At 44.9% G+C, this 250,465-nt stretch overlaps 2 protein-coding genes and 1 pseudogene across 11 annotated transcripts; all 3 read right to left on the bottom strand.

The window, feature by feature from the left end:
* Positions 1–2,654: 2,654 nt before the first annotated feature.
* On the bottom strand, positions 2,655–3,687 carry LOC118889814 (annotated as a pseudogene).
* A 12,761-nt stretch (positions 3,688–16,448) lies between these two features.
* On the bottom strand, positions 16,449–133,868 carry LRRK1 (leucine rich repeat kinase 1). 10 transcript variants are annotated; one of them, XM_036843720.1, is made up of 34 exons: positions 133,779–133,868; positions 128,498–128,748; positions 92,722–92,885; positions 90,019–90,190; positions 85,485–85,664; positions 84,918–85,066; positions 66,394–66,647; positions 65,219–65,346; positions 64,964–65,127; positions 63,991–64,128; positions 62,711–62,823; positions 60,019–60,095; positions 54,569–54,698; positions 53,815–53,927; positions 53,171–53,385; positions 51,006–51,170; positions 50,323–50,495; positions 49,101–49,221; positions 48,684–48,843; positions 48,017–48,293; positions 44,781–44,952; positions 42,235–42,419; positions 41,600–41,739; positions 39,519–39,768; positions 36,883–37,049; positions 33,995–34,192; positions 32,742–33,019; positions 30,927–31,121; positions 29,991–30,142; positions 25,358–25,475; positions 23,963–24,079; positions 20,224–21,074; positions 19,736–19,837; positions 16,449–17,830 (listed from the first exon to the last, which is right to left on the bottom strand). In XM_036843720.1, the coding sequence occupies exons 2-34, from the start codon at positions 128,595–128,597 to the stop codon at positions 17,653–17,655; spliced, it is 6,096 nt and encodes a 2,031-aa protein (XP_036699615.1). In that variant the 5' UTR covers positions 128,598–128,748; positions 133,779–133,868; the 3' UTR covers positions 16,449–17,652. The 10 variants fall into 10 exon arrangements, with proteins under 10 accessions (XP_036699615.1, XP_036699614.1, XP_036699616.1 ...); XM_036843719.1 differs by having other exon boundaries at positions 133,499–133,834; XM_036843721.1 differs by having other exon boundaries at positions 42,235–42,398; positions 133,499–133,834.
* A 4,505-nt stretch (positions 133,869–138,373) lies between these two features.
* On the bottom strand, positions 138,374–172,452 carry ALDH1A3 (aldehyde dehydrogenase 1 family member A3). Its single transcript, XM_036844777.1, has 13 exons — positions 171,791–172,452; positions 166,647–166,751; positions 164,375–164,515; positions 159,784–159,913; positions 159,395–159,456; positions 157,169–157,297; positions 155,507–155,620; positions 153,196–153,298; positions 151,429–151,613; positions 146,645–146,809; positions 145,091–145,248; positions 144,241–144,315; positions 138,374–138,921 (listed from the first exon to the last, which is right to left on the bottom strand). The coding sequence occupies exons 1-13, from the start codon at positions 171,887–171,889 to the stop codon at positions 138,849–138,851; spliced, it is 1,539 nt and encodes a 512-aa protein (XP_036700672.1). The 5' UTR covers positions 171,890–172,452; the 3' UTR covers positions 138,374–138,848.
* Positions 172,453–250,465: the final 78,013 nt, after the last annotated feature.

Genomic DNA, 250,465 nt, shown 5'->3' with positions numbered 1-250,465 from the left:
AAATGATGTTGTCATCCTCTGGATCTTTCTGACCCCTAGGTCAGAGAAATGGGGGATTTCCAGCATTTTAAGACAGCAAACCCAAAGCATCTCCATGGCCATCCCTCTGCCTTCAGTTAACTCTGGGATTGTGAGCATTTCCTGGGTGCGAGTCTGGGAGCCAGCTATGCGCATGCTGTTGGGTTCACATGTTACTGTCTGTACATTGTTGATGCCCAATTTATCTGGCTCATGAATCTATTAAACATGAAAAAATAACCCATCTCTAAATATTAATACACTTCTTTTATATCTAACACATAACACCTGAGTATTGACAATTTTCCCCAATTAAACATTATTTAAAATTTTATTGAATCCCACTTATAAACAATTAAAATTGAAGTCTAAAATACCGACCACCTTCAGTGCTTTGAACATGCTAAGAAACAGTCGAGTGCTGTACTCACTATAAAACTGTGACCCAAATGCTACCTACTGCCTTAGATTCACATTTTTCTTCCTTGTTCTGCACTAACCGTCTTCTTATTCATATTCATAGTTCTTCCTATGGTTTCTGAGCCTTTCTAGGGTTGCAACGTATGAGTTCTGCACTCCAATATGGGAGAAGGGGGTTTCCCTACACCACCAAGTAATTCTCTGACACTAGCTGGAGGTCTTACAATTCAACTCAAATCTGACACTATCTACCCAGAGATAGCATCAGATTCCTACAAGACTGCCATCCACTTGCCCCTGACACACATTTCAGATGCCAATTGCAAGTCCAGGTCATCACCTGTGCTTTTAACCGACTGGATGTAGATTGGAGGTTCCAATGAGCCCCACCTTGGGTTCGACTGATTTGCTAGAGTGGTTCACAAAACTCAGAGAAGCATATTACTTACTAGGTTATCAGTTTATTATAAAAGTATGTAACTCAAGAACAGCCAGGTAGAAGAAATGTATAGGGCAAGGTACAGGGAAAGAGTGTGGAGCTTCCATGCCCTCTCTGGGTGCACCACCCTCCCCAAACCTCCATATGTTCACCAACCCAGAAGCTCCTCAACTCTGTCCTTTTGGGTTTTTATGGAGACTTCATTACAAAGGTATGATCGATTAAATCATTGGCCATTCCTGATTGATTCAAACTGTAGCCCGTCTCCCCTCCCTGGAGGTCAGGAGGTGGGACTGAAAATTCCAACTCTCTAATCACATGGATCACATGGTTGGTTCTCCTGGCAACCAGCCCTTACCCTTAGGTGCATCTAAAAGTCACTCATTAACATAAAAAAAGACACCTTTATCCCTCTTATCACATAGGAAATTCCAAGGGTTTTAGGAACTCTGTGCCAGAAACTGAGACAAAGATTAAATACATATTTCTTATTATAAATCACATCACAGGATGTTATTTCCAGACCCCAGTGAGAAAAGATCTCAGATGCTGATGATGCAGGACCTGGGCTGTGGATAATTCCCTTGGGCAGGGCTTCTGGCAGCTCCTCCCAAGGTGACTGCACAAGCTGCGTGAAGCCTTTGCTCACTGAAATCTGTAGGACATTTCAAGCTCAAGCTTTTCATGAAGCTTTGTGTTTTTTGTAGTCCACTTCCCAAAGTGAGGCATTCTTTAACTGCCATTTGTCCCACCCACAGGCTATGTTGACCTGTTCTGCTAGCATCATGAGAAACACATCTTGTTCACATCTTCCAGAAAGGACAACTTGAGGTTCCTTTCCAGGCAGAAGGGCGAGTGTGCAGGCCCCTCTCCTCTTGGATCTGCCCACCATTCACGGCAGACCCTGTTTCTAGCTGGTCATCAAGGGCAATAGTCATCTCCTTTCAAGATGACTTTTCCTGAGTTTGTGTTTTCCTCTTAGATTTAAAAAATGTTTTTTATTATTATTATTTTTTTTATTTTCAAAAACAACTTTATTCATGACACATATTAAAAAAAAACCTCCCACCCCCTGGAAATGAGCTAAAAAAATAAACAAAATCCACCTCCCACCTCCCTGTCCCCACTTCCTCCCATTCCCTCCAAATAAAAGGGAAAAAAAGGCAAAGGAAAACAAAACAAAACAAAAAACTGAAAAACAAAAAACACCCCAAAACCCCCCAAAACAAGGTAGTGCATTTCCCCAGGGGAAAGGGGAATTTACACTGGAGCCGCTGGGAGTGGATCGGAGATCTTCCAGCTACAGAAATCTGCAAAGAAAGACACTCAAAACAGAAAAAGAAACACAAAAGGAAACAAGATAGATCCAGGCAATCTGGAGGGGCAGGGAGCCAGAAAAGAGGGGTGGGGTGGGTGGTAGACCTGGCAGGACAAGAACAGGCAGGAGGGGACTGTGAAAGCTAGGGAGAAGATGGAGGGAAGGTAACAGAACAGTTTGGTGTCCTTGCAGAGTCCTGGGTAAAAAAACTCCTCCTACCACCCATGCCCACCTACCCTTGAGCAGCCCACAAGGGGGCAAAGGGGGACAGGGAGACAGGGGGAGCAGCTTGCGTGGTTGAGACGTGTCCATGGCGAATTCCCAGAGTGAATGAGCAGCCCCCTGCCCCACTCCCTGGGCCTTCCCTTACTCCCCAAAGCAGGTCCCTCCTCAGCAGTTAGTTATGGGATTCTCCCCCCTTCCACAGTATATCTCTTTTTAAAAAAAATATGGAAAGAACATCAAGGTCATCTTCTGTTTTTTCTTTTTTTTTTTTTAATTCTTTTTTTTATCCTTCTTTCCTCTTTTTTTCCTCTCTCTCCTCCTAATACACACTTTTTTTAGTAAGGGGAATACCATGATGTCGCTCTAGCCCGGCCCCTGTAGACACGACCCCAGGGCCTGCTGTTAAAACCACTGTAGAATCGAGAGCGGGAACTGTTGTAGTTGGTGGTCTGGGCACGGTATCGGGCTCGCAGGAAACCTCTGGTCTGTTGTGCTGATGCCTGGTCTGTTGGTTCGTTTTGGGATCACCTTGATTTGTCTTCCTCTAAATAGGGACTCATCTAAGGCCAAGGAAGTCCTCACTGACTCTTTGTCTGAGAACTCTATACATGCAAACCCTTTGGGATGGCCACTAAATTTGTCACATAGCACGGTTGACTGAACCACAGCCATTAAAGTGTGCTTCCAGCTCTTCTGCTGTTGCACCAGAGTCCACATTGCCAACATAGATGGAACAGGCATCAGCCTCCATCTTCTCCTCAATGGACATGATCACTGGGCCAGCATTGCCTGGAGGTGGACTCATATTCATCTGCTTCTCTACATCGTTCTGTAGCTCCTTTAGCTTCTCAGCTTCTTCCTCCCTCTCCCTGACTCGAGCTTTGATCGCTTCCAGCTCCGGGTCCTCAATGGCGCCGTCCCCCGGGTCACCCTCGACCAGCCCCGGCTCCTCCTCCTCCTGGCTGCCGGGGGCTCCCGAGCCAAGCCCAGGGCCCGGAGCTCCCGGGGGTTGGGGGGATGGTGCACGGGGCCGGGGCGGCTTCTCTTCGGGCTCGGGCTCCGGCTCGGGCTCCAGCAGCAGCTCCTCAGGCTCCAGTTCCTCAGACTCCAAGCCGTTCCCGTAGTCCCCTGCGCCCCCCGGGGCCCCCTCCCCGGCCTCCACACCGGCCCCGGGCACAAGATGGTGCCGCCGCCCCGGCCCGGAGCCCCGACCGCCCGCAGACCCCGCTGCTGCTGCCGCCGCCGCCGCCACCGCCGCCGCCGTCATCGCCGCTCAAAAAAATGTTTTATAAGCTAATATTCTACACTTATTAGAAGGAGCCAATACCGGTTTATATAATACTTGTCTTTAAAAGTGATCACAAATTATACACATCTTTTAAATTACAGCTACAATTTACATGCTGTAAATAACTTCTCTTTTTTTGGTATTGTAACAGGGAAGAGCTAAATTGGACTCCATGTTGGATCTGTTTCTTTGACTTGAACCTTTGCTTTTCGTTGCTTTTGTTATTATAATCATACATAATGGCGTGCCTCAGGGAACCCTGCTGCCTCCGCCAGAATGTTAAACTAAAGTGCCTCTGTTCAGCTCACAGGGAGACAATCTGACCCTGCCCACCTGTGAATGGCTGCAAGAAAGAAGAAATTAACACATCCCCTCACTGAGGCTGGTCCTTCCAGGAGATGTTTTGCAAGACTGATGGCCCTTTTTACTTTACTTCCCCACTGCCTCTCCCTCTCTGATTCTATAAAAGAAACTGGCATCCAGACCCTGATAGGATGGTTTTTGGGGACCCTAGCCTGCCATCTACTCAGTCTATCGGCTTTCTGAATAAAGTCGTGTTCTTTGCCTCAACACCTCGTCTCTGATTTACTACTGGCCTGTCGTGGGGCGAGCAGAGCAAGCTTGGACTCGGTAACAAATTTGGCTTAGCCAGCCAGGAGCCTTGTGGCTCATGGCTAGCTGGCCCCAGTCAAGGAATATTGGGGCAAGACCCTAGCAGCTGCCAGGTCCATTTGTCTTGAGGATCTTCCCTTCAAAGTTCCCTGAAGCGACACCAGCTACCCCAGCGCTTGGCAGTTGAAGCAAGGAACCAACAAAAACTTCTAGGAGTCGACGGACTCCATTTGATTTTGGACGGTAAGTCGCTCTGGCGTGCACACTGGAAACATATTCCCCCCTCAATTTGGGCTTTTCCTTTACAGGACAAGCCAATTTGGTTGGGGTACCCTGTTGGAGAGGGGAATTGTTGTTGGACTCTACCTGATTTTGGGAACTGGTTCATTGGAAACTAGTTCGTTGGTTTTGGTCTTGGTTTTCTTTTGGTTTTGTGTGCATTGATGCTAGAATTTGTTTGTGCCTTTTGTGTTGGAATTTGTCTGCGTCTTTCGTGTTTTGGTGTTATCAAACTTATAAAAAAGGGGAATACTCCATCTATCCTGAAGGATAGCCCTTTGGGGCATATATTAGATAAATGGGCAAAACATAGCTATGAGCCTATGACTAAGAAAGACATGATATACTATTGTAATAGGGTCTGGCAGTTAGAAGTGTTTTGCAAAAGAGCAGGGAAAAGAGGTGAGATTCCATATGTAGAAGCATTTATGCTATTGCATCAGGAGGAAGGAGTCAGAGGACTGCCACCTTATGGTACAATGGTCTGAAAGGAAACCCAAGGGAGAACCTGTTCTACAAGGGGAAGGGGGAGAAAATTAGAGTGGGGACATATTATTCCAGACCTTAAACACCCCCTCTGGCCCATCCAGCTCCCCCACTGGCCGAGCAGGCTGCATGCCCTGGCAGTTGCTCCAACTGCCCCACCCCATGCCGCCAACATATTCACCCCTTTCACTACCTCTTGTTTCCCCCACTCATGGGGAGCGAATAGAAGTTTCTATGGTAACCCCGGTGGCAGAGGGACCTGGTTTAGTATCACCATCTAAGGCCCGACAGGGCACCCAATTTGGACTGAGAGCAACTTCTGCAGCAGGGCAATTTCCCTTGTGCTGATATCCTGTAGGAGTCCGTAATGCAAATGGCCAGCCAGCTGGGCTCCTATGGATGCAGAATCCATTCTCGACTTAGGATTTGCTTAACTGGAAAAACCATAACCCTGCTTACTGAGAGGACCCACTCCATATGACTGAACTTTTCACCTCAATATTTGCCACTCACCATCCCACTTGGGCGGACATTCACACTCTTATGAATATAATGATTACTGAGGGTGAAAGGAGGATAGTAGAGAGGAAGTGCACCAGCTCCATTTAATGGATCCAAATGGAACTCCAGAAGCAAATTTGGCAGTCCCTATTGCTGAGCCTAACTGGGATCCTAATAATGGGGGCATGCCACTTCTAGAACACTACAGGGGATGTGTCTTAGTGGGTCTTCAAAAGGGGGTACCTGGACAAAAGAGCTTAAACAATCTCTTATTCAGGAGATAAAACAAAAGCCAAATGAGGTTCTATCAGAGTTCCTGGAAAGGATTTATCAAGCTTATAAGCGCTACATGGATGCAGACCCTGAGACCCCTGAGAATGTAAGGATAGTATGACTTTCATTGGGCAAAGCACCCCAGATATAAGGAAAAAATTACAGAAGTTAGATGGTGTATTTGGAATGAACCCTTCTCAATTAGTAGATGTTGCTTTTAAAGTATTCAACAACAGGGAACAATGACAAAAGCAAGAAGATGCAAAACGGAATGCACCTTTTCTGGCAGCAGCATTGAATTCCCAGAAGGTGAGTAACCTAAAGGAAGGTAAGCCACCATTGGGGAAGGAGCAATGTGCTTACTGCAAGGAGGAAGGGCATTGGAAAAGAGAATGCCCTAGACAAAAGAATAATAGAAGGAAGACCGGAGCCTCTCATATGGTAGAAAGAGAGGAGCAATCTGATAATGAATGAAGAGGCCCAGGGACTCCCTTGGACCTGAGGCGTCTGATTCTAATTTCCCCACAAGACCCCTGGGTAACATTGACAGTGGGGAACAAGTTGATTGACTTTCTAATAGATATGGGTGCCACATATTCTGTGGTAAACACCAAGGTGGCACAGAAAACATCTCAGTCTATCTTGGTCATGGGAGTTTCTGGAGAAGTAGAGAACCGTTTGTTTCTATAAGCTCTAGAATGCCAACTAGGGGACATAGCTTCTTATATATGCCAGAGTGTCCAATCCCCCTTCTGGGACAAGATCTCCTTTGTAAATTAAACACTCAAGTAACCTTTTCGCCATAACAGCTTGACATCAGGGTCCCACCGGAGTACACTTTAAGCCTACAAATGGTACTCATGGAAACCCCAGAGAAGGAGACAGAGCTTTTTCCCACAGAGGTCTACGAAAAGGTAAGGTTGGAAGTGTGGGCTGATGGCACTCCGGGGAAGGCCAAAAACACAAGACCAATACAAATCCCGTTAAAAAGGGATGCTGGGACACCTAATCTAAAACAATATCCTCTGAAACAAAAGGCTCAAAAGGGAATTCAGCCAATCCTGGAGAAGTTTTTGAAAATAGGACTGATTAGACCTTGCAGGTCCCCATATACCACCCTTATCTTCCCGGTCAAAAAGCCAAACTCAGCAGAGTATCGCTTTGTCCAAGATTTGAGGGCTATTAATGAAGTAGTCCAAGACTTACATCCTGTGCTGCCTAATCCATACACTCTGCTCACAACTATTCTGGGAGAATATGGCTGGTTCTCAGTCCTGGACTTGAAAGATGCTTTTTTCTGCATTCTTATTGTAGAAGAATCACAGCAGCTATTTGCTGTTGAATGGCAAGACCCAGAAACGCAGGTAGTCCAACAGTATTGTTGGACAGTCCTGCCTCAAGGAGTTAAGAATTCCTCTACCTTGTTTGGGGAGACGTTGTCTAGAGACCTTAGAGACTTAATATGGGACGAAGGACTCTTGCTCCAATATGTGGACGACTTGCACATAGTGAGCCCTACATATGATAAATGTCTACAAAATACTATCAGAACCCTGAACTATTTGGCTAACTGTGGATATAAGGTCTCCCAGAAAAAGGCCCAGATATGCAAACAGCAAGTCACGTATCTGGGCTTTGTCCTCTCTCAAGGACAGCAGGATCTTTTGCCTGACAGAAAGCAGGAAATTGCAGGCTTAGGAGCACCCAAGACCCACAGACAACTGAGAGGCTTTCTGGGAATGGCAGGGTTCTGTCGGATTTGGATCCCAAGCAATGGGCTCATAGTAAAGCCTCTCTATGAGGCACTGAAGAGACATGATCTTGAGCCCCTTACTTGGACTAAAGAGTGCCAAACAGCCTTTGAAACGATAAAAACGATGTTAGTCTCAGCCCTGGCTTTGGGACAACCAGACTTAAAGAAACTTTTCAAACTGTATGTACATGAGAGACAAGGCATAAGCTTTGGGGTGTTAATTCAAACTCTGAGGAATATCCCCTGACCTGTTGCTTACTTCTCAAAACAACTAGAACAGACTGTTAAGGGGTGGCCTCCTGGCCTTCAAGCTGTAGCAGCTACTTGTGACAGAATTCAGGAAGCTGAGAAGCTTACCCTAGAGCAACCCACCACTGTGTATGTTCCTCACCATGTCCTTTCTTTGCTGGAACAGAAAGGGGCCTATTGGCTGACTTTTGGGAGAATGGGAAAGTACCAAGCCATTCTCCTGGACAACCCCAACGTAAGACTTCAAGTCACTTCAGCCCTAAATCCAGCCACATTGCTCCGGATTGATGCTGCACAATCCCCAGAGCATGACTGCCTACATGTCATTGAGCTAGTGTACTCTAGCAGACCAGACTTAATGGACCTACCCTTGGCTGAGCCAGATATGGAATTGTTCACTGATGGAAGCAGCTTCATGGACAAAGGTAGGCGACCTGACGGGTATATAACCACGTGCCGGGTGGTAACACTTAAAAGCATTGTTGAAGCAAAAGCCCTGCCCCCCGGGGAGCTTAGCTCAGAAGGCAGAAATCATTGCTCTGACAAGAGCCCTGCTCCTCACTAAAGGGAAGCGAGTAAATATATACAGACTCCCGCTACGCATTTTCTGTGGTGCATGCTCAGGGGGCGATCTGGAAAGGAAGGAGGCTTCTCACTTCAAACAATAAAGGCACAAAACATGCTTCTGAAATCCTGTCACTATTAGAAGCAGTCCATAATCCCTCACAAGTGGCCGTAATGCACTGCCCAGGCCACCAGAAGGGTGAGACTCACATAATAAAGGGCAACTGGTTAGCTGACCAAGCTGCAAAGAAAGCAGCAAAGGAAGGCAATTATCAAGCCATGATAGGGTCACTTCTTCCACAGATTGACTTGTCAAAATATCAGCCAGTGTATGCAGAAAAGGACAAGGAGAGGGCCAAAGAGTGGGTTTTCACTCTTGACCGTAACTCACCTGGCTGGAAATGTAATGCACCAGGAACTGTTTTGATTCCTGAGGCCCTCTTGGACACTGTGCTGAAGCACATTCATGACAGTACCCATTATGGGAGAGATGCCACCTGCAATGGATTCAAAATTATATAATGGGAACTCACCTACAAAAGACCATCCAGCGAGTCACTCGGAATTGTATGATTTGTGCTAAAAATAACCCCAAAACTGTTGTCAGACCTCCCCAGATGGGGACCCAGCACAGAAGGACCTGCCTCACAGAGGACTGGCAAATAGACTTTACTCAAATACCTCAAATTCCGGGAAACTTCAGATACCTGTTGGTGTGTGTGAACACTTTTTCAGGATGGGTGGAAGCATATCCCACCCGAACAGAAAAAGCCTCCCAAGTGGTTAAAGTCCTCCTTAAGGAAATTATTCCCCAGTTTGGACTACCTAACACCCTCCAGAGTGATAATGGGCCTGCTTTTGTCTCTAGCATAACCCAATAAGTGGTTAAAGCACTGCAAATTAATTGGAAGTTACATTCATCCTGGAGACCACAATTAACAGGAAAATCTGAGAAAATGAATCATACGTTGAAAAGGAGCATTGCTGAAATATGTCAAGAGGCTAATATAACTTGGGATAAGGCCTTGCCAGTTACCCTGCTATGGATCAGAGTGGCTCCCAGAAGCAGGGTTAAATTAAGCCCCTATGAAATATTGTATGGTGGGCCATTCTAGGTGTCTGCCCAGGCAGGGGAATCTGTAAATGCTCTGAAAGACATAGCTGTTGCTAATTATGTTAAAGCTTTGGGCACTATACTAACCTCTGTTCATGAGTTTGCTTCCAGCAGGTCTGCCTGTCCAACTGAGGTAGCTTTGCATTCTTTCTGACCCAGAGATCGAGTCCTCCTTAAAACCTGGAGACAACAAGGGCCTGAGCACCAGCTGCCTGCAAGGTGGACAAGACCACATGTGGTATTACTCACCACGCATTCATCTGTCAAATTGGCTGGGATAAAACCTTGGATTCATCATACTTGGATTAAAGCTGCACCACCGTCATCAAAAGACGACCCAACTCCTGAGAAGCTTGGAGAGCAGTGGGTTTGTGAACCCTTAGAAGACTTAAGGTTGCTCTTCAAAAAGGCTAAGTGTTGAGATTGCAGTTTCCTTACAGATGGAGAAAGATGGGTCAATCTACTTGTTTAATCCTGTTCTACTGAACAGCACAGCATCAGGTCCAAATAATTGAGAATTGTACTATTTACTAAAAATTCTAAGAATTATCCCCTGCCCAATGCTGATCAATTCCATTCCACGACCACCCCTCACTGCCCCTACACAGCAGGAAGTAGCTAAGAGTGGTCGTCGCCCCTTATCCCACAAGATTGTGGAATGGACATTGACAGTGGGGAATTGTAACAGGGAAGAGCTAAATTGGACTCCATGTTGGATCTGTTTCTTTGACTTTAACTTTGCTTTTTGTTGCTTTTGTTATTATAATCATACCCCGCCTCAGGGAAGCCTGCCCCTCTACCAGAATGTTAAACTAAAGTGCCTCTGTTCAGCTCACAGGGAGACAATCTGACCCTGCCCACCTGTGAATGGCTGCAAGAAAGAAGAAATTAACACATTCCCTCACTGAGGCTGGTCCTCCCAGGAAATGTTTTGCAAGGCTGATGGCCCTTTTTACTTTACTTCCCCACTGCCTCTCCCTCTCTGATTCTATAAAAGAAACTGGCATCCAGACCCTGATAGGATGGTTTTTGGGGACCCTAGCCCACCATCTTTTTGGTCTGCCAGCTTTCCGAATAAAGTTGTCTTCCTTGCCTCAACAGCTAGCTCATCTCCGACTTGTTGGCCTGCCATGTGGTGTGCAGAGTGAGCTTGGACTCAGTAACAGTATCATTCCAACTTTTTACAACTTGTGTTGCAGGAAGGGGGGACCCCTTCCAGGGCCCAAGAGTGGGCTTTTGTCTAACACTTGGAAATGAATTGTCCGAGGAGACACACGTGTTGACAAAGCAAAAGACTTTATTGGGAAGGGGTGCCTGGGCATAGAGCAGCAGGGTAAGGAAACCCAGGAGAACTACTCTGCCATGTGGCTCACAGTCTCAGGTTTTATGGTAATGGGGTTAGTTTCTGGGTTGTCTCTTGCCACTTTGCTTGGCCCACAGTCTGACTCAGGGTCCTTCCTGGTGGAGCTCACATCTCAGGCAAGATGGATTCCAGAAAGAAGGATTCTGGGAGATTGGTAGGACATAAGGACTGGTGTCTCCTCCCTCCTTTCAGCCCCTCCCATATTCTCCTGGTTTTTGGTGGCAGCACCATGTTCCTTATCAGGACCTCCTGTTGCAAGACAGCTGATGCAAGTGGTTATCACTGTGCCTGGTCAAGGTGGGTGGATTTGGTCAATGGTTCCCTAACACGTACTATTCAATTAACTAGTTAACATATCATCACAACTCAGCCTGAGTGAGCCCCTTTAAGGTGGACCCCTTTGTCCTTTGAATACTGCCCCTGAAATCCTTGGATATCCAGCTTGCCTCAGGTCCATTCTGTTTAAATAGTGTGTGTATGCTTGTGTGTGTGTGTTTGTATGTACATGTGTTTGTGTGTCTGTGCGTATGTGTGAGTGTGTGCAGACATGGAATCAGCTGCCTTCCAAAGAGCCCTGTTTCACTCTGGTGGAGAAGTGCAGTAGGGCCAGATCTAAGAGCTAGAGGCGTACGTGAGAATGGTGATGTATGAAAGGGCTACTATATAAGCCAGTTTTAATGACAGAGCTCCAAAATGTTTTTGACAATTTTATATACTAGTTTTGATTTACTTTTTTAATAAGTAACAACACTCATGATTTAAAAAGCCCATCCTAGCCATCTGACTCACCACTCAAGGCAAGCAAGTGTCCCAACTCTTGGTCTCACAACTGAAGGTTGTGATATCACATGGATGTTCCGTTTCACAGATTATGGTGCTGTTCCCCCATGCCTTACCTTTCTTTTAGGATGAGCCTTTTTTGCCCATTTAGACCTCTCCTCCCTGTCCCTTTTCTCGAGAAGCTCTCAGTCTGGGGAAGACAGCAAGGCAGAGTGGACAGCACCGTGGAGCCTGGTGCCAAGGGTGTGAGACCCATGTATGAGTGTGCTGGGGGGTGGGCATGGAGGTGGGTGGGATGTCGGCATCCTGTATCAAGCAGGATAGCCAGGTGAACTTGGGTAACAAACCACAAGGTTCACTTCTTGCTCTTGCTCCGTGTCCATGGCGGGGTGTTGGGGCACTCTGAGTCACCTCTCCAGGACTCAGGCTGATTGAACAACCACCAACTATAGCTGCAGGTCCTGGGGACTGAGTGGGGAGCACCCTGGAGGGTCTCACACAGATAACGCAGTGCTCTCACCCCAGGTGATGGGCACTCCTTCCACTCACCCCATGCCCTGTTTGCCAGAACTAGTCACATGGCCTCTCCTGAAGGCTGGGGGTGGAAGATGCAGCCAGATCACAGGCCCGGAAGATTGGGGGGCATTGGTGATTGCCTTGAGGATGACACAGACCATGGATGGCAAAGTGGAAATTTATTTTATTTTATTTGTGTGGCTATCATTACTCCTATTTCATTTTTTAAAGTCTGTGCTCCCAACGGGGCTCCTAAACATTCCTATTGCCTTCTTAGCATCCATACACCAGCTTTCATCTATTGTGATGTGTGTTACACCTAACTCAATTCTCAAGTAAAGTGTGTTAGTAAAAGTCTTCTTGATACTTCAGAAAAAAACAGATTTATTTTTAAAGTTGGGCTGTTTCACAGGAACAGAACCGCTTGTGTTTCCCTTAAGCAGTTCGCAGAGAGGACTTTTGTGTCCCCCTGGGTGAGGGTCCTGGGTACCCATCCCAGGTAGGGGAGATGGTAATCATGACTGGGGGGCAGGGAAGGAGTCTTGGCCCTAAGTCAGGGGTGGGGCTGGACTGTCACATACTCATCTCTCTTGGTCCCGAACCAAACCTGACGGAGGGTAAGACCTGTCATGGCCATTTCACGGAGTAGAAACCAGAGCCACAGGGGAGGGGTAGCTTGCCTGGGGTAGAATGTTTAAAGTTGCAGGATGCCACAGCCTTAGTTTTGGCGTTTGGACAACTAGGATGAAGCCCCAGACTGCCCTCTGTAACTGTGGTTGCTCCAGGGACAAGATCTATAGGCCATACCCAGCGCTCATGATGCAGAAGTAAGCTCTTAGGCATGTCTGGCCACAGAATGTTCCAGTCCCTTGTTGCTCAGGTCTCTGCCCAAACTTGAACAGATGCTTGTTAGGACCAGCTCCAGAGCATAACCTGTTAGGTCTCAGGGCTCTGTTTCGGCTAGTGGAAAATGTACCTGAAAGTTTAGGAATTGCATGTGGCTCCTAGTAACAGAGAGCTGGAAAATATTTTCTTAAACAAGAAAGTACTTTCCTTGTCTATGAGGTGACAAGGAGCCTGAAGGGAGGCAGCCAGGGCTGGCGTGGAGGGCTGCCTCTCTATCACTCTCCCAGGTCCTCCCTGCACCCCCAGGGGAGCCCTGCCCTCTTGCTCCAGCAAGGACCAGAGAGGCAGGGGCAGGGTCAAAGAGGCTCCTGATGAGTCAGCCCTTTGATGGACCTTCCCCAAGCCTTACTCAGGCATCTCCACACTGTCCCTGGCCGAGCTCAGTCCCAGGGCCACCCCTCCCTGTAAGGGAGGCCGGGAGCTGATACACCAACAAAAGCAGGGTCTGTTAACTGAGCAGAAGGGGGTGCAGCGAGCAGTTTCTGTGATTCTCCAAGTGCTGTTATAACTAATACACCCCCTCCCCCATTTCCCTTTGACTGCTCCATTCTGCCAAGGGTGGGAAATAGTGTCAGGTACTAAGGGGTGCAGAGAACTTGAGACCCCAGGCCCTGACATGCTGGAAGATGTGGATCCTTCCAGGGCAGGATTTCCATGTTTCCTTGTTTTCCTGAGCCTTGGGGGAGTTTGCGTGTCACCTCGCATCCCCTTTGGGGCTCACTGAATGCTTTTTGCAGGATGTACTCCCAGCCTCGAAGGGGCTGTGTAGGGAGGTGGGGGTCTGGTGTTCTCCCCCCGCCCCCCCGCCACCAGGCAGGGTCCTCGCAGAGACTCTGCAGGTCTGAGCAATCGGTGGCGCTGGAAGGTGGTGGTGGTGCAGCTGGTAACCAGTCATCAGAAAGGCTGCTGCTTCCCAGGTGCAGGGCGGGAAGAGGCTGGGCTGCCCTCTGCTAGGGGAGGAGTCTGACCTGCAACTGGGCTGCATGTGCTCTTGGCAAGAGTGGAATGGGGTCAGAGCCCACTGATCTTGGTCAACTGTCCCCAGCCCTTCATGCGTGTCCCTCTGCTTGGACCTCAGCTCAGAACTCTGCCTGCATCCGCAAGACAGCCAGGGCGAGTTCTGGTTCAGCCATGGCCCCGGGGTCAGAAGGATATGACAGATTGATGGCCCTGCCCCTGGGACCTGACCCTCTCGATGGGATCAGGTGCCTCCATGGAGGAGAGGGGACATAGGGGGGCTTCCCATTACCTCTTGACACCAAAGCCAAGGTGTGCCCTTCCTGGGTCCAGCCTGGCTTACCTTCCTAAGAAGGCTATTTTACAATTCAAACAGTGCGGAGGAAGGTATAAAGTAAAAACAAAGGGACTACTCCTCAGTTCTCCTCCCCAGGGGCAACAAATGTCTACCTAATTCCTGGGCATCCTCAAGGATATTTTCCCTGTGCATGCACATATAGCTGTACAACTTTTTTTTTTTTTTTTAAATGCAAGTAGTAACTCTATACACACTGTACTGCAAGTCGCTTTTTATAAAAACAACACATTTATTATACCTCGGAGGACATGTCAGACCAGCACCATTAGCACTGCCCCATCTCTGAAAGGCTGCAGAGTATGGCACTGTTGGAGGTACAGGCATTATACAACTTCCTTCCTGATAGAGGTTTAGGCTGTCACTTGTTTGGGACCATTATAAGCAATGTTCCAATGACATCCTTGTTCTATATCTTGGAACATTTTCACAGAAGTTAAGGATCAAATATTTAGTGGGACTGCTAGGGTAGGGTCTTAGGGTATGTGCTTTTGAAATTTAGGTAGATACAGCCCAAATGCCCTTGAAGGAGCGGCCCCATTGTAGAGTGCCTCCCCTTTAGTCCCTCCTCCACTCAGCAGCCAAAGTGATTTTTAAAGACAGTTAGATCAGGGACTTCCCTGGTGGTGCAGTGGCTAAGAATCCGCCTGCCAGTGCAGGGGACACGGGTTCAATCCATGGTCGGGGAAAATCCCATATACCGTGGAGCAACTAAGCCCGTGCGCCGCAACTACTGAGCTTGCGCTCTAGAGCCTGTGAGCCACAACTACTGAAGCCCACGCACCACAACTACTGAAGACTGCATGCCCTAGAGCCTGTGCTCTGTGACAAGAGAAGCCACGGCAATGAGAAGCCCGCGGACCGCAACAAAGAATAAGTAGTCCCCGCTTGCTGCAACTAGAGAAAGCTCGCCCGCAGCAACAAAGACCCAGTGCAGCCCAAAAAATATATGTATAAATAAATTAAAAAATAAAAAAATACACAGATCATCTAATCCCCCTGCTAATACCCCAGTTGCTTTGATGGGTACCCACGCCTCTGACGCTATGCCTTGTCCGCCCTCCCCGCAATCTCCCTTCCCACAAAATGCTCCAGCCACACCCACTTCTCACCTGCCCTCCAGCGCAGCAGCTCATCCCATCACAGGGCCTCTGCGGGTGCTGGTCCTTCTGCCTGGTGCCCTCAGAGCTCCATGTGGATGCCAACATGAGGGCCATAAATAGCATTTTATTGTTGTCTCCATGACTATCATCTTACTGTTGGGTGAGGTTGAGTGTTATATCCTCTACCTGTTTTCCTCTGGAGTTTTCTCTTTTTCTTCGATAGGTACAAACTCTTCGTTTAAAAGATAAACCAACTATTTGTCTCTCATTTTTGTTACAAATATATTTTTCCTGATTGACTGTCCATCTTTTGAGTTTGTGGTAATTTTTCCACTTTAAGTGTCTAAGTTTTAGGTATTCAAGTTCATGGACCATTTCCGTATGGTTTCTAACTTCGTGAAGAAGCCCCCTCCGCTGGCTCTGAGAGGCCATGAGCTGAGCTCCTGCCTCCGCTCACCACAGCTTGTGCTAGTCCTGGGGCTGAGCGAGCGCGGAAAGGCAGGCTGGGGCCCGATCGTGGGGCCCTGAGTGTCTCAGAGCAGTCTGGCTGAGGGGGATGTGAACCACAGGTTTGGGGCAGAGGAGGCGCAGGACCCGGTTTGCATTTGAGAAGTTAACTAGGCAGCCGTGGGGTGCGGAGATGAGAAGAAAGGGGGAGTGGTGACCTCCAAGAACCTGCTGAGGGGCCAATGGCTGTGACATGGGGAGGCTCAGACCCTCAGCCCCCCTGAGGCCACTAAAAGGAAGCGGGGAGACCACAGCCCATCTCTGCCCATGGAAACTGCTTAGGGTCAGCCTTGCCATGGGCCAAGGAGGGGCTGCCCCTCCCACTGGGGCAATGAGTGGGCCTGGGTGGGAAGAGTCTGCGCTGTTATTACATGTACTCTACAGACAGAAAGCCGTGACTTCACTCTTGAGATGAAAGGAATCACATTTGCCCACATACACCAGCAAAATCTTAAGTTTGATTTTTATAATTTAATTTTAGAAAAAGGTCAACAGCTTGTACTGGAGGATGATCTCACATTCACACTCATGTTCTGGGTTAAGCAGCCTCAAATGGTTACTCTTGGTAACGATGTGAACATGTGTGCATAGGTGTGTACATGCAAGTGTGTGCGTAATTTATGAAAGTTCTTGCCATCATACCCATACATCCCCCTGTTAACAATTTCACTTTTTTACTCTGCTGTATGTGTTGCATAGTAAATAGATAATTTGATATAAGCCTCATATGATGTGATTTCACAATCAGAGTCCTAACCATTGAGATATGACTTAATTTGTTAAAGTGATAAACAAGATTATTATGTGCAAACAAACAGGGTTTATGCTCCAGCTGCATCCAAATTTATTTCACAAAGCTGTAAACACAGGCCCTTTCTCAAGTCCTGATGATTGAGTCTCTCTGCCTTCTGTCGACAGGAGAGGAATGTAAAGGCTGAGTCGGTGCTCTTGGCCCTGTGTTGGCTCTTGGCTTTCCAGCCCTGTCACTTAAAGAAACTCATTCATTCCCCAGATTGGGCAGTGCTCCTTGCTGGGGTCCTTCTAAGGCTTTTCACACAGAGACTTTCCCAAGCGGGGACATCTGATCTCAGCCTGCCCGAGCGGGGCCCCGGGCCCCGGGGACTCAGGAGCTTGAGAAATGTGCTGAGAGCCTGGGAGCCACCCGGGGAAGGGGCAGGGGTCACAGCCCTCCTCCCTCCCTGCCCCGAACTGCTCCCCAACTGAGAGCCCCTAGTGTAATTCCACCCCAGACCTGGGGGTGAAAGTGGGGAGGCCCATTATGCCAGCTAGGCCCAGCCCCACTTCGTGTGACCCAGCCCAGCCCTGAGAGTGGATGGAAGAGGCAGGGGGACTTTGGCCCAATCAGACCCCACCGTCTTCCCTTGGGCTGTAAAACCAGTATTGGGGGGATGGGGGTATCCAGGGAACTCAGCCCTAGAATAGGAGAACCCTCAACGCCCCCCCACCTGGGCGGGGTGGGAACTTCTCAGCACTTCTTAGCAGCAAGTGGTTCAGAGGAGAACCCAGTCTGCCTCCTGGGTCCTTAGAGGGCTGCAGGCTGCAGGTGGAGAGGTCAGGCTGCTGGCCCATGCTGGCGAGGTCCGAGAAATGCTCATTCCACAGGAATCACCTTCTCTTCCGCATGCAAGCCTCCAGCCGGCCCAGCTCCTCATAGGACTGGTAGAAAACATCAAACTCCCGGGTGCCCCAGCCCCTCCAGACAGCCAGGCACCACTCCAGCTTTTCGTTCTCAAAGCCGCACACAACTGTGTCCTTTGCCACTACGGCAGCATCCACAAGCACCCTGCAGAGAGAGGGGGTCTGAGAAAACCCACAGGGGTCCCCACTTGGTCGGGGCTGTGACCCTCACCCTGCACCTTTTCGGAGGACACAGCCTGGTTAAGTGGGCATCTGTGCACCCCAGCCTGGCACCACCAATGTGCTGGGACACACTGCTTCTCCCTCTGTGGTCCAGCCTGTGGGCAGTCTTTCTAAAGTCTAAAAAGGGGCCTAGGGCATCATTTCAGGTTCACCTCAGAGCAGGTATCCTCCCTAATGCACCTCAGACCCCAAAGAGCCCAGAAAAAATGGTCAGCCCTCTGTGTCCACAGGTTTGGCATCCTCAGATACGGAGGACTGACTGTACTGTGCCATTTTACATATAAGGACTTGAGCATCCTCGGATTTTTGTATCTGCAGAGGTCCTGGAAGCAATCCCCTGCAGATGCTGAGGGAGGACAGAATTATCAATTCTACCTAATAGTTCTTGCTCATCAATGGTCCATGACAGATTTTAAGCTTTAACTCAATTTCCTTGCCACCCAGCCCAGGCATGATTCTTCTCCCTTTCTAAGTTTCCACATGCTTAGGAAATACAGGGCAATATATTAGGCAAAAAACCTGTACCAACAAGTCCTAACTATGTACATTTTTTTTGAGCCTGTGGATTGTTTTGCATGATCTGAGCATACACTACAAGTTTCCTTCTGGGCCCCTGCGGGGCTGTGTGTCCCACCTCCGAGCACACACTGCCCGCATCTCTTCCCTCTGCCCTGTGTGCCCTGCCTGGCACTGAGGCCAGCATGTAAACTGGGATGTGCAGGGGCCTCCACTCCCTCAGGCCTTGCATGTCTCGGGCACTTGGTAGCTATTTGCCAAGGGAATAAACGTCTCAGGTGCATCTCAAAAAGCTGGCCTCCCTTTTGCTGGCTGCCTGGGCTGCTTTCTCCCTACAGTGAGAGTACCTGGCTCTTGGTAAACCTGTCTTTGGGGGGCAAATAGGAAAAACAACACCAGGAGAAAATTCAGGGGAACTAATGGTGGGCACTCTGAGGTCAACAGGCCCGGGCTCTACAGACCTGCCTGCTTCCCTGGAAGCCTGACCTGAGAACTGGGAACTACTGCCGCCCACAAACTCAGCTGGTGCTCAGCAGCAAACCCAGATCTTGTCTCCAGTATCACTTGCAGGGCAAGGGTCACTGGCCCGGGTGCCATAGACATTTCCTCTGTCATCATCCTACTCCGGGAAAAACAGGCTGAATGCGATTTCTCCATAAGGGAGATTAACCACGTGGGACTCAGCAAAGTGAGGGGTGTGGACATTGCCAGCTGCCTGACGACTCCAGGAACACTGGCTGGCACCAGCCTTCCATCTCTATAGTCAGGCAGACTGTGTCTGGACAGGGGGTCCTGCCCAGCATGACCCTCACAATGGAGTCTGGCCTGCCTCCTGGTGGGACCCCCAGAAAATGGGTACAGCTGAGCCTGGGAATGGGCATGGCGAGGGTGGGCATGGCAAAGGTTGGCGTGGTCTGGCTGTGCGGCTCCACCTGGTGCTGTATGGGAGGAGAGGCACCTCAGGAAGGGCTCTCCTGTTTGGCAGGAGGCACGGGGAATCAACTGGATCCCCATTTCAACTGCAGCTGAGCTTGGGCACTGGAGGCATACCCCAGGCAGGGCAGTTGGTCCACAGGTGCTCCGGGCACCCCCAAAACAGGCAGCCATGACCAGTGGGTGATGGCCGGTTCAGCTAGTATTTGCTGATCCCCTAGGAGCTGCCTGTTCGTCCTCCGTCTATGGCCACAGTGGTGAACGCCATGTTTATTGGTGGAGGACAGAAGGGCGGCGGCCATCATGCAGGGAGGTGGCAGTGAGGCCTCGATTCCCTACGCCACACCCTCGGTCCTCTAGGAGCTGCCCTCAGTCTTACCCGTGCGGAGTCAGCTCTCGGGCTTTCAAGACAGCGATGACTCGGCCCCGCTGGGTTCCTGCATCCTTCTCCAAGCCAATGACGATAACATCTCCACCACGCCTAAGAAACCAAAACCCAGAAGGGGAACCGTTTGTCTAGGGCTGTGCTCTCCAGGGGAAACAGAGCTGGTGTGCAGAAAAGCATGGGAACAAACGCAGCTTCTGCAAATGGATTGAGTTACCGAGAGGGCCCCGGAGCAGGGCGAGAAGGCCTTTCCCAGTAGGAAACCTGACCGTGGCTCTCCTTTGTGGTGCCCTGAGTTCTCTGGAGGGCTGATGGGCTTTCGTGCGGCCCTTCTTAGATTTGCTAAAGAGATTCCCTCCCGTTCCAGAAGAGAGGGAATAGCTCCTGATGGATCTTGACAGTACCTTAAGGTTCCCCTCACTCTGCCCCCAAAGCAAGAGCAGTGGGCGGTGCAGGATGATGCTCCCTGTCGGGAAACCTACCTGGGGACCCAGATGACATCTTTCACGGCAAGGATCTTCACAGCCTGCAGGTGCTGGCTGAACGCCTCGCCATCCATGGGGCTCAGGTCATGCTCAGACCTGTCGGAGCCTGTGGTGGGCTCGAGCAGCCTGCTGGTGTCCTCGCAGTCAGTGGAGAAAGGCAAGCTGGAAGAGCTTGCGGGGGAGCAGGGTAGGCTTGAAAGGGACGTGGGCACCTGGTGGGGTGGAGACGAGGAGTAGGAGGACATAGAGCAGTAGTCGGTCAGGGAGTCCTGGTGGGTCAGGATCTGCATGCCCAGCTCCTCGCTGTACATGATGCTCATGTCTGCAATGGAGTCCTTCTTGGGTTCCTTCGGGCTGGCTGTGGGGCAGTCCAGGGGCTCCGGGCCCATTGGGTGCACGGGAAACACGTCCCTGAGGGGACTGGGGTCCCCGCAGAAGTATCGGGCACACAGCTGGTAGGTGGTGGAGTGGTACATCACCAAGCAGTTGGCCCTGTCGTCCAGGCACCAGACGACCTCCTCCCCGTGGCACTCAGAGCCGCACACGACTGATGTGACCACCGAAGGGGCTGAGTAGGGCTCCAGCCGCCTGTTGATCTCCAGGGCCACGCAGTCGATGACCAGCAGGCCCGGCCCGTTGCTATACCAGACCTCGGACCCACTGTTGACCACCTCCATGGCCTTCACGGGGTAGGGGTTCTGCCTCGCGTCTTCGTCTGGGATGCTGAACTTGGACCTGTTGGCTGTGTGTGAGCACAGGTAGGAGCAGCTGTGGTCTGGGGCGCCGCGCACCATGGGAAACACTGCCACAAGCCCATCAGCCAGGCCTGCTAGCACCAGGTAGGAATTCTGTGGGGAGAAGACAGGGATGCTTGATGCCCTTGCGTCTCGTGCACCCGGGAGAGAAACAGTCGGTGCAAGACTCATCTCTGCACGTACTCCAGGTGGGCATGTGCTTTCTACCAGCACTTCCTGGAAAATCCAGCTCCTAAAAAGGCAGCGGCTGCCAGCGGGAGCTTCTGGGTATGCTCCCAAAGGAGGTGCAGCTCAGGCCCAGAAAAGCCACACCCATCCCCCCTCCTGTGAGCAGGAAGAAAAAGGTCCATGGCACCCGAGCAAGGGGCACATGTTGCCTGGACCACACGGCTCGCCTTTGGTCAGCCTGGACTTCTTGCAATGCCAGCAGGAGGGAGCTGCCTTCTCCTTCAGGTCACCAGGGCCTCCTTCTGAGGCAGGATGTGGTGCCCTCCTTCCTCTGAACTCTGCTCCTTAAGGTGACAGCAGTTGTGGACACCCTATGGGTCTGCTCTTGGCCTCCTGCCTGCTGCCCCACAAGCCGGGTGCTCCATAAGAGCAGGCCTGGGTCTGCATGCCCACCACTGCCCCCGGCACTGGCCTGCACAGGGAAGGGCTGAGTCCCAGTCACCTCTGTGACTCCCCCCAGTTTTATGCTCAAGTCACAACACGTGCTGCTGAACTAATTCTTGAAGAAATCACTTCCAAATTCAACCCTCTTGTGGAGGCACTTTTTGGCCACTATGCCGCATTCCCCGCTTACCACATCTACTCTGAAATGCCTGTGGTTTAGGCATTGATGGGGTCTTGGGGTGTCTCCCGCCCCCGCAATGAGGCATGTGCTCTTCTACAACCACCAGAGGTCATCAGGCAGAGGCCAAAGTTGCAGAGACTGTGCTGAATGCTGGGCCCAGCCCAGGCCTCCTCAGAGCATCTGTGTGGAGCTGGGAATGGAGAGCAGCTTAGCAGCCTAGACGCCTGAGTGGGGTTGGGGGGTTGGCCAGAAAGAGTTCAGGAGAACAAAGCCAGAGCCGGGAGAGAGCAGAGACGTGGGCCTTGTGCCAGGGAGGGTGAGCAGCAGAAAGCCCCCTTGTTGGGAGCTGGGAAGTTGGGCTGTCCAAGGTGATGAGTGAACCAGCCTCTAGCTTACTGAAAACCACCTTCAAGATTCAAGGAAAGAAAACAGCCAAAGCAAATAGGAGCAAGGTCTCTATCAGTCCCGGCTCTGGGCCCCAGCCAGGCGGTGAGTCCCACATCCCAGATGGGTGTGGATGTGCGTGTGCAAGAATGCAGGGGTCTGTCATCCGTGGCCACAGGGCAGCATGGCCTCTGAGGGGAAGACTGGCAGGGAGGCTCTGCACAGAGCCAGCTTTATTCCAGCCGGTCGAGCGGGTGGTGGTGCCCTGGCTTGGGGCTCTGGCCAGCCATGGCTTTAAATAACACTTTGTGTTGAGTTCTGTGCTTCAGTGCAACCAGGTCCCGAGCTCCCCAGTTGCCCGTGCGGCCACAGTCAAAAATGACTCTAAGGTTGATTTCAGTTTCTTCTTTTTTTTTTTTATAAATTTATTTATTTATTTATTTTTGGCTGTGTTGGGTCTTCGTTGCTGCCTGCGGGCTTTCTCTAGTTGTGGCGAGCGGGGGCTACTCTTCCTTGTGGTGTGCGGGCTTCTCATTGCAGTGGCTTCTCTTGTTGCGGAGCATGGGCTCTAGGTGCAGGGGCTTCAGTAGTTGTGGCACACAGGCTCAGTAGTTGTGGCACACGGGCTTAGTTGCTCCGCGGCATGTGGCATCTTCCCGGACCAGGGATTGAACCCATGTCCCCTGCATTGGCAGGCAGATTCTAAACCACTGAGCCATCAGGGAAGTCCCTGATCTCAGTTTCTTAAGAAATGAAACTGTAGAGGGGTGGAGAGGAGAGTGCATATATTTCACGATTGTCAGGAAGTAGTAATAATGCTCAAATTTACTCAGTGCGCTGGCCCAGAGCTTTGGGTACGTTATGCCCAGAGATCCTCCTCTCAATCTCTTTTACACCCATTTTGCAGATGGGAGAACTGGAATCAGATGATAATAGCCGACATGTTTTAACAAAGCCTCACCAATAATGACCCTTCGAGCAGGGAGCTGCACAAACAGGCGCCTCAGGGCCCACAAAGGGGTTCTGGAGGCCAGAGAAGCCTTGGGGACGCCGCTGAGGAGCTGGGGTGAGGGTAGGGGCAGCTTCTTGGCGGGGGGTGGTCACAGCGCTTGATCATCAGAAATGAAGAGGAAGAGGTGTTGAGCGGCAGGGTCAATTCTGGAGGGAAGGGCCTGCTCGGAGTGCGGTGCTGGGTGGGGAGGGGTGTGAGGGGGCAACGGGGGGTGAGCCCTGGCCGGCCCGTGGGCTGGGTCTGATCCTGAGGATCAGCAGCACTGCCGGGGCCCAGGGCTGGGGAGGGCACCACTCACAGATTCATTTGAGAAAGGCAGTGGCTAGGAGTTGAGGTGATGAGTCTTCAGGGCCATGCTGGACAAAGAGGGACTGAGTTCTGGGATTGAGGCTGAGCACTCCAGAAGAGGCAGAGCTGAAGGCGGAGGGGAGTTGGCTGCCTGACAGGGGTGGGGGCCTGCCAGGGCCCGGTGACCAAGTGGCTGTGGGAGGTGCTGGGCCAGGCTCCTGAGGCCCCTGCTCTCAGAAAGGGAAGGGCACACATGCAACTGCTCCTTGATACCAATTGCACCAGAAAAGCATCTCACCTGAACTGGGGCTGTGGCATTTGCATGCAGAATGCAAGCCTTCCACTTAGCCCACTAATGATGGCCCCGATCTCCTGTCTCTCTAAGGCTGACTGTGACCTAGGCTTGGTGATCCAGAAGAGCATAGCTCTGCTCCCTCTCCACCAGCCCAATGGAACGGGGAAGGGAGAATCAGAGACCTAGGCACCACCTCCCCCTTACCTCACCTTTTTTATAACAGGCACCGCCAAGAAGCAGGTGACGATGGCTGGGGTGTCCAAAGCCCGTTGGGGCGTGTTCAAGGGACACATGCCCTTGAGGCTGTAGATGTAGATCTTCTGGTCCTGCGGAGGAGACAGTCAACGTGAGAGCCGGGGGACTTCCCTGGCGGTCCAGTGGTTAAGACTTCGCCTTCCAATGCAGGGGGTGTGGGTTCGATCCCTGGTCGGGGAGCTAAGATCACACATGCCTCACAGCCAAAAAACCAAAACATAAAACAGAAGCAATATTGTAACAAATTCAATAAAGACTTAAAAAACCAAAGCAAACCAAAGCAAACCAAACAAAAAAAAAAACATGAGAGCTGGGCTGCAACAAGCCTGCCGGTTCCTAGGGTGCACTCGGTCTCAGAAGGCCCTTTACGCCTTGGAAAGTAACTTATTGAGGCTTTCTGGTTGGTTGTTTTCATATTTCTGTTCTTTGTAAAATCTTTGAAAACTACAGAATATTCTGAAGAAAAACAAAATCGCCCATACTCTAATACCCAGAGAAAGCCACTTTTGGGATTTGGGGCCCAGACTTTCAGTTTTCCGTGGGTATTGGTGTGTGTGCGCGTTTCCAACAGTGGGATCACACTTCTATGCTGTTTCCACACTTTTCTTCTCCCAGGACGATCAGTGCAGGCAGAAGCCCTGTCCTACCTAGTCTGTGAGGGAATGATGCATGTCTATCGCTCAGGTGTACCAGAATTTGGCTCATCTGTTGTCAGATGTTTATTCTGTTCAAGTCTTTACTACTATGAATTATACTGGAATGAGCATTCTTATACACCTATCTAGTCTGAGTGTGTGTGCGTGTGTGTGTCTTGGTTTTTTCCCTAGAACAAACTCTTAAAGCTAAAATTACAGAGGCTTACATGGTATGAATATTTTTGAGATTTCTGATGCATATCTGAACCATACTTGCCATCTGGAAAGGCTGCACCAGTTCATACACCCCCACCCACTAGCTTCAGAGCATTTGTTTTGGGGCACTCCTCTCTGGAGTTCTCAGAAGACAGTTCCTTGTGCCTTCTGCTGACCTTTTTACATGAAGGCGCGAGGCCTCCGAGCTGAGTGGATTTGCTGTGTAGACAGGCAATGTTATAAGAAACCCAGTCACTTCGCCAACCTGCTGGGGTTCTCCTCTTGCCGGGATTCTGCACTTGACACTTAGCTGAATCCCAGAGATGCTGCTTGTTCACAGGGCTGCTGGCATTGCTCTGGGGTCTCACAGTTGTGGGCTGGGGTTAAATCTGAAATTCAAATGTACCTGGGTGTCCTGCATATTTAGTTGCTAAATGGAACCCCCCCCAGGAGCTGGTGTTGCGCACCTCGATGAGAGCCCTGCAGAGGGGTGGTTACCTCGGTGGCCGTCCACAGAGAGTTCTGGACCTTGAGCTGGCAGCTCAGCTTCATTCCCGCACAGTTCATGCGCTGCACTTCCAGGAGGCCCTTCTCCGCGTTCACCACTGTGTAGTTCCTACAATCGGCAACAACTGTGCAGTCAGCTCAGGCCTCCCTCTCCCTGGCCTGGCCTGCAGCAGCCTTGGAGGAGGACATCAGCTGTGGGCCTTGTCCACCCCTTCCAGCCCAGGGTCCAATTTCGCATGTTTTAAGAGACTCAAGGACTGTTCATGGCTGGGGAAGAGCCTGGTTCTGCCTACCTGGTAATGCTTGAACATTTGGGCAGAGAAAGGCCATTCCCAAGCAGAAGAAAGACCTTCTTCTTTCTGTGACCTTTGAGGGCTCAAAAAGTTGCCCACAGCATGAAGGGACACCAGGGGGCTGTACCTGCACTAAGGCCGCTCCCTGCCCTCCCACTGGCCATGTCTCCCCCCCCGCGCCCCCGCCACACACACACAGCAGAGTACATCAGGTCAACCAGAGACAGATGGGGGAACTGCAGAGTAGACTGGGGGTCTCAAAACGGGCCCCCAACATAAGTGCTCTGAGAGCTAACAAGCTGTTGTGTATGAGAGTGGCCCTTCACTCACCCGCCCCACCATGTTCCCCAGCATCACCATCTCCCCACCGTCCTTGATAGGCATCCAGCATGTTCACTGCCTGGAGGGAAGACTGCAGCTGGGGCAGGGGTCGGTTATTCACCCAGGCCACACAGATCTTTTCCCCAGTCCAAGGGAATAAGTCAATTGAGTGGATAGCAGTTCTCAATGTAACATTTTTCTGCCATCAAATTTTGGAAACCCTTGCCATTGTTGACTGATAACGTGTATTCGCAGATGATAAGAGATGAGTGAAAAATCAGCAAATGAAAACTTTCTTCAAAGTTATATTCCCCCCTTTTTCTCCAGTCTTTTTTCTATGCATTGAAAAAATAAAACTAGGATATTATAAATAACTTTACATTTAACTTGGAAAAAATTAAAAATATAGAGAAACTTAAAGGATAACACACCCCTATTCTATCCAACAAGAATTTTGTTATGTGTATCCTGTTTTCTGCATGTCCCCCCTTTCTTCTCACCCACTTCCCTTCCTTAATTCAGGATGGTCTCATTTCCCCCTCCACTCTCACTTCCCAGACTCACTGCCCTTTGTGCTTCTGGCCATAATTTCTTCCCCTCACCTTCCAGTGAGCTTGCCCCTTCTTCAGGCTGGGGGTGAGCTTTTAAAACCCTCCCAAGTCACAGAGAGAGGCCTCCCCTTGCCACTGGAGATAAGCTTTTACAGCTCTGAGCAGTATTGTCTCCAATATCCTGGGTGAGTCTGTAAGACTGAGAAGGTGAAGAAAGTATTGCTGGGCGGTGGGGTGGAGCAGGGCCCATGCCAGAAGCAGCACTGAGCACCCCAACATCTCTGCAACCTTGGGAAAGGTTCCTAGACCAGCAATTACTGGGCCAAAGGGTATAAGTATTTCGAAGCCATTTAAGACATACTGACAAATTGGTTTTCAGACAGATGTGCAAATTTAGATGCTCACCAGTAAGGTATGACCCACCCTCAGTAGCATCCATTATTATCTTTGAAAAAAAAAGTTTGCCAACATGATGAGCAAGAAAAAAAGTTATCTTGCAGATTGAATTTATATTTCTTTGATTACCGGAAAGTTCAAATGTTAAAAAATATGTTCATTGTCCTCTGTTAACCTTTCTCAAAGGATACTTATGTTCCTTGCCTATTTACTATTGGATTTTAGTATTTTTTTCCACTGATTTGTAAAAATCCCTGAAATAAAAAGATTAATAATTTAAAATTTTCTCTATTTGTTTAAAAGATTTTAGAGAGTCTGTTGAGGAAATAAATATTGACGGGAAAATAGGGTTTATTTTTATATACACTGGTGAGCATTTCAATTTATTTTATGTGTACATTTATAGTCTTTAATAGTAAGAGGGCTTTATTTTCATGATAGGCAATATGCCTATATTTCCTGGTCTTCTGAGATTGTGACATTCCACCAAAAGCATTGTGATATCGGGATGCTGTGCCCATAAAGGAGTTTGAAAACCATGTGCTGTCATTCAAACCAGAGGGCCCAGGCCCCACCTATCAATCCCTCCCTCCTTTCTTCTTTTTCACAGTGTGCATATCACGGCGCATGTGGCCATCACCCAGCTTCAGTAATTATCACCGTATGGCCATGTCAGTTCATCTCTGCCCCCATCCAATTTTTTTCTCTCCCCAGATTCTTATGAAGCAAATCCCCCAAATCATCTTTTATCTATAATGTTTCTGCATTTATCTCTAAAAGATGATTAGGAAACAAAAGATGATTAGAAACCTAACCACAATGCATGACCCCACCTAAGAAAAGAGAAAATAATTCCTTAATATGAATATCCAGTATTCAAACTTCCCCAACTCTCTCATCATTGTTTTCAGTTTGCTTGAATCAGCAGTGAAAGAAAGCCCATATTTCCACTGATTTTTATGTCTCAGTCTTTTGATAGGTTTTCCTTCCCTCCTTCTCTTTCTCCCCTAGCAGGTCATGTGCTGAAGACACTGGGAGGTGTCCTGTGGAGTTCCTGCATCCCAGGGTTTCATCTACCTCATTCTCCTGTCCCCGATCTTGAGTCTTGATTAGATTCCATCCGAATTTTTAGGCAAGAATACTTCCTCATTGGGGTTGTGTATTTCTATTGAGAGGCACACAATGTCTGGTTCTTGCTCCTTTTTTGATCATTAATGATAACTGCCTACATCCATTATTTCAATAGAGATTACAAAATGCTGACATTCTAATTCTAGCATTTCTTCTTCATTTATTAGCTTCATTTACTCTAAAAAGAAAAACTTCCTCCTATCATCTCTTTTGCTAGCTACTATGGGGCACAGTTCACACAGGAAAGGCAGAGTAAAACCTTGATTCTTTCTGTATAGACTAGTTTTCAAAATAATAGGTTTGTTCCCTAGGAGCTAGGAGCCTCCAATGATGATCAATGAGGAGTTTTATAAGTTAAAAAAATTTTAAATTATTATTTTTTATTAAGTAGCATTAGAAACTAATGAATTTAAACAATTTGATGTGTCTCAATTCATTGCAGATATTTATTCTTACTGATCCTTGGTTGCCCTATCTTTGGCCAGTGGGAACCTATTCAGATTGGCTCCTGAGTCCCTTTGATCCACCCTCACAAGTCTCTGATGGCATCCTTGTTTCCAGTGTGTCAGATGTTTCAGGTCCACTTCCTGCCCCAAATCTGGAGTCAGCCACTTCTCCAATAAGCCTTGGTTCCCCTTGGCACTTAGAGACCACCATCTGCATCCTAGGGGTGCTCACTAGTATTTGGTTGGTCATTGTTTCTAGGCCTTTTCAATGGGCAGAGCTAGGAAATATGAGTTCATTTTTCTTAAAGCTAAAATACTCACAAATCCATCCAATTTAAATTCAGAACTACAGGATTTTCATTTAACCTATCTTTTATATTTTGCATGCTGAGTATCACAATTTGCAATGCATGGCACCAACATAATTACTCATTAACTTTACCCTACAATTATAAGCAATGCCTTAAAATAGCAACACTATCACCAACATTATAATTACTGACTATGTGTATATGTATATACGTATATACACACCTACATATATATGTATTTTTTACATATATATGGACGTATATGTATACACTTTTTACATATATTTTTTTATTTTTATTTTTTAGGGCAGTTTTGTTTTTCTTAGAGCGCATCTTATGTCAGAACACTCAGTCCCAGTGACATAAAACCTGATGAAAACCTTACCAATAGTGACCTAGGGAAATGGCAAAGTCCCTTCCATTTATCTCATTGCATCTTAAGCTTTGCTTTATCTAAGCCTTATCAGATTTGAGCACCTGCAAATGTTGCACTAAGCTTCCTAGAAGACTATTCGTGCCATGAAATGCTCTCTTGCTTCTGAAGATGTCACTCTAGGTAGGTGGGAGAGGCCACACCTCTGGCCAGGACTGAAGGGTCTCACATAGGATGGTGCTTTTCTGCAAAATCTCTCTGATACTATCTTTCCAAGTCCCTGGCCTCTCTGTCATTCTCCTTGAATATGCAAAGCCCCTCCCCAATGTCCCTGTCCTTCCTGCCACATCACTAAGAAAAAGAGATGCACCTGGAAGGTGGGGGGGGGGCATGAATTCTTATTTAAGGACATCCCTCTTGCTTGGTCCTGGGACGCCTTCCCTTCTCTCTACTCAGCAACTCCGCTCCAGTACCTTCCTCTCTTCCTGACCACCAGCATCATTTACTTCCTCTACCATCAAGCTGCAAATAACTCCCATCTTAAAACAAAACCCTCCTTTGACCCCCGCCCCCCACGTCCCTGTGGCAGACATCACGTTTTCTCTGCTTCTCTTATCCACAAACCTACACGTGCATGTCTGTGGACTGTTTTCTCTCTCAAGCAGACTCCATCAGGCTTTCAACCCACTGTCCACTAAACATCTCTCACCATGGTCATCCATGACTGCTCCCCAAGTCCATGGTCACCCCCCCCACCCCCGCATTCTGATACCAACAGGGCACGGTAGGCCTCAGACGTTACCTGGACTCCTCTTTCCCATCCCAGAACACCACCATGTACTCCTGGCCCTGGGACGAGAAGAAGGCCGTCTGCTTCCCACAGGGCAGCTGGTACATGAAGGTTGCAAAGGTTGGGTCCTTCATCTGGCTCACCACTGCCAGGGCCAGTGGTCGCTGAGGGAGAGAGGCCAGCAGGGTCATGAGCAAGGGTCACTTACAACCAGATGGATGCCCATTCTTTCCTTGAAACTAAGGGTCTTGAACCAGGAAGGAAGAAGTGGAATCTGCTTATTCAGGACCCAATCAAAACAAGAGGCCAAAACAACTTCAGATACCAGAAACAAACCCTTCCAGGGTCTGGGTCACCGTTATCCATGGCAACTCAAAGTCAGGTGGTCAGGTTAGCCTAAACTCTGATATTCCAACCCCCATGCCCAGGGACACAAAATCTGGAAAATAATTTTTCTCAGACCTCATTTACTCTCAGTGCATTAAACTAGCATCATCTAATTTGATAAATGAGTTTTAACCTTGAAACCATTGGTCTCTTCCAAAAACAACTAGCTTCAAAATGATAATATGGCTCCTGCTTCTCATGAGCAAACCTTCTTCCCATACTTTAAAAAGAGATACGTACATTCTCTCTGCTCTTGCATGGAGGCTGTATCGCTATAAAAGTTGGTTTGCTTTATTCGCATGATGATGTAACACAAAAGTTGGGGAGGAAAAGAAACTTCATTTTTCCTGAGAGTGACACCCACTCAAAGAAAATGAACTGGATGTATTAGAAGCAATACATATCTCTTTGTAGAAGAGATAAGCAGAAAAGGGTTGCCCCATTTGTTCTAGACCCTCAGTGAAGAGTGGGCAGGCAGCCATACATGTGCACTCTGGAGACCCATAGCCTCCACCAGCTGGCAGGAGCTGCCAGGCCCCCAGGCTCTGTGCCCCCAGGTACCTTCTCGGGCTTTGTGTCCCAGCACTCCATCATAAGCGCCTGGAGTCGATGGAACTGCACTTCCTCCAGCTGCCCCAGAACCGGGCGGATGCCCTTGGACAGTTTCTTGGCAATCTGAAGCTGGTGCTGGCCCAGCGCAGGCCGCTGTCCTGACAGCAACTCGTAGAGCACCATCCCATAGGAAAACATGTCTACCTAGGCAGAGAGGCAAGCCAAGTCAGACCCCCTGCCTGGGCCCAGCAGATCTTGCAAGCTGGCCCTGAGAGACAGAGGGAGTGGGGAGACACGTTAGATAAGGAAAACATGGGCCCTGTCCAAAGGAAGACAATCATCAATTTCACCAATCCATCCACCTCTCTCTACCTGTCCAAGCATCCCACCAACCATCTGACCAACCATCATTCTGTCCCTTTATCCATCTATCTTCCAGTTCTTCCTTTTTTTCCTTCCTTCCTCCCTTCTTTCTATCCATCCATCCAGCCAGCCACCCACCTGATCACCTGTGCTTCTGCACATTTATCTATCCATCTTCCTATGTACCCATATATGCATCCATCTGACTGTCCTTCTGTCCATTTACCCATCCATCCTCCCATACTTCCTTCCTTCCATCCACTCATCCATCCATTCATCCATCCATCCATCCATCCATCCATCCATACATACATCCATCCACTAAACACATAATGAAAACTTGCTGTCAGGCACTGGTTAAGGGCTCGAAGGATGCCATGGTCCTTTCCCTTAAGTATAAAAACAAGGCAGGAAAATGCAAACTCTTGGTTTAACATGCTTGGTAGTAGGAGTACATGCAAATCATAAAGAGGGGAAAGTCTCCCAGATCACAACATCTTGATTCCTCTAAATGTCATGAAAATGTGCCTAAAGGAGAGTTACACAGGTCTCCATGAGGGTCAAGAAATAACTTTTTAGCAGGAGAATGGCTAAGATAGACCTGAGAATTTTCAATGTGAAGGTTCTGTTATAAATTTAGTTATGAGGTGCCTTGTCACCTGTTACTAAGAAGCTTATTTTTGTCACTCTGATTTTCCTTTTCTATCTTGGTTAATAGCTACAGGTGCCGATTTAACCCACATATGCTTGGGTCATTCTTGAAGCAATTAATCAATGACCCATCTGCAAATCACCAAATAATGAGAAATTACAGACCAGGGGAGTTTCACTGCTGGCTGATTAATTAACCAGGGCTGGCACTAGATGCAAGGCGAGCATTGTAAGATGGTTTTAAGTTGTCTGTGTGCCTGCATCTACCAAACAGCCCTCAGGGAAGAAGGCAAACATTTAGCCTTCGTCTCAGCCAACGCTGGCCATGCGGCCGCCTGGGAGGCCATGCTTAACCTGCCAGAATTCACTCTCTTCTCTTGGCTTTGGTGATGCTGCCTTTTGATTTGACCAGGAGCCTTTACCATCCTTATCTGTCTGTTCCTCACAAGTCACTGTGAGGCTGGTCCTCTGTCTCCATTTTGCACATTTAAATGGCAGAGTTGGGACACAAATCCGGACCCATCTCTGTCTTGGACTTTTTGTCCACTGTGCACAGCCTTCACTATGTTCCTGAACTGAGGTTTGAGTATTCTGAGGCTAGGTCACTGTTCTGAAGCTAAGGAGAAGTCACCCTTGACATTACTAGGTAGATACAGGCCTCTGTGCCCTTCTGGTTCAAGCCAGTGCCTGTGGTTGAGCACGGGAGAGGGAGAGATGTGTGCTCGGGGGCATGTGGAGCCCAGAAGCTGCAGGTGCCTCCAGGACTACGCAGTCCTGGGCCAGGGGACAGCAGTGGGCCAGGGCCCGTACCTTCTCGTCGTACACAATGCGAGGTCTGATCTCTGGGGCCTGGTAGCCAGGAGTGCCCTCCACGCCGAGGGCGCCCTCGTGAAATGACTGCCGGGATATGCCGTAGTCTGACAGCTTGATGTTGATGTGCTCCTTGACGTCCAGAGACCAGACCAGGATGTTGTCTGATTTCAGGTCACAGAAGATGATGTTTTTCTTGTGCAGGTAGGCCAGGCCGGAGGCTATCTGGTAGGCTATTTTTTGGGTGAGCATGTGTCCCAGGGGCATAAAGGAAGAATCTTTGCAAAGAAAAAATTATCAAACTATCATCATAACAACTCTCTTCTTTTCTTACCTCTGTCTCCCCAAATACTTTATATTCTACTGACGCGTTCTCATTGCTCTCCAGGATGGATGCCAGAAGAGACAGAGAACGACCTTCTTAAGATTATTTAGGTTAGAAATGCTTGTTGTTACTGCTTCATGGCATCTCATGAATTGCATCTCTGCAATTGTTGGTGTTCTTACCAAAAAGAGCAAGGATTCAAAATTCCTAGAGTTCATCTCAGGCCAAGATTGCTATAATGTCAAGGGGTGAGTTGCAGGTATAAGAACTCCATTAAAAAAAAATCTCTTCCACTGGGGGAGGAATAATTGATTTTAACTGCATTTCTTCTTGCTGAGTTAAAAGACAGCTACCTCTTTCCCTCTGTCAGCTCTTTGGACTTTAGTTACCCATTTCTCAGGGTAAATATTTAAAACTTTTGTTAAAAAATAATATAAGATAAAACTGACCCCAGGGTCTCAGATTTTTAACAATCGTGGACAGATGTGGTGAGTTATGGGCAAAGGAGAGATTTATGTGGCTACTGGGCTCACCAGGCTGCTGCTGATCGGGCCTCCCTGGGCTGCCTCTTTTGATGCTCTCACTGCCCTCCAAGTGGGGCTATTATCATCCTCCTTTTACGGATGAGTAAATTAAGCAACTTCCTGGATTACGGCAGACAGCCTGGACTCGGAACATGGCTCTGTCTGACTCCAAACTGTGAACTCCTGCAGCCTCGCCAACACCACTGCCCAGCACTTAGGCCTGGAGAAGCTCTTTTATCACCTACTGGGAGTGGCACATGAGCCACAGGTGGGTGTGCCCGGCCACAGATGGCTCCCCAGGACCTGAGCTGCCCACCACGGGCTCTCTGTCCTCCCAGGGGCTGAACTGGGCCGGGGCGGGCCCCAGGCAGCGCTCTGTGGAAGATTCTGGGCATGGTGGGTACCTTTGGCATTCTCGGACAGCACGGTGTTGAGGCTGCCAAGCGGGGCGAGCTCCAGGGCGAAGCAGAGCGGGTGGACGCTGATGCCGATGAGGGACACGATGCAGGGGTGCTGCAGGGCGTGCAGCATGCTGGCCTCCTGCCGGAACTCCGAGAAGTTCCTCATGGCGTCTGTGGACCGAAGGTGCCTCAGCATGGTGTCTGCAGGGAGAGCACGGCTGTCACCACTGCCTGGGGAGCCTGCGTAGGGCGACTCTGCGTGGGGGCCCTGTCACACTCAGAGCTGCCTCACGGGGACTCGAGGGGCTGGGCAGGGCCAGGATTTACATTTTAAGTCACTCAACATAACTGGGGTTGCAATATCGTCACCCAATTTTGGCACCAAATGTAGGCATTCCTGAGGCATCCAGGCTGGTATCAAGCCCCCTCCTCAGGTCTACACTTGTCCTGTCACACTCGGCGTTCCTATCCCCTTGATGCACATGCCCCCACCCTTGTCACCCACTCTCTTAGCCCTCACCCCACCCCGCTGCTGGCTGCCTGAGGGTCTCAATTGGATCTTATTCCAATCCTGCATCCCCGAGTGTCACCCAGAGCCTGGCTCAGGCAACACGTCTGGCATGTAACCAAGTTCCACTGCTCATCTGCAGGGATGCTGGGGGCTTGGTCGCTGCTGCTCACCTTACTCCCTGCCAGGAGCCAGGACCATGAAGGGCAGAAAGGACTACCACTCTCTTGTCAGCCAGAGAGAAAACCATGGGGCAGCCATGGGCCTGTGACACGTCACCTCAGGCCAGAGGAGAAAGGTCTATGGGCAGTGGTGGGCTGTGCTGTAACCTTCTCCCAATGTCCTTGAAATGCATCCCTCAGGGAAGGCATTTGCCTGAGTCCCCCTGAGGGGCCTTTCCCACCAACTGCTCACCCACCAGGCTGTGGCCAGCCCTGAGGTCACCGAGCAGTGTCCACCAGGTCCTGCTTGTCTTCTTGTGTCCTGATCTGTCCCTCCCCTATGTTCAGATTTTAAAATCAGGGATCATTGGACATGGAAGTTTAAACAGCATGAAGAAAATCTTGGCAGTTGAAATGTATCAACTGTGCCAGATCTATGTGTGTGCCAGACAAACTTGTTTTTTAAGTGTAAAAGTCTTGTTTTTCACATTGGGTCTTTAGACCATTAAGAATGTATTTCTGACATGGTCGAAGCCTGACCCAAGTCTGCCCCAGTTTAGCGAATAGTCAGCCTTTCCCACTGACTCCTAACGCTACCTCTGCCACGTGCCAGCCTCGCCTCCCACACACATGCAGGCTCTCTCTGTTCCCTTGACAGGCCCAGCTGTGCCCCAGGAGAACACTGCCTTAATGCCTGGAGACTTATAAGTCAGGCGTTTGCTGGGCAAGCCTCTCTCCTTTGTCTTCCGTTGTGGGATTTTCTTGGCTGTTCTTGGGTTTTTGTCACTTCACATGCATTTTATTTTCATTATTTTTAAAATTTTAATGTATTTATTTGGCTACACTGTGTGGCATGAGGGATCTTAGTTTCCCAACCAGGGATCGAACCCGTGCACCCTGCAGTGGAAGCACGGAGTCTTAACCACTGGACCGCCAGGGAAGTCCCCACATGCATTTTAGAATCAGTCAGATTTAACACACACACACACCCTGCTGGAATTTAGATGAGAACTAAATTGAATGATATATATTAATTATTCCTCAATACTTTATGGTTTAATTGCTGCCATGGAAGGCATTTTCTAATGGGTCATTGTTGCCAAATTTGATGTTGAGCTCACGTCTAACAACTTTATCAAACTCTTATTGGCTATGATGTTTGTCAATAAAGTCTCTTAGATTTACATTCTCTGCATATAACTATGGTTTTGTTTCTTCCTTTTTTAAAAAATTTATTTTATTTTATTTATTTTATTTTTGGCTGCATTGGGTCTTCATTGCTGCATGCGGGCTTTCTCTAGTTGTGGTGAGCGGGGGCTACTGTTCGTTGTGGTGTGCGGGCTTCTCATTGTGGTGGCTTCTCTTGTTGCAGAGCATGGGCTCTAGGCGAGAGGGCTCAGTAGTTGTGGCTTAGTTGCTCTGCGGCTTGTGGGATCTTCCTGGACCAGGGCTCGAACCCGTGTCCCCTGAATTGGCAGGGGGATTCCCAACCACTGCGCCACCAGGGAAGCCCCATGTCTCTTTCTTTCTGATCTGTTTCTTTATATTGTTCTATGATTCTAATTTTTCTACCAAGAGTGTAAATTCCTCTTGTGATCATGAAGATAACCATGCTAAGCTAGGGGCAGTGAGAAATGTGATATCCAGCCGGCTGGAAGGGAGGGAGCCTCCTAGCGCTTGCCCTAGCTGGGCATTAAGTGGTGACGTGTTGCTCTAGAACATCTCTGAGCTGCGCATGATGTGTGGACCTGAGCATGCCAAGGCAAGAGGGTGTGCCCTCCTTCAGGTGGAGGGGGTAAGGGAGAAGCCACCCATGCTGGCTTCCCAATTCATCCATCTGGAGTGTTCACCGTCCTTCCTTTAGTGGCTGGGTGGGGTGGCCCAGGGTGAGAGGTCCACCTGAGGTCTGACTGTGTGCCCACCACGTGTCAGGCCTGCGCTGGACATGGAGCGGATGGAAATTGTAAGGATGGCCCGTGCTCTTGGGGGCTCAGGTCCAGACAAGAAAGTAATCTCCAAAAGCAATTTCTAGGCCTTGCTCAGCCTGATCCTCAGGCCTGGTCCACATCTTGCCAGGCATAAAGCGGGGCTACCCCAGGGGCCCACATTGGCTTTGCTCACCCTCCTCCCCTGCCTGTGTGGCCTCAGGGGTCTCTAAGGTGGTGCAAGTTTGGACCAAGGGAAAACACGTGTGAAAAGAAACAATGCAGGGCCCTGTTTACCTTCAGGGGCATTAGCAAAGTTCTTGAATTTCTTGATCTGGAATCGCTTCACAGCCACGGGCTGGCCTTGGTACCGGGCCCGGTAAATGATGGTGCCACTCCCACCTTGGCCCAGGACAGTGCTCTCATCCTCGCTGTGCTCCAGCTTGCTGTTCTCCAGGAAGAGCCTGCCGGAAACACAGTATGTGGGGGGGTTAGAACAGACCTCCCTACCCGCCCCCTATAACCTGGAGAGGCCCGCTGAGGTGGGAGGCGGGTCCTGGGCTGGGCGGGTACAAGAATGTGCTTGGCCATTAGTTCCCACTGAGGAGAGTCAGGGTTCAAAGCCACCGGGAGGTCACACAGATATGGGGTAAACCCCAGCCCTGGGCAGGTCACTCAGCCCTGACAAGCCTTGGTCTCCTCTATAAAATGGGCTCATAACAGGAATGGCCTCAGAGGTACGGATGGTGAGTGGCTTAGGGTGAAGCCTCTGAAGGTGGCGGACACAGAAAAAGAATTCCTTTGGACATTTTCCTCCAAAAGGTTCTATGCTTTGAGAGCTAGTATCCATCAGACAAACTGCATTTATTTACTGCTAGGTTAGTTGTTTCCTCATTTCCTTTTATTAAGCCAATAATTATATAAATGGCCATATAGAGCTTCTGATCGGCATGGCCAGTGTCCCCACAATTGATGGCTAGGATTTTACCCAAAGGCAGGGAGTTTAGATCTTCTCACCTGTCTGTGCGTTCTAGTCCTAGGTAAAAGGGGGACTTCTGTCGGGCTTTTGGAAATATTGCAAGTCACTTCTGGAAGGGAGGGAAAGAGGGAAGGATGCAGGAAGGGAAAGAGGGAGGGAGGGCGGGCAAGGCAGCCGGATGCCCTCCCATTTCAGGGCTTCCACCTGCTCTGCTGAGGTCCCCCAGTGTTCCTCTTCAGCTACCTCTGCCGGGTGCCTCCACTGGAGCTCTCCTGGCCCAACAGACCAATGCCCCTCTCCCACCCCCCAACCATGCAGTTGTTGCCCATGTCTTCCAGGAACAGATTTTGCAGCTGCTCAGACTCTGCACAGCTCAACCACATCACACTCCTGGCAGATGCAACTGTACCCATTGTAGACCTTGGTGATGCAGCTGAAGATGAACTGGGCTGTTCTCCAAGTGCCCACCCTAAAACCACCTGCTCGGGAAGTGTGGGCACTTGGAAGCCTCATAAGACAGGGAACAGTGGCAATGCTGAAGATCCGTTGGGGCTTTCTGTTAGGACTCCTGTAATTTGGGGACACAGGACAAGGCTCTGTGGATGCCAGATTGCCCCTGCCCCCACCTGCCTAAACTCCCAGTCAGGGAGTGTGATGCTTTGGGGCCATGGTTGGGCCATAGCTAAAGTTTCCAGAGAGTCTCTGCTGGATTGTGAATTCTGTTCATATTCTTGGGCATTTCAACTCCCAGCCAAGTACCCTGGTTTAAGAACCATGCTATAGCCTGCAATTAGATCCAAACCAACAGGGACAACCAATCTGGCTTTGCTTTCCAGATTCCATACAGTAGACTCAATAGCCCAGATTCAGTGGGGGCATAAAACATAACAAGGTTCAGCAAATAAATGAAAATTCTAAAATTTGGAGCTGCCTAATCGGGCATCCCACCATGAAATCTGATTCGCACATATATAGATCTCTGCATGTGGTCTCCAAGACGTGACAACCCTCATGTTGAAGATCTAGAGATAAAGGTAAGTCACTTTGCAGAAGAGTGGTATTTAGTTGTCATTTCTACCAATGAGGTAATGGGAATATTAAAAAGATCTATGGGGGAAATTCTTCCAATGTAGGAAGTGATTTCTTAATTTAATAGACTCATCCAGAAGCATACTTTGGAACCACAATCCTGCAATATCTCGGAGTACTCCATATCCATTTTCTTGGGGTGGGGGAGCAATTTGGAAAAATGACAACACAAATATTCTCACCCCCCCCCCCAAGGGTTTCTTTAAAGAAACCAAATAGCAATCCTTTGAATAAGAAAACAACAGGATTTCACAACTCCAAAAACACTGCTAACCACCAATGTCAAATTATCTCCAGGGAGACCAAATCATGGCTTCTGGTTTCCATGACTACAGAAGATTCCATCTTTTACCAAGCACTTGGATTCTGTGACTGTTTCCTATAGGGGGGGACCACAAAACGTTTTCTCTTTTCTCCAGCATTCTCTCTCCAGTTATTATCTTAGATTAATATAGGTAGACTCATCTCTAGGAACAGATTTAGGGGATCTAAATGCTCAGCTGCAGGGTAGCAGTGAGGAGTCAGCATTTGCCAAGAAAAGAAAATGAGGCGGTACATCTGGGAGCACCCCCTTTTTGGACACCAATGGATATTTGTCTTCTATTCCTTGATCCAGCAGCAAAGTAGGAATCGGAGAGGAGGGCCAGCTCAGTGGAAAAGAGCACCAGCTAATGTGAGGGAGAAATGGTGTGGGGTCCCAGGATGACTTCAACTTCCAAGTGCTCTGCCTATTGGCTGGGCCTGTGTGGCTTCAAAAAGAAAGCTGACAGCCTGGTTCCCTTCAGGCAGCCTAGGCCGGGAACCTAAAAGTCACCTCAGGTTGGGTGGGAAGCAGTGGGTCCTGTGCATCAGCGCTGTGGCATACCTGGCTGGGAAGTCGGTCATGAACAGCTCAGGGACCAGCTCCTGGAGAGGCACGGGGAGGTCGGGGTGTCTGGGGCAGGAGATGAAGTCCTGCTCGATGGCTGTCAACACGCAGTCTTCCATGTCAAAGTACTGCACATCCTCCAATCTCTCACTTGGGTCGGCGTGCTGAGCCCAGGAGGTCTCGCACACTGGGCAGGGCACATACTGCTCCATCAGTGGGGTCCCATCGCTTTCCGTGGCCGTCAGGGCTAAATGGGGACACAGCAGGAGTCAGCTCACACAAAGGCGGCTGCAGGTGGGTCCCTGAACAGCATCTGTACCCCCAGGCTGGGTGAGCCTTTCACAGGAGGGGGTCTGTCTGCCCTGGCCTGGACCCCAGGGAGTGGCTGAAACATGACTGCCGCACTCGGGTTCCTTTTTGGGGAGCACCATCCTCGATCTTAAAAGACACTTGCAGGGAGGGACCAGGGATGCACCGGACAGTCTCCAGGGGGTCTAGACCCAGAGGTAGCTGGCCTAGGAGGTGCTGAGAGTTTGGGGATCCCTCCGGCACAGCTGGGCCCCGGAAGGACATTGCAGGCTGGGTCTGAGCTATGCCACACTCCAATGACCAAACCACAACCAGTAAGGAGCCGTTCTTAAAATTAGAAACATAAGGCTTGCAATTACTATGATCTTTTCTAGAAGAGCAATGCAGGAGGAGAAATGAGTACAAATTATAATAGACAAAATCTAGTCATTTTACTTGTGTTCCCCTGGGCAGGAGACACAGCTTTTCTGCACACCCCTGAAAGGAGGTACAAAGAAACACCCTCCAAGTTGTCCCGTGGAGATGCCAGAAAGGTGAGCTGATGTCCTGCTTTGTGCAGGGTGGACTCATAGAATTTTCTAGGCACATGTGTGTAACACATCCTGCCAGCTGGCTGGTGGTGCTGTGTCTAGGCAGCCCTGTCTCAGGCCCTCAGCTCAGTCCTTCCTGTCTGATGGGCCCTAGTCAAATCCCCAGCAGCACCTGTTGTGGGGAGATCACAAAGGGCCCGTAGGGTTCAAATGGCCTAGAGGCCCCCGCTGTATGGCCAAGCACCGCCCAACTGCCCCAACCCACACACTAAACTACCTTCCCTTAGGCTCCTTTCTAAGCTTTTTTTCCTTGTGGGTCACCTTTCCCATCAACACCCAAAGGACCACAGACCCGGGTGTCCAGAGTATGATCTGGAGCACGCCCAGCCACTGTTTCTTAAGCATTTCTTCTGATGCTCTCCCAGGATGCAGGGATGGTGTACGGGTGAGGAAGCCAGCTCAGGAGGCCAGAGGACTGGACTAGCAGGCCAGAGGCGGCACTAGGATCCCAAACTCGCTCTCTGCTCTCTTGGTCTCCAGGCTTCCGGAGTTGAGGGCTCACAGGGAAGAGGCTGCCTGGTTTTGACTGGATGGCCTCCTCCCTGCAGGATGCCCCACAGTGGGTTTGTCTCCGCTTCAGTAGCAAAACAAACAGAGGACCTCAAGAGCTTCACTTCAAAAAGTATTTTCTTTGGGTGGACTGTCAATGAAGAAACTGATCAAAGGGGTTTGGAAAGGGCTACGTGGGTGGCTGATCACTGCTGGGATTCGGGGGTTTGGGGAAGGCAGGGAAGGAAAATGTGGACCCTTGGCAGGTGTGGTGCCTTCCCTCCCACTCCTGCACAAGGGATGAATCTCCAGCTGCGGGCTCCCCCCTGGATTTCAGCAGCCCTGTCCTTACCATGTAAACAAGAACACGTGAGGCTCACATCAAGGGTCTTCCTAGACCATGTGCGGTACCCTGGGGCATTCTTCTTCCCCCACGCTGTGGGCAGCCAGAGGCCAAATCCCTCCCAGGACCCGTGGGTCTGGGCCCACTTCTTCCTCATAGCACCTCCACCCATGCCCACAGCTGGACTCCCCCAGGGCTCAAGACTCTGCCAAAGGTCTGTTAGGACCCCTCTGGTCCCCTTGGGCTGAATCCCAGTGGGATTTCTGTTCTCCAAATAAGGAGCCCTACCCCGATTTATAAAGCAATATTAACATGAGCCAAGACCTGGTTCAAAAACATTTCCTTACCAGGAAACCACTGATCGATCAAGGAGTTGACATGGTCTGTGATAAAAGCCATTGCCGAGAAGTCCCTTATTTCTGATTGGCAGATGATTTTTATTCCTCCACTTTTTTTCTTTTTCCAGTTCACATCCGAGGATTCCACACTGCAACCCAGAAACAAGAAGGGGTCCATTGTTATCGGCTGTGAAGGGCCCTGGTTTAATCTCCTTGCCTTAAGGACGAGGGTGCAACCCCCAGGGATGACCCCCTCCACAGGGGCCCAGGCAGGACTGTCAGAGGAGGCCCCTGCGTTTGTGTACTTACGTGCATGGCCCTGCCTTGTCCCCTCACTGTCCCCAAAATGGTGAAGCGGACACAATGAGGACTTCGCAGGAAGGGGTGCTCAGGCTGGGATCTGACCCTTAGGTGTGACCCTGGGGAAGCTTTTTCCATCTGAACCACAGGTTTCTCATCGGCCAAGTGGCAACTGTGAGTTTTAAGTGGGAACATCTAGAGCTTCTAGCAAGCTTCCATGATGACCTGCCCTCGGGAACAGAACTCTGGACATCAAGTGGACGGTCTCCCGGCAGAGGTTGCCCTGGGGCCCGTTTCTACAGCACCGTGGTGACCCAGTCAGGGGGGCTCCCAAATGTTCCTACCTGAGGTAGCCCCCATCAAAAGTGACCAGGAGCCCTTCCTGCCAATAGATGGTCTGATTTCTTTTCACTCTGAATGTGCTGCAGCGATTTCTCTGGTTTCCTGTAAAACTGTAAATGGTGACTTTCCTGTGCCTGCTTTTAGTATTCTTCTTGTTTTCAAAAAGCTGAAAGACAGAGAAAAGACCCTGCTTAAGTAGACCGGGCTCCTCGCTGGCCCTGGGCAGAGCTGTGAAGAGGCTGGCCTGGCCCCATCGTGATAAAGGACCACCGTCCATCTTCCCACCCCCTCCCTCCTGCACCGCTCATCCTGCTGCCAAATGAAATGCTGCATTATCTGAGGGGGTCTCCAGGATACTCTGGGAACATGTTTTCCCTAAAAGATTGAAAACAGGCTTTTCTTTTTCAAATCTTTTCCCTCCCTGATTTTACAAGCAAAAAGTTACCTTAGAAAATATGGAAAATACAGAAAAATATAAGAGAGAAAATGAAATACCAATTTAACACATAGATCATGAAAATTTTGGTATATTTTATTCCAGGTTTTTTTCCTATCTACCTGTATGTTTATAAAACAGCTGAGGCCATATTTTGTAATTTTGTATTTCTAAATTTCTAATTGTGTATACTTTTAAAAACTTTGCTTTTCCTATGTCGTTAAAAACTCATAAAATTCATTTTTCTAAAGCTCAATTTTTATTAAGTATAGTAATTTGCTGAATCATTCTCTTCTTTGGACTTTTAGGTTGGTTCCAATCTTTTGCTCTTTCAGATAAGCCATATGAACATGAAAAACCACAGAGCTTTCTCTGATTTCAAATGATTTCTATAGTTCAGATTTATAGCAGTAGGATTACTGGGTCAAAGGGTTTGAACATTTTCAGGCTCTGGATGCCTAGTGAGGAATCGCTTTCAAGGTGAATAGGCTGTATATTCACTGACCATGGTGTGTGAACTTTCCTGATTCTGGGGCTGGCTGTTAGCTCTCTGCTAATTTGATAGGTGACAAGTGGTATTTTATCAATGCTTGAATTTGCATGCCTTTGATACTTCTGAGACTGAACTCCTTTTCCTCATCTGAATTTCAACAGGACTTCTTTCCTAATTCTGAGTGAGGGATGCTGCCAGGAAGGGCGCCTGCCTCCACACCCGACTGGGCCCACACCCTGCCAGCCACTGAGCCCACTTGGAAGCTCAGGCCTCACACGATGCTGGTGCTTGGTGACCTCACACTTAGAACGTGGCAGGAAGAAGAGTTCAAAGGGAGGGAAGAGTGACCGAATGGGAACATTGGGAGAGCCAGACCATGCGCCCACTCCTTCCATCTGTCAGTGCACCCAACTGTGTTGCTGACAAGTCTCCCTCCCGCTAACATGAGCTGTGTGAGAAAACGCCAAAGCATTTTCAGGCTCTTCCATTTACTTTTGAACATTTCAGAAAAATGGGAAGATCAAAGAATATCTTTACTTAATACAAGAAGTTTAATTCCATAAGGGCCTTATAATTAGAACATGGCAAAAGCAAACTCATACTGAGTTTAATGTCAATTATTCAACAGTCCTGGCTATGTCAGGGGTTCTCACACTGTAAAGTAAGTTAGAATTCGCTGGAAGGCTTGTGAAAAACAGAGCCCTGGGCTCCATCCTGGAGTTTCTGATGCAGCAGGTCTGGGGCAGGCCCGAGAATTTGCACTTCTAACAAGTTCCCAGGTGAGGCTGATTCTGCTGGCCCAGGAACCCCACTTTGAGAACCACCACTCTAGCCAACCACTATTTCCGTATTATTGTCTTGCATGAAATGAATGTTGACTGACAGCCGGGACTTCCTTCAACACAACACCAGGTGAACCCACAGAAAAGAACTCCTTGGGTTAGGTCTTCACTGCTCCCAGACCAAGTTAAAGTTCTATGCCAGTGGTTCTCAAGCTTGACTAGACAGTGGAGTCACCTGGAGAGCTTTAAAAAATACTGATCCCTGGATGCCACACCCACAGATTCTGACTTAGTGGTCTGTGTCTGGGTCTGATCTGTGTCTGTTAGAGCTCCCCAGGGGAGTCTAGTCACAGCCTGAATGGTAAAGCCATGATTCTGAGGCCATGGTTCTCCAGGTGTGGTCCCTGACCAGCAGCATCACCTGGGGCAGTGGTTGGATAAGCAGACTCTTGAGTCCCAGTCCATAGCCACGGAGCCAGAACCCGAGTGGGGCCTAACTGTCTGTGTTCTAACAAGCCCTCCAGTGGATGTTGATGTTGGTTAGATTAGAACCCTTGCTCCTAATGGGATATTCTTTCCAAGCCAGCTAGGCACTGATTTGGTATTCACAGAATGATTCAAGTGGGTCTGTGGCTTAGAGGAGAGAAGGCAGCCGTGCTGTACTGGCCTCCAGGCCCTAAGTCAGCAGATTTGCTGCAGGAGAAGGGTCTTCAGCCAGGCTCCTCCAGCAAAGGGCATCTCCCTCCCTCCCTTCCTCTCTCCCTCCCTCCCACCAGGGCACAGTTGCAGGTGCCTCGCATGCAAGCAAAAACTGCCCCATGAAGAAAATGCAACTACCTGAAGGTCCATCTCGGCCAAGCTGATCAGCATCCGTGCTATAAACCTTTGCCAGAAGCCAACTGGAACGAAGCTCATCTTAAACACCCTCTGAATGGTGTTGGCCGTGGGATGCCGCATGCCGTGGGTGTCCAGGCCAGGTTTGGATGGAAGGAGATGTGGCAGGAGATAGCTGAAACACACCAAAGGGGGCTGGTGAACCAGGGGCCTGAGCTCCGCTGCAGGGCCCTGACCCCAGCAGACGGACTGGCCTTGGGCAGGCTCTGCTGAAACAGCTCAGGCTGCCCGGTGCCTTCCTCCCAGGGCCTTGGAATCTTATTTTTAGATAGAGGGGGTAGTTTATATGCTTCGAATTAATGCTCCAAGAGAAAATGAAGATAGGCACAGTGAATCTGTTTATTGACGTCTCTAAGACAGAGACTAGAATACGGCTAAGGGAAGACGTGGAAACATCTGTGGTCATAAACAGACACAGTAAATAGTAGTTAATTCTCTGTAAACTGGGTTGCGACTGGGGAGTCACTTAAAATTAACTTTGGATGGTGAAGGAAAAACAAATACAGCTGCACAGTTCTAAGGACAATGTAGATATTGGGGTCAGAGAAACGTTTTTGGCCTTAGAAGCTATTTATTGTTCTTGACCAGTTGAAACAACAAAGTTGCCTTAAAAGTTCGAATGAGGCTGTTTGTGCAAAAGAGCGATGTTTTATGAGAGCACTCTTACTCATAAAAGTGCTGAATCACAGTGTCAGTGAGCCATTCATGACTGTGATTATTTGGAAACAGCTGAAACGGGGGCGGTCCCTCTAAGATTTCCCTGAAAATCAGCATCTTCTGTGTGCCCTGGAGCTGAGGCGGCCTTGGGCAGAGCCTTGGATGTGCCCTTTTCTTAAAGGTTTGCCTTCAGCTCTCCTAATCCTTTAAAAATACATCAGTTTAGGTCCTATAAAACGTCTTTAGAACTTTCTGAAAGGGAGCCCTGAAAATATTCTAGAAGGAAAATTCAATGACAGCCTGGTGGGCGGAGCACCCAGGGATCAATCCTGGCTCTGTCTTCAGCGCATAGCTTAACCTCATTGCGATTCTGCTTCCCTGATGTGGGAAGAGAAAGGATACTGACCTCAAAGGGTTAGAGGAGGATGGACAGGGGGCAGATGGTGAAGTTTTAGGTCCTTTTCAACCATTACAGGTCTTGGGTGAAAGGACCTTCTCAACCACCCCAGCTAGAGTGCCTTCTCCACAGCCAGGTGCTCTCCAGCAGATGCCCTGATTTAGTCCTTTAAGTTCTGAGAAGTCCTTCTTTATCTCTCTGACCTCCCCAAACAGGAGGCCCTCGTCAGTGCCCAGTGTGATTTATCCTGCTTCTTCCGCCTGCATCATGCTCAGCTTGGATCTCACGGGACCCCCTACACTGCCTGTGTGCTGCAGCTTCCTGCAGAGGAGACTTAGAAGCCAGCATGGCAAGTGAAGAGATTTAAATTGACTGGCAATGGAAGCCCTGCTCAAGGTGAGCGGAGCCCTGGGAGACCATTGGCACCTCCTTAAAAGTGATCACTAGTAGGGCAAGCCTGTCCCAGGGGAAGAGCCTGGGGAATTAAGAAGTGAGTTCTTCATGTGCCTGTTGAACATGAGTCTGTGAAGACCTGGGCACTGTGTGGTGCCTGCATTGCGGAGCCGGCTCACACTATGTCCCTGAGGTTGTCTCAGCAGTCGGGCAGGAGCCTTCCCTGAGTGCTGAGAGCCAGCGAGTCCCCACCTGGAAGGTACACAAACACTCAGAAGTGTAGGGAGGTTCAGAAATGCCCTGAAGCCTTTCCCAGGGACTGGAGGCGTTCAGGACTGCAGGTTGAAAACCATGCTCTAAAAGGAGCAGCAAATGCCTTTGTTTTTGTTGATAGTGTCGTCGACCATATAAAACCTTATGGTGCAAGGAGCTGGAACTCCTTGTCCCTGGAGCACAAGGGAACCATTATACCTGTGCTAAGATGGAAAATGCTTGGACACTCCTGACTTTAGATGGAACCAGACACCACTGGCTATGAGCACTTAACACAAAGATGGAAACAATAACAGTACTGATAATCCTTGATGTCCTTGAAGCTCACAGGTGCAGGAGGCACTTCTCATAGTTTACATGTATTATCAAATTTAATCCTCACAATGACTATAATACTAGTAGATAATAGTATTATTCCCATTTTACAGATGAGAAAAGAAAGGAAGTTGGGACTTGCTTTTACATAGTGCTAATATCTCCTCATTCCTCTAACCTGTTGATAAAATAACCAGAAAATTGTCAGATTCTGGCAGTGTTGTAAACTCACAGGCTGCTTCACTGTGTGCTTTTTCATGGGCCAAAGTCAAGAACACACCTGGGCCATGGTGTGAGGGATCATGTGGGTTTTGAATTCCTCTTTGGGGTTTCTCTTTTTAGGACTCAATCTTGGCCCTCATGAAGCTGGAACAGGAAGGACTGAGGCTCCCTCGCATAGTCATAAGACCAAGTGGAAATCTCAGAGAGAGATGGCCCAGGGCTGGCTCCCAAGAGACCCAGTCTGTGCTGATGGAATTGCTGGGCTGGCCACACAGGGTCCAGGGCAGCTCCCTGGGAGTCTCCTGTGGGCATCTCCCCAGAGCTCTGGGGTTGAGGGGCAGGGTGGTGACAAGTTCTATGACAGATGAATGGAAAAGGTCTGTGGATTTGGCATCCTGGCTACTGCCTCAGGGCCAACATCAGCATCAGACCCAGGAAATGGCTGAAACTGAAATTAGGGCAAGAAGGCCCTAAGAACCAAGCTGGTTTAGGTCAGAGCATCATTAGATTTAACCCACATGCCTCTTCAGCCCCTGCCCTCCCTGCATTTTGAAGCTGGGCTGTATAATTAGCACACACATCTTTGTTACTTACTCCATTTTTATTCATCAAATAACCAAGCAATCAACCTCCCAAAGCATGAACTTCCCAAAGTTACCTTTAATGCCATTGCCACTCTTGCATGTTTTCCTACACCTTTTCAATAAATGGATTTCTTTGAACCCCCTGAAAAGAGACATCCAAGGCACAGGAAGGAGCAGCCAGCCGGGGGACCGGCCAAGCCCACCCCCTGCTGCCCCAGCCCAGGCAGGCAGGTCATTATCATGACCCGTCCCTGGAAATCTTGCTCAAGCCACCAGTGGTCCCAGCCCTAATTCCTTCCTCTAGGAAGCAACCAGCACAGCCCAGTCCGTGGCCTCACCTGTCGTTGGCGACGGGCAGGGCTATCTCAAATTTGGCCAGGAACTGGAAATACTGCTCTTCCGTCTGCTTTGTGAAGCCGGTCCCAACCAGCAGCATCCTGAGGTCCTCCGCCCTGATCACCCCGTTCTTGGCCACCGACCTGGAGCCCTTGATGTTGAAGATTCTCTGCAGACATTCAGACAACCAAATGGGGTCGAGGAAGTAGAGGTTCCTCAGGCCGTGGCTGGTGTCCGGGAAGTGGAGCAGGGTGCCGGTTTCAATGAGGAAGCTGATGGCTGCCCAGGGGACGGGATGAGGGAACAGTGTCAAACAAAGGGCAAAAGGGACTCTGGGTGACCTCCTCCTAAGGGGGCCAGGTTACAGATTCTTCTTAGGAAGCAACCAACACTCCCAACACATGGGGCCCTTCACATGTTCTCAAGAGGCATCTTGTAACTCTTGCCAATGTGCTGATCTCCAGTATTCATGGATTCCATCTTTGCAAATTCACTTACTCGTTAAAATTGATTTGTGAGCCGAAATTGATACCTGAAGTGTCTTTGCAGTCATTTGCAGACATGCGCAGAGCAGTGAAAAATTTGAGTGCCCCTCCCCAGGGCCCTGTGCCTGTGCCTGCTGGTACCCACCTGATCCCCTCTCCCTGCCCACCCTCCCAGCCCACCCACCGGACTGTAGGTCCTCGTAGTCCTTGATGTCATTGCCAGGCATCTGCTCTACCAGCTGCTCCAGCTGCCTGTCCGTCAGGTACTGCACATCGTCGCTCAGGCTGCGGCGCTGCTGCTCTGCCAGCACGGCCTCCTGGAGGCTCAGGTAGCTCCTGGGTATCTGGGACAGGTGGGCAAGGCTGGGCCCTCAGGTGTGCCCAGCCAGCCTGGTTCACCTGCCACCCTCCAGAGGACTGAGTAGGTGGAATGCTTCCTGTCACTGTCCCACCCCTCCCTTCCCCCAAGAAACTGCTCACATGGGGACCACACAGTATATACAGCACATGGGTTTTACAGTAGAAAGAGAGATGGAGGTACAGTTCCCCTGACACATGGGAAGCAGGCCCCTCTGGCTTCAAGGGGATGAGAGGTACCCACCAGCCTCCCTGCGAGTCGCTGGCAGCCAATGGTGCTGCCCACGTCTTTCATGCTGCACGTGACGTGGAAAATGAGCTGCCGCAGCCCTTCCTGACCTTCCAGGCTCTTACAGGAAAGCTCACTGTGAGTGCAAAAACGAACCGTGCTTATTCATCGTACCTCCCCTCTCTGACAAGCACTGCAGTGCCTCTGTTTTCCTAAGTGTTTCATCCCAAACACTGGCAAGTTGAGAAAACTCATGAGAGATAGACACAGAAATTTAATGAGGCCTTACTTGATGCAAAGCATGGTGCTGGGGGCACCACAATGTGCTGCTTTAGTCTGTCTTCCCAACGTGCCCACTTTACAGAGGAGGAAAGTGAGGCATGCAGGCACAAGGTGACTCCCAAGGACACAAGCTGGAAAGGAGCAGGCTTGGGTGGGACTCAGGTTTCTGACCCAGAGCCAGCACTCCTATCATCGCAGGCCCCAGGGGGCATTCTCAAGGGCACTCGAGGAATTCCTGAAAGCCCCATCCTGTACTCTGAGCCACATGGCATGTCTCCAGGCTGACCCATGCACCAATGTCCATGGCACTTCACCCAGAGCGAGGGAACCCAAGAGCCACCAGGGTAGCAATCAGAGAACACTTACTAGCTGAGCCTCAGTTTCATAATCTGCAAAGTGGGCACAACAATCTCCATAACCTGCAGAGCTGTCATGAGAATCCAAGGACAGGGTGGGAGAATCAACATGCCCAGGACACTGGTCCCACCAACACTGGCCCATTCTGAACCCCACCCTGTGGCCCTCCCCCATCCCAGCCCCTCTGGACCACTCAGACACACTGGGAGGACCAGGACCACACCTGGGGTCTGTTCTTGATCAATGATCAACAAATGTGATGGGTGGTGTTTGAGTTTCTATCTCGTGGTCCCACTGGGGCCGTGCACACTCAGCACTGGCCCTGGGGGTGGGGAGACTTGGACAGGAAGCACAGAGAGTGTCTCCAGGCCCTGCCCTGTAAATCCTCTGGCAGCTCCTCACCCTCCCTAGGGCTGCATCTGCTCTGGGGGCCCAGCTGCCACCCTTCACCCTGGACAGGGCAACAGAGGAGCACAGCCCCTGCCTCAGGAGCCCTCTGCAGGCAGAGCAGGCGTCCCTAGGGAGATGGACAAGTGAGGGGCTGGCAGCCACAGCCCCACGACAGGTGGGGGCGAGCAGGATGCCATGGGACACTCACTGTAGGTGTTTGAAGGTGATGTCCGGGAAGCCGGTGGCCCTGGACCCGGAGGGTGAGCGGCAGAGCGCCAGCACATAGGCGCGCAGCGTGGCGATTCTCTCCACGCGGAATTTGGTTTCGATTAAGTCCAGGTGTGTTCCCACCACCAGCACCACAGCGTTTGGGGCCTTGGCCTGTGAGAAAGAGTCTGGCTGGGGACGGGAATGATTCCCTAGGCAGTGGATGTGCCAACCCTGTATGCCCTGGCCCTCAACCATCACCCCGCTGCACCCTGCACTCCTCTCTGAGAACCTCGAGGGCCTGCCACGCACTAGGGGGTGTGTGAGGGCCCGTGACCCTCCCTGGGGCCTCCATCTCTGATCCCTTCAGACAGCGCCCCAGCTTCTGGCCCACGTCACCTTTCCACTGGAAGAGGGGAGCCCCGTTCCCCTCCTGGGTCCACGATGTGGGGCTCTTAAATTTAAGGAAGCACAAAAGTACAAGAGCACCATCAACCATGTGGCCCAGGAGGGTTTTAAGTGCTTCACAGTGACCTGTGATTCTGAGGCCTCGTGACAGCCCAGCAAAGTGCAAAGCATTTCTCCCTAACCATTTCCTTTTTTCCTTTTCCCCCCCGAGAAGCGGCGGGGCCCCTGCAATGTCCTGAGGACTGAGAGCTGAAGGGCTGGCACCCCCTCCCTCACCTCGATGTTGAGAAGCCAGAACTGAAGGTTGGCCACAGCCTCCTCCCCCAGTGCCAGGTTCCAAACCACCACATACAGGGCCTTGTCCGTGAAGAAGCACTGGTTGACCGTGGCCATGCTGGCGGGGCCACCGATGTCCCAGACGTTGAACTCCACAGACTCAACCTACTTGAGCAACAAGGCAGCAACAGGGAGACATTTTAGCAACCAGGGTTTTAGTCAATCAAATTGAGATAACTGATCACTATGAACGTTGTACATGGGGGCCTGGTAAAAGCACAGCTGTGGAAAAGCACGGCGGGTCCTGCTGTTTTCCTCAGGAACCAGCCATCTGAGGGAGGGAAGGGGGCCCAGCGGTTCAGAGGTGGGCTTCTGGGAGCTTCCATCTACTGCTATGGGAGCAGGGGCTCCTGGAAGCCTGGGTCCCGTGGGCAGAGGCGTCTGCAGAACGTCGGAGGGCACTGTCTGCCTCCATCTCAGCTGCAGACGGTTAGGAGACATCCTGCCAGAGGAAGCCGGGGGCTGACGGCAGTGCTCACACCAAGGCTTAACCTCCATCCGAGTGAGGGCAAGGCCAAGCAGACAGGCCTCTGAACTGTGCAGGTCAGAGGGCAGTGCCCACCAAGGATGATGGGAAATGGCCCTGATGTGGGAATCTAACAAAAGATTAGTGGTTGGGCTTCGGGGAAAGACTGTGTAAACGGTGGTTTCTCTATTGTTTTATGAGGTCAGAGTCTGGCCCGAGTAGCTAAGGCTGCACTTTTCTGTGGCAAAGAATCGTTCCCACCATGCTGCAGTTTGGCCTCCAAGACACAGCGTGCTGACCTGCTTTTTTGGTGTAAAGATGAAAATGGACAGCTGTTCTAAACTGGCTGAAGGCCCAGCCACACAGAGAGTTACGGAACTCAGTGTTCACAAGATCAGGTGGTTGTCCTTCAATGAAAGGGGTGGGGAGAAACTTGAATGATGGTAGAAAGGAAGTGGGGGCGGCCAAAGGTCAGGAAAAGTGGAAATACTAATTCACCCTTCAGACCTCGGACAGCTATTTGCTTAAGAACAGCTGGAAGAAAGTGACATGGAATAATTGCTTAAAAAAGCAGGAGAGAATCCAGATTCTGGTTACTTTCGAGAACCTCTGGACATGCTAGGTTCACTCCTGGGGTGTTCTGGGGAAGGGGGCAGGGCTGGTGTTAATTATCTGGCCCTAATGGGCAGATCTCCATTCTCTAGAGAACTAGTTTCTGAGTCCATATTAAAATATACATTCAGCTTAAATGCTTCATGACTCGAATTGGATTTCCCTGACTTCAAGTGATTTTGTGTGAAAGACTCTGCAATAAAACTGATCTCTAGCTGGCCCTGTGCTGGGGGCTGTGGGGAAAATCATGCAGCCTCTGGCCTCAAGGTCGCTGAGTTTTCCACAAATAGCCTCCTTGCACCTGTATCCCTGTGTGGCTACGTGTACCCACAAATACGGCAACAGGTAAGGGAGGCATCATTGGTGTGTATTCACCTCCTGTGCCAGGAGAAATAACTCAGACCTGTGCTATAGTCCACCCCACCAATATTCCACAGGCTCTTTTCTCTGATTCAAGTGCAAGACAATTTTCATTTGTCTCATACTGAATGAAAAACAGGATGATTAATAGGTTCATTGAAGGACTCATTTTAAATAGGGCTTAGAAACTAGACCTTTCAGAACTTGGGGTGAAAGCAGGTTTTGAGGAGGACAGTGCATTCATGCCGGGGCTGCCTTCTCAGCCTTCCTGTTAGGGGCAGGTATTAGTATACCTCACTCCTACAGCAGTAGTTCATTCTCAGCCCTGGGGAGGGGTCCCGTCCCAGGCCATTTGAATCACAGTCTTTGGGGCCTGGACACTGCTGTCTTTAAAATCTCATCAAAGCAGTCTAACTGTCAGCCAGGGTTAAGAAACACTGGCCTGGAACCTCAGCTTAGCTATAACAGAAAAACTACAAGGACACGTTAAGAAATTATTCACTGCCCTTGGCAGGAGCTGGTTTGAAACACACACAGTGACCCCTGCAAATATCCTGGGCCTCAGATACCAGGCTGAGAAAATCCTGGGCTCTCTGGAGAGGAGGGAGAAGGGGCCCTGGAAGCAACCTCCCTCCCACAGGGACTCTGCACGCCAACCATCCTTGACCTTGGCTCTCGAGCCAGCCGGCCTCTGGAGCTCCCACTTGGTGGTCCTGATGGTGGCCTCGCTGTGCACCACCTGGGGGGCCCTCCCCGTCTGTAAGATCTCCAGGAGGGTGGACTTGCCCTGACGCGGAGGACCCACGATGATCATCTTCATCTGCTTACACTTCTCCGCTTTCCGCAGCTGAGCACGCAGATAAGACAGCACTGCTTTGGGGCCTGTGCAAAATCACAGTTGGGGAGAGTGGATGCTGCTGCTGACATATAGGTGGGAACATGCTCACATCTCTTGAGAAACAAAGTCCTGTCTGGAAGGAACACTTTCTGTGTGTTCTAATTGGGTGAGTTGAGAAGACTATTGGGTCTATGGAGGGAAGGCATGATATGAATCACCCCAAAAGTGAAGTCTAAAAGTCAAGGATCTAAAGACAGCATCCTTGCTCCTACAGGTCATAGATAGTTTGATCACATGGTCAATTGCAATACAACGGTCCACAGCAACCATTGATTTCTGGATAACTTTACAGCATCTTCCCAAACACGGGAGCCAGAGGTGGGCTCCATAGGTCCCCCAGCTGTTTCCACCCCAGGTCCTTAACAACTGGACTTGAGTGCCTTTTCAAGGGGGTGACGCTGAGGAAGCCCTACCTTCTTTTCTAATCTCTGCAGGCACATTGTTGACGTTCAGGTCTTCAGTGTCCAACTGCCAGAGGTTGCCCAGCTGCCCCAGCTCAGGAGGGAGCTCTCGGAGGCCAGGATTGCTGAGGGCACACACACACCATGGAAGAACACACACACAGCAGCCCATCAGCCTCTGGGGCCTGTGGGGGCCACTGACAGTCTGTACCCCAAGCCCAACATCTTGGGCCCTGATTTCAAATGTTCCATTTAAATACAAATTCCAAAGCCTTTCTCCCTGGGAAGCCAGTGGTACAAATGGCAGCTCTGTCTTCTGCAAATCCCCATGGCTTAGAACAGGGTCCCCTCCCCCAACTTTCCCATCTCTTCTATCATTTACACTATCCTAAGGATGATCACTACCTCTTCTTGACAAGGCAATGTAACCTGAATTATTTTATATTTTCATCAAGTTTTGCACACTGTCTGAATCCCCCAGCAATGCTTGGCAGTAGGTACTTAGTAAATGAAAGGATGGATGATTGAGGAGTTCTTCTCATTATAAATGAGTGAAATAGCAAAGAAGGCATCATTGCATCACTACCTCTGCCTTCCCTTCCCTCGCCTCTTTGACTAAGCCTGGCTCTGAAAATCCAACTGCTGCTTCTTGGTACATAGGTGGATTATTTCTCCCTGGCTTCCGTGTCCTCATGTGGTTTACACAAGGACATTCTGCTTCCCTGGGCCAGAAGAGCCAGTGCAACTGCTCTGGCTGTGTACTTACTTTCCCAAGTAGAGTTCTGATAAGCTCTTCAGTAGGCAAACCGAGGGTGGGACTGCATCCAGGTGGTTGTCATTCAGACAAAGGACTTCCAAAGACTCACTTAGGAAGGCAGGAAATTCCAGCACACATGCTGCAAAGAAATGGCAAAGCAGACTGTACATTTGAAAATAATTCTGGACCATCACAGTGTTGGAGGTGTATAAACTGGTACAACCTCTGGAGGGCACTTTTGACAAGTTTATCAGAATAAGGTGCTCATCTCATGGACCCAGGGATTCTAATTCTAGGAAACAGTCCTACAGACATCCTGGCATGTATGGCAAAGATGTGAGAACAAGCACACTCAATGGCACACTTTGTAACAGCAAAGGTAGAAGACAGCTTATATGTCCACCCACAGGGACTTGGTTAAACGAGTAATGGGATTATATACAACTATTACAAAGCACAGGGCAGGTCTACATGTATGGGTATGAAGAGATACTCAAGAGCTATTGGTAAATCAAAAAAGCAAGGTGTGGAATTAGGTATCTAGAAGGCTTAACTTGTGTACCACAAAACATATGCAAACATGAGAGCAAACACCCTCCCATGAATTTAGGTATGTTATATGCATGTGTGCCTACACATTACAATGCACATATGTATGCTATATGATGTTATGTGCACATACCACAATGCACACATGCATACATATGTCACATGAAGTTATGTGCATGCACATATGTTATAAGGTGTTATAAGCATGTGTACACATACCACACATGCACACCCATATGTATACATTACATGCTGTTATAGGCATGTGTATACACACCACAGATACACATATGTGGTGTATATGTTATAATGTATGTCAGACACAAACACAGTTGCTACCACAGACACATGAAATTCCATAGTTTTCTCTGGAGAAGGGAATTACTAGTGTAATGGAGCAGGACCCTATGGGGCCTTCCCAGAACAGTCCCTCTGAACCCCATGTCCTCCTCCTGCCTCTTGTCGGTGGAAAAATTGTAGCCTCCTAGGCTTCCCCAAGTTCCAAAGAGTACATTTCATCAGAGAAGTTGAGAAAATGCAGAAAGAAAGGAAAACAGTCAAGCAAGACAAAATAATAGTTTAGCTATTAGACAAAGTCAAGGATCTTTAGTTCCTCCTCAAGAGCTATAGATAATATTCTGAGCCATGTCCTTTGAGCTGTTTTGCAGATACTGAATCCCCCACCAGGTGGAAGAAGTTAACTGTATGCTGCCCACAAGCACATAGTCCCCAGACCGGTTGGAACCAGAAGGTTGATGAGGTTGACTCCCGATTACCTCACCACCAACCAATCAGGAGAATGTCCACTAGCTGATCACACACCCCATAATCCCCCTCCCTCACCCTGTCTTTAGAAACCTTTCCTTGAAAGCCTTTGGGGAGCTCAGGCCTTTTGAGCACTAGCTGCCTCGACTCCTTGCTTGGTGCCTCCAATAAACACTGCACTTTTCCTTCACTACAACCTGGTGTCAGTAGATTGGCTTTACTGCATGTGGGTGAGTGGACCTGAGTTTGTTTTGGTAACACTAGGAGACTGAATATTCACTCCATGCCCTTTGGTGCAGTTCAGAAATTTTGTTTACCATATACATGTATTACTTCTTCAATTAAAAAAGCTAGTTAACTGAAAAATAATAATGTGGGCTTGGTTTTTATGCTTCCTAGGATGGCATTCTCTGAAAAACAAGTCAACTCTCTAGTATATTTAAGTAATTTCATTAATTAAGCTAATTATGAGATTACTATTAAAATCACACCAAATTTGCTGTTTCCATGGCACCAGAGTGTGTGAGTTGAGAAAGAATGTGGGGAGAGCTTGGAAACCAATGGGAATCAGAGGGTTGGACTGCAGCAGAATCTCTGAAGTGCCTTCTCCTTTCTCCTAAGGCAGGGAGAGCACACCCCTGAGGGTCCCTTTCAGCTCAAATTCAAGGTAAAACAACTGCCTCAAAGCCCTCTCAGTCGGTTCTCTGCCAGACACATGAGATAGAGAAGCTAGAATTCCTTTGCAGGGCTGAAACGATGTTCCTCTGCCCTTGATCACAGCTCCTCCCTTAACTCTGGCTTTTCTCCACACATGTAGCTGCAGTCTCAATGGTAATGGGGTAACCTGGCATCAGAGAATGTTCTGGGCAAGATGATAACGGAATACAGATACTGGCACCTGGAAAATTTGCCCAGCTAGTGCCACGCGAATGGCCCCTATGGAAATAAATGTGTAACAGACTTTTAAAGACAGCTTTGTACTAGTCCTTGTTCTACAAGAAAAATGTTCAAAAAGACTTCTTTTTTTTTTTCAGTGAAAAAGAATGATCAACTTCAGCCCTAATTCCCATGGAAAGAACATCAAGAATAAGAAAGGCTCACTTTCTTCCCAGAGAACATGTTCTGAACACATGGCTTCTGTGTTTTCCAATTTTAAAGTTTCACCTTGGTGTTTATGAAGCCTCTTTAAGTAATGGACGGATGGAATAAAGGACCTATACTGCGAACAGAGGCAACACCTGACACAGACCTCCTGGCCCAGAATGGAAACTCTGGAAACTGGGCTGGGCAGAGCACAGCTCAAGGTATTTATGAGCCGTAATTATTTATTCATAAGCTATTTATGACTCGGCTGGTCTGAATTTTACTGTAAAAATGGCTGTCCAAATTATTTTTGGACAAGGCCACTGTGCCAACATGACTACTTGAATGTACATAAATCTACCTGGAGTTTTACTATCCATATGCAAACAAGTATAGATTAATCCCTTACCCGAGGTCAACAGCCTGAGAGAATAACCCTGCTGAGGAAAAGCGTTTGCAGTGGGTCTCTCCTTTTCACCAGGTGTGGGCCTCAACTTTCTACTCGAAATTGAAAAAATCAAGAGGCTTTTGTCATGTGCCAACAGCATAGCACCATCCATCTCTGCCAGGGAAACTCCCAGAGGTGTGGCCCCCTCCCCTAGCTCCAGACACATTCCTGCGGGCCACCAGCAGGGCCTCCAGAACACAGGTACATGTTTCTGTCCCACTTTTCACTGTGTGCCTCTGGCCTTGAACTCTGGCAGTTTCGAGAGAAAGTGGCTGGTCCCGCAGGGTGCTGGGCGCACCTCCTTGTGCACATCTCTATGCTCTGCATTTCTAGACTGGAGACACCTTTCTAGTCAACTGCAACCCCTGAGGCTTGACCCACAGCGGTGGAAGTGTGGCCGAGATCCATACTAGCAGCTCTTTTCGTGCCTACCCTCCTGTTTGGGCATCCATGAGAAAAAAGTGTTTGCTTCTCCTTCCTTCCAAGTGAAATCCCTGTGTCTGGACTCAATTTACAAAGTCTTAAGGCCCTTTGTTTTGAAAAGGATCAGTTATGAAATTCCAAATTGCATTTCCCTAGTAGCAAGGTTAAGGGCCTTTCCTTTCTTTCTGGGCCATCTCGACTTCCTTTCCTGTGAACTGTTGATATTCATCGCCCAGTTTCTGCCTATTTGGTTGACTTAAAAAAAAAAAAATCAATTTGTAGGCCATCTTTGTATATTAGGGACTGAAGCCAATTTATGTTGCAACAATTTTTGTTGCAAATATTTCCTCTCAGTCTGTTTGCATTATGACTTTGTTTATGATGCCTTTTACTGAACAAAGATTTTCCATTTTTACAACACCCAAGATTTTGCTCTTTTTTTAATGACTTCTGGATTTCCCACCTAGCTTTTAAAGGTCTTCCCAAATTATACATTTATTCTCTTAAATGTTATCTTTCTTTTATGCTTCAAGCTAACATCCGCATGGAGATGTTTGTAACTGATGTAAGGTAGGGCATCTAGTGCTGTGCTTTCCCCCCTTTCAGCTGGACAAGCAGTTATACCAGCACTATTTATTGAAACAATAAAACGTTCTTTTTCCCACTAAATTGAAAGGCCACCTTTATCATATATTAAATTCCTATATTAGGTCTATTTTTGGACTCTGTTCCACTGATGATGTGTTACTTTTTCAATCCTACGTAAAAACACTCTTACATGACTGATGTATGCATATCATATGTATACAGTAGTTCATCAAAAAAGGGCAACAGGTAGGCAGACTACTTAGTTCACCTCCTGCAAATGTGTCTTGGCCTCTGTGGCATTTCTTATCCCCATCTCACACCATCTATACTCAAAGAGCACTTGTCAATATAGATTGATCAAGCTGAAGAAAAAAGTTATATTACACTTAAAACAACCTAAATATTGGTTCCAGTTCTATGGGACAGTATCTAGAGGGATATATCTGTGAGTGTTGATGGCTTTAGAACTCCTGGTTTTCAGATTAAAAAAGGGGGCTGGTGATTGAACTTGAGGGACAGGTCCACATCTCCCCCTGTACCTTACAGAAGATAATGAACAAAAAGAACTGTTTTCCTAGAAACATTCTCCGCTGAACTGGCCTTGTTGTGTGACCATACAAACACTCTAGGAAAAGTTCTGTTTCTAATGAGTTTGGAGGAAGACTTCAAGCTCCTCCAGAATCTCAGCCCAGCCAGGACAGCCTGCAGGGCCAAGAGTGGCTGTGTTCCCATGTGGACCTCACAAGATGCCATAGTGTGGCAGTAAGGACTTCATAGTACTGCCCCCGGGCCCCAGTGCTGGATTCCACAGTGCTGGCTGAGACCTGGCTCTTGCACTCAGTAGCCATGTGACCACATCAGTCAACCCTTGTGCTGCAGACTGAATTGTGTCCCCTCAAATCCATATGTGGAAGCCCTGACACACAATGTGATAGTTTAGGAGATGAAGTCTTTGGGAGGTGATCAAGTTTAGACAAGGTCATGAGGGTGGGGTCTCCATGATGGGGTTAGTGTCCTTATAAGAAGAGATACCAGAGGGCTCTCTATCTCTCTCTCTCTGCCACATGAGAACACAGCAAGAAGGCAGCTGTCTGCAAGCCAGAAGGAGGGCCCTCACCAGAAACTGACGCACCCTGATCTTGGACTTCCAGCCTCCAGAAAAGTGAGAAAATATATTTCTGTTGTTTAAGCTATGCAGTCAGTGGTACTTTGCTAGGGAAGCCTGAATTGAAGACACTCTGGAGGCTTAGTTTTCTCATCTGCAAAATGGAAAACCACAACCCATACGTCACGTGATGGTTAAAGAAAGACTGACACATGTAAGGTATCTAGGGCAGTTCTCACACCCTGCAGGCCATCCACACACAGTAGCTACTAGTCTTACTGGCTGCAAACAGGAAAGGGGGTTTCAGGACACTTGCAGGCCATCCTGCACCTGTGCCATGGGCACAGGTACTCCCAGGGTTCTGAGTCAAGCATGGGCATCTCTGGCATTCCCACAGGGCACTGCAAGGGAAAGCCCAACAGGAGGGCCATCCCCCTGTAGGGGAGCAGGTGCAGGGCCTGGCCCAGCTGTCTCATCTCCCAGCAGCAACACACACACCTGCCTCTGTCCCGGAACGCTGGCGGCCTCTGGTGGTAAAAAAGGAAATTCGCTTTGTTTTAAGTACATCTTCATTTCTGCAGGGAGAAAAAAGTCAAAATTTGAGGAAAGCATGGCAAAGACATTTCTATTTTGGCTGTGACTGTACAATGCCACACATAGAGAAGGGAGAAAATTCCATCGGCAGGGTGTTGGGGGCCCCTGCAGCTGATGTGTAAGCATGAACAGCACAAGTTGTGCTCAGAAGTCTTTTCGGAAAAAAGCAAGCTGGCAGGACTGGTGGTTTCCACTCCTGAGCTTTTCCATCTCAGGCAGGTGCTAGCATTTCTGTGCCTGGCAGGAATGCCCATATCAGTGGCTGTTACTTCACGCTGTTCACTGAGGGAGTTCTCTTAGGAGTATAAGTTCCACTGAGATGTTGCAGAAGTGGTCTTCAGCAAGTGAACCAGGAAGGCTGGCCTTCAGGGCCCCAAGGACCAGCAGGGCTCATCCCCAGATTTTCCCCTTTAATTAGAAGACCTTGGAGGGTACTTTTTATTCAATCTCTATACACATTGGTTAGTGACTGGCAAAAACTTTTGAACAGAATGATAGGTGAGGCAAAAATGAGGAGATTCTCCAGGATCCTTTAAAAATTAGAAATGGGAGGACACTGTTTTGGGCTGAATTGTGTCCCCCCCATTCATATGTTGAAGTCCTAACCCCCAGCCCCTCAGAATGTGACTGTATCTGGAGATAGGCCTTTAAAGAGGTGATCAAGTTAAAATGAGGTCATGAGAATGGGCCCTGATCCAATCTGACAGGTGTCCTTATAAGAAGAGGATCCTCCTTTATCAAAGATAAGGTGACCATATGTGTGTGGGTTTATCTCTGGGCTTTCTATCTTGTTCCATTGATCTATATTTCTGTTTTTGTGCCAGTACCATACTGTCTTGATGACTGTAGCTTTGTAGTAGAGTCTGAAGTCAGGGAGCCTGATTCCTCCAGCTCCATTTTTTGTTCTCAAGATTGCTTTGGCTATTTGGGGTCTTTTGTGTTTCCATACAAATTGTCAAATTTTTTGTTCTAGTTCCGTGAAAAATGCCAGTGGTAGTTTGATAGGGATTGCATTGAATCTGTAGATTGCTTTGGGTAGTAGAGTCATTTTCACAATGTTGATTCTTCCAATCCAAGAACATGCTATATCTCTCCATCTATTTGTATCATCTTTAATTTCTTTCATCAGTGTCATAATTTTTGGCATACAGGTCTTTTGTCTCCTTAGGTAGGTTTATTCCTAGATATTTTATTCTTTTTGTTGCAATGGTAAATGGGAGTGTTTTCTTAATTTCCCTTTCAGATTTTTCAGCATTAGTGTACAGGTATGCAAGAGATTTCTGTGCATTAATTTTGTATCCTGCTACATTACCAAATTCATTGATTAGCTCTAGTAGTTTTCTGGTAGCATCTTTAGGATTCTCTATGTATAGTATCATGTCATCTGCAAACAATCATTAGAGGAATGCAAATCAAAACTACAATGAGATATCATCTCACACCGGTCAGAATGGCCATCATCAAAACATCTAGAAACAATAAATGCTGGAGAGGGTGTGGAGAAAAGGGAACACTCTTGCACTGTTGGTGGGAATGTAAATTGATACAGCCACTATGGAGAACAGTATGGAGGTTCTTTAAAAAACTAAAAATAGAACTACCATACGACCCAACAATCCCACTACTGGGCATATACCCTGAGAAAACCATAATTCAAAAAGAGTCCTGTACCACAATGTTCATTGCAGCTCTATTTACAATAGCCAGGACATGGAAGCAACCTAAGTGTCCATCATCGGATGAATGGATAAAGATGTGGCACATATATACAACGGAATATTACTCAGCCATAAAAAGAAACGAAATTGAGTTATTTGTAGTGAGGTGGATGGAGTTAGAGTCTGTCATACAGAGTGAAGTAAGTCAGAAAGAGAAAAACAAATACAGTATGCTAACACCACATATATATGGAATCTAAGGAAAAAAAAAAAAGGTCATGAAGAACCTAGTGGCAAGACGGGAATAAAGACACAGACCTACTAGAGAATGGACTTGAGGATATGGAGAGGGGGAAGGGTAAGCTGTGACAAAGTGAGAGAGTGGCATGGACATATATACACTACCAAACGTAAAATAGCTAGCTAGTGGGAAGCAACCGCATAGCACAGGGAGATCAGCTCGGTGCTTTGTGACCACCTAGAGGGGTGGGATAGGGAGGGTGGGAGGGAAGGAGATGCAAGAGGGAAGAGATATGGGAACAAATGTATATGTATAACTGATTCACTTTGTTATAAAGCAGAAACTAACACACCACTGTAAAGCAATTATACTCCAATAAAGATGTTATTAAAAAAAAAAAGAAGAGGAGATCAGGACACAGACAGGCACAGAGGCACAGAGGGAGGACACAGGGAGAAGGCAGCTGTCCCCATGCCAAGGAGAGAGGCCTCAGGAGAAACCAACCCCACCGCCACCTCCACCTCAGACTTCCAGCCTCCAGAACTGTGAGAAATAAATGCCTGTTGTTTAAGCCGCCCAGCTTATGGCACTTTGTCATGGCTGTTCAGCAGGCTGGTAGAGACACCATCCCATGGGTCTGTTGACTGGGGTTACACACACATTTGAGCACTTGCTGGGGACAGAGACCCCTGCTTACCTGCCAAATTGATTTCTGGAGAGATCCAGGGTTTTGAGTTGTCTGCAGGTCCACTTCTCTTGAGGTGGCAGTGCCACCAGCTGATTTCCCTGTAACTTCAAGAACATGAGGGCCTGGGACAGAGGGAGGGAGAAGCAAAGACGATGTCAAATACCAAAGGGGCAGAAGACCTGAAGGGAACGTCAGTTCCCTGGCAAAGGGAAGCCAAAGGATTATAATTGATTCACTGTCACAAAGATTCCAACCGTGTGGGGCTTCACAGTGTCTTAAAACTCATAAAATTATAGCAAACAGAGCAGATGGGATAATTAATAGAAGATCCTTCCCTTCAGATCAATGGGAGGCAATTATTCAAGAAAGAATGGAATCTAAGTACTTCTCAGAATTGAGATTTCTTAAGAGTGACAATTATTTGTGGACCTGTCCTGGGAATAGTGGATGAGTCTGAAGGTCCTGGAGGCCACTGTGTTACCACAGGAGGGGGGTGGGCACAGCATGATGCCTCCTTGGGCTGGCCCAGGTGATGCCCTGGACAGGGGTCAGGTGGCATCCGTGACACCGAAGGTGACCCGCCCCAGTCGTGCACCCTCTGCTGGCTTGACACTGATGCCTTCAGAGTAATGCAGAATTTCCCACCTGGGGCTGGCCCTGGGCACCAAGTAGTGAATAGGATCCATGCTCTGCTTTCAAAGGTTCCCAGTGGAGTGGGAAAAACAGACAGATGTGTGAACAACCTAAAGGTAGAAGGCAGCCCCATGGTGGGACACACACGCGCGTGCGCGCGCACACACACACACACACACACACACACACACACACACACACACACACACGGCTCTGGTAAAAGGCACTTCCTGAATTCACATCTGGGAATTCCAGTTCTGCCACTTCCGTAGAGGGAGGCAGGGACAAGAAGGCCCCGCCCTGCCGTGCTGCCAGGGCTTCACACACCAGAAGGCCTGGTGGGCTCACCCTGGAGCCGGGAAGGAACAGAGCCAGAGGTCAGTCCGAGGGGCTGCTGGGCTGTGCCTTCAACTGTCAACACTGAAGAAAATTCTGGAGGATAAAAATTCATCATCCTGCACCCTCCCAGAGCTGTTTCATTTTGCACATTTCCTCTCAGTCTCTTTGCACACAACCATGCATGACTTTGACAGTTAAACTTTTCTTTCAACTTTTTTTGTCTTGAAAGCTTGGAAGAAGCACACAGGTTTCACTGCAATGTGGAGTGATTTTCTTACAAAAGCTGAAAATGAGAAATAAGATGCTATTAGACTTACATCAAGCTGGAAAAGTCCCAGGGGAACTTCTCTGAGTGTGTTTTCTGAGAAGTCCACATCCTTAAGGTGGTTCTTCCAAAACACAGCCATTTTGTCTGGTAGAGACTCCAAGGCATTTTTGGATGCTTTGCAGCATTTCTAGGAATTTGATGAGAAAGAGAATTAATTAGCTTTTTAAATGCCGTGGTGTCTATGATAAAGACTGTTTCCAAATTTAATGTTAAAAACAAGACCATTACAATAAGGCTCTGTAATAAATACAATTCAGCTAATTAAGAGGCTACAGACTATCCTCGCCCCATTTTCCTGTCCTTGCTCCAAGGAAGGGATGGGAATGGTTTCCTGGGGAGACCAAGGTGGCTCATGGTCCTTTCCCTTCCCTCAAGAACATCTGGCCCATTGTCCTTGGAAATAATGGGACAATTCAGGACAGTGCTCTGAAGAGGAGCCCATGTCCCACACAAATATGCTTAAACTAGAAATGTTAATGTTAGAGACGGAGAATTTCCACATTTGCTATTGAAAACAGCAATAAAACACAAATATTCTTTATGCTGTTCCATCTGTTTTAACAAGCAAACTTCCCAAGAGACAAAATCACGATTTAATGGGCAGCACTATGGATGCAGACTATTCTTCTCTTCTTTATTCTTATTTTACAGCTGTCCTAAAGGAACGACCCCACCTTTTGGACAGAACTCATCCTTGGGCCAGAAGTTCAGGCTGTAGCTGTGGAAAGTCCTTGGGTGTTACGGTGCGAATCTCAAACCCAGAGCCAGGTGCGCTGGCTCTTGGGTGAGTTACCTGCCTGAGACCCTCAGCTGCTGGATGCTGAGTAACATGCTTGTCTATAACACAGGACACCACTGCGTGGCCGCCGAGGGGATGCAGTGTGCCCCGCACCCACAGCTCTGTGAGGCTGGCATGGTTGTGGACTGACAGCTCCTTTCACGATTTTCGGCAGGTTACTAACCAAGGGGCAGGCCCAGGCATTTGGAAACACCTTCACGTTATTTCTGGAGACGTTCAGACAATTGAGTGACTTGAAAGAATGAAGGAAAAGCGCAGGGAGTTCTGTCAATTTATTGTCAGAAATATCGAGTTCCTGTAGCTTCCGCAAACCAATCCAGTTCGTGGCTAGGGGAAAATAAAAGAGGATGAATTGTAAAAACAGCCCAATCAAGAAGAAAATGACAAAATAAGTCAGGTTACTGATGCTAAAACATACCATTTTCTTCTTCAAACAATTTTTCCAAATAATTTTTTGAAGCTGTCAGTTTTTGAAGTTTTGAGAGATGCAGGAATCCCGGTGGGAGGTGGGACAACTTGTTGCTGGAAATATCAATTTCGAGTAGCCTGTAGTTGGGGGAGAAGGAAGTCAAGGCATCAGAAGAAAGAGGTAAAGCATCACGGGTACATATTTCTCTGTAAACATGTTTCTTTTTCTCCTTGCACAAGGATAAAGAATGTGCATTGAAATACAGCAATATGATTTTTATTCATTGCATTACTGTCACTATGTCATGTGTAGACAAAGAAAACCAAATCTCTCTTTGGTGGTTCCTGGTCTCATTGACCAATAGGGATGTAACCTTTCTCACATATGTGATAACAGAACAAGCTGGTGCCCTGGAAGCTCCTGGAAGTCCAGAGAGCAGTGCTTTTAACCTTTTGGACCCTCAAGTCTGTCCTGGTTAAAGACCCCCACTCCGTGGCACTTGTTTAATTTTTTGTGCAGCCTTCTTTCCCATGAGTTACTGCTGACCCTAAGCTCTTTCCAACATTCTTTTTTACTTAACTAGAGCCTTAGCTTTTGAAATCAGCTCAAATCCCATATAGAATGAGGCTTTGCAGGTATGATCATCAATACATCAGTGAAGGTAAGGTCCTTCCTCTCCCCATGCAGCCTCAGCAGGAGGCTTGGGCCTCTTCCTAAGGCCTCCCAGAAAAGGAGACAGGAGCTGCCTACACCATCAGGCTGCTGCCAGAGTCCTGTGAAGTTAACTGTTTCTCTGAGGCCCTGCCCACTTTCCTTGGGAGGTGGACCAAAAGCTGGGTTGTCTGGGCCCCATTGTTTCCACCAGCCCCTTTCCTCTGACTCCTGTGTGCAGGAACAAGACTGGGCACCTCGGGCAAGCAGGCCTGCGTGGCTGCCAGTGAGTAGTGGAAACGTGGGCCAGACAAGCCACCCTACTAGACAGATCTTTCTGCATTCATGTGGAAAGGAGGTGGGGACCTTGTGCCCAAGAGCTTGCATAAGGGCAGGCAGAACTTCCTTCTCTTATTTTAGCTGAAAATCTGTTTTCAAAAGAACAACTACAATCAGGGAGCATGACTGCAGGAAGAGGACAGTGCAGGAGGAGGGTGGTGGTGGCAGCTGGGGCTCAGATGGCCAGGGCTCACCCCAGGGGCTGCAGGGCAGGAGCCCACCTGGAACAGATGATTTCGTCTGATGACTTCACGCTGGGCAGCTCCCCCAGGTGGTTGTCTGAGAGGTTCAGCTTCCGGAGGTTGATGAGTCCCCAGGGGATGATGGAGGGGAGGGATGCCAGGCAGTTGGCAGAAAGATCCAGCTCCGTGATCTGGCAGGAGATGTCAATGAGCCAGTCCAGATCCACCCAGGGCAGCTTGAGGTGGGACCATTTCACACGAAGAGCCTGGATATTGGAGAAAGGGGAAAAGCACACACCAGCGATGAGCCCAGGGCTCGTGCAGACTTGAAATAAAGCAATGATTTATTCAAGTGTGAATCTGTCTGTTCATCTCAGCAGAGTCCCGAGAGGTTGGGACCATGTTGGCCCTGAGGAGGTACCTATGCCCTCCTGCACCTGCAACCCGAAGGTCATCTCTGCCCAGCTACAGCTACTCACTCTCCAGCCTCTAGAGGGAGCATGTGGGCTTAGCATCACCTCTTAGAGGGCTATCACCCTCAGGGGGGAAACACAACAGGAATGGCCCCTGCTCTGTACAGAGGAGCCCACCCAAGCTTGGAGCAGCCTCCCCAGACTGCAGAAGAAGGCTTAGACCCAAACCTGGTCTTCTCACTTCCTTTCACAGCACTCTTCCCTGTGATTAGAGTAGTTGCCGCCTGCAGCTGCTTACACCACGCTGGGTGCTTTGTGGATGAGCTGCTTCCAGAGTGAGAGACTGAATATACAGACAATGGCCAGACCATATATAAAAAAGAGAACTTTGACCCACAACCTGCAGCAACCTACCAGGAAACTAACCCCCTTATCTATAATAAAGAGTCCAGGAAGCCAAACTTGCCAGAAGCCACACTGCAATGTCTAGTAACAATCCAGGAAGCTAAACAATAACTTCTGTAACAATTGGCCCCAAATGTCCAGGACTTGATTGATAAGTGACAGCTTCCCTAATTTTGTCCCTGCTTCCAACTTAGACTAACCAGGGAAAGGCAAATATGCCCCCTAACCCATCACGTAGGACGCCCCCTTTCTAGTTAGCTGCCTCCAGCTTCCCCGTCAATAGCCTCTAGTCAGGGCACACCTGAAGCCTTTCCTTTATCCACCATAAAGCTTCCCCACTCCTCTGACAAAATGCAAGTGACAGTGGCTGACTCACTTGCCACCAAAAGCTCTGAATAAATCTCCTTTGCTTTTCTCATTTGATTGGGTCAGAAAGGCCAGCAGTTTGCTGGCATATGGTGGTAAAAGAGATCTGGTTAAATGTGTATGAGCAGGGCTTTTCTCTTTCTTCTTGATCATCAAAGAATTTGGGGCTCAATGAGGTTTCTGGGAAAGGAAATCGGCTTTTTGGCTTGTTTCTCTAAAGCAGCTGGAAATCCGTATCAGAAAATTAGAGAAACAAAAATTAGTTCTTCACTAATGGGAAAATGTAACAACTGGGAAAGACACCAGAAACATGGGGTAAGTTTGCTTTCAAAATTGGCAGCAGCAGACAGACTTCCTTATCTGGCCACAAGGTGGCGATATGTGCCTTATCTTTGTCGCCCCCTTAGCTAACTTACCAGGATTGGAAAGGCTCGGTCTACTACACCCTCTCAAAGCTCTGGTCTTTGAACCAAGTAGATGAGAGGCTCTGTCTCTGTCTGCCTGTCTCTCTCTCCATTCACCTGGATGAAGAGAGACAGTCGATGGTATACTGGATTTTGGGTCAAGAGAATGGAGCTTTAGTCTCAGTTTTTTGTTTTGGTTTGTTTTTTGGGGTTTTTTTAGACTTGACGTGTAGGCCTGTTTTTGTTGTCATTATTGTTTTCCCCCATAATTCTCTATTTTGAAAAATTTCAGAACTTCAGAGAAGTTGAACTAGGACACATGATTACCCATTCATACACCCTGCACTGTAGACTCACCAATTGTTAATATGTTGCCACATCTGCCTTTTCTTCTTTTTCTCTACACACATATACAAGCACACACACTTTTCATTTATCTGCTGAGTCATTTGAAAGTAAATTATAGCTATCATGGCACTTTACACCAACATATATCTCTGAAGAACAAGAATATTTTCCTATGTGACAACCATATATTTATCATTTTCAAGAAATGAAATCAATACATTATCAAATCCACAATCCATGTTCAAATATTCCCAAATACCCCAGAAATGTCTTTTATAACTATTTTGTATCTTGATCCAGGATCCCATCAAGAATCACACATTGCATTTAGTTGACATGTCTCTATTTTCTTTAATCTAGAAGAATCCTCATGCCTTTTAATGTCTTTTCCAACTTTGGCATTGTAAGTTTTCAGGTCATTCTAGTTGTCTTCTAGAATATTCCATAATCTGAATTTACTGAGTTGTTTCCTAATGTTTAGATTCAAGTTAAGCATTTTTGGCAAAAATCTCAGACAATGTTGAGTCCTACCAATTGAACTCCACCAGAGGGCACCTGATGTCAGGTTATTTCACTAATGGTCTGATCCCTTGGTTAAGGTGGTATCTGTCAGATCCCTCCTTTGTAAAGTTCCATTTTACTCTTTGTGGTTAATCAGCAATCTGCAGGGTGATATTCTGAGACTATCTGTGAATATTTTACGTTCCTACATCAGTTTACCCAGTGATTTCAGCATCCATTGTTGATCAGGGCCTGACTCACTTAGTACATTTGTGGTTACAAGGTGGTAATTTTTCTAAAACTACCATTCTGTCTACATTTGTTACCTGTCATTCTTCTGTACAGAAGTATGTCCCTCCCCACCCGTTTAAATATTACTATGGACTCACAGATCCTTTTTAAATTCAAAGTATTATAATTGATTATTATCATTATTTCTTTCAATGGTCAGGTAGTCCCCAATTTGACCACTGGGAGTCCCATCAAGGGGACTTCTGTGTTCCTCTGACATATCCCTATCAGTTTTGGGTACTCACTTACTTCCTGATAAAATAAGATGTTCAAGTTTCCTCTGGTCCTTTCCAAGTACCAGCCCTGATTCCCTTTAACAGAAAATGGTATTTAGAAACCAAGATCTAGGTGTTGGGTATGCTCATTGCTATTGGGTTGTCACTGCTTCTTGGCCCATTGATCCAACACAACCCTATATTTAACATGAGTGCATTCTGATGCCTCCAACTTGAATCCAGTCACATCGGCTTCTTCCTAATCTTTACATAAAAATTCATAGTTGTGTCACCCTTCACCTTATTATTGTTGGTTTTAATCTGTTAAATGAGCAGCTTGGACCAGATGATATCTAGGTCACTTCTGGACCCAGGATTCTTTCTGGCTTATACTCTTGAGAAGGACAATGGCTTCCCACAGAGAGCCTTGGAGTAATCATGACAGCCAATCTAGGAGCCATGCCAGTCTTTGCAATGCCAAGTCAAAGAAGGCCCTCTAAGGATCTGGCTGCCTCCCCTTCCTGGGTTCTCAAAGACACATCCAGGCCCCAGGTCCAGGGCCAGACAGCTGGACATAAATCCAAGGTGTCGAGATTGCAGTCTGACTTTCTCTACTTACCCTGTGTGGCCATTCTGGTCATTCAATATCAAATAGTTTGGACCTGAACTGAAATGGCAGTCAAATGCAAGATGAAAAGGAGGCTGGTTTTGGTTTTAAATAACAAACCTTAGGTGTCTATAAATAAAACTCTCTAAGGGCCATCAAAAATAAATAAAACAACAGGAAAGATTCAGGTTGTTATTGTGACATAAACCAGTTGCAGCACATCTTTGGAGGATCAGCTGAGATGTTCTGTCCTGACAATGGCAATCTTCCTCCTGCATTTCCTTCTTGCCCTCTGACCCTGGAGCTGCAGCCTAGAACTGCATAAGGAGCAGAGGCTCAGCCTCAGGAGACTGGAGCCCTGTGTTTGCTTAACTAACCCCATGTGGGGCCTTGGGCCAGTCGAGGTGGAGGTGGGTACTTTCACAGGCGCTATCAGGCTCAACTCCCCTTATACGAACCTGCCTGAGGATTCCGTGCTGCACTAAGTCAGCCCAAGGGTCATCTCTGTCTCCGCTGCCCCAGCAGGCAGTGTGGCCATCCAGAACCCGGACTGCATGCATCTCCAGTGCTGCACTTTGTCTGAGTGCGTGTGAAGCTCAGCACCGTGCCTAGCATGCAGCAGGCACTCAATAAATGTTTGTGTGCTGAAAAGAATCAAGCCACTGGGACCAGCAATCCATCTATTAACACCTCTAACCAGAACGATCACCCTAAAATACCAAGGTCTACTCAAACCCCTCAGCCTTCCTGCGCCCCAGCCCGCCTGCAGCAGAACACCTGAACTCCCTCCCCAGACAGCCCCACACCTCCACAATCTGCCCCAATCACTTCCCAAATTTCTGTCTCACTGTCTCCCCCACGACCTCTGCCCACCCTCTGTGCTCCTGTTGGCAGATGGCTGGTGGGGTTAATAATTTGTTCTAGGTAGATGAAACTGGGGAATGGGCCTACTCCTAGAGCAGAGGATTCAAGACCAAGGGGAAATTGCCAACAGAAGTACAGAAACTGCCTGTTCATAAATGAACCATAGGGCTCAGAAAGTGGACTGGAATTCATAGGAAGGCTGTGTGGGCCTGACAGTGAACTTACTGTCAGTACCTGACTGGCCAATGTGCCAAAGGGCTGCCAGGGTGCTCTGGGGCTGCAGGAGACACAAGGTTGGTGGGACTGGAGCTAAGAGAGTTTTGCAAGTTTTCACCAGAGAGCTGGTCTCCTTTTGATTGTGGGTGTCATGAAGTCACTCAAGGATCCCAGATTCTGCAGGCGGGCTGGCCTCCGCCTTTGCACCCTGTCCTGCCACCACGACAAAGGGGAAAGGGTGCTCCTTGCTCTGCTTTCTCTCCCCTGGAGTTCACAGCCCTCCGCCCTCCTATCTAAATCCTACTAATCCTGAAAGCCCTGGGGCAAGGACCACCTTCTTCACCCCCAGTAAGTGTCTGCGTTACAGCCCCCAATTAGGTAACAAGGATTCCATCTTGCTTCACAGTCAGCAGCATTTACTTGAGCACTGCCAAGTGCAGGCCAGCCTGTCAGGCACTGGGGTTGAAGATATGGATGCTGCAGGTGGAACCGGCTCAGGGAGTTTATGTCTCGAAGGGAAGAGCCGTGTGTGTATTGAACGTGCATCTAGTCACCTTTCAAGGACTAAGAGTATGTGATGTTGACCAGAAAGCCAGGAAAGAACACCTGCAGGGAAGCCTCCTGTGCTTCTTTGGGAGGTACTATTTATCAGAAGTAAATCATCAATAACAAGAGAGTGGCTGTGTGTGGCACTGAATTCTCTAGACATGAGGAAGAGGAGGAAGCAGATGTTGCAAGTTCCTAAAACTGAGCTCTTTCTAGGCGTTACATCCACCAGAGTTTCTGCAGGGTTGAAATTTGTGAAACTCAAGCCCAGGGAGAGGTAGTAAAAAGCAAGAAGTCAGAAAACATGATGACACACTCAGAATTCAGACATGCTTGTGAAAAGACTTCTGGGTTGGATGGCGGTTGGAAAAACATGTAGGATTTGTACCTGGTCTTGGGTTAGTCTGAAAACTTTCACTTATACAAGTTACTTTCCTTTTGGTGCACGAACATTATAGGGTGCGCAAGTTTTTCCAAAGTGGCAGAGGGGAAGAAGGAAGGAGAAAGGATGCACAGTACACCTGACATGGAAATGTAGCTGGGCAAGCCCTCATTACTTATTTATGTTTAGTCCGGGCAGGATCACAATAAACCAGGTTCTGAGGGGGAGAAACCAGCAATTGTATAATTAAATCCATGCACACTGAACTGCAAAATCAAAGACAGCTGGCTGTGGAGATCCCCAAAATTCAACAATGCCATGGTTAAGGCACATCTCTCCAGAGGAAACAGAGAATATGCTCATGTTGGTCCTTAAGCATGAGCCCTTTCAATTTTGGGCCAAACAGAAGGAAGTACTGCTCTCCCAGAAGACACTGTACGATGACTTAAGAAACTTGCTTTCCAAGGCAGTGGTGGTGACCAGGACCAGTTCAAGAAGGACTAGGGCACTTGGCTCATTACAGAAAGTGATGTTTGGGTTTACCTCTGCATAAGAAGGTCTCCTTGTCCTGCGATGGAAGCTGTGGTCCAGGAGGGCAATTACCTGCCTTTATATAATGCTGCCTGAAGCTTCCATACAAAAATATCACAGTGAATGAGCCAGTGGACTACAATGACATCTCTCATGCTTTTATGTCAGTGCAACCCTTATGGTTGAGGAATATAATTGTTCATGAAGGGCTGAAATTGACAATGTTTTTAGGCTGGCTTTAACCTTGAGAACTGTGGGGCTGGCAACTGGCCCCTGAGCAGAAACAGAGAAGGGTTCTCTGCCCCAATGCTGGTGGGGGGGATGCCTCTGCAATTTTGAGAACTCACAAGAGCAAGTTCCAACACTGCCTCCTTACTAGGTCTCTACTGAGCCCACAAAGCAGAATCTGCATCTCTTCTCCCTGTGTTCCCATCTCACTGTCCCTTGAGGGGACAGACGAGAGCTCAATGACAGTACAGCATGACACAAAAAAGGCAGTCAGTAGAATTAGTCTTTCCAGTCAAGACACACGTGTTAAAATGGCGGAGAAATACATAGAATGTTCTAAAATGTATTCATGAACCCTTGGCCTACATAAAACCCAAAACTTTCTTTTTGTGGGTAAGCAGATTCCTGGGTGGTGGTTCCTTGTTGAACCAGCCAGGAAGACAAGAGCCACCTTCTGACATGTGAAGGAACAGTCAGGGCACCAGACAGCCGGAGGAGTGCAAAACCAACAGGTCTAATCTGAAAGGAACAGACTCACTAAAAGGTCTGAAGAACAAGCCAAAAGAAACTCTAAAAATGAAGGTGCTCAGAGCAGCAGAGCCAGTCGCAGAATCTGAAGACATATCCCAGGCCACCTGAGTGATGTCAGTGACTGTGCAGAAGGGGATCTGTGCATGAATGCCAACAAGTTGGGGTAAATTTCAAGCCTCCAAGTGTCTTTCGGGAGCCCAGACTGTCAGAGGAGGCTCTAAGTGAGGTGGAGTCAGCTGGACAGGGGATCAGCACGCTGGAGACAGTAACTCTGGCCCAGTCTTCCTGTGCAGGTGAGGGCCATGGCAAACGAGGACTATGCCCCACATCCTCGGCCCTGGAGAACCCCCCATGCAAGGCTTCCAAACGCCTACTGCTCAAGGACCTGCACCCTGGCAGGGACAGTCTCTCAGGAGGGAGGGGGCATTGAAAGTGAAAGGATGAGAAGGAGCCTGGACCTTGACTGGCTATCTACCTGTGCACGTGAGGTGGCCACGGCGGGCGAACCAGGCCAAGGGCAATGGAGCGACAGCCACAAGGATGGTGTCATGGTCTGAACTGTGTCCCTGAAAAAGATATGTTGAATCCCTAGTACCTGAGAAAAAGCTTATTTGAGCTTATTTGGAAATAGGGTCTTTATAGAGGTAATCAAGTTAAAATGAGGTCATTAGGGTGGGCCCTCATCCAGTATGAATGGTGTCCTTATGGAAAGGGGAGATTAGACACAGAGGCAGACGTGTGCAGAGGGAAGATGATGAGAAGACACGGGGAGGATGGCATGTGGCTGGAGTGATGGGTCTACAAGCCAATGAACACTGAGGACTGCCAGCAACCACCAGACACTAGGAGGCGGCAGGGAGGGGTCCTCCGCTGGAGCTGTGACAGGGAGCACGGCCCTGCCAACACCCTGATGTCAGACTCCAGCCTCCAGAACTCGAGACAATACATTCCGGTTATTTTAAGCCAACCAGTGTTTGGTACTTTGTTACGGTGGCACTGATACAGATGGTAACAAGTCAAATGACAATTGGAGAAGTCAAGACCTGAGAATCCGGAACTTTCCATCAACAGAAGCCCACAGATTAAGAAAGGAAATGAAAGAAGCAGAGAGTCTTGAAAGCTAGAAGGATGTCTCTTAAGATAAGCAGATTAGAAACATAATAAAAAGGTGGGAAAAGGACAGTAAAACCAGTCATTAACTTAGGGAAAAGCCTGGGAGGACTCTATGGTGTAAAAGGAGAATTTCGAAAATCACCTGAGAATACTAAAGGGAGTAAGAGAAGGGAGAGGAAAAGAGAAAAGGGGAGGACAGCCTTCCTTCTAAACTCAGAAGGAAGATAAATTAAATGACTCACTTAAATGACTTAAATTAAATTAAACGACTTAGTGAGAGGAAAAAAATGAAATCAGTTCTGACAAAAGCCTGCCTGCTAAAAATATTATAAATGTCAGAATTAGTAGTTGTTAGCTACCAATATAATTTCAAACAAACAAACAAAAAGGGAAACATAACCAAGGAAGCCAGATCAATGAGAAATGTAAGTACAAAAATAACTTACAAGCAAACCTACAATGGCATTTTAAATAGTCAACACGGAACAGTCTGTTGCCTCCAAGGGCACACTCAAACCTGAACCCTGTAGGGGAACCTTCTGGAAGTTGAGCTGTGATCACATGATAATACCTTCCTGGTGACTCTTTGCAATGCATGCACAGAACTTTTTCAAATGACCCTCACAGTAACCCTGTAAGCACAATTTGCACATAAAGAGCCTCAGTGAGTTGACCTGTTTGAAGGTAACAGAACCAGGATCACGATTCAGGTGCCTAATGTTCTGTCTGGTCCCTTCCTACCAGGCACCATGTTCATTCACATGGCCATGGAATAGCTGACACGATTTCAAAGGCATTAGGAGAGATAACCAAGGTGACTCAATAATGATAAAGACACTTAACCACAACCCCCAAAATACAACTATGCTAAATCTTTGTGTTCCAACCCAGGACAAATTTGTAAAAAACAAACCCATGAAAATTCAAGAAAAATATTAGCAGGATATGATAGGTCAAATATGCAAAAAATGAATGGAGGACACTACAATAAGAATGGGAGATGACCAAATACTAGGGGACAGGAGAACGAATTCTGTTTTCAAATCAGTACGAACTTGCACATAAATTGATTACATTCTGTGTAAGAAGCAAAATTAAAAGGAAAAAAAGGGGGGGAAAGGGCAAGCCTCCTACATATCTTATGCCTGGACAAAGGCAAAGTAAAGGTAGAGACCAATGATGAAAGCAGAATTAAAAGGTGTCCAATTATTTGGCCATTAAAAATGCCCTTTCAAATAATGCTTGGGTAGGAGAGAAAACCAATTCACAACAGCAGAATATATTTTTAGAACAACAAAAACATCACAAGTAATGGGGAAAAAAAACGAACAACTCTGATCACAGTTCAAAAAGGAAAAAGTGAAGCATGATAAACTAGCTCTGCCCTGCTTAGAATGGAAAGCTAAAAGAAAGCAGGGAAATGAAAACAAAATTAGACTAAAAATAGAAAAACCAAAATGAAGTAAAAACAAGGAAGTTGGTAAATAAAACCAATTCTAGAGTTGTTGGAAAATAATAAAATTGATAATCAATTGACTAAAAGTAAAAGTACTTTAATAATCTAAGAATGAAAATGACAATCTAACAACTGCTGAAAAACAATGTTTAAGTTGTGGGAGATGTCCTCAGCCAGAGCTAACAAACCAAATAATGATGTTGAAATGCAAAATTTAATTCCAAAATAAAAAATTCTCAAAGTGACACAATAAGAGAAAAAACAAAATAATGTATATGAGACAAACAAATAAGGAAACTAAAGAATCACTCTCCAAAGGCCCCTAATTCAATGTAATTCTTTTTCAATCCAATCTTCAAAGAACAAATAGCCTCTGTGTTACATACATGGTTCCTTAACAGAAGACTCACTTTATTTTATGAGTAAAACCAATTACTTTGCAAGAGCCATTAAAATTCTAGCCAACTGCATGTACACACATGGACGCAAAAACTGTAACAAAATCTTCCCTAATGGAAATCAACAAGTGAACTCAAAGGTTTCAGTTCTGCAACCAAGGAGGATCTATACCAAGAAAATAGCACTGTTGGTGGTAACTTATGGAAAACCATCAGCACATTTTGTTAAAGAAAAGTGGCCCTCTTTTAATCATCTGAACGCCAAAACATAGTTAATAAAATTTATCACTTTTTCTTCGCTAAAATTCTTAAAAATAGATAAAAAAGGTTTGTTTTAAATCAACATTGTGCTTTTTTCCCTGTAGTATTTCAGTCATTCCTTTGAAAAATAGGAAACTTACCAAAAAAATCTCCCTTCCAACTCAAGAATTTTGCCAATAGCAATATGCAAGAGAGAGAAAAAAACAAGAAATAAAAATACTATCTCTGCAGTTACTAAGCTATTCAACTTACTGTTGAGAGAACCCTGTTTCCTCAACTTTTAAAAATTTATTTATTTATTTATTTATTTTTTTCAACTTTTAAATAAAGACAAAAATTTCTACCTCACAGACTTGTATAGAAGATTAAAGTAGAATATTTGGCAAAGTACTTTGTTAGTCATGAAGTCCTATGTAAATGGAAGTTTACTACATATATAAAATTTTATCCATCCATCTATTCACCTATTCATCCATGCATCCATCCATGCATCCAGCCATCCGTCCACCCACCCACCCATTTTCCATCCATCCATCCATCCCTCTATCCATCCAAGCATCCAACTCCTCATCCTGTTCCAGGCCCTACACTGAGGGGCAAACATAGGGTGAGCAAAGCTGGACGAATCCCTGCTTTCACGAAGCTTCCAGTCAAATGGGGGAATTGACATTAAACAAGAAAGTCACCAGAACAGACAACCCCAAACTTTGTTAAGTGCTCTGAATAAAATGGCAGGAAGCTCTAAGAGATGGAAGGGGGGATGTGACCCGGCCTGTGGGCTGGGGCAGGCTTTCCTGAGGACGTGGTGTACGGCTGAGGTGTGGAGGTAGTGCTGGTGTCCAGGAGCAGCGCTGTGCTGAGCATGAGGAGACAGGCACGCTTGTCCCTGTTGTGTGGTGTCCACCCTGCGGGTAATCATGGCCAGTAGAATTCCCCCTGCTGCTGGACATTTGGGTTTTGTTCTCCTAGTTTCTCTTATAGATAGCAGTGCTTTGAGCAGTACAGTTGTGGCAATTACGTTTTTTTTCTTTTGAGTTACATCCTAGAGGTATCTTTCAGAAAGGAAATACCAAATTCAGAGCTGTTCTCTGGGAGAAAAGAGTTTTATAGCTTTTGTCACATGACGCCAATTACTTTCCACACATACGGAACCAATTTATAGTGCCAGCAGCAAGGCTTTGGTGTCCCTTTCTCTTTGACGCTGCCAAGTGCCTTACTCAGCATTTATATTTATTTTTGCGAGTTTAATAGGTATGTGATGGTACTTTCAAGTCATTTTAATTTGAATTTCTGTAATTGCCAATAAGATTGTATATGTTTCCATGCCATGATTTACTATCTGTGTTTTCTCATGTGTAAATTAACTGTTCGTATCTCTTAACTTCTTACCCAAGGGCATTTGTGAGCAATGTGACAGCAAGGGCCGTGGCTCTGGCTTGGGCACTGCTGAGTCCCAAGCAACTAGTAGGTGATATATAAACACTGACTGAATTAAACTCAATTATCAACTGACATATAATTGCGTCAATGGTGTTTTCTGGATTTCAGTTTCTGTCAATTCTTTATTCTCAAGTATCTGCTAATGTTTTCCCTTTTAAAATTTCTTTAAAAATTATATTTTACTATATTAGTATACTATAGTAAAATTATATTTTACTATAAATAACTTTAATATATATATATCGTTTATCTTATTTGTGACTATACATCTTTATACATCTTTATATATCTTTAAAATTTTGAAATGGAATCATTTTCTTCTATAACTGGAATAAATTTGCGTTTTGAAAGTATATTCTGATGAATTTCCAGTGCTTAACTCTTACCTGTCTGGAATTTATTTACATCATTATGAATGTACTTGTCTATGCTGATATCCAATAGTTCCAATGACATTTAATAATGTTTTCTTATTCTTTCCTTATTGTGTTTTCTAGTTTGTCACATAAGTTCAAATAATAGTTTTAGTATTTCTGCATCTCTATGAATCATTTTCTCATTGTAAATTAAATGTAAGTGTTTTGCATAACTGCTGCTTTGTATTATGTTTGATGATCTAGTGGGACAGGCCACCAGGAACACCTACCTGAACGGTTACACAGTGCACCTGCTCAGCTGTTCTACCCTGTGACCCTCGCTATCTGTTCTCAAGTTCTAGGAAGCACTCACCATGTGGACAACGTCACAGTGGCGAGTCTATTCCATAGAGAAAGCGTATGAATGGGGCATGAGAGTGGGAAAAGATTTGGTATTTGGAAACTAGAGAAAACAGTAGGATAATTGGCTAAATTTCAGGGCACAGGAAAAGTGGAGCTGATGGAAGAGGCCCATAATAATTCTGAGTTTGATCTCATAACTATCAGAAGGCAGGTGAAGGCTCTTCCTTTCACACAAGCCAGTGGTGAAAAGGCCGAACCACAGGCAGTCAGGCTGCTCCCAGTGCTGCCTCTCACCTGCTGGGGCCCTGCTGCCCCAGAGACTTACATCTGCTCTGTGAGACAGTACCACCTGCTGTGAGGAGGACGAGAGGAGCTGAGAAGGTGCAAGGTGTAGATGTAGAAATGCTCTGGAAAGTGTAAAATTCTTGAATAAGACTCTTGTACCAAACGCTAGGCCTAACCTTGGGCAAGGATGTTCCCCAGAAGCCTTAGTGCTCACAATGTCAGTAGCCCTTGGTCAGCTGCTCATGAAGGCCCCAGCAAAGGCTGAGCAACCACACTTGCTGCAGCCTGCCCTTTCTGAGTATCCCATATATGCAAATCCTCAGACCCACCAGATCACTCTGATGGAGAAGGGCTGCTTCAGCTCCCAAAATGTGCAGCCAGGATGTTTGTGCTTGGGCACAGATACAGGCATCTGAATGGCCAGTCACTAGGAATGTTTAAGGTACATCATAAGCCAGAGCTGATCCAAAAATGACAATAGTAGTAGTAGTAGTAGTAATAAGTGATCCTCTCTAGGTTTGCTGCCAGATTTGAAATCATTAGGGACTTGTAAAGAAAATTAATAATTCCCCAACTGTGTAGTTTCAGAATCAATTTCAGCTCTTGTGCACTTACTCCTATACTCAGAACGGCCCAGCGTGCCCTCCGGCCCAGCCCTCTAACTGCTGAATGGGACAAACACCGTGGTTAGTTCAGGCCCCGCTTAGGCCTCTCCTGGCATTTCTGTTTTCCTGCTCCTTCCCGGGTGTGCCAGCATGAAAGTGTTGTTTCTCATGGCAACAAAGCAAACATTGACAGGACAGTCACCAGGAACACAGGCCGACTCATTAAACATTCAGGCAAAGGTTTGGCGGTTTTCCAGAAGGGCACCCATGAGCCAGAGCCAGGAATGGCTTTGGCCAGGTCTGACTTGGCTTCGCTTTTGCTCTTTTAAAAGTGTCCAGACCATGTGGTGTGCGCTCTCAGACTTTCCTTTCCAAACACCATCAAAACCTAACTGAGCAGCCCGCCCGCTGCCAGTGGAAAATCAACGTGGGCTTCTCAGCCATTCCCCGTTTGCCAGCAGAGGCAGGTTCTGGCAGCCTGAGAACTAGGCTGTGCCTGACACAGAGGCGTGGTGAACCTCGACTGGCCGTGGCTTCCACAGAGGCAGCAATTACATTAAAAAATATCAACTAGCTAGTGGGGGAGGCAGAACACAAATACAGAAAAAAACAAGATGACTGCTTCAGCAAGGTCACTGCCACGAATGCCAGTAGGCAAGGGAGTTTTCAGGCTGTGTACACATGGCAGCAAAGCACCCTTTCAGTGCCTGCCCTTGTCTAATATTCTGAACAAAAAATGCCAGTTCAAGTCCACTGCACACCTGGGAAGGTCGAAGCACTTACCTCTGGTTTCTGAGTCATCTTTCCTGACACTGGACCCCTCCGCGCTAACCCCCTCTCTTCTGCTGGCAGCACAGAAGGAAAGTGTTGTCACAGGTTAGAGATCATGGCAGCCAGACACACTGGCTGCACACACTGCACACACTGGCTGCACACACTGCAAGGCCCTTGAGTTTGAAATTCACTTGAATAAAAAAAAAAAAAATACCACCTGCTTTGGGGAAGCCCAAGGAGTCTTTATGACTCAGGCTGCACTGTAATTTCATTTTCTCTTCTGATTCTACCCAAAAGGGCAAAGGAGAAGAAAAGCAACATTGTCTTTTCTTTGTCTTCTCCTTTGCAGAATGCAATAATCACTTCCATGCTCTATCCCTATCTTGGCAAATTAGCAGGAGTTACCTGTAGAAAAGATCACAGATACAGATGTCAACCATTTCTGCTTTTAACCTTAAGCCAAGAAAATGCAAGTCACTGGGTACACATTAGAATCATCTGGGGAGTTTTTAAAACTACTGATTTGGGTCCCATCCCAGAGATTCAGATTTAGTTAGTGTACGGTATGGCCTGTGCATCAGGATTTTTAAAAAGCCCCCAGGAATTCCAATTACAGAAAAGTGTGAGAACAACTGATCTACATGAAAGACCTGGGAGGTGCAGTTCAGGAATCATGAAATGAGAAAATCCCCAAGTTAAGAAGGCTCAGGTTCTGGTCTGAGTATCACTGTTTAATATTTTCTGTTCTTGGACAAGTAACAGAATATCTCTAAACCTCAATACTTTCATCTGGTAAACAGATTATATTTCTTGCAATTCTTACTAAAGTGTTGTATGGATCACATATGAAAAGAAAGTGCTGGGAAAAACACTGAACACTACACACATGTAAGGGTTAGATGATCACTATTTATTTCCTTTTGCAACATGAAGCTGATGTTTAATGTTTATTGAGCTCTTATTATGTGCCAGGTCCTGTGCTAAGTGCACACCTGGCCTCCAAGGTAGATACAATGATTAACTCTGTTTATAACTGAGACCAGCCAAGGCACAGAGAGCTAACAAGTTATGGAAAATAGAATATCAGTGTTCTCTAGAAACTAGGAAACCAGCAATGATAAGAAAAAAGTAAAAAGGAAATAGCAATACATATAATCAAAAAGATGGGAGGAATAAACCAATATGAGAGGTCCCACACAAATGTGAATTGGGTGGGTTCCTCTTTCAAAAGACACAGTCTCGGATGGGATGAAAAACTCAATACTGTTTACAAAAAATACACCTAAGACAAAATAAAAACTGAAAATAAAGGCTGGGGAAACTTAAACAAGGTTGATGCAAAGAAAAAAGAGCAGTGTGGCCATGTGAAGAGCAGACAAACCCAATTTTAAGGATAGAAGCATCGACAGGATTAAGGCAGATATTTGATATAATGAAATACGTTAAAATGGGTCATAAAACCATAAACCAGGTGTATGAAGCAAAAACTTCTAGAATTATATGAAGAACTAGATAAAAATCAGTAGATGAGGAAACCAAGCCCCAGAGATGTAAGTAACCAGATGGAGGTCCTAGAGTAGTGAGGCCTGGACCCCGGATTAGAGCCAGGAAGTCTCCTGCCAGAGCCTCACCTTGACCACAACACCATCAACCAAACACTCAGAGAAGATGTCAAGAAGGTTTCAGTACAGATAAAAGCCAAAATGAATGAAGGAACAAACCAAATAAATCATAAAAAAATAAAGAAAATCTAGGTCCTTGGTAGGACCACTAGAATATATAAATCCCTGGCTGGTCTGATTAAATTCAAAAGAGAAAAAGTAAAACTGTTCAACATCATAAATCAACAGCATAAATGGGAGTATAACTACAAATATAGAAGAAAAGAATTACCAAAAAAGGTAAATGTAACACACTATGATGGCAAATTAAAAAATCTAAAGGAAATGGATGATTTTCTACCAAAATATAACCTCCTGAACTGCACATAAGCAAAAGCAGACAACCTGAACTGATCAATGACTTCAAAAGAAGTCCCAAAACAAAGACCTACTTTATCTAATCAATCTTTAACAATAAATAATTCCTATGAAACTTCTCCAGATTGTAATAAAATGGGAAGATCCCTAAGTCATTCTGTAAAGCTAACATAGTCTTATACCAAAATCTCATAAAGATAATAAAAATAGAAAATTATAGATCAATTCACCTATAAATATAGATGCAAAAACTGTAAATAAAATATCAATAGGTCAAATCCAGCTGTAAAAACACCAATTAGCATTATTACAAGATTTCAATATTGGGTCAATATCTATCATCATCATTCATTACATAAACAAATTAAAGTAGAAAAGCTATGTGAATATATCCATAGCTGCTAAAAAGAGATCCAACAAAATTCAGCAACCTTTCCTAATAAAAATCCTAAGCAAAAAGGAACACATGGAAACTACCTAAATATAACAAGTCTATTTACCAAAAATCTACAGCAAATGACCATAAACTGCTGATGCCAAGACCTTTAAAAACAGGAACAAGAGAGATACATCTGCTCTTTTCAGATGATTCAACTTTTGACATTTCTGCTGATAGTAAGCCATGAAATAAAGTAAGTTAAATAAATATTAGAAAAGACTGTCTTGCTTTAAACCTGCTTTAAATTTGCAGATGACTTGATAATATACCTAAAAGTTTCAAGGAACTCCTCTAAAAACTGAATTAGTAAGACAAGTTGGTAAGGGGACTGGGTAAAACAAATAAATAAACAGAAGAGCTTTCCTTTGTACCAGCAACATTAGGCTGGAAATGGGTAAGAATTATATATATTCCATTCAAACAGTGGCAAAAACAATAATAAATAAACAAAATAGGTTCAGGAAATCTTTATGAGGAAAACTATAAAATCCCATCAAAGAACATAAACGCAGCACAAATTGCCATGGGAGTCACCATGGGAAATGCACAAAATGGAAAAACGAATGTCTGATAACAGTCAAGATATTTTTGAAAAAAGCAAATAAGGAGTAGAAAACTTGCATTAACAGGTTGTAAGGTTTAAATGAAATGCCTATAATCAAAACAGTATAGCATTTGAACAGAAACAGATTAATAGGCCAGTGGACCAGTGCAGAGAATCCCAAAATGTATACAGGTATATATTGGGGGAAATGGCATTAGTGACATTTCAATTCAGAGGGAAAATCAAAGTTTATTTTAAAAATTGTGCTGGAATAACTGATCATCCACCTAGAAGAGAGGAATGCTAGATTCCCTCCCTCAAACCACATATACAAATAAATACAAGAAAAATTAAAGCTTAAAATATAAAAAATAAATGAGTAAAAATAGTATAAAAGACTCTAGGAGAATATTTATATTAAATCGAGGGGGAAATGACTTTCTTATATAAACCAAATGCCATAAAGGAAGAAACAAACATATTTGATTATATATTCTTATATCTTTGTTATCTCAAAAGATAACAGAAGACAAATAATGGATTGCGAAAAATATTGGCAACATGTATGATAAACAAAGGCTTAAAATCTCTAACATACAAAAAGACTCTCCAAAACGAGAAGGAAAAGGTGAGTAATCCTTGAGAAAAATAATCAACAAACTGTAACAGGCAACTCACATAAAGGGAAATGCAAATAATTGATGATGATATGAAAAGATGTTCAATATTATTAAGAATAGAAATGTGGACATTAAAACATGGAGATTCCACTTTTACCCATCAGAGTGATGAAAATTAAAAGGCTCCTGGACATCTAGTGCTGGCCAAAGTATGGGGATAGATACCCCCATGTAAAGCTGGTGAAAGTGTGAAACCAGAAATAATCTAAATGTCCACCAACAGGAAAAGGGCTGAGTCAACTAAGCTACATTCACTCTAGACTTAAGGCACGTATTTAAAAGAATGAGATGTAGCCACATTGACTGATCTAGGGGGAGTCAGTGATAGAGTGCTAAATTTAAAAAGTCAAGTTGAAGATAATGTAAACAATGCAATATTATTTTTGTTATTAAAATGGTAAACTAACTAGAACTAATTCCTGTATGTGTTTTTTTCCCAGTTTTATTGAGCAATAATTGACATACGACATTGTATAAGCTAAGATGTATGATCTGTTGATTTGATACATTTATATACTGCAGAATGATTACCGCTTATAGCCTTAGCTAACACCTGTACTATGCCACCTAATTACTATTTCATTTTTGTGGTGAGAACATTTAAGCTTTATTCTCTTGGAAACTTTCACGTATATAATACAGTGCTATTAGCTGTAATCACAGTGCTGCACATTAGATCTCCAGAACTTATAGCTGAAGTGACCAACACTTTGGCTATATGACCAACATCTCCCCATTTGCCCCACCCCCCCGGCGCTGGCAAACCATCTACTCTGTTTCTATGGTTTGCCTGTTTTAGATTCCACATGTAAGTGAAAACATACAGTATTTGTCTTTCTCTGTCTGACTTCTTTCACTCAGCATAATGTCCTCAAAGTCCATCCATGTTGTTGCAAATGGAAGGATGCACTTCTTTCTCATGGCTGAAAAATATTCCACTGTATATATACACCACCTCTTCTTTATCCATTCATCCACAGACAGTGACTACTCACTATTTTTCCCGGACAACTGCTGGGCACGGCACTTGCTTCGACGAAATACTTCCTGAGGAGATATTTGCTGGGGTCAGGACTGTCCAGTAAGATGTAGGAACAGAAAAAGGCCCCATGCCGAAGCAGGAATATGGCAATGTCTTCATTCCCTAAAGGATAGAAAGTGGAGAGCTAAGGGCATTTGGATGCAGGGTGTGTCACAGTTGTCCAAAAGGGCAGACACTCACATGTGAAATAAAAATGAAAAGGGCACTGGTGCTGTTGAACTTCTCTATTACCTCCCTTGACGCCGGAAGGTTCCTGTTAGTGACAGAACTTTTGTGGGGCTTTGCCCTTTGAAGTGCCTCCTAAGATGGTCCCATTTGCCATGGTTGGTCCCTGTCACTGAAATCCCCTTGCAGGAGTGAGTAGGGGGAAGGAGGAAAGAGGCAGACCTTTTGAAGAAGCAAAGAATGGAGTTGCGAAAACCTCCACAAAGGCCATTGGAGAGCAGAAGTTGAGTGTAAAGGATGGGCCCACATCTCGACAGGGTGATGGTTTTCATGGGCGGACTGACTGGGGACCCACCTGACTTGATGGCCGCGTAGAGTGGCAGGCGCACGATGACAGGGAACTCATTCTTCCTGACTGCATAACTCTCCGGGTCGGCCCCGTGCGTCAGGACCAGGAGCTTCACCACCGCCAGGTGCCCCCGCTGGCAGGCCAAGGCCAGCATCCAGTTCAGTAATCGCTGGGGGCTGCAGGGACCTGGCGGGGATGACAGGACAAAGGGAGAGGGTGGCTAAAGGGACTGGTTGTTCCTGCTCTGAAATCCCCTTCGATCACGGCCCTATTTCCAGCTGAAATTCGCTTCCGTCCAGTTGACAGTGTCTATGGAATAGTCCCTCTGAATTGCATATGACATTTCCCCACATCATTATAACCCACCTGCTCATCGAATAACACCAACTGAGGAAAGGCAGCATTCAAAAGCAGCATTCAAAACAGTGTGATCTTAACAATGGAAATAAGACTAGAAAGAACTACCTTCAGTGCTGCAGAATTATCCCTGGGTAGTGGGATTGTGAGCATCCCCTTACTATCTTCCTCATCCCCAGCCCTGACCTCATCCCTAGAGCAGCATCACACCTAGGGATATGGGTTTTGGAGATAGGCAGTTGAGGATTAAAATTTTTCAGCTTCCCCGGTGGCACAGTGGATAAGATTCTGCACTCCCAATGCAGAGGGCCTGGGTTCGATCTCTGGTCAGGGAACTAGATCCCACATGTGTGCTGCAGCTAAGAGTTTGCATGCTACAACTAAGGAGCCCACTTGCCACAACTAAGACCTGGTGCCACCAAATAAATAAATAAATAAATATTTTTTAAAAAAAGCATAGTGAATTTATCTGACCTCAAAAATAAAGATTTAAAAAAAAATATTTCAGCTGTGTCATCTTGGGCAAATTTCTTATTCTCTTTGTGACTCAGTTTACCCATCAGTAAAGTGGGAATAATAACAACCCACCTCCCAAGTTTAATGTGAGGATTACGACATAGTGTATGTCAAGTGCCTGACTCAATAAATTGTCATAACCTCTGTCAAGTGCCTGACATAACTCATTATGATATGTCATTATGTTCTTAGAGGAATAACACTTTTCTGCATTTCCAAATTATCTGTAATATACATATATTACTTTCATAAGTTAAAAAAATACTTTGATGAAAAAATAGATCAGTCTAAAACTTAGAGAATTACTCCCTGAAAGAACTGCCTACTTAATTCCAGGATAAAATAACACTTAACACACTGAATGAACAGAGAGAGCGTGGGCTGAAATGTTACAATATCTTCAAGTTCAAAGTAGTGCAATGTCTTTTGGATCTAGCTGCCATGGAAAAACGATCTCATCCTCCACATGGACACTTCCCAATTGCATCATAACACTGTCTCACTTCCAGAGGTGGAAAGTCCTCAGGAATCAAAGTGCTCTGAAGCCTGGAGAGAGTGACCCTCCCTCTGTGATAGGAAACTGACCAGGAAATAGGGGTGAGGCAGAGAAGGCAAGAATTAAAACCCAACACATAAGGTACCCGGCATCATGCCTGGGCTGCAGCAGGTGCTAAATAAATGTCCCTTCTTTGCCCTCAACTGATAACTAAAATGAACAATTCAAAGGAGGAGGTATATGAACAGAAAACAAATTATCCCTCTCCATTACTACCAGATATCTAGCTATGAGAAGTGCAGTCGTCATGCTGCTAACTTCTGTTGAGGATGTAAGTGTGTCAGTCTTAGGAGGCAGGCCCTGTATTTCACAGTCATAACTTTAATATGAGTAAACCGAAGCTCAGGGAGACTTGGGAACTTGCTGAGGGTCCCACAGTTGGTAAATGGCAAAGTCAAGCCTTAAGTTCTGCTTTATCTAAAACCACAGGGTGCTCTCTTAACCATACAAACCCCTGCATGTATTCTATGAGGCCCAAATCCAGCAACACTCATAGAGCCCATCTTTCCACCTCCTCCTTCTCTTCAGCCCTGCTCAGCTACAAGACCAGGAATTACATAATGATGTCTTCAAATGATGTTCATAATTACACAACGATGTACCCACACCCCATGGACCTCTCCTCCCTCCTCTTCTTGAACCCTGCCTTCATTCTCTAGCTGCCTCTTGTCTTACCTTACTCCCGACAGTGGCTGCCTTCCCTACAGGCTGGGAATTCCCAGAGAACACAAACTGTTTTGCCCACCTCTGCACTCCCCACAGGGCCCAGCACAATGCTCTGGACTCCTTCAGTCCTCAGCAGCTCTGTCCTACGTTGAGTTAAAGACAGGACACCCCTGGGAGCAGCTGAGAACATGCTCAGGTCCACCCAAGCTCCCTGCTCTGCAAAAGCAGGCAAACCAGGCTCTTCCCTTGCTAATCTGCCAAGTAAACTCCTACTTAGCCTGCAAAGCCTGGCTCAGATGTCAGCTCCCTCTGAAGACTCCAGCCTGCACCCAGACAAGACCATTCCCTGATGTGTGCTTGCAAACCACTGTGTAAATATTTCAACCTTCGCATGGTTACACCTTTCTGCCTCAATTTCCTCTGCTTGACCAGGACCTACTAAAGGACTGGGATCACCTTTTCAAAAAGCCTCTGTGTCTATCAAGTTCTGCAGTGTGTCCAGTACTTGGAAAATGCTCAATAAATGTAAGCTGTCCAACGAGATGAGTGAGTCAGCTGGCATAGACTCTTTGGGACTAGAACAGAGCTACTCTTGGAGAGGAAAGGGAATCAGCTTTGGCTCCTTGGGGGCTCCTTCCTGCCCTCCTATAACTTGCTCGACCCAAACAGCATCTATGGGCCCTAACAGTGCCCTGATTTCTGTTCATAAACTCATTCTGCTTCCAGGCACAGGAGAGGCATGCCAGCTTGGAACCAAATCTGAGCACAAATCTACCTCAAAGCACATAGTTGGACACCCCCTAACAGTAGTACTGCATAATTGTGGGGTCCCATGCAAAACTTAAAAATGGGATCCCTTGGACTTCCCTGGTGGTGCAGTGGTTAAGAATCCACCTGCCAATGCAGGGGACATGGGTCCGATCCTTGGTCCTGGAAGATCCCACATGCCGTGGAGCAACTAAGCCCACGCGCCACAACTACTGAGCCTGCGCTCTAGAGCCTGTGAGCCACAACTACTGAGCCTGCACGCCACAACTACTGAAGCCCACATGCTCTAGGGCCCGCGTGCCGCAACTACTGAGCCCGCGTGCTGCAACTACTGAAACCTGCGGGCCTAGAGCCCATGCACTGCAACAAGAGAAGCCACTGCAATGAAAAGCCCGTGCACCACAATGAAGAATAGCCCCCGCTCGCCACAACTAGAGAAAGCCTGTGCGCAGCAACAAAGACCCAACGCAGCCAGAAAAAACAAAAAAAATGGGGTCCCTTGTTTAAAAATTATTAAAAATTTCAAGAGGGCTGGGACTTCCCTGGCAGTCCAGTGGTTAAGACTTCGCCTTCCAATGCAGGGGGTGTGGGTTTGATCCCTGGTTGGGGAGCTAAGATCCCACATGCCTCATGGCCAAAAAACCAAAACATAAAACAGAAGCAATATTGTAACAAATTCAATAAAGACTTTAAAAATGGTCCACATCAAAAAAAAAAATCTTTAAAAAAAAATTTCAAGAGGGCAACTGCAGAGTGTTAAACCAAGAGTGGGGCCCTTCTAAGTGCAGGGCCCTGTGTGACTGCACTGTCACATACCCATGAAGCTGGCCCCACTCCCTCACAAAATCCTAACTCCCAAGACCACTGCTAAGGCAATGCCTCAGCCTATAGCTGCAGTGATGCCTGGATCAGTGTCACAGATCCAAGGCCATCATGGGAAATCAAAGGAGACCAGGACACCTTGAGTCCACCAGAGAAAAAATTAACTTGTTATTTAAAAAAGCAACATAGCATGGTACATCCAGACAATGTAATGTTATTCAGTAATAAAAATATATATATATGAGCTCTCAAGTCATGAAAAGACATGGAGGAAACTTGAATGCATATTGCTAAGTGGAAGTAGTCAATCTGAAAAGGCCACGTACTGTATGAATCCAACTATATGTCATTCTGGAAAAGGCAAAACTATGGAGACAGTAAAGGGATCAGTGGCTGCCAGGGGTTGGGAGAGAGAGGGATGAATAGGTAGAACACAGATGATTATTAGGGCAGTGAAACAATTCTGTATGATGCAATAATGGTGGAAATATGTCATTACACATTTGTCAAAAGCCATAGATATACAACCCTAATGTCAACTATGGGCTTCAATTAGTAATAATGTGTCAATATTGGTTGGTTCATCAATTTTAACAACTGTACCACTCTCACACAAAACGCAAATAACAGGGAAACTGTGGGAGGTGGTATATGAGAATTCTCGGTACTTGTTCATCAGTTCTTCTGTGAACCTAAACCTGCTTTAAAGGATACTCCCAGATTTCTGGATCTCATGACTGGTAAACAGTGTGAAGACATAAACATTTTGAAGTGCAGCCCCCCCAAATGCCTGCCTGGTTCCTAAGAAAAGAGGGTCCCTGAGAGGTGGTGAAGAGCTCATGCTCTGGGATTTACCTGGCAAAGACTCGAGTAACTCCTGCACGACATCAGTGTGCCCAAACTGTGCTGCCACCACGGCTGGGTTGTCGTCGGTGGGCTCCGTTGGCAGCTCCACCAGTCTCTCGGTGAGAAGATACCGGACGGTCTCCAGATCCCCATAGGCCGCAGAGATGCTCAGGAGCTGGCCCTGGTCAAAACAGAACAGGGGCAGGATGTCAGCAAGACGAGTGCTGCTGGGAACTGCCAAGAAAATTGACTCTAAATGCTTCACGAAGTCCATGGGCAAGACTGGAGCTGTGCTGCCCAGGACGGCAGCACCAGCCACATGTGGCTGACGAGGCTTGAAACGTGGCTCATGCAAAGTGAGATGTGCTGAAAGTGTAAAATCACATGGGATTTCAAAGACCTAGTATGAAAAGGGTAAACTATCTTGTCAATAATTTTTATACTGATTACATGTTGAAATGATGATCTTTAATATATGCTGGTTAAATAAAACAGATTATTAAAATTCTACCTGTTTCTGTTTACATTTTTAATGTGACTACTAGAAAATTTGATCTTATGAATGTCTCATATTCTATTTGGAACAGCATCATGAAAGATATCTCAGGCAGGTATCAAAATTCTTCATGTTATTTGAATGTGCAAGCCAGGGCTGCTGTCCTGTGCCTTAGGTTTGTGCCTCTGAGAGCTCTCTTCTCACAGGAAGCCTGGTCTTTTTCTCAGTCAAAGGTCAGCACATGCCCCATCTCCTTGCTCACAGTGTCTCCTGCACTGGGAGGCCTCTGTCACCGTCTCTGCATAGCTAAAGCCTTTTCGGTTCTCTCACCCAGGCTGCAGTACCTTGAATGGACACTTATTCATCTTGCCACACAGGTCATTTGAGCCTGAACACATGCTCTCCTGTATTGCTTTAAAGTCAGGTTTCTTAAGATATAATTTATACATAGTAAATTCACCCTTTTTAGTGCACTTTGATGAATTTTGACTAGGTATAACTCAATCACAATCACCACCAGCAAGAGCTAGACTATTCCATTGTCCCCCAAAAGCCATCTTGTATTTGTGTGTCCCCACCCCCGTGTCTCTGGCTCCTCTGCTAGACTGTGGGTTCCTCGGTCCAGTGTCATGCTGGTTCTCCACTGAAGAGTCAGGCACAGGACCCTGACGTTGGTGCCAAACGGACATGCCACGTTGAATCCTGGCTCTGCCACTTACCACCTATATGTCTTTGGACAAGTGCCTTGACAGCACTGTACTCCAGTTCCCTCATAATAAAATGGGGATCATTACAACTCCCCTTAATCTCCTTCATGGCAGGCATTGAGGGAAGTGGGTATAAGGAACCCAGCTCACAGAGGGCAGCCATGCTAACGAATTTGTGAGTCGGCCAACCCATGAATGCATGGGCATGATATCACAACCAGGGCAGACTACTAACACGGGCAGAGGGAGGCACAGACTCCAGGCTGTCTGCTGAACAGCCCTCCTTGTGGGAGGCCACCCAGTGCCAACCCAAGGGGCCAACAAGTCTGACCTGCTCATGTGTGCATCCCAGTTCTCCCCATAAGAAGAGAGGCCTTTGGCCATATATGCTGTGAATTCATAATGGGAGGAATCAAAAATGCCCTCCCCTCAATAATTCTCAAGCACATGTACTTGCCAATTCCCCCCAAAAAATTCTCTTACAATTTTGAGAGCAGGTTTAGTAATTGAGTTATTTCCAACTATTAATTATATGGAGACATTAAACCTGTTCTAATCAAAGTATTGCACACAAAACATCAGTAAAGTGCTTCCACGGTTGACAGCCAATAAGAATTTCCCACAAGGACCAGAATGTGGCAATGGTCTTCTCAAGCTGTAGGTGGGCAAGAGGGTTGATTTCCACAAGCTTTTTGGAAAAGTTTGGCATGTGTTTTAAAATTTAAAAATTGCTCATACCCACATTCTCAATTCTTGTTAACCTAGGCTGAGAAAATATATTGACAATAAGAAAAGGATTAGGCAAAAAACATTCAATACAGCATGATTTATAGTAGTAAAAAATTAGAAACAATACAAATATCTAACCAAAAGGAATAGCCAGGTAAGTGACACTGTCTCTACTAGATGGAATGTCATGTAGCCATTGAAGGTGATGCTCATAAGGAACTTATACAGAAAATTGTTCATATAATATTATGTGAGAAAAAGCAGTATGCAAAACTATACATAAATAGGCTTGTATCTATATTAGAAACAATAACAACGACAAAATGAATGTTCAGATCAGCAGGCTGGAAGAGAGTATACCAAAAATGCTAAGTGGGATTGTTTGGATGGATTAGGAATATGAATACTTTTTTGTTCTTTTTTTCTTTACTTTTATGTATTTAAAAAATTTTCTTTTTTGAGCATGTGCTATTTTTATAGTGGAAAAAAGTGTAAAAGAATATATTAAGTTAAACCTTCAGATTGCCATTTTGTCCTTTATATTTCTGTGACCCCCTCCCTGTCCCCTGGGAAGGCAGGAGCAGTGTGCTTAGGTGATGACAGGCTGAGAAGTCCACTCGAAAGGACTGGCACCCATAAGTTTACATGAGAAACAAGGTATTCAGAACACAATAGAAATCCTCATTATGATTATAATGATAACAAGAAAACAACTTTAGTGGTAACCTTCGCCCAACCTGGGTCCCCAGTTCTGGCCAGAGGGGCTGGCATTGACCTTACCTTTTCCAGCTGGGACGTGCTCTCATCACAAGCTTCTCTGAGCAGGTGCTGGGCTCTGCTGGCGTCTCCTCGCTTGTATGCGGCATGAATGCCTTCCGTCCTGGGGCTCCGTGCTGTGGTGTCGCCACCTGGCATGGATAGTTTGCTGCCCATGTCCCCGGCACCTGGGTGGACAGAAGCACACACATAGCATGACCTCCACTGCCAGCGCTGCTTGTAGGAATCATCAGAGAGGAGAGTGGGATGTGCTCTCCAAGACACAAATCTGGAGGCTTTAGCAAGAGAAAGGGGTTGCCCTGAAATGCTGCCAATGTCACCAGGTACAGCAGACTTTGGCACCTGCACCCTGCTGGAGGCCCTTCCTGCATGGGGCCATCTGTGAAGGCACGGGGAAGCTGAACACAGCTCGGGGAAGATTCTGCAGCTAGACAATGGCCTGGAGCGAGCGGGTCCAGGGCACCCGGGCCAGCTGCCTGGCAGGGAACTGCCAGGCTGACCTTACCAACAGCAACAGAGAAGCAAGGGCTTTGGTGGGAGAGCTGGTAGCCCACCAAACTGTCCCACTGCTATATCCCTCAGAGGGATATGGTATCTAGTGGAGGAAGAAAGGCAGGTCAAATCCTGTGGGTGTGGAAATCTAGACCCTCTCTGCCTAGAAAACTCCACAAAGGCATGGGACTTAGAATGGCAGCCCTCATTCCATACTGTGCTGGGTCTGAAGACGCAGAAGTGAAAGCAGTCAGCCCTTAGAGCTCCCACTCTAGAAGGCTTCATAATTAGGAGGTCTGTGGATCCCAAAAGGCTTCAGAGACTTCCTGCACATCCTAAAGTTGCACACAGAAATCTGTGTGTGTGTGTGTGTGTGTGTGTGTATACATTTCTCTGGGGAGAAAATTTAAGGCTTCTACCAGATTTTCAAATGTGTTAGTGAACCAGAGTTAAAAGTTTTATCTCTACAGATATTACAGAAAAGACTGCAATGAATGAGGAGTTAAATTTTGATTGTGTTGAGTGACAGCAGAAACGGGGACAGAATTCTATCATTCTTGGCCAAGTTCACACAGCTTGTAAGAGGTAAAGTGGGACTGAAGTTTGGTTCACCAGCTCTGAGGTTGGGGCTAAACCCACTCCATCTCTTTGCTACCTCTTTGAAGGGATAAAAAAACAGGTTTTTTTTAATGTAAAAATGTAAATGCTGAGGAAGGTTGGCTTCCAAACACTGACATCACAAAAGCAAATCACATTATAGCAGCTAACATTTGGAAAAATATTTTTTTTATTTATTTTCAATAGCATAAAAATTACATGCTTAGAAATAAATTTTTAAAAAGATGGACAAGATCTATACCCTGAAAGCTATAAAACACTGCTGAGAGAAATTAAACAAGACCTATATAAATGGAAAGAAATCTCATGTTCATGGATTAGAAGAATCAATATTGTTAAGATGTCAATTCTCCCCAATTTTATCTATAGATTCAATGTAATCCCTACCATAATTCCAATAGGCTTTTTTGGGGGTAAAAATTGATAATCTGATCCTCAAATTTGTATGAAAATTCAAAGGACTTATAATATCCCAAGCAATCTTGAAAAAGAAGAGTTGGAGGACATATACTACCTGATTTCAAGTCTTACTATAAAACTATAATAATCAAGGCAGTGTGGTAATAGATCCGTGGAACAGAATAGAAAGTTGAGAAATAGACCCATACTTGTACACCCAATTAATTTTTGATAAAGGGTGCCAACACAATGAGAAATGCAAAAATCTTTTCAATAAATGGTGCTGGAACAACTGCACATCCATTGAATAAAAAGAGACTCAGGCCCCTACTTCTCACCACACACAAAAATTACTTTGAGATGGATCATGGATTTAAACATAAAGGTTAAAATTGTAGCGCTTCTAGGAAAAAAAATCACAGGAGAATATTTTTATGACTTGAGAGTAGGCAAAGCTTCCTTAGATGGGACACAGAAAGTAACGATCATGAAAAGAAAAAAATTCCTAAATTAGACTTTAACAAAAATTAAAACTTCTGCTCATCAGAAGGTTGATTTACCATTTAAAAACTATTTACTATTTGAAAACGAGTAGGCAAGTTACATACTGGAAGAAAATATTTGCAAAATATATATCCAAAAAAGGAATGGTATTCAGAAAATAGAAAGAACTCCTATAACTCAGTAATAAAGGACAAACAACCCAGTTAAAAATGAGCAAAGATTTGAACAGAAGATATTCTAAAAGCTCAGTATCATTAGTCATTAGGGAAATGCAAGTTAAACACCACTACACTCCCACCAAAATCACTAAAATTTAAAAATACTGACAATACTTGGTGAGGATATGGAGCAATGAGAACATTCATACCTTATTGGTTGTGTCTAAAATGGTACAACCACTTTGGAAACAAGTCTGGTGGTTTCTTATGAAACTAAGTATATATGTACCCTATGACTCACTTATTCTATTCTTAGGTATTTACCCAAGAAAAATATGTGTAAAAAATATATCCAAGAATGTTCATGGCAACTTTATTCATGGTATTTCCAAACTGTAAATAGCAAAGGTGTCCATCAACAGGAGAATGAATAAATAACTACTGTGGTATAGTATCTACTCAGCAATCAAAAGGAATAAATTACTGATTCATGAAATGACTGATGGGAATCTCAAAACACAATGCAGAGTGAAAGAATGACTGCACAAAATGATCCCATTTATATTCTGTTCTAATCAGTGGTGGGAAAAAAATCAGGACAGTGGTTCCTGAGGGTGGGGACAGTCATGAAGTTTACCAGCGGAGGGGTATGAGGAAATTGTTTGGGTGATGGTTCTTTATCTTGATGATGTTTTTAGTACACAGGTGTTGGTATTTGTTAAAACTTATCAAATAGTCTAATGAAGATATGTGCATTTTACTTTATATAAACTTTACCTAAACAATTATAAATAATATTGAACTATAGTCAATAATATGAATACTGAAGCACTTGAGGGTGAAAAGTACAGATATTTCCAATTTACTTTGAAATGCATTAAAAATAATGGATTGATGGATGGATAGAAGAACAGACAGAAATGAGAGCAATTTTAGAAAATGTTAATGGTAAAATCTAGGTGGTGGGTATATGGATGTACATGGTTCAGTTCTTTCAGTTTCACTGTATGTTTGGAATTTTTCATAACAAAATATTGGGAGAAGTGAATCAGAATAACATACCCTAAATGGAAGGCCTGCCATATGGCATACTGAACGAGCTCCACCACCAGCCCAGAAAAATCCTGCTCTGGAGAAAGGAAAAGACAAGCTGCTTACAGTAAAGCCCCTTGATACCATCCAGGGTCTTTACAGCTCACTCTAAGCCATGACTATTTCAAAGGCAACCATTCTGAAAATCCACGTTAAGTGGATTTCATGAGTGTCACGCACAATCTGCATCCTTCCTGAAACACCAATACAAGACTGCTGTGTCTGAATGGAGATTACTGGTTTTTTTTTTTTTGGCTATGCATTTTTGGAAAGGGGTATCAAAAAAGGGCTTAGTGTGTAAGTGGTTATACATGTGAATAAGGCAGCTTCACATCCCATCACACACTAACAGTCCCCATTAATTATTAACAGTCAGAGACTAAGACATTTGAGAGTCAGCTGCAGGGAGAAGCCATTGGCAGGGTAAGAAGAAGGCAGAATCCACGGCCACGTCATCCATCAGAAGAGGCACTTAATTATGTCGCTGCTCATCTTTCAGAATTAAGCAAATATCCTCCTTATCTCTGTAAAAGACAGGTGCACGTGCGTGAGGAGGTATAAAGTAACCTCTTCTGTTCACATTAGGAACATAAATAAAAAAGTTCACCTTTATGCCCAAGTTAAGCAACACTGAGAAGGTAGAACCAAGGACATAGGATGCATGTGAAATTACAAGGGTGGTTTTACTTTAACGTGATTTATAAATAATGCAACATATGTGGAATAAATGACATAGTAAGAAACAAGACTCTGCTAAGTTCTATTTACATATATATATATATTTAATACTGTGGTGTTTTCAGTTTGAATCTGATTTTCTTAAGTTGCATGGACAACACATGTACACTCTCACTGACCCAAGAGCTGGGGGGTCTGGTCCAATCAAATTGTTGGAAGGACATTATGGGAAAACATCAAGTAATGCATATGCATTTAATTTACTCTGCCAACTTCATTTAATTTCCTGAAATCATAAAGAGAATGATTAACATATATTTAAATTTTAAAAAAAGACCAAAATGCTAATGATAAGTATTAATGATGGGCTGGGGGGAATTAGTGATAGGATTAGAAAAGATTTTTCTTTATTTCCTAAATTCCCTGTAATGGAATTATATGACTGCTTTATTTAAAACTTTAAAGAAGTTAGATAAGTAATAAAAGAATACATTCTCACTGAAGAAAATTAAATAGTACAGAGATACATCATGTAAGGCAGAACCCCTCCTCCCCACCATGAAACACCGTTTCTTAGAGGTAAATATTTACTTTAATAGTAATTTTTTTTTACAAAAATACTACAGTTTTATATTTGAGAATTGGTGTCCTTTGATTTAAATTTAAATCGGGGTAATTGTATGTATGTATACTATTTGAGATTATTTAGTTATTTGTGCCTATTAATCAACCATTATCTGTAATTATATTCTTTTACACAGTAAAACATCACAGTTCTAAATATTTTGCTCATACAGATTTAAAATTCATACTAAAAATATAACCCCCCAAACTTACTCTATTTCAATACAATATTAATGTAGCAAACAAGTAACTAGGACTAGTAGGAAAATAATAGTAGAACATTAGAATGATTCAGTGTCAAATTCTTTAAAAAATCCTTTTTGTTCTTTATTACAATAGGTGTAATTATTTTCCTAAATAGCAATGAAAATTCCATATACATATATATACTACAGCCAGGCATCTTAATTCTTTGGGTGATGGTTCTATATCTTGAATTAATGTAAAGTTAATATGCGTAACAAAGAAGGTAACAAAAAACTAGGAGAAAGGGAAACCATTAGCACAGTTCTTTTTTATTTTTAAGGTTTGGTCAGTGTTGCTTGTTTGTTTTTAGGAAAGTGTCAATTAGAAGTAATTAGAAGCAAGAACGAGTGAGGGGAAGCTATAAATGTAGTGAATGAGTAGCATTATGGATTCAGCACATGTAGACTTACTCAAGAATACAAGAAATATTTACAGTAAGCTGTGAGGTGATAAGTGAACATATTCCTGTGGGTGATAAATGTTAATATCTACACAGTCTGGTATTTAAATATGCTGGACACGGACAGTAAATTAAAGTTCATTATGTGAAAAGTATTTGGTTAAAAAATATTTAAAAACCTATGAAACCAGAACATCATTTAGTCCTTGATAATCACTTTCAATTTAATATTCTAATTATAAAAAAATACTTTCAGTAACACTGTATATTTCACATATTCAGCCATTTCTAGGAGAAATGTTTTTAGTTGCTAATAACTCAATCTCTAAATGTTATTTCTGTGATTCAAGTTTTAGAAAAACAAATTATTCTGACTACAGGAAAACTAACAGAAATTATTCTTCTCTTTTATTTTGGGAAAGTAATAAAACAGAATTCCATGAATGTTATAGAGTGATGTCTGGCTGTACAAGCCATGTCACTTACACTAATAGTTCACTGTGGCCTTCCCCATCTTAAAGAGAGTCCTCCTTTGTCTCCTGATTCTGAGTCTGTTCTGTCCTTATATCCTAAAGAGACATTCTTACCTTTTCTTCTAGCACAGTATTTGTTAACTCATCCCTCCCAACCCAATAATCAGAATAAAATTCTCTCTCTACTGCTTTTTTCCTACGAATCTAGGACAATGGAGAGGTAATATGAAAGTGACTTTAATTCTATCAGTTCTAAATGTTGGTCTCTTATGTATATATATTATACATTTAATTCTCTCATCCCCGTCAAAGAACGCATGCATGACAGAAGGCAAATGCTCTCTCTTGATTCGAAATCTGTAGCATCCTCTGTACATCCTGGAAAAGACACTAACGTTTTACTTGAATATATACTTTTTAAAAAATTACATTTACCTCCATCAATAGAGTAGCAAAAGGTAAACATATATCTAACAACCCAGAGGTCACTGCAGAATAAACAAGAGTAAACTTTAGGATGCTACTGACCTGGTCATAATTGTTTAATGACCTTCTTGTGCCATCCTCCATCGAGTCCCTGTGTGGCCAAACCCGGGGGTTGGGGGCTGTCCCTCCCCGGAGGTGACGCCCTCCTGGCACTGCAGTGGCTCACCCACTGTTGCCCTGGGCTTACCGGCCTCCAGCAAGAAGGATGCTTCTTTCTTTGCCAGCTGTCACTCTAGGGGTTTAGCCTCAGCAGCAGTTTTCATCTCTGGGTCACATTACAGTGAAATCCAACCCTTTATTTCTTCGGGGAAGAGGCAGAGGTTGGGGGGGTGTAGAGGGCGACATGACCCCAGGGTGACTCTCGGCAGTAATTCCTCACTGACTCCAGATGGCTGGTGCTCAGCCCCATCAAGCTGGGCCATCAGACCCAGCATCAGAAAAGAAAGCAAAGACAGCAGTGGCATTCACCAGGGGCCTGGCTCACGGCTCACGCAGAGCAGAGCTCCAGCCACGCAGGCTGAGCGTTTCTCATACCAGCAAAGCCTCCCAGCACAGATGTAAAACTTCTCTGTGGATATTCTCACCAAATCACTGGAAATGAATTTTTGTTAATAAAAGGGGCATGGGCGGTTATACCTATGAGCAGGCTGTGCAGAGGGAAATCGCACATAAAAGTGCAGTTTTCTTTAGAAACAAAACATACAATTAATTGTTAAGATTCCATGTTATGTCCACCTGACACAGTGAAAAATTTAATGAGTTCTAATATTCATTGCTGGCCAGAGTGTGGTGAAAATTTTACACTTGTCAATGTGGGAAGGCTTACTGAGACAGGCTGGGACCTGGGACCCTTTGCTGTAGTGCTGCAATGCTTGCACCTGGACATATGTCTTTTGGAGTTACAAAATACAAAGAAACTATAAGGGACTAAAAATAACTGCATGCATGTGTACTTGGGGCAAATTATGGACAAAAAGATACAAAAAGACCAAAAAAGCCAACTGCCACTTCTGAGGAGCAGGGAGCAAAAGCAGGGTACTACGCATGCCCCCTGCACACAATACTACCAAAGAGGTGGGCAAAACACCTAAGCCACCCCTCCTGTTGAACCCCTGGACACAACCCTACCCTCACCCCATATAAGGAACCAGCTCGCCCCCCTCAGGGAGCGGAGCAAGAAAGGGAAACTCTTGTTTGTTCTTGCTCCCCACTGCTACATCAGAGGTCCCAATGAAGTCTTGCTTGAATTTCTTGTCTGGCCTCTGATCAATTTCTATTGATTAAGGAAGGCCAAGAACCCTGGTCGGTATCAACAGCAACACGATGAGTAGGTGTCATGGCTGCCATTTTACAGATGAGGGAGGCCAAGATGAAGACACTTCACAGTGACAGGCTGGCAAGGAACAGGGGCAAGAGTGACAGCAGCAGGTCTTTGTGACCCTAGAGCCCATAGAAATCCTACTACTCTTCTTTCCAGTTTATTTTTTTTTCCCATAGGAAACATTTTCAAATTGAAATATAGTTGATTTACAATGTTGTGTTAATTTCTGCTGTATAGCAAAGTGATTCAGTTATACAATATATACAATCTTTTTTTTGGGCGGGCGGGGGGGTTCGCCACACCTCGCAACTTGCAGGATCTTACTTCCCTAACCAGGGATCGAACCCGTGCCCCTTCAGTGGAAGCACTGAGTCCTAACCACTGGACCACCAGGGAATTCCCCTATACATTCTTTTTTTTTTTTTAATTTTTATTGGAGTATAGTTGCTTTGCAATGTTGTGTTAGTTTCTGCTGTACAGCAAAGTGAATCAGCTAAATGTACACATCCCCTCTTTTTTGGATTTCCTTCCCATTTAGGTCACCACAGAGCATTGAGTAGAGTTTCCTGTGCTATACAGTATGTACTCATTAGCTATCTATTTTATATATAGTAGTGTATATATGTCAATCCCAATCTCCCAGTTCATTCCACCCTCCCTTCCCCCCCCTTGTATCCATACGTCCATTTTCTACATCTGTGTCTCTCTTCGTTCCAGTTTAATACTTGAGACAGACTGCATGTTTTGTCCCCCTAAATTTCATGTTAACCCTAATCCCCAGTATGATGGTATTAGGAGGTGGGTCTCCGGGAAGTGACTGGCTTATGAAGGTGGAGCCGCCATGATGGGATTAGTGCCCTCCCAGAAGAGACAGAGACCTTACTTCTCTGTCCCACATGAGGACACAATGAGAAGATGACTGTCTGCAACCAGGAAGTGGGTCCTCACCAAGAACAGAATCTGCCAGTACCTCATCCTGGACTTCCCAGCCTCCGACGTGAGAAATAAATGTCTGTTGTTTAAGGCACCCAGTCTGTGGCAATTTTATAGCAGCCTGAGCCGACGAAAATAGTAGTACCTCTAGATACTTCAAAATGAGGAGCTACCATGCCGCCATTAAAACTGATGATAATGGAGACTAAGGAAAAGTACAGAAAAGACTTATACAATATTAAGCTAAAAGAATAGAATATGGAGCACAGACAGTGAAAAATGGAAAAAATATAATACACAGAAGATTGGTTGACATCATTTGAAAATACGCAAAGTGAAAGAATTTATTTTGGGAAAAAAAGAAGATTTCTAATGAGTATAGTCTATTATTTTTGTTTATAAAAATTTAGTCTGTTTCTCTCTGTTTAGAAAGAAAAGCTGAGGAACACAAGTACATGATAGCAGCAGGTGAAATGATCAGAGATTTTTTTCTATTTGTGTTTTTCTGTGTTTGCCAATATCTTTCCCTTTTTCTCATGTTTGTATTGATTTTGAAATTAGGAAAAAGAAAACAATGAAGTGTATCCAGCACAAAGTTGACACTTTCAGTCTGACTTAATTAACTAGTTCTTTGATGGTATTATTTAAGCTAAAGCAACTCTTGGGTATACCAAGTCTTGACTCAGTTGCTCTGGAAATAAAGAGAACAAGAAAATTTCCCGGACAATAACTGGCAAAGGTGTCATGGACTTTAAAAGAGAAAATAAAATGGTCTATGATAACATTTAGTATATCCGTAATTGGTACCATTTATTGAGTACTGCCAGATGCTATAAGAAATGTCCTGCATACATCTGCCTTCCTCCCAACACCCATGCAAGGCAGGGGTTCTCATCACCACTTTCCAGCAGATGACCAGTGCTCCAGGTGATTAGTGAAAGTGCCTCCACCCAGCTCCTAACAGCAGAGCTGGGACTTGAACCCTTGGCACCTGTCGTCAAAGTCCAACCCCCTACTTCCCAGGCTGGGTGCACCCAGCCAAACATGGGGCATTTATTCAGAATGTAATGTCCTTGGCAAACATGTAGGAACTAAAAGGTAAGATGATTCTGTCTCATTAGATGGAAAAACCAGAGAGGATATGGAAACCAATTCCTCCATGAATTCAGTAGCAGTGGAAGAGAGACACAGAAATACAGAGCTACAAAGACTAATTCTTTCCAACACTTAGTTCCTCTCCCCAAAATTCATTTATTTATTGCTCATTCATTTTATAAACAATACTTACTATGTGCTGAGCTAGAGCCTGAGGACACACCTTGATGAGACAGGCAGGAAGAGCTAGAGTGTGAAGCTGTATTCTTCCCAGATTTTACTTTTTTTTTGTAATTGAAGTGTGGTTGAATTACAACGTTGTGTTAATTTCTGCTGTATAGCAAAGTGATTCAGTTATACATATATATATACACACATTCTGTTTTAAAATTCTTTTCCATTATGGTTTATCACAGGATATTGAATATAGTTCCCTGTGCTATACAGTAGGACCTTGTTGTTTATCCCAGATTTTACTTTTTTTTTTTAAAGAAGACTGGGTTTTAAATTTTTATTAATTTATTTATTTTGGCCGTGACGCGCGGCATGTGGTATCTTAGTTCCCCGACCAGGGATCAAACCCGTGCCCCCTTCAGTGGAAGTGCGGAGTCTTAACCACTGGACCACCAGGGAAGTCCAGATTTTACTTTTAAACATCTACAACAAATGCCATGCTCGAGAGACTTGGGATGGTCAACAGACACTGAACTGGTCAAGAAAGATGAACCGTCCTTCTGAGGAAACAAAAATCACAGAAGTAAGACAGTTCCTTTATTTAATACTCACATAATATAAAAAGGTGCAATCTGAAGATATAAAAAGAAATAGTCATACTCTGATCTCTGGGGAGGTGATTGTGGGCTGGGCCCACTGAGGGCTGGGCCAACCTCTGTCACAGCAATCCTGCTTCCAGGGAAGTGACTAAGGGAATAATTCTATACATTTAAAAAGCACTATGCAAGGACTTCCCTGGTGGTGCAGTGGTTAAGAATCCACCTGCCAATGCAGGGGACACGGGTTCGAGCCCTGGTCTGGGAAGATCCCACATGCCGTGGAGGAACTAAGCCCGTGCTCAACAACTACTGAGCCTGCGCTCTAGAGCCTGCGAGCCACAACTACTGAGTCCGCGTGCTGCAACTACTGAAGCCCACGCGCCTAGAGCCTGTGCTCCGCAACAAGAGAAGCCCCTGCTCGCCACAACTAGCAAAAGCTCATGTGCAGCAACGAAGACCCAACACAGCTAAAAATAAATAAATGAAATAAATAAATTTATTTAAAAAAAGCACTATGCAGGAAAACAGAAGGAAATATGCATAAAGATGCTGATTTCTGTATGGTTTAGTATAGCAAAAAATGGTGGTTTTGTCAATTATGAAATGCATTAAAATGCTTATCACATCGAGCACATGGAGGGACCCCGCAACACAGGAAAACTGACCGGAAGGAAAGACCCCAGATGATAACTTTGGTTTTTCTTATGTGATGGAATTTGAGGTGATCTTTTCCCCTTTCCTCTATTTTCCAGTTATTTCTCTGTTACTGTTATAATGGAAACATAGGTTTTTAAAATACACTTTTCAGATTAACAAAGTGAAATTTCTAACTAAATCCAAATTCCTCTTGGCAAAGATGGACACAAGGAAAGAAGAAAATATCTCAATCCAGAGGGAAATTTAGGATGAGGCACCAAGATTTTTCCAGTAGTGTTTTTTACTGAGAACTGTGAACCATGCTAACACATGTGGCAACAGAAATAGAACTGTACTCAAATGAGAAGACTTGGGTTCAAGTTCCAGTCTATTGCTCAACAGCTGCATGGTCTTAGCAAGTATTTGAGATGTCTGAATCTTGTCATCTTCTTGTGAAAAACAAAAATGAAACAAAATCCCCAAACAAAAAATGACACATATAACAATATTGCAAAATGCATGCTCCCCAAAATAAAAGGACCGGCCCACAAATGGGGGTTATTTCCATGATGCCTGTCCCCTTCCCCCCAACTCCAGGCAACTGTGAGGCACTGACACTGCACCCCCACTTTCTCTGTGGACCTCAGGCTTCCTCAGCCTTCACTCTTGTGTCTCTCCCTCCTGGAAGGAGCCCCACCCCTTCCCTGCTTCCAGGCCCAGTATGGATGCTACCCCCCAGGGAGCCCTGGGGCCCTTCCCATGGGCTTCCTTCTCCTCCCTCTGTCTGCACCTGGCCTGACTGGGACCACCCCTGTTGTGAGGATCTGGCTGCCTCCTTTCTGCTTGGTGTTGCCGGCAAGCTGGGCCTGCAGATACTCAATCAGCATCGTGTGTCCCTAGCACTGTGCCATGCACGTAGTAAGCGCTCATTAACAACTTCTTGAATTCAACTCACTGGGCTTCCAGAGCTCTCTGTGCGCCAGTGAGGGGTTCACTCTAATCTTGCCCATCTGCAATATCATTCAGGATGGCCACAGGGCACAGAATTCTCCTGGTAAAAGAGAAGGACACCTTCAGGCCCTTCTGGATTTTCCTTTCCACCAATTCTTCTTTAAATGCTTGATAAAATTCACCAGTGAAGTCATTTGGGCCTGGCTTTTCTTTGTGGGGCATTTTTAAAATTATTAATTCAATCTCTCTACTTGTTATAAGTCTGTCCAGATTTCCTATTCTTTCTTGAGTCAGTTTAGGTAGTTTGTGTCTTTCTAAGGATTTATCCACTTCATTTAAGGTACTGAATTTGTTGGTGTACAATTGTCCATAGTATTTTCTTACAATTATTTTTTATTTATGTACAGTTGACAGTGATGTCCCCTTTTCATTCCTGATCTTAGTAATCTGAGCCTTGTCTCTTATTTTTCTTGGTCATTCTAAGTGAAAATTTGTAAATATTTTTTTCAAAGAACCAACTTTTGGTAGGTTTCTCTGATTTTCTCTATTGTTTTTCTAGTCTCTATTTCATTTATTTCTGCTCTAATCTTTGTTCTTCCCTCTGCTTGCTTTGGGTTTAGTTTCTTTTCTAGTTTCTTAAGATGGAAGGTTAGGATACTGATTTGAGATTTTTCTTCTTTTTTAATATAGGTGGGTATAGCTATAAATTTCCTTCTAAGCACTGCTTTACATGCATCCTCTAAGTTTTAGCATGTTGTGTTTTGTTTTCATTTATATCAATGTGTGCTCTAATTTACCTTATGATTTCTTCTTTAACTCACTGGTTATTTAGGAGCATGTTGTTTCATTTCCACATATTTGTGAATTTCCCAAATTTCCTTCTGTTATTGATTTCTAATTTTATACCACTGTGGTCAGAGAACATGTTTTGTTTTATTTCAATCCTTTTAAATTTATTGAGGCTTGTTTTATGGACAAACACAATTTAAACACATAAGGAAAAATCTCCACAAAACTCTATGTGTCCTAAAACACACAAACTAGATAAAAGGACGAATGACAAATGAGAAAAGAAAATTAGAATGACCAATTAGAAAAGAAAACCCTATATTACAGACAAAGGGTTAATATGATGAACGAAGCATGTTCTTACATTGCTGGAGGGAATACAAAATTGCACAACCTCCATGGAGGGGAATTACCAATACCTAGCAAAATTACATCTGCATTTTCCCTCTTAGCCCAACACTCTGCATTTTAGACATTTATGCCAAAGATACAACAGCAAAAATGCAAAATGATGTCTACACAAGACTATTTATTGCATCATTATTGCAGGGGAAACAATCTAGATGTCCATCTATAGAGAACTGGTTACAGAAACTATGGGACTTCTGTAATCAGAGTCCTGTGCAATGGTAAGAAGGAAAGAGAAAGAGTTCTATATACTGGGGCATCATCTCCTACTGTTTTGTGATTCTCAGGGCAGCTCCCATTACCTCCCCCCTGGGTGGGACACACAACATCCCAGCCCCCAATGACCCTGTGTGCTGGGTCTGCTCACCCCATCCTAGAGCTGGGAAGGCAGAGGCTCAGCTGAGGGCAAATGAGGAGCCTGAATTACACCCCAAAGTGGCAGCTCTGGCACAGTGCAGAAGAACAAGTGCAGCACTTGTGGTTCCTGGAAGAGGGAGAGGCCCACGGCCCGTGCTTATGGGTAACTGCCAAGGATTCTCCCCATGCCCATCCATAATCTCCATGCATCCTTAAGTACTGATGGTGAGGAGAAAACCTGCAAGGAGGTGTCCTGCCTCTATCTCCTCATTCTCCTAGGCAGAGTGCACTTTTCTGGTGCAGGGCGGGCAGGGCAGGCTGCTGAGTTGTCTGCACTGGAAAGAGCAGAAGCAGGGCAGACAGACAGACATATACTCACCAAGACAAGACAGGTTGGCTTTGGGGGAAATACCTGGAGGTCTCTTGAGAATACAAGATTAGAGATTGAGGATAGAGACGTGAACCTCTGGGAAAGATCTGGGCAAAGGAGTTCAGAGGCTTGGCTGTATGCTTTAAATGGAATTCCCTGTGGATGTCCTGTTGAGAAACTTCAGTAAAGATTTAAACTGCGTTTTGATTTTGTTTTAAGATTCCAGGCTGGAGTTTCCTTGGAATACAGAGGCTATGAGTGATTTCCCTGCATCTCACATATATATTCATTTCTCCTCTTCTTCCTTTTTAACAAATGGAATATACTATGATTATGTTCTACAACTTGCTTTCCCTCACTTAAAAGTTCTGTGTCGGCACATGGAGATCCAGCATACCTGTTTTCATGGTAGCCCTTTGTCCTCATTGATGGACATTTAGGGCATGTCTAGTTCTGTGTAATCCCCTTCACTGCTGTGCTGAACATCCCTACATGTGCATTTCTCACCTGAACTGTATCTCCAGGTTAAATTCCTAGCAGTGGAAGGAGCAGAGGATATAGTCAGCCTTGATTTTTATAAAGATTGCCAATTTGCTTTTCCAAAAGTTGCATCAATTATATCCTTACTTAATTATCAACTCAATATTACTTTAAAATAAAATATGCAAAACAGCAGAAGTTATATCTTTGCTGTCTTAAATAATATCAAACTTCCTGATTGTTTCCAATCTGCAAAGCAAAATAACATATCTCATAATTGGTTTTGGTTTCCATTTCTTTCCATATGAATGACATTCAGCATATTTTCATGTTTACCCATCATCTCTATCTTTTTCAATGAACTAAACTCTCTAATTCTATTTTTTGGTTCATTTGAAAATTGGAATATTCTTTCTATCATTGATTTGCCAGTGCTCTTTGTGGTATATGTTGAAGATAGTTTTTACCTATTTGTTGGTTGTCACTTGAGAGGCTTTTCTACAGAATAGTTCTAATTGTTATGTAATCATTTTATTAATCTTCTCCTTTATGATATCTGGGTTTTGTGCTGTGCTTAGGAAAAAGTCCCTCTCCCTCCAAAATTATTTTAATTTATCATTTTCCTAGACTTTTAATGGTGTTGTTCATTTTTATGTTTAAATATTTGATTCATCTGAAATTGATTTTGGTGTGGAAGTGAGAAAGCAATATGTTATTTTTGTCCTATTGCCAGGTAAACTTTCTTTTCTGGACTAATTTGAAATCCTAAATAGTAAAGCAAAAGCAATGTGTATTTGGACCTATTTTTTTTTTTTTGGCTGTGAGGCATGTGGGATCTTAGCTCCCCAACCAGGGATCAAACCCGCATTGGAAGGTGAAGTCTTAACCACTGGACCACCAGGGAAGTCCCATTTTGGCTTATTTTTGAGTTGCTACTCTGTCCCATTGCTTTCCCTGTCCTTTCCCTTTCTACTCTCCAACACATTTCATTACTATGGCATTGTAATAATTCTAACATATGATGGAACTACTCTGTCCTCCTCTCAACTGACCTCCTCCTGATTTGAATCTTCTTGGCTATTCTTATATGCTTATTTTTCTAGGTAGAATTTATTATTCTTTGTTCACGTTCTTTTTTTTAAAAAAGTATTTATTGGAGTATAATTGCTTTACAATGTTGTGTTAGTTTCTGCTGTATAACAAAGTGAATCAGCTATACATACACATATATCCCCATACCCACTCCCTCTTGCATCTCCCTCCCTCCCACCCTCCCTATTCCACCCCTCTAGGTGGTCACAAAGCATGGAGGTGATCTCCCTGTGCTATGCGGTTGCTTCCCACTAGCTATTTTACGTTTGGTAGTGTATATATGTCCATGCCACTCTCTCACCCTGTCACATCTTACCCCTCCCCCTCCCCATATCCTCAAGTCCATTCTCTAGTAAGTCTGTGTCTTTATTCCCGTCTTGCCACTAGGTTCTTCATGACCTTTTTTTTTTTTCTTAGATTCCATATATATATGTTAGCATACTGTATTTGTTTTTCTCTTTCTGACTTACTTCACTCTGTATGACAGACTCTAACTCCATCCACCTCACTACAAATACCTCCATTTCATTTCTTTTTATGGCTGAGTAATATTCCATTGTATATATGTGCCACATCTTCTTTATCCATTCATCTGATGATGGACACTTAGGTTGCTTCCATGTCCTGGCTATTGTAAATAGAGCTGCAATGAACATTGTGGTACAGGACTCTTTTTGAATTATGGTTTTCTCAGGGTATATGCCCAGTAGTGGGATTGCTGGGTTGTATGGTAGTTCTATTTTTAGTTTTTTAAGGAACCTCCATACTGTTCTCCATAGTGGCTGTATCAATTTACATTCCCACCAACAGTGCAAGAGTGTTCCCTTTTCTCTATACCCTCTCCAGCTACAGTAATCAAGACAGTTTGGTACTGGCACAAAAACAGAAATATAGATCAATGGAACAGGATGGAAAGCCCAGAGATAAACCCACACACATATGGTCACCTTATCTTTGATAAAGGAGGCAAGCATATACAGTGGAGAAAAGACAGCCTCTTCAATAAGTGGTGCTGGGAAAACTGGACAGGTACATGTAAAAGTATGAAATTAGAACACTCCCTGACACCATACACAAAAATAAACTCAAAATGGATTAAAGACCTAAGTGTAAGGCCAGACACTATCAAACTCTTAGAGGAAAACAAGGGCAGAACACTCTATGACATAAATCACAGCAAGATCCTTTTAGACCCAGCTCCTAGAGAAATGGAAATAAAAACACAAATAAACAAATGGGACCTAATGAAACTTAAAAGCTTTTGCACAGCAAAGGAAACCATAAACAAGACAAAAAGACAACCCTCAGAATGGGAGAAAATATTTGCAAATGAAGCAACTGACAAAGGATTAATCTCCAAGATTTACAAGCAGCTCATGCAGCTCAATAACAAAAAAACAAACAACCCAATCCAAAAATGGGCAGAAGACCTAAATAGACATTTCTCCAAAGAAGATATACAGATTGCCAACAGACACATGAAAGAATGCTCAACAGCATTAATCATTAGAGAAATGCAAATCAAAACTACAATGAGATATCATCTCACACCGGTCAGAATGGCCATCATCAAAAAATCTGTTCATGTTCTAAAAAGAAATCCTGTTTTTATTTTAACCGCAATTGCACTGAATTATAAAATCAACATGTAGAGAATTGATATATTTACAATGTTGTCTTCCTATACAAGAGGACTATATGTCATTTTTAAAACTGAAGTACAATTGACTTACAATATTATATTAGTTTCAGGTGTACAATAATAGTGATTCAATATTTTTATAGATTATACTCCATTTAAAGTTATTATAAAATATTGGTTATATTCCCTGTGCTGTACATTACACTCTTGTATCTTATTTATTTTATACCTAGTAGTTCATACTTCTTCCTCCCCTTCCTTGATCTTGTCTCCCCCCACCCCCTCTGCTCTGGTAACCACTAGCTTGTTCTCTGTAGCTATGAGTCTGTTTCTATCTTCTTATATTCACTTGATTGTTTTATTTTTTTAGATTCTACATATAAGTGAAAACATACAGTATTTGTCTTTCTCTGTCTGACTTATTTCACTTAGCATAATACCCTCCAGGTCCATCCATGTTGTTATAAATTGCAAAATTTCATTCTTTTTTATGGCTGAGTAATATTCCATTGTACATATATACCACATCTTCTTTATCCATTCATCTACTGATGGACACTTAAGTTGCTTTCATATCTTGGCTATTGTAAATAATGCTACTGTGAACATTGGGGTGCATATATCTTTTTGAATTAATGTTTTCATTTTCTTTGGATATGAACCCAGGAGTGGAATGGCTGGATCATACGGTAGTTCTATTTTTAATTTTTTGAGGAACCTCTATACTGTTTTTCATAGTGTTTGCACCAATTTACATTCTCACCAACAGTGCACAAGGGTTCCCTTTTCTCCACATCCTTGCCAATATTTATTATTTGTAGACATTTTGATGATTTGATGATAGCCATTCTGACAGGTATAAGGTAGTATCTCATCGTGGTTTTGATTTGCATTTCCCTGATGATTAGTGATGTTGAGCATGTTTTCCTGTGCCTGTTGGCTATCTGTATGTCTTCTTTGGAAAAATGCCTGTTCAGGTCCTCTGCCCATTTTTTAATCAAGTTTTTTTTTTTTATAGTGAGTTGCATGAGTTCTTTATATATTTTGGATATACCCCTTATCAGATTTACTTAAATATTCTTAAACTTTCCTTCATACGATCCTGTATATTTATCATGATTTCCCCTAGACAGTGTACATTTAATTTATATTAATTCAATAATTAAGAAAAAAGCAAAACATTTCTACTTATAGCCCCTTGGACATTCAAAGTTCTCATTTCAGTTCTTCTGGGCTTGTAAATTGATCTGGATAGGGCATCTAGTTACCCACTAGATACAATGTCAATGCGAAGAGCTCCTACGAAAGATAAGGAAAGATCAACGAGGTCCTAGAGGTTGATAAGCAAAAGATATGAAGAGAGAGTTCAAAAAAAGTAAATATAACCAGCTCTTACACACACTAAAACATGCTAAGCCTCACTTATCATAAGAGAAATGCATAGTAAAACTATACTGAGACACCATTTTTCACACATCAGATTAGAAAAAACCAAAAATTTGATAACAAACACTGTTGTCAGGCCTATAGGGAAACAGGGAAGCACATACATTGTGGAGGATGGGGGTAAACAGGAAAAACTCCCATGGAGGGTGATTTGGCACTATCTGGCAGATTTTCAGAAGCATATGTCCTTTGACCCATCACTTTGAGAATTTATTGTGTAGATACGCTTGTATACATGTGAAAAGACATCACAGCATTGTTTATTATAACAAAAAATTAAGAATAGCCCAAATGTCCAGTAAAGGAGACTGCTTACATAAACTGAGGTACAACACAATAGAATTCTGTGCATTTGTCAAAAGAATGATTATGATGATGATGATAGCACGAATGTGTGAAAGAAATAGGCAAGGTACAGAACAGTGTGTGTGATCAGCTACACATTGTACAAAAGAGGGAAAATAAGAATCTATATTTGTTTTGTTTGTATACACATAAAGACATTCTGTAAGGATGTAAAAATCAAAGAATGGTTTTTGAGCTGTGTGACTATATTCAAACAACTAAAATTTTAAGATCTTGGCAATGAAAAATACATGAAGTCATTTGCTCTGCCTTTTCCTCTGCATGTCTTCAGGCAGAGATACACACCCTCGAGTTCAAACAACAAAAATTGACTCCAGCTGATTTGCCTCAAAACAGGGACTGCCATCTGCCTTCTAAATCCCAAAGCAGGCACACCAAAAAAGCAATAAGCCAGGATCAGGGGTCCTCTGTAGCTCGCAGAGTTATGAGTTGATGTATTTAACTCGTAGATTTGAAGGGAACCCCTTGGGTGATTACAACGTGGCCTCTGAAAAGTTAAAAGCAAACACCACAAATGTATCTGCATAAAAGATAATGCTTAACAGAAGCAAACGCCTGCAGCCTCACCCCTTTGACCTGAGACAAAAATGCAGAGAAGATCTTCAGCCTGAGCAAGAGTTTACATTCCTGGGTGCTGCACTCCTCTGCAGCTGGGTTTGTAGCCTGTGGTTGAGTTGGACCAGACCGCTCTGTGATTGCCACATTCACTGCTATTTTCCTCTATGGAAATGCCCACTCACATAGTACAAACTTCTTCAGTTAATATAAACCCTGGCCAGACAACAATATGGCCCTTTGTTTTTATGAGTGATATTCTGATTATTAAAGCAAGAAGCTCCATGATTCCTCAGAAACCGCAAACATCCCAAGAATGCCTGGGTTCTGCTACTGTGGCCCTTTGCCCACCGAAACCTGACTCAGCCATCACTATTTCTCGATGAGTTCAAGGCACTCCTTATGAACAGCTTTCAGCTGAACATTTAAAAGATACTCATGAATATTAGAACTTCAAGTTTTAGTAGGAAACAAACAGATTTTGCTAATCTGGTCAAAAAAAGCATTCTGAAGATAAGGCGAGGAAAGATTTTGACTTTAATGAAAACATTTTCAATTAAAACTTAAACAGTTTCAATTAAAACAATTTTGATGATTAGATTAGGGGTCATCACATTTCAGTGATAGACACATTCGAAAATGAGGACTGGACACATAAATTCCATGCTTTCTATGGCTTCAAGCCCAATAAAATCAAAGACCTCCCATTTTTAAGGACCTCCCCATTTTTATCAGTGTAATATTATTATCAGTTTCAGTTAACAGAACTAGAGTCCAGGTGAGGCTACATAATTTACTGAGTAATTACCAAGCATGCACACTTCGCATGGTGCTAAGCATTCTGCAAACAGATTCTAACCATTTTTGTGTTACAGATGAGGACTGGGGTGCAGAGGGACCAGTATTTGAACCCAGCTCCTTCCGACTGCAAAGTCCACATCCTTGACACCATCACTCAGTTTCTCCTGAAAATTGCACACCTCAGAGATGCCAAGGAGATGCTGGGAGATAGGATCCAGACAGCAGGCTTAGCCCTGGCTGTAGCCACAACCTCCTGCCCCAAGTCCTTAAAAGTTGTATACATATATATATACCAAACTCAACAAGCCACGTGAGCACAGAAAACAAGAAGGAGACCTAATAGGTCCAGAAACCATCATGCATGAGGTAGGCAAGGTTCAGGAGTGCTCCAAGGCTGCCTGGAGGGCATACGGGAAGCAAGGCCCCTCAGAGCCACCAGCAGGGGGACTGCTCCGAGGGAAAACCCACAGTAAGCCTTTCTCCAGCCTGTACCAGGCAGTGGGGGGAAGAGGTTTCTGCCCCCTGTGCACTAGAGAGGGAGTGTGGAACCTTAGGTGGTGGGTGACACTCAGGCAGCTCGTGGAGCCCCCCACCCAGAAGACATACTCTGGGTGCACCCCCAGGACAGCCCACTGCAGTCTCCCTGCCCCCCATCTGCAGGCTGCATTGACCAAAACTGCGTTCACAGACAGCTATGGGGAATCCCAAACACAAAGATCAACATCCAACCATGTACCCACAAACATTTGAGGAAGATGAACGCCATAAAGGAGAAGCACCCAGTTCCGATAACTGAGCCTGCAAGCAGGGCAGGAAGAGACCCCTCCCACCCCCATCCTTACACACAGAAAGTAAAGCTAAATTGAGTTCCCTGCTTATTTAGCCAAGGATCCAGTGCCACTGGGAGCATGTTGACCCCCCAGGGCAGGAAAGGATGAGGCATATCCCACCGCAGTTCCCCCTTGGGCCTCAGAGTCCCCAAGGGGAAGTGAGCAGTTGACAGTGACAATGCTTAGGCAAGGTAGGGTCTTGCCAGATCTGAGAGCCTGCATCTCTTGCTGCACCCTTACATTACTGTTCAGTGGGAAAACCTACACAAATAACCCAGTCACCGAGATAAGGGAGTGTGGACAAACTCTGGACTCTTTGGTTGATGATTAACTTGCTATCAGCAACCACTACCCTCATCTGGGAGGAAAAGACTGAGTCAGTGCCTGAGCTCCCTTAAGCAGGATCTTGGGTTCTGGCTTTCCAGAATCTCGGGGGCCCATCTCCATCTAGTACCAGTGTTAGTAAAGCAAGAACAAGACCTCAGAATAAATATGACTGACATCTTGGAGAGATACAGGAGGACACAGCATCCATACACAAGAATTGACTGAAAAGCTGGGAGATTAAAACAAAAGAGTTGATCTGTAAAACACAGTAAGTGGGTGGCAGAGTATAACGGACAGAGCTAGAGGACAAATCAGCAATGTGGAAAACCAAGCAGAGGGTGCAGCAGCAAGACACAAAGAAGTTAAAGTACAGACAAAAAAATTAAAGAGACATGGAAGATGATCCTTGATGTTTTTCAAAACGTGTCTAATAAGAATTCCAGAACCATGTACTCAAATAAATAAGAAACATTCTCAAGTTGAAAAAAAGATGGGTTCTCAGAAGTTAGAGCATACTACTCAAGAAGTTGAAGAGGGGAGGAGTGAATTTAGGAAAACGAAGAAAATAAAGATAAAAGCAAAAATTAATTAAATAGAGGGACTTCCCTGGTGGTCCAGTGGTCCCTGGAGAGAGTGTGGAGAAAAGGGAACCCTCTTGCACTGTTGGTGGGAATGTAAATTGATACAGCCACTATGGAGAACAGTATGGAGGTTCCTTAAAAAACTAAAAATAGAACTACCGTATGACCCCGAAATCCCACTACTGGGCATATACCTTGAGAAAACCATAATTCAAAAAGAGTCATGTACCACAATGTTCATTGCAGCACTATTTACAATAGCCAGGATATGGAAGCAACCTAAGGGTCCCTCAACAGATAAATGGATAAAGAATATGTGGCACATATATACAATGGAATATTACTCAGCCATAAAAAGAAATGAAGTGAGGTGGATGTAGTGAGGTGGATAGACCTAGATTTGTCATACAGAGTGAAGTAAGTCAGAAAGAGAAAAACAAATACCGTATGGTAACGCATATGTATGGAATCTAAAAAAAAAATGGTTCTGAAGAACCTAGGGTCAGGACAGGAATAAAGATGAAGACGTAGAGAATGGACTTGAGGACATGGGGAGGGGGAAGGTAAGCTGGGACAAAGTGAGAGAGTGGCATTGACATACATCACTACCAAATGTAAAATATATAGCTAGTGGGATACAGCCGCATAGCACAGGGAGACTCAGCTCTGTGCTTTGTGACCACCTAGAGGGGTGGAATAGGGAGGGTGGGAGGGAGACACAAGAGGGAGTGGGTATGGGGATATATGTATAGCTGATTCACTTTGTTATACAGCAGAAACTAACAAACATTGTAAAGCAATTATACTCCAATAAAGATGTTAAAAAAAAAGAATTATCGTTCTGAGACTTACAGAAGCTTTCTAATATAATAAACCACTCCAATGTTAAACTTAAAAAAAAAAAAAAAAGACGCTGCGCTCCCAATGCAGGGGACCCGGGTTCCCCATCCTTGGTCAGGGAACTAGATCCTGCATGCCACAACTAAGAGCCCGCATGCCACAAACACAAGATCCCTCCAGTGGCAAGGAAGATCTCGCATGCTCTGGCAACTAAGACCTGGCGCAGCCAAAAAAAAATTAATTAAATAGAAACCAAAGAGTTTTGTTCCGCCATCTTGGTGTGTGTGGTTGACTCTGTTCCTCGCCCTGTCCTCTCCCAAGACTTTCAGGATCAAGCGATTCCTGGCCAAGAACAGAAGCAGAATCGTCCTACTCTCCATGTGATTCAGATGAAAATGTAATAAAATCAGGTACAACTCCAAGAGAAGACATTGGAGAAGACCCAATCTGGGTCTATAAGGAATCACACATGAAATGGCACGCGTATTTTTGCTGTATCAAGGTCATGTGCATCTTATCCATATCACTATGAAAACCACTACTATTTGGACAGCTGGATGTGTTTTATTGGGAAAATAATTTTCCTCTTTGTTTCAATGTTTCTGCACTAGTGGGTTGGCTCAGTAATAAATATGTGAGATCTTTCGTTGGAAAAAAATAAATAGAAAGCAAAGACACTAAAAAAAAGCAACAACAAAACCCAAAGCTGCTTCTTTCAAAGGACTCATGAAACGATCTTATTGAAAGATTGATCAAAAAAATAAGAAACGGGGATGGGGGGTAGCAAAAGTACGGACAATATCTGGAATGAGAAAGGAGACAAAAATATACACTAGAGAATTAAATCATGAGAAATGGCAGATGGCAGGTCTGGGACAGGAACTGGACCACAGGAGCCTGGAATATCTTGTCACATCAGAAAGCAAGGATGTTATCAAAGACTCCTGGGGTCATGTCAAAAGTTAGAGAAACCAACCCAAAGGGGCTTCTGATGGCAAAAGATGAATAATTTTAGCATCAGAAATAAAAAAGTAAAAATCCATGAATGAGTAATAATACTAAAAGGACACACTTTATTGGTCACCTTTGAAAGATGCTAGGGAATTGATCCATTTTCAGAAAATGGAATAATTAAAATAAGGGAAAGATTCATTCATCCTGACTTTCACATACAAACCGTATCTCAAGGTACCACAGAGTTGATGGGAGAAAGTCCTTCTTTAGAGATAGATTTCAGCTAGATGAAGAAAGAATGATAGACTTAAAATATCACCACTTCACAACCCCAAAGAAATAACTGATATAAAGCAACGATTGACGACTGATAAAATCATTAGGTGAAAAGCTGAAAAACCATTACAACCTTTATGATGAAGTATCATGCTGACAAGACCAAAATTACTGAAAAATTGAACATCAAAGAGAGACAATTAGACATCATTTGACTCCTGTGGTGAAACAATAGGAAATACACAACACTAGTTATTTAGTGTTCTTGCCAAGCCTTACTGAATGTAATCAAGCCTCTGGATCTATGGAAGCACAGAGGAGCACCACACCGGATGCAATCACCAAAATCCAGACTGTGGGAAACTACAAAGGATAAGCAATGTGGTTTTATCAACAATTAAATTGCAAGGAAAAAGGAAGTGAGGGAGAAAGGTAGAAATTAAGAGACTCAGTAACAAACGTGATTCAAGTCAACCATTGATAAAAATAAATTATGAGACAATCAAGGGCATTAGAATGCTGACTAGATATCTGATGTTATTAAGCCCATATTTTTTATTTTAAAAAATGTATATAAAATGTACTGAGGTTGGACTTTTTAAAACACTTCTTAACATATGACGTTTGGAATTGGGTTCTAAATAATCTAGAGAGAAATGGAAGGGAATATGAATAGATCAAGATTGGCTATGTGTGATAATTGCTAAAGTTGGGGCAATGGATACAGAGAGGTCCATTACAGTATTCTCTCACTTTTATGATGCATTCAAAATTTTCCATAATATAAAAGATGGAAAAAAAAACTGAGATAAAAACATAACAATTTCAAAATTCTGCCTAGGCTAAAGATTTATGAAAAGAAAAAAGCCATTTTGAATCTAGGCCTAAGAAACTGATTTCTGAGGAAAAAAAAAAGAGAGAGGAAACTATTTTCTCTGATTCTTTGGAAGAAAGGAGAACTGGAAAACTAGGGACCAGAGTGGGAGGGAATACTTTTCACTGTATTCCCTTTTGTACTTTTGAATTTTATATCGAGTATACGATGTATCTATGAAAACTAAATGATATCATCTAAAAACATATTTTAAATCCTGAAGCCACTAGGAACTTTATGCTAATACATTTGAAAATCTAGATTAAATGGGTGACTATCTAGAAAAATGTATTCACAAAATTAACTCAAGAAGAAATGGAAAATTTAAATAAACCTACAGTCTTTAATGAAATGGAATCAATAATTTAAAAGTCTACCCATAAAAAAGCACCAGGCCTAGATGGTTTTATAGGTAAAAGATTTTATCCAGCTTCTTGGAAAATAAAGCTCTTATACAGTACAAACTTAGTGTTGATTAAAAAATTAAATTACAAAAAGATTGGCACAGTATGAAAATATTTATTCTAAAATCTTAAATATGGAAACTGTTCTGAAAAGAGCAGGACTGCCCAAACGTGACTCTGGTTGCCACTCCTCAAACCTGGACAATGAGCCAGCTGAGGGATGCCCACTTCTCCCAGCTGAAGGGATGGCATCCAAGCTCAGTTTCCATGGGTCTAGTGCCTGGAGGTTCTATAACATCCCACAGCCCCAAGTGATCCCCTATAGGCAGCCAGCACCCACCCTGCCACGTCATGAACAGGCTAGCCTCTGGGAGTGGAGATCCATGCTGGACCCTCTGCTGGAATGGAACCCACTCCCATGCAGCAGATGCCCTGGCAAGCCTCCCTGTGAGAGGATGAGAGACTGGGACCACAGGCAACCCATCCTGCAGACCCAGGCTTTGTGATTTCCTCTCCCTCAATGAAGCCTCTTCCTTAACCCAGGCAGGTGATGTTATAGAATTTTTGCTGACCAGAGGGGACTGCCTGGTGGGACAGAAACAATACTATGTATTTATAGGCACCGACATAATTAACAATGGTATAAAACATGGCAAAATGTCCATACTAACTTTGAATAATGGCTACCTTTGTGGGTTTAGGAAGAGCAGTTACCAGGGAGAGTTCCAAAGGGGGCTCTAACTATTCTTGTCATGTTTTACTTCTTAAAATAATTGTTGAAGTAAAAATGGCTAAATAGTAATATCAGTTAAATCTGAGTGTGGGTACATCCTTGATTCCTTTTTCTTTTACTCCTCACATCTAATGCATTACCGATTTCTGTGGTGTGCTGTGTCAAAGATGACCACAAACTTTTGGCATTCCTTCCTTTGGGAGCTGGAATCTAATATTTCCCATCCTGTATGGAATCCGGACTTACCTTCTGACTTGTTTTGACCAACAGAGGGCGGCAGAAGCGATGAAGAGACAGTTCAGGCATAAGCCTTAGCAAGGCCTCAGAGTTTCTGCTTCTGAGCTCTGGGAATTCAACTGCTAAGCTGTAAACAGGCTGGGGGTGGACGTCTGGATGAGCATGTGGAAAGAGCAGTCACGGTGAGGAGCACCGAATTGTCAGACATGTGAGTGAGGCAAGAAGAACCACCTGCTGAGCCCTGTTGATTCCTGACTCAGAGAATCCCAGGAAACCATAAACTGCTGTGGTTTTAAGCCAGCGAGTTATGGGGTAGTTTGTTACAGAAGTCCTCAGAAAAGATTCCCACTCCATCCTCTTCTTCCTTTCCTGCCCCACCATCCTGGGCTACCCTGGGCCTTCTTTCTAGAGCTCTGGTAACAGCCTTCTAGTTGATTGCAAATTTCCCTAATAATGCTTTGAATCCTATAATTATTGGTTTGTCTGGAATTCATTGTAAAAATGTCTATTTTAATCAATGAATTTGTATTAAGAAATAAATTAAGAAATTAACTGAGAAGATAGTAAGATTGATATCAAAATAAAATAAATGCCAATTAGGATCCTCAGGAGAATTCAAGAAGATACTGCATATATGTCACAGGAACAGAATGCTATGAAAAGAAACAATCAAGAATAGGAAAGATCTTTTGGAAGTTAAGAAGGGTTGGAAAACGTGAGGGAAAAGATAACCAACAGGAGTTCCAGAAAAGCAAACAAACCAAAATAATAAAGAGAAAAAGCAGAGGAAGATAATATTATCAATGAAAATACAAGGACTTTTCCAGGCCTAAAAGGGATAAATTGTTGACCTACCCTGTACCAAGCAGCATGAAGGAAAAAGACCCTCACCCAGGTCTTTTGTTATGAAATTTCAGAAGACCAGACATACAGGGAAGATTCTAAAGGCTTCTAGAGAGGAAAAAACAGGTCACCCACAAAGCAATGAGAATCAGACCACATCAGAGGACAACAGAGCAGGCTCTTCCAAGGTCTAAAGGCAAATGATTTCCACTTGGGATCACGGGGAAGACCAATGGAAGATGCTTTCAGGAAAACTGAGTCTCACATGTGCCACCATAGCCCTTTCTGAGTTTTCTCACTCATGTGCTCCAGGTAACTGAGGGCTCAGAATAAGAGTTCTGAGTAAGAGGTGGGAACCAGGTGGAGGTAAAAAGTAGGGAAGACGTGTGCGTCTCCTGAGCCCCACAGAACATGGATGACACTGAGTCCTCAGGCCAAGTCATAGCAATGTGAACATATCATTTAATGTTGCAAAAGCAACCCAGAGATGAGTCCACACTGATAGAATTAAGTGGGAGGGAGCAGCTGGGAGGTGTGGTGCTAGGGGAAAGAAATCGTCCTCTATCGTGGCAGGCAGGCAGGCAGGCAGGCAGCAGACTCTGTCTCAACGGATGGAGCAAGAGAAACGTGCAGGCATATTCTTTATGTAGAGAAATGGTGATGACCTGAAGAACTAGAACCAGAAACAGGAAATACAGACACTTTTGGGAGCTGACACTGGGGCTTTGCCTTATAGTCCATCTGTATCACTTGCTTCCTTAACCAGGGCTGTGTATTACTTTGATAATTTTTAATGTGCTTACTCTTTGATCCTGCCATTCTGCTGGGGTGTACTCAACTCTTATGGTAAGAAGCAAAATATGGAAAGAATCTAAAGGCTCTTTAATAGCAGATTGATTAAATAAATATTGTTGTATTTACACTATGGAACTTGATGCACATGAAAAAGACTCCAAGATGTACATCACTCAAGTAAACAAAAGTTGCACAATGCATGTACAATTGAATGTTATGCATGTAAACCCAGAAATATATACAAAAAAGAATTGTGTATGGACATGAGTGTAGGAAGATGATGGAAAAGAAACACACTCAGCTAACAGTGGTCACCTGGGCAGGATGGCATTTGACTTTACATGAGAATGTGTGTGATTACACACAAGTAACTTTTTCATAACTTCGGGGAGGCCCCTGCCCGCTATCAGGCAGGGGTTCTTTGCTTGTTTTTTGCTTTTGAACCCAGAAGTGCTGGTGATGTTTGCATGGGGACATGGGCGACCACCCATTGGAGTCTTTTGATTCTGACCGAAGAAGGGAGGGGTGCAAACAGCCTGAAGGGTCTGCCCTGGCCTCTTCCACCTCTAACTCCCAGGTGTGGGCCACCTGTGGCCACCCACCTGTCTAAGAGCTCACAGGGCCATCTGAAGTCCAAAATGAGCTACTAAAAGGAACTTGAAGAGTGTCATTCTTGAATACAAAATGTATTCAAATTCTAACCTCAAATTTGCATCATCACTTGGTTCTACGTTCAAAATAATGGACTAAATTTTTCAATGCCTTTAAATATCTCTATTTGCTGAGTTATTTTTGGTTTTGGTTCTCCTGAAATGAATAGGTAAGCAATTGATTTTAAACCAACACCTGGTGACATGCCTGGCCACTGGATGCTGGACGATGGTAGATGACATAAAAGCTGCGAGGCACAAACATAGCAAGAATTAGCAAAATGAAGTACAATCCTAAAAAGTTATTTACAACTGAAAATATAATTTCTAACTAATGTGTGATTCCTTCTATAACATCAGGGTTATGGGCTTAGGAAGGATTGTACTGCTTGAGATGCACACTTCTGTTTTTTGCTTTTTTATCTTTTATTCTTTATAACAAATGTCAATAAATAGCAAGATGGTTAAGTAGCATCTGGAGAAACTGAACACAGGGGCAGCTAGGATGGTGAACAGACTCAGAACTGGGAATTCTAAGGAATATTGGAAGCCCCTATTTTCATTCATCAGGGTTCCTGAAAATGTGTGTGAAATCCATATACTAGAGTTTGGACTTAAATGTTATTGGGTGTGATAATTTATATGTTATTTAGTTCTCTCAATTACCAGAGTTAAAGAATTTCATAAAAATCCCAGTTATAGTTTCTTCAGAGTCTGGCTGATGTGGACCAGGAAACCAGGGAAGTGGGAGAAAATCCTTATCCCTCTGCACCGGGGCCTGGGGACGTCCACGCAGGCACCTGCTCACAGGCCACTGACCTCTTCGTGGAAGCCAGGGCACAGAGCTGGAAAGAAAATCTCCTCTCCTGGCCACTGAGTAGCTGCCCTGGTGAAGGAGTCAGGGGCAAATGTGGGGAAGGGGAAGGTGGGCTGAGGCCCTGGGTGAGCTTCAGGCTCTGGCCGCCTAGAATGGGGTGGGGGGATGGGGCACTCCAGAGAGCCCACACACACAGGGTGGAGGGAAGGGGTGGGAGGCTGCTTTCACCTTGGGCCCAGGTGGTCATGGCCTAACGGTTAGTCCACAGACTAAAAGGCAAAAGCTTGGTGATATCCAAGTGAAATGTGTAACGTTGCGGGCTGCCTGCTCTTGAAGGCAGTGGGATGGTTTGCTCAGCCTAAAAAGGAATCCACAGGGAGGGCAAGGCATCAAAGTTAGTTATTTCAAGAAAGGGGTTAAGGGATGCCAATCAGCCTAGGCAGGTGGAGCTAGAGGCAGTGGAGACAGGACTGGCCTCTGCAGCAGCACACGCTTCCCAACAGAGCAGCCCACAGAAAGGTTGGAATATTTGAGAGGGAGTCAGCTCCCTGTTGCTAGAAGTAAGCAAGCATATTCCGAACAAATAATCAGACGATCTAAGCCTCAGATTTAGGTTAATATTAAAAGCCCCATCAAACCCAGAGCTTCTGTCATTGGGCAGGACTTTACAGGCATGAAGCACAGCTGTGTTAACTGCTCCCACATGGATGGATGCCCACGGCCGTTTCTCCTGCGACCTGGGCCACCACTCAGCTTCCCTCCTCTTCACCTCTCTCAGTAAGGGATTCCTTACTGGACAATGGCTACGGTCCCTAGGGGGCCCAGTGCTGCTCCTGCAGCCAGGCTGGAGAGGGCACCCTGCTCACCACAGTCCCAGCAAAGCCCTGTCCTCCCAGCAGGCATGAGCAGGACACCAAGTCCAGGAACATCTTAAGATGTGGGCTGGCGGTTACACTCTGAAAGGCACACAAAATGATGGATCTGCCCCTTGTAGGAGTTCCTACAGTGGCTCACTAAGAAAGCATGCTGCCACCGGAGGGGCACTTCCTAGTCACGCTATTTCCTATTTCTATTTCTGGAAAGCAGGCAGAGCCCCCACTCGGGCAAATCTACTTGGCTCTTGTATTAAAAAGTTATTTTCAAAACAGATTTGAAAAAGCCAAAGGAAGAAGAAAAGGACATTGGAAGTAGCTATGTAAAAACCTAGGATTTGAAGGCCCTCCGGAATGTTCCTTCTTCTTTGGTCCATGCTGTGAGAGGCAGGCAGCAGAAGTCAGGACCGCTCACAGAGAGGTGGGGGATGTGGACCACCTCAGATGATGTCTGTCCAAGCGCCCCTCACCCTCATGATCCTGAAGAGTCTCACCAAGCATTCTCAGCCTGAATTATCTAGAAGTTTCCTTACTTCTCTGCTCCCCAGGAGCCTTACCTCAGCTGATAGGACAGGTTTTTCCACTCTGACTGGTGTGAGACGGACGTGGAAGAATGTCTAATGACATGTTTGTCAAACTGGCTGGGTCCGCAGTCCTGGCCCAGTATCTCACTGACCCTCGTTCTCTCAGCTCACACACTCTGAACCCATCCACGCTCTCTAAACGTTCCTCCTGCACTGAAGGCCAGCTGAATGCTGACAGTACTAATAAGGTTGTAACACACCTTTCTGGGGCACAATTGTGCTGCACAAACATAGAACAGGCACACATAGCCCACATGGCACCACAGGCAGTTGGAGAAGCACTCACATATTCATGGGCGCTGAAAGGGTTAACCATTCTCAACAAGCACAAGGTGAACTGTGTAAGTCAAAACAGGTAGAGGCACCAACAAACACATCCAGTACACACACACACACACACACACACACAAGACCACTACCAAAAGCCCAAAAGTAAAAAGTTAGATTTTTACTAATTTTATTAAAGTTTGGATCTTTTCCTAACTCTACTTGGAAGTATAATGATAACATTATTTACAAAGCATGGTATCTTCCAAGGATTTTTAAAAGGTGAGAGAGCTGCTCCTACATTGAGAATAACTTGGGTATCCACTGGTCCTCTTTCTGACAATCAGTTTCCCTCAGGCAGTGCTGGGAATTAGGTCTGCAACGGTCATCCCTGGGGTGAGGCTGGTGGATTGGGGGGAAGGGGAGGGGAGGCATGACTCCTCTGGGGAGAAGGTGGGGCAGAAAAAAATCCAGCTCATCCAATGGGGACAGAACTCAGAGGGTGGGCCCCATGGGAGGCACAGCTGCAGGTTCCTGGAGTCAAATATTGCCCCATTTAATCCAGAAAGAAATTCGTGGGAAAGAGGCCAGTTAAAGCAAATTTGACCTTGGAAATGAGCACCCAACGAGGGAGGAGGTACGCAGGTTGGATCCTAATGACAAAAATTCTGTACTTAAAGAGAAAACAATTTTTAAAATTGTTTTTTAAAATTTAAAAAATACCCAAGTTATTCTCAATGTAGGAGCAGCTCTCTCACCTTTTAAAAAGTTGCAATATTATTCTTCTGGTTGCAAAAATAATGCAAAACAACCACAAAAGAACGCATGCTCATTGTACCCCTATGGGTAAGCAAAGAGCAGTGGCTATAATCCCCAGTGACTGTGCTACTCTTTGAGTGTCACCTGCTCCCAGGCTATGGTCTTGGTGTATATAGTTCTATTTTGTGAAAATGAAATCCAACATGTGATGTTTTAAAATTGGGCCCACAGAGCTCTGGGGTCAAGGTGAAGATCAGCGGTGGGATTCACCACCCCCACCCCTCCACGACTGCCCATCAAAGCAACTCCACTGTTATAGCTGTCACGTGGGCTGGGGCTCCAGGTAAAGTTTCATGAGAGAAAAGCTCTGTGGGCTGCTTAAATAAATAAATAGAAATATGTAAATAAGATACAATTTTAAAGTACTGAAGCCCACCAACTCCTATCACGGTAGATGAATGATGGACAACAATCCTCCCCCTCTGCCTGAATCCACAGCCTGGCTGTGGCCTCCTCGTGCAGGGAGCTCTTCACTTGGGCTCCTCCATGTGACTTTCTTTGGCCAAGGGCAGAGGCATGGAGGCGACAGCGTGCCACTCTGAGCCTAGGCCTTAAGAGACATGGAATGTTTTTGCTTTCCCCGCTTGTACCTCTGCAACTGGCAGGGAAGAAGGCGCCCTGCCAGGCTGCTGGTCTCAGGAGTCACATGGAGCAGAGTGCAGACTGCAGCACGCAGCAGAGCACCCCCCAGACCCCTGCTGGCCAGGAGGCCAGAAATAAATGCTGATTGGCACATCCCACTAAGATCCTGTGTCTGTCTGGATCAGGGTTCAGAGAGGTTGAGCCACTCAGCTGAGGTCACCCAGAACTAAGAATTGAATGCAGGCCTAATGAACCCCACAGACAGGCTCTTGAGCCCTCATCACACTGTGTGAGTCCCAGAAGTGTCTCCCCACCCCTTCTCACTCAGTGAAAGGAAACAGTCATAAACCGGCTGTGGGGTTCTAAACAAGACAGTGACAGAAGTACACATCACTCTAGGTTACAGGTAGTTAGTAGTGGCTCCTTAATCCAGAGCCCTAGGTAATGGATTCAGCATTCCCAGTACCCACGCAGGTCCCCGTGGTGTCACTGTCTTCCCCTGGACCTGGCAGGAAAGCAGGGTGGGTCCTCTGCTGCCCTCATTCACTGCTCTCAGGTGAGCTGAACAGTAGCTGCAAGAGGCCAGGAGGGGCCTGACGTCGGGCTGCTAAGCCATGTAAGCAGCCCGTTGCCAGCAGGAGGGGAGTGTTGTAGGGTTTCATCCCTGCGGGTCCCAGGGCAGGCCCTCCACACTCAGCTCTTTGGCTACCACCTATGGGACCTTTCAACTCTTGGAGAATGGGCATAAATTTGTACTTTCTTCATAATTTCCATAATGCTGAGCCATAGGACAGAATTTTACAATGTATTTCAGGTCACTTTTCTCTCATCTTCTTCAACTCTGTGGTTTATGTGTTTTCTTCTGTGCTTAAACACATCCCTGAGCATCAGTGTTCACAGGACACCACCTCCCCTGTCGGCACCCTCCAGCCCTAAGCAGTAGAACAGTACCAGTGGGGGCTGCACGATTCCCATAGGCTCCTCAAGCCTTGTGTGTGTCCTGAGGCTCATCCAGAACAGGGAGGTGTGGAGTCCTGAGATTCCACTGGGGAAAGAGGCCCCTGAGGCAGAAAAGACCTTTCTGAGCCTGCTCCCTCCCACCTGGTGATCACAGCTGTCAGGGAGAGGCAACTGGCTGTAGGAGCAGTATAAAGTTCAGATCCAGACCTCAAAGGAGAAAAATGAGGGCTAGGAGTGTCAACACTTTGGCCTCTCGTGCACATGAACCTTCTCTGGTTATTGTCCTACCTCAGGCCTGGAGGCAGGGCTGGTTCCAGGTCTGTCCAGGGTCCCTTGACCCAGGTCCCCAGGAACTGTAAGAGTCAGTGAGGATTCCTGGGCACCTTGAGGTCTCAGCCTTGCCTCTCTGTTGGTGGAACACTGGCACGACCTGGGAGCCTGTAAGAAACGCAGATTCTCGGTGCCCCCAGACTCACAGGATGAGAATCTGCATTTCACCAAGATCCCCAGGGGACTGGAGTATATACTGCAATTTGAGAAATGCTGCTCTAATTTGCTTGTCCAAATCATTTAGACCAGTTGATTCTCAACCCCAGCTGCACAGTAGGATCGTGGTGGTGGGGAGGCAAGAACTTTTAAAAAATACCCCCAGGATGCCGCTCCAGTGGAGCTGGGGGTGCCTGTGCACTGACAGTTTTAGGCACTGTCCAGTGTTTCTGGGGGCCAGGGTGGAGAAGCACTCGCTTAGATCCACCAGCTCTTGACCAGGACGAGGACGGGGCAGAGTTTCCTCCGGGGCTTTTTCAGATGACACAGCCACCCACCCAGTGAGTCCCAGAAGGACCCAGCATCCTTGCCCCCACCATCATTCCTCAGGATTGCTGAGGAGAGGCAGATGGGATACTGCAGCTGAGAGTGCCCTGGAAAGAGGTTCTACCCAAAATCAGGAATAGCATTCCACGCATGTCACCTTGATCTCATGCTAATAAGGCACGGCCTTCCTAACAAGCAACTGAAAAAGGGCATACATCTGAAAAAAAAAAAAAGAAAACCTTTCAAAAGGCGCAAGTCAAACACTCTGGCAACATTTAGTGCTGGACAATGTCAAGAAGCAAATTCTTTTCTCATTTCATAATCTGACTTATGTGTAAAGAAATCTTCCAGAATCATCACCTTAGTTAGACTTTGGGCATTTTCGATGGAGAAAAAACACTAAGTAACTGAACAAAATGTCTACTGAGCCAGGTACAACACTGAATCGCTAACTCCACAGAGGTGCAAACCCACAGGTCCTCTCAAATCCCACAGGATGACCTATACTTTGAGGACGAGAGTCCAGGGTTAAGACAGGGTTCAAAGGGCAGTTCTGCCCATTACAAGTTGTTGACCTTGACCAAGTTTCTACATCTCTCTTATTCTCATGTTCCTCAGTTATAAAATGGGGATAAAAGTACCATTTATAGGTGGTCGTGAGGATTAAATGAGGTTACTTCCTAAGACACTGAACCCATTGCCCCATATGTACTAAGGGCTTAACAAATATTTATTGTTAACAATATCAATGATATCCTACTGGGGATAAAAGTGATGCAACTCTGGTGAACAATCCAGCAATATGTGTAAAGAGGCTTAAAAACGTTCAAACCTAATAGTCCGGCTTCTGTAAATCTATCTTAAGGAAATAATCTCAAAACCATGTATAAAAAGATGGACATGGAATGATTTTGGTCTGAGTCAGCAACTAGAGGCAACACAAATGTCCCAAAACATCCAGTGGGAGAGTAAGAATTAGGTCAATCATTTTGCACAGCGCTCCCAAATAAGATGATATTTCACTGGATCACACAAGCTAGGTGACTGACACAAAGTTAGGGGAAAAAAGTAGGATACTGAAGTATATACACTATAATAAGTAAATAAAGTTAAAACAAAGTCCCTGCAGCCCAGAGAAGCTGACTAGAAGACATCATACCTAGATATTAACTGTGTTTAGGGCAGTGGGACTCTGGGTGATTACCTTTTCTACTTCTTTTTTCTTTTTTCAATTTTTCTTTAATAAACATATTATTTGTATAGTGAGAACACAAAACCAAATCCCCATTAAAAAAAATCTTTTTAACCAATATGAAATGATGCCCTGATTCTTAAGATCCACATAAATCTTAAGTCCACATAAATTTTGTCCCATGGCTCCTTCAATGTTTAGAATTTCAGTGAGAATCCCATGATATGTTTTATATTGAAAAACCATACAATTCATCAAATAATTGGCAATTTATATCCTTTGGTTGAGAACCCATTGTTCGTATGTAGAACATGCAAAGCAGGCTTGGCCAGCCCTGCCCTTACCGCTGTTATGGGTCTCCATGGCGCGTCCTGGACACACGGCTGACCCTTCTGGCCCCACACACCAGTACATGCTGGGTGGTCGCCGAGACATTCCAACCATCAAGCCTCGAGGTGGCCACTCTCGCCAGTCAGTTCCTGCAGTGGTCACAGCAGCCGCGGCTCCCTGAGGGGTGGACTAAGTCATGGCTTACAGTCCAGGGTGGACCAAGTCACAGACACACCGTCATGGCTGAGCGGAAAGCTGTCTCGTCCTAGTGGTGAAAAAACATCAAGTCAGAAAGCTTTTCTTAACTGTCAAGTCACTTCCTGCACCCAAGTACATACTTATTTATAAGGTCACGTAAATACGCATTGGTGTTCCTCCTCCCCCTTTTTGCAACACTTCTCTTCACATTCCATCTATCCAGTCACACCCGGTCAGATGGCGGCAGTGAAAAGACAGAGGTCCCCCACCCCACCTCACAGCTGGGCTCCAATCTGCCCAGCTTCTCCAATCTGCCTGAGAAGAGTTCAGATACCCCAAACAACTGTAGAACACCTACTGGTAAAGGGCTTAATCACTGCTCCATCAACACATATTCATAGTCACTGGCATGGTGACACCAAGACAACCAAATGAGGCTCCTTCCTTCCGGGGTTCACACTCCAGTTGGGGTGGGGCAGACACACACGTACACAAAACAAGGCTTCCCTTTGCCCAGGACAGACTCTCCTGGAAGCCCAGAGGTGGGCACGTAATGACAAAGAGGTAATCACGCAGCAATCTCAAAGAGAAGGGTCTGGAAGGCACTGGTACCAGTTATCAAGCCAAGTCAGTTTGAGCCCTGGGGGATAACAGAAAGGAGCTCCCTACATTCTACCTGCCCCCACCACCCCAGGGGATCTTTGGCAATGTCTGGAGGCATTTTTGGTTGTCACCTCTGGGGGTGGGGGTGCTTAAAGGCATTTAGCAGGTAGCAGCCAGGAACATTGCTGAACATCCTACAGCACACAGCACAGCCGCTCACAGCCGAGAATTATCCAGAGAAACTCTGAGTTAGATAAAGACACATCTCCTAAGACTAAGGAGACTGTGATGAGGCAAGGCACTGCTCTCACATGCTGGGCTCCCACTGACCGTGGGTCCCTGACACGAGGACACAGGCTGCTATGCTGATTAAATGACCAGAAGCACCTTGAGGGTGAGATCCAGGCTCAGCTTGGCAGGGCCCGGGGTGAACTGCACAATGGGAAGGGATGACCATATGAAATGCATGTGTCTCTCCCAGCATTCATGTGGTGTCTATAGTACAGACATAAAAAGTATGGTGTAATTAGCAGCTGTTCTCTGAGATAGACAACTCTGAATTAGAGGGTGATAGGGTAGTCCAAAAAGAAAATTAAGGTCATGTAAATGATGCCTAAGACAACATCATCTATTAAAAACAGACATGCACCCAGGCAACTTTGCCCGGTTGCTGTGAGATTTTCAGCAAGGTCAAGTTTCTTCAGTCACTTTCTACAATAGGACTGGAGGTGGTTCTTACTTGCAATAATAATAGTGGGAGGACTGGGAAGCCAGCAGGGTCTCCCACCTGCCCTCTGATTAACAATCTCAGAAGGGGACTTCCCTGGTGGTCCAGTGGTTAAGACTCCCCACTTCCAATGCAGGGGGCATGGGTTCAATTCCTGGTTGGGGAACTAAGACCCCACATGCTACACAGCAAAAAAAAACAAAAACAAAAAACAAGCTCAGAAAATCAATGCTGGAGGGCAGACCCACTGTCTCCCCAGTGAGCAGGTTCTAGAAGGTACCCTGAACAGGGGCTGTGAGAGCACTGGAACTTTCTCATCTTAGAGCCTGGAAATCAGGTCCCTGGCCCAGGTGGTCTGTACTCTTATAGGCAAGGGGAGATGGGGCTGGGAAAGCCCTGAACCAGAGGTCTTGCCCTTTGTGAGCCTGCACCTTTCTGAACTAAAGAGCAAAATGTTTAGAGAAATCACACTTGGGAAAATCCATATTTGAAGTTTGGGAGCCTGAAAAGTCCAAGAAGGAAGGAAGGAATGATCAGTCTGGACACTATTTAGGAGACAATCAAAGCTTTGTAAATTGCAAAACCTGATTAGGAAAATCAGCTTGAGAGGGGACAGGGAGAAGTAGCAAAACAGAATCTCCGTTTTAAAATAAAGGCTCCAAATCACACAGCAACATTCAGAAACCAAGGCGCACAGTTGTTATCTGCTTTCAAACGCCTCTCAATATCAGCTACCAATTATACCCAACAACACCTGAAAAATCCAAATGCTAGTAGACGTTCCTTCTGAAAACAGAAGTGTCTTACCATATATGTTTTTAAGTTAAAAAAAAAAATCTTAAGAATATTTTAGGCCAACCTTCACCCAGCCATTTTGTTCCCCTTTTCATTTTCAGTTTCCTTTTGAAAATCATTTTACCAATGGAGGATTTTGCCACTGGAGCAGTTTTTCAGTTATAATTTGTATTTTGGCTTAGACTCTAAGGTAGAAGTTTTAAGATGAAGTAACTCAAGTTTTGCTCAATCTTTGCCCTCTAACGGATCTTTGCCTCTTCCTGCTTCTTTTGGGTTCAGATCAATGCAACAAATAATGGTTGCAAGTTACATGTTTTCTTTACATTATAGTATATATATCCTAAAGAGGGTTTCAAGAAGTGTCCGGCAATAATAATTATTTTAATAATTTTCAAAACCTCACCATTGATGGAAAAGAAAAAAAGGAACCTGATATTCCTTCTACAAATGTTTTTATTGGGACCTTTCCATGGGGGGTGAGCTTCATGAGGGTTTCAAGAAGTGTCCGGCAATAATAATTATTTTAATAATTTTCAAAACCTCACCATTGATGGAAAAGAAAAAAAGGAACCTGATATTCCTTCTACAAATGTTTTTATTGGGACCTTTCCATGGGGGGTGAGCTTCATGAGTTCATGAAACTTACAGCTGGTGGGGAGGACACAGTTAAGTAAGTAAACTTTCTGACATGGAAGAAACATCCTGAACCTGCTCACTTGTCTTTTCAGGAGGCTTGGAAAGGGCTGCCACTGCCAAAGAGCTGGAAGACACTTGCAAGTGAAATGTGTTAGAAATGCTCTTATCATCCAGCTCTTTTTTGAAAAGCCTGGTCAAGATGGTTGGCCCATGGTCTGAGACACCCCTTTGCACTATTGGCATCCCTTGACCAATATTGGTCAACAATTGACCTACAAAATGTGTTTAATGCATTTGTGGACATCAAAATATTACAGAGCTACAAACCGGAGAAATGTGTAGTTCTCAATCCCAGATGAGAACAGAAGCCTTTCATGAGTCTAAAGCCACAAACAAGTTAAGGCTGTCCATTCACCACTCAGTCTCTATACCTGCATGCATTTGGTGCCTCCTGGACAACTCTGGGAGTAAAGATGAAGCAGTGAGCAAGGTAGGCACATAGGAAGGGTCTCTGACACCTGGAGTGCCAGTAGAGACTTCCAGGTAAATTAAAGGAGTAATTAAACAGATAAAGTAGGAACACAGACAGTGGCAACCGAAAGAAGGACATAGGGAGAGGGATGTGAGAGTGAGGCTGGGTTTGGCGAGGCTGGCTGGGTGGGGAGGCAGTGGCCAGGTGGTCTGAGATGGCAGAGCCCAGATCAATTGGGGGATGTGCAGGGAAGGAGGTCTTCTGGATTTCATGCCAAGCACAAGAAGAAGCTATTGAAGGGTTCCAAGCAGAGGACTGACACTCTCTAATTTACCTTTTTTCAAAAAATAAATTACTCTGGTTGCCAAATAGAGAATGGGGGTGGGGGGCGGGAATTACTGCAATTGTACAGGAAAGAGATGCTAGTACCTTGCACTAGGTGGGGTGGTGAGAAAGAAGGGAATGGACCTGGACACATGTGAGAAGTAGACCCAACAGGACTTGCTAACAACTGAATTCAAGGGACAAGGGAATGGGATGGAAGACAACTCCCACGTTTTTTATCTGAGCAGCTGCGTTTACTACGGGCCACTACCTGAGGTGTGGAAGCCTGGGGGTGGGAGAGGTTTGGCAGACCCCCAAACCTCCTGTAGGGACACATTAGGTGTGAGGTTTGTATGTTTTTAACTTAATTTTTTATTCTTCCAGGACATAAACAAAGATAATTAAGTCAGACCACAAAAGGAGTTGAATGTTAAACATTTTTCAAAACCGTGTATATTCTAGTTGCCCCTTTAATGCCCGGGGAATTTGGATACAATGGGAGTGAGTAGCAAACTCTGAAAACAGTGCATTTGGTGAGAGGCTCGCTAAAAACAAAACTGCACGCTCCTGTTTTTCTACTTTTCTGATCCTTGCAGGGTGATGTGCTTGTGGGAGAAAAACTTCATGGCCTCAGAACGTGAAGGAGCAGGGTGGACCGACCGCAGAGATCCCTGTACTCCGCCGTTACCATCTCCCTCCGACCCCCAGCCTTCCCCCACCCCCGACCTCACTCATCTGCGCCCCCGCCTTGGAAGGTCGGCCGCAGAGACCGCCAAGGAGATGGCGGGTTTTATCCTGACCCTCGGGCGAGTAGCGTGCCCCGGACTTAGCGGAGGGCGAAGGCGCTCGGCCGTCTCGCATTGCCAGGCCGTGCCGGCAGAGAGCCTCCCGGGCAGTGCCTCTCCGACACCCACACACTCAGACTCACACTCCCGCACACACGCGCGCTCACACGGCCCGCTCCAACTTGAAGGAAGGGGTTTTCTCCCAAGGCGGAGGAAATGTGTAGACGTCCTGGTGTATTTTCCTTTTGTTGCTTGGTGTCTGCTCCCCCCCGCCCCGGTGCCGTCCCGCGAGGCCTCGGGTTCCCCGCCTGGGCCCCCACACCCGGCACCCCGCGAGCGCAGCGGGAGGCGGCGGGGCCGTGAGCCCGGGGTCGCCCCGCGCCCCGGGCCTGGGCTGCAGGGCCCAGGGCTCCACGCGGGGTCGCAGCAGGAGGCGGCGGGTCCACGACGGGGTGCGGGCCGGGTCAGCACTTACCTGCGGCGACTGCGGGCAGGGCCGCGGGCGCCTGGGACGCGGGGCTGCGCGCGGGCCGGGAGGACAGCGGCGGATCGGGGCCGGGCCGCCCCTCTGCCCTCCGCCCCTGCGCCTCGGGCCGCGCGCCGGGGCCGGGCTGGGCCAGACACACTTCCTCAATCCTGAGGAGGGCGGGCGCCGGGCGGCGCGAAGAGCGAGCAGGGCGAGGGTCAGCCGCTGAGAGGCCTCCCCACAATGGGCACGAGGAGTCCCTGCGGCCGCCAGCCTCTGTTTCCCTCACCGTAAACCCCGGGTGATCACACTCACTGCTCCCGCCCGGGTGACCACAGGGCCCGCGGGCCCTTCTAGCGCGAGGTCTCCTCCAGGTTTGGGTACCCTGCTCTCCACGCGGGGCAGGAGCAGCGGTGAGATTGGTTGGTTTTCGGCTCAACCCAGCTTTCCCTGCCCCTCTGTTCGGCTCAGCAGCAAGATTCGCTGATGAACTTCTGACTACTATATGTGGGTCGTAGATTCTGGCAGTAAATATTAAAAAGACGGGAATATTCATTTGTGTACAACTCTTTAGAGAGCAGACTAGAAATACGTAATTTTAAAGCTTTAATAGTTTGCAAACTATTCCAGTTTGGTGGAAGGTGGAACCCCTTCCACCACATGAATTTACTACTTTAATTATGGATATATACAAAGATGTCACTGGTGAATCATTTTAAATTGGGGATTTTTTGGTGGGTGGTGTGGTAGATAAACATGAGGGAGTGTAGGCAATTTATTATGTTTCAACCTAATATAAGTATGTTCCCACCATTGAGGGCATTATCCAAACGCAGATCATAAAGATGCACGTCCATGCTTGCAGGCAGGCATCGGATTCGGCTCCACGTGCCCACCGGAGAAAGAGAAGCCTGCTTGGAAAAAAGCGGATGGTTCTGCACCCTGGCAGGACCCGCACCCCAGGCTCCTCCTATGTAATGTTATGACTGGAACATTCTCAAGGCAGAGAGACAAATTGCCACCAACAAAAGCCGGGCAGCTGCAGCCCCACCCCCACCCCCACCCATGACCTTTCAGACAATCCGGGCAGTGACCACTTGGACAAGCTCCTTGGGCCCCTGTTTGCCGAGGGGGCCACGGGGCAGCTTAGCTTTGCTCCCTAGAGGCTGCCCCTCCAGCTCTCCTAGACCAGACTCCCTTCCAAAAGGGTGGGTGCAGTTTTTCAATCCTGCCCTCACCACTGCGGTTCTAATTCCAATATGCAAAAGGAGGCAGTATGATTGCTACCGAAAAGTCCCTAATAATTTGCAGGGCGTGGCGTCCACGGTTCTGGGTGAGCCCGGCGATGGCGGTGCGGCGCCCCATGCAAGGCGCGCGGCCCTGCCATCTAGCGACACCGTGAGGAAGCGCACGTCCAGTGCGCAGACCAGGGAGCTGACGTAGCCCACGGGAATGGGGGCAATTCAATTTCCCTTTAATTTAATTTAATTTATTTATTTATTTATTTATTTATTTATTTATTTACTTACTTATTTACTTATTTAAACATCTTTATTGGAGTATAATTGCTTTACAATGTTGTGTTAGTTTCTGCTTTATAACAGTGAGTCAGCTATACATATACATATATCCCCGTATCTCCTCCCTCTTGCGTCTCCCTCCCACCCTCCCTATCCCACCCCTCTAGGTGGTCACAAAGCACCGAGCTGATCTCCCTGTGCTATGCGGCTGCTTCCCGCTAGCTACCTATTTTACATTTGGTAGTGTATATAAGTCCATGCCACTCTCTCATTTCGTCCCAGCTTACCCGTCCCCCTCCCCGTGTCCTCAAGTCCATTCTCTACGTCTGCGTCTTTATTCCTGTCCTGCCCCTAGGTTCTTCAGAGCCATTTTTCCCCCCTTAGATTCCATATATGTGTTAGCATACGGTGTTTGTTTTTCTCTTTCTGACTTACTTCACTCTGTATGACAGACTCTAGGTCCATCCACCTCACTACAAATCACTCAATTTCGTTTCTTTTTATGGCTGAGTAATAGTCCATTGTATATATGTGCCACATCTTCTTTATCCATTCATCTGTCGATGGACATTTAGGTTGGTTCCATGTCCTGGCTATTGTAAATAGTGCTGCAATGAATATTGTGGTATATGACTCTTTTTGAATTATGGTTTTCTCAGGGCAATTTCCCTTTTAAATGAGCTTGGGAATTGGCTTGGAAATGTCTCCACTGTAGAAAATAGCCAGGACACTCGTCACATGGGTGGCCTGTTTCGAGCTGGTTGTATCCCAGCATTTAACTCTATCCATTGGCATGTGTTAGAGGTTTGCATGAGGTGACTGTTACAGGTCAGTTAAGATTTCTTTCCGCTTCTTCTTGACCCCCGCTGAGCAGCATCTCATGTTGGAATGACCCCTCCTAAGGTGGGGTCAGTTGGACGCTACCTCCCTGACCTACCCTTTCTGCTTTTTGAAGGTGAGGTGATTGACTGACCCCTCAGTTCTTCTAGTCACCTCCCTTCAGCTGGGTATTCTGTTTCCTCAGACATTTCTCTTTGGATACTTAAAAAATGTCCCTCATTATCCACCTTCAAGCTCAAGTCAGCCACATGCTAGGAGCAAGAACATTAAAAGGGCTTGGTCCACCATCAGGAGAAGCTAGGGCATTCCAAAGGGTCCACTTTTAGAGAATGTGCCAACCTACTGTGCCCCACCCTGACAGGCACACAAGGGCAGGTGTGTACACACACACATGTACACACACCACAGCCAGTATATGTCCTCAGAATGGTTACCTTCATGGTAAAACTTCATGGTAAACCAAATGAAGGTAATGCCGTTTTCCTTGAATTTTCGGCTCACATTTTGATTGGGAAATGGGAAGTTTCTAAATGCATTAAAGCATACACAAGTGCATATATTAAAAGGGATCTGATCCAAGCCTCCCTTAAATTTTCTCTGAAAGGGTGGAGCTTTACCTCTACATGGCCAAAATGATATGGACTCTCAACACGAGAGGCATGGTTGAACTTGGTGGAGCTAACCAAATACAGGAATGTTCTTGATCCAACCTCAGTGTCAGCGTATGACTTGGTGATTGAGGCTTACTGGTTTGAAGCCTTAGAAACTTTAGGTAAGTTAAACCCAGACACCGAGATCCTCGTGGAGAAAAGTGGCAAAAATGGATGCTTGTGCACACAGTTGCAGGATACAGTGTTTTCCCTAAATCCCCGTGTGATCTTCCTCACCATTTCCCACACTCACATCTCCTCATCACTTTATGATAAAAAGGGACTCAGTCAGCTCAGATGACAGCTGCAACTTCACCAACTAAGATGCAGAGCCTCTGAGGCCAAGCTTGCTGCCTGGTCCACCCTCAAAACCATAGAAGTGAGTTTCACACTCAAGCTAAGCATGGGACTTGATGGATTGAGCAAATGTAATTTTGTCCTTAAGTGATTGATACCACTTTATTACAAGCCATTTTGTACCAAAGTTCTAAGAAAAAGGTCAACCTCAGAATTAAAAGGGGTCTGATCTTTAAATGAAAAAACATAATTTTCTCAAATATCTGATTTTATTTTATAGTTGTTGCATTGTTGAACACAATCTGCAGTTAGGGTCAGAATTCCCAGGCCAGTAGATTTTTTAAACCATACCACAGGAGTAAACCTTAACAGAAGTGAAATCTAATACTATATAGATAAATACAGTATATTACAGAAGGTTAAATACATCACCTCTGTTTACTTACAACTATAAAAAGATACATTATACCCATTATAAATAATGTAGCATTTCATATTAAAGGCATTATTGTACAATGAAAGAATAAGAACCCTCTAATGTATTACTATCAAGGTTAGTGTTTATAGTTACTTTAGATAAAATCCTGAAAATTCAGTGTATGAAGTCAAATCCTGATTTAACAAGTTACTGATAGTCTAAGGGATGTGTTAACTGATTGAGAGAAGGTGAATTGCATAGTGCATATTTCCAACAAGAATGATAACCTCACTTCACATAAAACTTTCTCTATACATACACTGGTTTTGACACTGACCTCCATTTTATTACTGCCGCCCCATTTTAATTCTCAAACATAACTTAATTCTCAAACATAAGCACCGTTAGAAAAGTACTAGTTAGTAATAGTAAAAGTATCTGAATAAAACAATTTCAGTTTGGTTTTGTTTTTTTAAAGCTATATGGGAACACTTTCAGTTTTCCAAGTTAAAACTTGGAATTGCACATCCTTTGGATACACAAAGAGGAAAAGAAAAATTCACAACCTGTTATTGCTGTGCTCAGACCACTGTAGTAGCAGACCCAGTTCCTCCATGAAGTCCAGATGTTATTTGTTAATCAATCACTAATTAATATCAAAATAGGACTTTGAAAAACCAGGGCTGTATTATAACAGCAGTCTTTTCAGTTGTGTATGTCTTACTAATCTAAAGTGTTGATACCCCAACTGGAGAAAAGGAAAACTACATAGGCAAGTGGTAGAAATGCATAATTGGGAAAAGCAAATTATGGCTCTAATTTGTAAAATGTGGGACTTAATGATCTGAGGATTTGCTATACTGTTGTAGTGTCAGAGCACTGGGTCTTTAGCAGCGATGGTGACACTAGCGACATTTCCTGCCTAAGAAAGTGCCTTGGTTAAGGTAGACAATGACATAGCATTAGATAAGCTCTTTGGGCTGTTGATTTGGTCACATTCCAAAGGCAGTATTGGTTTTAAGCTGAGTCCCATTGTCAATGTCAAGATACAGTCCTTGAAGACCGTTCACACCCAAGGCCTTCAGGACCCTTCCATGGTACTTGCTTCCCCAAAGCTCCCCACATCTGATACTCCCAACCTTGTTTTTAAATGTTTTTAAAACTTAGTGCTATTCCTTCCCACTGAATGGTAGGAGGGGCTTGTTCTGTGGGCAGGTAACCCTGAGGAACCCGCAGGTACAGAGTCCTGTTTGCAGAACACGCAGGGATTTTTTTTTTCCAAATTCTTACTGGAGTCAGAGTCAACAAAGCATTTTTAAGCTACTGCTCGATACTTCAAATACCACTTCCTGTTGACAACACCCTGAGCCTCCTCACTGTCCCCGGGATCTGGTGGAAAGTGGAAAACAGAAATGGCCACTAGTCCCATCCCCAGGCAGGACTACAATTTCACACACAACATTTTGGTCAATAAAACAGGAGTGTGAGAGGAAAATAAAAATCGTTCAAATCCAGTAGATTTAAAGTCTCCAGAAGAAAGTATCCCAGGAAGGTCAGAATGTAGGTTTCTCTTCAGCAAGTTAGATCTGCCACATTCAGCTGTCAGATGTTTGAGGAAGGAGCCTGCCTTTCCTTCAGGGGTCCTTGTCGTCGAGTTTGATGGTGACAGTTTTCACTTCTGTGTATTCAGCCAGCGCATATTCACCTCTGTGATCACAGAAAAGAGGGAGATATAACATGGGCAGGCACTTAGCCATTCTGTGTGAACCGAGTTCTAATACTTCACGGGCTAGTATTCTGTTGGGCAGTCTGGAGTCTGTGCAAAGGTCAGAATGTGAGGACTTAATAGAGTCTAAGGACTGTAAGACCATTAGTAAGCTTAAGTACCTGGATATGTAACTGAAGGTTAAATGTCAAGTTTTGTGTGTGTGTGATGCTTCTGAAATATTCAGAAGGACTAAGGGTTTGCCTTCAAAGGATGAAGGGGATTTAAAACAAAGTGGTAAATCCCTGGGTGGAGCTGCTTGAAGAGACAGAAGAGGCAGAGGCCCGAAGCTATTGACTGGGTATGTGGCCAGAGCATCCATGATGGGCAGGGACATAGAGGACCTGGAGCTGGGGACCAGCTGTAAGAAGAATGAGGCCAGTATGGAGCGGCGAGGGGCGCGGACGTTAGCAGAGAGGGCACGAGGGAGTCCACAGCCTTTGAGTCCGTGTTTCTGGTATACATCCTTTCCTTAAGTCTTGCAGAGTCCAGTGACCCTTCTCAGGCATCATGAGTCATCCTTAGGGCAGATCCCCTTCCCAGAACCGAGAGGTGGCTTTGGATCAATTTAAAAGCCTCTACAACACTTGCTCTGCCATTATGTAAATAAGAGTGTGTACCTGTTTAGGAAAAGAGGTGGCCATGGAGGCTCTGTAGCTAGAAACACTTGAGACAGAATCCCATCTCATCCCTTAGACCAGTGCTTCTCAAAGTGTGGCCCCCAGACCAGCAGCACCAGCCTCACCTCAGAACTTGCTCGAAATGCAGAGACTCAGGTCCCCTAGACCTACTGTGGTAGGCAGAATAATGCCCCCCTCAAGGTGTTCACATCCTAATTCTCTGAACCTTTGAAAATATTAGGTTATATGACAAAGGGGAATTAGGGTTGCAGATGGAACTAAAATTGCTAATTAGCTGACTCGTGTCAGATTTTTATCCTTCAGAACCGTGAGATAATACATTAACGTTGTTTAAGCCACTAATTTTGTGGTTATTTATTGTAGCAGCAATAGAAAATTAATACATCTACTGAACCTAGGGGTGGGGCCCAGAAATCTGTGCCTTAACAGCCAGGGGATTAACAAGCCATGGGATTCTGAGGTAGCTCAAGCTGGATAACTACTGGCTTGGATCTATACAGTTTAGGCAAGTTTTTTTGCCTTCCCTGAGCCTCAATATCATCATCTGTAAAATGGGAATACCATCACCTCCCTATAGTTATAATGATTAGAGTTGATTCAAATAGAGCAAATTTACCTACTATGTGCTAGGTAAAAAGTAAATGGTAGAAAGTAATATTATTATTTTATTGTTAATATGTCATTGAGCTCTTTGGTAGTGTCCTAAAACGAAGTTCAAGAATGATACATGATAATGGGTGAATTATTTTGTAATTTTTTCTAAACATAACAAAATATAAAAGCCATATACAGAATGCTAAATTCAACTTTTGCAGAGCAGAAAACTCCATTAAAAAACCCAAAGGCAAATTATAAACTAGAAAAAAATTACATTTACAACACTGTGTGAGAAACAGAGTGCTGTTTTCCTTAATGCACAAAAAGCTCTTACGAACAAATTAAAAAAAAAAAAAAGGAAAAATCAACAAAAGACATGAATAGTCAGTTTGCAGAAGAAAAATAAAGATTATCAATAAGTGTTAATAAGGTGCTCAACCCCTTACAATTAGAGGAATGCAAACCAAAAGAGTGGGAGCCCATTTTTCATGTGCTGGATTATCCAATTTTCTGAATTTATTCTGAGAACAATTTCCCACAAGTGCATAAAGATTTATGCGCAAGAAAGAACATCAGCATTGTCTGTAGCAGCAAAACCCCTTGGAAATAACTCAAAAGTCCATCATAGGAGACCACCAATAAAAAGAAGGATAGGATATCCAAAACCCATTCTTAAGAGCAAAAAGTATTTTCCTCCCAAGTCATTTGAAAACAGAAAAAAAATACATGTTTACATCCATTGTATGCATAGAAAATGTACAATAACCTTTAAAAATGAGCACATAGTATTGCACCGTAAAAATTCAAAGTAGTTACTGATTTCTCAACTGCATAAAGAAAAGAAAAGCAAACCAAGTGATAAAATCATGTTGAATTAGCACATAACTAGTAAGTCCAATATGAAATCACTCCTGTAAGATTAAGTGCATGAATCACCTCATTCTTTTTATTCCTGCAGTCACTGCCCTAGTTCAAGTTCTTGTCATTCTTATTTGACCCCCTGTGGCACTTCCTAAATGGTTTCTCACCCAGTTGTGACCGCCTTGGCGCTCACTATCCATAAGCTCAGCCTTTCTCCCATTGGACCTCACCAGAATGTTGGGGGCATTGGCACTGCTGTTTATAGAGTTCACTGCTGTGTGCTCAGAGCCTAGCACATGCCTGGGGTATCAAAGGTGCTCAGTAAATATATGCCAGTGAACAAATGAACAAGTGAACAAAATAAATAAAATGGATGATGGGACAGTGGTTACCTCTAACAAATGGGATTGAGGGTCAGGGGAGGGAGACCTTGACTTTCCATGTGTCTCTACAGTGTGGATCTTTTTTGTTACTATATTGCAAAGCAAAACAAAGAACTAAGAAAAGTGTCCAGGAGGAAGAGAAATTGCAGGCTTCATCCCAAGACCTGTACAGGGAGAGATCCCAGAGGGGTCCGTGGGTGGGCGGCAGATAGCCAGCCCCGCCCAGGCGGCCAGGGATGGGGAAAACCATGGAATCCACCGCATAGTGCTCCAGCATAAAAAAGGGGAACTTATTGCAACGTGAAGACATTAATTAGAGACAACTGAAAACGGAAATTGGTTTTCAAGCCAGTTTCCAGTCTCCTTGTGAATTATGTTAAAGTACTTTATCAAAAGCTTTGGGAAAATATATGCCAAGAGTCGAAAAAACAGACATCCACAAAAGTCCCGATTGTGGCTAACCGGTAGTATGACACATGGACTGAGTGCAGCGGATACTCCCCGGCCCTGCTCTGCAGCGGGCAGGCGGTGCCACCGGGGATGGGGAGGGAGACGCAGGTGAGAAAGGCAGTGAGGGAATAGTGGGTGTGAGTCAGTTGCCTAGAAGTCAGGTGGGCCCCACACACCCTTCCTGCATCCAAGGACATCTGCTTTGGGGACTGAAGTTCTTGCTGTGGGAGGAGGCTGTGCCTGGCCTCTGCGAGGAGGGCCTTGTGGGGTTCTGGGTCCCCCAGCTGTCACAACGTGACTGGTTGAAGCAGCAGAGCGAGGAGACAAATGACCCTGCATACCCTGGCTGGCTTCATCCCAGGTGGCTCACAGAGGTGACCCCTGCTGAGCAAGGCCCTGTGGTATGGTGGGTTTAAGAGTTCAATCCCAACTCTGTCACTTACTGGTAGTGTGACCTGGGGAAGGCACAGGTCCTCTCTGGGCACCCCTGAGTTTCCTCATCCAAAAACAGGGGTAGCAGTAGTACCTACCTGCAGTAGACTGAACATGTGTGTCCCCCTGAAATTCAAATGTTGAAGCCCTAATCCTTAATGTGAAGAAATTAGGAGGTGAGGCCTCTGGGAGGTGATTAGGTCAAGAGGGTGGAGCCCTCATGAATGAGATTAGTGTCCTTATAAAGGAGACCCCAGAGAACACTTTCCTCCTTTCCACTCCATGGGGACACAGAGAGAACACGGCTGCCTGTGAACCAGGAAGAGGGTCCTTAACAGACACCTGGATCTTGAACCTCCAGAAGTGGAGAAATAAATGTTTGTTGTTTAAGCCACCCAGTCTACTGTATTCTGTCCCAGCAGCCTGAATGGACTCAGATTATCCCAGGGACTGTTGTAATGATGGCATGCCTTAACATGTGCAAGGCTCTCAGATAGAGGTCGTCAGGGTGTCAGCTGTGGCCAGTGCTATTGGTGGGCCCTAGTGGTGATGCGGGTAACCCCAGCCCAGGTCTCATGTCCCTCGTGGACAGGTGAGTGTGAAGAGGTAATGAACAGAGGCTCACAGAACACAACACAAACAAGCCATTCAGCAGAGGGAACAAGGTTTCTGTAAAGGGTCTTCATGGCCAAGAACTTACTGAGGTTCTGGAAGGGGAAACCAATTTTAGGAATTAGGGGGACACAAATGGACACACTCTACTCAGATGTTCAGATGGCTCTGGTGTATTGCCACGAGTCAGGATGAATGAGAAAGAAGGAATGAGAAGGGGGAAGGGCCCCGAATTCCCTGGAGACTGGTCAGGAGCATTTGCTCAGGGATGGAAGCCAGCCCCGTTCATTCCTTCATACATCTTGATTAAGAATCTGGAAGGGTAGCTGCCCAAAGGCCCCACTAAGGCCCAAGCCAAGGGGAAGCATTTGAGTGCTCCTACTGGAAGATGTACAAATAAGTACGAAGTGATGCATCTGTATATAAATAATACAAACTGTTTAAATAAGAGGAAGAGCTCGGAGTCCTTTGAGATGTTCCAGGAATGACCCTGTGTGTTGTCACAGATGGCTTCCCTGGGAAGATTGATCCTACAAGCTATTTGTCCACAAAGGCTAATAAAACCCCAACGACCACCAAGAAAGATGTGGGAGAGAAGGCAGCATCTGGCTGGAAACCACAGCGTGCCCACCCCCAGAACGCTCCATCCAGCTCTAGGCCTGGGCCTTTTATCTTGGGCCAGACACGGAAGACCCATCCATTAGTCTAGGTCTATGGAGCACAGCCTCCCAAAGGGCAAGACAGAAGGGCACCATGAAGGAGTGTGTGGTGGGTTTGACAGAGGCTCGGAGGCCTGGCATGTTGCAGTATCCCTTTGAAGAGGCACTGAGGAGGAGCGAGAGTCACCCACGGTCTGTCCCTGGGAACTTACTAGTGGGCAGAAGGGCCACAGCCTGACCTGGGAGAGAGCCCATCCTCCCTGCTGAGGGCCAGGGTTTGATTGAGTAATGACATCCCACGTCTGGTGGAAAGTGCACTTCCCAGCTCTGCCCTGTCCTGCAGTGGGCCTAGGTCAAGTACCTACTGAACATCTCCACATGGGATGGGTGCTGGGGAGGACACATATGCTGAGGCTGGGGGTCGGTCCTGGGGTGGCGTGAGGATGAGGGTAGGGAAGGGCAGGAAGGGGAGAGAAGATGGGGGACACGGCCCAGCCCAGGGGGAAAGCACAGCACAGGGGAGGGCTCAGTGGACTGGAGGGCGGGCCACCATTCACCATACACTGCGGACCTAGGGTATCTTTTGTCGGCCCTGCGGACAGGCATGGAGAGACAGAAACACTTACAGTTCTCTGCCGTTCCCCGACATTTTAAAGCCACCAAATGGAGCCTGTGCGTAGATGGCATTGTAGCAGTTGATCCTGGAGAGAGAATAAAGAGAGGCTCAGGGTCACCAGGAGAGGACCAAGCTGGACCTCAGGTGTTGCAGTTACTAGGCACTTGGTGTAGAGCGTCACCTAAAGGATGACTTTTTGTCAAGGTTTTAACCATGAAAACAGTGTTTTTGATCTCTGCCTTCTTGCTCTTACCACCAGAAACTAAAATTGAATATTCTGAAGTATAAAGCTTCTCACTGGGGTAGGAAGGGAATGACAAAGGGAGAAAAAGGGAGAGGAAAATTATGGCGAAGGGAATAAGAATTAGCTCTGAAATGAGACAGGCCTGACCTCAAAGTTCTCCTGCTTCTTGGCCTCCAATTCATATTTATCTTCTAATATTATCTTTAAAATGAGGATAGTGTAATCAGCAGAATTATTGGTGAAACAGGGACTTTCATCCATACTTTGCACAAGAGCATGTGCTGCTCTTAGAATTAGAATAAAAAATAAGGGGTGGCCCAACACGGTGGTCAAGAGCATGGGCATCACAGCTGGACAGTTGGTCCTGAGCTCTGCTCTGCCACGTACTAGCTGTGTGACCCTGGACAAGTCACGCAGTCTCTCTGTCTCTTGATTTCCTCATCTGTGAAATGGGGGTGATAACAGTACCCCTCTCAGAAGGTGGTCACGAGGATGGAGCAAAGTGCTTAGACAGTGCTTGGCACATAATATACGACTAAAAGCTCTCTGTTAACAGAAGGGTAAGGAAGCCAGCTGGCCGGCAGCTCAGGGGGCCGAGCACTCATGCTCTACTCACCAGACAGTTCCAGACTCTAACGCGGAAGCCAGCTTCAGTGCTTTGTCGAGGTTTTTTGTGAACACAGCTGCTGTTAGTCCGTATTCAAGGCTATTTGCTCTTTTTATCACTTCTTCGATATTTTTGAACTTCAGTATTGGCTGCACCGGTCCAAAAATCTATGATTAATTGGAAGAATGGCAGTGAGAGGCTGCTGGAATGAAGCATGTAGGACCTGAGCAGGCACTTCCTTCGTTTATGCTTTTTTCAAAAACACCCACAGTGCTCACACGCACGAAGAGGATAACTGAAGGAGAGAGTCCAAACATCTTTTTAGCTGTGTGATGGTTGAAATCTGAAGGGAAAGACTGAATTAAACAAAAATAAAAAATAACAACCAAAATAATACGTTGGGTCGAAGCTCTCTCAATGTGGTCAGGGCTTCTAGAAGCCCCAGCTTCAAGCTTTGGAGGAGCCCCTGCATGCTGGGATGCACTGAAGACAAAACCTTGGAAGTCATTCTTGGAAAGTTATTGTGAAGGGTGTTTGCAGGCACAGACTGCAGGTCCTGGTCTCTTGGTGCTGCATTTTCTATCAATGAAGATGACCTAAAATGTTTCCCTAATAACTCCCAGGGGAGGGAATGAGGCAGTGTTCCTCACCATCTACAACATAACAAAGGAAAGGAAAGAGCTACAGGCTGAACATTTAAAGGTGATTTTGAAAGGAGCTTGTAACTGATTCAATGTTCGGCACCATAGCCCAGCAGGACAGGGTCAGCCTGCTGAAATACCTGCCCTGGTTCCCATGGAGCTTGTCATAGAGAGGTTTAAAGAGCTGAGTCTCATGCCATCAGGGTACAGTTAGTAACCCATAAAAATCTCAAGGAGAAAGTGTATAATAGGCTCGAACCAGGAAGACTTCGGCAGTGATTCACTCTTTCATGTGCCCCAAAAGGCCACATTCCGGGGTCCAAGCACCTGGGACTCAGGTGGGAACCACTTCTAACTAGCTTAACAGTGGCACTGAAAGACACAGTTAGAATTACACTCTTATTGGGGGGGTCACCTTAATTTCCACCATTTCTAAGGATGCTCATGATGGAAAACTTCAAAGAGACTTCTAGCCAGAACACGTTTTTGGAATGAACACTTGTCATTTAAGTTCGGTCTGGGGGAACTGAAGGCAGCTTTGGGCCCTGAATCCATGGCTCTATTCCTGACAAAATGCACAGGTTGCAATGGCCCTCCACCCTTGGCTAACCTGAGGACATGTTAGAAGACAGAAGAGGGATTGTTGTTCCCTGGAGACGATGAGCAATGCGTGGAACTGGGGGCTAGGACAAACTCTACACAGGGCTCAGGGGTCCCAGGAGCAGGACGGCTTCCCAAAGGACCCCTAAAGAGAGGGAAAAGGCCACAGGAAAAAGGAAAACAGTCCCTTCACAAAGATTTCTGGGATCCCTGGGCCCTGGAGAAGACTCCGGTTTGAAAGGTCCAGCCCCCTTCCCCACCCCCCGGGCCCCAGCTCAGCACAGGGCCCCACGGGACATGGTTTTTCCTGCAGCCCCAGTACCTCCTCTTTGGCGATCCGCATGGTGTCAGTAACTTCTGAGAAGACAGTGGGTTTGATGAAGAGCCCCCTGTCTTCCATGGCCGAGCCCCCATATTCCAGCTTGGCTCCCTCCTTCTTTCCGCTCTCAATCAGATCGAGGATTTTGTTGAACTGCTTCTGGTCAATCTGCAAAACAGTGAGAGGTAAGCCCGGCTTCCTTCTGGGAGGTGACTACCAACTTATGTGTCCAATGGCCTCCTATGTGATCATTGTCCTACCCATCATGTTTTGGCCAAGAAAAAATTCATGGACCAGATGTTCCCTGTATGCAAATATTCCTCCGATGCACAAATCTGGGCTCTTTGGAGCAGGGGAGAGATGGGCTTTTCTCATCCTCTCCAGGTGTAGGTTTATTCATACGTCTGACCCCCTCCATGCTGTTAAGCAAATCCGTGGGTGAAACAAGATCTGAAGTGGTCACATTCTTTGTTCTAACTCTTGCATCCTTCTAGGGTTGCCAGATTTAGCAAATAAAACCACAGGATGCCCAATTAAATTTGAATTCCTAAAAAACAATGAATGATTTTTAAAGTATAAGCATATCCCAAACAATACTTGGGAAACACTTACGCTAAAAATGTATTCACTGTTTATTTGAACTGGGTGCCATGTATTCTAACTGGCCACCCTGCACCCTGCTCCTAGGGCACCAACAGTTATTGGAATTCTCCCTCCACAGTGCAGAGAAGTGAGACGTAAAGCTGACCACCTTACTCATCACCCCTGGACACAGAGTAGAGGCGCAAGGTGAGGTAGAGGGGCTGCTCCTGGTTGATGGGGAGCCAGCTCATCAGAAGGGCTCCATCTTCTGTCACCTTGTTTAGGGGTCTCCTGGGCTGGGGTGTACCCTGTACCACGAGCCTAACATCCAGCTTGTGGATGCTGTATTCGACCGGCTGGCAAAGGGCACCTCTCTGGGAGACTCAAGGGGGAAAGTGCTCTTCCCACCCAAAATGATCCCTCTTCCCGAATCCGTGGGAACCCTGTTCTTGACCCTGACCCTGTTGCAAATCCCCTCCCTCTGGCTGGGAGAGACAGAGCTTTGTTAGATAGGTTTGCTGTAGCTGTGACTTTCAGATAAAAAAGTGGTTTAATTTAAGCAAATTTGAATAAAAAAATAAGCAAACCCAATGGTGCATTTGGATGACTGTCTGTCCCTGAGGAGTAGGCTGGCTTTCTTGGAAGGGGTGGGCACAAACCATGCAAGCCCCTTGACCAGTCATCTTATGAAACGTGGATCCAGTGTTAAAACACCAAGTTGGATCCATACCTCACACTTTGTACCAGGATAGATTCCAGGTAGATCAAAGACTTAATCATGAAAGATGAAGTCATAAAAAGTTTTCAAATTCTCTCATGTGGAAGAATGTCTCCATAAGTTTGGAGTGCTGATGGCCTTTCTATGGCTTGAAATCCAGAAGCCAAAAGAAAAGATTAATAAATTTGAGTACGTAAAAAAAAGAAGGTGAAAACAGCATAAGCAAAGTCAAAGGGCAAAACAACAAACTGGAAAAAACTGACAAGTCATATAGAAATAGCACTAATCTCTCTAGTAGGTAAAGAATTCTTAGAAGTGACAAAAAATGATCAGCAGTACAAGAGAAAAATATGCAAAGCACATGCACAGTTGATAAAAAAGGAAATATAAATGGCCTTTAAACATGATAAGATGTTCTACCTTACTCATTATAAGAGATATATGTACATTAAAAACAAATGAGATATCATTTTTAACTATCAGATGGGCAAAACTCCATACAGATTCTGTTAGTAAGGCTGGAGAAACAGGCAAGCTCATACAAGGTTGGTAGGAACGTAAGTTGGTTCATCCTTTTGGAAGGTAATTTGGCAATGCTTGTAGAAATCATAAATGTGCTCTCACTCAGCAGTACCACTTGGGCAATCCGTCCTGTGGATTTCCTTGCGTATGTGTGGAATGACATACTACTCTGTGGCACCGTGCGTGACCGCACACACCCACATACTCATCAGTACGTGTTACTTGAATTCTGTTCGATTCATACAGTGGAAGTCTATGTACATATAAAAAAGTTCCCATGGTTTGGTATGGTATGGAAAGCTCTTCAAGTTTCTTGTTAGGGGACAAAAATCAAGGTGCAAAACAGTACTGTGTATAGATATTTTGAGTAAAAACAAGGGAAACCAGAATTCATATTACATTTTGTATACATACTCAATTTTGCTTGTATATACAGAAATTCTGGAGAATTTTCTTCTAAGAACTAAGAACACAGGATACCCATGGACGGAAGGGTAAAAACCATGCCTATGAATGAATGGAAGGAAGCTTTTTCACTACTGACCTTTATATGTCTTTTGGGTTTTGACCATGTGTATGTACTGCCACCTAAAATGTAACTCAAACTGCAGCAGATCTCATAATATCTCAAGGTTCCCTCAACTTCTCTCTGGGAAGTCTTAACCAAGTCTTGGGTTAAAAGTGCCAGGATTGCTCTCTCCTTCTCCTTGGAGACCAAGAGCCTGTGGGGCTTCATCAAACTACAGACTCTCAGCGGCTGCTGACCATGTTCTGCCTCCAAGACTGTCTGTCCTGAAGCCAGCGGTGGGTCCCCATGGAAACTCTACCGTCCAGACTCAACTCCTCCTGGCAAGTCCGTGTGAATGTGTTGTTTAGATCTAATAATCCTCCGTGAATGTCAGCTGGTGCCTCACAGTGCGAGAGAAGAACCTGCTGGGAAGTGAAGGCTGTGCCAGGGCACAGCACCAAAGATGGAGAAATAGGGCCCCGCGGACAGCCAAGGCTGTGAGTGGCTCTGCTGGAGAGGAGAGGACAGAGAGGATGCAGGACCCCGCCCCCCACCAGGTGGCCTGCGTGAGTCTGTGCACATCTTTGCTCAGTTGCCAAACAAACCTGAATAATTTTGGAGTGTTCTGGCTGCCTGCAGTGGACACCTATCTGGTCAGCTAGCTGTTTTACAGGCATGAGACAGACAGAACTATTTAGACAGCTGTAAATCCTCTTGGAGTAAAGCCTTATTAATGTAGATGAAAAAGCACTTTGGCAGAAAAAAAACCCAACAACATCCTAAAATAATATGCTGAGGTTAGATGGCTTAAGTGAGTTTTCAAAAGGACTTTCAGCAGCAGCATCAAAAGCACTGATGAAATCAACACCACCGTGCTGTCTTGGAAGAGATTTCTATATCTGGCTTCAAAAGTCAAGCCTGAAGCCTTGGAAAGAGACTTATGAATAATGATGGGGTAAAAGGGATTGCTTAGAATGGGATCAGCTCACATATTTCCCACGGATTCTGGGTTAGCTTTACAATCACAGCAGATTCGATAATGACTTGTGGCCATGTCTGTATTCATACCTGAAATCCAACCAAGGCCGATGGACAACTTTGTGCCACTGGCTGCTGGGTTTGGGGTTGAGGCCTGACAGGATGCGGAGTGTTGGCCACAAGTGGAGATGTTTCTCTCCACCAGGGTCACGTGGCACCAGGTCACGTGGCACCAGATCCACAGAGCATGTGGGATGGGGCAAGACAGGGGTGGCACTGTAGCCAGAAACACACACCTCTTCCACATGGTCCTTCCCCATCCCCAGCCAAGATGGTTAAGCAAGACCTAAACTGATGTGGCTTGAAGTCATGCACAGACATTTGCTGCCACTTAGATCAGGGAGCCTGCCATTTAATGCCCACCCCCTTAAAAAATAAAAAACTTATTAAGTGCCTTGAAATTTCATAATATTCATCAATTACTCTATTTTCCAGATGAGGAAACTGAGGTTTGGAAGGAGCTTGTGGCTTTCACAAAATCACAGAGCCAAACTTGCCCTCAGATCCATGGCTTCCTGTGGAAACACGTGGTGCCAACGCAGTGGGTAAGTAGCCAGCTCCCGGGACAGACACAAATTGGGTGAGTCCTGACATGTGATTTGAAATTTCCTGGCTGGAGCAGGACTTTGGCTACAAGCAAGTAGGCTGCTGTTGAACTCTATTTCAATAATGCATGGGATGGTCAGGCTGCCCCTCTTTTAAATATTTATCCATCTGCCGCACTGCATACTTAGTAAGAAAGTGATACAGGACCTGCCCTCTTAAAGAGGTTATTAAACCTCGTGGTTATGATCATTTTCATCCTGTCGTCAGCTTCAAAAACCAGGTCTCCAGAGACGTGTTCCTACTGCCTGGAGATGTATCCCCATCCTCTGAGCCCTTTCCAGTGGGATTCTTTGGTTTCTGATGGTCACTTTGTCCTGTAATGCACATGGGCTCAAGGGCCTCCAGGCTGAGGCCTCTGGGTCCAGCAGCTGCCTCCACCTGTACTCTGCTGCCTTTCAGCCAGGGTTACAACTCGCTTCTGCAGAGAGGCCAGCCAGGCAAGACAGCCTCTGCCTGAGGCTCTCTCCTGGGGACCCTGGTGGCTCAGAGAAGGGTTGGTCCTTTGGCTGGAGGGTGCAGTCACATGGACTTATGAACCGGGAATGCCTCCCTTCTACCAAGGTCTGGAGCTCAGCATTATCTGCTGCAAAGAGCAGAGCTCTGTGTGTCCACCCCCATTTCATAACACTACCAAGACCTGATGGGATTGAACTGTTGATCAGCGTCTGAACAAAAGCCTCAAGTGGCTGGGCAAGTGGGTAAGGGAGTCCCCTGGAGTCACAGAGCACCAGAGCTGTACAGGGCCAGGGCCAGAGGCCTGCCTGGTTCAGCCCCCAGACGTGCACCTCAAGATCTGACACGTCAGTAGGTTACCTGGGGCCCCTGTTCGGTCCTGACGTCGAAGGGGTCTCCAATGGACCGTTTCTTGGCGAACTCCACGCTCCGCCTGACAAACTCGTCATAGACCTGCTCCTCCACGAACACCCTGGAGGCGGCCGTGCAGCACTGGCCTTGGTTGAAGAACACTCCCTGATGGGCGCACTCCACTGCCAAGTCCACTGGAGAGAGGGGGCGGTGAGGGAAGAGGAAGTGATTAAGTTGTTAAGGCCGGACTGGCGACAGCTGCAACTCTAATTGCCCACATGAGAAAACAGGCCCTGGGATGGCTACGTTTCAGAAATTAATTTTGCTCAGCACTTCCCAAACAGAGAGGATGGGAAAGGGGATTTTTCGATCCATGGAGTTTGGGGTTAAATAGGTCCCCTGACTGCAGGACTTAGTGTCTTTACTGCACTAATGAGCACAGAGACTTGTCACATCCTCACCTCACTTGCCCATGACCTCACTTGCTCACAGGACCCTTATCAAACCAACCCTCAGACAGGAGTCCTGTGTTTTAGCTGTAGTTTTCCTCATTGGGAGGGAAAGAGGGTGAGCTGAGGTGCAGAAGGAGCACCCAGATATGGAGGCACAAGAATGCAAAACAGGAGTCCAGCTCTTTGGAACTCCAAATGTGGGTCACAGTGGGGCAATACCCAGAACTGTTCCATGTGGCTCCAGAGACCACTAGCAACACTGATGATGCTTCCATTAGGGAGCACCAAACCAGGCAAAAAATGAGCAGTCCACCTTCACACCCAGCCTCCCTTTTCTTTCCTTGGGGCTTGTTTCCTCACGCAGTCCTCTCTCCCATTGAAAGCCAGCTTCAAGGAGTAGAACTGAAACCAGTTATTTACACCTTGGCGAGAAATTGTGCTAGGGTCATTTTTCTCAGGGATATTTGCAATTCCAAACTTATCTGAGTGTGGAGTGGAAGGCTTTGTACTCCATGAAAGGAATTCCTGGCACCAGTGGGCAGGTGGGGGAGGCTGTTCTTTAAGGCAAAGGTGTTTTAGTGTACTTGGGAAGTCACACAAAAAATCTGGCAGCGGACCATGTCAGCAGGTCGATGAATGTCTGATGTGGCCCTTTCTTCCCTCTTCTGGACATGACAACCAAGAAGAGTGTCTATTTTAATATTATGTCATGAGACACAAACTGCCCCCAAGCTGCTGGGCAGGGTGGCTTTCCCAGGGAAGAGGTAGTGAAGGGAGAGACAGCACCCAGGCCAGCAGGATATCTTTAAGGGTCACCTGCCACTGGCCTCTGTTTTGTCAGATCTGAGACAAAGAAGGAAGAACCATCTCAAGTCTTCGAGAGCCTGAAAGCATCATAGGAAGTACCGACTTGGAGGGTAGAATGATGAGTGCTTGTGGGGGGAGCACATGCCCTGCTCCTCCTCCTCTTGGCCTTCCCCCTCTCCCCCGACACAGGGGGCTCTGGAGAAGAACCCCAGCCCGCTTGTCATGGCCCCAGCTCTGCAAGGACAGGGAAGGCAAACTCATGAAGGGCAGAAACAGGTGGCCTCTCTGGCTACCACATGAAACATGTCCTCCTCCAACGCAGCTTTCTACCAGCAGTAAAGCTGGCATTTGGATCTCCATCTGCCTATTATTTATGGAGGGATAACCCGAGATGGAGAAACATCCCCATTGTGTGTGTGCTTGTCTTTCTCAATTGGTTCTGATTTGGGCAAGGAAGTGGGGAGAGATTTACGGGTCCTGTAAAGCCCCAGCAATGCCCGGAAGGGGAGAGACTCACGGTCGGCATCAGCACACACGATGCAGGGGTTTTTCCCACCAAGCTCCAGTGTCACCCTCTTCAGGTTGCTATGGGAGGCGGCTTCTTTAACCAGCTTTCCAACCTTCAGGATAAAAACCATACCACATTAAGCCTCGGACACAGCTGGATGTGGCCCACACATTCTGGACAAGCTTGGAGGCATGAGTGTGGCATGGCCTGGGCCGCGGCCTCCCTACCCAGGCACCCTGGGCCTTGATGCTGTCCCCTCACTCCCCGGGCCTCTCCCAGCATTTCCTCTCGGATCAGACCTTGACACGGCTGGAATCCCGGATCTGAGTTGCTCCACATACTGGGGTGGACGGGGAGCCTTCGAAGGCCCAGTGACTTGCCCACGGCCACACAGCTGGCTAGTGGTGGAGCTGGCTATCACCTGTCCTGGTGCCTGTCCCTCCCGGCAGCAGGCTGGTCCAGCTCAAGGGACCAAGGGGAGGTGGGTCTGTGTGGTCCTTTGGTATAATCTGAGGGAACCTCTGAGAATTAGGGAAATAGGGGAGTTAACCTTTAGGATGGGAAACACACCCTAAGACTGAGGGCCCCCAGGGGGTAAGGAGAGAATTGCTTCGCTATGAAGTAACGGAAGGACCACTCACCAAACTGCAATGTCCAACCTCCCGCGTGTACCTACCATCCCCTGCACCGCTAGAGGTGGGCTTGGCCCAGCACACAGTAGTGACTTGTCTTGGGCCGGGTGCCACCAACTTCTGAGTTGGAAGACTCTCAGAGACCAGTGTGCACACGGGGCCTAGCGCTGGATAGCCAGCAGGAGGCAGAGCTAGACTCTTTCAGGGCTGAGGTTATTTCCTCAAAACTAAGGTGAGAGTGCATTGTTTTTTAAAGATTTTTTTTTTTTTTGATGTGGACCATTTTTAAAGTCTTTATTGAATTTGTTACAATATTGCTTCTGTTTTATGTTTTGGATTTTTGGCTGCGAGGCATGTGGGATCTTAGCTCCCCGACCAGGGATCAAACCCGCCCCCCCTGCAGTGGAAGGTGAAGTCTTAACCGCTGGACCGCCAGGGAAGTCCCTTGGCCAGCTCCTGGGTGATGGCCTGATCCAGGTGATAAGGACTGTCCCCAGGGAGAGTACCTGAAGCAAACCAGCCTGCTGTGGGCCGGTGATCTCTTGTGCGGCTGAGGCACAGCTGGGGCCCTCGGTGGGAAGCACCCCTCTTAGGGAGAGGCCTGTCAGTTGAGCAATCCCTGGGGTCACAGAAGCCACCTTCTTGTGCAGGAGGCTGGCTGCCAGGTGAGAGCCCCACCCGGCTGGACCCATGGGTAGCTCTAGTCACCTAGAGAGGGAAGCTGGGCAGGGGCAGGGGCAGGGGCAGGGACGCTTCTGCTGTTGGGTGAGAAGACTGGGAAGACATAGGAGCTGTCGGGGGGGCAGGACCCTCTCTGCCCCTCCATCCCCCTCAGTCCCCTGTCTTCCAGCTATTGTCCAGCAGCCATAGGAGTGGGTCTTGGGCCCCCGGCTGGACTAAACTAGGAGGGAGATGGGAGCACTTATTGCCTGGGAAATTTTATCCATTTATTTTTTTAAGTACAGAAGAAGTACTTTCTCATTAGAAATAATTCCCACATATAGATGTGTGTAAATTAAAGGGGAAAGTTTTTATCTCCCCTCACTCTGTTAATGCCCGAGGACCTGCCCCAGAGGAGGCCACAGTAAGAATCTTTTGGGAGTCCTTCCAGGCAATTTCTATTTCTCTACACACACCCTTTTACTAAGGGTATATACATGTATATATAGTATATACTTTCCTACAGTTTACTTTTTTTTTGTGCTTCAGCAATAGGTCATGGACAGCTTTCCTTATTGTAATGGCTGTAAAACATCATATAGGATGGATACAATATACTGGAAAGTATGTCCTTGAATGATCATGAGAATAGTAGTTGCTAAGTAGTTGCTTCAAAATGGAATTTCTGAAACAAAAGTTTACACTTTCAAATGTACGATGAGTACTACAATATTGCCAATCACCTTAGGCTTATTTTTTAACCTTGATTATGCTGTTTATCCTATGGATATTTCAATTTTTATTTTATCTTATCTATTAATATTTTCTTCTGAGGCTTCTGAGTAAATAAATTAGATATTTATTTAGTTTGGAAACTGGACAAGTAACTTTTTTTTTAACTGATTGTTAAAAAGTGTACTATTTTTTTAGTACAAATATGTACTAAAATGGGGTCATCATAGTTTAGCCTCTAAAGGGAGAATTCTCAGTGACAGCCATTGTCCCCCATAGTCAGCGAGGAGGGTTACCTCTGTGGACCCAGTGAAGGCTATCTTGTTGATCTGAGGGTGAGAAGAAATTGCTGCTCCCACTGTGGGCCCAAATCCTGGCACGATGTTCACCACGCCCTGAGGGAATCCCACCTGGGAGGAAATGAGATGTGTTCAGAACAGGAGGTTGGGTGAGGTCCCTGAGCAGAGCAGCACCCTCACCTGGAAGCTTGGGCCTGGTTCCTATCGCCACCCCAGGACCAGACCCAGTCAGCCAGTGTGCGGGTGGGGCCAGGGCGAGGCACACACCCTCCTTCTGGGCGGCCCTGTCTACCCTAAAGGGCTTCTGAGCGAAACGGCAGTGGCTGTTTCATAGCAGAGCACCATTCTGTGTGTGTGTGTCTGCATGGGTCTGTCTCTGTGTGTGTTTATGTTTGTGTCTATATGGGTCTGTCTCTGTGTGTCTGTGTATGTGTGTCTGTCTGTGTGTTGCGGGGAGAAGGGACACCTTGGTCATAGTCCCCAACTCGGAGGTACCTGCAAAATATCCTTCCTGTGCTTCAGCTTTCATTTTTAAAATCTGCCCCATTAATGTTCCAAATGGCAATATGGTCTCACTCCCTCAGAATCCCTGCTGTTGAACCTGGGTCACGCCGAGAGCCAGCACATCCTGAAGGTAGGGAGCGACTTTTCTTTCACATTCATGCTTGGTGCTCCTCATATGCTGGGTCCTCTTTATTAACCAAGAGCACCAAAAATGAACTGGTGGGGGATACTGAACCACTGGGGCATGCTGAACCCCTGGGGGATGCCAATGTCTTCATTAAAACACATTATTTTAGTAAGGCAAGATTTTACAACATCGTGCTTGAGTCTTTAGTTTTCCTAAACACTTTTTTAAACAGTTGTGACTTTAGAATCTGTAAGTCTCATTACTACGATGTCATCAGGTCCTACATCACGGGTCAAAGGAAAGTGGGAAATTGGTCAATTATTGGCTCTGCAGCCTTACATCTAAGTAATAAAGGTCTTGCTTTCCGGTCGTATTAGCCCAGCTGAGAAGTGGAATGGATGGATCTTACTTCCTATCCCTCTTTTCTTCCTGTTTCTTTTTAAAACTCTTTGCAACATACGAGTTGGGGACAAAATGACTGAAACACATTGCCAGGTGTGTCTGGAAGGAGGTGTCCCTTTGGGCTGTTCATTTCCCTACGCGGTGGTTGCCACGGAGAGGACGGTCACCCGAGAGCAGAGCATTGGTGAGGAGGCTCGGGGCTCAGCAGTAGCCCCTCCAGGGGGAGTGGCGAGATCATCCACTCACGAGAAGAACGGACCATTTCGTACACCACACGTGCAGGGCCCGAAGAACCTGCCTCCCAAGTGACCCTCCTGTAAATTCTCTAGACAAAATATTTGGTCATAAACCATGGGTTTGAACTCATAATAAGAGTAAAGTATTCTCATTAGGATCAGTGGGAGGAACGGAGTCTCTTCTAGCTCAGCGACCGCAAGCAGGAGAGGGAACGAGCAGCTGCCAAGTGAAACCCAGGAGGCATTCCCTTCCCACTCGGCCGGAAGCCGGCTGGCACTGGCACGCACAGCACAGCTCCATGGGGCAGACTTATCTTGTGACGGTGGCCTGGTTCCTGGGAGTGGGAATGTAATTGAGGACACAGAATATTTTCTCTTTGGATGTCTTACCTCTTTGATCAAAGAGCCGAGATAGAGGGCGGTGAGGGGAGTCTGCTCCGCTGGCTTCACGACCACAGTGTTCCCACAGCAGAGAGCGGGTGCCAGCTTCCACACCAGCATCAGCAGAGGGAAGTTCCACTGCAGCAGAACACAGAGTGGTTGGGGGGCCCAGATCCACTACTACGCTGTCCTGGAGGCCCTGCGATGCCTCCATGGAGCACTTGCTTTGCATGGTTTAGATTTGGGGTATAGGAGGTAACGTAGGAGTATGCGATGATCAGAACTGCATTCCTGCCTGGCGCCTCCTAAACTGCATTCTGGGAGACGCTAATAGGTGGTCATTGCAAAGAGGATTCTGCTATAGGTGTACTACCTTCTCCTCTTGGAGGTTTACAATGCCATCAGCATGTTAACATCTCCGAAAAGTCCCATAGAAACAAGCCCTGCCTCTCCTAAACGCAAATGCCACAGGATCTCTTTCTCTCCTTACAGAACACATACTAACCCCCACCGAATGGGTGTTTGGTGAAATACACCTTGGGAAATGCTTTCTTGTCATCCTTTCACCCCAGAGGCAGGGATATCGAAATTGCTGTGACATCAGGCCTGACAAGCACTCTCGCCCACTGAGCGTCCACTGTCTGCCAAGTGCGGTTCCAAAATCTGAACTCATTTGATCCCCACACACCTGCGTGGGGCAGTCATATTACCGCTCCTGTTGACAGAAGAGGGAACTGAGGCACAGAGGAACTGTGCCTCAGACGAAGGCCAGGATTCACGGCCAGGCTTGTTTCCTCCACTACACTGCTGCCTAAGTATCATCTTTAATGAGACGAGATGAAACCGAGCATCTCCAAGAGCGCAGTTAGCTTGATTCTAGCCGTGCCTCACCTCCGACCCCCCAAACAGTCCATTTGGCTCCTTTTACTCCAATGATGTCCCCCCTGCAGGGCTGACCAATGGCTAGCTGGATTTCTTCCCCCAGCTCTGTCTGGAATTCCTACCACTAGACAACAAAGATAACATCCCATTTCCCAGGGGCCTGTGTGGTTGGCTAATGACAGCAGGTATTGTCTTAGGGTTCCCCCAGTAGTGATCGGGGTCCTCTCTTCTTCTGGATCCCCACTCCTTAGCATATAAATGCCAGTTCTCCTCACCTACAAGCAAATCTGCACCTTCTCCTGGCCTCTGCCTCTTGTAGCAGCTCCCTTCTCTCTCACTGCAGCTTTTGGAAGGGCCATCCCCACGTGCCCAGCTCCCTTTCCATTAGCCCCAACTCCCCCGATGCCTCTCTTGGGAGCACATCTAACAGCTGTGTTTCTGTCTTTTTGAATTCCTACGTAGGAGATGACCCCATTGACTACAGTCTCTTTCTGGAAATGTATTACGTCCCTGGGAGGCCCCTGACCCTGGCTGCTCAGACTTCTCCATGGGATTCCCTGGTGGTCTGTGGGATTGGCCCCAGGCCCTCTTCTTTTCTCAATCTACACCCATCTTTAGGTGATCCCTCCCAACTTGATGGGCAAGAGCACATTTGGCCTGACCATTTCCCGGCTCTCAAAACTGGTTGCTGAAGGACACGTCTGCCTGGCCCCTGCAGAGCCCTCCTCCAACCCTCTTCACACTGCCGCCTGCCTCCCAAGCTGGTGCAGTGGCCTGGTGTTTCCTCCAATAGATGGCAGCATCATAGCATCCCCAGCACCTGCCAGACTCTCCACGGCCCAGTGAATAAAGTCCTGGGCCCTGGGAAGCAAGGCATACTGGATGCGGAGCCAGCACCACCTGCTGGCTGCTCCTCCTCTTCCTCAGTTTGTCCCCACCTAAGCTCTGATCTCACCAGCTATCTTGCTACTGCCCTCCAAGTAGTCCAGACACTTCCACACCCTCACTCAGGCCATTCCTACTGCTCAGAAACCCCTTTTTCCTGTTGAACAACTCTTTCTTATCCTCAAGGCCCAGCTGAGAGACCACTGCCCGAGAGGAGCTGGCCATCCCTGACCCCTTTGGTTTGAATCCATGTGTCTTCTGTTGCACTCCTGGAATCAGCCCCTTGAGAGCAGGCATGGGGTCTGATCCATCTTGATGACCCTCAAGCACCAAGCTCCATGCCACAGAGCAAATGCTCAATTAATACGAGTGCAATCGAATCAAAACCCACTAGAAATTGGTTCCAAAGGCCACAGGGGAATGGGGTGGGATCTATACAGATCTATCTAGAGAAGTTGCCATACTTACAGGAGTGATGGCCCCACACACACCTATGGGCTCGTGCCTGGTGAAACACACAACGTTGTCATCTGGAAAAGAGATTAAACAGAGAAGAACGTGCTCACATGAAACTAGGTTAAGGATCTTAAGGAGTAAAAAGACAAGAAAGAAACCCAGAAGCCCACCAAGTGTCAGCTCTAAGTCTTATTTGTTCCACAATGAAGCGATTTTTAACTCAATTTCAAAAGTAAAATTCCTTAGAGGAGGGACTGACATAGTGCCATTTCCTTTTTGGGTGTGGGAAGGATGCTCTGGGGAAAAGACCCGGGGCTGCTCTGAAGAGGCTAGCTAGAGGAGTGAGAAGACAGAACCCCTAAGAGACCCCGGACGAGGCTGAGAGTCCTGAGTTGGCTCACCTGTGGGGATGGTCCTGCCCTGTATTTTGTCTGCCCACCCTGCAAAGTATCGAAGGGTTTTGATACAGCCCTCCAGGTCGATGAAAAAGGCGTGAAGGAATGGCTTCCCTGTGTCCATCGTTTCCAGGGTCTGCAATAGTAAGACAACATATTTTTAAGACACAGTTTTCCTTTTAACTGTCAGGTTGTTAAAGACAGGGCAGGGAGACAGAGCAGAGTCCTAGAACGTTGTTCTCAGTACCTCACAGCCATGGGACTCATCAGAAAGCAAGATGCCTCATTTAAAATAAGACCTGTCCCAGGCTGTCAAGGACTGCTTTTCTTACAAAACACCTCAGCCTGGAGGGTTGGCCAGAGCACAGGCACGGTTCCCCACGAAGGACAGTGGGTACAAGGCTGGTTTGGAGCCTTGCTGGGAAGGAATACACCTCAGCGTTGGTCTTCTGTCATCTGTCTGGAGTGCTGTTGCCCCAGCAGTGGGACCTGGACACATGGGTTTGTGCGCTCCGGGGAGCTCTCAGGAGGTTCAAGGACTTGAGGGGGTGGCTGGGGAGGGACCAGCTCCTCTAACAAAAGAGAAAGGGGGACGCAGGTTCCTTCTTCTTGGCCCTGCTGACCAGCACAGCTGTGGAAAGAGTGACAGGGCCCAGAGGGGTCGTGCCACCAGCACAAAGACGCACTCCGAGCTCCTCCCGCACTGGGCTGCCAGCCGGATGCGCTGCGTGGTGGGAAGGGAGCAGACTGGCCTTTGGTGGTGAGGGGCGACTCCTCAGGCGAGCGCACAGTCACTCAATGGCAGGGATTCTTTTCTGTTTCCAGCCAGGCTGAAGAGAACCCCTTTGTCCCTCAGACAAGCGGCCCCAGTTGAGCCCAGCACTGAAACCTCCCGTCATCCATGGCTGCAGGAAGTGGCCACCCTGACACATAGCCCAGGGCAGGATTCTCATTTTAGAGTCACTGGGCTGAGAGAATGATTTACAAAGGAAGAGAGGCCCCTCCGTGTGCACTCGCATATGCCTCATTTCCGAGACGGATGGCTCTGCTCCCACTTCAAGGTGCAGACACAGGGGCTAACAGAGCCCAGGAACTCATCTGTGTTATCCAGAGGGTAGGCGGCATGGCTGGCACTGAATTTGGGGCATCTGACTTTCAGTAAGGGCAGTGACTGCTTTTTAGGCCACTGCCCCTGGACATTGCATCTGGAAAGGATGTAGGATGGCCGCATGAATGGCTGGGCTACTCTATCTTTGCTTCAGGAATGAACCAAGAATTCTCTGAACAGGAGGCAACCACTTTCCTAGCTAAGTGGCCTTGGCAAGTCCCTGAATCTCTCCTTACCTCAGTTTCCTCATCTGCAAAACAACAACAATAACAGTAATGGCACCTACCTCATAGGACTAGTGTGCAGGTTAGAGGAGTCCTATACATAAAGCACTAACAGCACTGTCTACCCATAGTAACAGCCACATCCACTGTTCAAATGATGATAATAACAGCTCTGACTATTGTCATCATTTTCCCTTTTAGGGCCAGACAGGTGCTCCACAATCCTCAGCTGGGGACAGCGAGGAGACAGGGCTGTGTGTTGCTAGAGATGACAGGGCTGGTCTGGGTCTGGGGTGTGTCTCACCCCTGGTAGATGCTGCTCAGGGAGCAAGTCAGGCCAACATGACAGCCAGTACACTGTACCTTTGGCTCCTATTGATTTACATTCCAAGTTGGAACTTGCATTTTCCCGGGGAAACCCAACAATTGCAAATAATGCCAAAATTCTCCAGGGCCCAGCTGCTCCATACAGCATCCACACGTCTGTCAGTGGAATGGGGAGTTTACTCTTGGCCCTTTTCTGGGATGGGAGAGAAAGGCAGGAGACTGGGACAGAGCTTTGTGGGGACGTGCGAGGCCTGGAGCCACTGCCCACATCCAGCCCTGGCTTACTCTCTCTGGTTGGATAAACTAGGATAGGTTACCTAAACTCTCTGGGCCTCAGCGTTCTCCAAATAGGATAATAAATACTACAGGTCAAGTGCCCACAATAAGCCTGGTACATGAGGAGCATTCAACAAGCATTGACTGTTTTTTATTATTAACTTAGTCACGTTTGCTTACTGGAATGACAACAGGAATTTGCCAGGTTGGTGTTATGGAATCTGTCCAAGCAAAACTGGGTCACAACAGGTTTAGAAAGGAAGTTCTTTAAAAAAATAAAAATCAAAAAAGATTCGCAGGCGAGTACACAGGCCTGAATCTGAGAGATCAAGTGTTAGCTACTCATTGGGACTTTTACACAATTATTGTGTCTGGACCATGTGGGAACCACAGCTGCTTCTAAGTTTATTTCTTTTAACATTTTAGGAGAAAAATATGCCTTTTGAAAAATTAACACATGGTAACCCTCAGATACTAAAGAATGAAGGAAAAGTGCTGTGGGACATGCCTCAGACGCCCCAGCGCCAAGGCTTAAATGAGGGGCTCAGAAGTGGGGCTCTGCTTGAGGAGAGAGCAAACAGGGACAGCCCCTATTTCGAGGCTACCAAGATGAGTGCCAGAGTCTGGGTCCAGGTGCTTAGTGAGGGAGAGAGAGAGCTGGGGCTGCTGGATCTGCCACATGGTCTCCAAACACTGAACACAAAGTAATTGCCCAGCTCTGTCAAAGCCACCAAGCTGGCAAGAGAACATGACGGAAAGCGGCACTTTGTGCGGGAGAATGCAGGAAAACCCCATCAAGGACATGCTTTCCCGTGATGTGGTCTGGGTTTTCAAAACTGTATTTGCCAGTCATTCTCTTGTCCCTTTCACAATGTGGCGAAGAACTGGATCTTATTTCTTGCGGGCAGCGAGGTCAGATGGCAGAGGGGACTTGCTCTGTGTGCTTTAACACCAGTCTTGCCAGGACAGCCAGGAGGACTGAAGGTAAAGGTGGCCTTGCAGCCACTGCTCCCCAAGATGATACTGACACTTGAGGACAGGGTGGGGAGGGTGCCCAGGCACATCCTCTCCCGCCTGCTATTAGTCCTCACGGACATTGCAGACCGATGAGCTCATGCTGGGTGAAAACAGAAATGTTTTTGAAGAAGTCAGTTTGGCAGCTTGAGAGTTGAGACTGGCTTTCATTGCAGGAAGAAACCAGAGGCTCTGCGGAGAGAGACACTGACCCTGGGAGGGAGCTCTTCTCACCCGGGTTCGGGATGGCCAGCTGGGGAGGGCGGAAGGAAGGTGTAGTTCTCTCTGTGTGGATGCACCCTCAGGGCAACGCACCCCAAAGGAGCACCCGAAATGTAGAGTTTCTTCACCCTCCACCCCAAGACACACACTCAGGGTCAAGAGCAATTTCAGAGTCCTAGCTGGCACTGACCTCCACGCAGGTGTCCACTTGACTACTCATTCCTGGCATCAGATCAAGAAAGGAAAGAACCATTTTTCCAAATCAGAGACCAAAAAGGAGATTTCCTCTCCTACCAACTGGGCCTCCAGGTCTGGGGCAAATTTTACACAGGAGTCTGAGCCATATGAGGGCTGCGTGTGCAGGCTGCAAAGGACCTCAAGGCACAAGGGGGCCCCAAGATTTCCTCTGATCAAACACCCACTGCAAGACCAAAAGAAGGTCTGAGGATCTCGTTAAATTCTGTACTTACAACTCCTAAATGTCTTCATAGCCCATCTCATGAGAGCAGGCCAACCTCATGCAGTGGGATGAATAAAGATCCCCATCTTGCAGCTGAGGAACTAAGGTGCTAGAAATTTGCTGGCCAGGAGAACACGTAGCTGAGGTTAGAACCTGAGTCTTCAGATAGCATTATTAATAATAGCTATCATCTATTTAGTGCTTACTGCATGACAGGGACTGCTAAGGATTTTAAATGGATCGTTCTCACAACACTCAGATATCATTATTCGTGATACTGTCCATGAAGAAACATATGCTCAGGGAGGTTAAGCAACTTGTCCAAAGTCACACAGCTAGTAAGTGGCAGAGCTGGGGTTTGAACCTAGGTCTTTCATACTCTGAGGTTTCCTATAACTAGGTTATCCTGCCCTCACCATCACTCCACACACACTCACCACTGCCCATTTCAGGGGTGAAATAGGGGTGATTTTTAAGCTATATGGGGACACTTTTTCTATGTTAAGTGGTAGCATTTATTTTAATAAGTATTAGAAAAAATACACCAGCACATTAAACCTGTAATTTAATGGATACTGTCACTTAGGATGAGGTTAAATTTCACTTTAAAAGGGAGTTCATGTAAGAAAACAAGTTAAGTTCATAACTGTGCAGGTGGGACCAGGATACAGCCCAGCCCAGCCTAGCTGTCTGTGAACGTCTCAAGTCTGGGAACCACTAATGGAGCTGAACTTCCTCCAGGCCAAGAAGATGAGCTGCAGGGGACAAAAGTCCGACTTCAAAACAAAAAGTATGTGTCCAGTAGCATAGACGCCTGCCTATGGCCGGAAAGCCACACCTCAAAGGACCAAGCAGTCCCACCGCCACACAAAACAGCACCCTAGGTCCTTTCTCCCACACTCTGAGGGGGGTGGGCCCTCGGGGAGGCCGGCTGGCCCCACGCCTCCCCTGTGTGCATGTACTCACGGCCAGGACGGCGCGGTCCCTCTCCACGAGATCCGCCAGTTGGTGCAGCAGCCGGCCGCGGCTCAGGGCATCCAGCCGGCGCCACGGCGAGCCCCTCTGGAAGGCGGCTTGTGCAGCCTCCACGGCCTTGTCTACGTCGAGCTGCACGGCCGAAACAATAGAGAGAGTGTGTCACCTTTCGCTGAGGGCTCAGCTGTCGGAGAACAGCAGAGTCTCCTCCCGCTGCAGAGGAAGGAGGGGCAGCAGGCAGCTCAGAGCAACAGCAAGGTTTCCAATCACTTTAATGGCTGGGGGCTTTCAAGTGGTTTTTTTCTTCTTTATATCTTAAGTCTTTCAAGTTTTCTACAATGGCCAAGGATTAACTTTCCTTCTGATTATACAAAGCTTTTAAAATAGTCATAAAACCACTGACCTTTATTATTTTTCTTGGTGACCAAAGTAGGAAAATATCATCTACTTGCTACCTCAGTTTGGATACAAACACACTCCAACAGCTCACCAGTTAGGTGGGAAATGTCTGTCTTGGCATTTTACTCCAGCTGAGGACTGCAGTCCAATAGCAAGAACGGGGGTACGAGTCCTCCTCTGGATCTCAGAACTGACCACATTGAAAAAGTCCCTGGATGGGGAGGATCAGGGACTTTTTCTCCCTTTAGCCTCACCTCACCTACCCCCTGGGAGCAGAACTGTGATGATTTTATAGAAAAAGAACTGGATCATTTATGCACTGATAGAAGAATTACAATCAAAACTTCTTCTTTACTGGGAAAGAATGATAGCTGTTTAGAGTAATGACACCCATTCTTTTCTAATTTTTATTTATTGTTATTTTTTTGGCCGTGCCACGAGGCATGCAGGATCTTAGTTCCCCAACCAGGAATCAAACCCGTGCCCCCTGCAGTGGAAGCGCGTAGTCCTGACCACTGGACAGCCAGGGAATTCCCTGACACCCATTCTTATGTTCAGGAAAATGGGGTTTGAGGCTCTGGTTGCTGATGGGCAGGGGCTCACCCCCCAGGACCCTCTGAACCTCTCTTCCTTAGGGAGGTACAGCCAGCAGTGGACACCTGGCACCAGTCAAGAGGGACACTCCATCAAGATTCTGTGTCTCCAAAGTGGGTTTGGAGGTGAGCAGAAGCTTTGGCAAGGGAGATATTAGGACTTTGAATTCCTTGTCCCAGGCTCTGGGGTGGAGGCCAGGACCTCTCCAGCTGCAGGAACAGGCCAGCCTCTGTCTTCTGGTGCTTGGAACAGTCACTCAGACCATGGGACAAGCCAGAGCTGGGGGCAGGGATCTTACTCTCCTCCCTGATACCTGTATACTGCACCTGGGAGTCCTGCTCAGCATCATGCTCCACCCCTACACCCTCGCATCTTCACACGAGCTCCTCAGTGCTAGTATCTTTGTAAACAGAGCTTAGCATGGGGCGCTGCACATGGGAGAGTATGTATAGGTGGAAACACTGTGCATTGCATACCTATCACAAAACCATCACTAGTAGGATCAAATTCAAGCCTATTTTACACATGTGTCATTCACCCTGTTCACATTCAACATTACCTACACACTTAAGAACATCAGATGAGTACTCTAGTGGTTGAGGAGAGGGTTACGTTTCCCTTCGCTCCTTACAAAAGCTGTACCTTCAACCTTTCCCCCAATGATACATATTCAAAAGATACTCTATGGTTCGAAATGTATCAAGGACACATCCAGGAGTCCCTTAGCTTTATATATATATAATATATAATGTATACATATAATATAGCTTATAAAATATACCCTGCACTATCAAATAGGGTTATAGACTATAGCTTTACAAGATAATTTAAGCTTCTGGTAGAAAAGAAATCTGGCAGTTGCATGACATTATTACCTCTGCATGACTTAGCAAGTCGTTTTCCTTCAAGTCTTTTTTTTTTTTTAAAGTGTCTCCTGCCAGAATGCCGCATTTGGTGAAACACACCAGCCGGAAATACTTTCTGGAAAGATTATTTAATGCTACCAGTATCAAACAGTTGATAAAAACCTTTCCTTTAGCCACGTGATAAGGATAGCTGAGGTCATCCTCATAGATGGAGAAACATCTATCAAAGGAGAGTGACTCTGCAGCACATCGTCCCTAATTGATCCCATTCTGGGCCAAGTGTCTGAGAAGCAGCTCGCTTAGGTCCAACCTCAGTGTGGGCCAGTTCTGCCGTATAACTCAGCTGAAGCATTTCCTTTTCCTCTAGTGATCTGTAATTGAATTACTGGAGGGGGGTCACCCACCTTATCTCCTTCTTCCACTTCACATATTTTCTCTAGAGTTGAAGGGTTATATGTGGCAAACTTTTTTCCACTCTTGGATTCGTTCCATTCATTGTTGATGAATATCTAACCAGGAAAGGAAGTTGTAATGCATTAGGCTTAAATCAAAATCATATAATTCCAACATACTGAGGACCTTAGGTAACGTCTTTTCCTTCCATCCCTCCAACCTACCTGTCTGCCTTTTTTATAGGTAGGACCTGGAAGGGGGATGGAGCCACATGCCCAACCGGGAGCACACTCAGAATTAGAATCCAAGTCTCCTGACTTTTAATACATTTTCAGAGAACTACATTTTTGTCACAATAAAACTAATTTAGAATTTTTTTCTAAAATGTTCTCTCTCTTTTTTTTTAAACAAGAAGATGGATTCACAGAGAAATAGCAGGGTTAGATAGTTACATAAACGGTATAAGTTAAATTTTACACACTCAGCAAGTTCGGGGGAAGATTACATATGCATATATATATATATATGGTGCCAAGCAATCCACCTGTCCCTGAAGAGTATGTCAGCAGTGAGCACTACCTTCTCCCTCCTTCCTGCTGCAACCCCCAGCTAGATCACCAAGGAACTGGCATTATACAAGAATCTTACTATAACCCTTTAGCCCTCATTAATGCACATCAGCCCCCCTCCCCCATTCTCTTTAAAATGTCTATTTTCATGTTGGGCTTAATAAAAGCCAGTATTGGAATACAAAGATAAATATCCGTGTTAGGAAATGTTGGTTATATTAACATATGTAGCAAATAACGGCTTATATCCAGAACCAAAGAATTAACTCACAAAAATCACTTAGTTCAGAGACTCAGTTATCTAGAACACAGCCGAGACTAGAGACATTAAAAAGAAAAAGACATCATGAGCAAACTAAAAAGAATCCACAAGTCCATGCACTGAAATGTGTGTACTATTTACTCTTAGTTTACCCTAAGTTCTAACTGCCTTAAAAAAGCATTAAAAGAGACAGCTTTTGGGAAAGAACTAGGAACAGAGGTGACAGATAATACATAAAACATGTTTTGACAGAATGGAGGTCCTGGCTACCCAGTGAGAGGACAGGCAATCTCCTGCTGTACCAGCTTGGGACAACTTTGTCATCAGAGCCCATCGTGGCATCAGAGAGACCCCAGTCACAAACATGACTGATATGCTTTAGAAGCATTTCCATCAAGTAAAATGCCATCAATAATTTCTAAGTACAGAACTAGCTCATCAGATTCCATCTCTATATCTATATGCATATGTTTATATGCACATCTCTATACGCATTTATTCTATCTCTATCTCTCTATGCATATCTTTGAGTCATTTAAAGAGAGAATTGCATCACTACAAGGATTAATTTCAATGACTATGAATTTCATTCATTTGGAATACTTGACTCCCCAGTGAGGATGGATGAGAGGGGAGCCAACTCATCCAGTGTGCAATCTGACTATGTTCTCTGTCCTGGGCTGTCCTGTAAAAAATCCTAAGCTCGCAGGGAAGGAAGCCCGCTCTGGGAAGCCGCTGGTGCACTGTTTTGATAACTCTCCCTGGAAAGCAGGGAAATTTGAGTGCGGTGGGGACAATGCACAGAAGGCCAGCTCTGGCTGGGCAGGTGGGCAGAGGGCCCCTGCCTCCCTGTGTGGGGTCCAGAGCTGAGAGCGACCCTCGACCGTGAGATGTGCCCATCTGACTTCTGGAAGCTCAGCGCCTTCAACGTGAGGCCAGGCCCCCAGGGAAGCGCGCGGAAAAGGCCAGGCTACAATTACAGGTTTATTCTTCCAGCTGAAACCAAATCCAAGAGTTCACTTTTGCCATCCAGCAAGCAGTCACTTGGTAACAGTGAGAAATTAATAAGTAGAGAAGAGGAGTTAAGTTAGCGTGGGGAGGAAAGTGCAGCCAGGAAGAGAGGCCCATTTGTCGGAAGATGAAATTTCGTGGGTTAGATAATAGAGACTGTCAGTGAAAACTGCTGATTCTAGGACCTTCCTGGTATCAATTCCAAGGAGGAGGGAAAATGAGAAGGTGGTAGAAGAGAATATAAATAAGGGGATAAAAACAGATTGCAATGATCAGATGTCTGTTATACTTCATCTCCAAGCATGCTCCTCCAAAAAAAAAAAATTATTTGGTCGTTCATGACATTGATCCATAGTCCTTTCTAACCAGCAACTTAAAAAAAATTCAGACTGCTCAACTCTACTCATATTTTCCCATCACAATGTTTCTAATTTAGCAAAAATTTTTTCTTTATACTACATTAGTAAGTAATTTTGTAAGTGGTTTCTACTGTTGCTTTTTCTCTCCAATAAAAGAAAACAAAAACACAAATGAGGAAGGGGTAAGTGTGGCCTACCAATTATGCTGGTTGTATTGTTTTGAACCCCAAAACAGGAAAATGGGTCTAGAAAAAAACTGTTCCCCTTGACTTGTGAATTGGTATGAAACAAAACTTATAGAGGAATAAAATTATGTTACATTGAGTGGACGGGATTCACATTTTGAAGGAATGGAGTGGTATACTATCCAGACTGAGCTGGAAAACCACAGCTATTGTCAAGATATGGGTGCCCCAGAAGAGGCTAAGGTGGTGGTTACACAAGTGAGTTCTGCTGACGCCACTTATAGAAACTTCCATTGGACCTCAGCTATACTCAAAAGGAATATATTTTCAGAAAAGGAAATTTGAGTGAATTTTATTTTTCATAAAAGAGATCATAAAAACCAGTGTTTTAATGAGCCAGAAAATCTTAAAAAAGAATTTCTGCTACTGGAAGGAAAGGAAGGGGCCCTATGAAGTGAAAGGGGCTGCTACCCTCTGAGACCTATGTGGGGGTTTTGGGGGGGACCCCCCTCACCAAAATCACAGAGCAGAGCCCAGTGTTAAAACATGAGAACAAAGGAACTTCGTCCTTCTGGAGACTGGACTTACCCTGGGAAATGGTCCCCCAAGGCTGGGGCTCAGACCCACCATTTCCAGCTTGTCCTCCATTAACAAGAAGCACCATGAGTCAGGTTTGAAAAATAACAGACCGTTACTGCTCACACACTCCACAGTCAGGGGGCCTCGGAGGCCTCGGGGGCCTCGATACAGTAGTTCTGTTTCTCCCGCTTCTTTCCTCAGCCCTGTGGGCTGCCTCTGCAGCCAGGGGCTCCCTAAGCATTGCTTGCCTGGGCTCCCCACCCTCAGTCACAACCACACAGGCTGCCCCAACCCCACAACTGCTAGGAGGAGGCCTCTGTGGAGGTGGGCATGGAGCAAGGACAAGAGAGGCAGAGGTTTTGCCCTCCAGAGGAAAGGAGGGTACAGCAGCCTACTGTCAGGCTGCCGCAGTCATCATTGCCTAGGAGCCACTAAGGATCCTGGCTCTCCAGCCCCCTCCACCTCATGCCCTTCCCTCAGCCTTAGTCACAACCCGATTCTGTTCCACTAAGAAGAGGGGGCACCCAGCAGGACAACAAACACCGGTCACTCTGTGAATGTGCTACAATGCACCTCTCTACCTAAGGGCTGCATTTACACTTGTGAAGGGACAGAAAGAACTGCACACAAAAAGGTAACTTTCCATATGTGGCTCCATTGCTCTGATAGCACTAAAAAAAGGTAAAAAGGAATAGGAAAATAATATATGTAATTTCCGGTTTCTATACTGTTTTTTAAAATCCAATAAAATAAAAATAAAACAAAATGCTACTACCAACAACAACAGGTGACCACCACGAGTGTTAGGGGCTAAAAAAATTTAGGTACTATTTTCACTGTTCCCAGAATATGAGTTGGAATTTGCACTCTGAAGCTGAGACTACTTAGGAAACTACATTAAAAATAATGTCCATCGAAGTGTCTCTGTTGATTACAGAGCCCTCTGGAAACAGTTAATTTTAATGTCATGTGATCAGAGGTCCAGCCGACAATAAGTGCCAAGAGATCAAAATCTGAAGGCCACACATAGTGGCCTACAACTTTCTCTGCTTGATTAAAAACTATTTGAGACATAATTGCTACTTGTGAAAGTAAAACTGATGGAGGAATTTTCTAAGTGCTGTGTCAGCTGGAGTTGGGGGCAATGGATAAGATGCAAAAATAAAGGAGACAAACTTGGGGAAAGTGGAGCCAACCGTGGCTCTTGGCCCTGCACCCCTGAGGTGCCCCCAGCGCCAGCCCAACGGCCCTCCAAACAGCCTCGGGGTGTCTTCCCACCGGAGGGGACACGCTCCCCGCTGGCAACGGATCTCCCAGCCCTGCTCAGCCCGGGCTCCAGGCCTCGCCATCTTCCTTTCTGCCCTAGGCAGGTGTTCTCACCGCTTTGCCAGTGCTCCAGCCTCCTAGCCCACAGCGCAAAAAGGACAGCGAGCCTCGGGACTCCGCGGCGCGATGGGGGGCCCTGCCACCCGCGGTTTCCCAGGCCCAGATCTGACACCATGATCTGCAAGACCAAGGTCTCTGGGCTCCGGGACAGTCTCATCAGTGAGCACCTTCCTACTAGCCCTCGTTCTACTAGGTAAGCTGGTAAGAGCTAAGCACAGGAGGTGCCCGACTCTCTCTCCGCTTGCTCCTGCTGACGTTTCCGGGACACTTCCGAGGCCAGCCTGACCTCTCAGGTCGGCTCTTGGTGTTTTCAGGCACCCTCTGACCTTCTCGAAGCCCGACCCCCTCAGCCCCGGAAACTACGCCGCAGGGTCTGCGGGAAGACCACCGCGCCCAAGTCACGGCGCACCACCGCTCGCCTTCAAAGCGGGCCCTGCAGGGGCACGTCGGGGCCGCACCGGGCTTCAGCCTGGCACCGCGCGGCCGCCGCAGAGCCTCCCTCGCCCGGTTTTCGCGCCCGAGAGCCCGTCTGGGGGTGCGGATCTTGGAGTCCCTTTTGGGGTGCGCGGTGGACGCCCGCCCGGGATGCCAGTGCTGAAGGCTGCTCAGGAGGACCCGCTGAGCGGAGAGGCTCGAGTCACAGGAGCGCCATGCGAACTCAGCTGAGGGCGCGCCGCCCCAGCTCCCCGCACTCTCGGAGCGGAGCAGCGGGGCTCCCGGCCTGCGACCACTGGTCCCCGCCACGTGGCCGGGCAGCCAGCGCGGAGCCAGGCGGCCGTCGGGTGGGACGCGGGCCCGTCTCACCTTGGTGAACTTGACCTCCAGGTTGCGGACGGGGCGCGGCAGGGCGGTTGACTTCCTGTCCGGCTGCCCGTTCTCCACGGCCCCGTTGGTGGTGGCCATGGCTCCTCCACGCTCCCGGGTCCGAAGCGCCCGAGTCTTCGGCGCCTGCTCCGGCCTGGGCGGTGCGCAGCCTACTCGCGGGGTGACAGCTCCGCGCCGCTTTATGGAGCGCCCCCACGCCTCCCGCCGAGGGGGCTGTCTAATTGGCTGCAGGACGGGAGGAAGGGAGGGCGGGCGGGAGGGGAGGGGGCCGGCCCGCCTCACCCCACCCCGCCCGCCGCCCCTGCGGGAACCCGGCCACCCCCCGCCCGGCCACCGCGCCGCGCGCTCCCCGCCCGGAGGCTGCTCTTGGAGGAGCTCCCGAAACGCCGCCGGGCCCCGGAAGTCCCAGGGCTCGGGCAGCGGGCCGGGGCAGGAACGGGGGCGCGGGGCCGCAGCGCTGGCTGGCGAGTCCGCCCGCGGCACCTGCCGCCCCCGGCCCGCTGCCGCTCCGTGCACTCGCCCAACTTCGGTCCGCGCCCCGCGCTCCGGGAAGGCGCGCCCGCCCGCCCGCCCGCTGGGGGCCTTGCGCCGCGTCGGGGGTCGGGGACCCCGCGGGGAGGCCCCGCGTCGCTGCCCACGTGCCTCGGCGTAGAGTCCAGACGCCGGGGCCGGGCTTGCAGGACCGACGCCCGGCGCGCCCCACTCGGCCCGTGCCGGGACTGCGGGCAAGCGGGCGCGGAATCTCCCCCGGCCCTGGGCGTCACACGCCGAGGGGCAGAAGGCTAAGGAAAAGCCTTTGGCCCTTTCTGCCCCGTGCTGTGGCTTCCCAGCGCGGCCGGGCCCCTGACCTTTACAGGCTCACAGCGGGGCTCCAACCCGAGGCCCTGGGATGCAATTGTTCTGATTTTTTTTAAAGGCATACATTATACCTTATTTTTTTTAAAAAAATGAACAAAAGAGAAAGCACGTGAGATCTTTGCAGCTTTAAGTGTTGAAGCGCTTATCGCGTAGGTTGCTCAACTTGCTAAGGAAGCACGTCCAGCTCCTTTCAAACGTTCCACCAAAGCCAGGGACTTGCTCCAGGTCCTATCTGAGACATGGAAGCGGCTTCTCATGTATGTCATCCCTCAGGTTTCTGGAACGATGATGTGGGGCATCAACTGGAGGACAAAAGCAGTGGTTTAATCCCCAGAACCCTCAGCCCCTCAGTCCATTTCCTTCTGTGAGTAATCTCAAGTGCCAAGCAATGCGGACACTCCTTACTGTCCTGAGGCTCCTGTTTGTTTTGGGGGTCTCAGTGTCCATCTCTGTCCTCTCTCTCCTTCCTCACTGCAATGCTGCTGAGTGTCCTGGATAGTGGAATAAGCTTTTAAACTTTTGCAAACCTGTCATCAGACCACCTGCCTTCTGGGAATGAAAGGGTCCTATGCTGTTGTGGCTTAGAATGCACAGGTGAAGCAGGGAAAGGGGATAATGGGTCCCCCGGGGCTGACCGACATCAGTGAGTCTGTTCTTGATGCCAGGTTTACTGACACTGATGAGTCCCAGAACAATGCTGTCTCTTTCCTTAGATGCTCCTGCCAGTCCCTGGGCTCCCTGTCTTGCCTGGCAGGCCCCGTGGCCCCCACTCAGGCCTCTTGGAAACATGTGGGCAGATGTCTTATGCCAGGGCCTCTACCTGGATGTTGAGCCCCAGCGTCTGGGTGCCTGGGCCCAGCAGGGCCTGCAGGGTCTGGAGACAGACCCTCCTGACCAGCAGCAGTTGGCCTTGGGGGCCAGCAACCTCACCTGTGGCTCCTCCTGTTGACAACCACCCACATGATCCTGGGAGCCTGGGATCAGAGGGGGGTACTCAGCCATAGGAGACGGCTCCCAGAGAGCAGGTTAGGAGGATGGGCCTGGCTCGAGATTTGTTCAGACCAGCAGGCTACCTCTGCTCCCGTCTTGCCACTCAGTAGGAGGGATGAAAGCAAGATGCTCTTCTCCCCATTTTACGGGTAAGTAAACAGAGGCATGCAGATACTTGTACCAGACATCACCTGCAGTGGAGGAACCAAGGCCAGACTGTGTGTGGGTGGATGGTGCAGGGTATGGAGGAGGGATTTCTCTTACCTGCCTCTGCACCCTTCTTTCACCAAAGGCAGCACCTGTCTACTGTGGCCCCATGTCACTGGGGCAGCAGAGAGCACAGCAAACGTATAGGTGCAAAATGGTAGCAGCATCCCTCCAGGTGTGCCTTGTATAGAAATCAAACCCTTAGGTACCAGCCTCAGAGGTGGTGACCATAGGTGCCAGGAAAGGAGGAAGGACTGTTTTCTCCCATTATCAGCCATTGGATGTCTGGGTGGCGGGGGATTGCCTGAACATCTAAAGCTTTAGAGGCCCAACCTTTTTGACCACATCCCTGACCTGGATTCCAGCTGTGTGCCCTTCGGTTGTACACTTCATTCTGAGGTTCGGTTTCTTTTTCTGTAAAATAATCTCGCTTTATAGTGTTTAGGGAAGCTAAAGTAAGAAAATGGTGCTTTATAAGCTGTAAAGTGCTGTATACATGCCAGCTCCTCATTTTCGTATTCTTCCTTGAGATTGATTCCTCTTAGCAGGCTTTCTTCTGGGAAGTTAGCAAGCCTCCCTGCCTTCTCTCTGGCTTCCACCAACTTCCCTGGTCAAGCAATAGTCACTCTGCTAATTTCACTGTAAAAATAGTATTTGTATTTTGTATTCAACTCTGTGGTGGTGCTGTGGCTGTCTGCTGCTTGGCTTCTTGGCATCCCAAATTATATAAGTCCAAGACATCTCACGCCGAGGGCTTACTAGTTTGATGAACATTTAATAAAAATAATCATGAATAAAGATGAAGATAAAAGACTGAGATAAAATTTAAGTTAGATATCCCACCCCCTCCAAAATCTCAACCTAATTCATTTTTAAATGCATAAACTTTGTGGGAGATATTGAGGTCTGTAGCAAATGTAATTCATAATGATAAGGAGAATGATCATAACGGAACCCCATTTTGTTTTACTTCATTTCCAGTCGGGTACCTAAGCCTTACTGGGGGTTCCCAGAGGCCTGCTGAGGGCCCTCAGCACCTCCAGAGCTGGTGGCCAGCTGCAGAGCTGCCTTCCACAGGCCACTCACCTCACCCAGCACCCAGGAGTCAACGTCAGCCTCCAGGACCTGGGCATGTGGGAGCCTTTCATGGAAAGCCAGGCTCCTTGGGTGAAGGTGGTTCTCTAAAGAAGGGAAGCAGTGTGGCCCTTCAGTGCAGGTGACCTCACCTCATTTTTCTTGGCTAAAGACTGGGCTGACGGTGTGAGGAAAGACTTTACTGCGAGCACCTCCCAATCGGTGTCAATGAAGTGGATGCCACGTTTCATGTGTATTGTTCAATGTTGCCCAAACTTGACTTGAGTAGGGGACTACTTGCCTTTCAGGCTCCCTGTAATTTAAGACCCCCATGCTACTACATCATTCTCTCCTCAGGGAACATGTAAACACATCTGCTTTCCTGCAAGATTTCATCAGTGATGACACCAGAGGCAGGAACGCCCAGGCCTGAGGAAGATGAGCCAGCTGACACCCAACCCCTCCAGCCCCTCTAGTCATTTCTGGCCTTGAGGGAAGATCTTCCACACACAATATTGATCTGGGGTAAATCAGTTTTAGTCCAGGCGGAGGCAGAGAACTAAGTACCTAAAAGCAAAGAAGACACATCAGAATCTTTGTGGGTCAGGCTTTGATTAGGTCTCACACACTCAGCCTGACAGTTCATGGCTGCCAGAATTTTCTCCTGGTCCACCTTCCACCAGTAACTGCCATGACTAAGAGTTGTGAAAAGGGCAGGAGAGAGCATGGCAGGTAAGGTAGAGACAACTGATTGACCACCCAATTCTTCACTTCTTTCTTGCTGGTGGAACTTTGTATTATTGAAGGCAGCAATGTGCTTTGATAAAACATATTTTCCAGCCTCTCTGACAGACAGTAGTTGTTAATTAGATATAAGCCAAAGTCTTTGGTTTGGGCTTCTAAAGAAGCTCGTTACATGGGACTAAGTCAGCTGAGAGGCTCTTCTTTCTTCCTGCTGCCTGGAACATAGACATGAGGGCTGGGCCTCCATCAGCCGTCTTATGACCATAAAGTAATGCCGAGAATGGAAGTTGTATGGTAAGGCACACAGGAAGAGCCCAAGTCCTTGATGACCCTGGAACTAGGCTTTATGCCCTGGATTTCCTTTCTTGGATTTCTTACATGTGAACAAAGTGTAAATCCCTGTCTTATTTAAGCCTGCTATTTGGGCTTTCTGTTACATGTGGCTGAACCTCATTACTAAGAGATACAGCTGGCTATTTAAACCATGCCCCATCACCATGACTAGAAAAATAAACTTCTAAACTCAACTGGAATAATTATGTCATGTTTGTATAGAAAGAGCAGCACATTTAAAAAAAGTCTTATCACCATCTGTACGTTTTTGGCTTTAATCAAATGCTCTGAACATTCTGTGCTCAGGTTTACAGTAAAATTTTTTGAAAAGACAAAACTAACCCTGGGATAGAATAAATGAAGCTAGCTCATTGATTCATCTACAGCTTTAACTGCCTAAATTGGATGGTGAGGTCCTATCTAGGGAAGAGAGACCTTTTGTTGCAAAGGCCCTCATGGGGCTGGGCAGGTAGCCCACCTTTCTATGGTGCCCGTGGGTGTTAGCTGTTGTGGCTTCACTCTCCAGCCTGCTGAGGAAGGTACCAACACTCAGAAAGCTGATGGGACCGCACGGGTCCTGGGCCACCCAGACCTGGAAGCTGCTTGGGCAGGCCAGCACTGGATCCAGGCAGCAAAAAGTCAGACTTTTGGCTTTAAAGCACATAAAATGTCACTACATGTAATCACTGCATCTCACTCGTAATACTCTACACATCTTAGTACCGCCACCGGACTTTCTCAGTGACATGAAGATTTGTTTGTAAACTTTCCAACCCTCTTAAAAATTCGGGGATTCTGAGTTCTGAACCAAATTTGAATTATTTGGGCGTTTGAGTTCAATTTACTCCTGACAAAACACACTTCCTGGTTAGAAGGAAGGTTGTTTAAGGGGCTTATAAAAGGGTTCTGGAAGATTCTTGGACACAAAGTGGCTCTCACTAAACAATTGTGCTGAGTTAAGCCGAATTGAATCCGAAACATACATATTAAATTTTCCTTGAAATCCACAGGGGTATAAAAATGTCGGGAAAGGGGGCTTAGCAAGATACAGTTTGCCAAACCCAAAATGTTTGAAAACTAATTTGAGTGTGTTAGTTTGGCGAATCACTCCTGGGCTCATCCATCCTAACCTCACAGTGACAAGACTTTCCTCCTGCCTTTCAGCCAGGACTCCCTATAAAGAAGCAGCAATTACCAAAGAATCTTCCTTTGGGTTTTTGCCATTACTTGAATCCTGCAGTGGAGAAAGGGTGGGAGAGGTTGTTAAAATCTGTGTTCTCATGAGATGACCTGGGGATTCTCCTGCACTTGTGTTTGTGGTGTAAGAGTTGCTCAGTCGGAGCTCTTGAGGTTCCCCTGGTGATTAGAAAGTCTCTAGAAAGTACATCATGTCTTAGCATATGTTTAGGTGTGACAGATGGGAAGGCTATTTATGTATACTTTTATCTGGTTTTTTTTTTGTTGTTGTTTTGTTTTTTTTTTTAAACAGCATCTTTTTTTTTTTTTATAGCTACTTTATTTATTTATTTATTTATTTTTGACTGTGTTGGGTCTTCAGTTCGTGCGAGGGCTTTCTCTAGTTGCGGCAAGTGGGGGCCACTCTTCATCGCGGTGCGCGGGCCTTTCACCATCGCGGCCCCTCCCGTTGCGGGGCACAGGCTCCAGACGCGCAGGCTCAGTAGTTGTGGCTCACAGGCCCAGCTGCTCCGTGGCATGTGGGATCTTCCCAGACCAGGGCTCGAACCCGTGTCCCCTGCATTAGCAGGCAGATTCTCAACCACTGCGCCACCAGGGAAGCCCGGTTTTTTGTTTTTTGATATGGCAGTATGGTGATCCGAAAACATCCATCCCACCCCCAGGGGATTAGATTAATTAGTGACCTGTAGCATTTTCAAATTTATGTTTTTCATTATTGAGCGTGTCTGCAAGCACTGGGCTTGTATTATATTACATATATTATTTATATTCTATTAATTCTATTATTTATATTAATTATATGTCATATCATATTATCATCAAATACAGTTTATCAGTTAAAAGACGATGGATTGGATAAGGTATATTTTCTACCAGCAACAGTTAATAAGCATAAACATTAGGAACAAAACTGGAATTATAGATTTCACATGTTTTAAATGTGCATCTTATAAATTCCACGGACACTTCAATTATTATGAATTTCAGCCCATCTTTTATCCCAGGAAGTGCCAGCCTTTGCACCTGCTAGCAATGTCCAGTAATTCCATTGCACTCTTCCAATTGGCCACTAGATGGGACCAAGTTAAGTAGGAAGTTGCCAGTGAAGTTTTTTCCACTGTGAGAAATAGGACTTCCCCAACTTACAAAGAAATGGTGTTGACATTAGAGTGCCCCAAACTTCAATTGTATCATAGACACAATGCTAGAACTGGAGATTAGTGTACAGACTAGCCCACAAAAGCCCACTCACTTCTTATTGAGCCTATAAGTGGTCCTGCCTTTTGAGACCAGACACATGTGGGTGTGATTCTTTGCCCAGGGAGTACTCAGACCTGGCACCTGAGCTTTTCAGGCCTCTACTTCCTCTTCTGAAAATGGGAGTCATGGTTCCTGCCCAGATAGGGGGTTGTGGGGATAAACGAGAGAGCAGGTGTGACACACTAGCACACTTGCAGTGAAACAGACACGAAGACATCACTGCTGCCCAACTCATCATTCATCTGACAGAGACCTGTCCTGCCTGCCCTCAGCTCCCAACCATCGCTCCCACCTGGATACCCACCCAATCCTCCTCCCTCCCTGTCCTTCACACAGGCAAGACAGCCAAGGACTCTCCAATGGAAATTTGCCAAGAGACTGCGGGAAATAGATTTTTTAATGCTAAAGGATAAATATGTATGAGCCTAGGAGATGGGCCTTGTAAGCATACAGAATGGGTCAGATTCCCGCTAAGGCATTTTCTAACCTCTTTATTCAAACCTTCTGGGACTGTTTCCTCACCTGTCAGAAGGGGATGGTGGGACCTCCATCACAGATCGAGAGACCTAAATGAGATCATGATGTGACAGGGCTGGTCTCTGCCTGCTGTGTAGGGGATGCCCCATTTATGCCCCCTGAGACTCTCCTGCTGGTGAGACAGACCCCAGCCCCTTCCTTCAACCCTGGCCAAGCAACTCCCAGTTGGGTGGGCAGCTTTTCAACCCTTCTAGAACCTTCTTCCTGGTTTTCTCCCTGATCAATGCCACAGGTGGCTTTCAGCAGGTCCAGACCTCAGAGACCCTTCTCTGGCTGACTCTAGACCTACTCCCCCTGAAACATTCCCCTTCACATATATTTATGCTTCATCTCATCTTTGCAGACACTTCCTGGGATCCTTTTAGAAATCTTTTTGGTTTGGGGGCTTCTGCAAGCCAGACTTTGCTCTGACTTGTTTCTCTCTGCCGTTTCATTAGCCATTTATGAGGGCTGACTCTTCTTAATCTTACTAGTCCAGACCAGCCATAAGGTTTCTTTCCCAGGCTGACTGTCAGGCATGAGTAGGGCACTTGTGGCACTGTGCAAAGAAGCATCTCAACTCATCATCAGAGTGGTGATAGATTAGCTATGTCTGCTGTGGGCACAGCATGCAGGAAAGCCCTAGAAACCAGCCTTGTCATATTGTATGGTGCACAGGAATCCCCTGAGATGTTGTTAAAATTCAGACTCCATCGGTCTGAGGTGGGGTTCAGGATTCTGCACCACTAACAAGCTACTGACAAGTATCTTAGAAAGTACCCTTCTAGGTTGGCAGAATCACCATCTTCTGGGAGCTTTTTAGAAATGCAGACTCTCAGGCCCTGCCCTAGACCTACAGAGAAAGAATCTGCATGTTAACTGGAGCCCCAGGAGTTTCACATGCACATCATGGCAGGAGAGGGCCACCAAGCACCATCTTGTGAAAAGTGCCCCCTGCACCCACAACCTGAAGCCCACCTTGTCAGGATGGCTGAAATAAATCCTTCATCTCTTTCTAGTTGTTACTTTTCAGATTGAAGATGACTTTACATTTCACCATGAGCCCAAGGAAATTCCAAGAAAATTCTTCAGAGGCTCCTTCAGCTGCCCCCAAGGGAATGGCTTTGCAGAATTTAAATCAATACAGTTTTACAAGATCAAAGCCCAGAAATACCAGGACAATACTGTGAAGAGGTTATATTTTCATTACATGGAATACAAATTGTTCTTTATATCCATCTTGAATTCAGGGGCTTGAGGATGGCAGGTTTAACAGGAAGAAATACAGACTTGGGGAAGGTAGGGGGACTTTTAGGGCACTTTGGTGGTTAGGCCTTGTGCCCATTGGAGGGGCTTGGATGGATATTACTAGGCCCAGAGGCCCACACTGGGACATGAGACTCCCCTCCCAGGGGGCAGCAGGTTACAACAAGGTGTTTGCCCAGAATGGCTGAAGTGGTGACATCCAAGGGGCAAGTGTGTCAGTGGATGGTCGAAGCAGGTGGTAGGAGGCCAGAGCATGGAGATGGCAGTGGGCCTCCAGCTTCTTCATAAGAGCATCAGCTCTAGGCATTGTACATATTCCAACTAAGGGGGTAGCTACATTATAATAAACATATGATTTTGTGTATACAGAATTATAATTAAGCATCTATTTGTGTAGTCACTGATTCAGTATTGGTCTTCTTTATTAAACTGAGCTCTGTGAAGAAAGGGACACTGTCTAGTCTCTCCACTGTTGCCAAGCCAAGTGGCCAATATAGTGGAGGTGCCAAAAAAAAAATCACTGAATGTTGAGTCGATGCATTGCTTCCATATTTTATTATGGACTTAGGTGAAATAACTATTCTCGGGCATCCTGGCTCCAGCAGTTGCTGGCTGTGTGACCTGGGGCAGGCCTCTAACCTTCAGCTTCCTACTCTGTGAAATGGGACAGTTTAGTAGCACACAGCTGTGTAGATGGCCTGGTGCTCTGGGCTGTTCTGAAAATAAGCCTCTCCAGGTGAGGGTGCCTGGTCAGGCTAGGCATGTGGTCACCCTTCATCTCCTCAAGGAGGGGTTCTCCAATGCCGCAGGGCATTCACTGGCAAAGGTCAGGGTCTTTTTGCTCCCAATGGGATGGAAAGGAAGGTTGATTAAGGGAAGAGAACTTTTCCTAGTCCAGCCTTTGCTTGGAGATACCCGAGCAAAGGCTGAACTAGGAAGAAACACTGTCTAAAGTAGACCTTACTGCATAAGACACAGAAGGAACACAGCATAGCAGGACCATGCCCTCTCCTCTCTGACTGTAAGCCCTCCCACAGTGAGGCAACTCCTCCCACCCTGCAAGGCTGCTTGTGACTGCCCTCCTGCTCTACGTCACATCCACACCATGCTGTGTACTTGCCAGGTGCTGGCTGTGCAGGGTATCTTTCAGTTCTGAAAACATGGTCATCATGTCTCCACCTCAGGACCTTCGTGATTGCACTTGTGTCTTTCTGGAATGCTCTTTGTGACCTCTTCTGTCATGAGAGTCTTATTTCAAACGCTGCCTCATAAGAAAGGCCTCCCCGAATAACCCGTCTAAAACAGTGTCCCCATCCTTCTCTCACAGCACCCAACTCTACTGTCTTTATAGCACTTCTCATACTTTTCAAATTGTTGGTTTATTGTCTGGAACCCTGCTTCCAGAACCTAAGTGCACAACTGTAGAGATCCCCGCACCAGCCACCAGGTGGTGTCGTGGACCCAGGACAGCTTGGTAGCAGATGTCGCAAGGGGCCCCAAAATATTCAAAATGCAAATGGCCATTTATATATTTGGCATATTCATCAACTGTGAGTTGGGTAGTTTATTAGTAGGTCTGCAGTGAATGTATCAGGACTAGTTCTCTTTCTAGAACAAATTAAAATGAGGGTTTGGGTTGGAGTAATACAAACAAATTCTGCTTGTCTTCCCATCCATTCCTGGGACATTAATTGATGAAATAACATTATCAACGGTTAGCTGATGTAGTAGACCTAGTAGAGGCCATACAGATCTCCAAAACTTATTTCTTTATTTCACAGGCAAATCAACTCTGGACTCGGAGGGGTAGCCTTTGTCCATAGTCACAGAGTTAGCTGATTCTCAGTCCAGGATGTTTTCCTCTGCACCACGATCCTCAGGCATAAGTGCCCAAGCACCCTCTTGATTTGTATCTTGCAAAAAGTAGTAAGGCAATCCTGAGCAAAATGGACTTCTGCTAAGCCAAAAGGTTTGACACTTTGTTAAAGCATTTTATGAGCTGGGCTTGATGACTACAGAAAAATAGGATATGGCTTTTGCTCTCAAGGAGTTTGTAACTTAGCTGGGAAAATATGTCCAGGCAGCATAATTACTTATCAATTCAAGATATTATGCCATTCTGGAGAGGCAAGAGATGCTACTCCTGAGTATAGGGAAGGTTTTTGTAAAGAAGGAAATCAAGGGCTTCCCTGGTGGCGCAGTGGTTGAGAATCTGCCTGCCAATGCAGGGGACACGGGTTCGAGCCCTGGTCTGGGAAGATCCCACATGCCACGGAGCAACTAAGCCCGTGAGCCACAACTACTGAGCCTGCGCGTCTGGAGCCTGTGCTCCGCAATGGGAGAGGCCGCAACAGTGAGAGGCCCGCGCATCGCAATGAAGAGTGGCCCCCGCTCTCTGCAACTGGAGAAAGCCCTCGCGCAGAAACGAAGACCCAACACAGCCAAAAATTAATTAATTAATTAATTAATTAAAAAAAAAAAAGGAAATCAAAGATCACATACTTGGACCTTTGTGTTGTCACCCCACTTGGGTAAGATAAGAGCAGGCAGCATCGGCTCAATTCTACCAAAGATACCAGAAAGTCCCAACTTTCAAGTCTGCGTGAGGCTTGTGTGCATTACACTGGGGCCAAGGGGCTGGTGAGCTGTGGCCCAATGTATTGCCTGGCACCGTCATCCTTTGGACCCTCCACTTCTGCCTGGCCCCCAGCATCTCTCTTGTAAGGCATTCTAGTGTGTGCTTTAAAGATAGGCAACTCCTCAGGGAGTCCTCGAATGGCTGCAGAATCTGGAAGTGCTGAAAAGAGGCCTGATTTGGGCATTATTGGTGGTGTCTGGCCTATGTGTTGGGACACAAAATAAAGGTCACCAACTTAGAGCAGAACCACCTTCCAAAGGAGAGAGAGAGGCGACCTCACCCCCAATCTGTCTCCTCCACCCTGAACTGGCACTCAGGAAGCTGCGTTGTCAGGATGCTTGGCACACCCACGCTGGGCATACTGTTTAGGGTGTTGGTTCTCAAGAGGGAAAACATTCTTTAGTTATTGCTTTCCTTAAAACATAGCATGTAGGACTTCCCTGGTGGCGCAGTGGTTAAGAATCCGCCTGCCAATGCAGGGGACACAGGTTCGAGCCCTGGTCCGGGAAGATCCCACATGCTGTGAAGCAACTAAGCCCGTGCACCACAACTACTGAAGCCCACGCACCTAGAGCCCATGCTCTGCAGCAAGAGAAGCCACTGCAATGAGAAACCTGTGCACCGCAATGAAGAGTAGCCCCAGCTCGACGCAACTAGAGAAAGCCCATGCGCAGCAATGAAGACCCAACGCAACCAAAAAAAAAAAACCAAAAAAAACCCCCCAAAAAACATAGCATGTAGCTATGAACAATCACATACTGCTATTTCAGCTCTACCCAGTATATAGGGACTAATAGACAACTTACTTTTTCTCCTCCAGTTGTACTGGGTTTATTGTCTCTTATGGGCATTAAACATAACAAAAGCTTGAGTATAGGTGGCCTGGCATACCTTTGTCTATAACAGCACTTACTTACCTACAGTCTCTTGTCTTTCAAATGATGGAGCAACTTCCTTTGTGTTAACCTCTGTGATTGAAAGAACTTATTTTTGGTAACTTTCCCAACCCACAAAACCAATCCCATTTTAAGGTGGAAAAGTACAGTGTAACAATGGCATCACTGTCTTTTTGTTGGTGACATGAAAATGTTTGAAGCTTGACCCTAACACCAGTCACCGTCAAAAGGTAATGCCTTGTACAAAATAACAAACCAAATCCCAAACGTCTGTTTACGGTCATCACGGTTCATTTCATTAAGCCATAACTCTGATTACATTCTTTCTCCTACCCTACCCTGAAGGCTGAGCTCTGAGGCCAGGAGGCCTGGCCTACTCTTCCCTGGGAACTGAGTGTCCAAAAACACATTTGTGCAAAATCGATGCAGGAAACCCTCAAGCTCTGTGGGGACCTTACTTCAGGGGCTCCTTCCAGCCTTGGAGTCGTGCTTCCATCTCCCCCCTTCTGAGCACCTCGCCCCTCGAGGCCCCTGGTTCCTGTTGCACCTGCAGAGATCCCACTGGGAAATTCCTGACTGAGGAGGGAGAGGGTGAGGTGGGTGAGGCAGGTAATGTGCGTGTGGGAATATGTTTTCACCTGCGATAATGACGCACAGGCAGAAATCTTAAAAGAATGGGATGGAGTGGACAGAGGGAGCCAATGGCTATGGGTGTGGGGTGGTGTGGGTGACCCTGTCCCTCTGTGTGTGAGCCTCCCATCAAGTCACCTTTCATCTTGGCAACATTTTTCCCAGAGCCCCCTCACTACTGTAAATGACAGATCTAAAACATGGAGGAGAGAGCTGTCCTCAACCCCATGCATGCAACCCTTGACAGTGTGTGCTTTGGCCTCACACGTGCCTTCAGGAACACCCCTTTGTATGAAAGACCAAGTGAAGAAGAGGGCAGGCTGTGGAGGCAGGTTGCCTTGGGTTCCATTTCCACCCTCAATGGTGTGGGGCCTGGGCAAGCCCCTTCGCCCCTTCGCCCCTTTCAACCTAGGCCACCTCACCTATAACATACAGATTGTCACACCTATTCATGGGGTGTGGCAGGGGCAACTAATCCCCAAATATGGCTCCCATGAACGGTCCTCCTGGGATTCACGTCCATGAGTGGTCCCTCCCATGCTAACTCTGGACTGGTTCTGCCTCTGGTTTAACTACAGTCTTAAGTAAGGTCTTGCAACTTCTGCTTCTGCACTTTTGGGGGCCTAAGCTGCCATGTAAAAAGTCCAGATATCCTTCAGAGAGACCATGTAGAGAGACTACAGAGAGACGGAGAGGCCCCGAGACGAAAGAGACAAGACCAGTCATCCTAATGTCCCGCCTGCCTTCTATCTATCCCTGCTAAAACTCCAGACAAGTGAGTGAAGCCATTTTGGATGTCCAAACCTGTCACCATCTTGAACAATCAGCCCTAGCTGCCATTTTGGATGACCAAACCCAGCCATCTTCTGACTGTAGCTACATGAGAGACACCAAACTAGACCAGCAGAAGGACCTTCTAGCTGAGGCCCAGACAGCACTTAGAATTATGAGAAATTATAAAATGCCAATTATTTTAAGTCACTGAGTTTTGGGGCAGTTTATTATGTAACAATAGATCACAAGACCTGGGGCATATACTAAAGTAAGAAATGCTAGCTATCTACACAGTATCCACTCTGAGGATTGGAAAGATTTTTTTGTTAAGTCCCAATATAGTGCCTAGCATATAGCAGGTACTCAAAAATAGCCATTTTATTGTTATAAATAAATATAAATAGGTGGTTTTCCCTCTTCTGAGCCCTAATTAGTCTAAACACTCACCTCTCATGGGCCTTGACTCCTGATATCCTGGAAGCTTGATTAACTCTATAGAAAGGGGCTCCCAGTGTGCCTATCCACAGGCAGAGCCATATTTCAGGGGCCTCTCATTTAACAAATATTTATAGGGCTGCTACTATGTGCCAGACTCCAAGCCAGGCAATGAGGCTCCAGAGGTGAAAAGAACAGATACACTGGTGATCTCATAGCTCTTACAGACCAGGGAGAAGTCAGACTCAGAATGAGACATTGCAAGTGTGAATAGCATTATGGGGAAGTGCGGAAAGAGGAGGACATAGTTTAGTTTAGCTGCTGGTGAGAGAGACTGGAAACCATGGTGACTTAAAGAAAATAGAGGTTTATTTTCACATAAAAGAAATGCAGAGATGGGAAGTCAAGAGCTGGTGAGGTAGCTCCACACTCAGTCACTGGAGAGCCTGATGTCTTCTGTCTTTCCTTCAGCTCAGCCATCTTAGCTTGTACATTCCATCCTCAAGTTGGTCCCAACAGGGCTGCTGGAGCTCCAACCATCATGACTACATTCCAAGGGGAAAAGGCAAAGAAGAAAGCCTACTTTCAGGTTTAACTATCCCTTTTTTGAAGAACTTTCTCTGAAGCACCACCCCTCTCCAAAAGATGTTTACATCTCCTTGGCCACAGATGTCTGAAACCTGGGAAATGTAATTTTTTTGCTGGGCGCATTGTTGCCCCCAACAATATAGGGGTCTGTTAGTCAAGAAGAAAAAGTTATAGGTATTGGTTGGCAACTAGCAGCTTCTGCCACAGGGACCACTTCCTAATCACAGAAGTTCCATCCTGGGGAAGTGACGTTTTTAAGCAGAAAGAAAGGATGAGTTCATTAGGGAGAAAACTTTGCAGAAGCAACCTTTGCATAAAGTCCAGAGGTAAGAAATCTCAAGGAGCTTTCAGGAATGCACATGAGTCCAATATGGACCTTTTGTCCCTAAATATAGTTCCCTCATCTGCCTAGCAGGGGCTTACTTTAGCTTAAGACCTGTGAAAATATGAGCCTTCCCCTCCATCCAAAAAAGCTGGAGTCCCCTTTCACACTTGGGTATGAGCGAGTTTCCACTCTACAGAACAGACTGGCAGGCTGAGGGAAGTGAGGAGCTGAGGCCCTGGAACGTGATGGGGAAAGAGGAACTTGCAAAGTTAGGGGAGATGGACCTTTACCTCCCTCTTCTTCGTCCTCAGGTGGCCTCTGAGGGCAAGGGGCACAGGTGACCCTCTAAAGCAGTGGCCAGAGAAGCTACAGCTGTAAGACTTTTAGTAACTTCCGAGAGGACTTGGCCCCGCACTATCTGTTTGCTGATTTTGTATCATAAATGCATGAAGCAATATTTTACAATTACAACTTCCTGCGCTCTGGGCCCTATAGAAAGGCCTACTCTAAATTCCTTTTGTTCTGATCCCACACATCAATTCAGCATGTGAGGGGGTCTGGAGAGAACTCAGCTAGATATGCAAGCCAGACAAATGGAAAACATGTTTTTTTTTTTTTTTTTTGCCTTTCAACAACTGGACCTGCCAAGCCCACTTCAAGGAAAGGAGCTGCATTTTAAGTTAGCCCCATTTTCTGGAACTGGTGAAAATATCTTCATTTTTTGGGTTTCCGCCTGTGGTTACCTTGTGAGGCTTCCCAGTTCCTCATGTCCCCTCCCAGGCTGCATCCTGGCTCCTCGGGCTTGATTTCCCATCACATCTGCTGTGGGCTGACTGCCCAATCATTTTCCATGAATGCCTCTGTACAGAGAGGTCTCCACAGCTGCACAGCTCGAGATGCACCATACCCAACACAGACCCCTGGCAACCCTGGCCAGAGAGCCATTGGAAACTGGCATTTACTGGGAAGCGATTTGATTTTGTGATCACATAGCCCTGCTCTACAGCTGACGCGGGCCTGAATACTCCCTTCTCCCAGGAGCTTCCTGTCCCTCGCATTGTTGCTGTTTGGAAATGTGAGGCTCAGAAAGGGAAATAGAAGGTGGTAATAGCATCATAATCTGGGAATAAAAGGGTATTTCATACTATCATGAGAGGTGCAGGCCGCTGTACACATTGGGTGAAATGTTTATTGTTGCTCCTTGGAGAAGTGAGCTATATAACTCTTTAAACTCACCAGAGTCATCACTACCAGATCTGATTCTCATCTCTTAGAAGGCATTGCATTGCTTTAATATGCAACAGTCTAACATAACATTAAATCATTTTTTAAAGTTTCATCTAGTTGAGCCTGAGCCAAGATATTCTTGGGTTGGGTTTTGCACAGCCACCCTTTTTTTATATAGTTAAAAAGAAACACACGACAAAATACCTATCAAGTGATTTCACTCTTGCCAGTGTCCAAGAGCGATCTGCGTAAGTGGGCCCTTTGGGTTTCCAGGGGCCCGGTGCTATGGCTTCATCATCAGGATCAGTGAGTATTCTCGAGTACCCACCACACACACCACACTGCAAAGGGGGAGGTGGGAAGACATGGTGGGCCAGCTGCAGATTAGAAAAGTCTCAGTTTTCCATGGATGCCAAGGACTAGGTTGGAGAGACAGGCTAACCCAGGGCCAGGAAGAGAGCACATGCTTTTACCCCTTTTGTAAGCAATGCTTTTGCAAAGCTGTCACCTCACCTCTGCTCCATTCCCTCTGCAAGATTCCACTCACCCACCGAGGCTGAGTGAGGGCAGCCCCTCTCAGGAAGGCTTCCTCTCTCCTGACCAAACCTTTCTATTTCCTCCTCATTCAGGACACCTTTTGAACCTTTGAAACAACCCTCAGTAAACCCCGCCTTGGGTTGTGTGTATTTGGTCATTCACGTGTTGCTCTCCCCGACTAGTAAGAGAGGGCTCATGTCTTAACCAACCTAGAATCTTGGTGGCCTTCCAGAGTTCTTTGGTGACCCAGTGAATGCAGCAGGAATACACAGCTGGGAAGACGTGGCTCCATCGTGCCATCCAGCCTCCTGCCCAGGTTCCCCCCATGTTTCACTGGTCCCTCCCAGTGGGCTCCCCAGCCCACTCCCCTCTTCCCCCCAACTAGGTTCTTCAGACCACATGGCTGGTGGCAGAGATGAATTTGAGGACAGCTGGTGAGGGTGACGGGAACTTCCTCCCAACCTCAACCACTTCTGGGGAATGGCCCTCACCCTTGGGGCTGGGCAATGGTTAGGAGGAGGTGCTTAGGTTGGCAGAGGCCAGATGGCTGCCTGGTCCTGGCAGGAAGCTCATCGTCAGGGGCCCAGCATGATTCTGAGGACTTGCTAGATGATCCACAATCTGTCCTCAGCCAGGGACCCGGCCTCTTGGGAGCCTCTTCCTGGGCCTTGCCCCACCCTGGTGCTGCCCAGATATGGGGGTGCATCTAGTTCTCCCTAAGATGCTAGGGTGCTGTGTTGCAAGCCTGGCCTCTTCCCAGGGCTGGGAAGACAGTCTCCCTGGGCCTGGCTTCTCCTCCCCAGCTGGCTTGGCCAGTCTGGAAACAATGACTGTGGCCAGAAACTGCTTCTCACGGGGTTTTGGAAACCGCGGCGGGACATCCACAAACAGCTTGTGCACAGGGCTGTGGCTCCGAGTAGAGGAGATTCTTCAGTGCTGGGAGGGTGGAGAGGAAGCGACAGAGACAATAGGCAGCATTGTGTTTTCTCCCAGGAAGCTCTGCTCTGCGTCGCTTTCAGGGAAATTGACTCTGGGGCAGCTCAGTCTGTTCCAAAGCAACAGCTTTATGTGATTATGTTAGTCCCAGGCTAGGACAAACCCGCCCTTTCTACCTCATTAACAACGCCAGCAGGGACCAGCCATGCCACGGTGGGGCTCTGTGCCCTAATTTGTCAGGCAAGGGCTGAGCGTAGGAAGTTGTAACAACAATGCATCTTGGAGCAGAAGCTGTCTGTGGAGGGGGTGCAGCTTTGATGTGGGGCCCTGTCCTGATTAGGAATGATGGCTGGGGCCACGGCAGTGCTCGAGAAGGTGGCATAAGCCTGGATGGCATTTGGGATGTGGGTTTTTGCACCTGGGTCTGATGAGGTTTGATGGGGTTTAACACATGCAAACAGCGGCTTTTGTTCTGCAGGACAAAGGCCTCCCCAGTTTGGGCCCGGGCTGAGACCCTGGTGGCACCCGTTTCCTCTCCGTCGCCTCTTGTCACTCTCCTTGTCGAAGTTTAATTAGGACAAGGAGCTTTCACAGGCTCATTTCTCACTCCAGCAACTTTCTAACACTTCCTAACGAGGAGGCTGGAGCCTGAGGACTGGGGGAAGGAGCAGGGGCTTTGGGGAAGGAGAGAAGGGCCGTTGAGGGGGCTGGGAGGGGGGTCTGTGGAGAAGAGCTGAACAGGCAGGCACAGAGGAAGCTCCAAACCACACTGGCTCCTTGGGGAACTGGGGGTTGGTCTACTAAGAAGAGAAAATAAAACAAACCCTAACTGGCCTTTGTTTTCTGGGTGGCCAGAGAGTAATTTTCCCCAAATTCTTTATGGTTCCGGAAAAGAAAGCAAAGGATCAATCAGTGTTGACTTTGTGACTTTCAGAACTGGATCACATGGGCCTTTAACACCTTAAACTCCTCTAACTCACATGCAAGCTTTTCCCATCCACTGGGTTCTAAACAACAAGAGCCACGGTGACAGTACCCAACCTCCCAACCCACTCCCGAACCAGACTCTGACATGAGGAAGTGCTGTTCCCTGTGTGGATGGTGGGAATCCCATGTTAAGGGTGAAATTCTGCTGACCTTGATGGAGATGTTGGCTTTCTCCTACCCAAAGAGAGGTAAGAGATGGAGGTGGGGGGATGGAGGATTCCTATTCCTGTGTAGCCTTGCTTATTTTAGTTAGTATAGTTCTAGTCATGATGCAGTAACAAACACCCAAAAAGTAACTTAAAACTCCCAAAGACCTTTTTCTTCTTCTGTTACATGTCCATGGTCAGTTGGCTAGGAGCTCTGTGACACATCACCCCCACTCTGGGCCCTAAGCTGATGAAGCATTGTTCCCTTATTGGAAACACTGATGATTGGTTTGGTAGAGGGAGAAAGATGGTGACAGTGTGTTGGCTCTTGAAGTGCCCTCAGTGAGGTGACCCACATCAGTCTTGCTCACATTTCACAAGCCAAAGAAAGTTATATATCCATATCTAAAACTTCCACAGAGGAAAGATATATCCTCCTGCCATTAGAAGGTAGACCAGAAATATTTGGTTATTAGTACTAAAACCCTCCTGTTTTAGTTATCTATTGCTGTGTAACAAATCACCCCAAAACTTAGTGGCTTAAAACAATAAATATTTATTTTCTTATTCAGGAGTCTGGGAACAGCTTAACTGGATGATGCTGGATCACGGTCTCTCTTGAGTATGCAGTCAAGATGTTGGCTGGGCCTGAATCATCTGAAAGCTTGACTGGGCTGGACAGTTTGCTGCCAACATGGAACCTCACATAGCTGTTGGCAGAAGACCTTGGTTCCTTACCACGTGGGTCTTTCTACTGGGCTGCCCAAGAGTATTCATGACATGGCAGCTGGTTTTCCCCAAAGATAGTGATCCAAGAGAGAAAGAGAGAGAGGAAGAGAAAGAGAGAGAGGAGAGGGAGAGAGAGAGAGAAAAAAAAAGAAACAAGCAAGAAACTACAATGCCTTTTAAGACATAGTCTTGGAGTCACACACCATCACTTCTGCTTTCTTCTATTTGTGAAAATGGAGACATTAAGTCTAGCCCACACTTAAGTGGAGGGGAATTAAGCATTGCCTCTTAAAGGGAGGAGTATCCAAGAATCTGGGGTCATGTCTTAATATCCCTTCACCTGCATGAGCTCCCCAGCTAACTGTCAGATTCTGGGACCAATCTGCAGGGCTGCGAGTCCATTTGGTCCCAGTGCAACCCTCTTCACTTGTAGCTGGGCCTCTCCATTTGTCCCTGTTGGTCAACAGGAGGAGGCTGAGAGGAGAGCAGGGCATACCTTTCAAAACAGTCTCCTACTGAAAGGGAAAAAGAACAAAAGAAGGGAAATACTTAAGCCCACAAAGTCTCCCTAACTTCTTCTCGTGCTTAACCCAGCTCAACTCTGCCACAGGTGGGTGGACCGTTGGAGTCAGGGATCTCAGCCTAAGCAGCCGAAGATGCCCCTTTGTGTAGAGGTGAACAGACAGCTGGGCTCCCTCACTAACTAAGCATATACTAAGCACATAAGCTTCCAGGGCCTGGGGTCCAACCTTATGCTACCACAAAACTACGAACCACTATGCACCCAACCCTTTGAGTTACAAATGAAACTTTCAAGGCCAAGGGCCTGCTGAACATCCTGGCCCATGTGAAACTCCCAGCAGAGATTTCAACCAACCAAACTAGAGTCTAGAGGAAGGAGCAGAAATTCTAGGGGAAACCTAGGAGGAATTAGGCAAATGGAGTGATGGAAGCGGGGCGTGAGGTGGCCAAGGTGCCTTAACCCAGAGGCTCTGGCCACTGCCAGTCAGAGGGCCTCCAGCTTCACTCTTTGGCAACCCACACAGATCTTGGTGGAGGATTCTCAATTTGGAGAGAGAGCAGCAGGTATATGAAGTTTTAAAAATGACATCATGGTGGTTGTTCAGAAAAGTTGTCAGTAGGGACAATTGTCTTGTATCAACCTCTGTCGCCTTTATTTCTAAAATTGCTTGGGAGTGGTGTTTTGGGTTCCTACCTCGCTTGGGATTCTGGCTTAGTTACAGCCCAGAGCCCAAAGGCCTCTTTCTGGGCCCCACGAGGGTCTGAGTAAAGTGGAGAGGATGTGGTGTTGTCCCCAGGGCAGGCAGGACCCAGAAAGGGCAGCAGGGCCACTGTGAGTTGGGGGACTGCTGGCTGTGAGGGTGGCAGACTTCCTTAAGTAGTCCCACTATTTACTTTTTGGTCAATAATTAGAAAGATTTTTGGAAAAAGAGAACATATGGAATTTGGCCTAAATGAGAAAGGCTCAGGTGACTCACTGGATTAATTAGGCAAGTCACACAAGTGTCAGTCTTCAAGGCCATGAACTGGGCTGGACAGTGCTAGAGGCAGCCTGACCCCAGAAAGCCTTGTTTGTCCCGGGAGAGCCCCGGCCACGCACATGGCCAAAAGCCCTAAGGATGTGAGCTGCCCAGGCAGCGCTGCTGGCCCGCCCTCCCTGACCAGAGTGGGTGGGAAATGGGGCACTGTCAGACCCTGGACAGAGCCTGTGAACCTGGAGCCAGTTGCTTCCCTGGGAGTAGTTTTCAGTTTTTGAATTATTTTCTCCTCCCTCTCCTGTTGCCCAAACACAGTGACTCCTTTTGGGAGCAGTTGAGACTTTGTGTTCAATGGTGAGATTGCACCCATTATTGATGTTCAAAAAGTGTTCAATGGGCTCCTGGTGGCAGGGCTGGTTGACATAACCTCATTGGAAAGTGGTCTGGCAGAATCTACCAAAGCTGCACATACTGGATGCCCCAGGAATTCCACTCTTACCCAAGGAAAACAAGTGCTTACGTTCACCCAAAGACATGAACAAGAGTGTTCCCATCACCCACAGATGCAGAGGAGAATGTTCACAGCAGCTTTCTTCCTAAGAACTGGGACATACACAAACATCCATAAAAGGTAGAACGGACAAAGGGTGGTATATGCACACAAAGGAAAACTACACTGTAGTGAAGACACCAGAGTCCAACTAGCCAGGGCAATGTGGATGGATCAGACACATAACCTTGAGAGAAAGAGGCCAGACAGAAAGATGTATACTGCATGGCTCCATTTACGTGAAATCCAGGGACAGGCAAAACCATTCTGGAGGATAGAAATCAGGATGGGGGCTCTCTTGGGTGGGGTGATGACAGGAAGAGGTTAAGAGCCTTCAGGGGTGGGAATTGTGATTTTTTATCTCAGTGGTGGTTACACAGATATACACCCAGGTGAAAAATTCATCAAGGTATACCTTTCAGATGTGTGCACATCATTGTGTGTGTGCTCTGCCTAGAAAGAAAGATAGTTCAAGTGGTAACCAGTTTTCCTGCATGTTCTGGCTCTTTCTGGAGCTTTTAGAAATGTTTCCTCTACAATGAAGAATTGATCATTCCATAAAAAACAGTATAGTGTCACTTTACCTCCTGGATTTTAGAGTCTTTTCAGGAAGAAATAATCTGAGGGGAGTGACATTCTAGCAGCAGAACTTTCTCCCTCTGACGAGGTGAACCCTGCCCCCTCCCTCTGTGTCAAGGTTTGTGCAGCAAATAGTTTCAACTTTCAGATGTCATCCTCCAAGCAAAAAGTTCTCATTATGGTCTAATTACCTTGGCTGTTGGAAACAGGAAACGAATAGCTGAGCTATTGAATTTGGGGAAAAAAAGAAGAGAACAGCTTCCTACCAATATTTTTAGTTTCAAAAAGATCACTACTTAGTCTCCTCAGGGCTATTAGGTACATTAAAAATCTGCATAATTATATATTTTAACAGGAAACCAAAGAAAGGAGCAAGAAAGTGCAGTTTCAATCTTTTGGCTAAATAAAAATAAATGTGTGGGTGTAAGCTATATATAAATACATCTTATATTTTAAAATGCCTAATCACATATTTGCTTAAGGAATTTCTGCACATCATGATAAAAATAATATACGTCATATATTTTCCTCTAAACGATATGAACATACAAATAAATAGAAAACACTCCATTTAAAAAAAAATTGTGTAATGAATTCTGGTCAGTAGGGCTCCTTTTTCTTCATGAATTTTTATGGTTTGTGTGAACAATCTAGGCAAAGGAACATTGTGAAAGAGATCGTAGTGACAGAAAATTCCCAGAAATAGGGGTGCTTGTCTTTCTGCTGAGGGCTTTATATCACAACCATTGACCCACCACCCCCACTTCTGCTGCAACGAGAATTTCTTCCATGGGGAACAGTGAAAAGTGAATCCCACTGATTTCTCATTGTTCTTGTAAAATATATGTTACGCCTACAAGCCCAGAGAATGGGCCCCCATCAGAAGCATTTCCCTGTCGTTCTGCTGCCAACCTCTGTGATACTGGATACTACATGAAAACTAAGAAAGCAAGGAAGATCGACGTGAAAACGCTGGGAAACAAAATCTGTATATTTTATTTCAAAGGGAAAGTCTTCATGAATGTCTCTCCTTGACCCTTTGGAGACACATTGAACATAGGCATACTTTTAATCAAGTAAATTAAACTTGCTTTAAAAAGAGATGAAGCAGCTGACTTGCATCTTGCTAGAGAGATCAGCTTAGATGAGTAGAAGCACACCAGGTCTCTGGAAACAGAGCACTGGGCTGGAAATAATTAATAGTACTCCCACCATTTTAAGGAAATAATCTGCAAACCAATAGAACCCTATATCAACAGTTAAGAAGTAAAGGAACGCACTTTTAAAGGGTCAATGAGGTGTAGGCTCCCAATCACTTTTGTGCAAAGGATAGAGTCTTAAGAGTGGCTTTACCTGGTTTTCTGTCCCTCTCAAAACACAGCAGAAAGACAAGCACCCCTATTTCTGAGTCTTTAGCAAAAGTTAATGGTTTTTATTAAAATTTATTTAATAAAATAAAAAAATTATTAAAATTTATTTATTCATTAAAATTTATTTATTTATTAAAATTTATTTAAAATGATCACTGCTATTTGCAATAGTTCAGTGCACCTTTCTGTAAAAAAGTATTCATTCCTCAAGTTTTTTTCCTCAGTTCCTCATCTAAAGTGCTGATGAGTTGCTTAGATTTATTCTTCATATTCACATGTAAATGATTGAACTAATGACACAAGAATAAGCACACAGACATTATTGTTGTTTTTTGCTGGGGTGAAAAAAAGCTATGTTCATACAACTATCTTAGATACTCAGAGTCAAAGATAGGAATTTCACTGAATGTGGGAAATTGCCTGCTCTGTAGGCTAGTAACTGTCATTAGGACATCCCTTTTTAACTCAGTGTGGCCTGAACCAGCAGCCGCAGCATCTCCTGGGAGCTTGTTAGGAAAGTGCTGCGTCAGGCCTGACTCCATTACTGACTCAGAATCTGCATCTCAGGGCACTACTGTTCACACGAGGGTTTGAGAAGACTAGTTCCAGTAACATGGGGTGACTACTATATACTCCTTCTGGGCATCGTAAGTGAGGGGCCCAAAGATGAGTAAGAGTGTGTCCCCTCCAGCAAAGACCTTATATTTCATTATGATAAGACTAAAAGATGTGAACAAAGATGGAATATTATCTTCAAAAAGTTACACTGGTGTTTGGACAGGATTTGCCTTAGGATGGCCCCTGGCTCTCCACACTGAGGAGCCTTCCTGTTCTCTCAACAAGGAGGGGTGAGGCCGTGGTTCCACATCCTGACCCCTACATGCCAGCCTTAACTTGCGCCTCCAAACTGTCCCAAGTTAGATTCCTTCCTGTGACGGCTGGATCTGCCATGGTGTGAAGATAAAAGAAGCAACACAGGTTTTCTTACAGAAAGTCAATGTTTTGAAGCAAATGTGGAAACACTGGGTTTCATTGGTTACCAGGGGAAGCCCTCCACAGCTGCACACCCTGATTGATGCCATGCCAAGTGTCTGCCTGCTCTCTCAGACACACAGCCAGCATTCTTATCTGTTAAATGCTTCAGGAGGGTGAGAGCGGTCTGGGGGCAGGAGATTTGGTTCCCAGCCTCCCATCCCTGAACCCTTAGCCCTTTCTCCTCTGTCCCATGGAACGCTGCCTCGCAGCTCTGTGGTCCTCACCAGCGTGGCCCTTCCATGTAGATGCAGGGTTCCCTCTGCCATGTGGCTACAGCTAACCGCAAAGCCGGATGAAACTGGGCCACACGGAGCTTTGGGCGGGCCGGCCCTCCACAGGCAGGGGTGTGACTGGGTCCTGGGAGCCCCCTCTCCACTGTGGGCCCAGGGAGGCCCCCCTGGATAACGTGTTCCAGGTGTTCAATCTCAAAACAAAGAAGCTTTTCTCTGTTGCCTGAGAATGAAGTGTCCTCGCTAGTTGCATAAAGTTTTTCCGAGATGGTAATATTTGGTTACAGTAAGATCTGTTATTTCACAGGAAACCCAGCAGAGGTGCCCGTAATTTGATTCATGTAGTAACTGGGAAAACTCAAAACAGGGAGCTGGGGGGAAGATCCCAGCTCATTAATGCAACATTCAGTGGGGTCAGTGTTCAGCCTTCTGAGCAGAGCCTCACATGATAGGCTGCCAGTTCCCCAGCCACCTCTGAGGTCGGGGTCGCCATGGAAGTTTTGCTGGCATTTCTCTAAGTATAACACACCAAAGTGTGTTATATTATTCCTTGTGATTTAGTCTTTCTAGTAATTGCTAATGTGTAGCTCTAAAGCCCAAACAAATAGCATTATGTAACAGAACTAAAAGTCAACATTTAAGTGTCAAAAGTCACTTGCTACAAATTTGTCGAGGGTGCTATAGTATTTGGTATCTGTAGAACATAATTTTATAAAGTACCCAAGATGGGTTGAAATAATACCTCAGGTTTTCCTAAACATATTATATTAATTCATGCCTTTCCAGGAATTTTTATTTAAAGTACTACTACATTAATTCATAATGTAGACTTACATATATGAAGGGCTTAAAATATTAGAATTTATTGGAACATATTTTATCTAAAATCAAGAGCATTAAGAAACACGTACATGTAATGTGAGAGTGATTAAAGGTGTTTATCGGTGCCCAGATCTGCTGATGCATTTACTTAAGCCTCTTAAAGAGTCCAGGGCCAGGCAGCAAAATGCTGAAGGATTGAGAATCTTTCTGGGGCAGCTCTACAAGCCCTGATTCACTCTTGCTCCCAATTCCAAGAGGTGCCCATGGCTAATTTCTCAGATGCAGAACTGGGACAACATCTGGAGACGTTTAAAATATCTGGGTGACGGGTATTGTGGTAAACTCACAGTTCTAACGATTATGTCTTTGTTTCTCATTCTCTTGAGTCCATTTGTTGGGGAACCAGAACTGATGAGCAGTGGGCCTTCCTGGTGACCTGCAGTCAGCAATTTGGGGGCTGGGAGAGGACGTTGGGGTTAAGGGTGGCATACATAAGGGTTTGGGAAGAGGATGGAAACCACAAATGTGGGCACTTTGAGTTATTGATAACTTTCAGTTCCATGTTCCCAGTCTCCCACCTCCACCCTGGTCCCCCAGGTGAATGCTCTCCATGCTGGATGCCTATACATACAGCACTGGTCCAGGCAAAGCACATTTGTCGGGTCACAAAGCGGTCGTCTGGACACCTGGCTGATGACAGCTGAGATGTGCTTTGGCCCATTAGTGTTGGACCTGGCTTCCCAGATACATATTGTAGCAGGTGTTGTCTGAATGGTATAAATAAAGTAGAAGTACTCAGTAAAATCATCACATGCCACCCTCTCTCCACCCTTTTTTCCTAGGTTTTAATATCTTTTGCCTTTCCTCCACTAGAGTTGTTTCAAACTAAACTCAAGTTGGTCTGTCCCACTTATACTTTTGGTAAAGTCCCGGACCTTTCTGTTCTCTAGTTTGATTTGTAACATGGGCTGAATATGCTAATCATTTATATTTATACTGCGTAATTATCTATCAATATTATTAACTTATTAAAATTAATAAACATTTAAAAAATAATTAGTAAAATATTTAGATACTTTACATTTTAATTTTTTCCAACTTTATCAAAATTGTGAAAACCATTAAAAGGATAAATAAACACTTAATGGGAATATTTATAATACTTTATTTCAATAACTATTAAATATGTTTACTTTCTTCATCTTTGAAATGATAGGCTGTCTCAGTTTCCTTCTGCCCCTAACATGTTATGTTCTAAGTTTTGGTTATGGGTCTCTTTTTAGTCAGCACACTCCAAAATAAGTATAATCAGATCCATTTTTTTTCCAACTTAAATTATGAAAAATTTTAAACACACAGAAAAGGTGAAAGAGCAATACAGTGAATAACTGTGCACTCCCCACCTAGATCCTGTGACTATGAGCATTTACCATATCTGCTTTATCTCTGTATCCTGTGTGCCCTTGTAAACCATTTGAAATTAAGTTGCAGACATCATGATCCTTTACTCCTGAAGACCTCAGCATGCGTTTCCTAGAGACTAAGGACTTTCCCCTGCATGACACAACACAGCAGTCACCCCTGAGAGAATGAACAATACTGAGATATCATAATTCTAGTACCTGTGATACTGTAATATTATCTAAGAAGACACACTGTGTCTTCCTAGTCTCTTTTCATCTGCAACAACCATCCTCCCTCTTTGTGCCTTGGTTTCCTCATCTGGGGAGAGTGGCAGAATCTTCCTGTAGCTTTGTTGAGAGGACTCACTGCATTTTAATATCAGCAAAGTGCTTAGGACAGTGCCTAGCACACAGTAAGCATGGGTGAATATGCAGTTTGGAAAAACACGTATTTAGCCAGAGGAAATCAATTATCAGAAGATATAGGTGCCTTTCCAACCACCTCTGTGAAGAGACCTCAATACATACACAGCAGTGTTCATTGAAGGCTCTGTGTTGAATGGATACCACATGCTGGTTCTGTATATCCAGCAAAGGGACAGTGTGGGTAGCTCTGGGGATGCTGAGGTCATTCTGTGGGACACCTTGCTCCCTTCATCACATACAGACTGCACACCCACATGCATGCTGCATGGGCAGCACTGTTGCCAGTTGCCAATACTCATCATACCCAAGTTACAACACCGAGAAACATGCAGGTAAATATGGTACTGAGAGCCTGCTGAATACAATTAGTTGTGTTTCATTACCCCTATCCACCTGTGCTAGGTTTACTGTACTTTTTCTTGAATGGCAAATAAGAATGTTTTATTTTAAATGACAGCCGGGGGAAGAATCAAGTTGCTAATTTCCCTGAGATGCATGAGAGTGTAATGACAGATAGAGGCTGGAGACCAGGAGTCATTTTCCTTAAAAGGTACAACTTGAAAGTCGTTCTTTAAATGACTTGGATCTGACCTAATGAGCTAGTTCCAAGGTCCTATTAAAAACAAAAAGTAGGAGGGTGGAGGAGGAAGAACAAACGGTGAGATCCAAGTGGGTAGAGGTCCGGAATACATTGCCCCGTGGGACTGAGAGACTATCTGCGGCAGCTTTTGAAATGCCCTTTAACACTGATCCAAGTCATCAGAAATCACCGGGAAATGTTCGGACTTCCCTTTCAAAGGCAGTGGCCTACTCCTTCTGGGGCTTTTGCTTGAGGAGAAGGAGGTGGTGTCTCTTGTTTGCTCTGGACTTCTCATCAAAAGCCCAGCAGGCCTCAGTTGTTTTGTCCATCTGTTTTGTTACTGACCTGATTTGTAACTTCAGGCAAATGAGTCTCAGACTTTTCACGTACTAAATAAAGGATGAGGGTGAAGTGTCTCCTGCTTTCCTCTCCTCCTAAGGTCTTTTTGAGCTCTAGAATTCTATAAACAGAATAATATCTGAATTCTGTTTTATATTTCTTTTGATGTTTTATTGTTTTCCACTGTAATCATTTCAGAAAATATATAACATTTTTTTTACATCTTTATTGGAGTATAATTGCTTTACAATGTTGTGAAGTTTCTGCTGTACAACAAAGTGATTCAGCTATATGTATACATATATCCTCATTTCCCTTCCCTATTGAGCCTCCCTCCCACCCTCCCTATCCCACCCCTCTAGGTCATCACAAAGCACTGAGCTGATCTCCCTGTGCTATGGAGCAGTTTCCCATTAGCTATCTATTTTACATTTGGTAGTGTATATATGTCAATGCTACTCTCTCACTTTGTCCCAGTATAACATTTTAAATATTTTAATGATCATGAAAATCAGTGAGTATTATCTGGAAGGGGCCCACTTAGGTTCCCAAGGTTGTAATAAAACTGGTATTGCTTGTGGGGTTGCTACTGGTGGCACTGGGAATTGATCCTGTAATTTTGAGAAAGTAACTTAGTGATATGTATCAGAATTATAAAATATTACATGCTGTCTGACTAATATCCCAGGTTTGGTTCACAATTCAGTTTAGTTTAAGGCATGCATTAGGAGAGTTATTTACTTTTTAAAATATCCAGCAACAAGGAGCATAAAAGCAAAAACAAAGAAAGTCAGGGCCATGTCACTGACTGTTCATGAGTGAGCCTGTTTTTCCAATACTTGGTCCACGCAAAGTGGGCACAAGGGGTAGCAAGCATGCCAGCTTTGGATCAGACAAGGCTGAGCCTCAGTCCCAGCTTGGACCTTTCTCAGCTGGATGGCCTGTTTGACCCAAGCCTCAGTTTCCACATCTGTGCAATGGGAGAATAGCACCTGCTTGTGCAGGGCAGGGATGGGGTTGGTGTACCTGGTGAGTGTGGACTCAATAAATAACAGCTTTTCTTTTATTTAAAATTTTTAAAAATTGTATTTTTGTAACATTTATCACACATAGTTACAAACTGTTTTTCTTATGATGAGAACTTTTCAGATTGACTCTCTTATCCATTTTCAAACATGCAATACAATATTTTTAACTATAGTCACCGTGCTGTACATTACATCCCCAGGTCTTATTTATTTTATTACTGGAAGTTTGTACCTTTTGACCACCTTCATCCATTTTGCCCACCCCACCCTCTGCCTCTGGCAACCACCAATCTGTTCTCTGTGTCTATGAGTACAGGTTTTTTGTTTGTCTGTTTGTTTTTAGATTCCACACATCAGTGAGATCATAAGTCTTTGTCTTTCTCTCTGTGACTTACTTCATTTAGCATAATGCCCTCAAGGTCTATCCATGTTGTTGCAAATAGCAGGATTTCTTTCTTTTTTATGGCTGAATAATTTTCCACTGTGTATATTATGTATTTACACACACCACAGTTTTTCTTTTAGAGCAATTGAAGATGTTTATTTTCCCCTTTATTCTCATTTGAAAAATATATTAATATGCACAACAGATGGTATGAAACATTGTTTAGTTATAAAGTATCATAATGATAACCACTCACAAAGCAGGACCAGTCGCTTGACGGGTTCCTGCCCTGCCCAATGCCCTCACCCTGACACTGCCCACCTGCACAAGGACACCCATTCTCTTCTCATTTTCAAAATAAGTTTAAAATCCCAAATGTACACATGCTTTAACCACATCAGAAGACATTGCAAAGCATTCCGAACTGTCAATTCTTGGGGGTGATAGAAAGAAAGAAGTTATTTCTGGGTGAGGTTACTTCAGGAAAGTGAGTGACTTCTCAGTTGAAAATATGTCATTTTGTTGTTTATGCATTGGATTAAGATATCTTAGGTAAATAAGAAGTTATTCTGATTAGGGTCTTGAACTGAACCTAACCATGAACCAAAAACCAGAGCAGTCTTATAATTCCTGATGTCCTGCTATCTTTCTGAAATACGCCATCGAGGGTTTTGGTGTGTCCAGGCTTCTGCTCCTTGAAAGGGTTGTGATGCACAAGGTCATGATCAGCTGTCTTCTGGTCCCTCATACCTCTCTCTCCCTCCTATTCTTGATGATGCTAGAGGGCCTCTGAGCTGCTGGAGTCTGGAACCTGTGACCTGAGCTCCTTCAAGGGCAAGTCTTGGTCAGTAGATGGAACCCTCTGAAGTGACTCCATATGACCTTGGGAAAGTAGTCCTAAATGATCTGGGGAGAATGGCTAAGTGTGGCTTGGGTCTTGTCGATTCGAAGGCTGTTTGGCCCTTCAGTAAGTCAGATTCCACAGACGTGACACCAGAGGAGCACGCCATTCAGGGTGCGAACCACATACTACACAGTTATCAACTGAGGCCACAAGGCCAAGCTTCAAAAACACTGCCCTTCCACAAGTAGCCAGTATCATCCTGAGAGGAGTGGGCTCTTCCGCGGACAATGCTCTGCTCCAGAGATCCAGCCCTGTCTACAACATGACCGAAGAGCTCAGGGCAGGTGGTGCAGGATTTTGATTTTCCTCTGGGATGAAAAATCTTTGTTTTTAAGGGTGGAAACAGTTCTAAAATCATTCAGATCTGGTGAAAAAATAATCACTGTAGGTAATGCCATTTTTAATTTTAAAATCATTTTGCTATCCTAAGAAAAGTAAAGAGACCACTTTTTGGGGGGAGGCTTATTAAATAGCATTTCCAAGAATGTTCTAAAACTCCGTCATGGAAGTGGATGTCCAGCCTCTCAAAGAGGCAGCGCCCAACTGAACATGCAAGTTTGGATTCAGTTCTTTGGGGATCTGTCTATTTCATTCGCCATGCTTTATGCTTTTCCAACACAGCTGTGTTCTGCAAGAGACACCCTTCAGCTTGATGTCCACTCTATTTCACAGCATTTCCCCACAGATCAAGCCACGTGCATGTTGCTTCCAGGTTCAAGAAGCATTTATCTAAACAATAAATTCTATAAATTACTAAATTTCCTCAGCCAGAGATCATAGCACTGGAATTATTTGAGTTTTTTTTGCTTTCCTTGAAAATATTGTCCCAGGGCTATTGTGGGTCAATGATGTTTACAAATTATACTTACATCAAGATTACTTTGAATTCAACTAAAAAATTTTTTTACTTCTGACTTTATACCAGAACCTTCTGTTACTATTTCCATATTACCAACCTCTCTCTTGTTAGTTTCCCATAATCTACATAAACGAGATCACGTTCCAATTCAGTGACTTGAGCTTATTTTTATGAACAGAACTCTTGATGCTGGAATAGTCAGAGTAAAGCCAATAGTCCAGCTGTTAAATACAAAAAGTTTCACATTTCTTTTTGTTATATGGTGAAATATTTCCTTTCCAGGAAGACAGCTAGAGCTAAGCAACTTCTCTGTGAGTTGTAAGACACCACTGTTCTCCTCGGAGGGGATATCTAAACTTCTAACTCGTCTTGCTGGTTTCAGATCGGGTGTGTACGTAGTTTGGGGAATGCATACAAGCTTCCATCTTGGCTGTATTTATGTACAGTGTTTATGTCGACTGAGTAAAGTGGTAAGTTTGCCAGACCCCATCTTCCATGCCACAGACAAGGCTGCCGTTGCTCCTGAAAGCACAATGAGGATGGTACTGAGGGAAATACGCCCAAATCATAAATAAAGTTAGAAACAAGGAATTGAGCCAAAACATGGAAAATATGTACACACAGTTTGAAATAACCTGGTCCAGAATTAAACAAACCCAGCAGGAGAAAAGCTTTGCAGCTCACAGAGGGTTTAAAGGCTTCCTTCTCTGATTGTTATCTGCTGCTCATTACCTGGTTTTGAAGGTAAAAGCAATGTGTGCTCACGCCTCCAAGGATAACATTAATCCTCTACACAGAAAACCTAGCACCAAATCCAACACAGGCTCTCTGACCGGAGAATTTCACTTTTTGCTTTATCTCTGCCGTCCATCTGGCCTGTCAGGCCTGTCGCATACCTGCAGCCTATAGCCTGGAAATCAGGGACTTTGATGTTCTAAAGGACACTTTATCTTGGGTAATTTTCGCCAATTCTTACGTTATTGTGTAGGATGCTCAGAGATTCAGAGAATGAGCAATGGCTTTGTCTACTAAGATCAGAGTAATTTGCAAGCTTTATTGAGGGACAAGATCTAATAAAGGGACTTTTGAGCTGGAGCCTGTCAACACCACCAGGAACTGGCATGACATCAAGCTCTCCAATTATTGATAGCTTAAGCATCAGTGGGCAGAGAGAAAGGCTGTGGGCATGTGGAATTCCTCCTCGCCTGGGCAGGAAAGCTTTCAGCTTATTACTGGCTTAATACTAGATTTATTTGTTTAATTAAAAAGGGAGTTCATACACATGGGGGGAAAAAAATGTCAAACTATACAATGAAAGGCAAGTCTACCTACATCCTAAATTCCCAGTTGAGTTCTCCTCTCCAGAAGTGAGTGTAAATATTCTAGGAATTCACAAAGTGTGGTCCTCCCCAACCTTCTATACCAAAGGGAGTGCCCACTCACTCACATCTGCTTCCTGCTCTTTTCGATTCTCTGTGTATTTTGCAGGTTATTCCTCCACTGTACTAATGGCAGGATACCAGCTCGGTGCTTGTACATATACTTTTAATCCTCTCAACAACCTTATGAGGTGGGTACAATTACTTAAGCCGATTTTACATATGTGGAAACAAAGACATGACTTGCCCAAGGCCACCAGTCTGAAGGTATCCATTGGTATCATTTAAAGATTCTTAATATAGGACTTGTACATTCTTATTAGGACAGAATATCTGGGACAGAATATCTGTCCCAGATATTCTCTCGCTCTGTTTTTTATAACTCTTTATTTATGTTATAATTTTCTAATGAGTTGTTGCTTGCACATAAAAAAGCTACTGATTTTTGTATAATTTTGTCACCAGCCATCTTATAAAATTCTCTTAATAGTTTTTCAGTTGATTCTTGTGTGTGTGTGTGTGTATGTGTGTGCTTGAGGTATACTATTCTGTCATCTGCAAATAATGAAAAATTTACTTCCTTCCCAATTTTTATGCATTTTGTTTCTCTTACCTAATTACATTGGCTAGTAATTCTAGTACAATTTTACATAACCATAGGAATTGTGAGCATCCTTGTCTCTTTCCTGTCATCAATGGAAATACTTTTAATGTTTTCTCATTAAGCAAAATGTTGCTGTGCATGTGTGTGTGTAAAATCAAGGTGAGTGCCTGTTTCTATCTTATAAAGATATTAAGTTATGAATTATGTTGCAATTAATAAATGCCTATTCTGAAGCTATGGATAAATTAATTTACTTTTTCTTCTTTGACCTATTCTGTGCTATATTAATAGACTATCTAAGTTGGAACAGTCTCACAACTTGGAATGAACTCCAGTTGGCTGTGGTGCATTTTTCTTCTAAAGCATGGCTGGATTATTCAGACCTTTTGGAGCTTTTCTTAGTGAGATTAATCTCACTAACAAAATCTAATATCTTTCCTTTAGGAGGCCTTGTCAAATTTTGTTACCACTATATAATTTTTTTGCCTCATAAAAATAATTTGCTAATTACAACACAGTATCTTGGTTTGGATACTGGAATAGAAAACGGCCATTAGTGAAAAAACTGGTGAAATCCAAATAAAGTCTGTAGTTTAGTTAATAGTTTTATACCAGTGTTAATTTATTAGTTTTGACAAATGTATTCAGGTTATATAAGACATTAACATTAGGTGAAGCTAGGAGAAGGATGTGTGGGAACGCTGAACTATCTTTGCAACTCTTCCGTAAATCTAAAAATTAATCTAAAATAAAAATAAAAATTCTGAAATAATAAGTAATTTGGAAACCTTCCTTCTTTATTTACAATCTAGCGCAGTTTAAAGAGCACTGAAGGTATTTGTACTTTGGATATTTGGTAGAATTTATCCATGATACCAACGGAACTGGGTGTTTTCGGGAAAGTAACTTTTTGATAACTTTAAACATTTCTACTATGCAAATCATTTTGTTTCTATTTCTATCTCTTTTGATTTCTATTTTTATCAATTTATATTTTTTAAGAAAATCATATAGATTTTCACATTTATTTTTGTAGAACTGAGCAGGGTAATCATTTATTATTTAAAATTTTTCCTTTGTCACTAAGAATTTTCTCATTTCCATATTTTTCTTTCTTTTTGTGTTTTTTTTCCTTCATTTGGTTAATTGTTTATTTTACTGGGGCAGGGGAGGGAAGAGCTCTTGGACTTTTCTGGAAATTCTACTGTGTTTTACTTTTTCATCTTTTATTTTTACTATTTCTCTCCCTGTAATATCCTCAAATGTATTTTATTGCTTTCTCCCTAATTTCTGAGTGAAAATATTATTAATTTAAGTACTTAAGGCTATGAAATTTCCTCAGAGTATTGCTTTAGCTATATCATATAGTTTTTGTAACATATATTCATTATTTTTATTTTCTAATATTCTGCAGTCCTGTTTTCTATTTCATTTTGGACCGGAAATTTGTTGCTTTTAAAAACAGCACTTGTAAGACTGATTACATTTATTTGTGAAAAATATTTATCTGTCCTTATAGATGAGTAACACTGTTAACTTTTTCTCTATGAATATTGTTTGGCCTTGAATGTTCCTGATAAATCAAAAGCAGATAGAGCAAAACTCTTCATTTCTGCCATGTCTCCCCACACTTTCAGAAGTTCAATTCTTTTTTTTTTTTTAACTAATTTAACTTTACTTTCACAATTTACCAGGATTGAGATTTCAGTTAAATGAAAGAAAATACACTATTAGATCATGTCATTTTGAGAGGTTGTATAGGTTTAGAAATTTAGGTTCAATGAGGAGTTAGAAAAAAAATTTCAATGTTAGAGACATATAGATATAAAGGACATAAATATGCTCCAAAGTCTGTGTATTTCATATCTTAGGAAGCCAAGTGACTCCAGTCTCCACTGCTAAGATAGGATGCGCTTGCAGTCCCTGGCAGACATAATATCTTTGGTACAATGCAACACGACATTACTTATATCATTAACTGGGTGGCCATCACTTTCAGCTCTATTTCTCAGCTAGGAAAATTGACAATCTAGCCAACAACCTCAGAACAGATAACTTCATCTCCACCAGATGGGCAATACTCCCTACTCTACTCCTTGGCCTTCAGAGTGGTCACACTCCATCCCTTATCTTTCCCACGTGCCACTGCAGAGGTCAAGAGCCTCTCCAAGAGTTTTACAATCTGAGGTGCCTCCCTCCTCTGCTGTGTGTCTCCAAGAGAAGGTGTTACTTCAAATCATTCAGAATCGTGGCATGTAAAACACAACCTGGGTTTTATTACTATTCGCACACAACCTATAAAACTGTGACTTTAGCCCTGAGTGCTTCCGTAAGTAATGGATTTTGACTTGCTCCCCCAAATCTTCCCACAATGACTCAATCTGATGAAAAAATGATATAATTCTCAAGGGATTCATTTGGTTCCATTGCCCACACCATTTGCCATTTTTCACCCTGTCCCAACGTGGTGGGTCTTTTCTGGTTGTTTCATTTGGCTGATTGCTGTCCACATCTTCTGTGCCAGCCCTTGGGTGTGCATTCTTGCTCAAGACACATCACCAAATCCAAATATGTAGTGAGCTTCCCCTTCCTCCTGGGTATTTATTTATTTAGGTATAAAGAAAAATGACAAATGTGTTTTGTATTACATGCTATCAGCTACAGCAGGCTACAGTTCCAATGGGACTGAGGGGTGTTTTCCATTAAGGCTCTAAGTTGCCCCTGAACCAGGCCTTCCTTCTGCTGCCAGCTGGTGGGAGTGGCCTGGGTCCCCTGCGTTGGTCAGCTCAAAGTAGGGGATAGAGTACATGACCTGTTATTTCTCCCTTGTACTTTGCCTTTTATGTCGTTTTGCTTCTCTTTCCACAGCTTCTTTTATTTAGAGCAAAAACAGCTGTATATGGATTTCAGGGCAGCTTGCTCATGTCCCTTATAAATTCCACCAGTACTTGACTTCAGTGCCATGTAGTAATAATAATTATTATTTTATAGTAATTACTATTGTTTTATAATTAAGAGCCAGAAAGCAACCAGGCATTCTAATGCTTAATAGCTTATAATTAAAGTCAGTTGTATGTGAGGTGTGTGTGTGTTTGTGTGTATGAGAGAGAGAGAAAGAAAATGAGGACGTATTGGTATTGTCACTGATTAGGTCAAACATCAGCTCAGGAAACAATACAGCATTTCCCAATTCGAATGACCTCAAGGTATCATCCATCAAATAATAACCATGACAATGATACTAGCTAAATTTTGTTGAATCTTCACTCTATGTCAAGGCATTCTTTGCTAAAGGTTTTACATGTGGCCTTACATGAGGACTAAAGGCTTTAGTCCTCACAACAACTCTATAATATAGGCATTTTTATTCCCATTTTACACATGAGGAAACTGAGGGCTCTCAGCAACTAATTCACCTAAATCGGAAATGAGATAAAAGCCCAGATCGTATAACCAGTGATGGTGGGAATGCCATAAGGAAGACATAGCCATGATTACTAAGGCCTTTCTATAGCTTTTTAAGAGTCTCTTCCCCCAAAAGTGGCAATATATCCTTTCTCAGAGTCAGGCGGAGAGTTCGAGGATTCAGAATGGAGTGAAACAATGTCTGGAGCAGAAAATACAGTCCTCTTATTATCTACCTGAAATTCTTCTCTCTCATGAAGGCCCTCCTTCTAACCTGATCTACTTTTAGCAAATCAAATTGATATAATTAGAGGATTTTAGGCTATTTTTTCTTGTTATGAATGCTAATTTTTATAACCTGTTATTCTTTATTTTGTCTCATTGAAACTACATTATTTTGCTTCCCATATTTATGAAGTGGAATCTAAGCTTTAGAGTGTGACATTATTTTTAAAAGTAAAATTTCATTTCACAGACAATTTATGTTTTCAACTGTTTAGTTTACTTGAAGGTCATTCTTTATTTACTGAATAAATAGATCAAAGCTAAAAAATGCTCCTTAGAAAGATTCAACCAGAGGTTGCTACCAGTTTTCTTGGATGTAAGCCCTTGAAAAATGGTAAATATGGTAAACTTTTTTACCTTACATTAACTTTACAATTAATGCCAGGGAGGTAAACATCTCAAACTCATCTAATCAAATTTTTGTTAGGCACTAAACCTGCCTAATTGGCCTCACTCTGAGCCTGGCAGTGTTTAGGAGCAAGTTCGGGGACTCCCGTTTGTGAAATCCTTGCCATAACTACTTTCATCTCAAAGGGTCATTATGGAAAATGATCTTTTATAACAGAAATATTTCAGAGCATGCCAAGGAGATGGGATTTTTTTCTTTAATACACAATTAAGAAACATGGGCTCTGCTTCTTCAGTAATAACAACAAGAAAGACATTTGTAAACTTTCACAGAAGAAGTTATATGTTCAGAATAATATTTCCTGTGGTTGAAAAATCTCAGGAGACAGTGATCTGGAGCAACAAGGAGGTGCAAACGATTACTTTAATGAGAGGCAAGGCTCGCTGCTCACAGGAGGGGATGAAGGCTTCCATCAGCCACTCTCACATGAGCCCCAGTGGCAGTTGTGTGACAACCGTGCTGCTGCTCTCAGGCGAAATCCTGAGGTATAATTGCCTGGGCTGCCCTATAATTTAGGGTGCTGTGTGTGATATAAGAGGACCATTAAATCAGGACATTAACCATGTCAGAAAATAAATGTGGACTTGCATGGTGGCGCAGTGGTTAAGAATCCACCTGCCAATGCAGGGGACACAGATTTAATCCCTGGTCCAGGAAGATCCCACATCCCGTGGAGCAACTAAGCCCATGCACCACAACTACTGAGCCTGCACTCTAGAGCCCATGAGCCACAACTACTGAAGCCCACGCTCCTAGAGCCCATGCTCCACAACAAGAGAAGCCACCGCAATGAGAAGCCTGTGCACCACAACGAAGAGTAGCCCCTGCTCGCCACAACTAGAGAAAGCCATGTGCAGCAATGAAGACCCAGTGCAGCCAAAAAATAGATAAAGGAATAAAAAAAAATTAAAAAAAGAAAAGAAATGTGCTCCTTTGTTGCATGGGTTCTATTGTCTTAAAGTCATTGGGGTAAATCATTCACATGAACACGGCTCCCACGAGGGATCTGCACAGGCAGAGTCTGGGGGTCTGCACAGAAAGAGTGGGTTTCATACACACCCACACACACTCACACACAAGCTACACTCCACATCTTATGAGGACAGTTTTCAACCTCAGCTGAGGTCAATGCATTTTAACAGTGGGTCCATCTGACCACTAACTGGAGTGGACAAGGGAACGACCTCATTTCTATTGAAAGGCGGGGACACTCTTCTCCAAGAGGGTCTCCAGAGGGCCACCTTGGAGTCAGTGATCACTACTTTTTGGTGGTTTTGAGTTAGTGCTGCAAACTTTACCTTGTGATTCCAGAATTTAATTTCAGATGACAGATATTAATCTTTGGATTTGTTTTGCAATTTTTTTCTCTGTGTGTGTGTGTTTTAAACTAACATTTATTTATTTTTCCATGAACAACATTCCAGGCAGTGGGCCATGCTCTTTCACATATATCTTCTTATTTTAGGTAGTAAAATGATCTTTGATTTATAGAAAAATTGATATAAAGAGGGGGTACAAAATTCATGTTAATATTGGCCAACAGAACAATTGGACATCCACAAGCAGCAAACAAAACAAAACAAAAACCTAAGAACAATTCTTGAACTAAGCCTATTACCTTATAAAAAATTAACTCAAAATAGACCATGTAGAACTATAAACCTCATAGGGGGAAACAGGAGAACATCTTCATGACCTTGGGTCAGGCAAAAATTCTCATATATGACATCAACTGCATGACTGATCAATAAAAGAAAAACTTCGTAAACTGGAATTCATCAAAATTAAAATCTTTTGCTCTGCAAAAGGCTCTATAAAAATGAAAAGACAAACCACAGACTGGGAGAAAATATTTGCATATCATTTATTAGATAAAGGGCTTAGATCCAGAATATATAAAAGATCCAGAATACATAAAAAAATTCTCCAAACCAACTGTAGAAAAATAAACAACATGATTTTTAAAATAGGCAAAATATCTGAACAGACATTTCACCAAAGAAGATGTAAGGATAAAAAATAGGCACATAAAAGATGCTCAACATCATTAGAGAAATGCAAATTAGAACCATCATAAAATATCACTCCACACCTAGGAGAATGGCTAAAATGAAAAAACAAAACTGGCAATACCAACTGCTGGTGAGGATGCAGAGCAACAGTCACTCTCATGTGTTGCTGATGAGAATGCAAAATGGTGCGGTTGTGGCTACTTTGGAAAACAATGTGTCAGTATCTTATAAATGCAATCACATACTTACCATATGATCCAATAATCTCAGTCCTAGATATTTGTTCTAGAGAAATAGAAGCACATTCAAAAAAATGTTTAGAAACCTGCTCATGAACACATATAGACACAATATTCATAATTGCCCCAAAGTTAAATAACCCCAGTGTCTTTGGATGGATGAATCGATAAGCAAACTACAGAAATGTACACCATGGAATAAGCCGTAAGAATAGTACACTCAGCCATAAGAAGTAGTGAACTATTGATACACACAATGACATGGATAAGTTTCAATGGCATTATGCTGAGAGAAAGAAATCAGTCTCAAAATGTTACCTACTGTATGAGTCCTTTGTATCGGGGGCAGCATGAGGGAGTTGTTTGGGGTGAGGGACGACATGCTTACAGAAGGAGGTGAGCAGCAAGTGAGTGAGCGAAGCTTCATCTGTATTTACAGCCACTCCCCATCACTTGCATTACCACCTGAGCTCCGCACCCTGTCAGATCAGCGACGACATTAGATTCTTATAGGAGCGCAAACTCTACTGTGAACTGCGCATGCGAGGGATCTAGGTTGCGTGCTCCATATGAGAATCTAATGCCTAATGATCTGAATGGAGCTGAGGTGGTGATGCTAGTGCTGGGGAGTGGCTGCGAATACAGATTGTCATTAGCAGAGAGGTTTGACTGCACAGAGACCATCATAAATCAATTGCTTGCAGACTCATATCAAAACCCTATCAGTGAGTGGCAAATGAAAACATGCTCAGGGCTCCCACTGATTCTGCATTATGGTGAGTTGTATAATTATTTCATTATATATTACAATGTAATAATAATAGAAATAAAGTGTACAATAAATGTAATGCACTTGAATCATCCCCAAACCATCCCCCCCACCGCCCGCCCCGGTCTGTGGAAAAATTGTCTTCCACGAAACCATTCCCTGGTGCCAAAAAGTTGGGGACCACTGCTTTATATGGCATCCTGGAAAAGGCAAACCTGTTGAGATGGGAAACAGATCAGTGGTTTCGGGGGCTGTGTTGGGGGAAGAGTTTGACTATAAAGGGGCAGCATGAGGAAATTGTTTGGGGTGAGGGAGCTCTCTGGACCCTAACTGTTGTGGTGGATATACAGATCTACACGTGGGAAAACTCATAGAACTGTACACCAAATAAAAGTCAACTTTACTATATGTAAATTCAAATATTAACAATAAAAGAAAATGAACAATTGGCTAACATTCATTGAGCACTAACTATGTGCCAAGCCTTATTCTAAGTATGATTGGTCCAAGGTCATGTAACTCATTCATTTCAAACTTGGTATCTCTGATCCCAGCTTTCCACCACACCTCACCTACCTGCCTTTTCAGATAAACTGGAATAAATCCCAAACCCCAGAACAACTTAATGTTATCACTGGTGATTGCTCTTAAAATGACTTTTCCACTTGCTTTTGTAGTATCTTCTTCAGTTTCACAAATCACTGCATGGGATTTGGTCTCCTACTAAAAGACCTGGCTTTCCCTGTTCAGACGGGTCTGCAAATAGCACTGAGGTGGACTCAGGTGTGTGCCAGGAGGCTGAGCAGACCGTGGCCATCCCCAGTAGTCAACCCTCTGGATACATAGAAAGTATTAAAATCTGATTCTTGATAGCCGTGTAGTATGGAAAAAGACCATCCTGGTTCACTGGACGTTGCTCCTGATCAGGACCGCCCAGGGTGCCCTGGCACTAATCATCACACAACTTAGGGCTTAGTTAAGACAAGCATTGCCCTGACATAGATAAAAATTAAAAGCATTCTGCACAAAATCTATAATTCTTCCTGCACACAGTGCAGGAAGGGGGCTTTATCTGGCCAGCATCAGATGTCGGTTTCAGAGCCTTAATGTGATTCAGGGAAGGTTGGGGTTGATTTGTGGCTCTGCCCCAACTCTGTGGAGTACAACCAGATGAGGCTTCCTGGGGGCTGCCTGGACCATCCAGTCCTGAGGGTGGCAGATGTCTGTGTGCCCATTCATCTACACTTGCCCCCTGCTGTTTGTTCACTGACCTTGCTGGTTGTAACCCCACGCTCTCCTGGGTGTTCTGCAAGTCTCCTGGATCCGCCATGAAGGTTGTGGGGCCTATGTTGCAGACTGGCTGGAAGCTTCTCCTCTGGGCGGACAGGGCACTGTGTGTAGACTGAGTGACTGAGATACATGACACATATAAAACAGGTTTTGTAAATGGAGTGGAATTTCAAAGCCCGAATTCCAGAAGTAACCACCGAAAGACAGATACATGCTTGAAGGGTCTTAAGACATGGGGAATGTTTCTCAAACAAAGACTGTGAAGGCAGGACAACTAAGTGGGTTGGGGACCGAGAGGACCCTGCTTTAATTTATTTTCTCAGGGAAAGAATGAGGTGGATGGGATTACCACAGTCACGCAGAGCAGAAGATGATGTCATTAGGTGAACAGAGAGCCTTTTGGGCTGACGGGGTGGGCTCACCTGCACTTCCAGCCACCTCTGGAGCTTCCAGTCCCCCATCGCAAGGAGGTGTGCAGTTTTGCAGGGAACAAGAGCAGGGCTGCAAGCTGAGGCAAGCTCTCACTGTGTGACTTTGTGTAGCCCATGAACCTCTGGGAGTCTTGGTTCCCATGGCTGTAAATGGAAGGGGAGGGTAATAAGAATGATGCCTGCCCTGCTGTGAAAATTCTATAAACAGGCACAGGCTATGTGTACGCTAAGGGTCCATGTACACACTAGCAGGCTATGTGCATGTGAACACATGATACTAATGCAAAGAAGGTGGGCCAGCAGACTGACCTGATACTGCCCCAGGTTCCTTCTCACGGTGGCTCTGTAAGGTAGCTTGCTTGTCCTGGGCCAAAGTGCACCTAAGCTGACATAAAAACATGTAGCAAACAATATACAATTAACCATAAAATATGCAATACTCTTTGTTGTAACTTCCACATAGCCGTTCTATTTTCATAGAACTTTTTCCCTGCTTTTTGCCAAACTCTTGTATCCATAACGAATGAGTGTAGTTCTTAAATAATTGTTAGTTGCTATTTCCATTTATGTTACTAAGTATCAATAAGACAAAAGTGAAACAATAAAGAATTTTTTTGGAACTTCATTTGTCTTGTTCCTAAATGATTTGAGCGACCTCTTTGCTATATCAAATATTCATTTTCAAATGCTAGAAGAATAAATACTTCCTTGTTTTTTTCCTGCTATTCACAATATAATGGCTTCAAGCAGGACACATTTTAAAGTTTAATCTACATTCTTAACCATTTCTTCATTATTTTCTTAAGCGTAGACCATCAAAATAATAAATCAAGGCCTGATTTGTAACTTTTGCCAATTTCCATAGTATAAATACTCCCACCTTGGCCAATTTCAAGCTACCAGTGTGACATCACTGAACAAAGAGTTGGGGAGAGATGTGCAATGGCACATATGATATACTTCTACCATCCAGATACAAAAACCATAAGTAACCTCAGGAACATAAATATAAGGAAAAAGTAGTATAATAATCAGAAAGAGATGAATTTTGAATATTTATTACCTTTGTTTTAAAATATAATTTAGTTAAATATTAGTTTATACAAATTAATTTTAGATAATGGCTTGCAAATTTCCTGAATATTTAACAGTGGGCTCCCACATGCTGATGCCAGCCAGCTCCCTAGGACCACTGCACAATGGAGCCCACCACCCAGAGTCCCCATCCCACTGCAATATTCACAGACAGTACTCCAGGCCTGCTGCACAGCTCTTGGCCTCAGAGTTCCCTTCATCGTTATTCCACAAATTTCCTTTACCTTCCTCTTCATTGCATCTCATTTCCTGGAACCACATTGTCCTCTTTTTTGCTTTACTCTCTCATTTTTGTGCAACACGTCCTCCCATAGCTTCCTGAAAAAAAAGGAAGTGGAATTTTTCTGTTAGATCATCTGGGAACACATTGAATGAAATGTCACTTGTCTCAGGTGTTAACCACTTAGTTGAGATATGCTTCATTTTCATAATTAGTTAGAAACCATCACTCACTCTTTCTTGTATTTCTGATCAATTTTTAACAAACATTGGCAATCTACTGCAGTGTACTATTTCTACCCTTTTTTTATAGTCATGAACATTCTTCTGCTACTTAAAGTCTTTCACGTGGAATATTATGCTTTTCAAGTCTTGAGCTTTGATATTTTTACCCTGCAAATTCCATCATCAAACAGCAGTCATCCACGGCTAGTTCATGTTCTTTCCTGTCCCCGTCTCAGATGCTACACCATGCTTCACTCACCATAATTTGTCATCGGTGTGATAACATCTTTAAAGACATTGCTAATGTCTGACATTGCACGTGACTTGTGTGCTGGTTTCTAAAATGTGGTTTAGCTGAGACAAGGTATTATTTATTTGCCCTGTATTCATGATTTGTGGCCTAATTTCTTCCTTTAGAATGAAGGCATGTGAGTTAATGACAGTTTAAAGACTTCTTACTGTAAAGTTCTAGAATGATGCTTTATAAATAATCTTTGGATGACTTTACCCAGGGAAATCTGCGAAAATGAGGGCAGAGGGAAGCGGGAGAAAAGAAAGAAAGAGCAGGCTGATGAAAAGATCATCAGAAACCAACTGCTTGATTTGATATCTGTAATGAAAAGATCCACTCAAACCAGTATGTTTTGAAACAAGATAAAGGAATTCTTATGGATTTCCAAAAATTGTGGAAAAAAATCCTCTACATTTCAGAAAATCCGGTCTGGGTCTATGATCTGTTCATTACTGAGTTAAATCCTAATGATCGTGGATCAATGAGCATTTAAAATGTCAGCATCACTGAACATCATTCTTAGGGAATATCCCAGAAGTGTTAAAATTGCCTGGGAAATTTGTACCCATTTCCTGTGCTCCCTGGGAAAGAAGCCAGGTAGGGAAGGATGAATTTCTTGAGGGCCTTTGCCTCTGTGCCTGGTGAGGCTAGTGGAGCTGCCTATAGAGTCCTGAAAATTGGCAGTTCCTTGTCCCCTTATCCCTTACTCTCCACTATTCTCCTCCCATTGAACCGACCATCTGGCACCCCCTGTGAGTGCCATTGGGGCAGCCCAACTGATGGCCCAACTCCCTCTTGACCCCCATTTCCAAGGGTGTTTTGGGTTTCTTCAGGGAACAGTGGCTTTGGGGAATTCTTGGAGAATGGGCAGAGTAAAAGCAAAGGAATTTCCATAAGGGCCAGAGACCAAAGAGGTGTGCTGCTGAGGAAATGAGCCCAGAAAGCTCACTCCTGGAGTGACACCATCAAGGAAGGGTGTTGCTGGGACACTGCAGACATTTCCTCAGTGGAAACTTGCAGTTTCCCGATAGGTCAGCCTGGAGATAAGTACATTAAGATCTATGAATTATAAGATTTAAATTCTGCAGCTTTTTTGATATTTGACATGGGCCATTTGGGGATATAACTTCTAAATCCAGTAGCTAATAGAATGGGCATCATCAGAAAATCTACAAACAACAAATGCTGGAGAGGGTGTGGAGAAAAGGGAACCCTTTTGCACTGTTGGTGGGAATGTAAATTGATACAGCCACTATGGAGAACAGTATGGAGGTTACTTTCAAAACTAAAAATAGAATTACCATATGACCCAGCAATCCCACTACTGGGCATATACCCAGAGAAAACCATAATTCAAAAAGACACATGCACCCCAATGTTCATTGCAGCCCTATTTACAATAGCCAGGACATGGAAGCAACCTAAATGCCCATCGACAGACGAATGCATAAAGAAGATGTGGTACATATATACAATGGAATATTACTCAGCCATAAAAAGGAATGAAATTGGGTCATTTGTAGAAACGTGGATGGATCTAGAGACTGTCATACAGAGTGAAGTAAGTCAGAAAGAGAAAAACAAATATCGTATATTAACGCACATATGTGGAATCTAGAAAAATGGTATGAATGAACTGGTTTGCAAGGCAGAAATAGAGACCCAGATGTAGAGAACAAACGTATGGACACCAAGGGGGGAAAGCAGGGTGCTGGGGGGGATAATGGTGGTGGGATGAATTGGGAGATTGGGATGGACATATATACACTAATATGTATAAAATGGATAACTAATAAGAACCTGCTGTATAAAAAAATAAATAAAATTAAATTCAAAAATAAATAAATCCAGCAACTAAAAAAAAAAAAGGTGAGGTGATAAAAGATTACCTATAATGATAGTATTGCTGTATAGCAATAGTTTCCTCTGTGAGAAAATATAATTACTGGAGTTTCATATGATCTTTTCTTTTTAAAACAAATACTTCTCTACCTAGGTGTGATTTTTCTGCTCTGGGACAAAGGTAGACATAAAGAAATACTGCAGGCACCTCAATTTATAACAGTCTGAGAAGTTCAAGTCAGCAAGTGAGGCTTCCCTGGTGGCATAGTGGTTGGGAGTCTGCCTGCCAATGCAGGGGACGTGGGTTCGAGCCCTGGTCCGGGAAGATCCCACATGCCTCGGAGCAGCTGGACCCGTGTGCCATAGCTGCTGAGCCTGCGCTCTGGAGCCCGTGAGCTGCAACTACTGAAGCCGGCACGCCTAGAGCCCGTGCTCCGCAGCAAGAGAAGCCACCGCAATGAGAAGCCCATGCACCGCAATGAAGAGGAGCCCCCACTCACCGCAACTAGAGAAAGCCCGCGCGCAGCAACGAAGACCCAACAAAGCCAAAAATAAATAAATTTATACATATATATATAAAAAAAGTCAGCAAGTGCTCACAGGGTTGACATGGCAGCTCTAGGACTGATTTCTTTTCCCTAATTGTTGGCTTTTGCAGTCTCCCGGTATTGAAGGCAGGATATTGGGACTGTTCTGTGGCACAGCTATGGTGTTCAGGGGACAGAAGTCCTGTGGTGAGGATACTGCGGTTGATTCCCCAGCACAGTGAGGGGTAGGCACCATGCACGCAGACAAGCCAGGATGCCTCTGGCCGCAGAGTCATTTTCAGCCATGACTGTGGAATCCAGAATGTGTTCCATGATGGCTCCAAGACTCCCAAGCACCTTGAACTTTCAAGAGGAGCCATCTCAAGTCAGAAAGCAGCTCCCTGACCCTGGAAAAGGTCCCTCTTGCTCAAGTGGTGCTATCCTCACCTGGTCCCAGAGAATCCTCTGCAGGTGGTAAGCCAGCCAGGCAAGATGGAGGAGGCTTATTTCTCCCTAACCCTCCCATAAGAACAACTGAAAATCTTTGCTATAAAACAACAAACAAACACAAGAAGCCTCTGAATAATAGAAAGAAGAGGACAGACTGGCTAGGGATCTCAGCACTTGAGGAATAACACAGCAGTGAGTTCCTGGATTTTCTTTCTGTCTTTCATATATCCTGGATTGGGCACTGGAGAAGCTCACAACCCAGAAACACCAATAGGTCCAGATTTTTAAAATATCCAAGAAAAGTCTGCTCTCTCTTAGCCAAAGGACCAGGAAAAGGGCTGCCTAGCAGAAATCATTTTGACAATACCTCACAAATGCAGCTCTCCCCAGCCCCCAATTGCCAGTGTAGGCTGAAAAGTGAGCCTGGACATCCACCCCCTGTCCAGCAGTAGCAGGGAGCACTCTGATTCCCATGCCAGAGTGGTGTCTGGGAAGCTGAGTGGGGAGGCTGGACTTCCATCCACCACCCAGAAGTGGCAGATTGGACTCCTCCTTTCTCAACTAGAGAGTTGGGAGGATTACAGAGTGAAGAGGACTAGAGAAAGGGACTCTTTAACCTGTATACGAAGTGACTCCAAGTGACCCACACATGAAACTGACCAGAATTAACATGACAAAAAGTTTGAGAACTACAGTAGAGAATACCACCCAGGGTTTCAGATTAGCCTGGAGGTAACACATAAAAGAAGAAGATTGGACCTGCATGCTAAGTCTAAACAGATGACTCCCTGCTAAAATGGAAGATTTTAATAGGACTCAGAGTCTCATACATAATTCCCAAATGTCCAGGATATAATTTTTTAAAAATCATTCATTATACCAAGAACCAGGAAAATCACAACATGAAAAATAATCAACTGATATGATTCAGTTGTTGGAATTTTCTGACAAGAATTTTAAAGCAACCATCATAAAAATGTTCTAATAAGCAATTAAGAGCACTTTTGAAACAAATTGAAAAATGGAAAATAGAAAATATAAAAAGAACTAAGTGGAAAATGTGGAACTGAAAAATATAATAACCAAAATTTTAAAATTCTAAATGCTCTTGATAACAAAGAAGAGATAATAGAGGAAAGAATCTGTAAACTTGAAGTCAGATGAGTAGAAATTACCCAGTCTGAACGAAGGACAGAAAATAGGCTGAAAAAAATGAACAGAGCATCAAAGACCTGTGGGACAATAACAAAATATTTAACATTCATGTCATCAGAATCCCAAGAAAAAAAGAAAAAGAATGGGGCTGGAAAAATATTTGAAGAAATAATGCCTGAAATTTCTCCAAATTTGAAAAGAGGCATAAACCTATATTCAAGAGGCAGAATAAATCCCAAACAGGATAAATCCAAGAAATCCATGCTCAGACACATCATAATCAAACTTTTGAAAACTAAGGACATAGGAAAAGCATAGAGAGAAATGACACATTACATACAGGGGAACAAATATTTGAATGACTGTTGATTTCTCATCAAAAATCACCAAGTCTAGAAAGAAGTGGCATATTTTTCAAGTGCTGAAAGAAAAGAATTGTCAACCCAGAATTCTATATCAAGCAAAAATATCCTTCAGGAATGAAGAGATAATAAAGACATTCTAAGATAAAGGAAATCAGGAGAATTTGTCACTAACAGACCTATCCTAGAAGAATGACTAAAGAAATTTCTTCAAACAGAAAAAAGTTGATAATAGAAGGAAACTTCAAACACCAGAAATAATGAAATGGGTAAAATAGAGTTAAATAAAATAGACTCTCCTTCTCCTCTTGAGTTTTAAAATTTAAATTTGGTGGATGAAACAAAAATTATAACATCATTCAGTGTAGTGCTCAGTGGTACATAGAGGACATATTTAAGGCAATTATATTATAAAGTGTGGGGAGGATGCTAAAGGGACCCAAATGGTAAGATTTCTACATTTCACTCAAAGTGGTAAAATAGTGATACCAGTAGACTGTGGTAAGTTATGTATGCATATTTTAATCCCTAAAACTACCACGAAGGAAACTACACAAAGAGATGTACTTAAAATACTTCAGATAAATAAAAATAGCATTCTAGAAAATGTTTAAGTAACTCACAAGAAAGAAAGAAAAAGGAAACAGTGGAATGAAAAACAGAAAACAATAAAATGGACCTAAGTGCCCTAATACATCAATAATTATATTAAATGTAAATGATCTAAATTCACCAGAGATTGGCAGAATAGATTAATGATTAATGACCCAATCAATATGCTGTCTATAAGAAACTTACTTCAGTTATAATAATATAGGTAGGTTGAAAGTAAACCATAGGCAGGGAGATGGGCATTGCCTGGGTGGACACAGGATGAGTTGATGTCTGATGCTAAGTCAACAAATCAGGATGTCATCAAGTTCAGAATCAAATTCAGAGGGACAGTTCTGAGCTCCCACTGTGAAGCAGGTGTTTGACAAATATTGTCCTCAATGATCACCACTGCCTTGCAATATAATGCTTTAATCTCATTTCATTGATGAGGAAACTGTTGCTCTAAGTCTTGACCTAAGACCAGACAGCTAATAAATAGAGACCAGGGGCATTCATCAAGCACAGGCAGATTTTTCTTTTTTCTATTTTAGACTTAAAGCAGAGATGGAGGACAACGACAGTAGGACCAAGTAAAGCAGAGCTGGAAGGCAAAGCAAGGCGACTTGAAAGTTAGAACAATGGATTCTGGCAAGGTTATCAGATTTCTAGGAAGACCCCATCCTGGAACTCAGAACCTGAGCCCTAACCCATAGCTCTTGCATTCCTTACTCCAGTGCTCACATTGAGGAGATATCCCATATATTTGATGGCACTTAGGCTTTTTGTTAAAAAATAGATGTGATCCTGATATTGAACTTATTATTAGTTTTTCAAAATGAGTCTTTAACTTTTTGGATATGCATACTTCATTATTTACAGACAAAATGGTATGATGTCTGGGATTTGCTTTGAAATAATCTAGTATGTCGGGGAAGTGGGGAGGAGAGTCAGTGTGTAGAAGTAACAAGCTTATCTGTCACTTATACTTATTGAAGCTGTTCATTGGTACATGTGGGTGCATTCAACTAGTCTATCTACTTTTGAGTGTATTTGAAAATTTCCATAATAAAATTTTTTTTTAAATGGACCCCAAAGATAAGCTAGAATAAACAGAGAAGTTAGGTTCCTGAGGGAACAAGGAAGGCCAGGCCACGTTCCCACAGGATTGGTTCAAAGGTCAGGGGAGAGATGCTGTTGATGGGCTGACTAGGTGTAAATGAGTTTTGAGTGTTTCTGGGCATGAACCAGCAGAGTTGCCAGTTCTTAGTCCAGGATGCCTAGAATCCCAAGCCAAGGAGAGCTGTATCAGCCAAAAGGCCATCCCTTTTGAGGGGCTGGAGATCTGAGATGTCCCCAAATCAAGGGGACATCAACGGGATAAGACAGAAGCCTGTTCCACACAGTCTGCATCCTCTTCGGGTTTTGTCATCCACCCCCTCATCTTGCCTGTATCCACCTGGCACTTAAATATTCAAGCCCTTTATCTTTTCACATTCTGTTCCTGTTCCACCCTTTTCCCAAAGCCATGTCTGTGTTAGAATACCCACTCCCTGACAGCTCACTAAAGCACTCTGCTTCCCAGCTCTTAAAACATTTCTGAGATACGTATCCACTAAGAAATTCCCCCAGTATTTAGATAAAGGGTGTTGATTTCCTACCACAATTCCTTCCTCACACATTTCTCCACCAAACACACTGACCCATTTGCTTTTCATTAATGTAAAAACATAAACCCCCAGTTTATTAATTGATGTCTGTTTCTAATATTTCAATCTGGCACAGTATAGTCTCTGCTGATGTGTCAGCTGCCAGGAGGTGGAAACCATACCAGTTTTCTTAACTCACTCTGTGTGAGCAACTCAAGGAAAAGCATAGTCAGGCACCTGACAGGTGCTTTGGGAGATCTTTGTGAATGGAATGATAAACATGGTGAGGTGTAGATGTGTCCCTTGGTGCTCCCCTTCTCTCAGGCCTCCAGTACATTGACGTAGTCCCCTCAAATGTAGGACCGCCCCAAAGTCCTAGATTCTAAATGTTTTCTTCCCCCAAAGCAGTCCCATCTCCCCAGGGCTCTCCTCCTTGATGGAATAGCCAACCACTTGGATGGTGATGATTTAATGGATTACTCCATCCTGGTTAACATTTGCATTTTAATAACTTGGTTCAAAGGGTAAATATTGTAGGCATTTGGGATATCTTTGGAGGCCAATGGAGGAGATATTTAGGAGAGTAGGTGGTTTCCAGAGCCCTTCATATCAGTCCATGTGGGCTGCTGCAAGAAGCTGGCACAGAGTTCAAGGTATACATCACCCAATAAGTTGTGACAAAGCCAAACACTGGCAAGTCATCTCCCACTAGTTGGTGAAGGCTTTATGGAAATAAGATCTGTATCCACTCATAAAGAAGATGGGAGCCTCTTTAAAAAACTGAAGTCCCAAGTTGAGCACCGTCTCTAATCACAACTGGATTTGCCTCCAAGGTGCTGGTTTCAAGGGGACCTTTCACCTCAGGGTTCCACAGTTTGGGAGGGATTTCATTGTGGGCTCTGTTGGGGAGGAGATACACTGTTGGAAAGAGGCCAAGACAGAAGCCTTCCAGCTCCACAATCCTGGGCTCCTTTTAAAGTATGCACTGGGATTTTTTACTGAATTTCCACATGCTGTATCATTGTGAACTAATTTGAAAAGGTAACCTTCTTATCCTGTACAGTAAGAGTCAAATATCTCCTTCAAGGCAGGCATGGATCCTGGGAGGATCCCTCCCTCTCTTCCTCTCCAGTTTCAGCCTCCTGACGTCAGTGAGGGTTTTCCTGGCCTAGAGGCCTTGGCCTTGGGCCTAGAAAGCATCACTGTGGACAGCTCAGACTTGAGGCTGATGGCCCAGATAATTGGACAATCTAGGCCCAAATGCCAGTTTCCAAAACCAAAGAAATTTCTGTGCTGTTTGACCTATCATTTCAGCCAGACAGAAAAGTTTTGACATTTCTCCCCAACTCCCTCTTTTTAAACAATGTAGAATGCTATTCCATATCTAATTATACCCAAGAAATGTGACAACTGTAATTTTAGGAATCCAATTCCCATGACAATTTTGTAAAATGTACAGACTATTCATCAATAAATTATGTATAATTAAGCATTCTAAAATGGTTTTTTTCTTTTTTCCTCATTTAAAAAATTTCTAGCTCATCAGTAACAGTTTCATATTACATAATGACTTTCAGATATATATATATATTATATACGTACATTTATATGTTATATATATATAACTTGAAACATATATATATCAATATATATTAATGCTTTAATTTATATACAATAAAATTAACTTTTCTTTGTGAACAGTTCTGTGAGTTTTTACATATGCAGAGATTCTTATAACCACCATCACAGACAGAATACATAGCAATTTCAACACCCCAAAGAAATCCCTTGTGTTGCCCCTTTGTAGTCAAATCCTTATTCTGCCCTTAGCTCGTGGCAACCACTGATCTGTTCTCCATCACTGCAGTTTTGCTTTTTCCAGAATGTCACATAAATGGAATCACACGGTAGGTATTTTTTGAGAGTGACTTCTTTCACTAACCATAATGCCTGCAAGATTCATCCAAGTTGTTACGTGTAAACATAGTTTGTTGTAACAAACTGCCGATCTATTTTCCAGAGTAGCTGTACCATCCTGCGTTCCCACCAACAATATATGTTTGAAAGCTGGTTTCTACCCTTGTCAACACTGGGTGTTGTTCATGTTTTTGGTCTTTCATTTGTTTATTTTTTTGCCATTCTAATAGGTGTGTGGTGGCATTTCCCTAATAGTTAATGCTATTGAGCATCTGTTCATGTGTTTATTTGCTATCCATCTGTCTCCTTTGGTGAAGTGCTTTGCTCATTTTATTATTATTATTTTTCTTATCATTGAGAGTTCTTTATAGATTCTGGGTACAAGTCCTTTGATATGTGATTTGCAAATATTTTCTCCCAGTCTATGGCTTGTCCTTTTATTCTTTTAACAATATCCTTTGCAGAGCAAGTGTTTTTAATTTCGATTAGTTTCAATTTATCAATTTTTTTAGTGGAAAAGATTTATTTTTGGTGTCATGTCTAAGAACTTTTTGACTAATCTAAGGTCATAAAGATTTTTCTCCTAAGAGTTTTATAGTTTCATGTTTTACATTTAGGTCTATGATCCTATTTGAGTTAACTTTTTAATATGGTGTGAGGTGTATGTAGATTGAGGTTCTTTTTTTTTTTTTTTTTTTTGCACATGGTGTTCAGTTGTCCCAGAACCATTTATTGAAAAATCTGTTATTTCTTGACTGAGCTGCCTTTGCAACTTTGTCAAAATTCAGTTGACCATATTTGTTTGGCCGATTTCTGGATTTTCTTTGTGTTTCATTGATGGGTGTCTCTATTCTTTTGCCAATATTACATTGTATTGATTAATGGAGTTTTATCACCTATTTATTTATTTATTTATTTATTTGTGGCTGTGCTGGGTCTTCATTTCTGCGCGAGGGCTTTCTCCAGTTGCAGCAAGTGGGGGCCACTCTTCATTGCGGTGCGCGGTGCGCGGGCCTCTCACTTATCGCGGCCTCTCTTGTTGCGGAGCACAGGCTCCAGACGCACAGGCTCAGTAATTGTTATCACCTATTTTAAACTCAGGTAACGTGAGTCCTCGAACTTTGTTCTTTTTTTCAAAATTGTTTTGGCTATTCTAGTTCCTTAACTTTAGCGTATACACTTTAGATTCAACTTGTCTTTATGTACAAAGAATCCTGTTAAGACTAAATCTATAAATCAATTTAGGGAGATTGACATTTTAAGTAAGTCTTCCAATCTGTGAACACAGTATGTCATTCTATTTGTTTAGGTCTTCTTTTGATCTTTTGTATTTTTCAGCATACAGATCCTACACACAATTTGTTATATTTGCATGTAAGAATTTCATTGATGCTCTTGTAAATGTTACTATTTTTAAAAAATCAGTTTCCAATTGTCCATTATTATTATACAGAAATGTAATTGATTTTGTATATTACTCTTGTGTGCTATAACCTTGATAAACTCAATTATCAGTTCTAAGAGATTTTTTAAAAACTCAGGTGTTTGGAATTTTCTACATAAAATAATAATATCATCTCTGAATAAAGATAGTTTTTTTCCCTTTCAAATCTGAATATCTTTTATTTTTTTCTTGCCTTATTATATTTGCAAGAGTTCCAGTATGATATTGAATAGGAGTAGTAAAAGTAGACATCCTTGTCTAGCTCCTGTCTTAGAGGGAAAGCATTCAATCTTTTACTATTAAGAATTATGTTAGCTGTAGCTGTTTTACATATGCTCTTTATCAGATTGAAGAAGTACATTTCTATCTTAGTTTGCCTAAATTTTTTAAAATAAATTTATTTATTTATTTTTGGCTGCGTTGGGTCTTTGTTGCTGCGCACAGGCTTTCTCTAGTTGTGGCAAGTGGGGGCCACTCTTCTTTGCGGCGCGCGGACTTCTCCTTGCGGTGGCTTCTCTTGTTGAGGAGCACAGGCTCTAGGCCCGCAGGCTTCTTTAGTAGCACGTGGGCTAGTAGTTGTAGCTCGTGGGCTCTAGAGTGCAGGCTCAGTAGTTGTGGCGCATGGGCTTAGTTGCTCCGCAGCATGTGGGATCTTCCCGGATCAGGGCTCGGACCTGTGTCCCCTGCATTGGCAGGTGGATTCTTAACCACTATGCCACCAGGGAAGCCCCCTAGATTACTTTTTAAAATTATGCTTTGATCCTTTTTTCTATGGGTATTGATATAATCACATATAATCGTGTGATTTTTCTTGTTAATTCTTTATGATAGCTATTTTATGTTGTCAGTTTGAGGGTGTTTGGGGATGGGATTAACATTTAAATCAGTGAACTTTGGGTAAAGCAGATTGCCATCTATAATGTGGGTGGCCCTCTCCAATCAGTTAAAGGAATGAGTAGAACAAAAAGACTGGCCTCCCTGAGCAAGAGAAAATTCTCCATCAGACTGCCGTTGGGCTTCATCTGCACCACGGGCTCTCCTGGGCCAAAAACTTGCAGGCCCACATTGCAGATTTTGGACTTCCCAGACCCTACAACCATGTAAGCCAATTCCTTAGAATAAATCTCCTTATATATATATTTATATTTTATATTTATATATAGAAGTTCACTTCTATTATATAAAATCTCTATAGTTATTATGTTTATAATCATACATTTGTATATATATACACATATATATACAAATATATATACACACAAAATATATTGACCAGGGAAGCCAGTCTTTCTGAATAAATCTTTTTACATATTACATATAACTATAGTTAGCCAGATATGTAAAGAGAATTATTCTAAGGAATTAGCTATTTATTCTAAGGAATATAGTATGTATTAATTCTATTAATAACTACATAATTATATATATTCTATATAATATATAATATTATATAGAATATACATTATATTCTATATAATATAAAATAATATACAGTTGACCCTTGAACAATGTGGGGTTAGGGATGCTGACTCCCTCTCAGTCAAAAATCTGCATGTAATTTTACAGTCAACCCTTCATATTCACGGTTCTACATCCATGGATTCAATCACCATGGATCGTATAGTACTGTAGTATGTACTTATTTAAAAAATTTGCATATAAGCGGACCCATGCAGTTCAAGCTTGTGCTGTTCTAGAGTCAAGTGTAATGTATATATTATATCTCCTGTGGGTTACGTTTCTCCACAGAACTCTGCCTAATACAGATTTTGGTAATGAGGGCGATTCTAGAGGAACAAAATGTTAAGAATAAATTTTCTGAATTGGTTCCAGGGTTTCTGGATTTGGCTCTTTAATCTAGACACTAAGCATTTTATTTTTGGTAGTAAAAAGAGCACTGATAGTCTATGGCATGATCTGGCCAATAGAGATATGTAAAATATCACCATTGGATATTCCTAATCAAACACTTATAAGAAGCAAGAATCTGAGTGGCCATATATATGATACTTTCAAACATTTTTGTCAAACTAATGAGTATAATGAGATTGGCTTGTTGCTTCTAGCATTGCTGGGTAAAGTGGTGAAAGAAAAGAATGAGCTCAGGAATCAAATTCCCAGCTCAAGTACTGAATAAATGACCTAAAATCTTCTATGTCTGCCCTGAAAGAGACCCTTATTTCCAGTAACCCCATGGCTGAGATGGCTGAAAACCAAAGGTAGAATCTCATCCAGTGAGTGACTGACTTACAATGCAAATTGAATTTCCAAATTTGCAAGGCATCTACTGTTAAAGTAATTCCCATTGGGAAGGAATGGTTTCCTGAAAGTTGGAATGGGGATGTGTGAGGAGACCCAAAAGAACCTGGGGACATTGACCCCCTAAATTCTGATGAGTCTTCTTTTCCAGTAGGAAACAGCCTCTCCACTCCCAGTAAAAGCTGCCTTTTCACCCCATCTGAGGGGATTAATCCTACATTGGCAGAGGAAACTGTAAGAGCCCCCCCACCCCAGGCAGTTGCCATGCAAGACAATTCTGATTCTCCTCACGACCCTCCTACCCACACACCCTTCACTCCTGCCAACACACACACACCCTCTTTGCTACAATGAGGCTCAAGTTTGGAACAAAGCCCTTCCACTGTCTGCAGATAACTACTCTGAAACAGCTCTTGGTCTGTTACTGGGCCTTAGTGGAGATTGAATGCTTAACCATGGGCCATAAAGTTACCGTGTTACCTGAGCTGTCCACCATGAACTGGGTTTTATGTGACACACCAAGCCATAATGTTGAGCATGCACAGCAGCAGTCCATCATCAAATGGAAGTGGTATATATGTGATTGGGCCAGAGCAGGCCCTGAAGGCACAAGTTAATTACATGAAGAAGTGGCCCAAATGCCTGTGTTCCTTACTCTTGCTATATTACCTTCTCCCTCCCAGTCTGTACCTATGGCCTCATGGGGGGGTTCCCTACAATCAATTAACAGAGGAAGAGAAAACTTGGGCCTGGTTTACAGATGGTTCTGCATGATATGAAGGCATCACTCAGAAGTGGGCAGCCACAGCTCTCCAGCCTCCTTCTGGAAATCCTCCCAGTTGGCAGAACTTCAAACAGTGCACCTGGTTGCTCATTTTGCTTGGAACTAGACATGGCTAGACCTGGGATTATATACCAATTCATGGGCTGTGGCCTATGGTTTGGCTTGATGGTTGGGACCTGGAAGAAACACAATTGCAAAAATGGTGATAAGGAAGTCTGGGTAAGAGGGATAAGGATAGACATCTCTGAATAGATGAAAAAGGTGAAGATATTTGTGTCTCATATCAATGCTCACCAAAGGGTGACCTCAGCAGAAGAATGTTTTAATAATCAAGTGGATCAGATGACCTGTTCTGTGGATACCTGTCAGCCTCTTTCCCTAGTCACCCAATAGGCTCATGAACAAAGTAGTGATGGTGGTGGGGATGGAGAGCATGCACGGGCTCAGCAACATGGACTTCCATTCACCAAGGCCTCGTGCCCAATTTGCTAGCAGCAGAGACCAACACTGAGTCCCTGGTATGGCGCCACTGCCCAGGGTAATCAGTCAGCTACCTGGTGGTAGGTTGATTATATTGGACCACTTCCATCATGGGAGGGGTAGGGTTTTCTTCTTACTGTAATAGACACTTTAGATATCAATTTGCCTGTCCTGCACATAATGCTTCTGTCAAAACTGCCATCCATAGACTTACAGAATGTCTTATTTATTGTCATGTTATTCCACACAGCACTGCTTCTGGTCAAAGAACTCACTTCACAGCAAATGAAGTGTGACAATGGGCTCATGTTCATGGAATTCACTAGTCTTGACCTGTCCCCTGCCAATCCCCATACTGAATCAGCTGGCTTTATAGAATGATGCAATGATCTTTTGAAGAATCAGTTACAGTGCCAGCTGAGTGGTAATACCTTGCAGGGCTGGAGCAAGTTTCTTCAGATGGCTGCTTATGCTCTGAATCAACATTCAATATATGATGCTGTTTCCCCCATAGCCAGGATTCACGAGTCCAGGAATCACGGGGTAGAAATAGAAGTGGAACCATTTATTATTCCCCCTAGTGATCCAGTAGCAAAAATTTTGCTTCCTGTCCCCACAACCTTATACTCTGCTGGTCTAGAGGTCTTAGTTCCAGAGGGATGAACACTTTCACCAAGAGACACAATAATGACTCCATTGAACTGGAAGTTAAGATTGCCACTTGGCCATTTTGGACTCCTCATGTCTCTGAATCAATATGCAAAGAAGGGAGTCACAGTGCTGGCTGGGGTGATTGATCCTGATTACCAAGGGGAAATTGGACTGCTACTGTACAATAGAGGTAAAGAATATTATGTCTGGAATATAAGTGACTAAGTGTCTCTTAGTGTTACTATGCCCTGTGATTAAGGTCAATGGAAAATTACAACAACCCAATCCAGGCAGGACTACTAATTGTCCAAACCTTTCTAGAATTAAGGGTTGGGTTACACCACCAGATAAAAAATGACGACCAACTGAGGTCATGGCTGGCTGAAGGCAAAGAGAATATGGATTGGGTAGTAGAGTAAGGTAGCTATGAATACCAATTATAACCACATGATCAGTTACAGAAATGAGAACTGTAATTGTCATGAATATTTCATCCTTATTTTGTTATGAATGTGTGTGTATGTGTGTGTGTGTATCCCATTGGTTCTGTTCTTCTGAAAAATCCTGACTTTTATAGTCTGTTATTGTGGTGAATTACATTAACTACTTTTTAAGCGTTGAGCCACCTTTATCTCAGGATAATCTCCACTTGATCACGATGTATGATTCTTTTTAATATTCCTATGTTCAACTCGCTAACATTTTATTGAAAATTTTTGGATCTATATTCATGGGGATATTTGTTTGTGGGTTTTTTTTTATACTTATCTTTGTATGGTTTTACAATAAGAATAATATTGGCCTCCTAAAATGAATTATGAAGGGCCCCTCATTTTTTATTTTATGGAAGAGTTTATGAGGAATTGTCATTATTTCTCCTTTAAGTGTTTGGCCAAATTCACCAGTGAAACCATCTGTGCCTGGAGTTTACCTTTTTGGAAGGTTTTTAACCTAGAAATTTAATTTCTTTGGTATAGGTATATAGGACTATTTAGGTAATCTATTTCCTCTTGATTTAATTTTGGTAGTTTGTGGCTTTTCAGAAATTGGTCCATTTCATCTAAATTGTTAAATTATATGTGCATATAGTTGTTCATAGCATCCCTTTATTATCCTTCTGATATCTTCAAAAGCACCCCACCCCCCACCTCCTGGCTGAACATTGGTAATTTGTTTCTTCCATCTTTTTTCTTGGTCAATCAGGCTAAAGGTTAACCAATTTTATTGACTTTTTCAAAGAACCATATTTACTTTCATTGATTTTCTTTATTTTTTTCTGTCTTATATTGCATTGATTCCTGCTCTTATATTCATTATTTCTACCCTTTTCCAGCTCCATGGAAAGACTAAACACTAGCAAATCTCAAACTAAATTGTGAAAGCTCTGTTTTACCTGCAGCCTTGCTGCAGGTAACAAGTTTTGGTACTAGTTTTGGGATGTGCATTTTCCAGAGTTTCCCAAAGTGATCAAGTGTAATGTGTGTTAGCCATGGTGGGGACAGGTGGGAATGTGGGGGAGAGAAGAGAGCTTTTTGCCTCTGTGTCACGCTCTGAAAAGTGAAGTTTAGAAAAGAGATTGAGAAAAACTTTCTTCAGAAGAGCCTTTCTAAGCATTGTTGGACTCTGGCTTGAAAACAACACATTTAATAACATTTTTAAGTTCTTCATATTATAACAAAGGGTTGTAAACTAAGGAAGGTGCTACTCTGTGTAGGAGATTTGAGGTCCAGTGGTTTGGCCATGGAGTCATTCTCTCCTGTTCTGGCCTATTGGGCTTTCTCCATTATTTCAGCCTCAGAGGCCAGAGGACCCAGAGCTGCCATCAACATCTCCCTCACATTGGACATCTGCTTCAAGAACCACTCCAATTAAAAGGGCAGGAAGCTCCCTAGTGGCTGTTTACCAGGTCCCCCACAGCCTGGGAAGTGAACATCTGATATCTGGCCTTGGGAGGGATAAACTCACTTTCGCCCACAGTTCCGTGTTTTACAGGCCCCTGTGTGTTTACTCACAGTGTTCCTGGTTGGTAGATTTGAGTTTAAATTGTTGACAGGAAATAATGCCTTCTGGCCTGATATCCCAAGTTCATCCAGAGCCCGAGGGTGGAAACTTGAGCTATATTTCCCAGGTTGGTTTACTGTCCCTATAAATAAGTATAATGTCTTTATTCATAAAGCACCCACTGCATCCAAATAGCTGGAGCTTGAATTGACATCCTTAATAAACACCCAATGTGGCAGAAGTAGGCCTCTCAGACCTGGAGGCTCTTAATGACCTCTGGGTGCCTTCAGCCACGGGTGACCCAGGGTGGACAAACAAGTCCTCTGGACCCACCATTAGGGCCACTGGAAGCTTCAAGCTCACAGATCCTTGTGCACATGTAATTAGCTGGTGAAAGTCGCAGGACATATTCTTAAGCTCTGCTCAAGAAATAGCTTGGGAGAATGGGCCCTAAGGAGCTTCATTAAACCCAAGGATGGAAACTGCCTAATGAATTCAGTAGGTCTTTTGTGTGGTAGGAAAAGAGAGCAGTCAGGGCCCTGAGATGCTCAGTGCTGTCCTGCTTCAGGGCTGTCCTGCTTCAGGGCTTGCTGGGTGTGGCAGGGAGCTTCCTAACCTGTTGTGGACAGAGGGCCATGCTCAACAGGCACCCGCAGCCGACCATCCCAAGGACTTGCTGCTGGGCTGTGCACTGGTGCCTGAGCCACACCCACCTCCATGGCAACTGCAGCCTGAGCACAGCCTGGCCCTGCTGGGAATGGCACATTCTAACCTCAGAGGCAAAATTCAATTTCCCCATCCTGTCCTCTGTGCCTATCATCTGTTTCCAGAGACAAGCAAGGATCAGAGAACCTTCTGGGCTGCTGAAATGCATCTGATCTATTGCTGCCAACAACATACAAAGTGGCCACTAGCCTTCACCGTGATTAAATGACGGTGCTGCAAAGGGGCAAGCAGGCATGGCTCACTGCACAGGCCTTGCTGTGCTGGCTATAAGACCACTTTTCTCTTCGGTTCAAAGCTAACTGACCAGGGAGTGTCTTAATGTTTGCTGGTACTATCTAGATACTGGTTATTGGCTTCAAAGATGAGAGTTTTTTCATTTGTTTTGTTTTCTATTTGGTTATTGTTAAATCCAGGCTGTTGCCTGCTCTGCCTTTTTCAGCATCGCAGGAAATGCTGTGACCTATTTGTAGGGATAAACACAAAAATAAACACAGGCAGAGGGGAAATCAGAGGACACCTGAGACTGTTTAACTTGTGCCTATGACTAAGGGGAAGTAGGTTCTAACCTGGTCGCCTTTGATGTGTGGTGGGAAAGAGGCCTGGGCAGCGGGGCCAGTCACGCAAGAACATCCCTGGAGGCCCAGGCCACCTCCCTAATTGGGCCCAGGAGACAGCAATGCTGGAAAGGGTTCCTGGGATTCCTGCTCCATGTCTGGCATTGGCCTGGGCAGGCAGCCGAGCAGCCCGCCGGGTAGGGACAGTTGTCTGTTGTTCAACGGAGAATAAGCCTGCCAGATTGTGTTTCCTGCAGGAGATGGGTGGCTAATCTCTGCCCACAGTGACAAGGGAAACTGGAGCCCTGTCAGAATCACTGCCCCCAGGTTTTGGCTGAATAGCCCAACGGCACTTACATTGCCTGTGCTCCCAGGGGTGGGTGCCTGAGAGGCCTAGACACCTGAGAGCAGAGAAGGCTAATGCTGTGTCATTAGACCCCAGGCTTCAGGGCCTTGCTTGTCCCAGGCAGGCGGTGGACAGGTATGCAAGAACCGACACCCAACACCATGCGAGGGGATGGAGGGACACACACACACTCTGGGCCCTGTTCCTCACAGGTACAAAGCTACTTGCTTGGAGGAAATTCTCACATCTGCCAATGATGATAATTACAGAGATAATGATAAAAACAACCCATGGTGGCTGGGTTTCTTGTCAAAGAAAATGAAGCTCATTCCGGGGCACCAGCACCTCTCCTATAGGTCTGAAACAATCCGGCTCCGAAGACCAGGGGGATCTTTTGTATGGTGGGACTATTCTGGAACTTTTCAGTTGTCATAGAGCCCAGATACAATGGCCAAAATGAATGAACAGAGCATAACACACTCAACCTCATGGACAGCAATTATGTCTTCCACAGGCCTAGGAGTATTGGTTTGGGGACATCATTTGAGGATTCCAGCAACACTCAAACCCCACCCCCACTCCCACCTCCACGGGGCCACAGTTGACATAGCCAAATTAACTCTGAGTCCTTACAGATGCTTGGGTTTTATAACTGCTGTTTCTGGACCCCAGACAGCCACTGGTTCCTTTTTATTTTGCTCCAGATACCCCAGATTTTTGTCTGCAGAATAATTTTTGTCTCCAATTCTCCATTCCCTTGGCACTGTATGCCCCTCTTAGACTGTGCCTCTCTCCTGGGCCCACCCAGTTCTGCCTGGGAATGAAGTCCTGGGCCCATGCCCTCTGCTCACCCTGAGGCCTAGAACCTCCTCCCTGCCTCCTGCCGTGTTCCTGTCCTGCTCGCCTATCTCCCTTCTCTCTGCTCACCCTTCAGATAGAATAACTGAAATGCTCAGCCTGACTTTTGACCCCAGGGCTTATTCCAGGACTTTTTGTTTAGCTTTCACTCACTCCCTAGCTCTATTCTCCCTGGCTTCCCTGGGTCACATATCCCCCCTTGTCTCCCCAAAGCCCCCACCTGTCCCCCACCTCTTTGGTCTAGCTTGATTCTCCCTTTAGGCATGAGGGCCAGGTATCTTCTCAGTCCCTTTTAATCTGTGTATTTGTTTCATTCTAGTTCACAAAACGAATGACCAGTGGAGAGACAGGTGGGACTAGTTTGAGACCTTACTCCTTCAGCAGAATCATATTTTGAAGTGTCCCACCCAACATTAAATCAAACCCAGTAATGCACCTCGCCCCTCACTGAATGCATTTATACTTCACTGCGTGAGAGTGGAGTTGCTTTGCACATGCAGACATGTTAACTGGGTAGACATTTAATGGTGATTTCTGCTTGCAGCCTTCCTCCCTTATTTTGGAGCTGATGATTCCTCCGTGGTCCTTGTCCTTGAGTGGCAGCAGCTGGTAAGTTCCCTGAGTTTGACCTTCACAGACATGAAGGCTCCCATGGAATCTACCTATCTGTATGCTAAAGTGTAGATAGGTACTGTACACCAGGGAATGTGCATGGAACAGTGGTGAATAAAGAGACAGAAACTGCCTCCTCTTCCTGGACCTGATGAAAACTTGCCCTCCTCCTATCCCCTCCCAAGTGCTCCAGAAAGTTAGCCCAGAGATCACCCTTTCCCTCTACTAGGCTTACACCCTGCCACTCACCTGGGTCCTTCCGATTGGTTTTTTTGCACTCAGGTCATTAAAACACACACACACACACTCACCCCAAAACAAAACTGCCTTGTTCCCACAGCTCCTTCCTGCTACTGCCCCTCTTTCCTTTCCTTCACAGCATTCATCTGGAATTTGTCTTTCTGGGTCTGAGTGCCTATTCCCCAGGCATATCGATGCTGCCACTACCAAACACTGCCTTCTGATAAATGCCCAGGCTCTTTCTGTGTGCTCCATTGTAATCCATTGCTCTACTTGTCAGTGTCTGCACAAATACCACACTGACTTTGTAAGATAGCTTAATGTCTGGTAGGGTGAGGTTTTCTTTGATGACAGTGTTCAAAATTGATCTTGCTATTCAAATTCCTTTATTGTTTTATATGAATTTATGTGAATTTTATAGAATCTGGGAGGAGGGACAAGGTAGCAGAGTAGAAGGACCTTGAGCTCACCTCCTCCCACAAGGACACCAAAGTCACAACTAACTGCTGAACAACCGTCAATAAAAAGATTGGGACCTACAAAAGAAGATATTCTACACCCAAAGACATAAAGAAGAGACCCAACGAGATGGTAGGAGGGGTGCATTCGTGATATAATCAATCAGTCCCATACCCCCTGCCCCGGGTTGGTGGCTCACACACTGGAGGATAATTATATCCCACAGGAGTGAGAGTTCTGAGCCCCATGTCAGGCTCTCCAGCTTGGGGGTCTGGCTTTGGGAGGAGGGGCCCCAGAGCATTTGGATTTGAAGGCCAGGGGGACTTGATCACAGGAGCTCCACAGGACTGGGGGAAACAGAGACTTCACTCTTGGAGGGCACACACAAGGTCTTGTGTGTACTGGGACCCAGGGCAAAAGCAGTGACTTCATAAGAGCATGGACCAGACCTACCTGCTGGTCTTGGAGGGTCTCCTGGAGAGGCAGGGGGTGGCTGTGGCTCACTGTGGAGACAAGGACATTGGTGGTGGACGTACAGGGAAATATTCATTGGCGTGAGCTCTCCCGGAGGTCACCATTTTGGTACCAAGACCTGGTCCCACCCAAGAGCCAGTAGGTTCCAGTGCTAGGACACTTCAGACCAAAAAACCAATGGGAGTGGGGAACTGAGCTGCACGTATCAACAGACAGGCTGCCTAAAGACTTCCTGAGCCCACAGCCACTTCTAGACATGTCCTTAAATGCAGCCCTGTCCACCAGAGGGCCAAGACCCAGCTTCACTCACCAGTGGGCAGGCACCGGCCCCTCTCACCAGGAAGCATGTACAAGCCTCTAGACCAGCCTCATCCACCAGGAGGCAGACACCAGAAGCAAGAAAACTATGATCCAGCAGCCTGCAGAGCCGAGTCTGAAAACACAGATCAGAGCCTACCCTGGGACCAGCTGGTCCCTGGCCCTTGGGTGATAAGAAGAGAGTGTACTGCTGGGACACATAGGACATCCCCCACAAAGGGCCACTTCTCCAAGGTCGAGAAACATAACTAACCTTTCACATACATAAAAATACAAATAGAAATTTAGACAAAATGAGACAGCAGAAGAATATGTTCCAGACGAGGAAACAAGATAAAACCCCAGAAGAACAACTAAATGACGTGGAGATAGGCAATCTACCCAAGAAAGAGTTCAGAGTGATGATCTAAAGATGATCCAAGAACTTGGGAAAAGAATGGATGCACAGAGTGAGAAGTTACAAGAAGTTTTTAGAAAATATAAAGAACAACCAAAGAGAGTTGACAAATTTTAGAATCTGTTTTCAAGATGAATCAAAAGACCCAAAAATTGTCATTGGAATTGCACTTAATGTATATGTTTATTTGGAGGGAAACTGACTAGCTCTCTACAATATTAAGCCTTTCTATGTATGAACAGTGACTAACTGTTTTTCTCTTTTATATCTTTCATAGTTTTGTAACTATCTCTGTAAATTTGACACATTTTTGTTAGGTTTATTTCTGGATGTTATATGCCTATGTTTTGCTATTGTGAAATTTTAAATGTTACCTTTCTAGTTACTTATTGCACATTTAAAGCAATATTATTGATTTTTATAACTTTGTATCCTCTCTTCACTATTTTACTAATTCTATTATTTTATCCATTGATTTTTTTCTTTATGTAGATGATTATATTATCTATAATTTTGTCTACTTTTCTAGTTCTTATTCTCAGCTTATTGCATCATTTAGTAACTCCAGTACTATACTAAATAGTAGTGGTGATAATACATACTTTTTTACTATTAAATATGCTGTTTCACTATTGGATATGCTGTCTGAAGTAGGTTTTGATAACTACCAGTTGTCATTTTCAAGACATTTCTTTTAATGTTTAGGCATTATGGGCTTTTTTGTGAATGATTTTAAATTTTATTGAATGTTTTTCTGTATCTTTTGAGAGATCCTTATGATTTTTCATTAGTATGTTAAATATACTAATAAGATGAATTATATCTACTTTTATTCTCATGGCAGAACCATCTTTGCATTCCTGGTATAAAAGCCTGACTTGGTCATGACAAATCATTATTCTAATGCACTTCTGGATTAGAATTGTTAATATTTTCTGTGGGATTTTTACAATTATATTCCTCAGTGAGATTAGCCTGTAATTTTCTTTTCTTCTGGAGGCTCTCCAGTTCTTATTTTACTCCAGATTATATTTGCCTCAAAAATAAATGAACAACTAAGGCACCTACCAGGCACCAGTGTGGAACCATGGACACCTAAGGGGATGGGAGGGACCCTCAGTGACTGGGTAGGATGTGGGGCATGGGGGGAGTGAAGGGGGAGGAGAAGTGAAGGTGGGACGGGACTGGCACTCCTGAGGGGTGGCTGGGGGAGGGGAAGGGATCCAATGCCCAAAGGGGGAAAATGGGGGACCATTGGGAGGACAGATGATCAAAAGGGAGTGTGGCCAGGTTTCCCCTGCCCACTTGGGCCCCAGGGAGCTTGCTGAGATCCGGGGCCTGTTCCTCTGCACACTGAGGCCCCCTCCAGCCATGCGGGTCCTCAGGGAGAGGGAGGGAGGGAAAGGGGAGCAAAAGTAAAGGCTGGACCTATGGGACCAGCACCCCTGAGGAGTGGCTGGTGGAGGGGAGGATTTCCTACACCCAGAAGGACCCACCCACGGTTAGGGATCCATCGGTGACGGGAGAGATCCTGGGGGAGATGGTGGGGGTGGGGTGCAGAGGAACGGAAGGGAATGTGGCTTTCCCTGTCAACTTAGGCACTGGGGAGCCTGTTGGGCTCCCGAGCCTAATCTTCTGCCCTCAGAGCCTCCCTCCTGCTGTGTAGAACCCAAGTCCCACACCTACACCCCACCCAGGGCCCTAACTCTACACTCGGAGACCCCCTCCAATGCGCTGGGCCCAAACCCCACCCACACATCCTCACTCAGAGACCTACCTCCAAACTCCGGAATTCCACACTTCAGAGGTCCTCCTTTCCACATGCTGCCTCTCCCCTTCCACAGGTCCTAAGCAGAGGCCCTGCCTCATGCTCAAACATCACCCCCACACCCACCTAGGTCCAGCACCACCCTAAACCCTGCCCCTGACTAAACTCCAGCCCCATAGCCAAGACTTATTTTTTCCTCTTTTACATTGGGGTTCTGTTTACTTTTTGTTTCATTGTTGTTGAGTCATTTATATTTTTATTTTTCCTAATAAATCTTTATTTTTCTAATTTTATTTTAGTCTTGATATTTGTTTATTGTTTTCTCCTTTGGCTTGTTCCCCTCCTCCTTTTTTTGTGGTTTTATTTTACATTGGTGCAGTTTTTCAATTATATTTTTATCTTTCCTAGGATATTTTTTATCTTTCAAATTTTATTTGTTTTTTATTCTTTGATATTGTACTCGCTTTTCTTTCTTTCTTGGTCGTTACTTTCTTTCTTTCTTTCTTTCTTGCATTTTCTTTCTTTCGTTCTTTCTTTCTTTATTTCTTTTTTTTTTTTGCCATACCACACAGCGTGTGGGATCTGGCTCCAGGCTGGAGGTTGGGCCCGAGATCCTGTGGTGGGAGCTCCAAGTCAAAACCGCTGGACTAACAGAGAACCTCAGACACCAGGGAATACTAATCAGAGTGAGGCCTCCCGGAGGTCCTCATCTCAGCACCAAGACGCAGCTTTATCTAACTACCTGCAAACTCCAGTGCTGGACATCGCAGGCCAAAGAACCAGTAAGACAGGAATACAGCCCCACTGATAAAAAAAAAAAAAAGAAAAGAAAAGAAATGACAAAAAATATATTACAGATGAAGGAGCAAGGTAAAAAACTACAAGACCAAATAAATGAAAGAAAACTACAGGCCAATATCACTGATGAACATAGATGCAAAAATCCTCAACAAAATACTAGCAAACAGAATCCAACAGCACATTAAAAGGATCATACACCATGATCAAGTTGGGTTTATCCGAGGAATGCAAGGATTCTTCAATATACACAAATCAATCAGTGTGATACACCATATTAACAAATTGAAGGAGAAAAACCATATGATCATCTCAATAAATGCAGAAAAGCTTTTGAAAAAAGTCAACACCCATTTATGATAAAAACTCTCCAAAAAGTAGGCATAGAGGGAACCTACCTCAACATAATAAAGGCCATATATGACAAACTGACAGCCAACATCATTCTCAATGGTGAAAAACTGAAACCATTTCCTCAAAGATCAAGAACAAGACAAGGTTGCTCACTCTCACCACTATTATTCAACATAGTTTTGGAAGTTTTAGCCCCAGCAATCTGAGAAGAAAAAGAAATAAAAGGAATCCAAATCAGAAAAGAAGAAGTAAAACTGTCACTGTTTGCAGATGACATGATACTATACATAGAGGATCCTAAAGATGCTACCAGAAAACTACTAGGGCTAATCAATGAATTTGTTAGATTAGCAGGATACAAAATTAATGCACAGAAATCTCTTGCATTCCTATACACTAATGATGAAAAATATGAAAGAGAAATCAAGGAAATGCTTCCATTTACCATTGCAACAAAAAAGAATATATACCTAGGAATAAACCTACCCTGGAGAAACAAAAGACCTGTATGCAGAAAACTATAAGACACTGATGAAAGAAATTAAAGTTGATACAAACAGATGGAGAGACATACCATATTCTTGGATTGGAAGAATCAACGTTATGAAAATGACTATACTACCCAAAGCAATTTACTGATTCAATGCAATCCCTATCAAACTACCAATGGCATTTTTCACAGAACTAGAACAAAAATTTTCACAATTTGTATGGAAACACAGTAGACCCCGAATAGTAAAAGCAATCTTGAGAAAGAAAAATGGAGCTGGAGGAATCAGGCTCCCTGACTTCAGACTATACTACAAAGCTACAGTAATCAAGACATTATGGTACTGGCACAAAAACAGAAATATAGATCAATGGAACAGGATAGAAAGCCTAGAGATAAGCCCACTCACATATGGTCACCTTCTCTTTGATAAAGGAGGCAAGAGTATACAGTGGAGAAGAGATAGTCTCTTCAATAAGTGGTACTGGGAAAACTGGACAGCTACGTGTAGAAGAATGAAATTAGAACACTTCCTAACACCATACACAAAAATAAACTCAAAATGGATTAAAGACCTAAATGTAATGCCAGACAGTATAAAACCTCTTCTTAGAGGAAAACATAGGCAAAACACTCTATGACATAAATCACAGCAAGATCCTTTTGATCCATCTCCTAGAGAAATGGAAATGAAAACAAAATAAACAAATGGGACCTAATGAAACTTAAAAGCTTTTGCACAGCAAAGGAAACCATAAACAAGATGAAAAGACAACCCTTAGAATGGGAGACAATATTTGCAAATGAAGCAACTGACAATGGATTAATCTCCAAAATATACAAGCAGCACATGCAGCTCAATATCAAAAAAACAAACAACCCAATCCAAGAATGGACAGAAGACCTAAATAGACATTTCTTCAAAAAAGATATACAGATTGCAACAAACACATGAAAGGATGCTCAACCTCACTAATTAGTAGAGAAATGCAAATCAAAACTTACAATGAGGTATCACCTCACACTGGTCAGGATGGCCATCATCAAAAATCTACAAACAATAAATGCTGGAGAAGGTGTGGAGAAAAGGGAACACTCTTGCACTGTTGGTGGGAATGCAATTGATACAGGCCACTATGGAGAACAGTATGGAAATTCTTTAAAAACCTAAAAATAGAACTACCAAATGACTTAGCAATCCCACTACTGGGCATATACCCTGAGAAAACCATAATTCAAAAAGAGTGATGTACCACAATGTTCATTGCAGCATTATTTACAATAGCCAAGACTTGGAAGCAGGGCTTCCCTGGTGGCGCAGTGGTTAAGAATCCGCCTGCCAATGCAGGGGACACGGGTTCAAGCCCTGGTCCGGGAAGATCCCACATGCCACGGAGCAACTAAGCCCATGCGCCACAACTACTGAGCCTGCGCTCTAGAGCTCGCGAGCCACAACTACTGAGCCCACGTGTGACAACTACTGAAGCCCGCGCACCTAGAGCCCGTGCTCCACAACAAGAGAAGCCACAACAAAGAGAAGCCCGCACACTGCAAGGAAGAGTAGCCCCCACTCACTGCAACTAGAGAAAGCCCGCGTGCAGCAACGAAGACCCAACACAGCCATAAAAAAAAAAAAAAAAAAGACTTGGAAGCAACCTAAGTGTCCATCGACAGATGAATGGATAAAGAAGATGTGGCACATATATATGATGGAATATTACTCAGCCATGAAAAGAAACGAAACTGAGTTATTTGTAGTGATGTGGATGGACCTAGAGTCTGTCATACAGAGTGAAGTAAGTCAGAAAGAGAAAAACAAATACAGTATGCTAACACATGTATGTGGAATCTAAAAAAAAATGGTTCTGATGAACCTAGGGGCAGGACAAGAGTAAAGACGCAGACAGAGAATGGACTTGAGGACACGGGAAGGGGGAAGTGTAAGCTGGGACGTAGTGAGAGAGTAACATTGACTTATATACACTACCAAGTGTAAAATAGATAGCTAGTTGGAAACAGCTGCATAGGACAGGGAGCTCAGCTCCATGCTTTGTGACCACCTAGAGGAGTGGGATAGGGAGGGTGGGAGGGAGACACAAGAGGGAGGGGATATGGGGATATATGTATGCCTATAGCTGATTCACTTTGTTATACAGCAGAAATTAACACAACATTGTAAAGCAATTATACTCTAATAAAGATGTTGAAAATAAATAAATAAATATTAGGAACAATAAATAAATAAATAAATAAGTAAGCAAACAGATTTACTTATTTCCTATTATGTGAAATAACTTGTAAAAATAGAGATTATCTGTTCTTTAACAACTTGATTTAAACATACCCTAAAAAATTAGTAAGAAGTTGTGGATTGCGACTTGATTTTCTTAATTGTTATTGATTTATTCAAATTTTCCATTACTTGTGTCAATTTAGGCAATTTATAATCTATATTTTCTTTATTTTTTCAAAAGTTTTAACACGTTCATAACATCTTTCTTGATTAAAAAAATTTCTGTATCTGTAGTTATTTCTCTTTTAAATGAAAGATTTTTTTGCCTTTTTAAATATTTATTTATTTATTTATTTTTAACATCTTTATTGGAGTGTAATTGCTTTACAATGGTGTGTTAGTTTCTGCTGTATAACAAAGTGAATCAGCTATACGTGTATATATATATATCCCCATATCCCCTCCCTCTTGCATCTCCCTCCCACCCTCCCTATCCCACCCATTTAGGCTTTACCTTCTTTTTCAATCAGTTAGTCCAGTTAAAGGATTTTTAAAAATCTTATTAGTCTTCTGAAACACCTCTGGTTTTATTTATTATCTATGATTCTCCCACCCTGATTTTTATTTATTTCATTAATTTCTGCCCCTTTATTCTAAACTCATCTTTTCAGTCTTTCGTATTTTCTACTAAATATAGTCAAACTGGAACATTTCCTCTAAGTATCATCTTGGCTGTATCCCATATTTTTTGATACATAATAGTTTTATTTTCATTTTGTTGAAAAATTATAATTCTATTATGATTCCTTATTAATTCATGAATTACTTAAAAGTATGAGTCTTAGTTTTCAAACATGGGATGTTTTTAGCTAATTTTTTGTTGTTGTTGATTTCTAATTTTATTGCATCATGAAGAGGGAATGCAGCCTGCATGATGCTGGATATTTGGAATGTGCCGAGACTTTCTTTGTGACCAAATGTGTAATCAATTTTTATAACTGTTCTATGTGTTTTTTTGTTTGTTTGTTTATTGGATGCAAAGTTATATTAAATTTGTAATTATATTATTCATTCTATATCCTTTTGTAATTTTTGGTCTAGATGGTATATCAGTTTTTGAGAGATGTGCCAACATCTACCATAATTATGAATTTGTTTATTTTTCCCTGTAGGTCTATTGTTCATTTGTTAGTATTAAATGTAACTCTGTGTGTCTTTTAATACTTTTACTTTGCTTTTTAAATTTTATTTTATATGATGTTATTTCTAATCTAGCTTTCCTTTTGTTCACACTTGCCTATTTTTAAATTAAATTTTCTTTTCCATTCTTAAGTTGTAGGAGTACCTTAAGTGTCCTAGTTTTTGTCAGATATATATTTTGTAAATATTTTCTCTCACTCTGTGGTCTGCCTGTTCATTTTCCCATGGTATCTTTTCATGAGAAGAAGATTGTAATTTTAAATAAGTCTAGTTTACCAGTTTCTTCTTTTGTTTGTTATTGCCTTCTGTTTTGTCTAAGAAACCTTTCCCTACCCTCAAGCCATGAAGATATTCTATCATATTTTGCCTGTAAAAAATTTATGGTCCATTTAAAATTAATTTCTATGTATGGTAGGAGACAAGGACCAACATTCATTTTTTTCCCCTAGATAGATATCCAGTTATTCCAGCACGATTTTTGAAAAGGTTTTCTTTTCCTGTTGCATTACTTTGGTGCATTGGTCCAAAATCAAATGGTTAGATGAATGTGTGTCTACTTTGAACTCTACTCTGGTCCATGAATCTATCTGTGGGTAGTTGGGCAAGTACCACATAGTCTTGATTACTATAGCTTTAAAAGAAGCGTCATAATTAGGTAAGATAAGTCCTACAACTTTGTTCTCCTTTCCTCAAGATTTCTTTGGCTATTTTAGTTATATGACATTTCTATATACATTTTAGAAGAGGCTTGTCAATTTCTTTTAAAAAGCTTTCTGGAATTTTAATAGGGATTACATTGAATCTGTAGATCAACTTGGAGAAAACTGATGTCTTAGCAATGTTGAATCCTCTAATCTGTGACACTGAAATACATCACCATTTTGTTAGTTCGATATTCTTTAATTCCTTTCGGCAATGTTTTATATTTTTCAGTATGGAGGTCTTTCATGTCTTTTGTTAAATTTATCTCCAAGTATTTTATGTTTTCTAAGGTATTATAAATAAAATCATATTTAAAAAATCAGTTTCCAATTGTTTGCTGCAACTGATTTTTGTATATTAACCTTACTGTCTGTGAATTTGCTAATATACTTATTATTTTTAGTAGTTGATTTCTTGGTCATTTTAGGATTTTTCTATGTAAGCAGTGTGTCACTTGTATGATATTGATATTTTTTATTTATTGTTCCTGCCTTACTGGAATATCTAGACTCTCCAATACAATGTTGAATCAAATGGCATGGGGGGGCCTCCATGACTTTTCCTGAGGTTAGGGAAAAAGCATTCAATCTTTCACTATTGAGTATGATGATAGCTGAAGGTTTTTCACAGATGCTCTTTATCAGATTAAGGAAATAGCAAATAAGGTATCTTTTTAAAGATACTTAAGGTACTTACTTAAGATACAGTACTTAAGATTCCTTAAGAACTGAGAGTTTTAATGTGAATAGGTTTTAAATTTTGTTAAGTATTTATTCTGCATCTATTAATATGACAGAATTTTCTTCGTTTTTGGGGGAGCGTGGGTCTGTTAATATGCTGAATTAAGTTGATTGATTTTCTAATGTTAAACAAACCCTGCGTTACTGGGGTAAACTCTACTTGGTCACGATGTAATATCCTTGTTATATATTGTTGGATAATATTTTGGCATCTATGTTAATAAAGAACATTGGCTTGTAATTTTCTTCTTTCTTTTTGTAATGTCTTTTTATTAAGGTTACGTGTGGGTGTGGATTAGGAAGTGTTTCCTCATCCTCCATTTTCTCAAAAAGTTTACATAACATAGGTATTATTTATCCTTAAATGTTTGACAGAATTCATCAGTGAAACCATTTGGGCCTGGAGTTTTCTTTATGGGTAGAATTCAATTTCTTTAACATAGGGCTATTCAGAATTAGTGTTAGTTTTGGTTAATCATATTTTTCAAAGAATTTCTCTACTTCATCTAAGTGGTTGAATATTTTGGTATAATGCTGCTCATAACATTTCCTTATTATTCTTTGAATATTTGCAGGATTTGTAGTGATGTTTCCTCTTTCGCGCCTGGTATTCATATATTGGTAATTTGTGTTTTTTCTTTCTCCCCTAAGTTTTGCTAGCATTTATCATTTTGTTGATGTTCTCAATGAAGCACTTTTTGGCTTTAAAATTTTTTCTGTGTCATTTTCTATTTCATTCAGTTTTGCTCTTTAGTATTTCCTTTACTTACTTTGATCTTATTTTTCTAGCTTTTTAAGGTGAAATCTCAGATCATTAAGATCTTTTTTTCCTTTCTAATATAAGCCTCTAAAGCTGTAATTCTTCTCTAAATTGTGTTTTAGCTGAATCTCAAATTTTGATGTGTAGTTTAAAAAAAAATCCTTCAGTTTGAAGTATTTTGAAATTTTCATTGTGATTTACTCTTTGACGCATGGGTTATTTGGAAGTGTGTTATTTGTTGCCAAATATTTAGGGTTTTCCTAGGTATCTTATTCATATTGATTTTTAATTTAGTTTCATAGTAATCGGAGAACATATTCTATATGATTTAAATCCTTGTAAATTTATTCAGCTTTGTTTTATGACCCAGCCTATGGTTTATCTTAATGAGTGAACTATGTGAACTTAATAAGAAGTTTAGGTATATTGCAGTTTTAGGTATTTTGTTCTAAAAATATCAATTAGATCAAAGTGGCTGATAGGTTATTCATATCATTTGTGTCTTTACTGATTTTTTTAGTCTAGTTTTTCTAACTACTCCTAGGAGATAAACTTTTCTATTTTGTTTGTGGAATTATCTAATTTTCTCTTTAATTCTATCAATTTTTGTTTCCTGTATTTTAAGACTTTGTTATTAGGCATAAGCATATCTATGATTATTATTTCTAATGTATTCACCCTTTTATTGTTGTGATGTGCCCTTCTTTATCTTTGATAATTACTATTTGTCTTGTGTTCTATTGTAACCAATATTAACATAACCATGCCAGTCTTATTGTGCTTGCTGGTTGCATGGTACATCTGTTTTCATCCATTTACCCTCAACTTATCTGTGTCTTTCTATATAAATTGTGTCTCATAAATAGCATATAGTTGGATTTTGCTCTTTTATCCATCATGTGTTTATTTTCTTTACATTTATTGTTGAGGTGGGATTTGGATCTACCGCTTAATTGTTTTAGGTTTGTTCTCTCGCTCTCTCTTTTTTATTCCTCTGTTCATTCTCCCTTTTTAAAAAAATTATGAGTTAAAATTTTAAATACTTTTTTTTTCAATTTATCTATTGGCTTTCTGCTACATCTCTGCATTTTTATATACTTGTCTTAGGGATTACTCTATACATGCTTAACTCTTCACAGTTACTTTCTATTAATATTGTACTATTGATATAAACTGTAGAAACCTTGAAGCTGTATAGGTCCACTCGCCACTTCCCTTGCTTTCATGCTGTGGTTGCCATATGTATTACTTCTTCATACATTACACCACAAGATGTTGTTATAATTTTTGCTTTACACAGTTCTATTTTAAAGAAATTAAGAGAAAAAAAGTGTTTATATTTACCATTTCTGATGTTTATTCCCTCCTAAAGATTCAATTTTCCAGTATTTTCCAGTATTGTTTCCCTTCAGCCTGAAGAACTTCCTGAAGCACTTCTTATATTGCATTTTTGCAGGCAATACATTCTCTTAATTTTCTTTTATCTTAAGACATCTTTATGCTGTCTTTATTCTTGAAAGATATTTTAACTGGACATAAACTTCTAAGTTAACCATTTTTCTTTTCAAAAACTTTTAAATACCTTGTGTTCTCCATAGTTTCTGATGGGAAGTCAGTGATAATTCAAATATTTGTTCCCTTGTACATAAAACATCTTTTCTTTTTTTCTGGCTTCTTTTAAGATACTCTGTTTAACAAACCGGTTTTCAAAAATTTGACCCTGTTGTACTCTGTCTTGGATTTCTTTGTATTTGTTTTTCTAGGAGTTGGCTGAGCTTCTTGAATCTCCAAATTTATGTCTTATCAAATTTAGGATTGGAGGGCAGTTATTTCTTTTTTTTATAGAAATCATTAAAAAAATTTTTTGTGGTTAAATACATGTAACATAAAATTATTATGTAACCATCTTAACCATTTTTAAGTGTATAGTTCAGTAGTTTTAAGTACATTTACATCGTTGTGTAACCATCACCACCATCCATCCACAGAACTCTTTCCATCTTGCAAAACTGAACTCTTCTGTATCCATTAAACAGTAACTTCCCATTCCTTCCTCCCCTCAGCCCCTGGAAACCACTATTCTACTTTCTATTTCTATGAATTTAACTACCCTAGGTACTCATATAAGTGGAATCATACAGGACTTATCTTTTTGTGACTGGCTTATTTTACTTAGCATAGTGCCCTCAAGATTCCTACACGTTGTAGCACGTGTAAGAATTTCCTTCCTTTTGAAGGCTGAATGGCATTCATTGTATGAGTATACCACGTTTTGTTTACCATTCATCCACTGGTTAATTTTACAAGGTGGTGATCGACGAAGGTCTTAGTAGTTTCTGTGAGAGGAAACATATTTGACTATGAGGCAAAAGAAGTCACTAGATGCCTGGGGCTTCTCCCCAACATTAAGGAGGAGAGCCAATTGAAGAAGGGAGACTCATAAAAGAAATATTCCAGGGAGGGCTTCCCTGGTGGCGCAGTGGTTGAGAATCTGCTTGCTAATGCAGGGGACACTGGTTCGAGCCCTGGTCTGGGAAGATCCCACATGCCGCGGAGCAACTGGGCCCGTGAGCCACAACTACTGAGCCTGCATGTCTGAAGCCTGTGCTCTGCAACAAGAGAGGCCGCGGTAGTGAGAGGCCCGTGCACCGCGATGAAGAGTGGTCCCCACTCGCCGCAACTAGAGAAAGCCCTCACACAGAAACAAAGACCCAACACAGCCATAAATAAATAAATTAATTAAAAAAAAAAAAAAGAAATATTCCAGGGAGTCCTTGCTGTGAAAATGCTTGCTTGAGGATGGATGCTGCAACCCATGCCCCTCATAACTGCTGCTTCTGAAGCCTGTGTGTGTGCTGGCCAGGGTCTCCTCTGTAGTTCTCAAAGTGTTTGGGTGCAATAATGGCCACCTGCACTTTGCAGATGAGGAAATGGAAGTGCAGAGATATTAAGGGGCCCTCTCAGGTCTCCAGTCAGCCTGGCTACAGAGGCTGCCCTTGAAGAATGCATGGAAGGATGATCAGGACATCGCTGGGTGCCTCTGTTGGAAGGCACGCTGGCCACTCAGAATCCCAGGCTCCTTCCACATCCATGGTGGCTAGATGCAGGGAGGAGGGGTGGAGAAAGGAACAGGGGACATGGAGGCCAAAGATCCCGGTGTGATGTGATCCTCTTGGAGATCTGGAGCAAGGATTTCTCTTCTCCTTTCTTGCCTCTCAGTTTACTCATCTGTGAAACGTGCATGAGCTCTCATCCCTCAGAGGGGTGTGGAGGGGCCACAACACACGCACTGTGGCAAAGCATCTAACCGAGGGTGGGCAGGGGATAAATGTGGTGTGATTTCAAGGCCACACAGCAGACTCCATGATATTCCTGTGTCCTCCAGTTGGAGCCTGTTGGCAGTGAGAGCTCATCCCCCCCTCCTGGAACTCCCCATCTCTGTGGGGAGTGGGGGTGCACTGAGCTGTGAAGGGTCATTCACTCCTTGCTATAGAACTGCCCTATGGCAACCAGGAGCCCACGCTGCCTCCATAAGACTGTGTCTGTCCCTGTGTTCACCCAGATCCTGTGCATCTGCTGAGAGATCCTGACTCAGGGCTGTCCACAGTATCAGAGCAGAGACAGGTACAGGGACCACAGATCCACTCTCTGTGAGGCAGAGAGGGGACCGGAGGGGAATCGCAAGGCCATTGCCTCCCTCAAGGAGTTCCTCCTCTAGATGGAAAATCAGGCCTTGGAATGAACTGGAGTTTCCCTTGCTGGGAATGGTTTCCTCATGTGACAAGGAAGTGTCAATTACTTCAGGGCCATTCCGTTCAGCTGTGCAGTTGTGTTGTGCCAAAGTTGCCCAGCTGGGAGGCATATTTGACTTGAAATTCAGCCCACAGCCCACCTGCCAAGCCATGCCTGTGGGCTGCCACTGCCCAGAGGGACACCTTCTGTAATCCACACAAGGGCGCTTGCTGTTCAGCTAGCTCACCGACATTGACGAGCATGCTCTCCCAGTCTGTCGGGACTGCCTGACTACTGGGAGTAAAGATGCAAGGTGTGCAGTGTGTAGCCCCAGCTTGGGGTCCCAGAGCTACTGCAGGGATGCTCCAGGCGGCCAAAAGAAGGCTGCCACAACTTCCCACTCCCATCCCGCCCACCTGCCTCAGGGTCCCCTCTTGCCCTCCGTTCCCCAGCCCTGGAGCCTGCTGTGGGATTGGAAGAGACTGACTGGAGGTTCTCAGAAGGAAAAGCAGGAGAGCGAGTTTCCAGAGGTAGGTGGGGATCTGTCAGGGGAGAATCCCATGAGGACACCCTCCTTAGGTATGTGGGAACCTCCTCTGATGAGTACGATGGTGGGAATCATTGGACGCCAAAAGGGTGCAAAGCAAGAGAGGAGAAATTAGGAGCAACCAAGGTGTGGTGAGGGCTTCCTGCTTCTTGCCCAGGCACACACGTGTCTCATTTATCCTTGGAGCTGGGAGCTGCTGGTCCCACTCTACATAGGAGCACACTGAGTGGTCTTGATGCTTCTTTTCTCTTGGGCAGTGGCAGAGCCCCCTTTGCTCC

The sequence above is a fragment of the Balaenoptera musculus genome, chromosome 2 (genome assembly GCF_009873245.2).
Source record: "Balaenoptera musculus isolate JJ_BM4_2016_0621 chromosome 2, mBalMus1.pri.v3, whole genome shotgun sequence".
Classification (NCBI taxonomy): domain Eukaryota; kingdom Metazoa; phylum Chordata; class Mammalia; order Artiodactyla; family Balaenopteridae; genus Balaenoptera; species Balaenoptera musculus.
This window is presented reverse-complemented; position numbering and strand designations above follow the sequence as displayed.

Coding starts and splice junctions, on each gene's coding strand:
- ALDH1A3 (XM_036844777.1), bottom strand. CDS start 171,889: ATGGCCACCACCAACGGGGCCGTGGAGAACGGGCAGCCGGACAGGAAG. Junction 155,621..157,168: donor TCGGCTCTTTGATCAAAGAG/GTAAGACATCCA, acceptor ATTTCCTCCCAG/GTGGGATTCCCTCAGGGCGT. Junction 146,810..151,428: donor GGACCGAACAGGGGCCCCAG/GTAACCTACTGA, acceptor ACTGTTTTGCAG/ATTGACCAGAAGCAGTTCAA.
- LRRK1 (XM_036843720.1), bottom strand. CDS start 128,597: ATGGTTGGAATGTCTCGGCGACCACCCAGCATGTACTGGTGTGTGGGG. Junction 44,953..48,016: donor CTGCCCGTCGCCAACGACAG/GTGAGGCCACGG, acceptor GGTGTGTTTCAG/CTATCTCCTGCCACATCTCC. Junction 21,075..23,962: donor CGGTGCCTGTTATAAAAAAG/GTGAGGTAAGGG, acceptor TTCTCCCCACAG/AATTCCTACCTGGTGCTAGC.